The sequence below is a fragment of the Cottoperca gobio genome, chromosome 22 (genome assembly GCF_900634415.1).
Source record: "Cottoperca gobio chromosome 22, fCotGob3.1, whole genome shotgun sequence".
Classification (NCBI taxonomy): Eukaryota; Metazoa; Chordata; class Actinopteri; order Perciformes; family Bovichtidae; genus Cottoperca; species Cottoperca gobio.
Window position 1 is genome coordinate 11,126,897 of NC_041376.1, and position 254,105 is coordinate 11,381,001.

At 41.3% G+C, this 254,105-nt stretch overlaps 24 protein-coding genes and 1 long non-coding RNA gene across 48 annotated transcripts in view; 11 read left to right on the forward strand and 14 right to left on the reverse strand.

Annotated features, from left to right (window-relative positions):
• The window catches only part of noxred1 (NADP-dependent oxidoreductase domain containing 1), a 2,262-nt gene extending 1,929 nt beyond the window's left edge, over positions 1-333 (reverse strand). Inside the window, exon 1 of the mRNA XM_029461383.1 lies at positions 110-333. Coding sequence (XP_029317243.1) covers positions 110-264 — 155 coding nt within the window. The 5' untranslated portion in view covers positions 265-333. The remainder of the gene's footprint in view (positions 1-109) is intronic.
• Positions 334-629: 296 nt separating this feature from the next.
• atg2b (autophagy related 2B) lies at positions 630-19,000 on the reverse strand. 3 transcript variants are annotated; one of them, XM_029460195.1, is made up of 43 exons: positions 18,913-19,000; positions 17,853-18,273; positions 17,575-17,737; positions 17,275-17,427; positions 17,085-17,187; positions 16,703-16,865; positions 16,445-16,624; positions 16,224-16,320; positions 15,946-16,110; positions 15,663-15,814; positions 15,296-15,404; positions 14,784-15,027; positions 14,528-14,690; positions 13,947-14,039; positions 13,645-13,833; positions 13,206-13,479; positions 13,006-13,114; positions 12,726-12,927; positions 12,106-12,248; positions 11,821-11,978; positions 11,106-11,281; positions 10,849-10,996; positions 10,396-10,598; positions 9,768-9,848; positions 9,514-9,620; positions 9,338-9,430; positions 9,164-9,234; positions 8,998-9,074; positions 8,742-8,912; positions 8,524-8,656; positions 8,242-8,441; positions 7,923-8,152; positions 7,706-7,823; positions 7,277-7,468; positions 7,098-7,199; positions 6,484-6,562; positions 6,188-6,398; positions 6,026-6,095; positions 5,859-5,941; positions 5,571-5,692; positions 2,885-3,039; positions 2,636-2,785; positions 630-1,860 (listed from the first exon to the last, which is right to left on the reverse strand). In XM_029460195.1, exons 2-43 carry the CDS (start codon positions 18,012-18,014, stop codon positions 1,630-1,632), a joined length of 6,225 nt encoding a protein of 2,074 aa, XP_029316055.1. In that variant the 5' UTR covers positions 18,015-18,273; positions 18,913-19,000; the 3' UTR covers positions 630-1,629. The 3 variants fall into 3 exon arrangements, with proteins under 3 accessions (XP_029316055.1, XP_029316053.1, XP_029316054.1); XM_029460193.1 differs by having other exon boundaries at positions 10,849-10,999; XM_029460194.1 differs by lacking the exon at positions 18,913-19,000 and adding an exon at positions 18,820-18,885 and having other exon boundaries at positions 10,849-10,999.
• On the forward strand, positions 18,960-22,324 carry gskip (gsk3b interacting protein). The gene is made up of 3 exons (XM_029460196.1): positions 18,960-19,260; positions 21,277-21,522; positions 21,609-22,324. The coding sequence occupies exons 2-3, from the start codon at positions 21,280-21,282 to the stop codon at positions 21,765-21,767; spliced, it is 402 nt and encodes a 133-aa protein (XP_029316056.1). The 5' UTR covers positions 18,960-19,260; positions 21,277-21,279; the 3' UTR covers positions 21,768-22,324.
• Positions 22,325-23,083: 759 nt separating this feature from the next.
• On the reverse strand, positions 23,084-24,990 carry LOC115027211 (NPC intracellular cholesterol transporter 2-like). The gene is made up of 5 exons (XM_029460378.1): positions 24,855-24,990; positions 24,496-24,595; positions 24,071-24,178; positions 23,770-23,942; positions 23,084-23,602 (listed from the first exon to the last, which is right to left on the reverse strand). Exons 2-5 carry the CDS (start codon positions 24,575-24,577, stop codon positions 23,516-23,518), a joined length of 450 nt encoding a protein of 149 aa, XP_029316238.1. The 5' UTR covers positions 24,578-24,595; positions 24,855-24,990; the 3' UTR covers positions 23,084-23,515.
• Positions 24,991-25,226: 236 nt separating this feature from the next.
• Positions 25,227-26,870, forward strand: isca2 (iron-sulfur cluster assembly 2). Its single transcript, XM_029460377.1, has 4 exons — positions 25,227-25,386; positions 25,611-25,791; positions 26,036-26,151; positions 26,256-26,870. The coding sequence occupies exons 1-4, from the start codon at positions 25,328-25,330 to the stop codon at positions 26,428-26,430; spliced, it is 531 nt and encodes a 176-aa protein (XP_029316237.1). The 5' UTR covers positions 25,227-25,327; the 3' UTR covers positions 26,431-26,870.
• Positions 26,871-27,350: 480 nt separating this feature from the next.
• On the reverse strand, positions 27,351-63,309 carry eml5 (EMAP like 5). 3 transcript variants are annotated; one of them, XM_029460374.1, is made up of 45 exons: positions 62,817-63,309; positions 56,606-56,765; positions 54,352-54,450; positions 53,753-53,821; positions 50,215-50,400; positions 49,531-49,666; positions 49,319-49,342; positions 48,739-48,940; positions 48,157-48,294; positions 47,780-48,036; positions 47,426-47,638; positions 47,175-47,342; positions 45,315-45,421; positions 45,099-45,217; positions 44,777-44,963; positions 44,496-44,601; positions 44,048-44,141; positions 42,313-42,413; positions 42,034-42,227; positions 41,776-41,887; positions 41,469-41,596; positions 39,890-40,031; positions 39,638-39,790; positions 38,411-38,542; positions 38,187-38,275; positions 37,001-37,177; positions 36,670-36,871; positions 36,462-36,588; positions 36,174-36,188; positions 35,030-35,038; positions 34,311-34,389; positions 33,924-34,053; positions 33,223-33,321; positions 32,748-32,768; positions 32,158-32,331; positions 31,841-32,049; positions 31,503-31,660; positions 31,157-31,271; positions 30,880-31,068; positions 30,544-30,716; positions 29,957-30,119; positions 29,753-29,856; positions 28,933-29,086; positions 28,352-28,452; positions 27,351-28,257 (listed from the first exon to the last, which is right to left on the reverse strand). In XM_029460374.1, the coding sequence occupies exons 1-45, from the start codon at positions 63,011-63,013 to the stop codon at positions 28,221-28,223; spliced, it is 5,949 nt and encodes a 1,982-aa protein (XP_029316234.1). In that variant the 5' UTR covers positions 63,014-63,309; the 3' UTR covers positions 27,351-28,220. The 3 variants fall into 3 exon arrangements, with proteins under 3 accessions (XP_029316234.1, XP_029316235.1, XP_029316236.1); XM_029460375.1 differs by lacking the exon at positions 49,319-49,342; XM_029460376.1 differs by lacking the exons at positions 27,351-28,257; positions 28,352-28,452; positions 28,933-29,086; ... (3 more) ...; positions 30,880-31,068; positions 31,157-31,271 and having other exon boundaries at positions 31,516-31,641.
• A 1,083-nt stretch (positions 63,310-64,392) lies between these two features.
• ttc8 (tetratricopeptide repeat domain 8) lies at positions 64,393-70,251 on the forward strand. Its single transcript, XM_029460576.1, has 14 exons — positions 64,393-64,589; positions 65,095-65,215; positions 65,307-65,370; positions 65,468-65,627; positions 65,937-66,026; positions 66,105-66,149; positions 66,241-66,326; positions 66,430-66,517; positions 66,704-66,814; positions 66,924-67,063; positions 67,167-67,341; positions 67,866-67,988; positions 69,045-69,128; positions 69,233-70,251. The coding sequence occupies exons 1-14, from the start codon at positions 64,476-64,478 to the stop codon at positions 69,347-69,349; spliced, it is 1,518 nt and encodes a 505-aa protein (XP_029316436.1). The 5' UTR covers positions 64,393-64,475; the 3' UTR covers positions 69,350-70,251.
• A 45-nt stretch (positions 70,252-70,296) lies between these two features.
• LOC115027853 (CD209 antigen-like) lies at positions 70,297-73,699 on the reverse strand. The gene is made up of 6 exons (XM_029461379.1): positions 73,588-73,699; positions 73,308-73,424; positions 71,680-71,931; positions 71,409-71,572; positions 71,005-71,141; positions 70,297-70,438 (listed from the first exon to the last, which is right to left on the reverse strand). Exons 1-6 carry the CDS (start codon positions 73,697-73,699, stop codon positions 70,297-70,299), a joined length of 924 nt encoding a protein of 307 aa, XP_029317239.1.
• A 4,069-nt stretch (positions 73,700-77,768) lies between these two features.
• On the reverse strand, positions 77,769-80,927 carry LOC115027553 (C-type lectin domain family 4 member G-like). Its single transcript, XM_029460945.1, has 6 exons — positions 80,744-80,927; positions 80,357-80,494; positions 79,497-79,757; positions 79,239-79,399; positions 79,012-79,151; positions 77,769-78,549 (listed from the first exon to the last, which is right to left on the reverse strand). Exons 1-6 carry the CDS (start codon positions 80,868-80,870, stop codon positions 78,393-78,395), a joined length of 984 nt encoding a protein of 327 aa, XP_029316805.1. The 5' UTR covers positions 80,871-80,927; the 3' UTR covers positions 77,769-78,392.
• A 6,902-nt stretch (positions 80,928-87,829) lies between these two features.
• LOC115027626 (CD209 antigen-like) lies at positions 87,830-89,350 on the reverse strand. Its single transcript, XM_029461077.1, has 6 exons — positions 89,290-89,350; positions 89,066-89,185; positions 88,659-88,922; positions 88,400-88,566; positions 88,159-88,298; positions 87,830-88,071 (listed from the first exon to the last, which is right to left on the reverse strand). The coding sequence occupies exons 1-6, from the start codon at positions 89,315-89,317 to the stop codon at positions 87,918-87,920; spliced, it is 873 nt and encodes a 290-aa protein (XP_029316937.1). The 5' UTR covers positions 89,318-89,350; the 3' UTR covers positions 87,830-87,917.
• A 2,020-nt stretch (positions 89,351-91,370) lies between these two features.
• Positions 91,371-108,116, forward strand: nek9 (NIMA related kinase 9). Of its 2 annotated transcripts, XM_029460710.1 has the most exons (24): positions 91,371-92,057; positions 93,032-93,209; positions 93,305-93,360; positions 93,438-93,508; positions 93,585-93,690; positions 94,106-94,237; positions 94,344-94,454; positions 94,574-94,638; positions 94,760-94,810; positions 94,964-95,156; positions 95,243-95,387; positions 95,491-95,691; positions 96,194-96,240; positions 96,380-96,541; positions 96,637-96,745; positions 96,845-97,006; positions 97,536-97,703; positions 97,782-97,841; positions 97,968-98,155; positions 98,261-98,419; positions 98,546-98,650; positions 98,736-98,789; positions 98,875-98,903; positions 107,811-108,116. In XM_029460710.1, the coding sequence occupies exons 1-24, from the start codon at positions 91,875-91,877 to the stop codon at positions 107,962-107,964; spliced, it is 2,889 nt and encodes a 962-aa protein (XP_029316570.1). In that variant the 5' UTR covers positions 91,371-91,874; the 3' UTR covers positions 107,965-108,116. The 2 variants fall into 2 exon arrangements, with proteins under 2 accessions (XP_029316570.1, XP_029316569.1); XM_029460709.1 differs by lacking the exon at positions 107,811-108,116 and having other exon boundaries at positions 91,377-92,057; positions 98,875-100,443.
• LOC115027400 (CD209 antigen-like) lies at positions 100,189-105,477 on the reverse strand. 3 transcript variants are annotated; one of them, XM_029460718.1, is made up of 6 exons: positions 105,296-105,477; positions 105,029-105,118; positions 104,330-104,587; positions 104,056-104,219; positions 102,131-102,270; positions 101,819-102,043 (listed from the first exon to the last, which is right to left on the reverse strand). In XM_029460718.1, exons 1-6 carry the CDS (start codon positions 105,384-105,386, stop codon positions 101,890-101,892), a joined length of 897 nt encoding a protein of 298 aa, XP_029316578.1. In that variant the 5' UTR covers positions 105,387-105,477; the 3' UTR covers positions 101,819-101,889. The 3 variants fall into 3 exon arrangements, with proteins under 3 accessions (XP_029316580.1, XP_029316578.1, XP_029316577.1); XM_029460717.1 differs by having other exon boundaries at positions 104,056-104,222; positions 105,296-105,463; XM_029460720.1 differs by lacking the exons at positions 101,819-102,043; positions 102,131-102,270 and adding an exon at positions 100,189-100,812 and having other exon boundaries at positions 104,056-104,222; positions 105,296-105,474.
• Positions 105,768-107,262, reverse strand: LOC115027402 (CD209 antigen-like protein E). Of its 2 annotated transcripts, XM_029460723.1 has the most exons (6): positions 107,219-107,262; positions 106,995-107,114; positions 106,588-106,851; positions 106,329-106,495; positions 106,082-106,221; positions 105,768-105,994 (listed from the first exon to the last, which is right to left on the reverse strand). In XM_029460723.1, the coding sequence occupies exons 1-6, from the start codon at positions 107,244-107,246 to the stop codon at positions 105,841-105,843; spliced, it is 873 nt and encodes a 290-aa protein (XP_029316583.1). In that variant the 5' UTR covers positions 107,247-107,262; the 3' UTR covers positions 105,768-105,840. The 2 variants fall into 2 exon arrangements, with proteins under 2 accessions (XP_029316583.1, XP_029316584.1); XM_029460724.1 differs by lacking the exon at positions 106,995-107,114 and having other exon boundaries at positions 107,219-107,257.
• Positions 108,117-111,789: 3,673 nt separating the features above from the next.
• LOC115027401 (C-type lectin domain family 4 member E-like) lies at positions 111,790-114,739 on the reverse strand. Of its 2 annotated transcripts, none has more exons than XM_029460722.1 (6): positions 114,563-114,739; positions 114,296-114,385; positions 113,600-113,857; positions 113,326-113,489; positions 112,102-112,241; positions 111,790-112,014 (listed from the first exon to the last, which is right to left on the reverse strand). In XM_029460722.1, the coding sequence occupies exons 1-6, from the start codon at positions 114,651-114,653 to the stop codon at positions 111,861-111,863; spliced, it is 897 nt and encodes a 298-aa protein (XP_029316582.1). In that variant the 5' UTR covers positions 114,654-114,739; the 3' UTR covers positions 111,790-111,860. The 2 variants fall into 2 exon arrangements, with proteins under 2 accessions (XP_029316582.1, XP_029316581.1); XM_029460721.1 differs by having other exon boundaries at positions 113,326-113,492; positions 114,563-114,715.
• A 1,278-nt stretch (positions 114,740-116,017) lies between these two features.
• LOC115027404 (uncharacterized) lies at positions 116,018-116,525 on the reverse strand. The gene is made up of 3 exons (XR_003834378.1): positions 116,476-116,525; positions 116,252-116,371; positions 116,018-116,108 (listed from the first exon to the last, which is right to left on the reverse strand). It is a non-coding gene; the product is annotated as an uncharacterized LOC115027404 (long non-coding RNA).
• Positions 116,526-118,001: 1,476 nt separating this feature from the next.
• LOC115027397 (golgin subfamily A member 6-like protein 22) lies at positions 118,002-133,566 on the reverse strand. 5 transcript variants are annotated; one of them, XM_029460712.1, is made up of 3 exons: positions 133,465-133,566; positions 119,309-120,673; positions 118,002-118,592 (listed from the first exon to the last, which is right to left on the reverse strand). In XM_029460712.1, the coding sequence occupies exons 2-3, from the start codon at positions 120,641-120,643 to the stop codon at positions 118,557-118,559; spliced, it is 1,371 nt and encodes a 456-aa protein (XP_029316572.1). In that variant the 5' UTR covers positions 120,644-120,673; positions 133,465-133,566; the 3' UTR covers positions 118,002-118,556. The 5 variants fall into 5 exon arrangements, with proteins under 5 accessions (XP_029316572.1, XP_029316575.1, XP_029316571.1 ...); XM_029460715.1 differs by lacking the exon at positions 133,465-133,566 and adding an exon at positions 123,858-123,990; XM_029460711.1 differs by lacking the exon at positions 133,465-133,566 and adding an exon at positions 123,767-123,877.
• acyp1 (acylphosphatase 1, erythrocyte (common) type) lies at positions 123,877-125,157 on the forward strand. Its single transcript, XM_029460725.1, has 3 exons — positions 123,877-124,012; positions 124,212-124,299; positions 124,778-125,157. Exons 2-3 carry the CDS (start codon positions 124,219-124,221, stop codon positions 124,991-124,993), a joined length of 297 nt encoding a protein of 98 aa, XP_029316585.1. The 5' UTR covers positions 123,877-124,012; positions 124,212-124,218; the 3' UTR covers positions 124,994-125,157.
• On the forward strand, positions 125,996-134,537 carry mlh3 (mutL homolog 3 (E. coli)). 3 transcript variants are annotated; one of them, XM_029460707.1, is made up of 13 exons: positions 125,996-128,860; positions 128,985-129,086; positions 129,200-129,279; positions 129,886-129,990; positions 130,111-130,195; positions 130,275-130,343; positions 130,469-130,577; positions 131,091-131,250; positions 131,361-131,384; positions 131,479-131,557; positions 131,646-131,797; positions 131,892-131,967; positions 134,486-134,537. In XM_029460707.1, exons 1-12 carry the CDS (start codon positions 126,274-126,276, stop codon positions 131,961-131,963), a joined length of 3,624 nt encoding a protein of 1,207 aa, XP_029316567.1. In that variant the 5' UTR covers positions 125,996-126,273; the 3' UTR covers positions 131,964-131,967; positions 134,486-134,537. The 3 variants fall into 3 exon arrangements, with proteins under 3 accessions (XP_029316567.1, XP_029316566.1, XP_029316568.1); XM_029460706.1 differs by lacking the exon at positions 134,486-134,537 and having other exon boundaries at positions 131,892-133,125; XM_029460708.1 differs by lacking the exons at positions 128,985-129,086; positions 134,486-134,537 and having other exon boundaries at positions 131,892-133,125.
• Positions 133,317-137,262, forward strand: LOC115027399 (proto-oncogene c-Fos-like). Its single transcript, XM_029460716.1, has 4 exons — positions 133,317-134,571; positions 135,180-135,407; positions 135,736-135,843; positions 135,950-137,262. The coding sequence occupies exons 1-4, from the start codon at positions 134,476-134,478 to the stop codon at positions 136,616-136,618; spliced, it is 1,101 nt and encodes a 366-aa protein (XP_029316576.1). The 5' UTR covers positions 133,317-134,475; the 3' UTR covers positions 136,619-137,262.
• Positions 137,263-137,594: 332 nt separating this feature from the next.
• Positions 137,595-142,261, forward strand: jdp2a (Jun dimerization protein 2a). 2 transcript variants are annotated; one of them, XM_029460190.1, is made up of 4 exons: positions 137,595-137,830; positions 139,741-139,958; positions 140,772-140,876; positions 140,962-142,261. In XM_029460190.1, exons 1-4 carry the CDS (start codon positions 137,743-137,745, stop codon positions 141,145-141,147), a joined length of 597 nt encoding a protein of 198 aa, XP_029316050.1. In that variant the 5' UTR covers positions 137,595-137,742; the 3' UTR covers positions 141,148-142,261. The 2 variants fall into 2 exon arrangements, with proteins under 2 accessions (XP_029316050.1, XP_029316051.1); XM_029460191.1 differs by lacking the exon at positions 137,595-137,830 and adding an exon at positions 137,841-137,946.
• Positions 142,262-143,256: 995 nt separating this feature from the next.
• On the forward strand, positions 143,257-161,376 carry flvcr2a (FLVCR choline and putative heme transporter 2a). Of its 4 annotated transcripts, XM_029460188.1 has the most exons (12): positions 145,990-146,081; positions 147,070-148,232; positions 151,239-151,380; positions 152,875-153,015; positions 154,124-154,191; positions 154,508-154,611; positions 156,387-156,497; positions 157,315-157,420; positions 157,506-157,617; positions 158,277-158,344; positions 159,355-159,455; positions 160,178-161,376. In XM_029460188.1, the coding sequence occupies exons 2-11, from the start codon at positions 147,606-147,608 to the stop codon at positions 159,415-159,417; spliced, it is 1,542 nt and encodes a 513-aa protein (XP_029316048.1). In that variant the 5' UTR covers positions 145,990-146,081; positions 147,070-147,605; the 3' UTR covers positions 159,418-159,455; positions 160,178-161,376. The 4 variants fall into 4 exon arrangements, with proteins under 4 accessions (XP_029316049.1, XP_029316047.1, XP_029316048.1 ...); XM_029460187.1 differs by lacking the exon at positions 159,355-159,455 and having other exon boundaries at positions 145,978-146,081; positions 147,558-148,232; XM_029460186.1 differs by lacking the exon at positions 159,355-159,455.
• A 213-nt stretch (positions 161,377-161,589) lies between these two features.
• erg28 (ergosterol biosynthesis 28 homolog) lies at positions 161,590-164,030 on the reverse strand. Its single transcript, XM_029460192.1, has 5 exons — positions 163,896-164,030; positions 163,386-163,542; positions 162,546-162,636; positions 162,337-162,455; positions 161,590-162,220 (listed from the first exon to the last, which is right to left on the reverse strand). Exons 2-5 carry the CDS (start codon positions 163,516-163,518, stop codon positions 162,132-162,134), a joined length of 432 nt encoding a protein of 143 aa, XP_029316052.1. The 5' UTR covers positions 163,519-163,542; positions 163,896-164,030; the 3' UTR covers positions 161,590-162,131.
• Positions 164,031-164,536: 506 nt separating this feature from the next.
• On the forward strand, positions 164,537-211,054 carry ttll5 (tubulin tyrosine ligase-like family, member 5). Of its 5 annotated transcripts, XM_029460386.1 has the most exons (32): positions 164,537-164,633; positions 165,005-165,145; positions 167,317-167,423; positions 167,542-167,624; positions 168,552-168,658; positions 168,949-169,079; positions 169,217-169,299; positions 171,257-171,326; positions 171,401-171,485; positions 174,299-174,400; positions 174,499-174,590; positions 174,823-174,930; positions 180,957-181,038; positions 181,403-181,464; positions 184,069-184,163; positions 184,815-184,862; positions 185,755-185,862; positions 185,984-186,075; positions 186,612-186,674; positions 187,306-187,454; positions 187,731-187,986; positions 188,949-189,066; positions 189,497-189,643; positions 189,748-189,839; positions 189,979-190,127; positions 190,402-190,923; positions 191,006-191,184; positions 193,297-193,436; positions 200,297-200,495; positions 203,534-203,742; positions 206,981-207,063; positions 209,567-211,054. In XM_029460386.1, exons 2-32 carry the CDS (start codon positions 165,087-165,089, stop codon positions 209,617-209,619), a joined length of 3,873 nt encoding a protein of 1,290 aa, XP_029316246.1. In that variant the 5' UTR covers positions 164,537-164,633; positions 165,005-165,086; the 3' UTR covers positions 209,620-211,054. The 5 variants fall into 5 exon arrangements, with proteins under 5 accessions (XP_029316246.1, XP_029316248.1, XP_029316249.1 ...); XM_029460388.1 differs by lacking the exon at positions 184,815-184,862; XM_029460389.1 differs by lacking the exon at positions 184,815-184,862 and having other exon boundaries at positions 185,761-185,862.
• Positions 211,055-211,222: 168 nt separating this feature from the next.
• tgfb3 (transforming growth factor, beta 3) lies at positions 211,223-222,227 on the reverse strand. The gene is given in 8 exon segments (XM_029460392.1): positions 211,223-212,296; positions 212,385-212,538; positions 213,086-213,177; positions 213,179-213,243; positions 215,093-215,200; positions 215,326-215,455; positions 216,874-217,037; positions 221,478-222,227. Coding segments are annotated over 8 exon segments (1,218 nt in total). The 5' UTR covers positions 221,824-222,227; the 3' UTR covers positions 211,223-212,137.
• Positions 222,228-223,480: 1,253 nt separating this feature from the next.
• ift43 (intraflagellar transport 43 homolog (Chlamydomonas)) lies at positions 223,481-236,898 on the forward strand. Its single transcript, XM_029459958.1, has 9 exons — positions 223,481-223,635; positions 225,223-225,324; positions 227,803-227,873; positions 230,410-230,445; positions 231,249-231,295; positions 235,263-235,335; positions 236,108-236,183; positions 236,319-236,381; positions 236,597-236,898. The coding sequence occupies exons 1-9, from the start codon at positions 223,591-223,593 to the stop codon at positions 236,705-236,707; spliced, it is 624 nt and encodes a 207-aa protein (XP_029315818.1). The 5' UTR covers positions 223,481-223,590; the 3' UTR covers positions 236,708-236,898.
• The last annotated feature ends 17,207 nt before the right edge of the window (positions 236,899-254,105 follow it).

Sequence of the window (254,105 nt, forward strand, 5' to 3'; positions counted from 1 at the left end):
AACGTGCATCAATCACAATGACTTCAAACAGTAACATAAAATATGGGGAAAAGTAATAGAGAAGTTCTTCCTGTGTCGTACACAGTTGATACAGATACAGATCATTTACCTCAGTGAGCGGACCAGTTTACACAGGAAAGCTGCGTGCGCGCACCCGCAAAACGTGAGTCCAGCCGAGCGTGCACGAAGGTAAAGTAACTCTTTCTCATCCTCGGTCAGTCCAGTCTCAAAAGAACTGCTAAAATCAGCAAATACGTCCACCATTGCCTCAACGTTTCAACAGGGTTAAGTTTTTCAGAAAGTGGACAGTGACAAGCTTTACAACATAGTAAAAATGTATCCTCCCGTTTCCATGGCAAAAGAACAACTTCCGTTTTAACGGCCTACCCTTTTCAAAATAAAATGATTCGTGACAAACGCTGCTTGTTTTAGAATAAGAGCCGATTGAGTCACACGGCTGCAAATGTAAATAGAAACTTATATAAAAATATTAATTCTATTAACGTTTTTGTTTGCCAAACTCTCCCATATCCGATCTAAGGGTGTGGATCATATAAACATATAGAAATGCCAAGGAGTCCATTACATTCAGCTATGAAAAATCTAATCATACCCAACCACTACTCTGGTGGATTTAACAGTTTTTATTTCACTTTCATGCTTTTAATACAAATTCAACTGTACACTTATGTACATGAAAATCAAATCAAAACATACACGACATTTCACAACAAATATCAATAATCAAATATACACTAAAAAAATTCAATTGTGCAGGATATTAAGACTTTGCTTCAAGATTGAGTAGTTTGTGTCAACTATTTGAAAATGTGAGCGGCAGAATGACACATAAAACATGAGAACTGTTTTTAAATTTTAAAAGCAGCTTATTAGAACAGCAGCTTTTGTGAAAATTCCACAACATTGATAACAGCTCAAAATAAAATTGTGAACATTATAACAAAGTTGGGTACTCCTGCCATCTGTCATTCATATGAGCAAGTCACCCTTGGAGTCACTAAATGTGCTGACGACAGAACTTTAAACAGCTGTAACACATTCAGTTTCTATACTTGTTCTCTTTGCATGAAATGGTACACATTAGGATATTTACAGTAAATAACAACGCCCACATATAGCATGTTATATAAATTAAGGGTCATTACACCTATATTAGTGTTTGTTGACACTAAATATGATGGAGAGAACGTAACCCCACACACAACTTGTAAACAGAGCTGCTTGAGAATAAAGCAAATGTTGTGCCTCATGAGACGACTGCCTATTTTTCTTCATTGTTATGACTTTATATTTATAATGCCGTTGTCTATCCTACAACAAAACATTATTCACATAAAGACAATATGTGGCTCACATCCCTTTGATTAAACATACAGTTAGGCAATGTTGACCATAAAGGCACTGTGAGGAAACTGGTAAGCTGACAAGCTGAATCACAGTGGCTCAAATTGCCACAAGATGAACAGTATTTTATTTACACTAGGGCTGTATGTCTACTTCTGAAATGTTCCTCTCAAAAAAATGCTCTGAAGAAAGTTTCCAACGCATTTTTTTTTTAGCTGTTGCTTCTGCAAAGTCATGGTTTCAGGTACCATATGGCAATAAGAATTACTCCTCGCCCTGCCTCCATTTCTGAGACTCCTCCTGGCGTGCATCAGGATGAATCTGGTTCCTCATTCCACCCAAGACATTGGAGGTGGCTTCAGTGGCCATAATGAGGGGCTTTACCACTGCTGGTGGCAGCTGGCGGAGAACTCCACCCACTGCCCCCGTCATTCCACGCTGCTCGTGCTCCCGGGTGGCTGTGTCATAGATGGTCAGTGCTGTGTCTGTGATGCCCTGTGGATGGAAACACCACAAAATCCTCAATAAAAACAGAGTTTTCTTTCCATTAAACGCACAGTATGTCATTTTCTGCCACTAGGGGTCTCTCAATCAAAACAATAATAAAAGACACTGGACAAAGCAGTTTCACGTATAAAAAAACCAAACTGCGTTTCTCTGACGCAGCGGCTACTGATGTTTGCTCAGCTCGTTTCTTTTATAACTTCAGATCCAGACGTTCAGAGGGATTTTACCTGTAGCTGAATTATCATCAGAAGTCTCCTCCGCCTCAAAACAAAAAGGACTGCGTAAAGAACCGCTAAAAACACTGAATAAAGATATTTCATATCATAAACCAGTGTTTCTCCAACACAATCCAACTACTAATGTTAGCTCAGCTCGTTTCTCTGATAACTTAAGACCCAGATGACTAAAATCCTTCATCCGGTTACAATATATAGTTACAAACAACCAAGATCTAAAAAGTGTATCGTAAAGATATGGCTTAAAACTGGATAAAAAGTTAATTTATGAGAGCTTCTGGCAGACAACCGAAGCATGCGTAAAGGGGATATGTCGCTCTTACAGGAGACCAAAGCAAACGGATCATTACCGTGATTAAAATGATAATATATATTTCTCAAGGTTTGAAAATTGTTGTACCCAACTCAACAAAATGACAAATATAACATACATATTTTTGGACTTTTTGAAGCAAAAAGGTTACATATTATACCTTTATTGTAATAGAAGTGAAAATACTGGTCATTGTAGCTTTAGGTTTATTTACCTCTTTTACAACAGTATAGGCTTTGGCTACACCTTCTCTCAGGTCCACTGGCTGATGAGCGAGTCCATAATGGGAGAACCTTTTAATTCTCTTTGTGTCTCTCTCATCGGGCACCGGAGACACCATGTCATAGGCCGTCTCCGCTGCTGCCTAAAGACGACACACAACAAATAGATTTGCACGATGCCTCATGAAGCCACTAGTAATAAATACAGATTTATTTTAGTGACGGTGGAAAAATGAGTTTACCTGGATGGTCCGCACCATCCTGTTGGTGAGCTCCAGAGCAGCCATAGCAGTAGAAGTTCCAAAGGAGGCCGTGCCGCGCTGAAACCCGCGGACTATCCGGCCATCCTTCCTGTACTGCTCAATCGGGAGCCAGACCAAGTCCCTGAATCCCTGAACTGAACAGAACATTCATCTTAAGAGAGGGAATGCATTACCTGAGAGATACACTTGAATCAGGAGGCTCACTGCACTTTATTAATCATGAATTACATGGTGCCAAAGCTTCAAAGAAATTGGATAAACTTGGTTCTAAACTTTTAGGAACTTAAATATTGGGGGGGGGGGAAATCTGGTGCAGTTATGGCATATTGGGAAATGCTGAGAAGAAATACTGATAAACTGATTATATGCGACAGTAATAGATGAGAAAGAAAATGAACGTCAATAGTAATACGAAGTTAAGCAATAGACGCTCTAGACCAGGGGTGGCCATCCCGCGGCTCTTTGCCCAGCTTCATGCGGCTCTTCAGTTCATATCGAATTTTATTTGTGAGTGTGTGTGCTGTCAGTATGAAAGCATGACAGCGCGTCTAATTTTGATGTGGCCCAAGAGCCAATCACAAAAATACCTGCGATGCAGTGAACCAATCACCGTCGAGGGGGGAAAAACCTATCGTAGAGTAAACACTATCTGACCATCTGAGTTCGATCCCAAAATTGCAGGTAAAAAATGCACAGCTAAGCGAAAATATGAAGACGAACATAGGACGTTTTATTAGAGTGGGAGAGTTCATATTCATATAAAAATGATGCCTGACCTAGTGCAAAGTGTATTTGCGTTTGTTAACAAACTCAAACTTTTTTAAGACACTTCTTCAAAAGGGAGAATTAGCGCATGTTCCCTCTCTGCTAAAAGCAAGCGGACAAGCCACCGGTGCCACCCTGAGAAAGCAAACAGCCCGATATGCAACATTAGTTGAAACCCTGCACGAAAACCGGTTCCGACCCAGTTCCATGATCTACAGCTGAAAAGGTCACAGATTACGTTCCTCGTCGACCCTTTTAATGCTGAGACGGACTGTTTGAAAGCCCCGCTAGTCACGGACGAGGCGGTGGCCCAGTTGGAGATGATTGAACTTTGTGAGGAAGATTGACTGAAACCTGTTCTGAGGGAAGGGACCCTTGAGTTCTGGAATATGTGCCAATGGAAAATATCCCAATGTCAAACGGGCTGCGCTCAAGCTACTATCAATGTTTGGGTCAACATACGTCTGTGAGTCGGTGTTATCTACCCTGAAACACGTGCAATCAAAGAATCCATCTGTTCTGACACACATGTGAAAGAATTGCTTCGAGTGACCACAACGGAATACAAGCCAGATTTGAGGAGGATTGTTCGAGGCAAGGAATGTCAGAAGTCCCACTAATTTAAAGAAGCAACATGCATAGGAAGATAAAACACTTTTTCACATTTTTTTACTGAGAGTTTGTGTGTGAGACACAATGCTCATTGTTGATAATAACTGGCCTCTGAATACTGGTAGGAGGGGTTTAATTCAATTTCTGTCAATATTATGGGTCTGGTGTCTTTCAGCTTCTTCTTCACAATACCCCACATATTCTCTATGGGGTTCAGGTCAGGGGAATTGGCAGGCCAATCGAGGACAGTAATGCCATGGTCAGTACACCAGTTACTGGTGGTTTTGGCACTGTGGGCAGGTGCCAGATCATGCTGGAAAATGAATTCCTCATCTCCATAGAGCTTTTCAGCAGACGGAAGCATGTAGTGCTCTAAAATCTCTTGGTACACAGCTGCATTTACTCTGGGCTTGATGAAACACAGTGGACCAACACCAGCAGCTGACATGGCTCCCCAAACCATCGCTGACTGTGGGAACTTCACACTGGATTTCAAGCAACTTGGATTTTGCTCCTCTCCAGCCTTTCTCCAGACTCTGGCGCCTTGACTTCCAAATGAAATACAAAACTTGCTTTCGTCTGAAAAGAGGACTTTGGACCACTCTGCAACTGTCCAGTGCTTCTTTTTCATAGCCCAAGTCAGACGCTTCTTCCGTTGTCTTGAGTTCAGAAGTGGCTTGACCATGGGAATACGGCTATTGTAGCACATTTCCCAGACACGTCTGTGAACAGTGGCTTTTGATACCTGGACTCCAGCTTCAGTCCACTGTCTTTGAAGCTCCCCCAAATTCTGGAAGCGACGTGTGTGTCTGTCTGTGTGAGGGTGTGTGTGTGTCTTTGGGAGGGAGGGTCTTTGAGTGTGTGTGTGTGTGTGTGTGTATAAGTATATGTGTGTGTGTGTGTGTGTGTAAAGTTTTAGATTTAAATTTAGTCTGTGTGAGAGAGAGGAGAGGAAGAGAGTGAGGGAGCACAGAGAAAGGTTGAGAACAAAAGAGAGAAGGTGGGGTGGGGGGTGCATCTGTGTCTGTGTGTATGATGTGGCTCTTTGCAGTAACATAGTAACATTTTTGGCTCTTAACCTCTGACTGGTTGGCCACCCCTGCTCTAGACCATTATATCATTTTAATTTGAATCATTTATAATAACTGTAAGTGTAAGAGCCACACGGTGTGAATATAAGTTCATTTAAATATCATGCAAAATTCACAATTCATATTTTCTGAATGCCACTACATGAACCATTAATGCACATTGGGAAATGTGAGTTCAGAACATGCATCATACTCACCGAGTTGCACCAGAGAGTGAATGGGTCCCACGCCACCCAGGAGTCCAGGAAGCTGGTTCTTCTTTATGTCATTAAGCCACTCATTTATTGCATAGGAAAACAGCTTATCCACACCTAGTAATCTGAAATACAGACAAGTATTAATCTTCTGGGAACGATTATTGGTTCTCTGCAAGCATTACACACTTGACGGGGATATATCATGCAGTATTGTCTGGTCTATTATTTCCAATATATTAAATAATAAGCAACACAGTCTGATATGAGATATTACTGAGATAAACATACCCTTGTCTATAACACAAGCGCCTCAGTTTCAGCTCTGAACAATTAAGCTGCGTCAACCCGATAATGATCCCTGCAAATGTTCCCTGAAACAGAGCAGTCATGGATCACTTTACAGAGCCCGACTGAAATAATGTGGAATGAATACAGAGCCATCAGAGAACATGTACCTGATCCATTGCAACATGTTTCCCATGGTAATCCAAGCGAATGGGAACCTCAGAGGTAAATCGAAACTCCCTGTTAGGAAAAGAAAATGTTATCAAAACACAAACAAGCAAGTCAATTATTCCTTCAAAAGAGGTTTCATTGTTTCGTTTTTTAACACGGACCTAAAGAAGATCGGTTGGTCTGTGAAGGACGGAGCGGAGGCTTCGTTGTCATTCACTTCCTCCCTGCCAAATGTGGATAAACCATTGTGGCTCAAACGTCTCTGAGCCGGCACTGAGATGATTGGGGCTGGGTCCTGGCTGCTGCCAGCGTGCTTGGAGAAGCTACAGGAGATCTCTGGGGCAGCCGCTTTCTTTGTGGAAACACAGACGGCTGAAGAAGAAAATATTATCATTAAAAGAGAGGCTCATGTTCCATGATGTTTGAGTTTAAGGCACGTGTGAATAATGAACGTTACCTTCTTGAGCAGGCGGTGAGAAAAACTCGACTTCAGTAGCAAGACTGGTAAAGAAGTCCTTCAAGAAGAACAGTGCATCCTTCAAACAAACAAAACACAAGGCTGTCACTTAAATGTTACTGAGGATGCTGATGCATGTCTTTAGTACAAATCAAATCAAATCAAATCAAATTTATTTGTATAGCCCAATATCACAAATTATACATTTGTCTCAGTGTGCTTTACAGACTGTACAGGTTACAACATCCTCTGTCCTTAGACCCTCGCATCGCACAAGGAAAAACTTCCTAAAAGAAACCCCATAATTAAAGGGGGAAAAATGGAAGAAACCTCAGGGAGAGCAACTGAGGAGGGATCCCTCTCCCAGGACGGACAGACGTGCAATAGATGTCGTGTGTACAGGATAAACAACATAGTACAAATACAACATTTGACAGAAATTATGTTGTGTTGGAAAAAAAAAAAGAAATAGAAAGTTTGGATGAATCCAGGAAAATGTCAATAAGGCTTCCCGGTGTCCAGCAGGACCAGGTCAGCAGGCGCTGTCACGATTCATGATCCTGACGTAAACTTTATCAGTGGCAACTTTATCAGTACAATCATCTGTCTTTTACCTGATCAATATTGAGGCGAAGAGGCATCAGAGAAACACGCAAACAGCACTCCTGGGGAGCCTGGCCTGACTCAGGACACATGTGAAGAGCCTTAACTGTCAACTGAGACCAAAAGCACACAAGAAGTTACACGAGGTCAAGACTTGCCAGGGTTAATGCGAGTGTGTTGTCTTCCTCACCATGTTAGAATGGGCTTTTCGGGGCATTTCCTTGCTCGAATACAAGTAGAGGAACTTGTTCATCTGCGAGGTCGCCAGTCTGTCTCGAATCTCCAAGTCCTGCACAACAAACACCTGCCGGGAGACTGGCTGATCCATCGCTGGCCCAGAAGCCACCTGGGCTTGTGGGTACACCTCATGCTGAAATCTCACCTAGAAAAAAGGTGAAGAAATGACTGAAGGTCTAAAAAATAAAATAAGGGTATTTGGCAGAAAAGCGGTCTCAGGGTGCTGGGCTGTGCTCCATCCCAGCGCTTAATCCAAAAATCTACCTTGCTGCCCTGGGAACAATGCCTTTTCTCCAAATATATGCTTGACAATAGATGCTGGAGCTCAGAAAAAAACACTAAGCCTAATTTAAATACCATTCCAGGTGAAGAGGAACTCTACCTTGCTGAGTTGTATCTCCATCAGGACGTCAGGGTTCCTTCCTCTTCCACCTCCTGCCCGTCCTGAAGCCTTGGTCTGTCTGACTGGAGTTTGAGAGGGGGAGCTATGAGGTGTAGACCTGCAAGACGGAGAAAAGGATAAAAAATTAAAACAAGTCGGTTTCCCTTCGAGCACAATTAAAACAGTGTGCGCCACAGTTAGATAGTTAATGGCTCACCCCCGGCTTCTTGCAGGAGAGGCTGTGAAAGTGGCACTCCCAAAGTCCTTCCCACCGTAGAGGTGCCAGATGACAGAGATCTCCTTGATGAGGTAGCGCACCTCTGGGATGGGAAAGTTCATGGCTCCACGGCTGGAATCGCTTCCGTCTAGAGGCTGACTGAAGTAGTCATTTTTGATTTCCACAGGATCGGAGGTAAGTTGCTTTACCACTGGCTCCTGATCAAGATCCTGAAACACACATCGCTTACAGTGAGCCAACACAGACCTTCTGTCTCTTTGTTACGTAGCCATAACTGTGTGAAGGAGTATATCCTGACCTCTCCTCTGGACCCTGGTGTCTCCAGGATACAAAAGTCGTCCGTCTCTTGGGCCAGGTTAGGGACAGGAGTGATGAGAGGAGAGTGAAGCATGGGGTAAGAGGGGCTTGAATCTTGGATAAAATTCCCACTCTCATCGGGGAACAAGAATAGGTCTGAGCGAGGCGGACCATGGTCTTGATTCTGCTCCTCGTGTGCACCTATAGATGTGTGAAAAAGTATAAAATCTAGTTATAGTCATATCATTCATGGAGCTAAAACTTTACTGAACAAAGTCTTCACCATTCTGCTGCAGCCCTGGTGCATGCTGCCCATCGGTCTCCTCCATAGCTTCACTCATCAGATCCTGCAACATCTGCTGATCAGTCTCAGCGAGCAACAGGGTCTGAGATGTGGGCCGGCTAGGAAACTCCGCCTGTCCAAAGATACACTCAAACTAAGCATGTATGACCAGTAGAGTTTTACAATCCTATCGAAGCTATGTTGGCGTCACTGCTGACCTTGGTTCTTTGTGTTGTGCTGCTGTGCTTGGCCTCTGGTTCTGCAGGGGGCAGTAAGTCTCCATAGCTGGCTACGTACTGGATGAGGTTCATGAGGGCGGCACAGGAGTCCGAACACGTTCTGATGTGAATAACGTCACTGGAACAGCGCAGCTCAAATCTGGGCTCCAACTATCACACAAGGGACAGTAAAAAAAGGAATTTTTAAATCAAATGTTTAAAACATAAATGTAATTTAGAGACAGACAACTCTTACCAACTTTCCATCCATTCCAGGTTTGACCGCTGTAATCCTCAGCTCCAGTGTACCCATGTCTACTACTTGGACATAGTCTGTGACAAAAAACAAAAGCAAACATTAGTCAAGGCTACATTTAAAAAAAATGTTAAGCAATTTTAAATCATCACTGAAGTCAACTTACCGCGCGCGAGATTGACAGAGACAGCATTGCTCTTGTCTGAGAGGAATAGAGCCGCTTCGTCCAAAATGATCCTGTGCACAACATATTACACTCAACTAAAACATCTTATTCTATAACTCAATTGCAATTACATCTCTCGATTTTGTATCAGCAACACCAGTACTCGGCTCATACCTGAGTGTTGAGGAAGACAGGTCTAAAGAGACACTGCTGGAGATGCTGAAAGTCTCGACAATCAACAGTGATCTGAGTGGCAGGTAAAGTGGCCTGTCAAGAGAAAAACTAATTAGAAAACACACACAGACAACAAATAATTAAGTATGCAGTGCGAGGTCTGAAGTCTATTTTACCTGTAGTCGAGAGAGCAGCTCCACAAATGTAAATGTAAAGTGGTGACGGACGTAGGAGGTGCGTAACCCAACACAGGCTCATCGGAAACATTCAGAAAGTCAACAATCTGTACAAATATTGGCATTGAGATTACAAATGTGGGATTGTATTGCATTATATTTCCCTCAAATGCTTGCTGAACATGCATGTGAAGGCACAAGAGTAAAAGAGGTTGTGCAGGAGTTAGTGAAGTGGGAGCTCCATCTTGGCTTACCTGGTCATACCAGCCCAGGCTGGGAGGGACCACTCTGTGCTGCAGTGTGGCTCCTCTCACTCCAACAGCAACCAGAAACTCCTGCATAAAAAGGGAAACATCACCGCAGTCAGCAGAAAACAATATGTTGACTGAATGTGGTTGAAACAGGTGTTACTGCAGGAATAATTATACAACCAACATATGAGTTTAGCTTAGTTTCAAGTCTTCTTCAACACAGTCTGATAAACGATGCTCTCATTTAGAGTAAAATTAAAGGCTGAAGCAGGGCAAGCTTTATGGCAGGCCACCATGTGATGGCTACCACAGCGAGATGACGAGGGCTAAAACGCCAAACTTCAAAACAGTAGTCCACAAACCAATGGGGGACCTGTGGCTATGTCAACTTATTTTATACAGTCACATCTTTAGGCCTCTAAAAACGACTCAAATGTAACAAACTAAACATTTCTGTAAGGTGAAACTGCTCACACCTCACTGACCTATGCAACGTGACTCAAGAAGACGTTGCTTCAGAGTCCCAGCAATCCACCACAGCTCAACAGACAGAGAGTGTATACCAAGGTGAGCTAACGCTGCTCTGCCAGCCAGCGTGACCTTTTACCCGTCGGTGATTTGAGTAATCTACCTTGACATTGCGTTCTGCATTCTGTGATGAGATTTTGACAGCAACAGACACCATGCTGCGGGCCTCCAGACCAATTCCCTCTGAGGGTGTTGAGGATCTCTCAGGAGGTGTCTCAGATTGGTAGACGGTTGGCTCTAACCAGTGCGGATGTGTCCTGCATGGCAACTTGACGTCTAAGCCAGAGGTGCCACCATCCACAAGTCCTGAGCAGATTAACAGAGGCATGAGTGCATGAAGGTCCGAACAGTGACGTAGAAACAGTCTGGTTGTATAGCAGTACTCTATATAGTTTAGGTCACAACACACACACACACACACACACACACACACACACACACACACACACACACACACACACACACACACACACACACACACACACACACACACACACACACACACACACACACACACACACACACACACACACACACACACACACACACGTTTTACCTTGATGATACATGCAAATGTTACTGGTGTGGAAGCAGATGTAGTGTTGGTCTTTATAGCCTTCGTACTGCGTCACACTGAACAGCAGAGCATTTTTCACCTCCAGCCAGAACTCGCCATGTTTGTTTTTCAACACAGTTTTATCCTCCTTCTGGGACAAAGATGGAAACTCAATTCTACTTTCAATAAAACGAGATATTAGGAATGTGTGAATAAAACACTGTGAGTAAGTGATATCAGAAAGGATGTGAGATTACCTTCGCGTTGGTTTGAAGAGACACCAGGCCATGATTGACACTGATGATGACAGAGAACAGGCTCTGGGAGGTCTTGCTTTGGAGTTTGGGCTTTTTCTTCTTGCGAGACCTGAGGCCCTGGTCAGATGCAGGACAGTAATAGTGCATGGTCTCCTCCTCCGAGCCACTGGTCTCATCTGTAAGCACAACACAAAGCATGTCTGTGAAGTGAAGTTTCTACAACCCAAATAGAAGAAAATTGTAGAGTTGGAGACTGTTAAACTTTCTTTGCACAAACGGCCTTCTCCATTAAAGGCACAACACTCTGGATAGACCAACCTGCCAGCTCAGAGCAGATTCAGGATTGTAAAACATTTCCTACGACAGTGCTGGTAAAAACGTGTCTAGAAGTGTAATCATCATAACTTCTGGACTTGAGTCAATTCCATGAATGTTCTGCTTTCTGTCTGTTGTCCTAACCCGAACCCTTGTTTTTGATTATTATATGAACTAATTATAGGATTTTAAACAGTAACATGTCATTTTAAAGATTACTTGAACAATGCCCCTCAAGGGACTGGTGTTGGAAATGAGCTTTAGTGTATATCAGACACTGCTTCAGCAACTGTCAACGTTTCTCTGTCCCTTACAAATAAACTACCAATAAATAAATACAAATAAATTCTAAGAGTGTGACCCAGTGCAAATTCATGGGAATTGTTTTTTGTCGTCTCACCCTCGGGACCGGTAGAGCGGAACTGGCTGAAGCTGTCCTTGGAGTAAGTGTTGATCAACTGACTGGCGACAGAGAGTCCAACTCCATACGGCATGCTGTCCACCGTCTCCACTGGAGATGGAGCAGTGGGCTCCCACAGCAGCAGGTCATTGTTTATCCTACAGCATTGAGAATATACATTACAAGTGTGGAACGTGGTGGGGTTAAGTATCTTATCATATCTTCCACGGGTATGCACACAGTTTTTGCACTTCATTTTGACAGTCCACTGGCCAACTGACTTACCTGTTGTGTAGTTTTTCATAAAACGTCTTGCTGGGGAGCACTAATTGCACATTGGGGAAACACAACTCAAGGATGAAGCGAGAGTTGTTCATGGTTTTTTCCTGGAACTCCGTCATCTCAGCAACATCACCAGGGATCACCATCTGGAGTCAAAATAAAGATTTTTTTAATGAACATGGGCTCGTCACCACCTGCTCTGTCAACAGGTTAGGTAAGCAAAGCAGTGCTCTATTGCTGTTTGCATAATGATGCATCTGGCATTCATTAGAATACATCAACCAGAAGCTATCCTCGCTCCTGAATGCAAATGTCACCACCTGCACAAAAAATAGCTGCATTTGGACTATTGCCATTATCAGAACTACAACTAATATAAGAACATATGTGTGCTGCAACATTTCTTATAGTGTAAATGGTGTTTTCCTAATATCACACATATCCGTGTGTTGATAACATGCCTTATGAATGGTCCAAATTGAGAACATTTTGAGAATGAGAAGTTGTATTCTGAGAGCACTCTAACATAAATATATCAGGTGGTATTCATACACCTGGATCATTTCTAAGCCGATACGTTTAGCAGTTTTTACTGTGTATTCACATTTTTGGCGATGACCTACCTCTTCATTCTCATACATAACCCTTCGTGACGAAAATGGTGACGGCTCTGGTTTCCCAAAGTCACACACATCCTTCAGTGAATGGGCAGCCCCTTCCTCCTCTTCCTCTTCGAGGGAATGGTCCTCGGCCCCCTCGTCATCTTCAGCGGTCACCCGCTCAAGGATTGAGTGGACTGCGGTGGGGTTCATCTTCAGCACAACCCTGCTCAGAGAGATCAATATCACTGAGAGGCGCCCCCTGAATGGACAGATCAGTCTGAGGTTGGTTAGATAAACGTACCTGGGCCAATCAAATTTGACACTTTCAGATGTTGTCATTTCTCCATCCATGGTGTGGGACACTCTGAGGAACCGGGCAACCGGTTGATCCGACTCCTCCTGAAACTTCCCTGTGTGCAAAGCAAACAAATTAAAAGCAGTTAGAGAGATATAAAAAATATAGATATAGACGTCATTTTTTCTCTCCTTTCTCCCACATACCAATAAGCTCCCTGAAAATGAGCTCCATTTTGGTTTGGTCAGGTGAGCAGCCACCCATGAACTCCGTCTTCACTTCCAGGTCTTCCAGCTCCAGGAAGAGTACTTCCTTTTGCAGGGACTTCTTGAACCATGGGCCCCTCTCCTGATCTGAGCGCAGGTCAGGGATGGGGAAGCGAATTGCAAGGCCCAGCAATGGCGCATTGACGGTCAGCGATACATGACAGTTGGTAGGAGTATGGCTGTCATCGAGGAAAACCTCTGTAAAGGCCTTATGCTGAGAATTGAGTTGAAAGAAACAAATAATTTAGTTAAATATGTTGGGGACATGATACATATTCGACTGTTTTACCTTTTTAATCTAAGTTTATGACAGTGTGACATATCATTACATCCGAGATACTTCTCAATGTTCAATTCGTAGTTCTTAGGACGGCCTTACCAAGCTGACATGTTTATTATAGGATGTGTACATGTGGGAGGCCATCAACTCTGTGGTGGCCAGCTTCTGAGGTTGTAACAACGAGTTGAGGCGGTCTACGATGCTGATGTCCAGCTCGGAGCGCACAGAGCCCAGCTCCACCTGGATCTCAGCTTTCCTGGGAATGGTGCTGAGGCGAACCTGGCCGCCCTACACAGAGAACCAAAAGGGTTTGACTGAGGAGGAGCCGGACAATGGTACGCAGATAATGCGTTTTCGGTGTTCGTGCTGTGGTTTCATATTGGACTAACAAATGCTGTTACCTGAGGGCCTCTGCGCTCAGCCTGTTTGTAAAGCAGGTGAAGGCAGGTGGTAAGCGGCACATCAGCACTGCTTGTGGTGTCAAATGTCAGGAGCTGAGGTGTGACAGAGAAAGTCGTGAGAAACACTCTTAATGTCATGCCGGCTGCAACCTTCAGGCGTATACCAGGGCTGTCACAATATCAGATTTTAACTACACAATTAGCGTGGCCAAAGGAATTCACAGTAACGATATCTATAGAAGTTTTGAAAAGATTAATCAAATAAATAATGCTGTCAGTCAAATTCATCTTTGACTTTGTTTATTGTGTCTCTTTTTTTTTGCCAAATTAATTACAATCAAAATACGCAATAAGTGTAGAGAGGTGGAGAGTCTAACCATAACTGTACAGAAAGAAAGAAATGATTTAAAAAGGTGCTGGATTATTTACACAATGTTATCATATGTGTATTATTAACATGATATCAATATTTAATTTCCTAAATGTCGTGGTTATCGTCATTAGTGTTATATTGTGACACCCCAAGGCGTACTGAATGTATATGAAGCTCAGTGCAGTGCAAAATGTGCTTAAACTCTAACCTCAGTGTACTGAATGCCTCTTTGGGAGCCACCAATGACAGCCTCAGAGGGGAAAAGACACTCCAGAAACTCCATCTGGTTGAGGGAAACATCAGTGCTGAAAGTCCGCAGGCTGGATCCCTGACAGTGCTCATAGTTGATCTTCAGGCCCTGGCCCACAAACCTGCAAATGTTAGTATAAAATACTTAAACATAGACATAGAATACTTAAATGACAAATCAAGTTTAACCTTGCACTAATGAATCAAAAGTGCACCTTAGATGGTCATGGGGACAAGCCTGGTTAAACACTGTCCGAGACTGAAGAAAAGCAGCTGGGGCAAGCTGGCCTGGGCCCACCATGCTGAAGAAGTGTGCAGCCATGGGGCCGAGGGGACTGGGAGCACCATCTGGTGGTGGCAGCGGGTCGATGTGGAGGAGCGAGACAGCCAGGCTACTCAGTGTTAACCTCAACACCAGCTCTGGCCTCGACTCATCACCGTGGGTTTTGGATGGATGGGCTACAACAATGACATGCATACATAAAGATACTTCATTTTCACTGCGGTGAAATGATAACCATGTGCAACAAAGGGATGCTAGGTTTTCACAGACAAGCACTTAACCAGCTGATTGTCATGTCTATAACCACAGATACAGATGAAGGAAGATGTGCTGCAAACTCTTTTCCATCTCTCTTTCCAAGCACATGGCCACAGAGGGACTAGTATTTAATAGTTTAATGTGTATACAGAATGTAAGAATATACAGATATATTGTGATACTTACAAGTCTGTCTCAGTAATTTCTGAGGGAATTGTAAATCCCGCTGAGCGGGACTTTCTTTAGTGTGCTTCTCTCTTTGTCGTGGTACATCCATGTAATCATCCCACAGAGCCTACAAACACAGATATGATGCCAGATCATTTAACAACAGCAGTTCATTTGGTAGAGTTTTACCACAGAAACCAAAACACCCACAAGTCATTTATATATCTCCTTATGTTGTCAGTATACAAATCTAATTACATTGTACTATCATTTGCTGAGAATGTCAGGATCTAATAGAGTAACCAGACGACTGAGAACTCTTATGCTCCACTACAATAACTTTCAATGTGTCTTCATGACTGCAGTCAAAGAGGTGAAGACTTACTGTGGCATTTCCAGGGGGAGATTCTCCTGGTGAGGCAGAGTAGTTGCTATTGAGTGACAAATCCAAGTCCACGGTGGGCGGTTCACCCAGAGGAGGAAGGGATGACAAGCTGTGAGACATGTCCATGTCTGCCATGGAGAAGAACACATCATCTACACCAACCACAGATGGGTTTGAAGAAATGAAGGAAAAGACAACGAAACAATACATTTCATTAGATGCAACCATGACTTCTGGTAATTCTGAAGCGTCAGGGGTTATAGGGATGGGGTTTCAGTCCAACCTCGACTAGACACAGTTCTGGTGTTCTGGCTCTCAAAGAGGTCGGGGTCCGTTCCTGGCCCGGCGGTGTCCTTCTTCAGACAGCGGTTCAGCTCCATATGGAGCCGATACTCATCTTCTTGCTGTATGGGTCGGCTCTTTCTATCCTTAGCCCATTCCTGTGCACCTTCACACAACGAAACACAAAGAACAGGAAGAAACACTCATTATTATCCTATTTGATCCAAACGTCCTATCATCTATCTAACATCTAAATCTATCTCACATAGGGTTACGTACCTCCACCAGAGAAAGCTCCACACAAGTCCAGAAGAAGATGAACTTGCCGTGGAGACAGCAATATAATAAGTGTATCAATATGTCCAACAACATCCAGCTGAAGAGCAAAGCAGGTGAAACACCCTGGTTAATAGCAATTACCCGTAGTTCATAATATTGATTAAATTAAACTGATTTTTTCTTTCTTATAATATATTGTGATGAAAGCATTCTGAGTTTACCTTTGCTCCAGGCATAGCCAAGTTGTTTTTCAGAGTGAGGGACATCTCAATTTTACCACAGAGGCTCCCGACCTGCACAGGTTCAAAGGGTGTTGAAAAGGATACAGGCTCTGTGAACTGGGGATGAGGCTCACATATAATTTTGGGATTCCAGCTAGGGGAGAGCTTTGGCTCACTTTCCTGCAGAATAAGAAACACATTGCTTAAAGGCTGATACAGACAGTTTTATGGCAAATTTCAAAAACTCACTACACCTACCGCTGGAGTGGGCGAAGATTTACAACCAGCACGGGACACGTCTGAGAACTCATCCCAAAATACGGTGATGTCTTCCATCTGCAAGTTTTTATGTGCAAACGTGGTTGGCTGATGCACATTCACACTTGAACTCTCCTCGTCCGTTTCATCACAGTAAACAATCCTGAAAGCAACCGCAAAACACAATTAGCTTGACAAGCACATACCACATATTAGGGATATATTTCAGACATTTAGCTGCAAGAGTCTTCCTTTCTGATTGATTATAGATTTCAGATTTAAGAAATGAAATTGATAGTGAATGAAGGCTTTTAACTAGATTCTCATTTTGAAAAATATTTAGAAAATCTTGGCTAGTTTCCCGTTTACTTGACAAACTTACTTCTTAATTCGAATCTCAAGGGCGATTCCAGTTTTAGAATTTTCTGGAATGTGTTCGACTCTCAGAACAGTATCCACAAATGTCACTTTAACTCGTCTCAGAACTGCAAGATAGGAAATCAAAATAAATGACTTTACACTATACTAGGCTGGTAAAAGTCTTTAAATGTTGCAGTGTAGACATAATGTACCTGTCTCTATCGTTTCTGCGAACTTCTCTAATCCCTCAAAAGGCTGGAAGCTCTCTCCCATATCATCTGTGAGTTTCTGGCTGAGACATTCTTTGGCAAGCTGCATGCTGCTCGTCATGAAACTGGACCAGTACATGGGCTCGGTGCCAGATGCTGGAGGAACAGCCAGTGGTGACACAGTCATTGACTTTTCAGTAATAATCAGTTGTCAACTTTTTAGCATGTTACAAAATGACAACTTGTTTCCATCGATCTAAAACCTTTTTCAAAGATGGTGTTGTTGTGGCAGAATTTACTAACCCACTCTTGGTCTTGGTCTGAGCACCATCTCCAAACCTTTCACTTCCAGGTCACAGTTTTCGTGCAGTAGGGCTGCCCATGGAACGGTTAGAGAAATTGTCTGGATGAACCCGGCGATAACCTCAAAAGGGGCATCTGCCGTCTCAAGGAGCTCATTGAGTGACTGGGGAACAAGAAATAATGCTGAAGCCTCTCTTAGTTCATACGGATTCTGTGTTTAAATCAAATATCAATTCAGCTGTTGTATTTCTTGCCACAAAAGGTAACACTACACATACCCATTTATCCAATGGCACTTGTGCAAGTGATCCAGTGCCTTGATAGAGGTCTAAACTGAGCTGATCCAAGCTCAGCTTCTCCTGTAGAAAGTTGCCAAGGTACCGATGCAGAAGGTATCTGCAGGCCCGCTTCTTGATGGACTCCGAAAATGGCCAAGGCATCTTAACTCAATAGGTGAACAGTACACTGGTAATGAAAGCGATCTTGAGGCTGTGAAACCGGAATGCTATAGCTACTCAGACAGATATGAATTAATCACTGGTGGTACAGTTGTGTCATCCTGTCGACTTAAAGACATTGAGAAATTGTGAGCTCAAACACCCTTCACATCCCAAAAGGGACACTTTGGAGGATGTGTTGACACTCAGGGTTATATGCAGGAATTGGTCCGACTCCAGTTTGCTGCTGCTATGGAAAGACCTATGGAAAAAGACACACACACGTTTCCCCCCTTTGTAATTTGACACTTGACACAACAGTCTTGTCACATAATGTTTACAGCACAGCTGAAAACAACAAGCTTCATTAATGCGTCAGTTTAACACAGAGACAGTTTAAAATGGCTCTCGAGTAGAATAATAATATAGTACAACATCAAATGTCCAGATAACGTTAATGTTATCCTAAGCACACATTTATCCCCCAGTGTAAACAAGCTAAACGGACTTGCGAAATAACAGTTAGCATGCCACAGACTTGCTAGTCAATAGCTACCCATAGCCATGTTTACTTAAACAGAGCTGTCAGCATAGTCAAGAGATGGGGGTAGCGCTAGCTAGACAAAGGCAATTGATGTAGCTAACTAGCCGGCTAGCCACGTTAGCTAACCTATCAACCACTCCTGTCTGCAGAGTGAGGCAACATTATCATAGCCAGCTAACTGTAGCGGTACATGCTCGTTAGATGCCTAGCTAACTCTAAAATCAAACATTTCTCAAGTTATCCACAAGTAAGATGTACACTCACACACAACACGTTACATACATACACCAGCACGAAGTGACGACACGCATAAGTAAATGAACAGAGTTAAAGATATTAGTGCAGCTGTTAAATTACCTTCTGTGTGAGTTGTTTACAAACACTTTCATGACTCCGCACCAACTGAGCCCACACACTCCGGGGTGGGATTTAGACAATGACGTCACAAAATGGCGGACCTGTGTTGGGCACGGGACACTTTACTGGGTTAAGATTTATTTTAGGTCGTTATTTAGATATTTAGCAGTCAATGTTAAAAACAAGACGTATGTTAATGTGATTGCAGTGTCTGGTTATTTACATATTTGAGGCTCAGCAGTTACCTATCTAACGTTAACGCTCATTTGACTGAACCCTCTCCACGGAGAGCGCGAGAGCTCCGAGTGGGCTGGAAGCTTCCTCGAGCCGGAAAAAACAACCAGCGAGGTGAGAAAACACAATGCTGTTTGATTACTAATTATAATTTTAACATAATCAGATCAAACGCGCGAGTCCTGTTAAATCATGTGTAAAACGCAAACGATTTAAATGCAAAGTGTTTGAAATACGTTTAATTAGCCCACAGCTTTCATTTGTTTTGCTAACTAAATGTAACATATTTTAGACATTTAAATCTAAATCAGTGTAAACTACAGTATATGAATTAGCTGAATTATATATTTTGCATGAAACTCACACAATGATTCAATACTAACTGATCATGATGTATGCATAGACAGTAATCAGGTGTTTTTTTTTTCTTAGCCAGCTACACTTGAGGCTGCAGAGTCCTCAAGATGTCACTACTCAACATTGTATAAACAACAATCAAATGCTGCATACTCATTAATGCAACAGTAATACTAATCCTGTAATACAATAACTAATAATATAAAGCTCACAGGGGTCATTTCTCTGCACTGAAGTATTTTATTTTGTATAATTACAGCAGTACAATTTGTTGATGAGACTTCTGTAGCATTTTCAATGTGGTGCTTTTGCTTGTCATCAATTATTATTTCATTGTGGTATTGCTGCTTTTACTTAAATGAAAGATCTAAATACTTCCTCCACTACGGATTGGAGGCATGTTTGCCAATACGTCTTTAACGATCGTTTAATCTGTCGATTTGTTGATTAGCCGAATACAGCATTATAGGTTTAGTCTACAAAACAAAACAAACAACATATGTCTTTTGATATTTCTATTTAATTCTAATATGCTTTACCAACACTGTGTTGGTTTGATATACAATTACAATAGAACATGTCATAATAATACTTTATCCTCCCTTAAAACATTAAGGCTCAACTGTGTTTTACCTGTATAATCCACATTAGATCAACAAGGTAGAAGGGACAGGATAAGTGAAGGTTGCTGCGTGTTTCACAATCAGTAATTACATTAGCAAGGGCTCATTGCCCATAAAGGCATCCAGCCAACCGAATGAATGATGACGCATCCAGATGCCAGGCAACATGTTTTAGTTGTCATGCAGGAATTTAACAGAAATGCATTTGTGCTAAGGAGGAACAATAGTGCACTTGTAGAAATGGAACAGGTGTTACTCTGAGGTGTTTATTTTCATGGACTATATGGGCCGCTGTTTAATAGTCTGCATTTAGCAGCTTATTATATTCAGAGTGATCTTCAATGAGTGAATGACAGAGGATACTCCGGAGGAACACCAAACCATAGCAGGTGAAACTGAAATTCACCTTACCACTTCACAACAGTGTGCTCAGCCATCAGCTCCTAAATGCATTTAGCATTTGTGAGATAAAACAGAAAGAACTGAGCCACCCATGGCATGTCTGTGCCACCCTTTCCGTCAAAGCGCACGTCCTTCCTACAAAGCCCAGTAATAAAATAGTCAAATCGTGTTTTAGTTGCTTTTTGTGAGTTGATATAAATGTTACTGATTGTGTAAAATGGTAATATGATATAATTTCATATCGATCGCAGCGTATAATTGCAGATGTTATGATATCAGCAAATATTGTGTCATTGTACAAAGAATTGATATAATATCGTATCGTGCTGAAACTTGTGACGCACACTTCTAAAACATACTGTCGTCCACTTTGCACTAAAAATAAAAGGTCACAGAACAGACAGTTTGTTTCAGTTCTCCTTTTTTCTTTAGATGATAGGCCTTTTATGAAACACGTGATAATCCATCCCTACAGCTGAATCACCACCATGCTCATGTTATATTGGTGCTTAAAGCTGTACTGTCCTAAACTGTGTTATAATATATCTTAAAAGATTTAGGATCAGGTGTAGCAGGTGCAGTTTAAGACTTAACTACTGTCTCAGTATAGATAAAACCTAACAGGTAGTCAAATTAATGGTTTCTGAAAAATAGAACTTTTTCTTGTGCCAGTCAGCAAGTTTTAATAGCACACAGTAACATCTGGGCATCAGCTGAGTCAATCAAGAACGTTGTTGTTCTGTTACAGGGGATGGAGATAGACTGCCAGCCCGAGGAATCCGTCATCCCTTCTTTTGATGAGGACTGTGTTGAGCTGGGTGACGTCAAGGACATGAGATTGGAGGCAGAGGCAGTGGTCAATGACGTCCTTTTCGCCGTTTCTGAAATGCACCTGTCACAAAGTTTCAACAGCGCGAAATACGTGGCCTACATAAACGTGGAAACAAGAGAGGGAAACCGGTATTGTCTGGAGCTCACCGAGGCAGGACTACGGGTAAGATGCACCAAAAGTGACTTATAATTTCTTGTTTTTATCTCTCCTCGATTGCATGTTTTACAATCAATCACTCTTCCAAACAGGTGGTGGGATATGCTTTCGACCAAGTGGACGAGGATTTGAAGACACAGTATCACGAGACTGTTTACTCGCTTCTGGACACGCTGAGTCCGGGTTACAGAGAAGCCTTTGGGAACGCTTTGCTCCACCGGCTGGAGCTGCTGAAGCAAAACGGACACTAAAAAAAGAACCATGATGCTGCATAAGTTGTACAAGTGGAATAGGGCTCGATGATGTGGGGTGTATTTGGATATATGAGAGAATAATAACCAAGTCTGATCAAATATTATAACCCATCATGTGACGTCCACCTGCCACCACTATAAGGGCTGCCCGCCCTATCAACTGTGCTTTGTCCTGACTTCCATATCATTGAATGACTTCATGTTAGCTACTGCTCGGGATCAGCTGTATGAGGTCTGTTGCAACATTGTGTTAACTTTACTGTGGAAGGATCGTCCACATGATAGAAATGTTCCGACTGTGCACATTTAGAGTTCTACACCTTTTTGTACTTATCAAAATGATCCGAGAAGGTAGAGCAGCTATTTATATGAATTATTGATCCAGTTTTCTCCTCTGCCCTGCTTTCACTGTAGTTGTGAACTGATATCTGCTCAAATATACCCAACTACTTGTTATTCAGCAGCTGAAAGAGCCAAAGCTATATTCTTTCAACTCGTGTGTGCGCACACACACACACACACACAGCCTTAATGATTTTTGTTGGAAAAGTACAACTAATTGACTTTATTTTGTATTGATGAGAGCAAAGGTAGTGCTGACATTTCACATGGGTGACTAGGTCAGACACAATGTAAACTCATTTGGACAGTTAATGTTAATATATATTTTTTCCAAACTACATTATAACTCAACCTTGCTTTTCCTATAAAAGTAAAGAATCTGTTCTTTGAAGTTTAAATACATTTTGTTGTAGTCTTTTGGTTCATTCTGTCAGAATGCATAGAACTTGTTTATATTCAGTGATGGCCTCCCAAAACTGCTTTAAACTCTTGTTTTATTGTACACGGACCTGCTTGTGATCCTACTTCAGTGTTATGATGATTCCCCTTGCTGCCGGCCTTTGCTCAGACCAATAAATTCTCAGATTTATGTCGGTCTTCATTTTTACTTCAAGAAAAACAAGTCTACAAGTGTCTGACCGAGAGCACACCTACTCCTGGGATGAGCATATGACAGGAAAAAGTTAGTTTCCTCACCACTGCTCGCTCAGTGCAACGTCAAGAGCTGATTTTGGGGAAATTGATAGTTTGTCTACGATAATCAGTGGGGCATAACAAGTACATTCGATAAGTGGAAAATTACCATAAAGCAGTTAGTTTAAAAATATATATATATATATATATATATATATATATATATATATAATATATATATAAAATATATATATAATATATATATATTATATATATATATATATATATATATATATATATAAAAATTAATTGTTCACATCAAATTCACATAATACAAGTTTGGTACAGATTAGATTTTATTATAATTTCTCATTTTCACTTACAATGCCATCATATAGTAGTACAAGGTTAGTAAGAACAATTCCAAAAGTCTTAGCGAAGAAGTACAGTGTGTACCTTCTGACTACACAGCAGCCAGTTAGACAAAACATTTGCACTGTAGTAAATGTGTTTCACGGTCATTCACAAACATTAACTGCATTGTGTCGCAGCCACATCTCTTAAAATCGACTGTTAGGAAGCAGAAAAAGCAGCGGTTCATTTCAGCAGGATTCAAAATGTGAGAGTGCAGAAAAGTCTTGAAAACTAGTGAAAAACAAGCTACATCTTAAAATCAGTTTGATTAATGAATTTAAATTATCTGTTTTTTTACGTAAAGCTGTATCCCTTTTAAAACAAAAACAACACTTGTCAGAAGTACTGTTGCCATCTTAGCTCACGATCTGAACTGGGAACCTGATGCAGAACAAGTCTTCTTTGTTGTCGTCTCTCAGTTCCCACTCCACGACCAGCTTTATCTAGAAATGCAGAAGAGTGATCAGTGAACAGAACAATAGTTATATTTTAAAAAAAGTTGAGGAAGTGAAAGACGAATCAAGTAGAACAAAAATGCTTTTAGCGATTTGGTTAAAAGAAAACCGCTTTAAAAACTATAAGAAGACGTGCTAATTTAACATGTACTCACTGCAGGATACTCAGACTTCACAGGAAGCAAGTTCACATAGTGATACTTCTGCTGCTTCTGGATGGGACACTGGATCCCAGACTTGCAGCCATCTTCAATGGGAATGGGGAAGGGGATGGGAACTCCAGCAATAATACCGTGAACCACTGCTTTGCTCGTTTGGCTCAACACAGCTGCAGATAAAAAAAAAAAAAAAAAACAGAAGTGAGGTCAAAAGTTAAAATCATAAAAATATCAACTATAATGCATTTATTCTGTTCTGACTCTTGGGAGAAATACTTCTCAAAAGATAAAGCCTTACCACTGTTGAATGTCACATTGACACTGTAGGACTCTCCTCTGTGTAGCTGGCATGGCTGAGTGGCACAAGGGCTAATGTCCACTGTGGACACTTTACCAGAAGAGGAGCCTGAAGAGAAACAAGCAAGAACATTTACACGTCAATTACACATTTAGGAATATAGGTTAGACAAAACAAGCAACTTGAAAAGCGTAACCTCTGTGTTTTGGGAAACTGAGTATCAAGTAAATAACGTTAAACTATGAAATGTATGAGTAACGTTAACCAACGGATTTCTTCTCTTCCTATTGAATTCAGTTTAATACGTTTTGTTCTAAAAGATAATAATAATTAAAAAAGTAATTAAAAGTCAACAAGCCGTTTAATATACAGAGTATCGTTAGTCAAATCTTCTCATCCAGATGGTCAAGTGAAGTTTAACTTACCGCAGTCAGCGAATTTCACCGGTTCCGCACAGGTGAATCCCATAAAGCAGAACAAAACGATGAAACCAGTCCGGATATCCATGTTTCTTTCGGTTTGAGCCTAAAACAAAGAAATATCCAGCATTACGAAACAGAAAAGTAAACTACAATAGACTAGTCTGACTTCGATCAGTCAGCAGAAAGTGTTAAATCATATGACTTCTTGTTTTTCCCCCAAATGTCCTAAAAGTAGCAGTGATTACAAAGTTCAACAAAACAAAGAAGATACACTTTTTGATGACCTAGTACTATGGTAAATAACACAAACACAGTGAGTCTTCGAATTATAATATAAGAACATCTCAATGAACAAACTGTACCTTTTGTAGCTCTTCAGTCAGTTTCAAGTGAGAACGAAAGACGCCTTGGCACCTTTTTATTTCCTTGTATCACGAGCTCGAAGTGACGCCTATTTATTGCACTGTGTTTATTTCGCCCGCAATTTAGCCTGTCAGAAAGTCTCTCATTGTAAAGACCCCGCCTCCTGCAATATGATTGCCGGATCATAACCTCAAGCAGTACACGAACCCAGTCAGCTGTAACCTAAACCTCAATATAAACATTTGGTCGGTGAATCTTGCAGACAGCGGCATGTATTTGTGTGCCTGAAAGGCAAAATCAAGGTATCAAAAACGTACTACATTATTATTTCCAGGGAAACTGACGAATCAAATTCCCGTATTGTATTAATATGGGCGTATCTATTTGACAGACAACAATTTCAGCCAATAAAGATTCGATCTGCTTCTCGTCGACGGTTGGGGGTGGAATTTACCAACATTTGTTATGGAAGATGTCATTCGTGAGAGCTATGATAACTGCGTCAAAGTCGAAAGTATTGAGCCTTGCTAGGTAACGTAATTGTTCTTCTATCCTAGACATCATAAGGGACCATAACTTAAAAATCTTCTTTCTGGGCGAGGAAAAAAAAAAAGCTGTGTGTTAAATTGTTGCCTGGTAGTTAGTAAGCTAGCCTTTAACGCTACCGTTAGATAACTAGCTAGCACTACAGCTAGTAACGTTACAGGTCCCTCTGCTGTCCTGCCTGCTGTTAACGTAAATTCAATGTTTTGCAGGGCATCTACCATTCTGAACAACTTCAATGTGAGCCACCAGTTTCACCGACTTCCCCCAAACACCCAGCCAGCCCTGTATTCAGCGGGGCTTCAGCGCTTCAGCAGCGCCTCAACCCAGGAGAAGCCAGCTGTGTCGGGTCCCTCTGAAGATAAAGTACAACTCACAGAATCATGTATAAAGGTCAGTAGATACCCGTGATTAAGCATCAAACTATTCTCATGCCTAGAAATCCAAATGAAAACATAAGTTTGCGGTTTTTATACAGCCTGGGAGGCCTTAAAAGTATACATGAAGCTGCTTCAGTGAGAGGAGTTAACACTCCAGCAGGACCATTTTATGTTTAAACACATTACCTACACTCACTTTGTAAATTATTGTGTTTATTTTGTGCTTCACCTTGTTTCATGTCCCTCTTTTAATCCAGAGACTAGAGCAAATCATGCAGAAGGGCGAGTATCTGAGAATACATGTGGAGGGAGGAGGCTGCTCCGGGTTCCAGTACAAGTTTTCTGTTGATGGTAATAAGAATGAAGATGACAGGTAAACTGACACTCATCTAGCTTTTAAGTGATTGTGTCACACTTGGCCTCATTGTTTCCTTGTTGTCTATTAATCCAATCAACTCTGTTCCCTCCTGCATCCAGAGTGTTTGAGCAGGGAGGAGTGGGCATTGTCGTGGATCAGGACAGCCTGGAGTTTTTGAAAGGAGCCACTGTGGACTTCAGCCAGGAGCTGATCCGCGCCACCTTCCTCGTGCTCAAGAATCCTCAAGCCGATCATGGCTGCTCCTGTGGCAGCTCATTCTCTGTCAAACTATGACCCTTCTTCCTTGCGTCAATGTTACTTAAAGCACTGATTCTCCAGTCTATTTGGTACACTTGTACAAAATACACTAAAATATTATAGACTCATCTAAATATAATTTTTAACTATATATTTTAACTATTGGTTTCGTAGGTGTGAAACTACTTGAACTGAATTGAACTGAAGAAGAGGTATCAATTAATCATTGTGCTATAAGGCAGATCGTGACAGTCAATGCTAATTGACAGCTTAGTTCACAATATTCAACTTTAATCTGTCATGTATTCAAACAAAACAAAGGCTCAGTTGAGGGGTTTGAGTATGCAGTGCTTAGATTTATTTTCTGTGTGTAAAATATGTAAATAGACCATATCTATGATTGCAAAGACCTAAGCTATATTTGTTTTGCCTAAAATAAAATTGTGAGTGAATTTCAGATATTTCATTTCAAATTATTTTGTGTGTGTGTTTTAATTGCACTCACATGATGCACTTTTTTTTATTACATTCGAATGATGAAAGGGCAGCCAGGAAATGTTTTTATTTATAGATAATTGATAAAAGGTTAGTTAGATAGTTTCATTACATGTGTTAATAATGTCAACATTCATGTCAGTGAATACATACCACTCAAAGTCATGGTTGCCTTTTTTTTATTAAAGTGAAATTTAAGAAACGTCTCACAAAAAATATACAAAAAGAATATATACAAATGATATTTACACTGGCATAATGTAAATTAAAATATGCAGCAACTATTTTTTTGTATAGTTAGTCTTAATACAAGGAGCAAAATGTTTTGCACTTTTCATATTTTCTCTGATAAAACATTCCATTTAAGCAATATATCTGACTACACAAAACATTAACTTACTGTTGAAAAAAGTCACACCGTTCATATTCATGAAAATGCGACAATAATACGTCATAGCAGCACACTGAAAAGTGAGAAAGAATTGCAACCGTGTATTGAAACATCAATTTACAGCTGTTCTTTTTTTTTTTTTTCTGAGGAATTTGGTTCGGACAGATTGTCTTCCTGTAAGCCATGCACACCCACTAACCACAAACAAATCCTCAAACAAGTATGCACACGTTTACCATGTCATGAGGGGAACACTGCCGAGGGAGGTTTGAGGTCAACCAGTCAACAACACAACCACATAAACAAACCATCAGGATTAACACAGTGACCAGGTCAGGTGTACAGTGCATAGTATGCTTTGGCATGCTGACATCCAGAACATAACAATGGATGTTACATTCAGGAGGAAGGCCACAGGATTTGGAATCACCAGTAAAAATAGAACAAACAAATGACTACATGATCCAAAAATTAAAACCAACATAATATAAAAAGAATCCAAACCCTCATAACTTCAACACTCAGATTAAGGCTAATTCAGTTTGCTACATGTTTTCAAAAATGGCATTGTCAGTAACACAATAGGCCTGCCAAGTGGCAAAACTGCCATTTGGGACATGTACACAGATGAGCTCATTCTTTAAAAACAAAATCCACCACTGAATTGATATGCACATACTGGATTAGAGAGATGTTTTTCTTTTTTTTTAAGGATGATGTGATGTCGTGAGCGCAGGGCTGTATGCCCTCCCGCCTGTGTTCACAATCAGGACTGATGCTGTGATGAAAATGAGCCTTTCACATAATGCATGCACCTAGTTTTGAGGCAGTAAGTCAGATCACCACTCATGTACAAGCTACCAGGTCTGTCCTCCACCTCCTCCACCTCCTCCTTCTCCTCCTCCTCCTTCTTCTTTACAGGTGGGTCCAGGTATGATCCTCAGTGAGGGGCATGGACACACCTCCAAACAAACAGGCTAGAGAGGACATAGACGAAAGGATGCATCACTTAATATTTGATTATCTTATTGTTATACTGTAAAATGTTGTTATTATGAGCCTCAGTCATACCTTCTGTCGTCTCCGCCGGCGCTAACGACAAACCGATCTCCATTTGTGAAGCGTACATTAGTCAAGTGAGCAGAATGGCCCAGAAAGCGTTTGTGTTTGGCCTGAAAACACATCACATACACATCATCCAGGTGGAATCATTAAAACTAGAGACAACAGATTTATCAAGTGACAAGTGGCTTTGTTATTAGGCGTGGTCATGTAATGCCACAGACAGACACTTGATTCTTAGTACAGTAGATCAAAAGAATGCAGAAGAAAAAACTTAAAGCCAGTATGTGAAGATTTTTAATCTTTCTAATTATTATGTTTGTGTTCGTAGAAAAGTGAGACAATCCTGGTCAAAAATTGTTGCAGTAGAAAGTGGAAGTGTTTCTTTTCTCTCAGTATTTCCTGGTCACATTAATGTCAGACTTTCAAATTCTACACTTAGCTTTATGATTTCAGTGAATATCAGAAAGGTGCAGAGAAATATTTTATCATTAGAGAAATGGCATATTGTTAATATTAATGTCATAATAAATCACTGGCAAGATAATAAACACTATTAATACTAATAAATATTATGCAATCATACGTACAAACTTCTCCGGACATGGAAAGTCAAACAGCTTCACCATTCCAAAGTCATCGCCTGTGACGATGTTAAGGCCTGAGTGGGACACACAGGCACAGGTGACGTCCGCTTTGTCAGTGTTGCGGGACCAGATCCCTATGACCTCGTCTCCAAGGACACTGCATACACACAGACAGACACACAGACAGACAGACAGACAGACAGACAGACAGACAGAGAGAGAGAGAGAGAGAGAGAGAGAGAGAGAGAGAGAGAGAGAGAGAGAGAGAGAGAGAGAGAGAGAGAGAGAGAGAGAGAGAGAGAGAGAGCATTATAGATTTGATACATTTTTTATATTGGATAAAGCCAGGGTCAACATTCTAGTTTCATTTTGTTGATATATTAGTCAAAGGTTTTCACAGAGGGAATTGTGTATCTCTTTGTATCACTCCATATATTAGAAAACACTGTCAGCAGCCACAAAACACAATTCATTTTTGCCATGTTTTAGGAATAAAATGCTCTATAAATCAGGCTCTAAATGAGATATGAACAAACTCCTCTGTAAAAACCTTCAGCATATAGATATGAATGAAACTGGGAAGTTTGGTGTATGTAAGTGCTACTGAAGTGGAAAGACACTACAGGTGACGAGGGTAAACATGTTTGACTAATAGATATCACCATTAAACCTCCCCAGTTGATTTCTTACATTAAGACAATTATCTTTTATATTACAAGTTTTCTGAAGTGTTATATTTAAATATGCAAATTAGGCATTATCCAGTGCATTAAAAAAAGATTGAACTGCCTGTCGTGTCTCGCCTTAACACTGTGACTCTCACCTTGTCCAGGTGGCCCAGGTGATCCTGTCAATATGGGACTGCTCTGTGACCTGTTTTCCAGATGGCACCTCGTACGCGAGTCGTCTATAAGCACCTGTGGATATCTTTTTTTAAAGCATGAGAGGTTAGGGAGCATACAGCTAGCATCTGAGACAAACATGCCCTCTCACTGCAGAAGGTGATGCACCCTCACACAGTTTATACCTGGACGTAGGTGCTGTCAGCAGAAAAGTCCATCTGCATCACGAAGCTGGGGATGTCCCTGCAGCAGTTGATGCGGTTCAGCTGCGGGCCGAGCGTCAGGTCATAGAAGTCGACAGCGCTCTCAGTAGAGCCGACGGCCAGGTAACGAGAATTTGGACTAAACCTGTGAGAAAGACAAGCAGTGTTAGAAAAGTCTGTCTGTTCTGTCAGATGTACTTTGTAGAGTAGAGGAGGTTTGACACAAGACATGTGGATAAATAAATGAAAGATTATATAATAAAATTGATTGAAATTGGGATGATTTATAGGCCCCAACATGCTTTGTCTCTGGAGAACCCAATTGGGTTTCAAACGGGGCCCAACTGTCCTGTCTGTACTTGGGCAATATTGTGACCGTTAGTCCTAAACTAAATCTGAGAATCTGTAGAAATAACAAGAAAACAGGCAAATCAGAGAAAATCTTTCCTATGGTTGAGGAAAGACGTAGATATGCCAATCAAATATTTAATAACTGGCAACTTCTGGCTCAACATAGCACTTATATCATTGTACCCAGCTGTACTTGTGCCATACTCTTCTATCATTACCTGATATCCTGGATAGGAGAGCGCCGGTCCCTTTTCTTGCCCCAGATTTTGAGCGAAGCAACCAGCAGAATGATGAACTCTCCGTTCTTCATGCCGATGGCCACCATGTCTCCTTCAGGACTGTAGCTGATGGTGCGCGCTGGGTGGCCCAGGTTCACCTTATTCAGCATCTTCTGTTTCCCCACAAGGCCATGCAAGATCAGCACATACTTGTTATTAACGTCATTTTGTGAATGAGGACAGCCGTCTTGATTTCCCTTGATAAAAGCAACGTCTTGACAGAATTATAGAAGTATGAAAGTACTGGGAAGATACGGTTCTGAGAGGGTGGCTGACCTTCTCTGGGATGTCCCACAGACGAACTGTGCCATCCTCTGCCGCAGACAGGAATACGTCTCTGGAGGGATGGGCGCCCAAGCCCCAGATCGGTCCGTCCATGTGTCCGTTCACCAAGATGTTGCACGCTGCATTCTTCTCTCCTACTTCAATGATCTCTGCATTCCTGGTCCCCACGAGGATTTTACCCTGATACAGAAATCAGCAAAATGTGTCAAAATACACATGATGAAGTTTGCAAATCATTCAATTGAGTGCAATATTATCAGTAACCTACCTTTCCTCTGCATACAGAGCGAACACAGTCTATGATCTGTCCCGTTTCTAACCGAAACGCTCTGCAGCGTTTCAGCTCCTGGTCCCAGAGCTTCAGAGCGCCTCCCTCCTTTGACCTGTGGAGGAAAACAGGCGTGATTTTCATCCCTCAGCTGAGGAAACACAGCTTTAAATAATAAGAATTGCATTTCCCTCTCATATGAATTTAGTGTTATTGGTATTACATTCATTTGGATAAGAATGAATCATAAGAGCAAAGGGATGTATTCCATCACCTGATATCAGTATACACAGTGTGATGTACTGACATGTAAAGTATCGTGTTAATGTAACAGAGCGGCACTCACGGTCTTTCCTTGCCCCCGGTGACGATGAGGCCGTCTCTCAGTGTGGTGTACATGGTGAACACAGGGCCCGTATGAGCTTTGGCCACAATTCTTACTAGAATGTGTTCCTTCCACACACACACATCCCCACTTATGGTACCTGTAAAGGTCAAGTTATTCTGAAAAGAAAACAAATCTGCACTAATCTAGTGGCCTAAGAGCAGAGCGAGCAATGCAAAAACAATTCACAGCACATTTAAGCACAGACAAGACAGTGTGGGATCAAATGATGAGGTCAATTGAGTATGAGTTAAAGTATTTTAAAGATTTCATTGGTATATTAGTTGGAAGTCACTTACAGCTCCAAATGCTACAGACAGCATGGTCTGCATCCGGGCATCCTCTATAGTGCTCATCACACCTTTTTTGCTAAGCAAAGCTCGACCAGCTAACGTCCAGAAACGCACATGTTTGATCCCCACAGACACAAAGTGTGTGTCAGAGTCCGGACGAAACTCAGCCACAAAGATCCTCTGGGTGTGACCGACCCGGGTGGCCACTTTGGCACCTGAAAAACGAAACAGAGTGCAATGAAAGCGTAATCTCTTAATTGTGGGGGGACTTTCTAATCCCCAGAATGAGCTCAAAGGTTAAGGAAGGATTGTTTTTGTTTTACCTTCCTGCCACTTCCATATGGTGACGGTGTGTTCAGGGTCCAGGCCCACAGACAGCAGGAGTTTTCCTGTGGCACTAAAGCTAACGGAGCAAACCCCACCAGAGTGGAAACAACGTAGCACCGACAGCGTCTGCTTGGTCATGGCGTCCCACACATGGATAGATGGAGACGTGGCTTAGGGACAGAGAGAGATAATTATTTGTCTAAATGTAACTACAGTTAATGCACTTCTTTCTTTCTTGCTTCCGACTCATGTCATGTTTAAACTTGTAGCCAAAATATTCAATCACTGAGTTTCTTTGTTTATTGGGTGTCTGTAAATTTCATAATCAAATGTAACAAACCCCTTAAACAACAAACAGTTTAGACATATGCTTTCATAGCTTTTTAAATGATACTTTTTTAGATGATAATGGGATAGAAACAAAGCAAACATGATTCAGATTGAACCATGTTTGCATGAGACAAAGACCACAAATCAAGTGGCCACTAGATGGCAGTAACGTAACGAATATAACAGATTTTCTTTCAATAGTAACTAACACCGCACTTCCTTTTTAACATGAAGACTCACTTTTAAATGTCCTTACCTGACATGTCACCAGTATCACCTGAAAAGAAGGAAAATCAGATTTATTGACAGAACCAACACATTTCTTGGTAATTGTGTGTGACGTTCTGAGCAATAGGGGCTTTTGCTATCAACAAAAGCTTCTACTTTCTAAATATATAAATCCTTTTCGGATAATTATGCACCAAACTAAAAGTTATATGTATAAGCTGTTATTATGTCAGGTGGATTTTTCTATTCCAAATCCTCTGTTATTCAATTTCTGCCAATTTCTGTCAACGTCAGTCTCTTTCTGTGAGAGCACACCCCACAACTATTCATGTTTAATGCAAAGAAAAGAGGTCATTTTCATCCATAGTACAGACAAGCTTGTAGGAGGGGGGGGTGACTGTCTGTCATGTACGATAATCCCCCTGCAGAATGCACAACATGGGATTCAGGGAAGAAACGTGAGGCGGTTGGTGACACAGGAGGTCGACTTCTCACAAACATACCTACTTGGCCAGTTGCCACCACATTGGGGAATTTGGGATGTTGATTGATTGTCAGGCACAGAATGTCGTCACTGTGTTCGATGTAGAAACTTTGGCAGGCTGTAAGAAAACACACACACACACACACACACACACACACACACACACACACACACACACACACACACACACACAAAGATACACAATGAAATACATACTGTCTGTGGTGGAAAGTACATTAGTACATTTACTCAAGTAAGGAACTTTGCTTCTCTTTACTCCACCACATTAATTTAACACTCATAGTTACTAGTTACTTTTTAAATATAAAATACATGATACGCTGATATGATATGATGCAGTACTATACTACTAATCAACCCAGTATTTCACAAAGTATCTCAAATGAGCTCCACTTTGACAAACGGCATTAACATTAAAATGCTCTTACATGTATTTGTTAGTGATAAAAACTATACTATAATATATTACTGTGAGGAGAGCCATTTAGCATAATAAGTTATTTTACTTTTGATGCTTTAAGTACATTTATCTGACAACACTTCTGCAGCTACTTCTATTTAAGCATAATTTTGAATTCAGGACTTTTAATACCAACGTATTCCTACTTTGTCTTTTCCTCTGCGTACTGTATGTGTTATGTTTGCTTTACAGGTCGTGAACAGTAACACTGCCACTGCATCTTCTAGACGTCCACTTACAGGTCGTCAAGTTTAGCACGATGCCAACTGAGGCCGTGTGGTAGATGATGTCCGCCCCCTCGTTCAGGTAGTGCACGTTATTGCGGCAGTCATTGCCACGGTAACCAAACACCAGCTCCAACACCAGGTCCTGCGGGGGAGTCGGGAAAAAAAAGACCGGCGGAAAGTCAGAGAGGTCAACGCCATGACAACTAAGATGTTCAGAGAGCCAGCTGCCGGCTGAAGGAGCACGTCATTATTCGATTATACAGCATCATCAGAGGCGGTCTGACAGAGAGCGAGCACACAGCGTCGTCCGATGATATAAATACTTCAGAAAGCAGCAGCTCTGATCTGTTTATATCTTCTTACATTGCTGTTTTGGTAAGCATGTGCGGTCTTTCTCACCTCAATGGGTCTCTTCTTTTTGCCAACATTGTTGGTCTGCAGCTTCTCAGGCTGGGGCAGAGCTCTGCTGACAGGAGGCCTGTTTGAAACACACAGCGGGGATAAGAGGGCTGCCGCAGCGCTGCTCGTCATGCTGATTATCACAATAATGATGATGACAATAATGATCATATTACACTATTATATTATGCATACATATTCCACAGACATATGCTCATATGGGAACACAAATAGGTGAAGGTTTTTATCTCAAAAGGAAATCCTTGTTTTCTTCGGTGGGATAATAAAAAATAAAAAAACTGTCAAGGCTTCTTGTATCACGAGAGTGAACAGAGTTTGGGATAACCAGCGAAGCAATGAAAGGACGAGGTTTGAATAAGGCGACTGAGTGGGAATCAGCCACTGTAAATAAAAATCAAAGTTCTAGGAAATATATGACATGACTGGAGCTTTGTCTGTTATCCCCACAGTCAATACAAAGTCATTAAAAGATTCAAAAACATCTCTAATTAAATATCATGTCCGTATTACTGTAAAGACTGTGAGGACAAACAGGGTGGAAAAGGAAAACACTAGTGTGTAACAAACGGACATCAGCCATTGGCTTCATGTTTAATCTATAAACTTCTACATGAGGCCAAAGTGTCTCTATAATACATAATATATATACTTTTTATAATATATAAAGTAACACAGTCACCAGAAAGTGAGCATCTTACCTCGACCCTCTTCATGGCAGCAATAACAAAGAGAAATTAAGAATTACAAAAAGGTTTCTCACAACGTTCACTGCTGCCCGGCGGACACACACGAAACACACGACACACACGACACACACCATCTCAGCCGCTGAGGACACAAAACACACGAGTCAGCACCACTGTGTAACCATGACAACTAAAGTCCATTTCCATGACAACGGCTGCCCAGACGATGCTGTGTGGATGTTTGCATAAAAGCAATAAAGAAAATCTGGAACTCAATAAACCTGAAGCACCAAAGTCTGTGAATTAAAGATGGATTATAACAATCTTGTAATCACTGTTTACTGTAGCGCTACAGAGACGAGTTCTAGTAATCAATTAGATGAAAGATATTAAATTAATAGGCAACTATTTTGATAATAGGCGATTCAGTTTGTGTCATTTTGTAAAATTCAGATTCCAGCTTCTTAAATGTGAATATTTTCTGATTTATTTACTTCTCTTTGACAGTAAACTGGATATATTTGAGTTGTGGACAAAACAAGATATGTGAAGACGTCATCTTGGGCTCTGGGAAACACTGATCCACATTTTTCACCATTTTCAGATATTTTACAGACCATCAATCGATTAGTCGGAAAGATAATCGACAGATGAATTGACAATACAAATAATCGTTAGTTGCAGCATTAGTTTACTGTACAATAAGACATATAAACAATCCTTCCTTAAAAAGAGGATATCTTAAGATTTCTAATATCCCTCTCTGCTTTGATGTGTGAAGTTAACCCACTTTAATCGTGCCGTTTCCCTTTGTGTGTTTCCCTTGTGTAAATCCCAGATATTATTCTGCTGACTACTAAAATGGGTATTAAAGTACATTTCACTTTTAAATTGTCCTGCCAGACAGACCAGCAGCTCATTAGCAAGTGAGTCAACACCCAGAAGAGGAACACATCCTCAAAAGTGAATTCCTAAAACAGCTGCATTTGTACTGAGGAAACTTCACAGACATCAAATCATTTTATAGAAACTTCAAGAAGTGAAACATTATTTAGTCAGATAATATGCCACCCTTTCTTCTGTAATAACACATTTGAACTATTCCCACTGCTTAACCTTTTGTTCAAAATCAATATACATGAACACCAGAGCTTACCTGACCACCCCTTGTCTTCAAGTAGAATTAAAGAACGAAGCAGGACAATGACAGATGGACAGTCATTAAAGGAAAGAAGAAGAGCAGAAAAAGCTTAGTTATTTCAAAAGGGCAGGGACAGGGCAGGAATTTTCACGCAGGAAAAGAAAAGATAAGTTGACTGAAGAAGGCAGGTGTGGCTTCATCTTGATGCAGAAGACTTATTTTGTGAACTATGACAGGCAGACATTCCTAAAAGTTCTCCTTCTGAGCATCTGCAATTCTCATCATAGCTTCAATGACGGATACCTTTCGTCCACAGAGGGCTCTTTCAGCTGCAGGTGGGGTTTCACGCCCGTCATGGGTCGCATGTTGGTAGATAAGGCCTTAATGGTGTAGTTGATCTCGTTCTCTCTCGTCACATCGCTGTCATAACCTGGTGGAAGACGGGATGATGCAGCTTTTAGCAGCAGAAACATGCCATGAATAAACAGCTAAAAGGACGCTCATCTCTAACCTCCATCATCCTCGCTCTCGATGTCCGACTCTTCGCTGTCACACTGTTTGAATTCCCGGTGGCCCTCCTGCTCGTGGGCCCAGATCATGAGGCACGTGTCGCCCCCGCCGACCGTCACCAAGAGGCTGTCGTCATGGGTCCATCGCACATTGGTGACATGTGTGCTGTGGGCCACATAGCGTTTGAACTTTGCATACTTCCCCTGGGGGAGAGGGACAACATTTGTTTAACACTTGTGACATTAACACAGACATTAACATAACATTTGCATAAGCCCAAGCCATGAGGCGTTCAGCCCAGATAATACAAATAATTATAAGCATTGTCTTACTTTGACGGGGTATCTGAAGAGCTTGACGTATCCCAAGTCGTCTCCTGTTGCTAGCACCTTCCTGTCGTTACTAAGGCAGGCGGCGGTCACCTCAGTGACCTCGTTGATCAAAGGCCAGATGCCCTCAACAGACGTTCCCAGGACACACGTCCACGTGCTCCAGTCTATCTTATCCACCTGAGCCAAGTGAGTGAAGATTCATTTATATACTTTTTAAAAATGACAAAGTACTTCACAATGAAAGCATTAACTATCAAAACAGGCGGTATAGTAACAAGAGCAACACAATTGCACATCCTGCACTAAACTATCATATTGTTATTTTGTATTAGTATTTTTTATAATTTTTCCATTCTATATTTATGTTTTTGACTTTTGTAGTATTTGCCTGTATTTGTTTTTTCCTCTTATTATGTTTACAGTACGCACCAAGACAAATTCCATGTAAGTGAAAACCTACAATATAAACCATATTCTGATTCTGATAGCACATAACAATTCAGACATGTACACAGGAGCTTCTAACGGCAGCAAATACGCTGTAGAGAGCCGGCACTGGATTAATGTGCGCTCTCATTGTCTTTATTAGAATTAGCATTTTGAACCATCCGCGGACGAGCTACAGCAAAATGTCAAACTGTTCCTTTAAAAGGTCCCAGAGACTGCTGCAGGGTCTCTCAAGGCCAATTATAGGGAAGGGAGGAAGGAAGGAAGGAATGAAGGAAGGAAGGAAGTGAGGAAGGAAGGGAGGAAGGAAGTAAGGAATGAAGGTAGGAAGAGCAGAATTACTGTCTCAGCCTCAGTCAATAATGATCCAGTGATCAACAGTGAAATGCGTGGGAGGGGAAAGTGAATGCATCATGGCGAGGTGAGACGAACGAGCAAAGGTAGGAGAAGACAGCAAGACACGACCGAGCAGCATCTATCATCTCTGACCCTTATTTTCTTAATGCTTCCCTCTCCGCTGTGTGCCTTACAAGGTGTCTGAATGTCACGCTGTATTAAGAGGACTCTAAACAATATCCCACTTCCACTGCCACCATTAGAATGATACTGGTGAAAAGTGGGCCGTGATAATGCTTCACTGCTCTTCCTCGAGCGAGCTTACTCTGATCCCAAAGGGAAAATGTGGGCCAGCAACTACATCTAACCAGTGCTGCTCCCTGTGCCGTCTCTCTCTGCTTACCTCTGTAGCTGGGATCGTCTGCCTCTTGCCGCGGGGGGCCTCGAAAAAAAACTGCTCTTTTGCACCTGTGTTGACTTGGAGTAGTTTTCCTGTGAATAAAAGAGCCCAGTGGGCCGTGATGTTTAACAGCTCTTTAACGGAGACATTTTGAATACATAATTGGTTCTTTTGCAGTCGTTTGCAAGGATTTACTGAGACAATAGTATTCAAGGAAGCGTGTTTACCTCTCTTGTCCCAGTCCAGATGGGTAATGTAGTTGAGGCATCCTTTGCACACCCCAACACGTTTGCTGCTCATTACATTGTAAATATCCACAAAGGTGTCTCCTGATGCTACTGCGAGGTACTTCCCAGCACCTGAGCAAACACAAGAGAGAGGAGTGTCAGTCTCAGACAGTGGCTCCACCACTTAGGTCCAAAATTAAATATCTTAAAAACCATGGGATTGATTGACAGGACATTTTGCTCAGACATAGATTTCCCCATCAGCATCGATTTCAATAACTTTGGTATTTCCTTAACGTTTCATCTAGTGCCTTTATCAAGTCAAAAATGTATTTCGGACAATATTTTGGTTAATAACTGCAAAACTAATGACGTTACCATCAGCCTCAGTGTTTAGTGCTAATAGCAAATATTAGCATGCTAATACTCAACTAAGATAATGAGCATGCTAAACATTATACCTGATAAACACGCGAGTGTGTCTATTTCTCCAGGGTCCTATGTTCCTCAATATCCTCTTAAGATGACACTTTCAAAGGGTTTTATGTTCTCAGTTTCCCGAGGTCAAAGGTTCAATGGGTCATGATGAAATAACCCACCTCCAGCTTATAGCCTACTGATGTTAGACTCCTTGAAAGCTATGCCCTAAAACTTGCAGGCCAGAGGATTTTCTTTTTTCGCCACAGTGACTGAACGGATATTTTGCCATTTAAACTGCATTTGAAACCATCTCCCTTCATTCCCTTCAAGACCAGTCTCTTACAATGTTAGTTTATATCAAGAACATACAGTATGTCCCTGGGAACATAGGGATGACCCCATTTGAAACATACTGAAACACATTTCCTTCTACTCGTAGGCTCTCAGGGACCCATGGGTGTTGGGTTGAGAAACAGGATCCATTGCATTGTGGACTGAGGTTAAGTGTCCAGGCGAAAGAGAGTTTAGTTTCTTGCTCTCACTTTGTCCGCCCTTACTGTTTCTCAATCCTCTTTTGCTGCCTCTCTGTCTGGCCTTATTACAGAAAGCCATTCATTTGGGTCAGGCCTGCAGCAATATCTCCCCCACTGACAGTGGGAGGGAAATATGTAGGATGCTGAACTTCTGCATCCTACATACTCTAAGATGCTTTGAAGGGCACACAGATTTCAGAGGCCTATTTACTTCTCAGACAGGATTTCAGGGGAGTTTTGTCAGGCTGAAGGAATGGGGAGGTGAGCGGCAGACCTGGAGAGAATCTTATATCGGAGATGATGTCCTTGCGGTGGTGGAAGGACACCAGGTCCTCCAGGGTGTCTGCGTTCACAATGAGGAAGCTGCCGTCATTCAGTCCCACCGCCAAAGCTTTGCCATCAGGAGAGAAGCAGCAGCATCGGCCGCCTGTGAAGGACAATGTGTTTGTTAAACCCCTGGGGCCAGTGCACTTCCACTTCCTGTCAGAGAATGCACTCATCTGTTAGTATTTGAGCAGTGACTCACCTTTCCTGAGCTTGCGTACAGCCAGCATGCAGTGGCTGGGTGAGAGGTCCCATATGCGCAGGGTTTTGTCATCGCTGACGGTGGCACAGAGAGGGAGATGGGGATGAGTGGCCAGGCCCCACACTTCACCTTCCATGTGACCCTGCAGACACATACAATAGAGTAAATATTTAATTTGTTGATGGTCGACTCATTCGAAAAAAGTAGCAAAAAAGTATTATATTTGCTTATCCCTGTGTACAGATTTTCCCGCCCTAAATTTGCTTACAGGACTAATACATGATTTAAATATCAGTGTTTGTATTAAATATATCATGATTTTTTGTCAGCCCCAGAAAAGCCTAAAAAAGTCTTAAGTTTCTCAGTACTTTCTGTTTTTGCAATTGCACAGATTACAAACTCAAAAGAAGTTGTCGGTCATGTTACAACATGAACATCTGCCTAATGTCTTTATGTTCCTCCTCTCTGGCAGTGGGCTCAGATATCCACCCCGTATTATAATCATCTTTGATATCCCACAGGGTTTACATAGTTAGCCTGTTACCCAACAGCTGAGGACAATCTTTGGCTTTCTCATCAATCAATCCCATCCATCAGAATGTGCTCGTGTAGTTTAAAGCATTTGAAAAGGGCAATCAATAGCATTCACTCTGTCTGCCTACAACAGGGGGGCCTGGCAGACGCTGCAGGACCACTTAAGTAAATTAACAATCTCCCATTAAGCAGCAATAATTCATCGCCATTTATAGCCACCTCCTTGGTGAATCTGAGTCGCTGTGCAAAACAGATAGCAGTGGTGTAATAATCACACTGAAGGACAAAGCTGGTAGGTTTGTATGTTTTAGCCTATTAACCACAGAATGGATATAAATCTGTTACTGCAACGTAACATGTATAAGATGTATTTCTTATGTTTATGCTTTTGCAGCAATACAAATAGTCACAAGCAACTTAAATTAATAATCTCAAAGATTTATATTTAAATAAATGTATGTTATGTCTATTTTCAAATGATGTAACACAATGGTGACTGATTACTGATAAGTGCTGCAATATTTTGCCTGTGGCACACATTGATTTTTGTCACAGGAAATGCAATGTGTTTGTCAGTGAGCTTGAGCTTGTCAAAAATGCATCAACAAAACAAGACAATGGTTATTTTGGGCATTTTCTGACAGCGAATCAGTTTGAATACGACAGGGAGTAATGGATGAGTCAGGAGCAGCCGCGAGACAGGCTGCACACCTCCAACTACTCAGCCAGGTAACCAGCTGTTTCACATTCTCTGTTAGCAGACTCATGCTGTGTGCAGCATAAAATCAGTTGCTCACAGAATGATGGAAAAAGGTGAATTATTGCCTGCCTGTAATCCTGAATTAAGAGTAACCATGAACACCGATATGTCACACTGCTCATGCCAAGAAAATGACACTTCAGTGCGTCTTCAACCTTTCAAATCTTCACTAGCTGGGAAAGTCACCTTACAGACTCCCAGCTCCTCGTGATTAGTGTGGGATTGTGAAGCTCAGGTGGAATCTGTATATCTTTAGAGTAGTGATTGGGGTTATTTTTATTTTACCTGGACCAGCAGAGTGATGGGGCCACTCTTGTCCACCTCCAAGATCTCTCCGTTCTTGGTCCCCACCAGGATATGGCCATGGCCCAGAGATATGGCACGTATGGAGGGGTTGTCCTCCAAGAGCAACCCTGTAGAGACAATGATTTATAGAGACCTTAGCTTGAACCAGGAGGCAATCTTCATCTCAGCTAAAAGCATTGAATGTTTTAAATGGATTTGCATTGCAATGCTTGTATTACATCTCTGGAACTAGAAAGAATGATCCAAGGACAGTGGAGGACAACTGTGAACAGGATGACCATTTTACCTTTAGAGCCCGGAGCTAGGACCGCTCGCTTGATGGCGTAAGTCTTGAGGCATCTCTCGAAGGTGTCGTCCCACAGAGCAACTATACCATCCTTTCCTCCAGTCACAAATCCCTACAGGGTTTGAACATGTCACTGTCAGATCAAATTCAATACTACGCACAATAAAAGCGAGATGGCCGGACAAAAAGGGAGACGGACATGAAAATATACTTCTAATCTAATGTTGGTCAGTGATAGAGCCTTTTCCCCTGATGTACCTTTTCTAGAGCGTGCACACTGAAAACAGGGCCGTCATGCGCCTTGACAGTCTTCATCAGGAACATGTCCCTCCAGATGCAAATGTCGCCCGCGCATGTGCCTGAGAACACCATCTCCTCCGACCAGCCGTACACAGCGCACATCATAGTCTCCGTCTTCCCCATGTTCCCCTTGCGCCCAATTAGACCACCACCTGAAAGTAAGACACAGCTAAGCCAGAGTTCTGCTCGTTAGAGTCTCTGCTCGTCAACAAAAAAGAAAACCCTCAGGGGTCTTACCAGCCTTATGCCAAAACTTCATGTGCTTCACACCCGCTGTTATGAGCTTGTCAGGAAGGTAGGGATTTATTTTGACAACGAATATCTTGTCCTTGCTTCCCCTGAAAAATATGCATGGAGGAAAAACATTTTGACATTTTTTATGCATTCACACACTCATGATGTTTTATCTATTCTTATACCTCGGTCCTGAGAGAAACAACCTTTAATAAATCCGTCTCACAGATACGATGTGTCACGTAGCACAAGGGCTGGAATGAAAGTGTGAAATAATAATAAACCGGTATTGACGATGACCGTGATATTTTAAAAATGAAATATTGGAATGATGTTAATAACACATACATGATAATATTGTGTAATTAATCCAGCGCCTCTTATATAATTGGTTACAGAGGTTACCATGGTAACAGACTCTCTCTCACCTCCCTCCACTGTCTCATGTGTAATTCATTTACCAAAAAAGAGATAAAAACGATGATTTATTTGTTCTAGATGTCACAATAATATTTGTTTTAGAATAGTTTTCTAAATGAACTGATCATGGAACAAGAGTACAGAATACTAAGATAGTATTGACCTTAAAAAGCACCCTCACAACTTTAGGTCACATTTTCAGGGATGGCTACCTATTAAGCATTACAAACACACTCGAAAAATAAATACATTTACTGCAACTGTGTCTTTGTTTTGCCCTCTTTGTTGCACAACGTGAACATTGGGTCCGTCTAATGATGGACCCGTCTAATGATGGACAATACCTGACACTTCAAGTTCTCTAATCGTTGCCCTTTGTGCTCCTCTCCCTCTAGCACCCACTCCCCCTCTCCCAGCTGAAGACTAGACAGTGCACAAGCACAAGCTAGGCTCTGTCAGGCCCCATTTCGCCCGCCTCACTGCACTGCCCACCAGGGTCTGCAAAGGAGATTAGTGCAGCTCCAAGCTGTCCCTGAGCTGCAGTGAGAGCCTGGCACACAACACGCAGGAGAGCAACCCGCAATGCACTGCTCCAAACTAGCCAGGGGGAATGAAGTAGATACTAAATATGAACATCAAGTAGGACAAGAAACAAAGCAAAAGCAAAGATATTTTGGGATGTGGATGTTTTCCAGTTAGATACTTCTGCTGGTTTCCAGGTTATATCACCCGCCGTGAGTTTTATTTTTAGTCTTTATGCTCCAATTTGTTTCAGCCATGAGATGAACTGCTTTTCATTTATCCTTTTTATTACTTGATTGTTTTTACAACCCATTTGCCTTTTATGTATCATTTTATAACGTCAGAAACAAGGTCTATTTCTAAGGGACACATCTTTTTTCTTAAAATGTTTCAATGGCAAGATAAGATCTAATATATCAAGGAGCCACACTTGGCAAGATGAGCCCATGCAAGATTAAAAGTAATTGTCTTTAATTATGGATCTGCAGATGGGGCCCTGGGGCAAACTCCTACTCTAACTATTCAGGGTTAAGTGTTGCAGTGGAGCCGCCTCGTAATCTAAAAAGGTAATTCCCCTTCTTTGCTCTCTTCCATCAATCACGCTGCCAGCTCTGCACAGCAAAGTGGATTCAATTCAACTCTCATTCGTAAATGTCCATATTTAAACCAAAAGCACTCAAACGATATTTAGAATTAACAGGAAGGTTTGTCAAAGCATTTTAGATGTGGGGCTGCGTTCTGCATGCTGAAAGGCCTACCTGCAGCCGTGTAAACACTGTAATGTAACTGTACTAACCGCATGGCAGAGAGCTTCTCGCCCTTCCTCCAGTCCCACAGCACAATGGTGTGATTGTCGTCCAGCCCCACCGAGGCCAGCCGCTTGCCATCAGCTGTGGGGGGAAAACCAAAACCACTCAGTACAGCACGGACAGAGCCAGCTCCTTCTTTGGTTCAGTGATGTTTGGCCCTTGTTAGCAACATGAAAGCAGCCCGGAGGGTTTGATCGGCAGGTGATTCAGGAACACCGACACACAGATCACTGCGCTGCTTCTGTCTGGGGCCGATTAAGGGAAGCAGATCTACCTTGATTCAGTCAGACTGCCGAGACTGAATCAAGGTACTGTGAAAGAAGTTTTTTTGTTCCCCTGTGAAAGCAAAAGTGTGTAGAGCACTTGTGAAAATAAAAAGTATGTTATGTTTAATCTGAGAGCTAAAGACAGTCTGAGAAAACAGAACTGAGTTACCAGAAAAGTCAAGAGCGCACACTCCGAGCTGGTGGAAACCCCTCAACACAGACATGGGTTTTAATGTTTCTGTGTCCCATATATGGATAGCGGAATCTCTGCCGACCTGGAAAGACAAGAACATCCAAAGTATGTACACAATCTACTTAATTCAAGCCATTTACACAAGAGAATGTTGAGTCAAATAAGGCAAAGAATCTCTCTCAGCTCATCTCTGAGGAGCCATGAACTAAACGGGAGAAAAACGTTGAATATTTTAAGTTAGAAGTGCTGGCAGCTACCTGGCCTGTTGCTACAAAGTCCTTCAGGGGGTGGATAGCCAGACAGAGGATCTCATCATCATGGCCCATGTAGAAACGTTGGGTATTCTGCTGTCTGTTGTACACAACCCCAATGGCAGCTACATGGTAGACTATCTCCCCGGTCTGAGTGTAGAACAGGTTGCTCCGGCAATCATAACCCCTGTAGCTACAAATGTAAAAACAAAAAGGAGAAAAAGTCTATATAAGTGTCTCCAACTTCAAAAAGATTGTCTACTTGAAAATCATCTTACAATACTGGCCTATCCAGTTTCTCTTTTATGATGCTACAGATTAAGCCTACCCATGAATGAAGTGCAGCTTCACTCCGCTCCCCGGTGGGCGTTCTCGCTTCTTCATGGCCGTGGCTCGATGCTTTTCTTTGCACTGCTCTTTGAGTTGAGGTAGATCTTCTTTATAAACCTAGATACATGTAGAAAAGTATGTACAATCTCTGTTGATATGACTCTCACAGAGACATGTTCAAAAAGGGTTGAACATCATTGATATAATCACAAACCTGTCGTTGATACGTGAGCTGCGTCTCCTGCTCGATTTCTGAGTCCATCTCTGGTACGTCTGACTGATCAGAGTCCGACTCTTCACTGTTAGAGTCTGCCAAGGTCTCTGCGGGCAGAAACAAGGTTGCTTCACACCTCGCCAGTAAACCTTTCCTTGCCTCTAAATCAGACAAAAATCCCACTGCTCACAAAGTGACAAATATTGCATCCTGTTTTAGTTGAAGAGAGGGTCAATTGTGTAATAATCCTGTGACATCTCCTATTTATCAGGCAGCTGTGCTTGACAGTGACATCCCTCAAGACAAATGTATACAAATGCTGATGCAGCACAGTGAAGCCGTGCCAAGACAAGGCAATAAGCAGAACTGGCAGCTAAGGGCGGCTACTCACAAGATCCATTAGGAAAATTAAAAAAGGAAAGGCGGTTAGTATGTGCTTTCATTTCAGATAGCACATCTGCGCTCTGTCTCTGGAAAAAATATGACTTGGGAATGACAATGCAATTATACTTTTCAGGCTTTGCTCACTTTTATTGGATTTGTCTTAATTAACGGGATGGTTGTTCCTTTGCAGAGCTTTATAGAACTGGGAGTTCAGGAGCAAAAAGTACAGGAAGGGAACAATCCACTACGTTGCTCTCTAGTGGTTTAGCATGTCAAGTTCAAGAGGCTGACGAGAACAGTATGGGTGCTCACTATGTAACAGTTACATTCATAAAACCTCCAACATAAACACACTCTTATAAATGTTTTCTTTAAAATGGGTTGATATTACCTCAATTACTGAGGGAATAGTCTTATTTTAAGACCGGTAGCCTACTAGACATTTTAAGAAATGAAGCTTAAACTATTTGCTTTTTGCAAGAGAGGTAGATGATAAGATTACTATCAAGCTTATATCTGTGCTTCAAAGGAATAGTTTGATGTTTTGGGAAATATGCTTAAACCCTGAGAAGATTTATGCCACGGTCATATCTGTGAGGTAAATATGTTGCAGCCAGGAACTGGTTAGCTTAGCCTAGCTTAGCATAAAGACTGGAAACCTGACCGACGGTAACACAAAGCATCTCTAAAGCTCACTAAATAATGTGCTATATATCATTTGTTTAATCCGTACAAAATGTGCTGTTTTAAGGTAGGTTGTGTGCCAGACTCCCAGAAGTTCTTGGATTAGACAAACAAGGCATATTGATAACATGAGTGAGCTTTACAGGTGCTGGTAAAGCACATTTTTGTTGTGCAGAGCCCAGGCTAGCTGTTTACCCTTGTTTCCAGTCTTTATGCTAAGCTAAGCTTACCGGTTGCTTGTGGTAACTTCATATTTTACATACAGACACTAGAGTTGCATCAATCTTCTCATGTAACTCTTGGCAAGAAAACAATTAAGCATATTTGTATGTCAAACAACTCCTTAAGTATGGAGCTCAATCCGAGAGATGATTAGCCTAGCTAAGCATTAAGACTGGAAGCAAAAGGAAACAGCTAACCTGGCTCAAAGCTTTGAAAACAATATGTCTACAACAAAAGTCTATAGTTTGCCTTGTTCTTTTCTTTCATTGTTCATATGTATTTTTGTGAATGTGTCAATAAGTGATCTTGTGCAGTGTTGATAAGCACACTGCAGTCATTGAGGGGGAGATTGAGTCGTCATCAAATGTTCCATCACCACTCAGCCTAATGTGATAATGTTTTGTTGGCAGAAGCGTCTCATTTAGTGAAATAAATCATACAATAATGCACGTCACTGGTCTCCACACAAAGCTACATCAAAATGTAACAGAGTAATATTACTAATTGAATTGATTGGAAGGTGCACACGCACATTACGGTAAACTAGTGAGGGGCAGGGCATCATCTTACCTTGTGGCGCTATATGTACAGCCTCTTTAGACTTTCTCTCGGGAACAAACTTCCACTGGAACACTGAGTGATCAGCACCACCAATAGTTATGACCCACTGGTAGTCATGTGACCATCTGGCGTTAGTTATGTGGGCTGAATGACCTAAATACTTTTTAAATTTTGCACCTAAAAGCAGGAGGAAACATATCAGTAACACAGCAGATAATAACATTGGAACTTATGTATTTAACTATCCTTTAAAACGTTACCTTTTTTTACACACGGATATCGTAAAAGTTTGACTAATCCATAGTCGTCAGCTGTTACTAAGACTTGATTATTAAAGTTGGCGTCCACAGAGTTAATGTCGTTGATATCCGAGTACTTGGGCCATATTCCATTAACCTCAGGGCCCAACACACACGTCCATGAAGCCCACTGTACCAGCTTCAGCTCCTCCCTGTTGGTCACCTCCTTCCCACCTCAACAGAAGACACATTTTATCTCACAAAGAAGCTCCGTAACAGTGTCATATCAAAGCAACTCTTTTTTTGGCTTTTGGATTTCCCGTATTTTACAAAGAACATGATTCAAATAGTCGCAACGAGGGAACCTGGACTTACTTGGCATCCTGTAGAAAAGCCTCCTGCCACTGCCGTCATTGATCTGCAGGAACTTGCTGTCCGTGGACCAATCCATGTGTGTAATGAAGCTGTTGGAGCCGATGCACTCGCCCACTTTCTTGTACCTCTGCACCACGCCATAGATGTCCACTGAATTATCATTAGAGCCAACTGCCAAGTGGGCCCCATCGGGGGAATACTTCAACTCATGGATGGCTTCCTTCCTGTCCTTGATGTGGACCACCTCTGTCATATCTCTGCAGGGGAGCAGAGAAATGTAGCATGAATGAGGAGCTAAAATGGGCACAAAATGATGAAGCTCTTCATCACAGTAGCCATTCACAGAGGATTTCCCATTTGGCCTTTGAATTGTGTACCTGACTCTGAGAACGGTGAAAGAGCCATCCTTCATTCCCAGCGCCAGGTGAATGCCATCAGTGCTCACGGCTGCACAGCGGATAGGCTCCTCCATGTTACAGCGAGCTATCAGCGCATGATCTATAAGGCTCCATATCCTGTAGACACGGAGAAGTAATGAAGAGGCAAAGCAGTGATGAGATTACGTAGAGTCAAACAACCATGGCAATGATGTATGTCCTGTTATGTATTTGGCTTTTGACCTTTTATCAAAAAAGGAAAGAGTGATACCCTTTTACATTTTGAAACATGTAAATGTTCCTTAAATTATGATCAGGTCAATATATTATTATGAATACAATACTGAATTTAGGGGAAATAAATTACACGCAAAATATGAGGTGGACAGAGAGTCTGTAACCATAACTGTTCAAAAGTATATCAAAATAAAGATGACACAAATGGATAGTGTGTGTGTGTGGGGCGTTGGGGAAGGGAGACCAAGCGAGAACTGAAAGAAGCGGAAGTTACTTCAGAGGCGCTGAATTTTATACACAAAAAACATTATTTGAACGTCATCGTAACATAGTTCGGCTCTTCACCTGACTGAGCGATCGTCACTTCCTGTCATAGCCAGAGGCTTTGTTGGGTGGACAGCTAGAGCCCACAGCTCGCCCTCACAGTGACCCTGCATGATGAGGAAGGGCTTGGTGCGGTCGTGGACCACCACCTCGAAGATCTCACTGTCCTGCGTGCCCACCAGGATGTGATCTCCCCGCCAGCACACGCTGCGCACAGACAGCCCTGTCAGAAACACACACATACACTTAGAAATCAGGAAAGAAAATCTAAAAAGCATGCAAACATGAAAGCAGACAGACATTTGCCGACGCTTAAACAGTCATTATAAGAGACACGACAGGGGTAATAAAAACAGGAGGTGCATTTTAACAATGACAGCACATGTTGTCAAGCCGATCTGCAAACTGACTCTGAAATACATCGAGAACAGGATGGAGGAAGCATGTGCTGTATACATAATATGAACATGACATCTGTATACGGCGTAAAACTGCAACAGAGCTTGGACTTACTAACAACAAGAGGAACAGCATAACAATGTGGACACGGCTACAAACAGACTGACATTTGATCAACTCCGTCTGCAATCATATTACCCACCTCGGCTATTTTCACCTCTAGCTACTGTTAGGTCCAACATTATAAATACAAGAGATGGAGAAAATAGAAAACAGAAATAAAGTGTTAGTAAGGAGAACACGGGTGCTGTTTCTTTGTTGTAGATTAACACAATTCTTCCAGTGCATCAGGAGACCACAGTTTGGCCTGCAACCTTTCTGTACTAAACGAAAAAGGAGGCCGTTTGACTTCACCTTTATATCCTTGGTCTGTTTCCCTGAGATCAATGACGGTAATTGGTTTGAAGTTGAGATCCCACAGCCGGACGCAGCCGTCTCGGCCCCCGGTGGCAAAGCCCTCTTCACAGACATTCATGCTGAAAATCCCTGACTGGAGAAAATGACAGGCTGTCAGTGAAGATCTGAACAGTATATGAGCAATGACAGAACCGGCCCCAGCTGCAGAGCGCACAGTGCTTCTTCTCAGCCAGGCATTTGTTTAACCTTCACAATTACAAACCTGCCTCAAGATAACACAGAACTAAGTAAACGGGAGGCGTCATATATTTTTAATTTATTACTAGGAATCTTCTTCTGATGACCTCCTTTGGCTAAGAGTATACGTGTAGACAGGAAGGCACCTTGATAAACCCTCGGTGAGACATTTGGTGGTACAAAAAGCAGCAATGAACATGTACTGTATTTATTATCCCCTCCCCCATCCGCCCATTCCCTCACCCAGCTGTTGATCTCATAGATATAATTTAATCCTGCCGAGCAAAAGGCTGATCCTTTTCTACTGAGCAGAATCAAACGAAGCCAGCGTGCATGGCTTCGATCCTGCTTAAGTTTACTAAATTTACTGTGAGTCTTTTGTATATGGTGCAGTAGGGTGCAACATCAGCCTGAGCCACAAAGCACAAAATATGCCAAACTCACCCCATGAGCTCCCTGCACCGTCCTCATCAGGTTGATCCCTTTCCACACGTAGATGTCACCATTCAAGGCACCTGAGTATGTGACCTCGTCCTTGGCGCAGGCAAGGCAGAGGATGGTTTGGAGATCCCCCGTTTTGCCAAAAACACCACGTTTGGGTGTGAGAGCATTACCGCATAAGCTCCAAAACTGCAAACACAAACAGAAAGAGTGAGAGAGTATGGTGGCTAATAATCCCTCCTTGTAATCCTGTCCTGAAAGAGCCAAATGGACAATTATGGAACATTTGGATAGTACAGAGTGAAAACCATCAAGTCATTTATGGTTCGACATCCACACACAGATTACTCCATTAAAAACACACGCACACACACACACACACACACACACACCTTGAAAGAAAGCAAGGTCAAACTCAAATGTTCCCCCTTCTCTTCTTGTGATACTGGAAACTCTTGCTGGGGGTCAGTGCCGTAACCATCTGATCAGCATGCACAGACACAGACCCATGCACGCATACGCGCAGGCTCATTATTTATGAACAAGGTCATTGGGATGCACTGGCATGGCCTCCTCTGGGGGCTCAATCTATCAAACGAAGGAGGAGGGAGTAAAAGAGAGACGCTCTGTCTGTCTGTCTGTCTGTCTGTCTGTCTGTCTGTCTGTCTGTCTGTCTGTCTGTCTGTCTGTCTGCATGAAGATGAGATCACAGGGAGAAAGCTCGAGGAGGGCGTCTCGAATGCTGAGACACGGCGGTCGGCACATGAAACAGAGACACACTCATCGCCGACAAGCAGCAGGAAAATGGCAGAAGGACAGCCCATTTTTCTGGTCTAGTTTTATCTAATCTAAATCTAGTTTTTCAATGCTGATCAGAAAAGACAGAAATTGTAGTTGGCGCTGTGCTTTTAACAAACACAACAAGGCTTAATAGTCACACAATGAACAAATGAGCTCCTCGACAGTGACAGCCTGTCACACCCTCACTAACAACCGTCCTCCTGACTGATAGAGCTGCCGTGTGCTAACAGGAGGAATCGATTATCAGAGACAGGCATCACAGCCTCAGATACAGCCCTGCAATCAAACATCTGACGCTCGTAGCACCTCAACAGAACAGGTCTATCCTAATCCTGAGCTACTAACTGAGCTCTGAGTGAGTATTTGCATGTGAGTGAGGGGGGTCGTGGCTGAAGGTTAAGTAGCAAAGATCATAGGTGTGTGAGTAATCTGGGAAGGTGTGTATGTAGGTTGAAGTGTGTCAAATGCTGGGGATGTGGAAGGGTTGGCTGAGATGGGGGCGGGAGGGGGTTTTGTTGCCCAGCCTGTTGCGAAGGCAGCGGGGATGGATGCGGCGTGACTGCGCAGCCCTTTCTGCTCACAACTGATAAGGCAGCAAGACACGGGTGGCAGCTAATCCCTTCGCTGCTAAATTACTAAGAGAAGACGAGATGCTGAGGGGTTTGTGGTGAGGCCAGGAGCAGGGCAGAAAAGCATAGAAGGAGAGCACAGTAGAAATGTGCTGGAAAATGAGACTGCTTTGTATTAGGACCCGGTTAACAGTCTCTGGAAGATGTTTAAACATAAAGAAATGTTATTCAGAGAATCTCCCCCACCTCTCAACCCACTATTAGAGGTATGTCATTAGCTCAGCTACCTCCACCATCACTCCAAGGAAAACCTTTTAAATGCAATTAATGCAAAGAGGGTTGTAACTCATCAGCTACTGCGTCACCCCTCAACCCATTCATCTCATAATATCCCCTGTCAGACTACAGTGACCCTGAATGGTTTCAGAGCGCTAAATGCTACGCTAACAGAGGTCAACTCTTTGGCAGCTCACTGGAAAACTAGATGACTGGCTGTCAGCGTTGTTGGAAGCTGATTTTCTCAAAGCTGCTGCCATTCAACCACATGGTGTCAAACTCAGGATCTCCACTGTCCACTTTGAAAAGCGGGCATACAGTTTTAGATTTTCGGGTATAGCCATTGTTGTCGCCAATGGTTCCCAACCTGAGGGCCGCGACCCTCACAAGTAGTCGCGAAATAAATCTGAGGGGTCTCGAGATTATTAAGACATTAATTAAAACATTTCTGCTATACAAAATTCTGTTTATTTTTGAATACATTCCTCTCTGTTTGCTTTTTTTGGCCTCTAGAAAAAAAAAGTAAAGAACGCAACTAGTGATGTGTGGATAATGCTTTGTTTCAAGGGGTCACAGGACAAAAACGTTGGAAGCCAACGGGCTACAAATGTGCAAAATCGGTGGTATGGTCCTAAGGGTGCTGTTTGTGTGTGTGTGTGGGCTTTAGCTGCCACGCTAAGGTTCTGAGTTGTCCCGGACTAATCGAAACACAAATGACTGTATAATTAGCTGGGAGGAGCTGCGTGAGCAGGAGAGCATCGCCAGCAGCCTCGGTCCTCGTCACAAGAGGTTGTGTTTTCCTCAGCCTGCTAGTGAGTGGATTACTGGGACTAAATCTCCTGGATGCTGTGAGTGCTATAATCGCTGAGCGAGCACAGGACCGGGGAGCAGATGTCCCATGGTCCGCAGGGTGAAGGCTGGGGAATTATGTGGGACAATTGCTGGATTGCCTTGGCATCAGGAAACCAGAAGGGAGGGAAAAGGGAGGAGGGGAAAGACTGGAGGATTCAGCGTAGATTGGGTGGTTGGATGCGATGGCTGGAGGAGGTTTCTGTGCCACGGCGGTGGGGGAAGAGTTCAGGGGGGAATTACTACGAGAGGAGGCAGGTCAAGCTGGATTGAGATGAGGGAGTCATCGGTGACATGTTATCCCACAGGGATATACGTACAGTAGGCTAAACCTACTGACTGCATCAAATGTCGCAATGTTTAGCCTCATAGGACCAGTGGTCACATTTCCTATCCAAGCATGAATCACTCTCCTCAAAATGTTTTGGAAATAAGCTTCCTCTGTGGCTCTGTTATGGTCTGTTATTTCCTAATGGTCATGCCGCTCAAGGCTCACTACTACATATCCCAAGGGAAGTCTTGGTGAAGACACCCTGCATAAACTGCATTAAAGATTTATGAACGACTTTCTTCTGTAAAAATGAAGTGATAGAGATAGGCCCGAGAAAGGAAGAGAGCTCAGCTTGTACAGTTTGTACGGTAAAGTGTTTTTTAAAAGCTTTTTTAATGAGGAGAGCTGAGATGGAGAGCTAAGTAGCAGAGTCATGGTTCTTCATATAAAGAGAACATTTTTCTTCTCTGCAGTGCAGATTACTACAAATATGAGGGAAGAGACTGTGAGTCATTGCCTGTCCTACTTATGTTAAGTCCATAATAACCATGGACTCTTGTATGAAGTGAATTTGCATATATCTATTTTAAGACTTTGATATAGTCGTGGCGATAAAGCGGAAAAGGCAGGGAAGAAGGGGGCACGGAGCCACACGGATTCTTCAGACTTCCTAAAAATCATAATCTGTTTTCAAATATTATGCAAATGAGGCAAAATAACTCTCAAGAGGCGGCTGTAATCTACAAGGTGCAAAATGACCAGGAAGTGGCTGTACCTTGATATGTTTGACACCACAGCTTACAAGCTTGCTCGGCTGGTACAAATCCCACGATATGTCAAATATCTGCAGGGAGAAAACATACAATGCATTCAAATATTGTTAGTGTACACCAAAACATCTTATTATGTATATTATTATGCAGCATATTCATCCTTCGCGTAACTCTTTAATGAGATGTTCATCAAGTTAAATTCTAATCAAATTTAATCAGAATTCTGGCGATAAGATTTCTTACAAAAGTTTAGAAAGGGGACAAAAGTGTGTGTGAGTGTGTGTGTGTGTGTGTGTGTGTGTGTGTGTGTGTGTGTGTGTGTGTGTGTGTGTGTGTGTGTGTGTGTGTGTGTGTGTGTGTGTGATGCGTTGTAATGGTGTGTGGGCTGAATTAGAGAACAACAGCTGCCTGTATTTCATCTTTTTAAAATTCCTTTTCATTAGCCGTGCACCCTCTTAGACGAGATCTGGAAAGCTCACAATCAATCAGGCCTAACTTGTTTATGTCTCCTTTGGGCACGCACTCCATCCAGCATTTATAGCTAATTGAGGCGGTCGATACTGAGCTTGTGATGGAGACAGGGGAGAAAGAAAGTGTTTACCCTGTCTGTATGACCGGGAGCGGCTGCCAAAACCTTCCCTCTCCTCCAGTCCCACACACAGATTGTGTTTTTAGAGTCCAAACCCACAGACACCAGACACTGCAACAAGAACAAAAAGAGAAAAGACATCACAGATTGAACTGACTCTGCTCTGTTGCACTAATCATTGCAAAACAAACTCAGCCACCTCCACTGTGACATGGCAGGCCACAATGAATGTGGCTACAGAGCAGAACAGTTGTCCAGCCCCTGGCACTTTCTGCTGGAGGAGCCTCCTATAGCTGACTGAGTGAGTAGGCAGCAGCAGCGGAGCAGAAGAGAGGAGAGCAGCTCTTATGAAAGTCCTTCTCCACTCTGCAGCTTGCTTTACATGATCGAGGATGTCCTCTTTGATCCACTGCTGAGTCAGTGGCTGAGGATAGAACTCTCTGCTGAGGCATTTGCACTGTTTTAACTTGTATTAAGAGAAGTCTGCATTTTAATAATGAGCAAAGAGGCCCTGCTTGACCAAACCTAGTGCAAACATGTGGATGAGGGGGTTGAAAAGGACTCAAGTAATGTTTTTAGCGAAGCTATGTGGCTCTAGTGACATCAGCCTGTCGATTGGTCCGCCACTAGGTCCAGACTGAAATATCTCAACAACCTTTAGAGGGAAGTCCTTGAAAGATTGTACAGGCATGTATGATCCCCAGATAAAGATCCCTAATGACTTTGGTGATCCCGTGACGTTTTCTGTAGCACCACCTTCAGGTTGAAATGTTGCCAAATACTTTGGTTTATGGCCAAATATCTGCAACACTAATCACATTCCCATCAGCCTCAGGTGTCCTTTGTGTTTAGTGCTAATTAACAATACACTTAATTAAAAACATTGAACATGTTATGCCTATAGATTATACCTGCTACAAATCTGCATGTTAGCATTGTGATGTTAGCGTTCAACTCAAAGCACCGCTGTGCCAGCTTTGCAGAGCTGCTATCATGGCTGGACACTCTTGATAATATAAGATAATATATCCCACTAAGACTAAAACTGGCATTATTTAAATATGAGATGAGATAAATAAAATAAAAGGGCACATTTTACTGTCGAGGGTGAGTTTCACAAGGGAATATTGTATGCAATCATGTATACAGGCAGGTTTTAATCAAGATACGAGCAACCACAGCATAATGTGGCATCTAGACAACTAGAATACTCAGAACAACAAGAATAAAGTAAAACAAAAGGTCCTTAGTTATACTATTCTTACCAGACAGCAAAACTGCCGCTCATACTGAATTACCTCAAAGAGATGTCTCAAACATCCGTGTATATTTTGATATTGCTTTAATTGATGGGCAGGGTAATGGCACAAGGCATTCCTCTGGATTGTCCTCAGTTCAGCTTCCTCTAATCCAGGAAGGGGAGCGATGGAGAGTAAATAGAGCTGCTAAACTGAGAAGCGATGGAGCCTCCTCTGCCTTTAAACACTGTCACATTCCATCTAAATCCCTGACTCTGAACCCGAGCAGTAAAATAGCGTGGGGTTATCTTCCTATACAGAGAGGTATAACCCTGAGAGCTCCTCCGGGAGGAAGAGAGAGACTTGCAAAGATAAAAACCTAGAGGTGCTTCCGCACAGTATCGATTTTCATAGTCCAAATCAACATTGGGTGGCGGCTGCAATGTGTAAATATCAACTGGTGGAAACTCTGCAGGGAACTGGCTGGGAAGATGACAGAAAAAGGTTCAATAGGAAGTTGCAAATAATGTGCATATGTTGCATGGTCCCACTGTTCAGGTGCAAGTTGAATAGCTTCACAAGAGTATTTAAAGGCCTCTCATGTGCTAAAACTTTTCTCACCTTAACGCGACCCGGTCCTGCCAAACTGATGCAAAGTACCATACATTGTTGCTGACTGTTTTCCTGTGAAATCTACCAAGTAGAGCATGTCTGGGTGCAGCTGTCCAGCACATACTGCTGGAGTAATCACAGATGTGTCATTTAGAAAAACTCAGCCCAGTGGGTGAGCTGCAAAAGCCAGCCTGCAGTTCTTTAAATGGGTTTCATTGCTGCGACTGTGCCTCCCAAAATGAACTTTTCTGTTGACACTTTCAGCTCTTTTCTACGAAGCAGGAACTAGCCTTGCGGAAGACATTTTCAAAATTGGGCTGCCATTCAAACAATGTTAGGGAGCCGTCAATTTCCGAGGATTTTCTGCGGTGGATTCTCATCATTTGAACATTAGTGTCATCATGTCACAACTGTACCTGTCCCTCGAGGTCGAAGGCCAGGCAGGCGATGCCGTGTGAGTGCACATCCTTGAGGATGGACACAGTCTGCACAGTGTAGGAGTCCCACACACAGATATAAGGCTCCTTGCCCACCTGTCCTGTGGCCACCAACACACGCTCCGGATGCAGAGCTAAACTGTACACAGAGAGAGAGAAAGGAGAGAAAACATCTGGTTAGTGTGGCCTGTGTGTGCCGGGAGCAGACGAGGTAATTCACCCTCCCAGCGTAAACCACTGGGATGAGATGAACACATTAAGTCTGTGATGGGTCTGAATATGGAAGCAGAGGGGCAGCTTGATGATGTGACATGGTCCAATTACCTCAGTCATGCTCAAATACACAGCCAGGCTTCCTGTATGCCTATGGGTGTTTAAACCGTATAAAAAGCAGTACTGGTGAATATGTGAATTTCATTTGTCTCCATTTTTGTTGTTTTTCAGCGTCCCTCGACCTATTCTCTGCTCATTTCACCTTTTCTAATTCATCTGGGGTTTCCTCGCATCACCAGGCATATGTTTGTAACACTGTTACATAATCTCCCCCACTCCACTTGTACTCCCCCCCCCCCCCCGCCCACAAGCATTCCCACTCTACATCTGAGCAAAAGCCCACTGTATAAAGCTGTCACTCCCTCTCCCTGCTCCGCCCATCCTTTCACAGCCGCCAGTCACGTTCCAGGCAGGCTTGAGTGATTCACTGGGCAATTCTTCCTCTTGCCTTGTCCTGGCCTATATATTTCATCCTGCAACACACGGAGCTGCCTCCATTATAATCACGCTGCCTAGTTTGCCAACTGCTCTCCAGAATTTCTAATCCTGGCTTGTATTCAGATGTCAGGCTGGATGAGGCTTCGCAGGCCAGGCAGCCTCAACCTGCAGAGTCCAAGCAAGGCCTTCTCCCACTTTCACTTCACACCTCAATTCCCCTCTCTTTCCATGTCCTTTTCCTCCCACGTTTACAGGCTGAATCTTTCTGTCTGGCTCGTGACACCTCATTTGTATTCGAAACGCGGCATCTCCCTGGTCTTGTCAAAGCTTTGGCGGTGTAACGTCTCTGACAGGACTGATCTTTTACTCCATCAACCCTCTTTCTTCGTTCTCTCTCATCACCTTCTTTGTTGAACCTGGCACAATTTTGCATCTTATTTTATTTTTTTTTACAAATTATATAATCAGAGCAAAGCAGCTATAAATAGCATTCAGAGGAAGAGAGAAAAAAATGATGGAAAGACTTTGAGAGGTAGACAGACACAGCAGAGAAAACTGCAGGTAGTGCACAGCACATCTGTCTGGTTTGACACTTGAACGATGCTGAAGAATTAAATGTCCAACAGCGATGGAGTCAATCTCAGGCCAAAAGTATTTGCAGGAAACACCTTCAGTTTCATTTCACATCTTACCACCTTTAATATGTATGGTATCTTACTGCTTGGGAAAATCCAGTTCATTCTTTGAGCCAACCACAACAAGATTGCTGTTTCATTTACATTTCTGTCAGCTGAAGAGCTTGGTAAATGCCATCACTAATGACTTAGCCTGCAGTGCATCACGGCGGTTCTCCTGTTTGATATATGCAACGGCTGTTGGATGCAGCCGTCTTCCATCTGCCAAGTCTTGTAGTACAAAACTAGCTAAATACTGCAGCAATTAAACAGTCTGTTTTCATGTAGATATGAGGCAAATAAACAGCCAGAAGAGTTGTTGTTTTTTATATAGAAGAGTATCAGACACACCTTTACCAACTCCAGCATAAATGTTTTCTCTTTTTGAATATGAGCAAAACAATAAAAAAATAATTCTCTATTAGATACGGGCAGGAATTACGATAGACCCTCATAACTACTTGGATTCACTTTACCCAGAACTGGTGTCCTTTGTTTGATTGTTGTCTACAGTGGATTAAAAAGAAGCAGAGGATTAGCACATTTCTGAATGTCTATACAGTACAGTACAGGAAGTGTTTTTAATCCAGCTTCAAACTCCATCTGAAACACCTGCCCACACACACCACACGCTTAAAGCTACAAATATAAAACCTGAAATGAAAGTAAACAATAGGTGATTGTTGTGATGCTCTGCTATATTAGATGATCAAAGGGACATGAAGAGAGGAAGAGGGAGAAACAGGGCTGGACTCTGGCTGAGCATGCCCTTATGACACCTAAAAGAGAAAAAGATTCATGTTTTTTAGTCTGCAAATACTTCAGAAACCCAAAATAAATGGGTCTTTCCAGTGGAGATGGTAGATACTGTCATGAACATGATTAGTAAATCGAAAGGAAATTAATCTCTTCAATATCTAGTAATTGGTTGTGTCATTTTTTAGGAAACAATTCTAAATTTAGCTGGTTGAAACTTCATAAATGTGAGGATTTGCTGCCTTTCTCTGTTGTATATCAATAATAATTGACTTATAATATATTTGGGTTTTGTTCGGACAAAACAATCAACCTGACTCTGTCCCCTGAGGCTCTGGGATCTTGTAATAGTTGTTTCCACTATTTTCTGTTTTGAGTAAATAACATGAATAATTCATCATCATATCCACACTACTCAAAACTGTAAATATATTCTGAAAGTACCACTATTCATTTTCAAAGTACTGTATAATAAAACACATTATCAATATTGAGGTATTTGGTCAAAAATATTGTGATATTCAATTTTGTCATAATCAACTCACAAATGCACTTTATTAATCTAAAGGTTGACATCTGGGCTGTCTCTAAGTGAGGAGTTCAATATCAGACCATGTGTAGCTGCTTCCACCTCATCTGTGTTAAACATTCATAACATCACAACAACTTAAAAGAGACGTCCGTCCGAGTTTAGCACTTTAATCCCGGCGACAACAATGCTGAATCACTGCCATGGTGCTAGCTGTAACTGTACTGAACTCTGGAGGACCCTAATTGGTGAAGACAGATGTGCCCCTTTAGAGAGCATGCGGCACAGTGATGATGGGACCTAAGACCTCAGCATCTCACTGACACTTCGCACAGAGCACCTGGAAAATGTGTTAAGGGAAGAAGCGACAGAAGCAGACAGCATTGTCGCCAACAGTAGAGGTTGTTGGTATGATGTGCTATTTCTTTTTCTTTTTTTACAATCTTCTCACTAGATCTTCTTCTATTGCACCTGTTTCTACTTGTTCCCTGCTGTTTAAGGTGATTAAAATGTATGAGTGTGTTTTGATGCAATTATAAATGATTGAATAAGGTGGTGACTGACATTCTGTTGAGACCAAAGTCAGCAGAAAAGTAACCAGAAGACAATATTTTAGAAAATAAGTAGCAAGAACCATTGTGTTTTGCCACTTGTATATATGCGTATGTGTGTGTTTATATATATATATATATATATATATATATATGAATCCTATGTATTAGCTTTCATGACCTTGACAATTCTTGCCTGAAAGCACATTCACCTAATACACCATTCGTTTCACATGCACATCTTTAATTTGTGCAATATTAATTATGTTAGAATTATACTATATACTATATTGCATGTATATCAAAACATGACTTTTCAGAACATGGTGGTCAGTTTTATACTTTTGACTTTAATATGCAGAGTTAGTTCGCGTTAGCTCACACAGTTCACAGAACACAGGTGCAAGACTAATTTCTGCAAACCATACACATTTTATTGAATGCATCTTCCTGCTGAATCTAATAAGAAAAAATAATTGATTAGCCGATATTAAAATAAATGTATTCACTGCGTCGCTCCAAGCGCACTAAAACAAGACCAGTCTCAGTGTGTCATCTATAATCCATAACTCTGGCTGTGGTCCATCATAAAGTTAACAATATATTGTAAGATGAGACGGCCTTTTATTCCTGCGTCCATAACAGCCTCTCATAATCAATAAGCCAAGATTTTCATTAAAAGCAGAAAATAGAGCAAGTGTAGCGTCTTTTGTCATTTTTAGACGCAGATGCGAACACAATACCTGACCTTTGGTACAGAAAATGACATTCTTATTGACGACATGTATTATATACAAAAAATATATAATATGAATAAAATATGTTCCTTCCCCTCCAACCTTCCTGAGCTGGATTGTGTGTGCTGTTTTGCAATGGTTATGGGAACTCAATGGGATCACACACTGGAAGTATCCTTTAGTAATTTGGCTTATTTTTTAGTGTGTGTGTCTGTGTTTTGAATGTATTCGTGTGCATTGTTCAGCTCAGTGTGTACATGTCCTGCATGTCAGCGCTATTGCGAAACGAAGAGATTAAGCTCGGGTGTACTGACTGCTGCAGGTTTTTAGCAGTAGCCTCAGGTTCTTTGAGTTTTAGACTGGAATACATATCTAGGCTGCAGTGGAACAACTACACAAAGATGTGAGAAAAAATACAGTTTATACTAAGAATCTTTACTAAAATAGCTCCAGGGGAATTGTGTTTTAAGTACAGCACATCTTCAGTCTAATATGATTTTTCTCAATAACTTACGACCAGCTGAGCTTTTCATTCATTTGAAAACCTGCCTATTATTTCCTCCACATCAGACTGGGGGAGCAGTTTAAAGAGGCTGCAGGGCCAGATAAAACCAGGAGGGAGAAACAAGGCCAGCGATTAATTCAGAAGTAAACCACCAATTTATACTTAGTTCACAAACAACCAAAATAGGCCAAGAAAAAAGGAAAGAGAGAGCAACAAAGAGGCACACAGAGAGAGAGGGATTCAAAGTGCTATCTGAGGGGGCTGCAACGTGAGTTAGTGCAAGTGCAACGTGAGAGCAGTCGAACAGTTATTCAGCACTGCTGAGGATTGCTCGTCAGTCAGACAAAAGTCTAAGTCAAAGCAAGTGTTGATGAGAGCTTCACAGACACTCCTCTGAGATCTGATCAACAATAACTGACAGCTCAAGGTGCAGCCAAGGCTTTATATCTAACAACCCGGCTGCAGAAAAAAAAAAAAAAAGCCCAAATGACACCATCAGGAGCCTGATCCGACTGAATCCTTACAAATGTGCTCGTAATAGTGAGAACAGCAGTACAGATGGCCAATTTGATGGTTTACCAATTCATTACTTTTGCATTAGTCACGCAAATGTAGTCAGTGACTCCTCCAGCTAAGCGTTTGAACTCAGGCACTTCATCCACAGGGCAGCGGAGGGTTAGCAGCTCTACTGTATCATTAATAATGGAGCAGGAGTCCAGCTGACTACCGACACAGTATATAATGCTAGTCATCTCCAGGCCAACCCACACATGTATGTCAACACAAGCTCTGGAGTGTTTGACACAGGTCGCTGTTGTATGGCATGCTGAGAAAACAGTTGGAAAGGCAGGATCATTGCATGTGTGACGTAACACTGGTTACTTTGCTGTGTTTTATCAAAGACAAGGTGATTTGAAGGTTTGTTTGAGTTACCACAACCCCCATGAAGCTTTCCAATCCAAGGATGCCTTCAAGGACAGCTGTGTTCACGTGCCTTTTTTCAGAAATGCACATTAGTATTATTGCTCCAAATGTGCTGGAAAGACAAGACATGCAGATTGCTGTTTTAAAAAAGCTTTTGAAATATGTCTGCTACCGGATAGAGATGATACCAGCAGTGCCAGCAATTGTTGCAACACCAGTTGTTTAGACAATCTACAGAAGATGAATAGTTGTGAAAATGCCATGTATTTTCTACTAGCACATCCTCTGATGAGTGGATTTGATGCTACTTAAATACTAAATGTCGCTAAGTTGACTGTTGGGTAGACTACATTTTTATTTTTATTTTATAATTTTCAAAAGAATCACATTGAGCTCAGGAAAAATGGTAAGGGGTAGTTCCCCCTATTTTATAGATGAAATGATTGGTTTAGGTTTGATGATTAAGTCTAATAGCAGCCCTGCAGTTACAAGAGGAGTGGCAGCTGTGTAATCTTTAGTAGTGAGAGTCCACCCTTCATTCTGTGAGCTGGTAAAAAGCATCAGCTTGTGACACTGAAGCCCCTTACAAACTCCGGGGATGCTGTTGAGTAGGTATGTGCCCCCTTGAGCTCCCTATGGAGCTACAATATATATATATATATATATATATCATATTACGTTAGTCTACACAAGGTGACACCAGCACCCACAATGACAACACTACAGTATCAATTCATTTTCTGAGGAGGGTCAGGTGCTGTCCGAGGTGCTGAAACAAACTGTTGTGTGTATCTTAACACTACCTGATTATGTCATCGTTGTGCCCAAGGTAAAATTTCTGCTTATGCTCCCGGGTGTTGTACACAACTCCCACACCGGCGACAAAATAGACTATTTCCTTGGCGGCGGTGTAGTACAGGTTGTTGCGGCACTGATGTCCCCGGTATCCGTACACCCACTCTAGTCTCAGGTGGCAGTTGGGAGCAGTCCTGTCAGCCATGTCCGCACTTCCGTGTGTGTCTCTCTGTCGCTATCACGTAGGTTTTCTGATATAGTGTCATTCACCAAAAAGGATTTATTTTAAGCCCGTGTGTCCCATTAGTTCCGTTGGATATCCACCAGTCCAGAGAGAGCGTTGAAATTAGGCATTTTTGAGGGTCGTGTGAATGTATAGTTTCGCTGTCCGATCAGATGAAAGCCCTGTGTCTCTGTTTAAGAAACAGCTTTCTAAGCTGTTGTTCTCATTGTGACAGTCTACTTGTACTTCTTCAGCCTGAGGCTTGCGGTCCTCTTCGACACAGGTCAAAGCGCCTGTCAAATCCTACAAAGATGGAGCTGCACTGTTATTCCGCAAGCACCGCCCACAAAGATGACGGACCACCACGTCGTCCAATCAGATTCTTTAACTCATCCTCGAGGGGAAAAAAGCTGGAGTAGACAACTCCGTCATAGTCGGAAAAGTTAAGCTAGGCTAATATTTAAAACTGGATAAAATAATTTCAATGTAACACTAACTCCTTGTGCCTTATTTAAAATGTCATATTCTTAATTTGTGAATTTAACACATATAGAGCAAAATATTCCGTTAAAATAGATATTTAATCTAATGTAATATACATAATTTAATGTTTATATGGCTGCATATAATCTACCATGTATCTCACTGAAAAAACACGTCTGTATGCTCGTTGATATTGTCCAATATAAAAAAAGGCATTCTATTCTGTATAGATAATATAAAATAATAATAATAATAATAATAATAATAATAATAATAATAATAATAATAATAATAATAATAATAATAAAATAAAATAATAATAATACATATAAATAATATTAATTTAAAACTGAAATACATGTCCTCTTCCATGTAGGTTTGGTATGCAAAATTAGTCATAATATACATTCCAACAACTGTTATATTTCATGATTAGTAGATGTCCAAAATAATGTGACAACAATAGTGTAACAGCTAAGAATGTTATTTAATATTATGATATTTATATCATAATCAGCACCAGAAAATACAACTAACTGTTAATATACTAATTTACTTTGGTATTATCTTAACATAATTTGATATCCATTCAAGTCCACATGTTGAATTCAATTTTCTGTGTTCTGACATTTTGGTCATTTTAATATGTAATAGGCCTACAAGCACTATTTTATTATTTCAGATGTTCTGTAACCCTTGTTCTACGTGAAATGTGGTCCATTACGATTGCAGGCAAAATCTAACCAAAATATGATTCATTAAGTATCGATATATGCAAAAAGACTTTCTTGGTTTTATTTATTTATTTATTTTTCATTGGAGGAAACCACGTCTGTGAAGTACCGCCTCCTCCACCGTTGCTGAGCGACAGAGGAAGCTTCGGTCTCGCCATTATCCCAGTTTGCTAAACAGCAACAGCTTGATAGCCGAGTTTTACACCTATTTTTCCCCCATCAAAGCGATGGAGGTGACAATGGACCCTTTGTTTCTGGCGTGGAGCTATTCCAGGAGGCGAAAACTCCAGCAATGTTCTGATATTTGCACAAAAATATTACAAGACAACTCGTACGACCAGGTACTGTGGTGTGGTTAGCCGGGGCTAGCCTAGCTTGCTAGCGGTAATCCATTAAGGAAAGCCTGCTTGTTTGCTAATGTAGGAAAGCGGTAGAACCTGGAGTATAATCCCGATTAGTCGAGTCCTTGTAGTTTAACATAATTTAATTTAGGTAACGTTAACGTTGTATTTACTGGCACGACCAACAATTATCTTAATTGTTGCATTTTAACATTCGTGGTCATTACACTGCATTTATTTTTCACATTTAGTTTTTCTATGCATCATGTTTTCTATAAATTTTTTTATTTTCACCATTTATTCACATCTGTCCTCAACTTTCTTCTTCTCTCACTAACTCAATGCATGCTGTCTCAAGGACTCCTCCTTACCTATCTCAGAGGTAACCTTGTTCCTCTTTCCATCCTTTTTTCAAGTGGAAAGTTCAACATGATCCTGACTCTAACATGTTCATCTCTACATCCGAGGCCATCCATATGATTGAAACGTGTCGTTTGTTTCATAGGCTGCATGGAGCTTGAAAACCCGTGCTCTTACAGAGATGGTATACATAGATGAAGTTGAGGTCGACCAGGAGGGGATTGCTGAAATGATGCTGGATGAGAGCTCTATTGCTCAAGTTGCACGTAAGTTTAAACTCTTCACAGTGTATTTATAATTAATACATTTACTCTATGGTTAAATGTGTCTAATTAATAAGACTTGACTTTCTTCCAGGACCAGGAACATCACTGAGGCTCCCTGGAACAAGTCAGGCCGGAGGTCCCACACCGGCTGTCAGGTACTGTCTGATTGTGTATTGCCTTGAAATTTTACCATTGACGACATTTATAACATAGTAAGACACACTGATCTGAATTTTTATTTCGGATTTCAAGGCCAATGACACAATCAGGTCGTCCTATCACAGGATTTGTGAGACCCAGCACACAGTCAGGGCGTCCTGGGACAATGGAGCAGGCTATTAAGACCCCACGCACTGCAAGCACTGCTCGTCCTGTCACTAGCGCTTCTGGCAGATTCATTCGTCTGGGAACAGTGAGTACATATGCCTGAAATTGTGTCAGTCTGCAGCAACTGCGTGGCATCGCTTGAAACACAAATATACTTTAACCACTAGAGCTCTTATATCTGAAACAGAATCTACCAAGTGAATTTGGTCTAACATAATCAATATCTTTCTCTTTAAAAAAAAAATTTCAATGTGACATTTTTGTTTCATTGATCTCTGTTTATAGTCATTTTATGATACAGTACCTTATATACATTTTTGCTTTATTTTGCTATATTGACTATGAAGAAAACCTGAAATATTAAGCATGACATTTTGTTTCACTGTTTCTCCAGGCTTCAATGTTAACCAATCCCGAAGGACCATTTATAAATTTGTCGAGACTAAATCTGGCCAAGTATTCCCAAAAGCCAAATTTATCCAGGGTAAGACTGAGACTTTCAAAAATTAATCAAGATCCTTGTTTGTTTCTCATGGCAAATAACCATCATTTCCCTTCTCAGACACTGTTTGAGTACATCTTCCATCATGAAAATGATGTAAAAAATGTAAGTGTTCAATAAATCTAGCATTCGTATCACTTTGTAAGATTGTGTAAGACTTATTCATGCAAACGCAATCTTTATAATTCTTGTCCAGGCTTTAGATTTGGCTGCTCAAGCTACCGAACATGCTCAGTTCAGAGACTGGTGGTGGAAAGTTCAGCTGGGGAAATGCTACTACAGGTAACTCATGGACATCCACATTGTTGTAACTCAACATTTATAACATTGAATGACATTGCATTTTTATAATGCATGTGATGATTAATGTCTCTGACCTTTGCAGGCTTGGTTTATATCGAGAATCAGAAAAACAGTTTAGATCAGCTCTCAACCATCAAGAGGTTGTGGATACATATCTCTACCTTGCGAAGGTACAGACACATTACCAATTTGTTGCACAATGGAAAATACTCGTTCTAGTAGAAACCCAAAATAAAAGTATGAACCTGGAAATGAGCATGAAATGTCCCCCTTAAGCCAAGGGTTTACTAATAAATATTAACTGTGTGTGTGTGTGTGTATTCCTAATTTATATAGTCTATGGTGTTTTCCCTTAGGTGTATCAGCGCATGGATCAACCAATAACAGCACTCAGCCTTTTCAAGCAAGGCCTGGACCATTTCCCTGGTGAGGTTACTCTTCTAACAGGAATCGCTCGCATACATGAGGTACAGTGTGTCACCATGATCTTTACTAAAGACTCCACTTCAGTCTATCTCCAGATAAAACTGCCAACATGAAAAAACTAAACCATTTGTACTGTTTATACTGTCGCAGGAGATGAACAACATCTCATCAGCCACAGAGTATTACAAAGATGTCCTGAAGCAGGACAACACTCACGTGGAGGCTATAGCCTGTATAGGCAGCAATCACTTCTACACCGATCAGCCTGAGATTGCCCTGCGCTTCTACAGGTCAGATAAACATTCAAGAGTCATCTATGTAATGTATTGTTACAGTATATGTAATGAGAAATGATATCCCACCTGTGATTCAATAAGTTTCTCTCGTTGCTAGACGGCTACTCCAGATGGGGGTGTACAACTGCCAGCTGTACAACAACCTGGGATTGTGCTGCTTCTACGCGCAGCAGTACGACATGACTCTATCCTCATTCGAGAGGGCCATGGCCCTGGTGGCCAATGATGAAGAGCAGGCTGATGTGTGGTACAACATTGGACACGTGGCTGTGGTGAGTTAACGATGCCTGAAAACATCCCAGAATGTCTGGTGATTTAATAATAGAGAGCTGCAGGAATGAGTCCTAAAACGTGGAAATGAGTTGACTTTCCGGTTCCCTCGTCTCAAGGTAATGCCACTGTGGTTCATCTAACGTTAGCTTTTTACATCTGCCCATTCCATTTACGCCTCAAAAATCATGAAAGTGGTGTTTGTTTGTTAAGATTATCTTACAGAACAAGTGTAAGTATCATAAACCTTTGTTGGCCACAGAGCTTATTTTTTACAATAATTCAAAATCCAACGAAAACAATCCCGTTGGCTCTTTGTCCTGGGAACCAGGGCGAGGCTAACATCCAGGTTGACCTACAAACATATGTCATCCCTGCAGCACTCTACACTGTATGTACCCCCTCTTTATACACTTTACAGTTAAAAATATGAAGTATTGACTGTTTTACAAATAGAACTCACAAGCTTACATCAGATACATATAAATAGAAGATGGTACAGTGTTCATGTGTTCTATATTTACAGGGTATAGGAGACTTGACGCTGGCCTATCAGTGTTTTAAACTGGCTTTGGCTTGTAATAATGACCATGCTGAGGCCTACAACAACCTGGCTGTGCTGGAGCTGCGCAAAGGTCGTATCGAACAGGTGAAGACATATTTTTGAGTCATGTAGCTTTAATTCCACTGTTAAAATATGAGGAATGAGATCATATTGGAGTGCTTAGACCCTCTAATATGATGTAACGCAGACCATCGCAGGAACCATCAAGCTCAAGTCATTAATGTTGCTAAACTTAAATGTAGCCTATATTATGAATATTCCTCAAATACACCCAGTACAGTATTGATTGTTTGAAAATGTTAATACTTACTTACTTACTTAAAATACTTACTACAGTATTCAGTTGAAGGTTACACTTGCACACCAGAAATCCAACAAGCTATAAGACACCAATTAGACCGACATAGAGCTTGGCGATAAATCAATTTAACATTAATATAATGATATGGGACAATATGTTATGAGATATATTGTGTGAGGCTGTGGCTGTCCCACAGCAGCACGGACTGTGTGCTTCCCACATGTGCAGCTAGGTGGCAGCCATCAGCTGGAAGTCAGTGCTGCTGCCATGCTAACACAAGCTGAAAAAAAGTGCAGGAATAAGAAAACTGCTGTGTTTTTGGATGTTGATAGTTGGAATTGTGTAGGGATGTTTGGATGTCAAACCACATATAAAGTACCTATTGTTTAGTATTTTACTTGCCATTAAAGTCTGATTGCAACACTTCATTATAACATGAAGAAAGTGGTACATTCTCCAATAAATCACTAACAGCTATAGTCTTCTAACTTAATTTAAACTGCCACTGAGCTAACAAGATGGGAGAATGACGTCTTAGCTGTCTGATTTTGAAGATGCCCCTGTCCGTTCCTCAGATGCAACCCTGCTATAAATGAGAGATTGCAGGCTGTAATTCAAGGCAGATTTCAGGCTGTCTGTCGAATGATGTAAAATGTGTCATCTGGCAAAGAGGTAGTGGAGGGGATGTCTGCAAGTGAGAAATTTTATGTCTAATTTTCACGTCCTACTCAGTTTATGATATATATTTTTAATGAAGTTGTAAATCAAAGTTCTTTCAATATAAATGTTGATCAAATATTATGTTGGCAGTATTAATGTTTGTCCTATCTTTGAACCAGTCTAAAGCTTTGCTGCAGACTGCTGCATCACTGGCCCCTCACATGTATGAGCCACACTTCAATCTCTCCATTCTCTCTGAAAAGGTAATGTATCACTATTTAATTCATCTGATCCTAAACTAGTTAAAGAGACAAAGTATAATCTCCACAACACAGTCGGCCAAAGTGATGTTTTTGTCTGTTTCTAGATTGGCGACCTTCAAAGCAGCTACACTGCCGCCCAAAAGTCTGAGGACTCCTTTCCGGAGCACGTCGACACTCAGCAGCTTCTGAAGCAACTTCGGCAGCACTTTGCGGTGCTGTGAGTGTCTGACCAGCTTAGGAAGCAAGGTGTGATTTGATAAATATAAGAGACATTGTGCTGTCGTGATCGATAAGGCTTCATAACAAAAGGTTATTACACGCCAATCAGGCATGGAAATCAACAAATGGGCATTAGCTTTGGTTTGCGTGTTTTTTAATCAAATGCTTCGTATTGACTAAATTGTCAGTTTATTTGATACGTCTCTCTTCAAAGCCATCAGACTCCTTTTGACAAAAATAGTCATTTGACTTGACAGAACACATGTTGCGGATGTACCGCTGCCTCAATTGGTTAGTTTGTTTGTATTATTGTGTGACTTTGGTGAATCCAAAGATGGCAAGGTAAAGCAGTGAAAATATTCTAAATATAGTTTACACTTAAACTGATATTGATCTTTTTAAGGTGGGCTTTTTTTAGGTAGCTAAAATACGTTTTGCTGACAGCCCCATCTACAACAGTACATTGCTTCCACTGCTGATACTCCTGTCTGTTTCTCCTAAGAAATACACTGACTATGGATAAGAACCCATACAACCCGATTTTAAAACATCCAAACTATCCCTTTAACTTAACAACTCAATGCTAGCTGACGCTCTAAATGCTGCTTTGTCACGCAAAATATGACTTATAGGAATGTAAAATGTATGTGAAGGTGTGTATCTTCCTGATGTAACCTGGTGTACAGATCTGTATAGTAGTAATTCATGTGTACATAGTAAAGGTAACATTTTAATTTTATTACAGAAAACTGGTTAACTTACATTTTATAGTATATTTCATAAATCAGATGTATTTTTCGTATTTTGACCTTCGTTGCCATTTTGTAGTTTCAACAAATATTGATATGACAATAAAAAAATTCAGAAGATGTGTAAAAGCCTCTTGGACGGAGTTAATTCTTGATTCAACAATTAAATGAAAAATAAATCAGATTATTTCAAAATCATATTAACGTGGTGTCATTTGGCAAAGCCATTTCAGTACAATGTTGCATGGAACATCATTCCAGGTTTTAAAGGGGTTCATTTTGGGATATGACGCTACACAGTCCTCATTACCCTCGTTGTTGGGCTCTCCATTAATCCAGTACCTGAAACAAATGTTAAATTGTTGAGCCATAATAACTGCTGATAATTTGTATATCACATGATTTGACTCAAATAAGTTATCTGTTGCGTTTTAGTACACCAGAGGTGGGACCAAATCATTGTTTTTGTCAAGTCACAAGTAAGTCTCAAGTCTTTGCACTCAAGCCCCAGGTCCTAAACTTTGACTTCATATTGCGCTCTTCACCAATTTTGACGCGCACGTTATGCATTCTGCAATTAGTTTTTTGTTGACCTACGCTTAGTTTTTGTCTTTGGTATAATTTTTCCCCAACTGATGCTTAGTAGCGTAACATTAGTTCTTCATGGTTCTCTCCTGCAACTTGATTGGATGCTGTCGGATTGGTTCAAACAAAGTGGATCTGGGGAATTAAGGGGGGAAGTGTATAAAGTCAAAAGTCTCAAGTCCAAGGGAAGTCACGAGTCATTGTTGTTAAAGTCCAAGTCGAGTTGCAAATCTCTTTTGGATTTTCTCAAGTCGAGTCTAAATCCATCAAATTTGTGACTGACTCAAGTCCACACTTCTGGTGTACACGTATGTAACTGTTACCCCTCAATCAGTCTTGAATCATCCAGCCATTTCCATACACCTTCCTCCTTCACGTCTCTCAACCCGATCCAAAAGCCACTCTCGCTTATGTATCTCCCGGGCTCTTGATAATTACCTAACAAGCCATTTATTGCCCGCTGCCAACACAGAAAATATAAACACACAAACACACACACACACACACACACACACACACACACACACACACACACACACACACACACACACACACACACACACACACACATGTACAGTACATTAATTTATCTTATTCAGTTCTACGTAACACCAAGCTCATTTACTGCTCCGAAATCAAATGTAAAGCGTTGTAAAAAGAATTACAACAAATGGAATTGCAGATTTTGTCCAGAAGTATCAATGTTTCGACTAAATGTCACTCTTACGTGTTTCTCTCTGCTGTCTATCACTGCCAAGTCACCTCCTTGATTCATGCAGAACTGTCTGGCTTCCTGCCATGTTTTCCGTGTAATAGCATCAGAGAAAGGATAGTACCAGCACACTGAGTTAATGAAAGTCCATCCTGGTAGACAGTGTCTGCAGCCATCCTCTGTTAGCAAATAAAATGGAAATGTATTGTGTTGTTGGTTGGGTCACAATAATTCTGTATTTATACCTCGATAACACAAACAATCCATAAAAAAAAGAAGCTCTTACTAATCATTGGGATGTGGGATTTCAACGCTGCAATTTCCATTTGAATCTTGTTACTCTGTTGTTCGTAGCCTGTGCGTCTTCTATTCTGGTGTTCAAGCTCCCACTTGGTAAATTGCTGATCACTGATCTCTCTTGCCAACTGTTTCTTGGCTTCGTCCCTGCTTTGGATTGCAGTGTCGTAAATAGCCTGCAGTTTGGTCACCTCAATACTGATGTCCGTTATTGTATCCTGCCCATCAGTAAATTTGCTATCTGTAAGTGGTCATGACATAGTGTTACTGAAGTAATGAAGTCTCAGTAAATCAAAACACTTTTTTACAGTACATGGTCAATTACCTACAGTATAAAATATAAAGTCAAACATGAGCACAGGAATAGGAGCAGAAAAAGTTAAATGAAAACTATATTAGTTTCATAAATACATTCATTCTTATCATTTTACTATTAATGTTGGTCATGGGTTAAATTTACACTTACAGCTATAGAAAGTTTAATTTATAGTATTACTATAATGTATAGTATTTTATCATATTAGCTTGCATGTAGGTAATTGGTGCTGCTGAGCTGTAATGTGTGGAAGCCCTTGTTTGTAAAGTAGTAGGTAGCCTAATTACTGACAACAAACTACAGAATGTGTTCCCACCAACACATATAATATAACCTAGATTCAAATAAAATAAATGTTTTATTTGGTCTTACTTTTATTGTTATTTATTTTATCCATTTTTTAAACTTTACATAAACCAGCATTTAAAACAGCAAGCTGTACTTGAACTACCTTATAAATTTTATTTGGCCACCTTGTTAGCAAATGGTTGCTAGCAGCCACGTTGTAACATTAGCATTCATTTGGAGTTGTGTTTCTGTCCATGTGTAATGAATATAGTAAAGTCCAATGATCACAAAGCTCTGTTTTGGGCTTTGGGGTAAACCTCTAGCTCGCTCTTTAGCTGCTTATGCTCCACTATGTTTACCAGCTAGCTAGGTGTTCATTCCTGTCTCTGCTGTGCAGGTAGCTAACAGCTAGCTAGCTAGCAGTAGCTGCTGCTGCGGCTGGTAAACACGCTGATGTGAGGTGAGCAAAGACAGTCAAACTTTCAATAGCTGTAACTCTTTTGTTGACGTCCCTTTTGCTACTTGAAGATTGACTTTACTTTCTACCCTTGGGTCGAAGGATGAAACATTAATTTAGATGGTGTTGTGAATTGAAGTGGTGAAATAACCTATACATCCGTGCATTTAACCTACTCATGTACTGTAACGTTGCGTACTTTACGTTACTTCAGTATTTCCAACTATAATTAAGTATTATGCAACCTTATATTTGTATTTCAACTAAATGTTTGAGGCAAATACTGTACTTTTTACTCCACTACATTTGATATATTTTTATCTTGTCCTTACTTTGAAGATTAGTTTAAATTAATTATAATAGGCTATATATTATTAAGCTACCCAGCAGTAGCCTATATACAGTTGTTAAAATGAGCTTCCCCTTTACTAGCTGCAACATTAAAGTAACATGATTGCATCAATAATTATACTCCAGTTTTAGGCTAATATTATATATTTTTCTGCATATTAGGTATTTTTTACGTTTGGTACTTGTGGTGTTAGTAGGGACTTACAATAGACTCCCAGGCCAATGTCCACTGCTAGTAGAATGACAGCGAGCACTGCCAGGCTCACTGTAAGCGCTTTGTAATGATTCAAACTGGATTCAGGTCTCACCATGGACATGGACACTACACAGAGAAGTGGTGGATCAGTAGCAGATACATAAACTGTCACAATTTAACAGTTCATTATTATCAAAATAATTTACAGAATATTTAGAATCAGGTACCAGTATCAAGAACCGATATAACAGATCATTTGTGCGCAGTAATTTTTTCACTTCTTATTTACCTTGTTTTTTCTCTTGGTTAGAGTAGAGAGTAAGTTCATCGCCACTGAAGTCCTCTTGATTCATCAGTTTGTTATATGAACCATCATAAGTACCGGAATTCTCGCTCTCCATTTTGGCTGTTATGATGAAAGCAGTCTGACGGGACTGTCCAGGAAAGATTATGTGTTAGGACCTTGCCCTGTGTGTGTGTGTGTGTGTGTGTGTGTGTGTGTGTGTGTGTGTGTGTGTGTGTGTGTGTGTGTGTGACATTACAAACAGAAAATCAAGCTCATTTGTTAAATATTTACAGGGGGTGCAAGTCATTTGAAGAGCAGTGTCTATTTCTGATCACAAAATGATTTTGAAGTCATTCAAACATTCAAGCTTTATAAGATTTCTTTAGGTGTCATGGCAGATGTTTTCTTCCATATCCAACTGGACATATTCAGATTGGTTATGCTTATAGACTTACAGGGGAATCGACAAGTTAAATTGTCATCTGCTGCAGGTCCACTACTGTAAACAAGCACAGCACACAGATGCCTGAAGAAGTGTAGCCTAAACCCTAAAAATGATCACATACAACATGGATGCTAATGTATCAAACTGCAGTTTGTTTATTTGAAAGATTTTGCAAAGACACATATGATTTGTCCAGTTATTGGTTTCATGTTTAGCTTGGCTCCATCTCGCATATCCAGTTTAAACGATGTTCATGGCAGTTTCCATTATACCATGTGTCCTTGGTATCAGCAAAGATATGAAAAGCACACAGTTCCCACTCTGAGGTGCTACTTGGGAAAGCTGTCCACTTTTCCAATACCTTGAAGAAATCAAGATTTGGTTACACTATATTTGTTAGTCATCATGATATTGTCACAAAACTATAGGAAGCATTAGTAAGCGTTAACAGTCTGTGAGATGCTTGCTTACACTGTTTCCACCGCAGTCACATTGTTAACCCAGACCCATGTCCCCGCTGTCGCTACATCCGTGAGGCCGATCTAGAATCCTTTCTGCCACCACGCACCATTTCTTCTTATCTTTGGAATGTTGTTCATCATGAGTTGCTGTAAGGAAGCAAACACAGGAGTCGATGTAGTCATATATATGTACTGTATGATCAAATAGACTTTAAGGCTCTAAAAACATTGTTTATTTTTGCTTCTTATGCTGAGCAATGTGTCCTCATACAACGGTTCATATGATGTCATGAAAAGTTATATTTTTCATGCGTTTTCCTACAAATGTCCAGCAACATGAGCACTTTAGACAACAAAAGTACCTGGTCAGATTTTGGGAAAGATCATAGTTTGGTTCTACGGAAGTGGCGTTACTTAAGTACGGAAGAGGTATCACATAAGTCAACATTGACTCCTGGTTTCACGTGGGATGCAAACTTTCCTGGGGGAAAGTCCTGTGCTTTTGGAAAGGCCCATTCATCCACACATCCTCCCTAACTGGACTTTGTCGCCTTTTATACCACGTCAGCTGTCCTGTCTCACATTTACGTGGCTTACATAGGAATCGGTTACGTTGGTATACAAAATATAGAGCATTACTTTCCGTAGGTACAAGTATGAACAGTGTATGAGAAAAACCTGCGCTGAGCAATGGGGTGGACAAGAACAAATATTTTTCTCCCATATACTATCCTAAACATCGCCATGAAAGATCTACTTTATGGGACTTTAAAACCAGCGGTAGAGACATCAAATGAAATGAGTATTTACTGAAAAAAGAATACACCGGACCTAAAATTCCCATGAAAGTGGAACTATTTTCTATTTCAGAGATAAAACCCACCTGCTCCGTCAAGTTATTGATCACAAGAAGGTCACCCCCTTGACTAATGCAGTTTGCTCTGCTATCCAGCCAGTTCTTGTTGGAGTTGGACTCATGGTGGGAGAAATAGTAGCAGGATGATTGAAGAAGACTCCATCCTTCTCGGCAGCTGCCACAGGATTCCTCTGTTGCAACAGGAAAAAAACCTTTCTTGTCATAGTTTTTGAATGTTCTCTTAAAAAATCCTATGATACACAAATACATAAATTGTACAGGTTTACAGCATGTGTTCCCATGGGGGAGAAGGTTTCTACCATATTGATACATCCTGGACTGGTCGGCACCAAAGACAGGTTGGAAGTCTGTCTTACCTAAGGACGTTTTATTGTACTTCAGAGTCGTCCTCTCTGTAAGTAGGGTCTCAAGCTGTCTCTGAAGGATATCAGTGAGGCTCTCAGTATCCTTCAGTTGCCATTTTAGTTGCAGATGGCCGACGCGCTCTCTCGCTAATTCTGCCTGGACTTCCAATTTAGCTCTGGTGATTATACTGTTGTTTGCGAAGATAGTTAATCTCAATGAGGAGGGGTGTAGCAGCTGAATCAGGAACCTGAAGGTAATCTCCTTTGGCACCTGAGGTATAAAAAGTATTAATAACAAACACAAAGTAGTGTTTGAAGTCAAGATCTTTTTCTTGTAGACAGCCTTCGGTACTCAATGTCGGTCTGTCAGTTGCTCCACCACCGTGGTTCTGACTGCTTGAAGATGTCACATTGAGTTCTGGGAACTTATTTTATTACTCTATTTTGTAATATTTTACAGATTAACATATCAGTCAATTATTTGAAAAGAAATTGAAATATTATTATTATTAGAAATGTATTAAACATAATCATTAGTTACAGCTCTATAGTATCAGACTATATAGCAGTGCAATAGGGCTGAATCCATTCACATGAATCCATTTGCTGCTTCAAAGTGTCAGAGTGTAGATGCATCAAATCATTCATTGCCTAGATTGAGATAAACATTAAATATGTCGCAGTGCTATTTTATAAATATATATATATATATATAAAAAAAGGTTGTAAAATCTGGATGTAGTACAAACCTGTGTAAGGTGTCTTGCAATCCCTATTTTTATTTGGCTTAATGTCAATTCAGCTATCTTTTTCAAATTCTAAAGAAGATGAATTGTACATCAGATACAGGAAGAAATCAGACGTTTTCTGTGATCAGTTTTCTGATACTTACAGTAAATCCCAATGACAACAGCAGCTAACAGCAGAACTGCATTCAGCAGTCCCAGACTAAAGCAGCCGGTGGTGTGGAAACGTAGATCCACTTCCCACTGTAAACACACCGTGTTAATGTTCCACTGAGTTCAAATCTTAGTAGTATACTCATCGTAAATGAGTTAAGTCCATATCTTCACTTGATTTTAGAGTATTAAAATCATCACATTTTGAGTTTTAAAACCATAATAACAACATGAAAAATTATATTTTAAAATGTTTTACATTTAAAATCTAAGTCACCGAATGAACCAAAGTTAGAATGAGTCCGTTCGGAGAAGTGAAAAAAGAAAAAGAAGTAGGACATAGTTCAGAAACTAGAAGTTTTGATTTCTTTTGCTTTTAGTGAGTTGTACCTTGTCCAAATGTTTGATGGCAAGAACCCAAATGCCCATCTCTATTGCATGTGTGTGTGTGTGTGTGTGTGTGTGTGTGTGTGTGTGTGTGTGTGTGTGTGTGTGTGTGTGTGTGTGTGTGTGTGTGTGTGTATAGAGTAGTAGTATAAGTACACAGTCGTTGATAAAAGCTGTAAAAGTGAATATTGCACATGGCAGTGATGATTGCACAACAGTGGTAGAATAGTGTGTTCTTGGTGTGGTGGTTTACCAAGGGCCGTGGTGATTGTACAGTCTGACCGCGAGATAAACCTCAGAATTATCATATTCTTCCTCATATTTATGAGATACTGACTTGTGAAATACAGAGTTCAAACATGTCATACTTTCTTTCCTTCTGTGATTGCAATGTACTTCCTTATTGTTCTGTATTTCTTTGCTTACGTTTGAAAAATGGCATCTTTACATCTCTTAGAGGAATAGTTCGACATTTTGGAGAATACAATTTTTCTCTTTCTTGCCGAGCATAAGATGAGAAATGGTACTGTCATGGTTTTATGTTTATAATAAATACTTATGATTGATATGATTCTTTACAGAATAAGTCATAACATAATCTTCTGGGTCTTTTTACCCAGCTCTTTAGAGAATCAACTTACTCTCACAACTGCAAACTTGATGTGCTATTAAAAAGTATTTTTAAATACATTATTACAAATGCATAAAGCATTCATCAAAGTGCTGAAAGGTTAGTCAGATGTAGAAAAATACACAAAAAGACCATCACACTGTACAGAAGTTAAGTGAAGTTTTATTAACAAAGTGAGAGCTATTCTCGGCTTGCCAGCATATTCTGGTGCCATCTTGGTAAACAACAACAATTCTAGCACATAATGTTATTCTTTTATTATTATTTGCAGGTAGCATTGACTTTTGGTTGCTGATCTTGAATTGGTTGGTAACTCTTTACTTTAGCATGTATAAACAGTATACACACATTGAATAAATGTGCTCCATTACACACTATAATGTAAGCAGTTTATTTATGTATTTGTCCACAACTATAACTCCTTCTGTGGACGTCCATAAGACTGGTATATAAACAGATGATGAATGATAATATAGGAAAACACAGTGGTGATAATATGAAATAAGTTCTAAAAGGATACTGTATATTAATACAGTGTAAAAATGTCCTTAAAGCGGCTTACAACTACATTATTATGTATTAAATGTTTGTATACTGCTTATAAATGCTAAGAAGGGATATTAATTTGAAGTGTTTCTGGTTCATTAAATTGCTCCTGAAAGATTCTGTTTTTCATTACGGAAGATTTCAGAAGATGTCTTAAAGTCTCTGAGGTGAATGTATCTCTAACAGTTGAGCATGAGAGCAAATGCACTAAACCTGTGTTAACTCATAGAAGCTGGTGCTTTTTCACAAATCCATTTCTGTGGCGTTCCACACTTAACATCGTTCCAAGCCTGGAAGAAGTTTTCTCTGGCCAACACAGCTCCGCAGTCCTCCTGGTCCCCCCTGTTATTATTTGGTTCTCCATCATTCCAGTACCTGCAGCAAAGGATATGTTACTTTACAGAGACACAGTACTTGCTTTCACTCGGTTCATCTTTTTGTCATTTGAATAATGTCTTCTAATGAACAAGAGTAGAGCACCTCGTTAACTTGTAGGTTTCTCAGAATCATTTTCAAATGGCTCATTTAATTCAATTCTCTGGGCAACAAGTCTCCTTTTGTGTTTGTCGAAGTTACATTATCGTATGGCAAAGCAGCTGAGAGCACAGGCTGTTTAGCAAACTCTTTTGTTGATACTTGTGGTAAAGTTGCTTTTCACACCCCCTGGTACCTGCAAGAGCGTTCCCCCAAAAAGTGTCTTTTAAATGGAGCAGGATACTAAGATTTCAAAATTGAAATCCTCAAAACCTTCACTGGATGTAACAGAAACTGACCCAGCAGCGGGACGTTATGCTGAGAATTTCCTACAAATACAAATGTAATATGTTTGACTCTTACCCCTCAAACAGTATTGTTCCGTCCACCCATTTCCAAGACCCTTCCTTGTGGAAATCTCTCAGTCCAATCCAGAATCCAAGACCACCCACGGTGATTTGTGAGATGCGTTTGTTGGTCATTAAGTGGTTTACAGTTGCGTTCTAACAAATAAGAAATATAAAAAAACCTTTCAGATTTCATGTGTACAGGGTTGCAAAGCAATATCAATAGAATTTGGATTATTCTACCTCTTTGTCTTTGCTGTCTATGACTGCGAGGTCACCTCCATACAGCTGGCAGTAATCTCTGGCGTTTTTCCACGATTTTCCAATATTGTCAGAGAAGGAGAAGTAGTAACACATTGAGTTCATCAAAATCCATCCTGGTGGACAGAGTCTGCAGCCATCATCTGTTGCCAAAGAAAATAACAGAATAACACTATAAAAACACATCCTTATGCTTTTAACATTGTTATGTTTATACATTAATAGTAAAACAGGTCTCACTAATCATTGGTAATTGGTATCTCAGTGCTGCAAGGTCCTGAGTCATTTTAACAAGCTGCACTTCATAGTCTTTGCTTCTTCTTGTCTGGTGTTCCAGCTCCCAGTTGATTGGTTTCTGACGACTCATCTCACTGTCCAGCTGCTTCTTGACCCCCTGCAGGGTTTCGTTTGCGGTCTTGTATGTATCCTGGAGTTTGGCCAACTCATTGTTGACGTGTTCTGGATCACAACTTGTGAGGAGGGTGTCTGTGAGTTTGTTGTCTGTAAACGTTGAGGACAAACAGTGTTAGTGTAGCAAAGTATTCTCTTTCTTTATTCCCTCTTTTCTCTGTCATTTTCTCCACATAGCTAACACTTATTTACATCAATCCCACCCGTATAGGAACTTCATGTCAATCTCCCAAATATGAATAAACCACGAAGTAGAGAAAACAAGTCAGAGGTTATTAATATCAGTGACCTCTCTTAAAGGCTTTGTAGTCTATCCCAGAACTACCCCTCTACTGAGATAGATAATTGATTGATAATTCTGATGATATTTTTCAAGCAAAATGACATTCCCTGGTTCCAGCTTCTCCTTGTGAAGATTGATTAATTTCCCCATTTTATAGCATTGTAAAATTAATATCGGACTGTTGAACAAAACAGGTTAACGGAAGATGTTAGCTTGAGCTAAAGATGTCTTGATTAGTGGATTAGTTCATCCAGAAAGAAAATACAGAAGCTGCTAGTCAGACACTACAGGACCTTTCATAACATCACCTTGGGCTCTAGAATATGGTATTTGTTGTACACAAGGGATGAATTGAGAAAATATACAGCAGATTATTTGATAATGAAAGTCATCTTTAGCTGCAGACCTTGCGGCGTACACTGTAACGTTGACTTGCAGTGGACCCCCAGGCCAATATCAACTGTGAGTAGAACAGCAGCGAGTAGCGCCAGGCTCACTGCAGCCAGGCTGCAATGTCTCCAAGGTGTCATGCTGTGCGTGGACACTAGACAGAGAGATGATGACTCAATATCATAACCCAGAAACTGCATCAAACAAACAATACACTTTTATCAAAATCGTACAGATTCCAAATACATTATGCTTTACATTTGCTTTATTATAGAGGTTTTATTCCTGATGGGGGAAAAAAACTCAACATATTATATACCAGCATATTTCTTACCACTACTCAAAGGATCAAGTCGCATCAGAAACGTGCATTGTGTAAATGATCCTTTTTAATTCACTATACCTTGTTGCTTGTCTTGGTTGGATTGGGAGTAAGAAGGATTCTCCGAGTTGTCCTGCAAGTCCTCTTCATACACCAGTGAGCTAAATTCACCATCAAAATTACAACCAGAGATTTCCATTCCGCCCATACAGCTGAGATCAGTCTTATGAGAAATGACTTGCCAGGATATTGTTGTGTGTCGAACCTTAAAGCTTCTATTGCTGACCTTATCACCAATAAATTCATGATCATCAAATTTCAACTGAAACTCTCATGTGAGAAAGAAGAAGTGAAATTCCTGTGAGAAAGAAGAAGTGAAATTGCTGTTAGTCATACGGTGTGAGATTTAACGAAACACAGGAATGAACAATTACTGACAGTGAAAGTAGAAATGTTTGGGTTGATCACAGTCGTCAGTCGTCCCTTCCGACAGATGAACCGGTGTAAATGTTATAGAAAAGTTGTTCAGTCTCAAAACACGAGTCTGACATTGGTTAAAGCACAGAATTTAGAAGAAAAAATAACATGAAAGTAACGCTTCTGTTAGACCTCCACAGTCTGGATGTAAAAATGCTGTGTTGAGTAAGCTAGCTGTTTTAGAAACCCAACAGGAATTGCTTGATAACTCATTCATTGCCTTGTAAACAGAAGAAATCCATCATCTGATAAAAACCTGAAAACAGCTCTTATTCTAAAAATGGAATTTGGTTCAGGAAATGTGATAACAAGAGATATGCTGCAACCCAGTCGTCAGAATAAAAAGTTGGCATTGTCTGTTATTGTGGTGGTAATTAAAAAATGAGTCACCTACCGGCAAGAAATGAACAAATATAGAAGTTAGAGCTTTGGTGTTATTTAATGAAGAGTTAAAAGTGTTTAACAGAATGAAATCAACTTCAGCTGAAAGAACAGATAACCTGCAACAACGTGTGCTACAACTATCCGACCCTGACTAACAAGAAACACAAGTCATTTATACTGAACGATCAGGTGGAGGAAAGATGGAGGAAAACTAAGCTCACAGTTAACTACGATATTTACAAAGAATCCATGGCTGCCTATGGTAAAGCAATGCGGCTGGCAAGAAAGGATGACTTTTCTAGGATTATCACAGAGAACGCTGGAAATTGTAGAATACTATTCTTGACTATTAACCAGCTACTGAACACTGCCCCCACCCCTCCGCAGTCCTCTGCATCAAAGTGTGAAGAACTCGCTTATAAAATAACTTCAATCAGAGCCAGCATCACTTATGATGCAGACACAGAGAACATCTGCAAACATTGTAATGTAACCATGGGAACATTCACCTGCATCACATTAACTGAGCTTCATAAAGCTGTGATTGAATGTAACTCCTCCACTTCTTGTGTTGACCCGATACCTGCAGCATTCTTTAAGCGGAGATTCGGCAGCATTTCAAGTCACGTCCTAAATATTATAAACTCGTCTCTTCTAACGGGCATCTTCCCAGACGTCTTCAAAACAGCCATTGTAGACTTCCGGTGGACGGCTAGGCAGCATGGCTGCTTGAAAAGTGGGCTCCCTTATGCCAACCGATAAACTCCGCCAAAACTCGAAAATTAAAACATAAGAGAAACTAAATCGTTGACAATGAGCGGAGGATCAACCAAGACAAGGATTAAGAAAAGCGTAGATGGTCAAGGTTAAGAAATAAATAGTAATAATAAGGAGAAGAACAAGCTAACGGCTGAAGCTAGCACAGCGATGGCTAAACCACAAGCTAACCTGGACAGCATTAATCAAATCCAAGACATGAAAAGAGAAATTAAAACAGACTTGAGTATCTTTAAGGAGGACATCGCCACACAAATGAAAAAAGAGATGACAGAATTCAAGGAGAACATTAATCAGAAACTGTCAAAAATATACGCAGAAGTAGGAGAGGAGAACGATAAGATAGACGCGGTCATGACTCTCACTGAGAAAGATGAGTGTTGGAAAACCGAGGCTAAAAGCGCCACGCAAGAAATAATTAAACAGAAGATTATGGTGGAAAAGCTGGAAGACTTAGAATCGAGATCCAGACGGAACAACTTGAGAATATACGGCATGCCAGAGGATGCAGAGTTGAAAAGTGACACAGTGGCGATTTTTGTAGAGAAATGGCTGCGGGACGAGCTGTCAATCGAAACAGATCTCCAGATTCAACGAGCCCACAGATCCCTGGCACCGAAACCCAAATTGGGACAACCACCAAGATCGATAATCCTGAACCTTTTTGCAATTCCAGGTAAAAGAGATGGTTTGGAAAAGGGCTTGGGAAAAGAAAACAATCAAACTCGGAGACAGTAGGATTTATTTCAATCATGATTACACCGCGAGGATGCTGCAGCAACGCAAATTGTATGCAGGTGTTAAGAAGGGGGAAGGCATCCGCTTTCAGACACCCCTCCATAGGATGCGCATTCACTGGGCTAATGGATTGAAGACATACAGCAGCGCAGAGGAAGCAGCCAGTGACATGCGGAGCAGAGGGTATGTAGTAGAGGACACCACCGCCACCAGAGGCTCCGCTGGACATGACGGGCTCCAGGCAGTTGATATCTGACATGTTGGCTTTAAAGGGACGGAAACACAGACCTATATTGTAAACCTAGTATAGGCAGTTTAACCCATTTTGGGTTTCATCCTATTACTAGCTGGGGGCCCTTCCCCTATGGAAGGCTTTCCCCCACCAAACAAAAGGAGAGTCAACATACAAGGGATGTTGACACTTCTATTTGGAGGTCGCCTTTTCAGTATATAGTTAAGTTAAGATTTATTTTCTTGTTCAAAACACTGTTAAGTGCCTATAGTTATTGCACTTTTAGCCTGAGTGGGAAACACGACGAGGTGACTGAACCAAAAACCACCTATGACTACCAAACAAGACAGAATTAAGCTTATGTCCCTTAATGTTAATGGTCTAGGAAACCCGGTCAAAAGAGCCAAAATTATGACCAAAATCATAAAAGAAAAGACACAGATAACTTTCCTGCAAGAAACCCATCTTTCAAAGACAGAACATGAAAAACTAAAAAGATTTGGATTCAAAAACACCTTTTATAGCTCCCATACTAACTCACGTAAAAGAGGAGTAGCAATTCTAATTGCTAATGCAGTCAAATTTGAGTACCAAAAAGAAATCAAAGACAGAGAGGGACGGTATATTATAGTGATAGGTAAAATTGACCAAACTAAAGTAACGTTGGTAAATATATATGCACCCCCTGAGAGTGATAAGTATTTTTTTGGGCCCTTACTTGATCTTATTGCGGTAGAAACCAAAGGTATATGTATATGTGGTGGAGATCTTAATGTAATAATGGACTATGATTTGGATACAACTAACCTAACAACGAACAAACCTATTACAAAGCTGGTGAAAAATACTTGGGAAGAGATGGGATTTTCTGATGTATGGAGGGACCTTAATATGCAACAAAAAGATTTCAGCTATTACTCAGCAGTATACTCGAGGATTGATTTTTTTTTTTATGCAGAAGGGATAAAATACAGGACTGTCAAATTGAAGTGGCTGACGTATCAGATTAAACTAGGGTGCAGACGGAGAGACACCATATGGAGATTGAACGTAGGCATATTGAATAACAAATCAGGTTGTTGAACAAATCAAAGATGAAATACAGAATTACCTGAAGGAAAACAATAACGACAACACAGACCGAGCCATATTATGGGATGCATTAAAAGCAGTTATACGAGGAAAATTGATTGCTATTACAAGTAAACTAAAAAAAGAAAAAGAAACTCAATATAAGAATCTCACAGCCGACCTGAAACAATTAGAACAAAAGCATAAAGAAATAAGTGACAGAAAAACACAACAACAAATTAAAGAGATGAGAAACCAAATCAACGACTTACTACAACAGGAAACTGACATAAAAGCAAGATATGTCAAACAAAATTATTATGAATCAGGCCCCAAAGCTGCAAAATTGTTGACAAGACGATTACGAAAACAACAGGCAGGAATTACAGTCAACAAACTGCACGATCCTAAAACAAATCAGCCTAAATATCAACCCAAAGAAATTGAAAATATTTTCAGCGACTATTACAAAGAGCTTTACATGCTCATCTTATCATATGGAAACTAAATCATTCCTAGACTCCTTAGATCGGCCCTCCATAGGCCTCCATAAAATAGTACCAGATTTAATAGAAGAAGACCAAACAGGTTTTGTTTCAGGTCGACAGACGCAAGACAATATTAGAAGAACGTTACACATCATACATAGAATACAAAAAAACGAAATGCCGGCAGCGCTGATAAGCTTAGATGCGGAAAAGGCTCATTTATTACACTAGTGCAACTTATAGAACAATTTGGTGATTATTCTGGTTACAAATTAAACGTATCTAAAACTCAATTTCTTATGTTTAACTGCTCTCAAAAACTAAAAGAATTAGATTTCAATTGGAAAGCTAAATCAATTAAATACTTAGGTATAAACATAACCAAACATTTAACAGAACTGTACCACAGCAACTATGAATTGATAAAGAAATAAGGAAAGATTTTGAAAAATGGTCAACTTACCCGATGAGTATTATAGATAGGATTAGTAGTGAAAATGAACATTCTCCCACGCTTGTTATATTTATTTCAATCCTTGCCCGTGAATATACCACAGGCCCAGTTCCATAGTTGGGATAAACTAATATCAAGATTTATATGGGGGGGTAAAAGACCTAGGATAAGATATACCACACTCCAATTGCCTAAAGAAAAAGGGGGACTGGCTCTCCCAAACCTAAAGAATACTTTCATGCAGCACAACTACATCCGCTCATTTACTGCTGCAACTCTGATTATTTAGCTCGCTGGAAAGACATTGTAGTGCTTGCATCTGGGTCCCCAATTCAACCACTCATAGGGCAAAGAAAAATACCTCCCCATATTAAAGAAAAGACAGACTTAGACCCAATCACAACATTTACATTACATATATGGTATTCCATTATTAAACAATTGAAATTGGGAAGGGAACTTGGACTATTAGACTGGATAGCTAATGATAAAAGGATTCAAACCAGGTAGCTCTGACTGTAGATTCAAACAATGGACAGAAAAAGGTTTAACAGCCGTATGTACAGTTATCCATAAGGGAGAAACAAACAATGGCTGAACAAAACTGAAATCCTACTAGTAGGTCCTGTAACAAAAAGAGAAATGATGCTGAATAACATGGGGAACTTACTGCTTTGATTAAACCTTGTCTTGGTCTTGGTGTTATCATAGACTCAGATCTAAGCTTTAAATCCCACATAAACAAGGTGACAAAAACACAGTGGTGGGCTGTCAGGGCCAGCAAGGCCTTCTCTGCTGGCCTAAACATCATCAGAATATAAATTTAATTTTGATATATTTTTTCCACAAAGATGTATTAAATTATTTCCCATAGTCTATTCTCTTCATTTCATAGCTTTCCTCTTGGTTGCGCTGCTTCCAGCCTCAGATCGAGATTTGGAGGGCTGGCCTTTATGTTAGAGCTTTTATCCAATCAGATTTCAGCCATCATGTGTTGCCAGGGTCCAAGAAATCTGCCCTGAGGCCTTCAGAATCAACAGTGCGGGCGCCTGTCGCTTAAAGTGAACGGAGACAAAACTGTGGCGTTAACCAATCAGATTTCGAGTTGGCGACGCCGGGGCCAGCTAGCAGGCGTACGATAACGTCAGCACGTCCACGTCTTTTGATTGGATACGCACTATTGAGAGGCAGAGCTAGCGAACTTTGAACGAGCTAATCTGTGTAGATTTCTACAAGCTGTTTTTTTTCAACCCACAATGGCCGAAGGAGGAGAAGAGATCGATTTGGTCACAGATATAATTACAACGCCATTTTCAAGACAAACTTTTCAAGAAAAGATAGACATCGTGAGAAGAGAACGGCCAACCCCCAGAAACATCCAAAAGAAAATCGGGGATGCAGCCTTTTGCAATTATGCACCAAAGCTATGGAACACGTTACCTGCAGACATTAGGGAGGCAATATCTTCAAAAGTAAGCTAAAAACATATCTCTTTACTTAATGGTGATATTTTATACAATCTTTAACGCTGCTACTCTATGCCACTTTAAACAAATTGTTGCTATTTCCAATGCTATTTTATACTATTTCTAATGCTATTTCACACTCACTTACATCAACACTGTGATTATTGTACTGTAAATGCTCTTATTCTGTCTACTTTTGTACAATATTTTATGGTTTTGCTGTGAAGCACTTCGGGCTGCAATTCTTGTATGAGAGGTGCTATACAAATAGAGCTTATTATTATTATTATTATTATCTACTTGCCTGACAATATGGTCAAAGTCTTACTGTCTTTCAAATGCAAGCAGACACAAGGACGTCAGACACTTGTGTGACAACTGTGAGATAACACAGGGTTAGTGACTTTAAACAACTTTATAGAGCTCAAATATAAGGAGAAGACTATATGATACATTTCCACCACAGTCTGTTTCTGCAAACCACCGATACGTTGAGATTTCTGAACCAAAAATACATTTTATATCAGCATTTCTAGATACGTGTATAGCAACGTTATAGTGTTTTTACATGTATGTTTAGGTTTGGGTTAAAATAAGTAACTTTTGGTTTCACACGGGACATGAACTTCGGTGTCCTGGGTAAAAGGTTTGACCCAAACATCCTCCGCCCTACGCAGAGTTATGCTGACTGCGGACTTGACTAGACACTTATTTGGAAGTACATATGTTCCTTATTCACAATGAAGTTTCATAATATGGCAACGTAATTTTTCCAGGGACCAGGTTGAGAAATATGCAGTGTAGCAGCTCGCAGCGGTTCATTGCCAGTCCTTTGTCAGCAAGTTGCTCAGAATTCTATTAAAAAATTAGGATAATGGAGATTTAGGAAGTAAAGTATGTAGTTCAATTGATTTCACGGAGCAGAGTTTTGTGGTTTTTACTTTCCCCAGAGTTTCCGCTCGTCATTGGAGCAGCTGATACAGCCCAGAAAAGATGCCCATATGAAGCTGTACTTTATTTGGCAAAATTTTGCACGATAGTTCTTGGTTATGACTCTAAAATAAATGAAGGTGAAAAATGTCCAGAAGCACAACACACATCTTAAATGTATTTTATTCAAGACCTTTCCAAACATATGCTTTTGTTTTCTCATCGGAACTTCCTGATTCTAGCTTGATGTCATTTCACATATCCAATGCTTGTATCTCTGCAGGCAATTGGCATCAAAACGGGTTTTCCAGGGATTATCTGAGGTATACACGATAACCCCACAGTCTTCTCCCAGGTGTCCAAACTCATTTGGTTCTCCATCAATCCAGTACCTTTGAAAAGTCAAATAATTCAAACAAAGGAATCAATAATAATCCATAATTACTACTGCATTAAGAGTATAATACTGCAGCTCTCACCTTTGTTCTACCTCGGTGACATTATTAATCCAGACCCATTTCCCCTCTATCTCTGTGTCAGTGAGACCAATCCAGAATCCGTTCTCCCACCAATTATTACGGCTACCTCTCATGTTTTCAATGGTGCCGCTCACATATTTCTGTGTAAGCACACAAAGAAATAAAAAAATGTTAAGGGCTCAGTTGTAAAATTCAAATGATGAGATGACATATTCTTAACACTCGTTTGTGTTTAACACACCTGCTCATCCAGGTTATCAATCACAAGCAGGTCGGCTCCACGACGGATACAGTCTGCTCTGCTATCTGGCCAGCTCTTTTTTACAGTGGAGGACTCAGTGAAAGAAAAGAAGTAGCAGGATGTGTTAAATAAAAGCCATCCTGACAGGCATCGTCCACAACTTTCCCCTGTTAAAAGAAAGACATTTGTTAAAGTCACAACAATAAGAAAACATTTGATTCCAAAATGCAAAAAAACAATGTATGCAAGAGCCTCTCACGAATATCCGATGAATCGGACTTCAGTGTCGCTTGGTCCACTTGTAGTGCCTCAATCTTCCTGTGAACGCCGTCGACGATGGTCTTGTTCTGCTCTAACTGCAGTTTGAGATGCTGATGGCTCCTGAGCTCTGTTTCTAATGCTTGCTGGAATTCTTCTTGAGCTTTGGACGCTTCAGTCAGCATTATCTGAAGTTGCTTCACCTCTATGATGAGGACTTGTGCTGTTATTTGGTCTGGTGCAGATTCCTCACTGAGTTTGCCACCTGCGATTAGCAGAAATCAGGATGTGACTTTTTTTGATTCATCTTATATGTTAGCAGAAAACAAGTTACAATTGATATCTGTACTGACTATAAACAAGTGAGGTATAGATATACAACACCTTCCTTTGATCAGTTGTACTTACAGTAAATCCCAATAACAACAGCAGTTAACATCAGACAAGTGTTTAGCAGTCCTAAACACACAATAACCAATGGATACAGTGGAAGACTTCTGGACCCGACTCTGACTGTGCACATAGATCCTGAACAGACAGACACGTTGATGTGAACTCGAAGTCAACAGACAATAATACGGCAGGTTTTCTAAAAATCATTATGAGGACAGTTAAAAATAATATAAGCCTACCATTGTTTCCTGTGTTATTTGAAATCATGTCGGGATATCCCTCTGGTCTTACAAAACTGTGTGTGTGTGGTGGGGAGGGGGGGGGGGGGGGGGGAGTAGAAAGTCACATGGGACACTTTCTACTGCAGAGTGCTCTGGTTTCCCATAATTTGCCTCCCACATCTGTGTGCCCTATTTGTAACCCTTCCTGCTGCACACAAATATGCAGTATGTGATGCTTTGAAGTGACAATTCCCCTTTTTATACCACTGTAACTATCCCTTTAATATACCTGAAATATCAGATTTGTTTTTATCAATGAGGACAATGTTGAATTTTGATATGATTTTTGTATGAATGTGATACCTCAGTACTCTGATTTACCATATATTTAATTTGGTGGATCAGCCAAAAAAAGAGACATTCCTGTCTGGCCATCTTATCTATCAACACATTTTCAATAGATTTTTCCAGAAAATGTACTATTCAATGATATATATAGATATCTAAATGTAAAATGATCCATAAAGTGACAGAATTTAACCCATAGTACACACCCATATGATTAAGAAGTGTCATAGGATTTGTAAAATGTGTGTGACACTGCACCACGCATGGCACCATCTTAGTCCTGATCATTTGGTATAAAATTTAAATTGTGAACTGAAACTTGTTACATTGTTGAAAGTGTGGAAAGCTCTATGTAATTTATATGACACTTAAATTGCATCTGCTACTTGAATATGTAGTCGCTAGAGCAGGGGTGGGGAACCTCCGGCCTCCGAGCCATATAGGGCCCGCGAGACCATTTGATCTGGCCCTCGAGGTAATTCGTAAAACGCACGCAAAAAAAATCCACTAGCAAAATAACAAGACTGCAATAATTTAAACGGGCGACTGACTGTTTTTCCTTGTGTTCAGGGTCCTTGAACACAACACGAGCGGAACGTGTCATCACGTGGTCACGTCATGTCAAAAAACTTCAATTTTAAACGAGACTGTCGTTGACATCAGTGAACGCAGCATGGCAAGTGTAAAACAGAGAAAGCTGGATGCGGACGAACGATGATTTCTTTGTGGAAGTAAAAGGCCAGTGTGTCTAGTTTGTGCGGACATACTTGCGGAGATGAAAAATAATCTCGAGCGTCATTACAGCACGAGACATGCCGAACTGCACGAGCTGAAAGGACGATTATGTTTTGATAAAGTTAACGCTCTTCTGCGGAGTTTGGCCCAACAAGCAGCTCTCTGCAGTGTAACATGAAAGATAGATAGGTAGACCACCACACCAAGAACAGACTATTGCACCACTGCTGTGCAATTATCACTGCCATTTACAATACTCACTTTTTTATCATTTGTGCAATTATCACTGCCATGTGCAATATTCACCTTATTTTCTATCAACCACTTACTACTTATATTATTTTTTATTATTGTGTACTGCCTTTTTACTTCATATATTATTTTGCTATGACAAGATACATTTCCCCGTTGTGGGACTAATAAAGGATTGCTGATTTCTGATAAAACAAAAAGATACATGGATAAAAAAGTGGCTTTTTTACACGGCATAAAAAAAGTGAAATGAATGGGCTGTGTCTTAAAAATAATTTGCAGAGGTTATGAGTTTAATAATTAATATGGCCCTCGAAGGATGTTGTAAAAAAACGGCCCTTGATAGGAAAAGGGTCCTATAGAGTAAAGCAATGAGGGGAAAACAGATTGATTAAATGAACCTTTACATGATCATGTAAAAAATGGAATAAACAGGTGCTCCTCCCCGATGACATTCTTTGTTGTTGTTTTTGTTTGTCTGGTTTTGTTTTGTTTTTGGTTGAGTTTTGTGTCTCTTAGTTATTTTCTGTTATTTATTCATTTAACTTGTATAAAAGTATAAACACGTGCAATGGAATCTGAATTAAACAATTGTCTGGAAGGTGATGAAAGAACCATTTCAAGGTAGGTATTGGGTAGACTATGTAAAATGTTTTAACAACTCCAAGGAGACCGTTTCATTTGATAGTTTCCGGGTTTGCGTCAAGGGGGAGGATCCTGGATGTATAACAAGTTTTCTTTGTGTTGTTGCCTCTTTAATCGAGTATCAGACCAGATTTTACATATTCGTACGACGCGTGTTTGCGATGCAGACGTAATAAACATTTCACTGTGGTAACATTCCCAAAACTTTTTAGCGTTAACGTGTTAGTCAAGTCAAGCTAAACAGACATGTGCTAATACCGGAAATGCACTCTGTTGGCTTTCATCGTAAAATACACGACAACACTCTCGAAGATACGCGTTTTATTCTGAAACTTCCAAAAGGTGGCTGAACGTCGTCATTTCTGTTGTGTCACGCTTGACGCTGGTGAAACTACTATATGCACGTATTTTGCTACGTTGTGTTTGTCTTACATGTTGAGTGGTCTTGAGGTATCTGATAATTTAGTACGAAGACTTTGACGGGCCTCTTTGTTACCGACACGAGTAATGTTAACATGTTAGACGTGTGTGCGGTTTTGTAGGAGACTTTCTGAAAGAGTTGTCGTTGGGCCTGTTCGGGTTATTTACATCACTGCCACTGGCTAACAAGTCCCTACACAGACATGTCACTGGGGGATTATGAAAGACATTTCGACTCGCTAAATTCAGATTTGGGCGGCGGGTCTGTGGTCAGTGAGCGATCAGCGTCGAGCACGTATGGCGAAGAGGAGAAGTTGCATTACATTCCTATCCGGATCCTCGGGAGGGGGGCGTTTGGTGAAGCAACTCTGTACAGAAGAACAGAGGTAAGTTGTGCAAGCACAGTTTTCTTTTTTTAAAGCGCGGATGGATCACATATTGTGCAATGCAACAACTACTTTGTTGTTTAAAGTGTTCCTTGAATTTACCAATTTACCATATATGTAACAACAACAACAACAACAACAACAACAACAACAGAGCAATGAAAATATGTCAATTTTAGGTCCCAACAACCTTTCCTTTGACAGGCATGGGGTCAGAAATCATCATTATTATTATTATTATTATTATTATTATTATTATTATTATTATTATTATTATACAATAATAATACAATATATAAACGTGATTGGATATCAATAGATAAATATATGGGGGATTTACATGAAAATATACAGAAATAAATATAAATAAACAGTAATTTCTTAATTACTTTGCATAGATAAGGAACGAAAAACCACAAAGAAGAACAGAGGCTTCAAAAAAGGGGCAAGAATCAAAACGACACGAAACAAAATATATCCCCACAAATCTTTCTTGCTATTTAACTGGAGTCAGTCGTGAACACATACTTATAATTATGTCAGAAATGTCTTGATAATAGTACTACATCTTGTTTTCTTGGTGGATTATTATGATTTACTGTTTAGGATGTGTCTGGCTAACTGTATTACTCACTGTTGCTCAGTTTTCATACCCCTGTGAGAAATTCCTGAGTGATCACTAGATAAATGACTTTCCCATTCCTTGCTTCTTCATTCTGTAGTCCAGTTGGGTGCATATACTGAAGGATTTCACACTCTTTCATGCTACCACTCCCTTAAAAAAGAATCAGAATCAAATATATTTCATTAAAGTTTTTTGTTCTACACCTGAGAAGATTTTTCTTGTCTGTCTATTCTGTAAACCGGTAATAAGGACCGCAAAGAAACTTAAACCTGTGCATTCTGTCATCTGCAGGGACAAATCTGGACACTAATATTATTATTTAATGACATGTCCCCTCTGGCTTCCATAGGACAACTCTTTGGTGGTATGGAAGGAGGTGGAGCTGACCTCGCTCTCCGAAAAGGAGCGCAGAGATGTCATGAACGAAATAAGTATCCTTTCCATCCTGGAGCACAACAACATCATAGCCTACTTCAATCACTTCTTGGATAAAAACACTCTGCTCATTGAGTTGGAGTATTGTAACGGTAAGTGAATATCGCGTCTACTCTGAAGATTTGATCGAGATTAGTTTGAATGCTGTTCATCTGTGACGGAATGCTAAATGGCCTTCTCATCACAGGAGGAAATCTGTACGATAAGATCAACCACCAGAATGGGAAACTTTTCAGTGAAGAGGTATGAGTGCAACATTGCAGGGCATTTGTTTTTATACAAACAAACTTCTCTTATTATATCTTATAATGTTTTTTTAGGTGGTCATATGGTACCTGTACCAAATTGCCTCAGCAGTGTCCCACATTCACAAGGCTGGGATCTTACACAGGTAAGATGTTCAGCACTTTTTCTTTTGTTTCAAACTATGTTCTTTTGACTAATGGGACCATCTTTTTTTCTTGCAGAGATATCAAAACTTTGAATATTTTCCTGACCAAGACTGACCTCATCAAGCTGGGCGACTATGGCCTCGCAAAGAAGCTAGACTCTGAGTTTTCAATGGCAGAGACTGTGAGTTGTGATTGTTTTGCCCCCCCCCCCCCCCCCCCTAGCATCTTTAATCAGTCCGGCTATCCTTTTGTAAACAGGGTTTGCACGTTGGCTGGAAATCCTTTTTAATTTGATCGTGGTGTTTTCAAGGTTTGAAAAGTGCTTGGATTTTGAATGAAGTACTTGTAACTCCTTGAAATTGTCACACTTCTGTTAAATGTTGTCACAAAAACAGTTTTTTGTTATTGTGAAATAATCTATATGCTGTATTAAGTATATACTGAGTACTGTATATACAATCTGTAATTTATCACAGCTTGATTGAGCTTGAATGCTTTAAAAGTTCTTGAATTTGACTTTGGAAAACGTGTAGGAACCCTGAGTAAATATTAATAGATTTTCTTTACCTTCACCTTTTCTTCCTCTCTAAATCCAGTGTGTGGGAACTCCATATTACATGTCGCCTGAATTGTGCCAGGGAACCAAGTACAACTTTAAATCAGACATCTGGGCCATGGGTTGTGTCATTTTTGAAGTCTTGGCTCTTACAAGAACATTTGATGCAACGGTAGGTTTGTTAACTTGCTAAAAATAGTTTTAATGCTTTGCATTATTCAGAACATTTTATTTTTATCCCACCAGAATTTACTCACTTTGCTGCTTGTGTCCAACAGAACCCTCTGAACCTCTGCGTGAAAATAGTCCAGGGCAACTGGACCATGGAAGTGAACTCTGATGTTTATTCATCTGCATTGATCAAACTGGTGTATGAGTGCCTCGATCTAGTGAGTGAGGGGAATAATCAGAGAAGATTGATTGTTTTGATGCCAGAGATAAAACTGTGTGCTAAGCAAAACGCCTCTATGAGGGATGTCAATGTTCTTGTGATCTTATTGTGTCGCAGGATCCTGCGAAGAGGCCGACATCTGACGAGATTCTGGACCAGCCAATCATATCCTGCTGCAGACAGTGAGTTGGTTGAAAGGGAAAAGAGTGTTATTTCCGTCATGAGAAAATATTTGAGATTCTGTTGGTTGCAACAAAGTCAAAACACCCCTGACAACCCACTGACAACTTCCTTCTCTGTTAGGGAGCTTGAAGAGCGAGTTGCCCTGTTGAATTCAGCAATGAAAAAACCAAAGTAAGTTGTTAACACTCGTTGTATACTCTGCATGTAAAAGCCTACGTCTATGGCTATGGTTTTAAGTCTTAAAGGAGTACTCCACCTGCAAAATGACCATTTATTTTAGATTTTGCATTATATAACTGATCTGTTGTTCTGGCTGCACCATAGGCTGAGTACAGTGACCGACACCCCTGTTGCTGTGGTGACCACACGCTCAAGGGAGGTGTACTTCTGGGGCGGAGGGAAGTTCACCCCCCAGAAATTGGACGCGTTTAACGGAGGCAGCAGTGCCCAACATGTGTGTGCAGGGGAGAGTCACTTTGCAGTGGTGACTGTGGAAAAGGAGCTGTATACCTGGGCTGTGAGTATGAATCCATCACTCTGGGAGAGATCTACTGGATCCGGTTGTTCTTGTGCTACAAGGAGCTAACTCACACTTCTCTTCAGAATGTCCAAGGCGGAGCCAAGATGGTGGGCCAGCTGGGACACGGAGACCAGGCCTCGTACCGGCAGCCCAAGAGGGTGGAGAAGCTACAGGGGACAGCCATCCGACAGGTGGCATGTGGGGCCGACTTCACTGCCTGTATCACCGGTGAGTGAGAAAAGCTTCCTGCGCAAAAAAGACCTTTTAGAGCAAAACCTTTTTGATGTAAAGACGCAGCTTTTTTAACCTTTTTCTGCTGCGGCTTTTGCAGATGAGGACCAGATGTACATGTTTGGGTCAGACTATTACGGCTGCATCGGAGTGGAGGGTGGGGTCGGCACGGAGACTTTGGAGCCAGTGCTTTTGGAGTTTTTTGAGGAGCGGCCTGTCCGTCAGGTTTCATGTGGAGACAACCACGTGGTGGTGCTGACTCAGAGTGGGGACATCTACTCCTGGGGATGCGGAGAGTATGGTACATAGAGTTGCTGTATTTACTGTTGTTGTGAGCTGATAAAGCCTCTGCTATGGAGCGAGAACAGTGACAGTAAGTTTTGGCAGTGAAAATAGAATTTAGCATTGGAAAAATAAACATTGGTGCTGAAATTCTTTTAAGATGTTATATCGTTTTGTATGCTGATCTGTTTTTTTCAATGACAATCTTCTGATTTATTTCTTCATATCAATTTTCAGTGTCAGGTTTTTTTATGCTTAGTTTTTTTAATCTTTTCTTTTCTAATTGAAAAAAATCCGAAGATTATCATTGAATTATTATTATTATTTTTTTAATAAAATTCATTTTAATACCTCTGTTTCCTTTTTCGATGCCTAAGTTTATAGTTGCTGTTTTAGCTCCAGACTCTGCCATGTTGTTTTTGCTGTTATAACAGTAGCCAGCAGGTTGGGATAGTGACCCTTTTTAATATACAGGCAAACAAAGTGTTCTCTGTCACAATTGCTCTATTTTCCTGCTGCAGGACGTCTCGGCCTGGAATGTGAGGATGACTTCTCGTCTCCTATGCAAGTAAGATTCTGTTTCCTGTTCTGGCATATTCTTGACTCTCACCAGGCTAAAATCTTACAGGAGCAAGTGAGATATGATAGAATTGTTTTATATGTAGCTATTTATTTAAAAAGTACTGTCTGTTTTCTGGTTTTCCCAGGTGGAGATCCCTAAAGGCGCCACCATCTCCTCAGTGTCATGTGCCACCGATGGAACCTTCTTTTTAACAGAAACTGGAAAGGTCCTAGCATGTGGAAACAATGAGTTCAACAAGCTTGGTCTGAACCAGGGAATCTCTGGTCTCAAAAACCACCCTGGAGAGGTACTGGGTTATACTTAAAGGACTGTAATAATAGAGACTTTAGGGACTGCAGCTATGTTTAGACGTTTCTTTTTTTCTTCTGTACACTTCACCAGGGTTACCAGGGGATCCCGTACATCACCACACTGACCTTGGTAAAGCAGCTGGCATGGTTCAAGATTCAGGCCATAGCTCCAGGGAAGACCCACACAGCTGCCATTGATGGTACCTTTTTAAAAAGAGGCTGTTATTTCTCTTGTAAGTGGAGATTGTCACCATTTTCAAAAAAAAAATGTTGACTGTGCATGATTTCTGGCTTTGCAGTACGTGGTCGTTTGATCACCTTTGGTTGCAACAAATACGGACAGCTGGGAGTGAAAGACTTTAAGAAACATCAGGGAGTCCAAGTCCTTGTCGGACCCTTTGGAGGGAAGACGGTGACCAAAGTGTCTTGTGGAGACGGCTTCACCATCACAGCCACTGAGGGTAAGAAGATGTGCAGTCTTGTGGTGCATCTATTGCAATAATATGCAAATCTTTCTGATTTTACATCAAGGTTTGTCAATCAATAGGGCTGTATCAAAAAAATTCTAAACTTCTATTGAGGTTTTCCATGAAGCTTCGAATGTCTGTCATATTTTATGACATCACCACCCTAAACAATTTTTTTGTTATTGTGGTTATATAAATGTTATTTAGGGTGCTGTTAGATTCCTGCTAGACCGTTTATACAGGTGTGTGCCTCCCTTGTGCGGCAAGGTGGAGAGAATACGGCAGTGAATCTTTTTTTTTTTTTAAACGCCAACAAGTATGGATTGGATCAGAATATTTCGTTTGGATAAAAACATTTTGAAAATATAGCCTCTATCTTTTTATCAAAAAAAATTGACTTTAGGACATGACAACACAGAGAAATGTTGAATTTTGATTTTTAGAATCTGAATGTCAACCTGAGGAATGAAGCTTCGAATTATTGGGTACAGCCCTAATCATCACCTGTTTTTGATTCTTGCAGACAATCATATCTTTGCATGGGGAAACGCAGGAAACGGGCGACTTGGGATGCCGGCTGATAAAGGATTTGGTTCCGAGGTCTGTCCTGCCATGCCGAGGCCTATCTTTGGTTCCCTCCATCATGTACCGGACCTCTCTTGCCGGGCCTGGAACACCATTATCATAATGGGTTAGTACTCACAACCAGACACTCGCACATTGTACCGGTGCAAGCAGCCAGCTGTCTAATATATTTTCTCCTTTGCAGAGAAAGTGCTCAACTCCAAGACTATTCGCTCTAACAGCAGCGGACTATCAGTTGGTAGTGGTAAATACTTTTCTTTCATCACTAATTTGTGTATTGATAAAAAAATTTTTGCTTCAAGCATAAGTCAACATTTACTAATGTAAGTGTGCATTGTTTGTGTGCGTGTGTCTATGTATGTCTACATAGGACTATGCCAGGAGGGGTCTACAGCCACAGTGGATCTGGACATAGAACCTGGTTTAGAGACGGAGGGTCGGGACAGGGGTCTTGGGGGTACACGGGAGGATAACACGGAGGAGTGCTTCATGGAGACCCCAATGATGTCGATGACAAGTCAGGCTGGGGACAGCTCCTGCCCTCTCTGGCTCAGAAATGTTTGTTTAAATTACTGAGGAATAAGGAGACTTAGTTTGAATCATAAAGCAGAAACCTCTAAATGGAGACTCGTGTTCTAATTCAGTGAGGTTTTTATCCAACAGGAGCTTGAGAACGCAGAGTTCATCCCGATGCCATTAGACTCTGAGGTGTCCACTCCTAACCAGCTCACTTCTGTCTCTGAGAGCGTAACTCTACCTTACGAGGAGCTGAAGGAGCTAAAGGCTGCTGCAGCAGCAGTCAGCACAAAGAAAGACCTATCGGTAATGCCAACATAGCTGTCCTTTGCACTTATCTGGACATGAATCATGTACTCCAAATAAACACTTTCAGAATTTGACAATACTGCTGTTCATACTGCATTTTGAAACCCGTCCACCATTTTCCAGACTAAACGAATGAGCTGTGATAAAGTCAATGGACTGGAAGGGGCTGATGTCTGCAAAAAAGGAGAATCGGGCGCTTGCTGCGAAGCAAGTAGCAATGTTGCACAGGTATCAAATCTGCCCACTCCGCACCGCAAATCATGGTCTAATCTGTACATCCCATTGCCACAGTATTTGACAGTTTATCTTGCAGCTGCGGGAGACGGTCGCTCGTCAAGATTTGAGGATCCAAATGCTCGAGAAGCAGGTGAGACGTTTTTTCCCAAAAGCCACCTGTCTGCCTCAGATTTTGATCTGTGTGCATGAGTAACAGCATGTATTCCTACGTCTAGGTCAATGAGCAGCAGAAAGACAATGAAAGGCTCTGGGCAGCAATCAATCGTTCGACGCTACGGGAAGCAGGATGTGACAATAACGGAAACCATCCCTCTGATGCCCGCATGCCCGGGGATGGAGGAGAAAGAGGAGGCGGATTCACAAACCATGGGGGCCAAACTGCAGGGGCCAGTGTGTGAGACTTAAACCTGCAGATGTCCTGATTTTGGGTGGAAGTGTCAAAGCTCTTAGCACTTATTGAATTGAGCAAGCTGGTTAGACGTGCAGTAGAAAGCTGCAGCCTCGTGCCCATTCACAGTGGTTACATACAGTATACATATATGACATAGCGCTGAGTTGCATGATTACATTCTGTTACGTATTACTGTATAATGCCTTGCACACTGTCATATGCACACCTGTTCACCTGGGTGCAGTGATCTAGACAGTTTCTCGACAGACTGAAATGTTGGCTGGATTCAACATGAAGCACCTGACACCTGTGAGAGACAATCCTCATAGTGATCATAGTGTCACTCTGCAATGTGAATGTTTAGTCTGTGTTTTGGTGGTGTTGTAGACTTTTAAGTGACGTCGGCACTGATGCTTCAGTCCTCACTGCCTCACATTATAGTATTTATCAAATAACCGGTAAGACCATCTTATGCTAAAAGGAAACCGTTTGCTGATGCATCCAAAGATTTGAGTTTCCTCTTGTCAACTGTTGACAGATGGGCTGCTTGATCATGACTCGTGTCGGTGCCATCTTCCAATGTGAAAACATACTTATGTATCACTTTTTATTATTTTAATTTCATTTGATATTCTTAAAAAGTTAAGTGCCGAATACAAAATAGCCTCTAAAACTATTTTTCCATCTTTATCGGACATGTAAGCTATCACAATCATATTCTTATTATCTCATGCAAATATATACTCTTTTAAATTTGCATGTTTTATTGTCATGTGAAAGTATTTGTGTGAAACACGAAACTACTGATTCATTCTTGTTGCCTTGGATTGAATTCTTGTTGGGGCAGCACGTGTAGGTCTGTCTCTTGTATGTATGAACACTTGAACAGTTTTCTTTGAATGTTGAAGCATTTACGATATAACTTGCAGCTATAATGTTATTGTTTTTCTTGTGTATTTTTTTAACCATTTTATGGTATGTTTTTCGTTCCTTCTGAAATGTTGTTTCACCGTATTTTGCATAATTTGTGAAAGCAAATATGTAATTGCATTTAGTTTTTCTGTGTGATGTCCATTAATTGTGTTTATTGTGCGTGTTATGTTTATTGTGGGTGTTATAACAAATATAACACTGGCAGTATTTTCCTGCAGTAAAATGCAACATTTAATACAGCCAGAGTGCCTTAGCAAGCTATTGAAACCAAAACTAGTGCAAGTATGACAATGCTGTGCCTTAGGGGATCTTTTTTATACAGTGTGTTGACAGCATTTAAAAATATGGTTTATTTTGTTCAACAGTTGATGTAACAGTTGTATAAACTCTTTTCTTACAGTCGCACTGTTGCTTCATTCTTTGTTTAAACGCCATAAATAAAACTAACAGCTGTCTTTTGTTTTGCGTGTACAGTCGCTATAATACACTACACTAAAGCTATTTGTTGATATTTACATGCGCTTGTTAAGAGACCAAACTATCTTAGACAGTTCTGTTTAGTTAATATGTTATATATTAAAAACAATGTAGACAAGAGGTCTGTAACAAAACTCTTAAAAGGTATTAAAAGAAACAATTCAGAGACTTTTCTGAGAGATTTGACGGTTGACTTGATGTGATGACACCTGATGATTTCTTCTTCAAAGTGTCAGTTCAGGTCTGCTCACTTGGACAATTTTGGTTGTGAGGTTCCAGCTGGGGGTCGACCCTCTTGCAGATTCCTTGTGTTTGCCTTGTGGCTCTGTCGACTGTTCTTTTTCTTTAAAACCTGAATTAAAAAAACATCAGAAAATGCTTACTTAAAACAATCACTTTACATTAAAAGAGATTTATTCGTAAATCCTTAAAAAACAGATTTTTAAAAAAATAATTGTCAATGTATGCACAGATAATAAATATGACTTTAAAGCCACAATCATTCAGAAAGAGTGAAAAAAGAGACAGTGAGGGAAAAGTGGAGAGGAAGTAGGTAATGTGTCAGACACTGTAGCAGGTTGTAAAATGTTACCTTGTCCAAAGTTTTTATAGCGAGAACAAACATCAGAAAACGTTGGTATAAATGATAATTTGTCATATGTCCCTCTTTGTGGATTCTCCATTGCCGTGCTGCAGCTCTGCCCATGGATCTGTTTGCCTCCTGTTTTTATATCTGTGAAGAGGAGGAGTGTCTCTGAATGTGAATACACCCCGAAATAAGAGTTCATCAGTCGGTGTTAAATGCTGCATGGAAAACACAGCGGAAGGAAGGGCTGCGTGTGTGTGTGTGTGTGTGTGTGTGTGTGTGTGTGTGTGTGTGTGTGTGTGTGTGTGTGTGTGTGTGTGTGTCCTATAAGATTTCTTCCTTACTGAAAAAGATAATATTGATAACTGTGAACAATAAATATTAACTTACTAGCGTTCTTGGTTACACCTGCTAAAATACAGTTAAAATAAATGAAGGTGAAAAATGTCCGACAACTGCTTTCTGCTAAATACCTGCTAAAAACCCTTAGAAGTGTGTTTTATGTAACGGGTGCACAATTTTATGAAATTCTGTACGTGGCCTTACATTAATGGCCATGCAACTCACAATCCATAAATACATTTCAAAACAGTGTGTGTGTGTGTGTTTCTCTTTGTGTGTGTGTGTCCTATAAGATTTCTTCCTTACTGAAAAAGATAATATTGATAACAATAACATATGAAGCTGTACTTTATTTGGCAAAATTTTGCACGATAGTTCTTGGTTATGACTCTAAAATAAATGAAGGTGAAAAATGTCCAGAAGCACAACACACATCTTAAATGTATTTATTCAAGACCTTTCCAAACATATGCTTTGTTTTCTCAGCAGAACTTCCTGATTCTAGCTTGATGTCATTTCACATATCCAACGCTTGGAATCCTTCTGGCAATTGGCATCAAAACGGGTTTTCCAGGGATTATCTGAGGTATACACGATAACCCCACAGTCTTCTCCCTGGTGTCCAATGTCATTTGGTTCTCCATCAATCCAGTACCTTTAAAAAGTCAAATAATTCAAACAAAGTAATCAATAATAATCCATAATTACTACTGCATTAAGAGTAAAATACTGCAGCTCTCACCTTTGTTCCACTTCGGTGACATTATTAATCCAGACCCATTTCTTCTCTATCTCTGTGTCAGTGAGACCAATCCAGAATCCGTTCTCCCAAATATTATTACGGCTACCTCTCATGTTTTCAATGGTGCCGCCCACATATTTCTGTGTAAGGACACAAATAAATAAAAAATGTTAAGGGCTCAGTTGTAAAATTCATTTTCCCGCCTCTTCGCATCTTCTTGGAGATCTCTCAGCAAGAGGTTGAGAACGTCATCCGCAGGATGAAACCTTCCACCTGCGCACTGGACCCTTTTCCCACAGCCCTGGTAAAATCCAACGTTTGTGCTCTAAGCCCCCTGATCACCCAAGTCATTAACCACTCGCTCCAGACTGGTCATGTCCCATCTTCTCTAAAAACTGCCGTCATCAGACCACTTCTCAAAAACCCTACCTTAGGATGTCCTCACCAACTACAGGCCCATCTCCAACCTGCCATTTTTATCAAAAGTAGTCAGGGTCACAAACGACCTGCTGATGGCGGCTGACGCTGGTTCCCCATCTCTATTCATCCTCCTGGATCTGACTGCAGCGTTCGACACGGTCGACCATCAGATCCTCCTTCAGCGCCTCCACTACACTATCGGTATCTCTGACTCCGCCTTGAGCTGGTTCCAGTCCTACCTCTCTGGAAGAACAGAGTACGTATCCTTGGGAGGTGCAAGTTCCCAGATACACCCAGTAACCTGTGGGGTCCCTCAAGGGTCGGTTCTCGGCCTCACTCTGTTCACCCTCTACACTCTGCTCCTTGGCCGTGCCATCAGCCAGCATGGAATACCATTCCATTGCTATACTGATGACACACAGCTATATATAAAAACCAACCCGATTCCACATGCAGCCCCACTGTCAACATCATCACTATCATCATTGACCACCTGCCTTGAGGAGATAAAGGCTTGGATGAAAGAAAATTTCCTTCAAATAAATAGCTCAAAAACAGAGGCTGTTTTAGTTGGCACACCACAACAGGTCCAGTCTTTCCCCATAACCCACATCACTTTTTCTGGCCAAGACATACCCCTATCACCATCAGTCACCAACCTAGGCGTAAGATTTGACCCTCATCTGACCTTTGACATCCAAATCAAACATCTGTGCAAGACCTCCTTCTACCACCTCAGGAACATTGCAAAACTCCGCCCCACACTCTCCCTGACAGATGCTGAACAACTCGTCCATGCCTTTGTCTCCTCAAGGTTGGACTACTGTAACGCTCTCCTCACCGGGATCCAAGCGGGAGCCTTCAAAAGCTCCAATATATCCAGAACAGCGCCGCTAGGATCCTGATGAGGGTGCGAAAATATAATCACATCACACCCATTCTCCACTCCCTCCACTGGCTTCCTGTCTCATTCAGGATTGAGTACAAAATCTCCCTACTCACCCATCAATGCATATATGGAAATGCTCCTCCGTACCTCAAGGAACTCCGCCCTCAACAAACCTCCCCACGCAACCTCCGCTCCTCTAAAAAAACTTTGCTCCACCCCCCCAGGACCAAGCTCCGCACCATGGGCGATCGGGTCTTCTGCTCAGCCGCTCCTTACCTGTGGAATTCCCTCTCAGAACACCTGAGGGCTCCACAGGCCATCGACTCCTTCAAGAAGGAACTAAAAACCTTTCGTTTCAAAAAAAGCCTTTCCGTAAACCTCTTATGTCTGTTGTTTGTGTTGTTGTTGTTGTTGTTGTTGTTGTTGTTGTTGTTGTCCTGCATTTTACCGCCTTGAGATTGCTTTTAGCTTTGAAAGGCGCTTTACAAATTCAATTTATTATTATTATTATTATTATTATTATTATTATTATTATTATTATTATTATTATTATTATTATTATTATTATTATTATTATTATATTCTTAACACTCTTTCTCGTTTGTGTTCAACACACCTGCTCATCCAGGTTATCAATCACAATCAGGTCGGCTCCACGACGGATACAGTCTGCTCTGCTATCTGGCCAGTTCTTTTTTACAGTGGAGGACTCAGTGAAAGAAAAGAAATAGCAGGATGAGTTGTGAAGTAACCATCCGGAGAGGCATCTGCCACAGGTTCCTTCTGGGAGAAACAAAAGATTTCTTGTTACTATAGGTCTTTTTTAGTATTCTAAGTTAACACATGTAATGAAAACTGTATTTATAAACTACAATATAACTCTGTCTCACCCAAAGCCGAAATATTGGACTGCAGATTTGTCTTCTGTGTTTGCAGTGCCTGCATCTGTCTCTGATAATTGTCATTGATGGTCTTCTGCTGCTCAATGTTCACCTTTATCTGTGCATGGTTTGTGAGCGCTCTCTGTAACGCGTTCTTGGCCTCCTCTTCGGCCTTGATCACATCGCTGTGGTTATAGTTGAGCTCATTGATGAGCTGTGTTGCAGCGCAGTGGGAAACCTGGAGAGAGCCCTCTCTGACTTTGGCACCTTAAGAGGTGAAGACACACTGTGTCAAAACTGAGCAATAATGTAATCAAAGACACGTTTGTGCTATAGTGGACAATGAAGTAGTATTTTAATATATATTGTAATTCTTTTTACAAAACAGAAATAAAAGGTCTAGTGTGATTTTGCACTGTTGTGTTAAGACCTATATGAATATGTATCTTTTTATAAGGAGAAAAATGTACAATAAAATTTTAAAGAATTTGTCCACTCCATGATTAACCATTGCAAAAGAATTACAAGCTAAAAAAAGAGATTTATTCGTAAATCCTTAAAAACCAGATTTAAAAAATAATAATTGTCCATGTATTCACAGATCTTACATACTTTTTTTTCAGTGAAAAAGTGTCTATTCAGCTATCTGATAAATGTGAAATTCCACAGAAGAGGGAAATGAAACTTTTTCTCGATGGTTATACTCACAGTTAATCCCGATAACAACAGCAGCTATCAGCAGAACAACGTTCAACAGACTCAGACAAAGTAGAACCACTCGGTTAGATCCATCTCTACCTGTGAATATTGTAAATCAGAAAGATTATACAGAAGTAAATACTATGATACATGACTATAATAAATATGACTTTAAAGCCACAATCGTTCAGAAAGAGTGAAAAAAGAGACAGTGAGGGAAAAGTGGAGAGGAAGTAGGTAATGTGTCAGACACTGTAGTAGGTTGTAAAATGTTACCTTGTCCAAAGTTTTTATAGCGAGAACAAACATCAGAAAACGTTGGTATTAATGATAATTTGTCATATGTCCCTCTTTGTGGATTCTCCATTGCCGTGCTGCAGCTCTGCCCATGGATCTGTTTACCTCCTGCTTTTATATCTGTGAAGAGGAGGAGTGTCTCTGAATGTGAATACACCCCGAAATAAGAGTTCATCAGTCGGTGTTAAATGCTGCATGGAAAACACAGCGGAAGGAAGGGCTGTGTGTGTGTGTGTGTGTGTGTGTGTGTGTGTGTGTGTGTGTGTGTGTGTGTGTGTGTGTGTGTGTGTGTGTGTGTGTGTGTGTGTGTGTGTCCTATAAGATTTCTTCCTTACTGAAAAAGATAATATTGATAACTGTCAACAATAAATATTAACTTACTAGCGTTCTTGGTTACGACTGCTAAAATACAGTTAAAATAATAAGGTGAAAAATGTCCTGGAGCACAACACACATCTTAAAGGTATTTTATTCAAGACCTTTCCAAACATATGCTTTTGTTTTCTCAGCAGAACTTCCTGATTCTAGCTTGATGTCATTTCACATATCCAATGCTTGGAACTCTTCAGGCAATTGGCATCAAAACGGGTTTTCCAGGGATTATCTGAAGTATACACGATAACCCCACAGTCTTCTCCCAGGTGTCCAAACTCATTTGGTTCTCCATCAATCCAGTACCTTTGAAAAGTCAAATAATTCAAACAAAGTAATCAATAATAATCCATAATTACTACTGCATTAAGAGTATAATACTGCAGCTCTCACCTTTGTTCTACCTCGGTGACATTATTAATCCAGACCCATTTCCCCTCTATCTCTGTGTCAGTGAGACCAATCCAGAATCCGTTCTCCCACCAATTATTACGGCTACCTCTCATGTTTTCAATGGTGCCGCTCACATATTTCTGTGTAAGCACACAAAGAAATAAAAAAATGTTAAGGGCTCAGTTGTAAAATTCAAATGATGAGATGACATATTCTTAACACTCTTTCTCGTTTGTGTTTAACACACCTGCTCATCCAGGTTATCAATCACAAGCAGGTCGGCTCCACGACGGATACAGTCTGCTCTGCTATCTGGCCAGCTCTTTTTTACAGTGGAGGACTCAGTGAAAGAAAAGAAGTAGCAGGATGTGTTAAATAAAAGCCATCCTGACAGGCATCGTCCACAACTTTCCCCTGTTAAAAGAAAGACATTTGTTAAAGTCACAACAATAAGAAAACATTTGATTCCAAAATGCAAAAAAACAATGTATGCAAGAGCCTCTCACGAATATCCGATGAATCGGACTTCAGTGTCGCTTGGTCCACTTGTAGTGCCTCAATCTTCCTGTGAACGCCGTCGACGATGGTCTTGTTCTGCTCTAACTGCAGTTTGAGATGCTGATGGCTCCTGAGCTCTGTCTCTAATGCTTGCTGGAATTCCTCTTGAGCTTTGGACGCTTCAGTCAGCATTATCTGAAGTTGCTTCACCTCTATGATGAGGACTTGTGCTGTTATTTGGTCTGGTGCAGATTCCTCACTGAGTTTGCCACCTGCGATTAGCAGAAATCAGGATGTGACTTTTTTTTATTCATCTTATATGTTAGCAGAAAACAAGTTACAATTGATATCTGTACTGACTATAAACAAGTGAGGTATAGATATACAACACCTTCCTTTGATCAGTTGTACTTACAGTAAATCCCAATAACAACAGCAGTTAACATCAGACAAGTGTTTAGCAGTCCTAAACACACAATAACCAATGGATACAGTGGAAGACTTCTGGACCCGACTCTGACTGTGCACATAGATCCTGAACAGACAGACACGTTGATGTGAACTCGAAGTCAACAGACAATAATACGGCAGGTTTTCTAAAAATCATTATGAGGACAGTTAAAAATAATATAAGCCTACCATTGTTTCCTGTGTTATTTGAAATCATGTCGGGATATCCCTCTGGTCTTCAGCTTTTTACTCAGAAATCCCCTCAGCATGTCACCTTTATCTGTGTGAGGTGATTGTACTGTCAATATTACAAAACTGTGTGTGTGGGGGGGGGGGGGGGGGGGGGGGGGGGGGAGTAGAAAGTTGAGTAGAAAGTGACATGGGACACTTTCTACTGCATTTGCTTACCACATCTGTGTGCCTTATTTGTAACCCTTCCTGCTGCACACAAATATGCAGTATGTGATGCTTTGAAGTGACAATTCCCCTTTTTATACCACTGTAACTATCCCTTTAATATACCTGAAATATCAGATTTGTTTTTATCATTGAGGACAATGTTGAATTTTGATATGATTTTTGTATGAATGTGATACCTCAGTACTCTGATTTACCATATATTTAATTTGGTGGATCAGCCAAAAAAAGAGACATTCCTGTCTGGCCATCTTATCTATCAACACATTTTCAATAGATTTTTCCAGAAAATGTACTATTCAATGATATATATAGATATCTAAATGTAAAATGATCCATAAAGTGACAGGAAAGACAATGAAAGGCTCTGGGCAGCAATCAATCGTTCGACGCTACGGGAAGCAGGATGTGACAATAACGGAAACCATCCCTCTGATGCCCGCATGCCCGGGGATGGAGGAGAAAGAGGAGGCGGATTCACAAACCATGAGGGCCAAACTGCAGGGGCCAGTGTGTGAGACTTAAACCTGCAGATGTCCTGATTTTGGGTGGAAGTGTCAAAGCTCTTAGCACTTATTGAATTGAGCAAGCTGGTTAGACGTGCAGTAGAAAGCTGCAGCCTCGTGCCCATTCACAGTGGTTACATACAGTATACATATATGACATAGCGTTGAGCTGCATGATTACATTCTGTTACGTATTACTGTATAATGCCTTGCACACTGTCATATGCACACCTGTTCACCTGGGTGCAGTGATCTAGACAGTTTCTCGACAGACTGAAATGTTGGCTGGATTCAACATGAAGCACCTGACACCTGTGAGAGACAATCCTCATAGTGATCATAGTGTCACTCTGCAATGTGAATGTTTAGTCTGTGTTTTGGTGGTGTTGTAGACTTTTAAGTGACGTCGGCACTGATGCTTCAGTCCTCAATGCCTCACATTATAGTATTTATCAAATAACCGGTAAGACCATCTTATGCTAAAAGGAAACCGTTTGCTGATGCATCCAAAGATTTGAGTTTCCTCTTGTCAACTGTTGACAGATGGGCTGCTTGATCATGACTCGTGTCGGTGCCATCTTCCAATGTGAAAACATACTTATGTATCACTTTTTATTATTTTAATTTCATTTGATATTCTTAAAAAGTTCCGAATGCAAAATAGCCTCTAAAACTATTTTTCCATCTTTATCGGACATTTAAGCTATCACAATCATATTCTTATTATCTCATGCAAATATATACTCTTTAAAATTTGCATGTTTTATTGTCATGTGAAAGTATTTGTGTGAAACACGAAACTACTGATTCATTCTTGTTGCCTTGGATTGAATTCTTGTTGGGGCAGCACGTGTAGGTCTGTCTCTTGTATGTATGAACACTTGAACAGTTTTCTTTGAATGTTGAAGCATTTACGATATAACTTGCAGCTATAATGTTATTGTTTTTCTTGTGTATTTTTTTAACCATTTTATGGTATGTTTTTCGTTCCTTCTGAAATGTTGTTTCACCGTATTTTGCATAATTTGTGAAAGCAAATATGTAATTGCATTTAGTTTTTCTGTGTGATGTCCAATAATTGTGTTTATTGTGCGTGTTATGTTTATTGTGGGTGTTATAACAAATATAACACTGGCAGTATTTTCCTGCAGTAAAATGCAACATTTAATACAGCCAGAGTGCCTTAGCAAGCTATTGAAACCAAAACTAGTGCAAGTATGACAATGCTGTGCCTTAGGGGATCTTTATTATACAGTGTGTTGACAGCATTTAAAAATATGGTTTATTTTGTTCAACAGTTGATGTAACAGTTGTATAAACTCTTTTCTTACAGTCGCACTGTTGCTTCATTCTTTGTTTAAACTCCATAAATAAAACTAACAGCTGTCTTTTGTTTTGCGTGTACAGTCGCTATAATACACTACACTAAAGCTATTTGTTGATATTTACATGCGCTTGTTAAGAGACAAAACTATCTTAGACAGTTCTGTTTAGTTAATATGTTATATATTAAAAACAATGTAGACAAGAGGTCTGTAACAAAACTCTTAAAAGGTATTAAAAGAAACAATTCAGAGACTTTTCTGAGAGATTTGACGGTTGACTCGATGTGATGACACCTGATGATTTCTTCTTCAAAGTGTCAGTTCAGGTCTGCTCACTTGGACAATTTTGGTTGTGAGGTTCCAGCTGGGGGTCGACCCTCTTGCAGATTCCTTGTGTTTGCCTTGTGGCTCTGTCGACTGTTCTTTTTCTTTAAAACCTGAATTAAAAAAACATCAGAAAATGCTTACTTAAAACAATCACTTTACATTAAAAGAGATTTATTCGTAAATCCTTAAAAAACAGATTTTAAAAAAAATAATTGTCGATGTATGCACAGATCTTACATACTTTTTTTCCAGTGAAAAAGTGTCTATTCAGCTATCAGATAGCTGAATAGACACTTTTTCACTGGAAAAAAAGTATGTAAGATCTGTGCATACATCGACAATTATTTTGAAATTCCACAGAAGAGGGAAATTAAACTTTTTCTCAATGGTCATACTCACAGTTAGTCCCGATAACAGCTATCAGCAGAACAACTTTCAACAGACTCAGACAAAGTAGAACCACTCGGTTAGATCCATCTCTACCTGTGAATATTGTAAATCAGAAAGATTATACACCTCCAGGAACCATCACCTTACTGTGGTGGAGAGGTTTGTGTGTCCCTATGAACCTGAGAGCTGTGTTGTCTGGATATACTCACAAGCCCCCGGCTGAGCGCCGCTACGTTGGAGTTCACCCCAGTGGACGAGAGGGTCGCCTCCCTACGCCTTCAGGTTATGGGGGGGGGGAAATCTCTGACTGTTGTTTGTGCCTATGCCCCAAACCGCAGTTTTCCGGAGTATGGGGGGGGCTCCAGTAGGGGACTCCGTAGTCTTGCTGGGAGACTTTAACGCACATGGGAAACGATGGAGACACCTGGAGAGGCGTGATTGGCAGGAACGGCCTCCCTGATCTAAACCCGAACGGTCGTTTGTTGTTGGACTTCTGTGCTAGTCATGGAATGGCCATAACAAACACCATGTTCAAACATAAAGATGGTCATAAGTGTACGTGGTACCAGAGCACACTAGGCCAAAGGTCAATGATCGATTTTGTGATCGTATCATCTGATCTGAGGCCGCATGTTTTGGACACTCGGGTGAAGAGAGGGGCGGAGCTGTCAACTGATCACCATCTGGTGATGAGTTGGATCAAGGGGTGGGGGAAGACTCTGGACAAATAATTGTCGATGTATGCACAGATCTTACATACTTTTTTTCCAGTGAAAAAGTGTCTATTCAGCTATCTGATAAAAGTGAAATTCCACAGAAGAGGGAAATGAAACTTTTTCTCAATGGTCATACTCACAGTTAGTCCCGATAACAGCAGCTATCAGCAGAACAACTTTCAACAGACTCAGACAAAGTAGAACCACTCAGTTAGATCCATCTCTACCTGTGAATATTGTAAATCAGAAAGATTATACACCTCCAGGAACCATCACCTTACTGTGGTGGAGAGGTTTGTGTGTCCCTATGAACCTGAGAGCTGTGTTGTCTGGAGCCTTGTGCTCCTGGTAAGGTTTCCCAAGGCAAATTGGTCTCAGGCGAGGGGCCAGACTAAGAATGGTTCAAAACGACCACATGAAAAAAAGGGAAAGAGAAGGAGACCCTGATCGGAGGAAGTCCGGGGCCCCCGTCTGGATCCAGGCCCAGAGGGAGGGCCCGACAGCGAGCGCCTGGTGGCCGGGTTTGCCACGGAGCCCGGTCGGGCACAGCCCGAAGAAGCTACGTGGTGCCTCCCATCCAGCCATCCTGTGGGCCCACCACTCACAGGAAGAACCGCTAGGGTCGGGTGCGCTGTCACACAGGCACACTCCTTTCAACGTAAAGGAGCAGCGGCTCTACTCCGAGTCTCTCACGGATGGCTGAGCTTCTCACCCTATCTCTAAGGGAGACGCCAGCCACCCGTCTGAGAAAACCCATTTCGGCCGCTTGTACCCGTGATCTCTTTCTTTATAAATACTACGATACATGACTATAATAAATATGACTTTAAAGCCACAATCATTCAGAAAGAGTGAAAAAAGAGACAGTGAGGGAAAAGTGGAGAGGAAGTAGGTAATGTGTCAGACACTGTAGCAGGTTGTATGTGTGTGTGTGTGTGTCCTATAAGATTTCTTCCTTACTGAAAATGATAATATTGATAACTGTGAACAATAACATATTAACTTACTAGCATTCTTGGTTACACCTGCTAAAATACAGTTAAAATAAATTAAGGTGAAAAATGTCCAGAAGCACAACACACATCTTAAATGTATTTTATTCAAGACCTTTCCAAATATGCTTTCGTTTTCTCATCAGAACTTCCTGATTCTAGCTTGATGTCATTTCACATATCCAATGCTTGTATCTCTGCAGGCAAATGGCATCAAAACGGGTTTTCCAGGGATTATCTGAGGTATACACGATAACCCCACAGTCTTCTCCCAGGTGTCCAAGGTCATTTGGTTCTCCATCAATCCAGTACCTTTAAAAAGTCAAATAATTCAAACAAATTAATCAATAATAATCCATAATTACTACTGCATTAAGAGTATAATACTGCAGCTCTCACCTTTGTTCTACCTCGGTGACATTATTAATCCAGACCCATTTCCCCTCTATCTCTGTGTCAGTGAGACCAATCCAGAATCCGTTCTCCCACCAATTATCACGGCTACTTTTCATGTTTTCAATGGTGCCGCTCGCAAATTTCTGTGTAAGCACACAAAGAAATAAAAAATGTTAAGGGCTCAGTTGTACAATTCAAATGTGAAAAATGATGACAGTTATACTCCAATATCATCAATAAAAACCCTGGAAACTCCAAGCACCATAAATCATCTCCTCAGGCCACAAACTATTTCATACACCGATACCACAGAAGAGCTGGACCCTTTTCCCACAGCCCTGGTAAAATCCAACATTTGTGCTCTAAGCCCCCTGATCACCCAAGTCATTAACCACTCGCTCCAGACTGGTCATGTCCCATCTTCTCTAAAAACTGCCGTCATCAGACCACTTCTCAAAAACCCTACCTTAGGATGTCCTCACCAACTACAGGCCCATCTCCAACCTGCCATTTTTCAGTCACCAACCTAGGCGTAAGATTTGACCCTCATCTGACCTTTGACATCCAAATCAAACATCTGTGCAAGACCTCCTTCTACCACCTCAGGAACATTGCAAAACTCCGCCCCACACTCTCCCTGACAGATGCTGAACAACTCGTCCATGCCTTTTTCTCCTCAAGGTTGGACTACTGTAACACTCTCCTCACCGGGATCCAAGCGGGAGCCTTCAAAAGCTCCAATATATCCAGAACAGCGCCGCTAGGATCCTGATGAGGGTGTGAAAATATAATCACATCATACCCATTCTCCACTCCCTCCACTGGCTTCCTGTCTCATTCAGGATTGAGTACAAAATCTCCCTACTCACCCATCAATGCATATTTGGAAATGCTCCTCCGTACCTCAAGGAACTCCTCCCTCAACAAACCTCCCCACGCAACCTCCGCTCCTCTAAAAAAACTTTGCTCCACCCCCCCAGGACCAAGCTCCGCACCATGGGCGATCGGGTCTTCTGCTCAGCCGCTCCTTACCTGTGGAATTCCCTCTCAGAACACCTGAGGGCTCCACAGGCCATCGACTCCTTCAAGAAGGAACTAAAAACCTTTCGTTTCAAAAAAGCCTTTCCGTAAACCTCTTATTATTATTATTATTATTATTATTATTATTATTATTATTATTATTATTATTATATTCTTAACACTCTTTCTCGTTTGTGTTCAACACACCTGCTCATCCAGGTTATCAATCACAATCAGGTCGGCTCCACGACGGATACAGTCTGCTCTGCTATCTGGCCAGCTCTTTTTTACAGTGGAGGACTCAGTGAAAGAAAAGAAATAGCAGGATGAGTTGTGAAGTAACCATCCGGAGAGGCATCTGCCACAGGTTCCTTCTGGGAGAAACAAAAGATTTCTTGTTACTATAGGTCTTTTTTAGTATTCTAAGTTAACACATGTAATGAAAACTGTATTTATAAACTACAATATAACTCTGTCTCACCCAAAGCCGAAATATTGGACTGCAGATTTGTCTTCTGTGTTTGCAGTGCCTGCATCTGTCTCTGATAATTGTCATTGATGGTCTTCTGCTGCTCAATGTTCACCTTTATCTGTGCATGGTTTGTGAGCGCTCTCTGTAACGCGTTCTTGGCCTCCTCTTCGGCCTTGATCACATCGCTGTGGTTATAGTTGAGCTCATTGATGAGCTGTGTTGCAGCGCAGTGGGAAACCTGGAGAGAGCCCTCTCTGACTTTGGCACCTCAAGAGGTGAAGACACACTGTGTCAAAACTGAGCAATAATGTAATCAAAGACACGTTTGTGCTATAGTGGACAATGAAGTAGTATTTTAATATATATTGTAATTCTTTTTACAAAACAGAAATAAAAGGTTGATTGTGATTTTGCACTGTTGTGTTAAGACCTATATGAATATGTATCTTTTTATAAGGAGAAAAAAGTACAATTACATTTTAAAGAATTTATCCACTCCATGATTAACCATTGCAAAAAGAATTACAAGCTAAAAAAAGAGATTTATTCATAAATCCTTAAAAACCAGAAAAAATAATAATTGTCCATGTATTCACAGATCTTACATACTTTTTTTTCAGTGAAAAAGTGTCTATTCAGCTATCTGATAAATGTGAAATTCCACAGAAGAGGGAAATGAAACTTTTTCTCGATGGTTATACTCACAGTTAATCCCGATAACAACAGCAGCTATCAGCAGAACAACGTTCAACAGACTCAGACAAAGTAGAACCACTCGGTTAGATCCATCTCTACCTGTGAATATTGTAAATCAGAAAGATTATACAGAAGTAAATACTATGATACATGACTATAATAAATATGACTTTAAAGCCACAATTGTTCAGAAAGAGTGAAAAAAGAGACAGTGAGGGAAAAGTGGAGAGGAAGTAGGTAATGTGTCAGACACTGTAGTAGGTTGTAAAATGTTACCTTGTCCAAAGTTTTTATAGCGAGAACAAACATCAGAAAACGTTGGTATAAATGATAATTTGTCATATGTCCCTCTTTGTGGATTCTCCATTGCCGTGCTGCAGCTCTGCCCATGGATCTGTTTACCTCCTGCTTTTATATCTGTGAAGAGGAGGAGTGTCTCTGAATGTGAATACACCCCGAAATAAGAGTTCATCAGTCGGTGTTAAATGCTGCATGGAAAACACAGCGGAAGGAAGGGCTGCGTGTGTGTGTGTGTGTGTGTGTGTGTGTGTGTGTGTGTGTGTGTGTGTGTGTGTGTGTGTGTGTGTGTGTGTGTGTGTCCTATAAGATTTTTTCCTTACTGAAAAAGATAATATTGATAACTGTCAACAATAAATATTAACTTACTAGCGTTCTTGGTTACGACTGCTAAAATACAGTTAAAATAAATGAAGGTGAAAAATGTCCTGGAGCACAACACACATCTTAAAGGTATTTTATTCAAGACCTTTCCAAACATATGCTTTTGTTTTCTCAGCAGAACTTCCTGATTCTAGCTTGATGTCATTTCACATATCCAATGCTTGGAACTCTTCAGGCAATTGGCATCAAAACGGGTTTTCCAGGGATTATCTGAAGTATACACGATAACCCCACAGTCTTCTCCCAGGTGTCCAAACTCATTTGGTTCTCCATCAATCCAGTACCTTTGAAAAGTCAAATAATTCAAACAAAGTAATCAATAATAATCCATAATTACTACTGCATTAAGAGTATAATACTGCAGCTCTCACCTTTGTTCTACCTCGGTGACATTATTAATCCAGACCCATTTCCCCTCTATCTCTGTGTCAGTGAGACCAATCCAGAATCCGTTCTCCCACCAATTATTACGGCTACCTCTCATGTTTTCAATGGTGCCGCTCACATATTTCTGTGTAAGCACACAAAGAAATAAAAAAATGTTAAGGGCTCAGTTGTAAAATTCAAATGATGAGATGACATATTCTTAACACTCTTTCTCGTTTGTGTTTAACACACCTGCTCATCCAGGTTATCAATCACAAGCAGGTCGGCTCCACGACGGATACAGTCTGCTCTGCTATCTGGCCAGCTCTTTTTTACAGTGGAGGACTCAGTGAAAGAAAAGAAGTAGCAGGATGTGTTAAATAAAAGCCATCCTGACAGGCATCGTCCACAACTTTCCCCTGTTAAAAGAAAGACATTTGTTAAAGTCACAACAATAAGAAAACATTTGATTCCAAAATGCAAAAAAACAATGTATGCAAGAGCCTCTCACGAATATCCGATGAATCGGACTTCAGTGTCGCTTGGTCCACTTGTAGTGCCTCAATCTTCCTGTGAACGCCGTCGACGATGGTCTTGTTCTGCTCTAACTGCAGTTTGAGATGCTGATGGCTCCTGAGCTCTGTTTCTAATGCTTGCTGGAATTCCTCTTGAGCTTTGGACACTTCAGTCAGCATTATCTGAAGTTGCTTCACCTCTATGATGAGGACTTGTGCTGTTATTTGGTCTGGTGCAGATTCCTCACTGAGTTTGCCACCTGCGATTAGCAGAAATCAGGATGTGACTTTTTTTTATTCATCTTATATGTTAGCAGAAAACAAGTTACAATTGATATCTGTACTGACTTTAAACAAGTGAGGTATAGATATACAACACCTTCCTTTGATCAGTTGTACTTACAGTAAATCCCAATAACAACAGCAGTTAACATCAGACAAGTGTTTAGCAGTCCTAAACACACAATAACCAATGGATACAGTGGAAGACTTCTGGACCCGACTCTGACTGTGCACATAGATCCTGAACAGACAGACACGTTGATCTGAACTCGAAGTCAACAGACAATAATACGGCAGGTTTTCTAAAAATCATTATGAGGACAGTTAAAAATAATATAAGCCTACCATTGTTTCCTGTGTTATTTGAAATCATGTCGGGATATCCCTCTGGTCTTCAGCTTTTTACTCAGAAATCCCCTCAGCATGTCACCTTTATCTGTGTGAGGTGATTGTACTGTCAATATTACAAAACTGTGTGTGTGTGTGTGGGGGGGGGGGGGGGGGGGGGGGAGTAGAAAGTCACATGGGACACTTTCTACTGCATTTGCCTCCCACATCTGTGTGCCTTATTTGTAACCCTTCCTGCTGCACACAAATATGCAGTATGTGATGCTTTGAAGTGACAATTCCCCTTTTTATACCACTGTAACTATCCCTTTAATATACCTGAAATATCAGATTTGTTTTTATCATTGAGGACAATGTTGAATTTTGACATGATTTTTGTATGAATGTGATACCTCAGTACTCTGATTTACCATATATTTAATTTGGTGGATCAGCCAAAAAAAGAGACATTCCTGTCTGGCCATCTTATCTATCAACACATTTTCAATAGATTTTTCCAGAAAATGTACTATTCAATGATATATATAGATATCTAAATGTAAAATGATCCATAAAGTGACAGGAAAGACAATGAAAGGCTCTGGGCAGCAATCAATCGTTCGACGCTACGGGAAGCAGGATGTGACAATAACGGAAACCATCCCTCTGATGCCCGCATGCCCGGGGATGGAGGAGAAAGAGGAGGCGGATTCACAAACCATGGGGCCCAAACTGCAGGGGCCAGCGTGTGGCACTGATGCTTCAGTCCTCACTGCCTCACATTATAGTATTTATCAAATAACCGGTAAGACCATCTTATGCTAAAAGGAAACCGTTTGCTGATGCATCCAAAGATTTGAGTTTCCTCTTGTCAACTGTTGACAGATGGGCTGCTTGATCATGACTCGTGTCGGTGCCATTTTCCAATGTGAAAACATACTTATGTATCACTTTTTATTATTTTAATTTCATTTGATATTCTTAAAAAGTTAAGTGCCGAATACAAAATAGCCTCTAAAACTATTTTTCCATCTTTATCGGACATTTAAGCTATCACAATCATATTCTTATTATCTCATGCAAATATATACTCTTTTAAATGTGCATGTTTTATTGTCATGTGAAAGTATTTGTGTGAAACACGAAACTACTGATTCATTCTTGTTGCCTTGGATTGAATTCTTGTTGGGGCAGCACGTGTAGGTCTGTCTCTTGTATGTATGAACACTTGAACAGTTTTCTTTGAATGTTGAAGCATTTACGATATAACTTGCAGCTATAATGTTATTGTTTTTCTTGTGTATTTTTTTAACCATTTTATGGTATGTTTTTCGTTCCTTCTGAAATGTTGTTTCACCGTATTTTGCATAATTTGTGAAAGCAAATATGTAATTGCATTTAGTTTTTCTGTGTGATGTCCAATAATTGTGTTTATTGTGCGTGTTATGTTTATTGTGGGTGTTATAACAAATATAACACTGGCAGTATTTTCCTGCAGTAAAATGCAACATTTAATACAGCCAGAGTGCCTTAGCAAGCTATTGAAACCAAAACTAGTGCAAGTATGACAATGCTGTGCCTTAGGGGATCTTTATTATACAGTGTGTTGACAGCATTTAAAAATATGGTTTATTTTGTAACAGTTTTTAAAACAGTTAATTTTTAAAACAGTTATTTATACAGTTGTATAAACTCTTTTCTTACAGTCGCACTGTTGCTTCATTCTTTGTTTAAACTCCATAAATAAAACTAACAGCTGTCTTTTGTTTTGCGTGTACAGTCGCTATAATACACTACACTAAAGCTATTTGTTGATATTTACATGCGCTTGTTAAGAGACAAAACTATCTTAGACAGTTCTGTTTAGTTAATATGTTATATATTAAAAACAATGTAGACAAGAGGTCTGTAACAAAACTCTTAAAAGGTATTAAAAGAAACAATTCAGAGACTTTTCTGAGAGATTTGACGGTTGACTCGATGTGATGACACCTGATGATTTCTTCTTCAAAGTGTCAGTTCAGGTCTGCTCACTTGGACAATTTTGGTTGTGAGGTTCCAGCTGGGGGTCGACTCTCTTGCAGATTCCTTGTGTTTGCCTAGCGGCTCTGTCGACTGTTCTTTTTCTTTAAAACCTGAATTAAAAAAACATCAAAAAATACTTACTTAAAACAATCACTTTACATTTACCATAATGCAAACAATAGTACTTTTTCCATTAGACTCTCCCTTGCTAGTAAATGCCCATGCCTTTCAAACCCTATACCCCAAATTTGTAACATTGCCTCTGTTATAATACATTTGTAGTCTCCGGCTGAAGATAACCCTGGTGACATCACTGTGATGTCATCAGGGTAAATATATTAGACCCCACCAAAGACAAGAAAATGCAAAGATACCCTGTGAAGCTTTATTTTGCTTATCAATGTTATATAGGACCAACTCTTTAAAAAGTTTTTTTAGCCCTCTGCTAGCAGACAGCCCTTCCAACATGAGAGCCTTGACTGCCTCTGCAAGATGTCCTCCTCCATCCGCAAACATGACGCCTGCAACGTGTCTGGTGTTTAACAACCCTGGCTCACCCACACTCGTACTGAGAAGCACTGAAGGGCATGGAACAGTTCCATGCTAACGCACTGGCCGAACGTCATCACAAAGATGTGAGACCGCGCCACTGAGCTCAACACTTTGGACAAGGTGGTGCACTTCTACTACGATAAAGTCGAGAGCACCTACTACCTGACGCAGTTTAAGTGGTCGAAAGCTCCGCAGGGTACCTTTAAAAACAAACCTTTGTGTGTAAAAGTGGTAGTGCAGCCCCTAAAAAGAGAACAATCTTTAACTGGCCTACCTCTGGACTCTTGCTGTGGGTTTTATAGAACTCCTCAATGGCGGATCCCTTGGTCCGATTAACGTAGGAGTTGAAGACTTGACGATGTGATTGTTTCACCTTTTTACAGATTTGGAGATGCTTCTGTAATCTTTCACTTGCAAACTTTCTGTTGCAGATTCTGCAAGGGAGGAGCTGCAGGCCGGTGTCCGTGCTATCTTCCTGTCTGAGCTCCCCCTGCTCTGGTCTGCTGGAACGAGAAGGACGAGAAACTGGTGGAAGCAGTGGTCCCCCGGACACTTTTCTTCCGGCGCCTCTGTGGTTTTCTGTTACAGCTTTATGAGAGGTTCTCTGTTGACTCATTTGAGGCATGTCTTGTTCATCGTCAGAAATGTACATCTCCTTACATTTCCTTTCTCTTGTCCATCCTTTATCTCCCGTAGAGGTTGTATTTTGTTCTCTTTCTTTTGCTTTCACTGTTCCATCCCGTGACTTCCCACCTGTCTCTCTCCAAATGCCATTATCTTTTTCCTCCCCTCCTTTTCTTCTGGTATGCTCTCTCATATTATCCCCCCTTGATTTGTAAAACTCTCCACTCACTTCTTGCCCATGAACTGCAATCTGTTGAGTTCCTCTAGGACCTTTTCTTTGCGACTGTGCAACTTCTATTTCCCTTATTTTCCATTTGGCCCTTTCTTCTTCATGTGTAAACCTCATTCTGTCCTCGCTCATCTGATCTTGCGTCCTCCTAAATTGTTTATCATCCACCTGGCCTCTTTTTTGCATCATCATTTCTCTTCTCAGTGGTTCTCTCCTCTGCTGCTCAGACAGCCTGGTTTTTGTCTGAATATTTCCCCTCTCTGCTTGTCCCCTGTTGTTCCTCTGCTCCCCACTCCTTTGGTCGTCACATGTAGCAGCATCTCTCTGGATTTTCTGTCTTATTTTTTCCTCAACGCTCCATAGCTTCTCCTGTAGCATGAGCTCTTTTGCATGAATGGCTCTGGTCATCTGCAGTTCTCCACTGAGCTGTCTGAGTGAGTCTTTTCTTGTGTGCTGGGATCTGGTGATCTTTCCGGTGCCATTTAAATGGTTTTCTTGGGGCGACAAATGGCCAATTGGTTGTTTTGTAATAGTGATTTTTTCAAAATCATGCAGATCAAGTAAGTCTTGTTTGCCTGGGTTGAGACGTCTTCTGTGGCTGACAGGCTTGTTTGGAAACGGCTGGTCTACTCCTTCTTCTCTCCTACCAGGTACAACACCACAATGTGCCTGATAGCTATTTCGTTGTCCTTCAATGTTGTGCTGCCCTCGAGGACTGTGTCTTCTTCTTGTGTATGTGTTCATGACTTCTGACATGACAGCTGAGTGTTTTTTCCTGTATAATTTCTAAGAAAAAGAAAAAGTAGCAGAAAAATGAATTCCATGTAATTAGTCTCTAGTCTAAACGTAGAAAGAAACTCAAGCCACTAGATGAACACTAAGAAGGAATGTGCTACCAAAACAAATATTTACTGTACAGGTCCTTCTTGACCTTGACAACTCACTCACTTGTTCTAGCTTTCGACCAAATTACAAAGTCTTTCCTAGCAGATGAAGTTTGCTCAATTGTCATGCAACTGTAGGTTAGATGTTTGCACTTTGCACCATTACAGGCCACTAGAGGGACTTCTGGACTCGTCCATGTCGGCTTAAAAGTAATCTGCAGATGATGATGTTTTTTGAAGAAGATCATGTGGTACGGTCAAGACCTCGAGAAAATACAAGTAATTGGACCTTGATTGGAGATTGTTTTGTCAACTGTTGTTTTTAAAGTCAAGAATAAACTGTCAAGCTGCACCCTTTATGACAACATGGACGATAAATCATAAAAGTGCCCTGATAATGGAAACTTTAAACATCTACGGTTCTATGACAAATAAGTCAATTTGCTGTGGAAATCTCTAGAACAAGCAAAAACTGGATCTTGAGTGGAGAAGTACCAGTGACGTGCGGTGAGGTTCATGGCTGGGGAGGCACTGACTCTTTCAGAGTCAGATTTACAAATATATGAACCCAACTCTGTAGCACTTTGAGTTTTGTTTATTCAAATGAAAAGTGCGCTTATAAATACAATTTATTATCATTATTATTATTATTATTATTATTATTACAACTGAGTAGCTTATTCACCATTTTCTTGGCAGCATGAACATTGACTACTGGTTATTTTTCATATCTCATATCAGCATTCTTTATACACACACACAGGTAAGGTACATATTTGGCCAAAAAAGAAGCTACATTTATAGCGGCTCAGAAGTATTTGCTCTGCATCCTCCATAGCGTTTTTAGTCTGATGATTTGATTCATTTTAATACAGACTGCACTGCACTATAGATCGTGTGCATGTGACGTCACGCTTACGTCCCAACCCGTAAATCAGCCATGTTGGATGATATACACAACCAAGACAGCGCCCGTTCACGTGTGAGTTGCTGCAACGCTTCGTAATTTTCTTTGTATTTAAACGTCTAAGATTGAAAGAAAATGCCAATCTTGTGCGCAGTGTATAATTGTGGTCATAACGCTACTCGTGACCCAGAGAAACAGTTCTTTAGATTTCCTAAAATCATCAAAAACAACGATCCACAAAAGAGGGATGAATTGCTGTCTACCGAACGCCGTAAGCTGGTTTAGCAACATAACTCGTGAGGATTTAACAGAAGAAAAAACACAATTCAGCCGTGTGTGTGGCGTCCCACTTTATATCTGGTAAGAGCTCATGCTAAAGCTATGTTTTCAATGTTTACGTTAAACATTTGTGCTTATGATATACCCGAACACTGTAAGACCTTACTTCTCCACATCACTGACTGGTAAATAAGGCACTTTCTTTACATGTGATGGCAGCCATTTGCTCTTCTCTTCTGTGCATGTTTTTGTTTGGCTTATTCTTGAGACTACTTCACTTGCGAAAAGCAAAGCACCAATGTGAGAACATGCTTTGCTTAATCCAGTCATACAATCACAGTGTACAAGGATAACATCGCCGCTCTTCTCACTCACAAACCACGGCTTGAGCGGTGTATCTCGAGCTCTTTGAGAGTGATTTACACGGGCGTGGACGAGCACCCTGTTATCTTTCAGTGGTTTGGTAAGAAGACTACCAACCCAGCCAGAAACAAAGACATTATAAGCATCTAAGCTCTTGTATGCCTTCATTTGTGTGTTGGTTGCCCACGACGTTTGTAGCACAAGGTAGTTCACAATATCCGGATATTCAATCGGCGGTAATGAATCTAAATCCTCAATATAATCCGACGGCTGTAGTGTGTATGGGGCACGGCCGCAAATTTGGACTTTTTCCTCTGAATCTTGCCTTTGCAGAGGACTCCAGAGAGTCAACATACTTTGAAGAAGTCGGAGTTGTATTGCTGTTGTTGTTCGCTTTAGACGTCATTGTTGATTTGTATATCATCCAACATGGCGTCGCACGCATACGTCACACAGTTTTGTCACGTGTTTGCACACTATCTATTAACGAAATAATATATATGGTCAAAATTTAGTTTTTAATTTAAATATTGGATTGTTTTCTCTTAGTCAGATCCCATTTTCAATAAAATAGTGGTCTTACCTTTACCTGTAAAATGTTCCATTTTTGGCCGTCAGTCGGAGAACAAAACTAAACGGCGCTACAGTGCACGTGACTCTGACGTTAGCTAGCAGTAGCTTGCTGTTACAGTCTCTGGTAGAAGAGCAGCAGCAACACGAACCTGTGGGCTCACGTGCGCCCTCTTCAGTGTGGGCTCACGTGATTGTCTGCCTCACCTGGTGTTTTTTCACTGTGGCTTTATGTCACATCAGCAAGACTAAATGTGTTACACACATACATTACATACATTAACTAGACTATGGAAAGTCAGGACGCATAATAAAAGTGTCTGTAAACATTATATTGGCGACATATATAGAGATAGCAACAGGCACGCACCAAATGCATGCGCTCAACCTAGTTTGCGAGGGATTGCTCAGCTCGTCGCTGCCTCAACTCGCATCTCTCCTGTATCTGAACAGAAAATACGCAAATTCAGCGATTTTGACTATAAAAATGATCAAAATGATTGGAATCATACAGAAAATGCATGTATAGCACAGCACCAGTGGACAAATATACATTTTTATTTTGTTTTTTTACTTTTCATGATGACAGGGGGTGCTCTCTGCCCTGACCGCACGTCCCTGATGAAGTACACAGGTGTTTCACGCATAAAATATCCCAAATATCCCAACAAGAGCAATTATTTAGAATCCTTTGTACTACAATACTCTAACAAAACATTGCTAACATGTCATTTCTTGTTTTTCTTGGATAACATTTGCTAGCGAAATACTAGAGGTCAATGTCAGAAAAAGTAGCAGGCTTCTATCTACTTTGTACGTCTGCGGTTGACAAATTTTCCCCAAAAAACCCGTCTAGAATTTGAAACACTTACTGACCTTTTGAATGTCGTCTGAATAAAAAGTAACGTTGAGTTTAGCTTTGTACAAATAAAGTCGCAGTCTACATGTAACTGTTGTGACTTCTTACCCCAACGTTAACATTCGTTGCCTAGAAACCAAATGTCTAGGGTGTTCTCTGATTGGTCCACTGAACATCACTTCCGGAAGCGGTGCCCCGTATGTTTCAAAATCGAGATCTTTCGGAGTTTGGTGGTCGTCTCACGGCTTCCTAACAATATTCAGGTGAATTATATTTCAGACAGCAAGCGATCATGCATTCATATAGCACGAAGCTAAACGGGTTAATTATTCAGTTCCAAATCGTTTGAACATACATACATTATGTTAGCATAGCTTGGAGCAGCCCCTGCGTTGCATGATGGGTCCCTCACATACACAACACGCACCCATGTAACCTTCCTGTTTGTTTCTCTTTTTCTAGGTCCACTATGTGCAACGAAGACCTAATTTCAGTGGATTATGAAGTTTTTGGCAGAGTGCAAGGTGTATTTTTTCGGAAATACACTCAAGTGAGTTTGACAGTGATTTAAGGTTAGCTTATACATGAGCAGTCATTTTGAAGTTTGACAAGACCATCTTCCCTCAAGGTTCATTCACTAGCTTGTTCTGGAGCTTTGAACCACATGTCACAGTCTTGTGGATGGAGTTAATTCAGTTCATTATCATGGATGAGGATATTAAACAGAGGAAGGCTGTAGCTATAGAGATGTAGTTAAAGGCTCCTGAAAAGCTAGTAAGTGGAGTTTCAGTGATATAGACCTATATCCATTATGATAAAATAAATGTATTTCAAGTATGAGCCTGAAAATGACCATAACATGTCTCCTTTAATACAAATATTTAATTTCTTTGAGTTGGAAAATTACAAGTAGTCTTTGTCCTTTATATAATGCGTAGAGATCTAACACTACAAGTCCCATCTCAGCTATACTCTCCATCAATAGCCTACTTCTGCTATTTTATAATCCACTGTGTTTCTTTTTCCAGGCAGAAGGGAAGAAGCTTGGTCTGGTAGGATGGGTCCAAAACACCGGTGCAGGAACTGTTCAGGGGCAGCTACAAGGCCCATGCAGTAAGGTTAAAGAAATGCAAGAATGGCTGAAATCCACCGGGAGCCCCAAGTCAAACATAACCAAGGCAGAGTTCAAGAACAAGAAAACGGTCGATAGTCTAAAACATTCATCTTTCAATATAGTAAAATAGAATAACCTATAGATTGTGCCTGTAATATTAAGATTGATGCAAATGTTTTATTTATTTAGTCTTTATTTATTAGAGGGAATGCAGCTGAAGTAATGAATTGAAAAATGGTGTCTATGCTATGTCTCCTTTACTTTAAATAAATGGGAAATTCCTTTCAGCCTGCTTAACATTGTTTGGATTTTATTCTAGGAATAACAAGAGAATATTTGATTAGGTCACAACATTTTTTTAAAGACTGTAAATCTGTTTGAAGCAAACTAAAATCCAGCGGACATCTTGCTGAGAAAAAAGGGAATTGTATGACCGAAGGAGTCTGACGGGAGCCAGAGGAATGACTAAATAGTTATCAGAATGCTGCTGCCCTCCTTTGGAAAGGACTGAGCTCTGCAGGTGGCTAGAGATAAACACTGACACAATAGTCAAAGATGTAAAATAATTTTATCCTCAAATTGTGTCCCTTTTTATTTATTAGGAAAATACTTCTGATGTCTGGCCAAACGGTTTAGAGGGAGGAGTCATGGCATACTAAATAAAAAATCTGTATGCTTCATTACTTCACACAAATGTGATAGAATTTGATATGGATGTTGTGTCGGAAAGAACGAGCAGTGCACAAAGACACAACCTAACATGGGCCACAACATAGCAACCTAACCTTCGCAAGAATCTGATGGTTTTGTAAAGTACATCTGCAATTATTACCATGTTCTAACGTTCACCACATCATTGTAACCAAACTATTGTCTTTTTTATATTAAAGTCTGTTTGGTTTCCAGCCTTTTTCTTTGGTATTTGGGTTTAGGTTAATACAACGACAGTTAATAAAATACAAAACTGTGTCTGAGTAAACACATGAATTACCACACTCCGGACAGTAGGTTGCGGTATGCACAATAAAAGTTGGTTGCAATTATTCAAATAAAAAAAGAGAAAGAATACGGAAGCCTGTAGGTCCTTCACACCAGAAGATGGCGCTGTTAGCTTTGGCTGTTAGCTGCTGCGGTCACCTCTTGTTGTTACACGTTGACTGTAAACAGCAGCTAAAATTGCGTTTCAGCATGGATTTCGATGGTGCATTTTAATTATTACATTTTAAAAGCAGTGTACCGGACTTTTTATTTTAAATAAATACAATTAAAATGTCGTTGGAACTCAAGGAACTAACGTTAGCTAGCGCTAGGCTAATGTTTGTGGACGTTAGCTAGCAACAGACACTTTTAAGCCAGGTGACGACTTTATTACTGTGTAGTCGGTCGGGTCAGGTAAGAGAACTGAATTTAATGAACACCATGATCAAGTGTTTGCCTAAAGAGGTTCAGGGGAAACTTCGGTCCGGTGTTGCTATCCCCTCACTTCAGCAGTGCGTAGAGGAGCTTATCCTCAACAGCATCGACGCCGAGGCGACCTGTGTGGGAGTCAGGATGGACATGGAGGCGTTCAAAGTTCAGGTAATCGACAACGGTGCTGGGATAAACGCAGATGATATGGAGTCCGTGGGAAACAGATACTGCACAAGCAAATGCAGCTCCGTTGAAGACCTGGACAACCTCAAGTGGTATGGTTTCAGAGGAGAAGCCCTGGCAAGTCTAGTTTCTCTCGCCACACTAGTTGAAATCTCATCCCGGACCAGATCATCAGTGAAAACTCATGTCAAAATCTTCAAGGATGGCAAGGGCATGGATGTGTTTGAAGGAGAGACTGCTCGACCCTCTGCAGGGACAACTATTGTAATTTGTAACTTTCTCCACAACATGCCAGTGCGGAGGAAGAGGATGGATGCTGTCCTGGAGGGTGAGAGGATCAGACACAGAGTGGAGGCTATTTCTCTGATGCATCCCTCTGTGTCTTTCACCCTGAAGAATGACTGCACGGGAGCCATGATGGTGCAGCTTCCTAAAGCTAGAAACACCTACCACAGGTTTGTTCAGATACACAGCCTCGGGCGAGCGCAGAAACTTGGAGAAATCAGCTTCACGCACGGGCAGTTTGAAGTGATCGGCTACATTGGCAGAGAGGGCCACTACAACAACAGCTTACAGTTCCTGTATGTAAACGACAGATTGCTCCTGAAAACAAGGATACACAAGCTTCTGAACTTTCTCCTGCGCAGACTGAGCAGTTCAAACCAGAAAAATGACAGTCCAGATGGGCAGTCTCCCGTCAGGAGTCCAAAGCTCAAACGCAGCCAAGAGCAGCATGGAGTATACATCATCAATATAAAATGCTCTTACTCAGAGTACGACATTTGTCTTGAGCCTGCCAAAACTCTAATAGAGTTCAAAGATTGGGATGGCATTTTGCTTTGCATAGAAGAGGCAGTGAAAGCTTTCCTCAGCAGGGAGAACTTGGTGGCTGTGCTCTCTCAAGATGACTTTGACTGTGTACCACCCGAATTGTTTGGCACTCACAATACAGACCAAGAGGTGCATAACACCGGCAATGGTGGCCAAGCAACTAGCAGTGCTTCCTCAATAGATTGCAGTATTGGAATGAAACTGTCATCTGATCCTGTTCATCGAAAGCGCAAAGATGACTGTGTATGCGAGGACAATGTTAGCCGGGAGTCGGGTCAGATGGAGTGCAAAGAAGACAACGAACAACATGGGAAGAAAAAGATAACGGAAAATGAGTTGGAAAAGATAAAAAGTGACGGAAGCATAAACAAAGACTATAGGTATGAGGCACTATGGGATCTGGCTACATCTGATATTAACATTACTGAGGAAGAGGAGCCAACATCCATTGAAGCTGGGGAAGGCTCTCAAATGTTATGCATGTCAAGTTCAGTCAGACAAGTAGAAAGTGAAAAACTGGAACTCTCAAGAGAAAAAGAGATTTCATTAAACAATACTGTCTCAACCGGCCACATGACTTCACCAGACATTCAACAAATTCACTCTGATTTAAACCGTATTGATCAAATATTGCCTCACTGCCAGGAGACAAGAGAACATAAACATACTTTAATAAGTAACAGAAAGATCAGTCTGCTCAATCCATACATTCATGAAAGTCTGCTGACTCCAGACTTGTCCCAAATCAACAAGTCAGTATTTCAGCAGCACACTTTAGTGCAGAAATGTGAAGAGAGATCCTTTGCATCAAAACGCAGAATCTCACTGGATGCCGGCCATGACAGAACTTGTCAGAAACGATGCAAAGACTTCACTTCTATTATTCCCTTTAAGATTCCCAGAATTGCAACTTGTCAAAAGTTGTCTTTATGTAAGGAGTATGGATCCCTTGAGAAGTTTAGAAGAGTGTATGGTAAATCTGATGAACTAAAATTACCCTCTCAAGAGATTAATACTAGACCTCCTCAGTCAGACAGCTTTCTTTTGAATTCCCAGAATGTTTTGGTTTGCAAGAAAGATCAGCGAAATAATGGGGTTACAGAGAAAGAAAAACAAGAGACACAGAGCAGCCATCGAAGCCCACCAACCCTCTCAGCATTCAAGCTAGAACCAGTCTCAGTGCAGAATAAGGGCAAACAATCTCTGGCAACTAAACTCTGCCATTTGAAGCAACACGGGACAGACAATTTAAAAGTATTACCACAGGACAACACCTGTCTCAGTAGTGGTAATGTTGACACCCAAGACGGTAATAACAACAACGATCACTGTGAAACCGCACTGAATCCTGAGCCAGTCCCACGTTGTGGTACAAATCCTCTGCCGGCCGAGAAGGAAGAAGCTACAACATCAGGCGACTGGCTTCATCACTACGATACATCTGTGGGAAAGACAGTTTACGTCAACAAAGTGACTGGGCTCAGCCGATATGAAGAACCACCGGCTGAAGAGACACACGTGTACTGTACATCTGATGTCACCAACATGGCCGTTAGTGTCATCTCTAAAATGGGTGAGTAAGTAGTCTTTCCTGGGCTTATCAGCGGGTTATGTTGACGTGATTAGAAACTGGAAGTAGCATTCAATATTAACCAAGAATACCTTCACTTCACTGTTCCTGTTCCCTTAAACTGTAGGGATGGAATACAGGTGTTACCCTTTTCAGGTGGATCTAGTGTTGCCCTTCTTACCTAAATCCAGGACAGACAGAGTGCTTAGTTCAGGGCTTGGTGACAGAGGTACCCCACAGACAGATCAGATTGTAGACTGCAGGGTGCTTTACACACTCACAATTTGCTAAATGAATATCTGCCTGTTTGTGTTCAAGTATAATCTTGTCTTTTTTTAACAGATGCCAACAGTGGAAGCCCCAACTCACTGACGTCGTTATACTCAAAATGGAAAAACCCTGTGTTTGTTCGACCTCCTGCGGTAAACAAAACCTGTGTGTTTAGTTTGGAAGGATTTCAAAGATTTTCTCTACTTGTTTTATCTGTTCAAAAGTTTAATAATAATAATAATAATAATAATAATAATAATAATAATAATAATAATAATCTTTATTTATAGAGCACCTTTCATACAAGAGATGAAAGGCTCAAAGTACTTTTCTAAACCAGGGCGAATGGACAATACAATTAGACAACAAAAAGACAATTGATGCTAAAATATAAGTTAAATAAAATGTCGAGACCATTAAGAAGAATAAATAAGAGAACAAAAAATTGACCTTAATTATCAAATTATAAATGAATTTAATACATAGGTTTTCAGCTGTTTATATATATTCTCAGTGCACACATCTCTAATAGGTTATTACATCATTTTGGAGCATAGATGAAATAAGATAAAAGCTGCTCTGCGTGTATAATTGTGTGTATTTATAAAAAAAAAAACCAAGATCTGAGATTAGGATTACGTTGGATTTTAGTGGACTGTAGATTTAGAAGGAGTGTAGAGTTTTAATACAAATTCAAATTTCAGTTGAATTGTTATGCTGTTTTTAATGATGCATTATGATCTCTACTGTGCCACCAGGTTGGTGTGGACATATCAAGTGGGCATGCCGACGGGCTGGCTGTCAAGATCCACAACATCCTGTTTCCATATCGTTTTTCTAAAGCCATGATTCACTCAATGAAGGCACTTTTCTCTTTTGGTTTCCTTTTTGAATGTTCTGACAAAATGTTCTTCATAATGCTTCAGCCATTTAACCCTTTATTGATGTTATGTTGTTGTTATTGCTATTTAATTACCTTATAGGTTATCCATCAAGTGGATAAGAAGTTTCTTGCATGTCTTATCAATACAAGAAACGAGGAGCCTGCAGCACTCACTGAAACTGAAGGTACAGACGGGAACTTCACAATGTTGTCGTTCTTTTTGTTTTAGCTCAGCATCTCATGCTCTCTATATTGAAACCGCAGGAAACCTTCTGGTGCTGGTGGATCAACACGCTGCACACGAGAGAGTTCGACTTGAAAATCTAGTTGCAGGTCAACAAAAAAACAACACACATTGTTTACAATGCACAGTATTTATGTTGAGAATTAAAAGTTAAATGAACAATGCTGTTGCTGGGACGCTGATGTGATCCCGTCGTCTGCATGTCCTGTCATAGATTCCTATGAGGATGACCCGGAGGCACCAGGGGACAGACGTCTGTGTTCATCAACCATTTTGCCCCCTCTCGAGATCAGTGTAACAGAAGAAGAGCTAAGGCTGCTGAGGTGTGTTTTTTACTTTTTGTACAGTAAAACAAGCTAAAGGGAATACTTGTAAAATCAGAACACTTTCCTAAAGGCAGATACTAATACATTTGAGAATATAAATATGTTCAGTAAGTATGACTGAAGAAATTTGATCCAATATCTACCGTTACCAATATATGTACAAAAGGAATAAGGGTTTATTAGCAGGATTTAAATTTGAAAATGAAGAACCATGTACTACCATGCACCTTCGCATACGTTACGACACTTCACAGACACAAGTCTCACACAATGGAATCTAACGTGTGAAACTCACCTCAGAAGCTTATTGTCTTCTTTCAACTTCCATCTTCTAAACTTTATCGGGCCGGGGGCTAAGCTCTAAATGTTTTAAACCAACTATCACCTTTTCTTTTAGCTCTTAAACTCTTTCTGTTTATTCCTTGACTGGACTGAATTCTGACATCCTCTGACTTCAGCTGACAAACTTGACCTGTTTATTTCCTAACATGGACGTTATTATTGTTATAGATCTTGTCAGGCACATTTGCGGAGTTTGGGCCTGGAAGTGAAATTCTCACCGGCAGCAGAGCTACACGTTTTTGTAGGGAAGGTACCACTGTGCTTCATGGAGAAGGAGAGTAATGAGCTCAAGCGGGGGAGACCATCTGTTATCAAGCCTGTTGTTGAGGTAAGACTTATGGAACCTCCGTATCTATTGCATCGTATATTAGCCAAGTGATCCTTTTTACAATTCTCTCCTCTTATGGTTACCTTTTTTCTTCTGTAATCGCACATCAGGAGTATCTACGAGAGCAGATTGAGGTAAGCTTGGAAATGTCTTTCTTTTTGTGGGGAGAAAGTATCTCACATTACTCAATAAAGGGTAACATGTATCGTTTGTTATTCTTTGTCTCAGTTACTCCGCTCGACTGGTAGAGTGAGAGGAACTCTTCCTCTCACTGTGCTGAAGGTGCTAGCCTCCCTGGCATGCCACGGTAAGGTTAAACTACTCCTTTTACTTTTTTTGTGATGATTCAATAAAGTTTCACACAGAGAACTTGTATACATGTTTGCATTAAACAGGTGCCATCAAATTCAATGACAGTCTGAGCAGAGACGAATGCTACAGCTTGGTGGCGTCCTTGGCCTCCTGCCAGCTGCCCTTCCAGTGTGCCCACGGCCGTCCATCCATTGCTCCCTTAGTAGACACCCTCCATTTGGACAACGACGATAAGGTACTTGAATAGCACATCTGAACCTTGTACTAAATGTACTTTTCAAGGTATTTTCATCAAACTGGTGGTGACTAAGCATTCTTGTCCCCTGCAGGAATTACAGAAACCCAACCTCCAAAAGCTGAGAAGAATGTATAAAGCGTGGGAACTATACGGAAATAGATAAGAGGGTGTGTATTTTATTTTTAATGTGTGGTTTGTCAACAAAATGAATTTTAACACATTAAAAAAATCTCATATTAAATGGCTCAAACTGTCAAATTACCCCCAAAGCTCTGTAGACAAAACATTTAGTTTTATACACACCTGTGAATTCATCGAGGGACTTTGCTATTTATTTTAACATATTGTCAAAAATGAATAACATTTAGTTTGGTAAGGACAAAGAAAGAGGAAATACTAAAATAAATAAACTTAAAATGAGTAAACCAACACCAGTTTGATTGATTTTCCACAGTACAAAATAATGTGCTTTTAGAAAAATGTATTAAAACAGATATCTCTTTTTGCAAATGAATACTTATAAACATTGATGAAATGTGACGCATTCAGCATCAGAAACGCAGTAAAAGACACATTGTGGCGACCATGCTAATGTCCCCAAACTTGCAGTTCCTCAGTATCCTTCAGTTTGAGTGAATACGTTTTTCGAGCACAATCATCAACAACTTGTCGGTCTTAAAAAATGTGCCACGTGGTCAAAGCAAGAAAACAGCAAATGGAGATGAGGCTGGAGAGCAGCATTCACATATTGGTGGACTCCCTTTAAGACAGGAAATAGCAGTTAAATAATATCAGACTTGTCAAAACTCTTTTTAAAACACTATAGTCAACTTGAATTTTTGAGAAAAAGCAATGAATCACACAGAGGAACAAACTATAGTTTCAAACACAGAGGAACAAACTCAAGCTTGTTCTTCTTCTGACCAAACCCCAAACAGGTCATTGCCGTCTGCTGTTAAAGGCAAAACACCTGCCATGACAGCACACACGGGGATGTTGCCAATAGAGAAAATGTAAACCCATAGAGAGCAGCTGCAATTTTCCGCCAAAGTGGTGATTAACGTATACACTAAACATATTTTGCTCTTAATTTACTGTTTGTTTGTCGCATCTCAGTTCCCAAGATGTGTGAGCTTGTGCATCACGGGGGGTCCGTTTCTCCCCTTTTTTAATCTGGCAAAGAGGTTACAAGAGTTGTATAATGTTGCATCATCATACATTGATTTATCAGTAGTATGATTAACATAATCCCTCACCTCCTCCTGGCTCTTTGCTACCATGCCATGCTTTTATGTTCAGTTTGACCAGTTGGTCTGGGACCCTCGCACTGCCTAATGTCATTTCATCAAAAATAAATACATTGGGAGAATAAACATTTCCATACTATTTTTTATCTTGCATTTTTTTACATGGAAATACAAAGACGATTTTTTTTGGTTCAAGAAACTGCCAAGACAAACTGTGTAAGAAAGTTTGCCATATGTGACGTTGCTTCATATTAGTCACAGTTTTTGGAAGTTCGCTGACCAGCACATCTTTGTAGATGTCTTCTTTTAGACATTTCATAGAGTTGGCCGGAAGGTAGAATGTATCAGAAAACACGAGTTCTGAAAGTACAGGTATCCGCAGGAAAACGCAAAGTCTAGACATGCTGCTGCCAATACCTTTTCATTGTGATGAGAATGAAGGATGATGCTGCTGCTGTCAAATGCAGCCGTCGCCCCCCTCGCGCTCCTCCTCCCTTCGGTTCCGGGTCATGACACGTGATTTCTCCGCCCCCACATGTCCCACCTCTCCTCTTCACCCCCTCTTCCTCCTCAAGTAAACAATTGAGCATCATTTCATTATGTCTTCCAGCAGTCCTCGATTCTTATCTTTGGAAAAGGAAGCCCCAAAATGCTAAGTTTACCCAGAGCTCTGTCAGACGGCTAAGTAAAGATAAATAAAATATGGCGTATGTTCATGAACATGATGTGGGGAGAGGACATGTAGGTAATCTGTTAAGTGAGAAAGTGTGTAAACTACAGTTGACATTCAAAAATGTTACAATGATTGTGCAAAATGCATCTCGTCGACCTTGCAATGAAATAGTTTTTTACATTATCAAATTAAATTAGTGGGTGTTCGGTTTTAAGGTACTCTTAATCGCTGAGTGTCTTGATTAAATGAATGCACCAGGACGTCAAGTTTTCATCGCCCAGGAAATGGTTATATATGGGTATTTATAAATAGGCTCACGTTTCTCACCGTACATTGCAATCATATGAAGCCGATATTTGTGAATGGGAGTGAAAACTGCTATACTGGCTTTCGTGTTGTGACGAAGATATTGCCAAATCTAAGAAATAATTGTAACGTATCATACATGGAGTAATACAAAGAGGATACATGTGAAAAATAATCTTCTTTTACCCCGACATGTCGGCCTGTGTGGCTGTCACTGTGACCACCCTCCCCCTCCGCGTGATGGTACAGTCTTGGTTCATTCATAAAATTCTAGCAGAGCATACAAGGAGGGGCTTGCATTCTAGTCGTCCAGTTACCAGGTATATACCTGGAGAAAAGACCCGCGCCGCTCTGCCCAGCCGGAAGGCCAGAGTCATATTTGTCATTGATCAGGACTTGTACGTGTATTTTTTTTCCTCGTGGTGTATCATAACAACCTGACGCCTGACATGGATCCAGTCTCTCCCACCTGCCGGCCAGAGTCTCCTGTCGGGACACCAGAAGAGGCGAGCTCTCCAGCTTCCTCCTCAGAAAGCAATGCAAAGGTATGAATGGCTTTGTTGATCATACATTCAACACGCAGCTCTGCACGCGCACACTTTACAAGCAGATTAAACATCTCTTTTTTAAACGTGATCCATGTTTGTTATCTTCGTGGTGGGGGGATGGGGGAGGTGGGATTGATTGATAAGATTTAAATTAACTGGGTGCGCTTAATTTTTTTTTAAACATAATTTTCGATACATTTGATATAATCTTGTGACCAGAGATCAGTGCCGGTGGAAATGTGACAAATAGCGCCGTTGTTATGATTCCGACGTCCTGGGACCAAATGTGAGCGTGTCGATGCAGCGGTTCATTGAGAAAAATAAATCCATTCAGGAGACTCCACAGCATCTCTGCGTCAGTGTTGACGTCAGAAACAATGATAAAGTCAAATATTGATCTGGAGAAGGCTATTTCTGGTTGGGTATATTTCAAGAAGATATACCACATGCAGGCTACCCAATGTTTTAGACTCTAAACATATGATTTTCATGAATGCTTGTCATCACAATAAAATACACTTGAAACCACAAACAGCATGGGAATATATTTATTTAAAGAATCTTTATTTTAGTCCTCATTGTCCATTATTTCTCTTATCTTTCAGGATCTCTACGAAGACATGATCATTGAAGACACTCCATTTGTACCAACAGTCACTGCAATTTCCTCTACCCCAGATTTCCAGTGGATGGTCCAGCCTACGATTATTACATCTGTCTCCCCGACTCTCGGTAGCAAGCAAGCCAATGAACCACAAAGCTCTCACCAGGCAACACCCAAAGTGGGCGGGAATAAGGGCAAAAATGCTGTCAGAAAGGGGAAAACAGAGCAGGTAGGTTAGCTCAGATGAAGTCTATCTGCCATTGGACAGAATAGTCAATAGTGTAAATTTACATATGCCAATCTGAATTCCTTGTGTGCATCGGTGCTATTGTGCATGATCCTCTGGTGCCGAGTGCTGTCTGTGTGCCTTCCTTAGGCAGTCAATTTATATTCAGGTCACAGCAAGTCTGCAACAATGGTCTATTTTTAGACGCATTGCAGCGAAACATGCTTTTGCCATTCTTCAGAGGGCCAATTGGCAACGGCTGTAGTGGATTAGAGGTTGATATGGCTGGATTCTTCAAGGTAATAACTGAATTATTTCTCTCACATCCCAGCTGTCTCCAGTGGAGGAAGAGAAAAAAAAGATAAGGAGGGAGAGGAATAAAATGGCTGCAGCAAAGTGTCGCAACAGACGGAGGGAACTCACGGATACGCTGCAAACTGTAAGTAAACAGTGATGTATTTACTCAGCTGTCATTTGCACCCACTGTTTGTGGGTGTGTGTGTGTTTTTCAATGTGGATGATTCTGGATGTCGATCTATCTGAAGGAGACAGACAAGCTGGAGGAGGAAAAAGCAGCCCTGGAGACGGAAATAGCCAACCTCCTCAAAGAGAAAGAACGCCTTGAATTTATCCTTGCCACACATAAACCAGTGTGCCAGATGTCAGAAGAGTTGGAGTCTATTTTCCAGGAGCCAGCGGGGTCCCCAGAGCTAGCGCCCAGTCCAGACGAGGACAGACTACCAGAGGATGGCACCCAGGAAGCTCCTTCGCTCCAGGACATGGACATCCCCAGTGATCCGTCCACAGCCATCTCTGGGAACTCCGATATCTTGCTGTGTGCCAGCGCTGAAATCAACATCTGCGATCTCGAGCCCTCTCTGGACATTAAAGAGGGGCTACTGGATAATATGTTACCCTGTCTGGAGGAGAAAACCCCCATGGAGACGGCTCGATCCGTGCCAGACATCGATCTGAGCAGTTCTCTCGGGGTCTCGGACTGGGAGACCCTGTACAAGTCTGTTTCCAGCGACCTGGAGCCTCTCAGCACTCCTGTGGTGACGTCCACCCCCACCTGCAGCAGCTACCTGTCTGTGTTCACATTTGCGTGTCCCGAGCTGGACTCTCTCACAGAGGGACTAGACAGTTATAGAGGCGGAGGGGGAAAGGCTGAATCTGTTGATCTCCTCAACTCTCCGACTCTCCTCGCCTTATAATGTACAGAGGGAAGTGATCTGTGTGATCTCTCTGGTTCTTTTCTGTTTTTGCAGGTTTCCTGACTTTGAAATGATATAAACAACATATGCCACAGTATGCTGTAACACTTCAAGGAATACATTCATGAAATGTCTCGTGTGTGACGAAGCAAACATGTAAACCTTTCTCCAGATGCATAGCCAACAGAGTGATGTAGCGAAAAGCATGGCTTTTACTTTAACCGGAGGGACTGAAGGCAGTTTTGATTTTAAAAAACGCATGCTGAGAAATTCCAAATAATTTTCAAAGCTAATATATATCTGATCTGTTACTAGATCCAAGATGTAATGTGCAATTTAATGTATCAGTATGGTTTTGTGTTTTGGTGTCAATAGTGTATTGATTGCTGTAAATGTTGTATTTACATAATCATCCATGTGAAGTACCTGCATACCTCAACGTCATCAACTGTGGTTTGACCTCATTGAAAGTTTTCCATGAAAACATCCAGTGCTATATTCTATATATCTTATCAAGATGTAACTTATGATTTATTTTTTTACCTTTCAGATTTTGACTTAATTGTTAAATTTAAGTAAAAATGAGCATTGATTGCTTATCTATGCTGCTGAATAATTACAATAAATCTACATTCAGAGTGGTTTTTGGTGGTGTTGCAATCTATTTCTTAATCAAAGCGAACATATTTAAATGGTCATTTTAGATGTAAAATGAACACATTATTCCAATACATTTAAATGATATGGTTATAAGTCTACAAAGGAATGTACAGTATGCATGTAATGTACAAGGCAGAGTTGTGGTAAAAATGAAAGAAGAATCACTATATTCCTTTGACATGACCTCAGGATTTCTTAAAAATTATTAAACTGTTATATTTTGGTATGATCCATTCAGCATGTGTATTTGGATTGACTGTATTTTCAGTGCAGGCCTCCATCGGAGCCGTATTCTGTCGTTGCAGCATGCTGCTCAGTGTGTCTTTATGGGAGGAGCGGTGCGACTTCCCCACTTCTGCCCCCACTATGTACTTTTTTACATCCCTGCTTACGTTTGGCTGGCATAGCCTAATTTCCGCATTCCCAAATCCTCCCAGATTGGGATCACGTTTAAAATCGGGCTGATGCAACGATTTCCACTTTTTAAAATCTACTCTCGACCATCGGCTGACCAGAAGAGAGGACATTTGTTGCACCTGGGATCAAAGTCAGGTCGGTATACAAAAGTTCATAAATCGAGAGCTGGATATTTTTTACATACTAAACAGCTCATTGGCGCGCCACGCATAGGTCATAACGAGCATAGTTTGTGAGCAGGCAGCGACAAGGTCTGTGGTGTTTTTGGTTAAACGGTGCTATTCACTGCAGTTTTCCTTGTTTTTCGATGTTCAAAGTAAAGCTGACATCTTACTGTGCATGTTACAGAGAGATCCTTTTCTTTTGTGTGCATGCTTCTCTCTTACATGGAACCACGGCGTGCACAATTCAGAACAGAATGTCCTTATTTAGTGCTGTATATCCTTTACATTTGTGTTGTGCATTGCTTCTTAAAATGTGTGTTATCTAAAGCGAAACCCGCTGTGAAAAGAAAAGCTGTAACGTTTTTATCACTGCAGCTCTCTGATGGGAAGACAAAGTTACGTAAGATAAATGCCGCACTGAAGAAAAACTTCCGCTTTCAAGTTGACCAATAGCTTCAGTATGCACGCTGCCTGCTACACAATGTAGGACACATGATGACTCCACGTATTACTAAACTACTGAAAACTCATATTCATAAACTAACCTGGGGCTTTCTCATGAAAAAGTGCATATAGTTTAAATCAGATCGTTTGTACTACAGTTTAATCGGAGAGTTAAATTGACTTCTTGGACCTTCAGTGGTATAATAAAGTTACCAATACAAGATAATGTTTAGTAACTGTTATACCTGCGCTGTCGACCGTAATGTATTCAAATGGCAGCTATTGATCCATGCTTGGGAGTCCCTCTTTATGAAAATGTTTAAGAACCATGGTGTTGAGGTGGCTTTGTCTTTTGCTTTGCTTAGTGTTTTCGTGAACATCTCAAACCAATACCGTTTTAATCTTGCACCATTTTCAAGACTAATTTCGCCTATCGGCCTGCAGAGTTCCACTTTGTCTTTTTGACCTGTAGCTTGGGGAAGTGTGAAAACTGAAAGTAATTCCCATGTACAGTTCTCATGTTCTCTGCATAACTATTTAGTAGATGTATCTTTGGCATACTTAAAATTCCCATAGATATGTCATCACAGATGATAACAGGCTGTTGTCTGTGGGGATATTTATATCAGATATTGCCTGTTTATTCCTGTAGTGTGGACTACAGGAATTGACCTCAGATAGTAGTTTCTGGCTGCATCATGTGGCTTTTAAATTTGCTGAGATGTTGTTATCATTTCCTGAGTCTCTGGCTGGCTTTGCTCTCACATTGCTCTCATTGTCTTTTGAAATATTAAAATGTTTATGTTCAGCATTTTCTCATCGAGGCATTTGCCAGTGGTAGACAAAAGTGCAAAACCTAGTGAAGATCTGTTCTGTGCGAACCATCATAAGTAAACAGTGTCAACTTCAATTTGTTACGTTGCTAAACCAAAACAAAACAAGTTAAGTTTGGGTTCTATCCACAGCCACGTATTACTTCATTGACAGTCTCATAAGGAGGAAACCACGACTAACGTATATTTCTTGGCTTTGGCTCTGCTTAACTGATGTGAAGTCTTGCTCAGATCTCTGTAAATGCTTGTATATTCATTCCAGAAAAATAAGCAATATAATGAAATTGCCTAATGAGAGCAGCCTCAGCATCCGGCTCCTATAACAGACCAGCAATTCATCACAGTAATGCAATACTGACTGCTAAAAAGGAGCAGTGCACCTCAGGCAAATGCCTTGTGAAGCCATGCAACAGACTGTAGCACTTACATGTCTATTTGCTGCTAATTTGTTATTTTGAAATGATTTTTTTTCTACCCACATACCATAAAGTATGCCCCAGTATGTACCATAACAAGCAGAGCAGACAGAGTTTTATGTGTTTTTCATTGATCTTGTTTAGTTGCCGTCTGAGCATGTCTTCCATTTTCTCCCTCTGCCTCCTAGCTGTGGTCACGACCGAGTCTGACGCGATGCCAGGACAAATCCCAGATCCCTCTGTGACAGCAGGCTCCCTGCCCAGCCTGGGCCCACTGGCTGGGATCTCAGCTACCACACTGACGGACAAGCTCAAATTTGGTGACTTCCAGGAGTACGGTACAATGCTGTCACCTCTGCACTTCCTGGACAGTCTGGGGAAGAGGCCCCTCACGATCAAAACAGAGGTAAAGGAAACTTTGACGAGCTGATCATGTAAATATATAAAACACACTTTTTACTTTTTAAAGTTTGCATGCTTTTTCTTAACTGACTTTTGAACATTTGTGTGAGTTAGCTCCAGTGAAAAGAACTGACGCAACAAACCAAATACAGTATTTCAAATTTATCATACAGATTCTAGCGTAACTGTGTGAAATGTGCCTCAAATATATATATATGTATATATATATGTGTGTACTGTATATCATTAACAGGTTGGCCTGAAGTGAAAGTGTCCTTTCACATACAGTGTGGTGTCATATCTTAATCAACAGGTCCACCTAGTGGACATAGTGTGACATGATACTGTTGTCAAATATACTGCTGGAGTCTTTCCACTATGGGAAAAGTTAAAATATCTATTTTAAAACAGTAATAAGAAAACGTTGTCATCAACATTGCAAATGAGGCTAAACATAGGCTTAGTTATGTCTTGTAAAAGTCTCATGCTATATCTTCTAGAATAAAACGTTTTCATACTAATAGTTACTACACATGCTCACTTCTTTAAATCCATGTTAAACATATTCAACATGTATACTGTGGCTGAGCGGGAGCAACATGCATGCAAAGTTGTTAGTTCTTTATTTAGCTCAACACTAATGTTAGTGAAGAAGGGATGGCCAAAGAATACTGATGTTATAGTCAAATGATAATATAAAGAAGGTGAGATGATATTTTGTAATCATTTCAACATAATTTTATACTGAAACATGAAGATCCTCCCAATGTGCAGCAAGTCCATCTCAACGTAACCTCAAACCTTTGTACCTGTTTAGAGAGATGAAGAGGTTGACAGGAGGAAACGAAGGCGAGATAAAAACAAAGTGGCTGCAGCTCGATGTCGAAACAAAAAGAAAGAGAGAACAGATTACCTCCAAAAGGTGAGACATATGCCAAAACAACATCTTGTACTTTATCTCAGTCTTTCCCGTCTTATTACCTTCTTTTCTCTCCATCCTCTCGCAGGAATCAGAGAGACTAGAGATGTTAAACTCTGACCTTAAAGCCCAGATTGAGGAGCTGAAGGTCGAACGACAGCAGCTGATCCTCATGCTCAACCGGCATCGCCCCACGTGTATCGTCAGGACAGACAGCGTCAAAACCCCGGAGGGCGAGGCTAACCCCCTGCTGCTGCAGCTGGAGGCCAAGTGAAGGTGCGACGACTTTGTACAGTTTCCAGTTGAAAAGAAGCCGCCAACTAGCAGCACTTAGCTTTGGGTCACAGAGGAGGTCCAGCCAAGTCCTCCCACCTTAACTCACAGAGCGTTACGCCACATAATGTGGACCCAATAACATTTGTCTCTCTTGCTTTCCCATGTATTTGTTGTTGTGGTCATCAGAGCTCCAGCCACTATCAGTATGAAGTTAAACACAAAACACACAACACAGCTATCGGCACATGACTTCACATTCCAGACATTCAGTTTGTTGTGTGTTGGTGGATTTGTATTATATCTCTTCTTAGCTTCAGCATTCAGCATATTCAACATATTCATAGCAGCTAAAAATAGAATTTTTCCACCTTCGAAAACATCAGTGATTAAAATCAACATGCAGCAATTCTGGTGATTCATAAATAAACCATTTTTATTCGCTGGTTCACTTAAAACAAAAATAGTTTTTTTTAAAGTCTAAACTAAAACTGAGAGTCATTAAACAGCTGTTTATTTTGCCAAGTTACATAAGTGTTGTTTCAACAGCTTTTCAATAACTTAAAGAACAATGGTTATGAATGTGATCTGGCTACAAACAGAAATGTTGTTTTACTGATGTGTTGCAGTATTTCTCAGTCTATATGTCTAAATTACTGTAAGTATCTCACCTTTTTTAAAAGGCATTCTGGGAATCAGGGATTTTAACTGAAATGCAACGAGAAGAGGGCAAACAGGTAGGCTTAATAGATGCATTTAGTTTAATTTGCTCACTCAGTAAAAAATAAGAAGTAAATTCTCTATTTTTCTAAAGCAAGTATGCACACCCACAGAGGGGCAGAAGCCTTGTTCTACATAATAACCTTCATGATTCATGATCATACATTTAGTGGCAGAGCAGTTGATCCTTTTTTCTTTTTCCTATGTTTTGGCGCAGGCGTCATGTATGCACATATTATATATATATGGACTGTTTACATTGTACTTATTTTCTGTTACCATATTGTTACAACCAATTATGTTTTTTATACTTTTGTATATGATGTTATATAAGCATATAAGCTATCACAAAGTCTCATTTTGTATTTCCTTAAGAAATAAATGTTTAGTTTGTTTTTGTTCTGGAATTATTTTTGAGTTGCACAAAATTGAAAACATGTAAATGATGTATTATGTTTTGGGTCAAATTTTCACGAGCAAACTTTCTGGTAAATAGTGCCATCAGGTGGCCAGGAGCAGTACAACCTGACTAACCCTTAACATTTAAAAAATGTTATTGGTATCCACCCATTTGCTATAGTTTTATGCAGAAACTTGTAAACTATTTAAACGTTCTTAACTATTATATATATTGTACCTCTCCAGTCTTCCAGCTTTACCCACAAGGTTTGGCACATTTTTATGTTTGAGGTTTCCAGGATCACAAGGCATCTTACAGACGGAAAGCTGTTATAACATTTCATATATTATAACAAGTTATAGTAGTGGAACATATGGTAAAATGAATTATATGTCTAATATATTTGATGTTTTCCCCTCACTTGATGTGTAATTCTGCATTAAGCCATCAAACTACTCACCTTTCCTTCACCTTTTGTCTTTATAAATCAAATGAGTACCAATAATGTAATTTAATCACATTTTCTTGAGTTTAGATTTGGCATTTAATCCCTATTTGATCCTTTAATCATTATGAAAACATATAATTATGTAAGAACAGCATAACAGCAAACACAAAGGTAGTCACAAGGCACTCATTGTTGAACTGGGGAGGAGGGGAGGGGGGTTAACTTGCAGATTAAAAAAATCGATGACTAAGGCAAGAGAAACGAAACAAAACTGTTAGAGTAATAGCAACCTTATAATAAATTATAAAATGATTTAATACAATACTGTTGTTGCACACAGCTAATCTACAATGTTGCATTAGGTGTTTAAATTGAAACAGGAAAAGTTAGAACAATGTCAATAATATTGAGTTTATTTGCTTTATGATCTAATTACTGTGTTGACGGTTGTCTGGCTGGTAGTTGCCTTCTTACAGTCACTGTCATTTCTTATCTCAGCAGCTGGGCGGAGTAAAAGTCGGGTCAGTGTGTGTAATAAAGAGGATTTGTCACACAGCTCAAGTATTAAGAACCTGTGGAGAGCAGCACAGTCCTGTGGAATGAAGTCTTCAGTCATTTCGGTCCTAAAGCTGAACGGTGTTTGGCTCATATGAAACGGAAGTTATCATTGCTGATTTTTTTTCCTCTTCTGTAATTTCATTTGTATATTAGGGGAAGTTTGAGTTTTCAAGACATTTGGTGGCTGCGCTGGTGGAAGACTTCTTTATCTTCCAAGTGCGCTCGTTGTAATTGAAGCAGAACATGGGAGATGATACTCATGCCTCGCAGGACAGGAGCGCGCGGAATGCGATGGAGAAAGGTCCACATTTAACAGCCGGGGGTAAAGATGTCGCCGAGCAAATTGAATGCAACATCCCAAACAAGGCCAGCGACTCTGTGGTCACTCCGCATTTATACAAGAAGCGCTGGGTGATCGTGTTCCTGTTCAGCGCATATTCCCTGAGCAACGCGTACCAATGGATCCAGTACGGCATCATCAGCAACATAATGAAGAAGTTCTACAACGTGGACGACTTCGCTGTCGACTGGCTGTCCATGATCTACATGCTCACCTACATCCCCTTCATCTTCCCGGTTACCTGGCTCCTGGATAAGAAAGGGCTGCGGGTCACAGCGCTGCTGGCCACTGCGCTTAACTGCGCCGGGACATGGATCAAAGTAGCCAGCGCCAAACCCGACTTGTTCTGGGTGACCATGCTTGGGCAGTTTGCAAGTTCCCTTGCCCAGGTCTTCATCCTCGGGATGCCCTCCCGCCTGGCGTCGGTCTGGTTCGGCGCGAATGAGGTTTCCACCGCCTGCTCCATTGGAGTTTTTGGGAATCAGGTAAATTGATGTCTCATGGCAAAGAGCCACTATAATAGACCTCTTCTATATTCTGTTTGATTAGAATTTGTACAAAAACCCCTCCGTGAAACGGTGTTACATTAGTGGCCTGAATTAGATCTAAACCCATGGTTGGATTAACCTCTTAGGGGACCTCGGGCAAATTGTTGACGTTGGGCTCCAACTGACCCACCATCATCCCGCCACCCATGTCCAAAGTATCAGAAACTAACCAGATTATGAATTTAATTAACCTCTTAAATACAATAAATTGAGAAATGCAGGGCTCTTCTTCTCTTCTTCAAGGTTACTAATGCAGGACCTGTCGTTGTTGATATTGCAAATATTGTTGCATATTCTTAAACATGTGCAAATACCAAAAACCGAAGGACATGCAGGGAAGCTGGTGGTTTTGAGGGTCCCTGTGGGTCTGTGGAACCAGGGCAGTTTGCATGGTTGGTAATCCATCCAGTCATGTTTTCTTCTCACATAAATGAAAAAATACTTGTGAAATTCCTTTGCACTAATACCAAATGGATTACTGGAAAACATGCTGATATTCTGGACTTTAGTGTGAGTGATGGACTCCCCAATAGGCAAAATAAATTGTACTAATTACTTTCCCGAATCCTTATTAAGGCCTACTTCTGATATTAGTCTCGATGCCAATGCACCACACACCATGTTTATTTGACTTTATTCTTCTTATCTTTGATACTGATACAAATCTTGTGCAGTTTATACAAATTTAGAGTGAGCAGATACTTTTACTTTTCATTGCCTGTATAGACTGAGACAGAAGGCTCACGCAGAGTATTTGTTTGGAGGCTGAACATGAAGACAGTGCTTCAACAATCCATTCAAAATAACTCAACAAATAAGAAAGATCCATGAACCCTGATCAGCTTCTCACACACACACACACACGCACACGCACACGCACACGCACACACACACTTAACAGAAGTGCGTGTGCGTGTGCGTGTGTGTGTGTGAGAAGCTGATCAGGGTTCATGGATCTTTCTTATTTGTTGAGTTATTTTGAATGGATTGTTGAAGCACTGTCTTCATGTTCAGCCTCCAAACAAATACTCTTCAGTGGAAGAAGAAACACTAATGCCCTTTACTTAAGTACAATAGCCAAACAAAAATGTAAAAACAAACCATTACGAGTAGCTTACAAGTCTGCAGAAAATGGCCCCTGTGACTGATATTTATTATTATACATTATTGTATTTTAATACTGATGCATCAATGCTTAACTAGACTACTTAATATAAAGTTAGGTAGTTGAGTTCAGTGATGCCTAACCATTGGTTTGCCTCTTCCAAAGGCTCACCAGATAAATCTGAGGGGCAGATGATTAATGGGGTTCAAAAGAAGAAAATAAACAAGTTCTGCTACACACATTTGTGTACATTTTTGTTTCCCTAATCCTCTCTGTTATTCGTGGAATATTGGATTCCTTTTCCTCTTTGGTCCTCAAACCTTTTTTAAGAGAAACATCTGAGAAATGTGGTCTTTGGTGGAACTGCTAACAACTTATATACATCTGAAAATGGGCCCAAACTGCACACTGATTTACTGTAAGGAGTCGCAAGCCAAACACTTGGTCTGATCTTCAACAAAGTTCAGCATTTTATAAACTCATTGTGTAATTTTATATTATAATATGAATACTCACTGAACCAGACCTAAAGTATCTCAAAACTATATATTTAAAAAAAAAAAACGACTTTAGTTACTTTTCACCACTGACTCTTTAACCTCACAAACTTTTCCATGTCCAGAACTTAGAAGTGTCAAATAATAATAATAAATAAAAGTAAGCCAAGCTCAAATACAGAGATGTCATATTGGGTAAAATATTCTTCTGTCACGGAAGTTAGGCTATTTGTTTTGCGGGTGGAATCCAAATGGGTGGTGACGTGCACAAGTCCGCCCTCTTCTGCTGGTACAGTGCATTATGACTGCCGTGCTCCAGGTATGGTAAACTGACGGTTCTTTTTAGTTTCTTGGTGTGTTTTTGTGCAAAAATATCCGAATGTCACAACGCTAGGCTGTAGTTTTGTATAGTTAGCCTACAGCTCATGTTCATATCTAGTCACTTTCAGGAAGCGTAATGTGATCGCGTTTCGTGGTAAATGCCAAAAGTGTTTAGACCTGAGTCAGGGATTGTTTTACGACCGGTATATCTTCTGTTAAGCGTTTTATTGCGCTGTATTATGGCATTAAGGAGAGTGACAACAAAGCAATCTCGGCTAAACAACTACTTCCACTAGATAACCAAACACTGATACTGAATCATTGATTTCATATCGATGTGACAGGGTGTTTCCTGGAAGACGCATGGGAATATTGAACATGAAGTGCATTCGGGGTTGCAGGTTAAATATCATGGAAGTTTTGGTTCTCCTTTTCTTCCCTTCACTCCTTCCATTCATGGATTTGCTCCACGCAGAGGTGGTGTAGCTGAAGGCTGTAAACAGCAGGGGGACTACAGTAGCCTACTGAGAACATTTTAATACTTTATTGCTACTATAATATTATTTTTAAATACAAACATATGAGATCCAAACGTTAAATTAATGTTCCCTATTTTCTTTACAAAGGCTTTAAGTCTACTTGTATATCTAAAGCATATAGTCTAGGTAAAGCTCTACTTTAAAATAAAAGCCATACTACCCAGATAATACATTTAAATAGGCTAGATCAGTGACATTGGATGCATTTTAGGGCTGCAACTAACAATTATTTCCATTGTGGAATAATCTACCCGTGTTGAACTTGTTTTATAGTATAAAAATACAACAAGTATTAGTGTACTTTGCTGCAGATGTAGGTATATATTTTCACTTATTTGCATAAGGCTGAAGTCTTGCTTGGCATCGTATGTTTACCATAAACATGTCATGCAGTAGTTTTAGCTTCAAATAACAAATATGATTTGTCAATTCTTTCCATTTTAACAGGTTGTCTTCAGTCTGCTTCCTGATGAACTTGCAGTCTTTGATTAGCATCACCCTGAATGGACTTTAGCTCCTCTGTACACATTATGTGTGTGTGTCATGCGCCTAACTTACTAATAAAATCAATACGCTCTCTTCGACCGTCCTACCGTATATTCACACTCACTGCCTGCCATCATGCACTAGCTGATACTATGACATAAGCTGTAAGGAGGAGTTTGAAATGAGTAGTGTCCATCACATGACTAAAGAGGTGTTAAAGACCAGATTTGGGAATGTGACTGTTGGCTGGGATCAAAGCGTTCCAACGTCACTGAATATATTTAAACTGCACCCCGGAGCCACCTCTGCTAAATTTAAAGGACTTATCAGCAGTAATTGCCACATTAGGCAGAGCTGGCGAGCTTGTTTATGATCAGGGTGAGTCAGGTAAACTGCCACTATATTACGAGAGCGCACACACCTGGAGAAATGTTTGCTCTTCCCTCCAGTTGATAAGTCCTACAGAAGCCTGACGGAAAAGGTTTCATTGGAGCAACATGAGTTCTCAGGATGAGTTCACCCACAAGTTCATGGACGACCTTAGCGAGGCTGGAGGCAATGGTTGGTCTCCAACAAGAAAAGAGAGAACTGCTTTGGGGGAATACAGACAGCTGCCTCTGGGAGACAGCAGCGACACCTCAGAGATTTCAGCCATGGACACTGTGCAGCTCTTCCCACTGATGGAGACCAAGTTGTACAAGCGCCGATGGCTCATGCTATTCATCTTCAGCGCTTGCTCAATGAGCAACGCCTTCATGTGGCTGCAGTACGGCATCATCAGCAACATCTTCATTCGCTTCTACAACATCGACAGCATGGCCATTGACTGGCTCTCCATGGTCTACTTCCTCACCTATATCCCTCTCATCCTGCCTGTCACGTGGCTGCTCGACAACCGGGGCCTCAGGGACATTGTGGTGGTGGGCGCAGCCTTCAACTGCATCGGGGCCTGGATCAAAACAAGTGCAGCCGACCCCAACATGTTTGCTATGACCTTCCTCGGCCAGTTTGTGTGTTCGGTGGCAACAGTTTATATCCTGGGTATCCCGTCCAAACTCGCATCCCTGTGGTTTGGGCAGGAGGAGGTCTCCACCGCCTGTTCCATTGGTGTTCTGGGAAACCAGGTGTGTCTGTTTACCTTTCGGACTCAAAACCTCTTCAGCAATGTGTGCATGGTGATATAAACTTCTCATATTGGTGTTAAGAGAACTGTATGTGTGTCGGTTGCCAAGAAAGCGCAATCTGAATGGTAACGTGTCAGGCAGCTACATGTTATGTCCTGTCAGCATCTGCCATCTTTGAATGTGTGACCGAGTTTGTTCCTGTGAATTATGTTTCTTCCTTCTTGACTCAGCAGGTTTAGCAAAGCGAATCGCTGCTTCAGCTTCAAACAGGGAAATGGATCTTAGGGAAGCGATGCATGTTAACTTGAGATGCATAAGAAACTACAAAAGACTGAATGCACGGTCGGTACATGCACACTAAAAGCACTTAAAGGGACAGCTCACCCCAAAATCAAAAATACACATTTTTCTCTTACCTGTAGTGCTATTTATTACTTTAGATTGTTTTGGTGTGAGTTGCAGAGTGTTGGAAATATTGCCAGCAAGTGAGCACAAGCCTCTGGTCCATGAGTAGATGCACGCGTCCTTCTGTGTGGTGATACAGTTAGTGGCTGTCATTCTGTAAAAAGTAAATAGTTCCTACATGAAACTCACAAGGTCTGTGGATTATCTTGTGTAACCGGGTCATGATTTCTGTGAAGAGGCGTTGCTCTTTGAGCACCACAAGCCGAGTTCCATCTAGTTCCATTATATTTGATAGAAGGCCGTAAAAGGTCTCTACGCCTGAATCTCCAACACTCGGCAACTCGCACCAAAACAATCTAGATAAATAACCCTACAGGTAAGAGGAAAACTGATTGATTTTGGGGTGAACTGTACCTTTTAATAGCGTACATGTTGACATTGTTAGTTTCAGTTTTGTTAAAATTACTTCAGGATTATGTGACGGCCTACGGTGGGGCATAAGAGAAGTTGAGGAATAAAGTCGATTTTCTTATGCCAGCTGTGAAAGTATCTGCTCACGGTTTGCTTTTAGGTTATTTTCCGAAAGTCCAATGGTGATTTCTTTTTAACAGGGCTTTATTACTTTAATTGATTTCTTTGAGATGTTACTTACTTTCTCTAAACATACCTAAGACCCTAGTGTTTCCATTTCCATATGTATTCTTTAATTGTATGTTCAGAAGATGTTATAAAATCAAGCTCAATTTGAATTGTGCGAAGAAAGTTGGTAGCGATGATTAATTTTCCTTGTCAGCCAAATGAAACTCTCGAATTCTAAGAAGTCTGCCACTTCTACATACTTGCAATGTAGTCAGGCAACAAGTGTGTGATAAAAACTTTCCCATACTGGGAGGAAGCTGACATGACAGATTGTAGCTCTATCTCAATTGTTCTTTCTGTACAAGCCAATACAAACAGTGATTGGATACTACACAGGCAGAACAGGCTATATGTGGATGCCTTGTGATCGCACCAAGATCTTTAGCCCTATACATAAACATAGACTTTCAAAAGAGGTCTGACCCTTCTGATGCTCTTGAACTTGAACCTAAACCTTCAATTAATGTCCCTCTCACATGTGTTAAGACCAAACACTGCATACCGGCCATTGTTACTCGTGTTCTTGTTTTGTTCTTAAGTCCCGCTCCCCGCCGCTGAGGATAAAAGGACACATTGTTGTTGATGTTTACTTGCTCACTACGACTTTATTTCTTTGGCTTTGGTCCCTAAACTTGATGCTTCCAAGCTTTCAGGCTGAAGTAGTTCACATATCCCTCTGACAGTTTAGAAATAGTTCACGTTAAGAAAACAAGTAGGCAGGATTTCCATAAAGCCCTTTTGAAGATCAAACGGATAAAAGGTAACTTTATAAGAGATCCTTGATTTGCACCAAATGAGAATAATCTTGTTTTGCATTTTTGACATGTTATCAAGACTTGTTCTATTTATCCAACATGCTCACAGTATTAGAGACACAATGTATGTATGTAGGGTAACAGGTGGATATCTATAACTCATGGTGGCTGTAACATTGAGGGACTGAAGGGGTCTGATGTATTTCTTTGAACACTGTTCACAGGTTTGCTCCTCATTAAGAACGTGTCACCTTTTGCACTTTTCCTTCTCTCGTCTTTCCCCCAGAGTGTATTGACTTGGGCTGGTGTCCCCACTGAAATGTTCTTGCGGCTGGGAAATACCCGTGGTATTCAAATATGGAAAGTTTAGTACCCCCCCATTTTAGGATCTGAAAAGGTCAAACAGACATTGTAGCTTCGTGTCAGGCACATGTCTCCCAAAATATGACCCCTTGCATTAGCTGTACTTCTTGAAGAGTTTTAGATTTTAGGAAATACACTTATTCGCTTTCTGGCGGAGAGTTCGATGGCTTGAACAGTACCATTCTCATATCTGTCCGTCAAATATAAGGTTACAGCCAGCAACTGCTTAGCTTAGCTTAGCTTAGCTTAGCTTAGCTTAGCTTAGCATAAAGACTGGAAACGGGGCAACAGCTAGCCTATCTTGGTCCAACACAACCGCCAATAAAACAGCAATTTGAAGTTTTTACACTTTAGTTTTCGTACGGATTAAACAAACAAGATGTGATGTGTTAATGAATGAGCTTTAAAGGTGCTGGTGCAGAAGGTGGACAGAGCTAAGCAAACTGTTTGTCTGTATGTCTTTACGCTAAGTTAAGTTAGCTTACCGTCTCATGGCTGTAGTGTATTTAATTTGTCTTTTCTAACTATTTATTTAACACTACATTTTAAATGTAGTCACTACGTACGGTAAATAGGCATGTATTACAGTAGCGGGTAGCCATTACTCACACAAATGTCAAGCAGTCGGATGCTGTCAGTTGGGAACTTTCGTTGCATCCGTTTTTCCCCAAGGCAGAGAAAATAAAACATACTTTTCCTTTTCTGTAAGCTTTTTTCTTTTCTGTTTCATTATTTCCCACTTTTGTACTGATGCTTTCCCCCTTTGATATTGTGCACTGACTGTAGCTGTGTGTGCAGCTAGAGGCACTGAGTCATTTTTACATTTTGTGCCTCTCTCCTACAGATGGGTATCGCCATTGGGTTCCTGCTCCCGCCCATCCTTGTGCCTAATGTGGACGATGTGGATGAGCTGGCGTACCACATCAAAATCATGTTCTACAGCAGCGCAGGAGTGGCCAGCGTCATCTTTATCCTCGTGGTCATTGGTAAGATGACGATTCACATCCTCAGGGGGTGAGAGCTGTCTGGGCTCTTTGCTCACTCATGCAACAATAGCCCACTGCAAGTCCCTTTCAAAGTCATTTAACTCCCACAGTCATGGTTGTGAAAAAAACAAGGAGTCATCTTGACACTTTGTGCTTTCCAGCAGTAAAGACTGTGACAAAGCTGTGAGCTGTTAGTACTTCAACTCCTTTGTCCCACAGTGATGCCAATGACATTTGTTTGTTGGCATTGTAATGGTATTTTTAGATGAGAACACAGGTGATTCTCTGTAGGATGTTTTGCAACTTTAGGGTTCATTATTTAACACACAATTTCATTCATTTATATACGGTAGAGCTGTTGGGCTCCTCAGGCAGCACTGCTGTCTCCCTGAGATGTGCTTTCTACCGAAAACTCAACAGCATCGCACTCCACTGGATGAGCAGCTGCAGTAATTGCTGTAATTGTTCACCTTTTGATGAGATGTGCTCAGACACGGATGTGAAATACATGCAAGAACTCAGAGAGTCATCATTAGCTCTGTTAAATCCTGATTTCACCTCCACGCAGGACAAAAAACTCCCAGACAGGGAGAGAAACATGGTGAAGATTCACCAGGTGAAACACTGTTTATTCTGGGAGAAGTTAACTGGCATTATGTGATGTTATCAAACTGGTAAGATAACAGGGTAAGTCAATCAAGGGCAGTTTTTACAACCCCACGCGGTCCTAAGAAGAGGTCTAATAAGGCAACATAAATATAAAATGTTTAGATGGTTTTAATTTGGATTTTCTCCCCAATATCTGAATTCTATTTGGGCAAATAACAGTTTATTTGAAACATATATGGAAGGATCATGTGGTGATCTTTATAAGCAGATTACACTGCCTGTTGTCAGTACACATTCATTTACTCTTTATAACCCGGTGCTGGTAAAAGTGGGCAACCTGCTAAACCCAGTAGTAAAATATGAAATGGTTATGTTACCCAGAATGTATTGTCAGAGACCTTGGAAATATATGTACAATGTAGTTTTCTCCTCTCAGAAAATGTTACTATGTTACCTGGAAAAAACAATATAACAATAATGACGACTGTTATATTAATACGGCATGTGTTGCTTTGACATTATTATTACTTTATTAGCTGTGTGGTCTCCGTAATGTGATACTGAGTTTATGTATCAATGACGTGTTAATAACGTTGATTAAATCAGATCGGGTATAAAATCAAGGGACAGGCTTTACAAATTAGTATGTAGTATGTGAGTCATCTTTATCTGTGCCTGCAAAAATAACAAAACACTTATTAATTTCTGGGCTTTCTGCCAATTTGGTTTATATAAACAAGGAATTAATAGAAAGCTAATAAAATTACGTGAACACTGAATTATCTGTAGAGGAACGTCTGGCTGAACAGACGATGCTCTATCACAACGAGCTTAATGAAAGAACACACAAGTCACTTCCTGAAATATTGTGTTTTTGTCGTCCAGTGTTTCAGGAGAGACCAGAGATCCCTCCCACCCAGGCACAGGCTCAGGCCAGGAGCATCCCCCCCGACGAGTACTCGTACATGGCTTCTATCTTGAGGTTGCTGCGCAACAAGCCCTTCATGCTGCTGGTGGTCAGCTATGGTGGGTCACTTCCTCTTAATATGTGCGTACTTTCACAAACGATGAATCTATTGTTAATCCATTAGATTAATCGTTTAGGCTAACGTCAAGAAAACTTAAAAAATAACCGTCGCAAGTTCTGAAAGTCCAAGTTGACGTCTTTAGATTGCTCGTTTTGTCTGACCAACAATCCAAAACACAGAGATATTTAAGTTACAGTGATATTAAACAGAGAAAAGCAAAAACATTGGAGAAGCTACAACTAGCAAATATTTGGCATTTTTCCTTGATTATGATTATCCATCCATCCATCCATCGTCTACCGCGGTAGACGATGGATGGATGGATGGATTATTTTTATTTTAACTTTTTATTATGATTAATCAAATATCAGAATTGTTCAGAAAAGTTCCTTACACGACTTCAGTTCCAGAAATACTGATTTTAGCAAGCTGCAGGTCACATAAAATGATACTATAAAGATAGCAGAGGAGGAAGTCCAGATCTGTGTCTTCATACGTGTCTGTGTCACAATGATGTCTGTGACATCATTGTGACATGCAGGTCACCCACACGCCAACATCTTACTGTTATCACATATCAGGGCGAGGATGGCGTCGCAAAATGTAGGTGAAAAGCAACACTGATGTAAAAGCCTCAGAATAGATGTCTGACTGCAGCTGAAGCTGCCACGATCATATTTGTCACAAACTTTATCAGCTGGTGTGCAGATATGAGGACGTGTCATCACAACACATGGACTTCCTGTGCACTGCCTCTGTGTGGTATTGATGTAAAGGTCTTTTGAGATGTCACATTTTTTTGCTCAAAGGTCACTATTTAATGAAGACAATGTTAATGATTGACTGTGTGAAGCATACTAAAATGTGTTAGTGTAAATGTGTACCCTTTATATGCCTGAACTATATGATTTTAAAGGTAATTTGGTGTCTTTGTGCTCCAGTATAAACAAACTTATGAGTAGTGACAAAGTCTGAAGGCTATAATGGACTTGATGTGTGAAGTTGTCAGCTGTGTTTTTAGGGGGCAGCATGACGTCCCATCTGCACCTTTTTCTTTCCCTACAGGTCAAAATACGCAGACACTGATTTCTGTTTGTTGTCTGCAGGGCTGAACGTCGGCTGCTTCTATTCTATTTCCACACTGTTGAATCGGATGATCATTGAACATTATCCTGTAAGTCCCAGTGCGTCTGCTCTAAAATATGCTACTGCCTTATGGACTTTATTTCCAACCAGATTTTAAACCACTTTCTGTGTTTCTTTCTTAGTTTTCTGTCTCCTCCTTTCTTACCTCCTCAACCATTCTTCCATATACTCATGTCAATAAGCCCAGCAAGTAGACATCTGTGTGTTTCTTTGCCAAGGAGATGACCCTGACACGGATACCTGGGGTCTGGTTGTTATGTCTCAGAGCTTCCATGACAAGATAACTACAGGGTGCAAAATGTGACATTATATGCTCTGTAAAGCCAGAATGTTTTCCCTCTCAGGGTGAAGAGGTGAATGCTGGGAGAATTGGTCTGACTATTGTCGTTGCTGGCATGGCGGGGTCCCTCATATCTGGCATTTGGCTGGACAAGACCAAAACATACAAGTAAGACATTTGATCTGTACACTTTGAAGGACACAGACAGTGCCAAACTGGAGTTATGCTTCCAGGCGTTGACAAGAAGCCAAAACTCATCCCAACTCTCCTTGTAGTTTCCTTTCCATCCACTGACGTCGAGATAAGTGTTCCCCTCTAATCATGCTGCTACAGTCTTCAGGCAAATAAGTGTGTTGACCTTTTGAAATGCGTTGTTTTAATTTCCTTTCACTAGTCTACAAGGTTCAACGTGTTTAAAGGTGCCGTTGGGAAATAAATGATGACTTCACGTTGATAGTGGTTCTTCAACTGTATGCTAAATTCCTCCTAATGGCCATGTTGAGTTGTGATGTTTACCACCTTAGTTTAGCGCGTTAGCGTTCTAACGTGTGCTAATCATCACTAAACCCAAAGTGCAGCTGGAGGCTGATGTCATTAGTTCTTAACACATTTCATGTCGTCGCTTCATATGAATCTGTGGTATCAGAAACTCAACTCACGGAAGTCATTTCAGTAATTTTCAGTCTTCAGGGTCAAAAGTCACACTCTGCTTTCATGGATGTATTTTAAATGATCCATCCACAGGGAGATGTCCAAGAGAATTCGTGCCCACTTCAAACAAAAGTGGGCACGAATGAGAATCCAACGGAATTGAGTTTTATATGTGACGTCCCTCTCTGCTTATCTGAACTGACAGGCTCGAGTCTGCTGCTTCTCCCAGGTCACATCTCAGGCCACCACATTAAACATGGGAAATACTAATAATCCAATCTTAAAAGGGAAGATATCAAATTGCTATTTCATTTGGTTTTGATCAAGCATATCAATGCTTTTAATTCTTTTTTCACAAAGTAACCACTTATCTTCAGCAGTTTTCTGAGTTAGATGTTTGCTACACTGCCTTCAGTGATCTGGCATGCAAACTATTATGATTAGAAAAGATCCTCGGCCCTCAGATTCCTTACATGCCATTAGGATGCTTAGCTGTCAAAGCAGTCAGGCCCAGATTCACGTTGTTGACCCTCTCACGCCTATTGTCTCATGTGGGACAGAGTCAAAGGACTATGTTATATTAACAAAAATGTTTTGCAGCAGTATTTTACGCGTGGTTGTACGACAGACGGCGTCACTAGAGTAAGCCTGTTTGTGCAGACGGGTTGTGATGAGGGGTCTTCAGTGACTCAGGAATATTGTTGTTGCTGAGGAAAGATTTTCATTTCAAGAGAAACATCTATCTGGTAAAAAATGCCTGCTCTGGCATAAAACATACTTTACTTTTTAAGACTATTTGATACTTCTTATCTCTTGTAGTGGTAGAACGTGGGATATTTGTAGGCATGAGTTTTGCTTCTTGTAATGAATTTCTGGCCGACGAAATGATAAAAAGTTTTCTTTCAAATGCAACATGGGATCCAATAACCAGCAGTCCTCACAGGTGTTGACAAATCTATGGAAACAGATATTTCTTGTAATTAACACAAAAGAACGGACACTAAAGTTGGGTGTTGCTTTTGCTTATTAAAAATATATTTTAGGTATAGAATAATCAGAGCATAGATGGAGGATTATAATCTCTTTAACACATTTTTACATGTGTATATACAGAAAAACCTTTTTGTTAGATTATGTTATAGGATGTCTTTGTTCGGTAGCAAACGGAGGCTTGTCACAAGATTAATTATGTAAAAGTCAAATCAGTTCACATGGGATTTCTTAGATGATTCTTCGTGTGTGAATGTATGGCAGTTGATCATATGTGATTAATAATCCTCTTGTCTCCTCAGACAAACCACCTTGGCCGTATATCTCCTCTCTCTGATCGGGATGCTCGTCTACACCTTCACCCTCAACCTGGGTCACCTGTGGGTGGTGTTTGTCACAGCTGGAATTTTAGGGTAGGTAACCGTTACAGAGTAAGGTCAAAAACATCCCAGCCAGGGTTTAAAATTAAATTTGTAAACATTAACAGCTATTTCTTTATCATCATTTGATACCCCGGATTATTTTAATTGACAAAATGATTACAATTTTGACGATGCTTCATCCGAGAACACGCTAATTTTGACGATCACTCCTTTCACTCCTTTCACTGCAATGACAAACTACTTCAGGACGCCACCGAACTCCGTCTTTAGTTCTTGTTTTGAGTGAGAGACCCCTAGCGGTAGAACATTACATATTGTGCATTTAACCACCAAATATTACCGTGAAGTCATTAATGTCATGTGATACAGGGAACCCTGACAGACATTTAAACCTTTAAACTTAATAATATGTGCTAAAGAAGTCGTGGTTAGTAGCTCTGTCACATTTGATATCCACAGGTCTCAACAGCTCGTACGGTTTCTCCAATAATGCCTTAAACATACTGTATACAGTTCATGTTTCTTTGCATTTTGGCAGCTTTGTCAAAGCAATGTTAATGCTCCACCGATCCCCCGGTCCACGTGCTTTGTCTTCATAATTATTGCTATTTTTGGATAAGCTGATTAAGCCCATAACTGGTTTCCATAGCAATTCCTTTGTCTGCTTTTTTTCATTCCTGAAACCCAGACAGGATTTATTATACAGCAATGTGGACTTGCCCTACTTTTAAATGTGCGGTTTTTCTATTATTTGTTGGGATGAAAGCTACTGCAGATCACACACTTTTGTTTTCGCCTTTAATTTGACCGTCTGTGTCTGCCTGTCTGTCTGCCTGTCTGTCTGCAGCTTCTTCATGACAGGTTATCTACCTCTGGGCTTTGAGTTCGCAGTAGAGCTCACCTATCCAGAATCAGAGGGAACCTCATCTGGACTGCTCAACTGTTCGGCTCAGGTCAGTAATGTTAGCGCCGTTAAGACGAAATACAAACTTTGTTGGTTTGGGGCTGAAAACGTTACACTTTTTAATCTCATTTCAGATCTTTGGAATCATTTTCACCATCTCCCAAGGGAAGATTATTGATAGATGGGGCACTTTTGCGGGAAACATCTTCCTGGGTATCTTCCTGCTAATAGGATCATTACTGACCGGTAAGATATTGACATTACTCAGTTTCCTCAGAATAACACTCCTTTAACAACCACAACAGTAAATATTGAACTCATGTCAGCATGTCACTCACTGTGTATTTTAGAGGTAGATCATAACTGTGTGTTTATAATCCTAAAATGACACGTGCACACTCGTATCTTTCATAGGATGAGGCCGCCCCCTAGTGGCTGTATTGAGTATTTCAATGTATTTAAGGCACAATTAAATCTTATTTGTCAATGCTTCACATCAAACAAAAAATGACGCTCTTTCGAAATTCCTTAACTTTTAAAGCCACTAGTTACCTAATGCCATCTATTGGGTGTGCATTAACATAAAGACATATAGTCTTATATTCTCTGAAATAAAACATGCAAATCATCACTTTCAAAACTACATAAGATACATCAGGTTGCTATTTTGATGATCCTGAAATTGTGACAGGTTTGTGGAGGTAACCGTGAGATACAGCGTGGTTAGTGCTGTCCAGGTGCCTGCTGTGAATGTTATCTCATTTGGATTTTAAATGTATTACTTAATGAACACAGTTCTCCATATTTTGCTATTCTTCTCATCATCAAATAACAGTGACCAGTGCTAATTTCAAACCAAGAGCATTGCTCCCATGGGCTAAGTTTTTCCCTCTCCTCTATCGCAGGATTCATCAAGTCCGACCTCCGACGACAGAAGGCCAACCTTCAACAGGCTGAGGTGCAGACAGTGAGTGTAAGTACATGAAGTCCGAGGTGGGGTGTTAGATGATGCCTTGGCTCCGGGCTGAATGCCTCACACTTGCACACGGGTGAATGTAGGCGATTGCTCTGCTGCACTGGTGGAAACTTTCTCTCTAAACTCACTAAAAACATCCTCCACTCTCAAATGCTGTTTGCTGAAAGCACAATTCTGCTTTGTCTGACAGCTCTCCAACTCGCTCTAACATGTTTACCATCTGTTGCTTTAACATTTTGTTAACACTTTGGAAAAGAGTGCAGTTGACAACTGTCACACAGATCAGTAATAATCAGTTTATAAATAACTGCAATAACATGAGAGTAACAAAATCCGCTATTAATAAAAGCAGTTAATCTGAAACAAAGGTCAATAGTTCAGATAAGACCCAGCGGCCTCCAGCTGCTCAGAATTACCTTCAAACTTTTGCTTCTGCTGCTGCCTCGTTGCCTTTACTCAAAGACAAACTTGGGAAGTCTTTCGCTTTCTTTACTCGTCCTTTTTCTGTTCACAATATTCCAATTCTAACAATATACACTATAATGGAAAGCTCTGGTAATCCTGCACACTAATATAACTTACATTAAATACACCAGCACTAGTTTCCTCCTCTTATTAATGGACAGTTCTGTTAAATTGTAAGAATGAGAAGACCAGCAGTGAGATAAATAACTATACGGGCACAGCAGCTGCAATAAGTCGTAATAGGTGAATAGATATAAGATATATCTAAATAAATAATGCCAAACAAATACTGTTATTTGATCATATTTAGCTAGATTTACTGCTGGATGACTTTGAACTGCACGCCGCATTCTCCTCACTAAAGGCAGTGTGAGTGTGGCCGCTGGGCGAGTGTGCAAGTAGTTGGCAGTGCTATGCGGGTGTTCAGGGTTTGGTGGCGGGCAGCCTTGTGCGGGTGGTGGTATGGGATGGAGGAGACAGTGGATGATGAGGTGGCCCCTCTGGGCCCCTCAGAGGTGTGACCCCCCAAGCTATTGTTCCAGCCTGCAGGCTCTGTCTCATCGGTGCAGGACTACGGGGCCACAGCGTGCAGCGGCCAGTCTTGACATAAACCCACAACCTCACAAAACACACACCTGCCAAGGTAGGGCACCTCTCTCTGAAGCTTCAACACCAGTAATGCAATGCTCCACACAAGAGTAACATGTGACAGTAAATAAAGGTTATTTTCAACCTCAAAATGCCACAGAATCTTCCAGAACAGAAAACAAAACTGTTAAAACCTGAAAAGAATTACAAACATTGAGGGTTTCATTAATTCTTCACAAAAGCATGACTGGTATTTTGTAAATGTTAGTATCTATACTATTTGAGGTTATTACTTCTGAGCTGCAGTAAATTCTAACTCTAATCCACAATCAAATTAAGACGGTTCACCTTCCCTTATAGTGGAAAACTGTTTACCTCTGTTAGCCTTCTCTAAGACTCATCATGAAGATACATTAATATGTAAGAAAACAGATTTCCTGCTGTGTTTTTGTTTTTTGGGCGACTGTACATCAACTTTTATTTTTGCTTGAATCAGATCAACTTTTTTAAATGATCATTTGACATTTGTAATTAACTGACTACTAACTGAGGAAGACTGTTGAGGAAGACATAACAATGTGTGGATTAAATTGATTGACGTTTTAAGATGTTTAATACTCAAGTAATGTGCTAACTGATTTATTTTATGTTGCATTGTGTTGTCTTTCTGAATGCTGTGATGAGTTGAGAATCTGTGTCTTCTGCTCTAAAACACTATTCCTTGTATTGACGTTGGACGACGTGATTGTACTTTCTTTCTGTCCTCGTCCTTTACAGAAAGTGACAGCTGATCCCGAAGGAGCCGTCCCTCCACCTGAAGTTCTGAAAGAGGGGAAGTTATAAGAAGGACCGACTCTGTCACACACACACACACACACACACACACACGCACCGTGTACAGATAAAAACAGAAATACTGACACTTCAATATCATAAACATGCACACATGGCCACAGTGAAGAGCTGAGCACATGGAGAGTGAATCATACTGAGCGGCGCTCTGTGAGACCTGAAGAGCCGGCAGACCTGATGTACTGTATGGACGCCACGCACTGGCCTGAACACCACACATTTACACTAATATCCAAAGTGCAATTTAGCTCATCCCAAACCAAGCACAAGGCAATCACTCACAAGGGGAACGCACTCGGTAGAGATGACATCATCTTTTTAAACCTTCATTTCATCCTATATTGGCATTTTTACATGTCTTGACACTCTTTAACTTTTCCCAAGCTTTCACCGTCCCCCTGTGATTAGTGTTGATGTAGTGTTCTGTGCATTTAATGAGCAACATTTAAACTGTGTTTCCTACTATTGGACCAATAATGTGTGTAACTGTGTGTGCAGCTGAACTCTTTACATCGCTGAAGGCATTCATTCGAGTGCAGACTAAAACTGCGTCGTGTTTTCAGCTCCTCTCTGCCGCGTGGAAGTATTACTACTGCATACTGCTGATTATAAATATAATTGATGCCGTGCATCAGTTTTGTCTTTGTTTCACTGTAAGTGATCTCTGCCATACTGGATTAATGTGCGAGAACGTCTGGAACATGAAGAATGTGAGCACAGCGAGAAACATTACGGAAGGCAAATCGATCCACTGCAGTTTTTATTTTGCACAAGAAAATGTTTTTATGTGTAATACTACTTAAGTTGTAAAATTGTTACTGAGAAATGTAGTTCATGTTGTGTAACCAGTGTTTCATTAACATGTTTTACTTGTGCTGTCTGGTGATTTTCCTATTTTTATGATGAATGTTATGTGACTTTGAGAAGCCAGTTATTTATCCGTGGTATTTTTAGTATTTTACGGTGCTGTGAACAAATCTACACTCCTTGATTATTACCAGCTGCAACAGCGACAATGTTTTTATTTTTTTATTTGACTGGATACACAGTGTAATGTTTTCTATGACACTAAGAAAAATCTAGGCAAGTAAAACATATTATATTAAAAACATTATTGAAATGGAGATGGAGTTTGTTTTGTTGTTGTGGGTAACCTGAAGAAAAAGGCGTCACTGTATGCATCTTTGGATATAATGAGAGCGTTTATATTTCTTTGTTCCTGAAGAACCTCAAATAGCAGTGTGCTCGATGTTTTCTGCCTTTTTAATCCTTCATCCTAATCCAGAAAGTCCAGAGCTAAAAAGACAATTAGCAAAAAACACCAAAAATCAAAGTAATTTCATTTAAAAAAAGTTTATGCCAATAATTGGATGTACAAACATTTCACAGCACAGAACCAACATCAGGAATAATTGTTGATATTCATGTTTGAGACTTTGTAATGAGGAGCATAGATTTATACTGTATAGTCATCCGAGTTCTTTGGTAGACCATGGATTTATTTATAGGAAGTGGTAGTCTGGTGAAATAAAACATCAAAGAAATCTACTCTGGATTCAGTTATGAGCAGATACATGGGGACCAGTGAACCTCCATGTGTTGAACACTTAAGAATTTATTCATTATTAACTGGCACATATCGATGACTGTGACATGACCTTCTGTCAAAACATTTCTGATTGCACTGTGAACTGTAAAGTGTCAGTTTACAAAACAGTAAATGTAGCCCGGATAGAGCTGTGTGAAGTGTTACAGTAGGAAATGAACGTACAACAAAATCTCATGTTTTTCCAGACAAGAAGCAGCACACTAGTAGGACCAGTTCACTAGTGTCAGGCGGTCCCTGTGGAGGTGGGAGGAAAATTAAACAGCCGGGGATTCAGTTACGCTTCTTCTGTCGTGTCACGACTTCCTCTTGTGAATCTGGGATACACTGGTATCCAATCAGCATTCCTATGATGGAGAAACCTAGAAAAACACATGAAGATGCTATTAGGATTTCTTTCAAAGATGTGTTAATACCTTTAAAACTTGTAATCATTTAAGGCACAATATATTCCCATCACTCCTCAGTCCACACTCACTTGCCACAATGAGAGGTGCCATGACCCCGATAGTCAGAGGAGCAGTTTTGTAGATGAAAGCTTCAGACAGAAAGTGGCCCAACGCCAGCACAAACGTCCATAAGGTGATGTGATAGAGCCTGCAGGAGCCGGTATGATAACACAGTCAGAACAAACAGTATGAAGACTGGCAACAGAAACAAGGTGCAGGATGGTAGACACTGTCTTACGTCTTGTTCTGGATATCAATGGCACAGGAGCAGCGAATGATTGACGACAGCAACGTCCAAATACCAAATGTACGAGCTTGGAGACCGTTCACTAAGGAAATGAGAAGTAAACAGAAAAATCATGATATAGTTATCTGTATTTCTTAGCATAAACTCATGTTATTTACACACTTTTTACACAAGCCTGATCAAAATTTGCCAATATTAGATTAAAAGGTATAATATATAATGACATACTTTACTATGACTCTTCTTAAGACATTTTTATGACGTTTAACACAAACACTATATTGCTCTCAGTGTGTGTTTATGTCGGCTGATACGTAATAAGAAATTGCAGTACTCAAATGTCAAAAATGTTATGTTTGGGGTCATTTAGAAACAGTGTCACCCTTACATTTTCCACCAGAGAGCACGGACATGTTTATCTTTTTAACTGTAAAATGTCCCGTTTAGTACATATCTTAATTTATTAAGTATTTGAAACATGATTGTTTACATCATTATATAATACAGCTGATTTTTGCATGATAGCATATTGTCATATCTGACTATATTTTGAGAAGATTTGTGATATTCTAATTCACTGACACTTCAAATGTTGTGTCAGCAGCTGATGCTAAGCTAATGTACCAACACTATGTTCTGTGTTTGTATCCTCATGGTTGTTTGCACTTATTGTAAGTCGCTTCGGACAAACGCGTCAGCTAAATTAAAAGTAATGTAATGACACACATTTCAGATAGACTTTTTTCTATGACACCTGAACTTCTGACAGCACAAACATCATTTAAAACTGTAATGTCTATTGGTGTTGTCAATCAAACCTGGTTTGCTCACCAAACTCTGGAGTTCCTGTGTAGAGCTTCTCTGACAAAAAACTGTGATCTCTGAAACTCTGCACGGTGTTTCCTATCGCGATGACTGACACCATCAACAACCAGCTCCGCAGGACGTTCAGAAAGCGACTCATGTTTTCTGTGTGTGTGAGACGCACCTGTCAGAGAGGAAAAGTCAGTGTGTTGATTATCAGTGCAGGACACACAGCTTCAAACTGAAGACCAATGCAAGTGCAGCTGGCTGGTCGTGTTACAGCACAATAACAGATGTCTGCTGTATGTTACCTGACTGACACACCACAGGAAGACTATCAGCTAGCAAGAGATATTCAGCAATAACTAACGTGACGTAGCAGGCTAACGTTGCTGTAACATGGTTAATACAATGAACGAGCCTATTATAACCAATAATAATAATAATAATAATAATAATAATAATAATAATAATAATAATAATAATAATAATAATAATAATAATAATAATAATAACAGGAATTGTGCGTATATTTACCTGGCTGCCTCATAAAACTACCATGTTCCCGAGAGAGAGAGGAGAGGACTCCATGTAAAACAATTAACTGGGACACAAGCCAACCGAGTATGATGTTGTGTTCACAATGGTAAATCTTTCAATCTTGGACTGTGGGGTTGACCAATAACAGAGTTAAGGAAATGGCTCCATCCAATCGTACCATTCATATGATTGGTCAATACCATCCGTCAGGTTCCGCCTACCTCCCTTTCCAACCAATAGAAATCAAGCAATCCGGTCACCTGTAGACTGCAGGTTAGGCTGCGTATAAGAAAAGAGTAGATGTGGATCGAGATAGTGCTCTGTAGTGACATACGTGGTATGTAGTGTAAACGTTAAATCTGTTCAAGCAGAGTAAGTGCAGTGTACCGAGCCCCGGAGGTCTTTCTTTTTCGCTTATGTTGTCGTTTAAACACGATATGCTGTCTACAAACAAACAAAAACACATGGCCTATATTATCATCACCATTTTAGAATTAGGACGAGTGCTCTCTTTTCGTTTGACAGTTTCTATAACGACCACCGCACGACCCTCTACTGGATAGATGCAATGCAAAATGTGGTCAGGTGGACAAAATAAAAATTGTCTGGAACTGCGCATGCGCCGTGCTCTGTTGCTACTCAGTTGTTGTAGTTACCAGGAAGATTAACCGCGATGATCAACTGGCCCTGGTGATACCAGCTAGCTTAGCAGTTACCAGTCTCTCAGAGATAAAGGCAAGTTTACGTTTATGTGTGCTTGTATGGCATTAAAAAAAACATCTCAAACTAAGCAGACTTTACCTAGCTAGCTTTCTGTACCTAAAGTAGCATGTCAGTTGTCTTAAGTCTTTTTTTTAAGCTATTTTAGCTTATTGGCGTGTCTGTCTGGATTTAGTTGTAACGTCTTCTGTCCACTAACGTTCATACACACACCTTTCACTACAGGTAGCGCTACTGTGTGCTACATGGAAAACCCTGTTTGAGGAATGTGCACATTTGCACTCTTTGTTCGCGTGCCTTTGTATTAATATTATATTTTGCACGAATGGACCGACGATCATCATCAGAACTGAGCTGCGCTATTCAATGACGGGTGTTTCTTGCAGTTGGAGGTGCCATGGTAAAACCTAGACACTTGATACCAGGAAGATTTCACAGCCGGGCAGCTCGTCCCCTTTCACAGTGAAGATGCCTGCTGTGGTCCGTGATAAGGTGGACTCTGAGTCCTCCTCAGAAGACGAGCAAGAGTAAGTGTTAGCTAATAATACTCTGTGTACTTTAGAGTCACACAATAGTGACTGTGGCGTACTGCAGTCAGCATCCAAAACAATTTGTTAGAGTTTAAAGGAGTAAAATGCCTCATCCTACTCACTAGCATTAATGTAACCATAGCCCCTTTATCTTGAAGTTTAATAAGGACCCATATCAGAGCTCGTTTTCTTTTTCTGTTGTCATATTTATGTTGCCTGTGATCAAGTCAGTTTTATTTAGCCAAATATCACAAATCCCACATTTTTGTTGAGGGGCGTTACAGTCTTTACAGCACATGACCCAGTCTATCCTTAGAGCCTTGATTCAGATAAGGAAAACCTCACATCCAAAAACAGAATCAAGTGACCTTGATAAGCCTTTAAATAGCAGGTCTGTGCAAACTTTTACATTATTTATTCTTGTGCTTTACATTATATCTACCTATGTTTAATTTCTTATCACACACACTTTTGTGGGAGTATCATCTCTTTCGAAACATCTCTCAACAACTCATCCGTTGATATGTTTGCATTGCTTTTACAGCCGTTACACAGTTGTAAATGGAGGTGAGTAGGATATTGCTCACAATCCCTGCAGTTTGTGGACGTGGCTGTCTGAGTTACACAGGTCGCCTTCAGTGTCCGTTAGGTTCTTAGCTGACTGATCCTCATGTAATACCCCATCTCAATATTTTCCTCTGCATTTAGTATTAATGTGACACCATGTAAACTAAAAGCGTTGCCCTTTTTTTTTTTACAGGCTGTACCAAAGTTTTTGCCTCAGCAATTTGCCATAGTTTATTGATCATGTATTGTAATCTATACAGGATTACTGAAGAAGCCCTGTTCAATAATTTATGTCAAGATACATTTAGACAAAATTAACCCTTCAGGAAGCTTTTATTTTGCATAATTAATGAAAGATTAACTGAACGAGAGTAAGAGCATCTTGCTCTAGATCATAGCTCCCACAGTTGGTCTATGTTATCTTGGCTCTAATTCCCTCTTAAGCTATACTTAGTCATAGCATACTGAGAGCCACTGTGCCTGCTTTTACTCTAATGTCCATCTCCTGAATAGATTGCTTAGGGTTTAACTTCCAGGTGACCGGTGCTCTTTTTACTGATGGGGCTGCATTGAGATGCTACCAGAGCAGTAAAGACATGAGAGTATCAAGTATTATCACACACTAATATAGTAAAAAACTTAGATTTTATGTTGCAGAAATGTAGTATTTCCACGGGTACACCCGGTCCGATTTCAACTTATTACTAAACGAGCACCGGCTGTACATTTGATTTGAACCTGTTTAAAAGCTTCTGCTCAACTCTGACTTGAACGTTATCACTTTATTTATTAGGGGCAGTAGATGTTAGTTGACATTAATGTGACGTAAAAGATTATGATGACAGACAACCCTGAATAATGCAAAGGACGACAAGGTATAGCATTACAGGCACATACAGGAGGCACAAAGCACACACAAAGACAAACACATGTAAGGGAGTGTACAAGTACATGGGCAACATTGCATTATTTAACCACATATTTGAAACTGAAATGGTCATACGTTACTGAAATATCACTGCAATGGCAACAATTTGGCCTTTTGTCCAAGACATTCACAGATTGTGTGTGTGTAGAATCTCAATAGTCTTGATAATGGTTCATGTTCAAAATAAACAACAGGCTTAAATATGACCACCTTGTTTAAGGATGTGCAGCAAAGCCACCACAGTGGAACATACTGTATATCTGCAGCAATGTCTGACATGCCAAGATACTTAAACTAGGGGCAGCAATTGTTTACATGCCTCTCCACCTTATCAACAGCGGCCATGCCTGATTGAGTTCTACTCCATCATCATGCTATACGTACCTTATCTTGTTTTTAGCCCCTGATAAGCGGGCTGTGTCTGCTGCTATCAGATAGTCTGCAGTTTTACAAGGTTGTTTATTAGTACAGCACATGGGTGTGTTATTGTCCAGCACCTCCTGAAAATGTGTGTGGTTCTGTCCCTATCTGCCTGAAACTAGTGCTTCTGTATAATGTTGTTTTCTCTCTGTCAAATGTTTTATTTCCAGATTATTCGATTCCCAGACTTTGCGAAGTTTTGAAAATCTGCCTCTAACTGTGAGCATGTATCATCTGATTGTTTGTCCGCCAGAGACCATCCCTGCATTTCTTGGAGTGGCCTCAGCAAAACTATCCCAGTTCTCTTGTTTTTCCCTGAAGCTGCCGTTTCAAAAGATGGGGACATCTGCTCTATTGGAGGTACATTACATCTCGTTAAAGCTACAAAATGACTTTGAAAAAAGTAATGATGATGATTTAATTCAAATTTAAAGCTTTAAATATATTGGATACTAAGAATATTTTTGTTGTCCTTTAGAGCGATATCATTTGGCCTTCAAGATTGTGCGCACAGAGAGCCGCCTGGTACGAGGACTACTCACCAATCATGGATTCCATGAGGTAATGTTCGCCACTAAATCATGCACATTGAAAAGATTTGCATAAAAAATCAACATTAACAAAAACAAATCAGAAGTAGATTTATTGCCAAGTAGGTTTTCACTTACAATGAATGTGCCTTGGTGTTTTGGTTCATACAATACACATATTAAGAGGAAATAAAAGCACTGAAAAAGTCAAAAACATAAATAGAAAATAGAAAATTCTAATAAAAATATGAAAGAAATACTGTAACAAATATGTGCAAATGGAAGTTTATGGCAGGACGTGCAAACATGTATATTTCTGTACCTCTCTGCTGTGTAGGATGAGGGATAGTTGGGAATGCACCCAAGGAAAAAACCAAAATGACCTCAAAAGCATTAATCCTGTTTCACGATGGCGCACAATCCACGTTATGGCTCTTTCCAAGCAGTTACAATTAATTCCTTTTTTATTTCATCTCAACGCTTCTTGACTCCCGCTAACCCATCATCAAAGGCAGACAAGTGTCTACCACGGCCGCGACACAGCCAAACTTTAACAAGCCTTTATTGCAAACATCTGGCTCTCCCCTCCACACTGAGCGGCCGTGTGAATTCTACCTCCTAATGAATCGTTGGAATGAAACAAAACCAAACAGATAAAATAGAAATAATGTCAGGGTGATCTGTGAGTTGGCTTTCCTTGTGTGATCATTTCTAAAAGAGCCGGCTGTATTTCTCCAGGTTATTGGTGGGTCTGATTTGCTTCATAGATTTAATTCAACTGAGCTGTCATATGTGATGAGCATCAGAATATAATCCTGCTGTCGGTGACTGGAAACTACTGAGCTTTTTCAGTGTGGACGGCAACAGCTTCATTTTTATGCTTTTTATTATTTTTTATGATCTCTTTGCAAATGTCGTTTGCTTTGTGTGCACTGAATCCAAATGGTCTTTTTTTCAGGTTCACCCAAACAGCAATGACTTTAACCTCATGTGGACAGGATCTCACCTCAAGCCTTACATACTCCGTAGCCTTCAAGACTTCCAGAAGGTCAACCACTTCCCCAGGTGTAACAGAGTGCTCAAATGTATAAGTGTGCTGCCACTGCTTTCTGTGTTATAAATAGGACCCATGAGCCATTCTTAGCCCGTCAGTTCAGGCGATGTGTTTGTTGGCTTCGACTGCAAGGCGCATTTAGTTTGGACCGGTGCCTCTCTGACACATGAAATGAATCACACTGTCAGGCAGAGGGCGATCTATTGCTTGTTATGTATGCGTATATTTTTGTTCTGTCAGTGTCAAGGCTGTGAAGTGGAGCGCTGGAGCATTCTAAACCGGAGACTCTGCTCATTTCCAGGTCGTATGAATTGACGCGCAAAGACCGTCTGTACAAAAACATCCAGCGAATGCAGCAGACTCACGGCTTCAAAAACTTCCATATCGTTCCTCAGACCTTTGTGCTTCCCTCTGAGTACCAGGAGTTCTGCAGTAAGACACCGCTCACCTGACCCTGTTTGTCAAAGTACACTTCTCTTTATGATATGTTTGCAAGCATTGCCCATTCCAAACGTAGACACTTTTCTTTCTGTTTGAATCTCTTCTCATCTTTCCTGCCTCCATCTCAGATTGTTTTGCCAAGGACAAGGGCCCCTGGATTATTAAACCAGTAGCGTCTTCCAGAGGGCGAGGCATCTACTTGGTCAGCAATGTGAGTGGTTTTGCACACAGGAGTTCTCACCCTCAAACTTTTCTGGCTTGTGACTCCGTAAAGAGAGTCCTTTCTCTTCTTCTCTTGTTTGTTTGGAAGGATTAGTTTAGAGATCTCAAGAGATCAAAGTAAGACTCCAACTAGTTATTTTCACTATCACTTAATCTGCCCCTTATTTTCTCAAGTAATTTATTTGTTGTTTTGCTATAAAAAATCAGAAAATAGTAACAAATAAACATCATAATTCCAGAACCCGAAGATAAAGTTGTTTGTGTTCGAACAGCATTTTAAAAACTATGATAAGAAAATCAGTTTATTATAATATGAAACCGAGGAAAGCAGCACAACCACATATTTGAGAAGCAAGTTGCAATTTATGTTTTGGCATATTTTCTTGTAAATTGACCTCAACGATTAATAATAAGTGAATAAAAGAAACAACCAAGTCAATGGTCCTTGTGATATTCTGACCTAAATACATTTTTATTCCTGAGTTCTCTCAAATCTATGCTTTTCAGAAATCCTTTATTCGTTTAGTAGGCTAACATAATAAATAAATCAATCTTCTCACCTCACTCTCTTGAGGGTTTCAAGAATGAACCCTCAAGGTCATACATAGTTTTGTGTGACATAAATATGTTTTTTCTTTTCTTTCTTATCCCTTAAATCTCGGGGTCAGGTTGGGAACCACTGCTCCGTTAACACTTTCAGACTAAATGCAGCAGCGACTCAAAATAAACCCACGTTTGAGGTCAGAGTGAATTGATCGACATGCGTTTGTATAGAGAGGGGGGTATTGGATAGGGGATAGGGAAATCACTTAAAAGCTTGTGTTTTATATGCTTTTAGTCTAAAACACAGAACAGAAATTGAAAACAAACTTAAGAGATGATGACACATTAGCGGAGGTTCTGCCACTATTTTGCATGTGAGATAATCCCTATGAGTAAAGCAGTGTGTTAATAGACATCTGGTGGAATATGCTTATTTGCTTTCTTGCTGAGAGTGAGGTGAGAAGATTGATATCACTCACTTTGAAGCTAGCGCCAGCACATGGTTAGCTTAGGTTAGCACTGACTGGAAACGGAGGGAAAACAACAAACATTTAAGCTCGACAAAGCGAACCGAGTTCTGTGCGTGAACATTTTATCCACATTAACGACCGACCTAGTTGTTGTTAACTCCGAGCATACTGCATTAAAACGTACTGTATGAGCTGAAACAGTCGGTTGGCCAGATGTTATTTGTATGTGCCGACACCGCTGTCTTTGAAGTAAATATCAACCAGTGTTTCAGACATTAATAAGCTTTGTGGAGTAAATCACACTCGAGCTCAACAACGTTCTCACTCTTGGAAAACATATGCACCATCCTTCTTCTTCTCAGGCATTTTTATGAAACAGTGGAAAGAATGTTTTTGGAGAGGAGAAAGAAATACGTTCATTTTTTTTTTTGGTTCAGGTTTTCTCTGAACTGTAGCCAGCACTGAGGTTATCCCCCACCCCCCCCCTCCTCCGTCCTATCTTCTCCCAACTTCGCCACCTGCAACACATTTCAACCTCATAAATGACCCATCTCCCACCACCACATTGTGTTTTTATAGGCTGTTATTGAACGTTGACCTGCTATGACCAGTGTCGTTGCGGGCTCCAACTTTTCCTGATGATTCTTTGATGTTAATAGTTAACAGCGGTGTCACATCATGTATTTGGAATGCTGTTGTATGTGAGTGAATATACAGTACGGAGGACTAGGAAACCATGGAAATGTTTTTCATACTCGGTTATCAAGACATGTTGATTGAGTTGTTAGGTCCAGTTGAAAATGCCGTCCCACTTATATATATATTTCCCCTCAAAGCAAAATCAACACTTTGAACATGTTTGGGTTTTTATCATCTTCTTCCTCATTGTGTTAATTATATTGTCTTTTATTTGTTTCTGTTTATCATCTGCAGCCAAATCAGATTTCAATGGACGAGAACATCTTGGTGTCTCGCTACATTAATAACCCACTGCTGATAGATGGTGAGTTTCTTCTTCCTTCGTGAGGCTTTCTTAACAATCTGTGTGAATTACACTCATTTCTGTTTTGTTTACAGAGTTTAAGTTTGACGTGCGGTTGTACGTGTTGGTAACATCGTATGATCCGGTCCTCATCTACGTGTATGAGGAGGGCCTGGCCAGGTGAGCTGTGTGTGTGGGGGGGGTTTTGCATCGTTTGTGACATGATTGGGTTAATAGGTTTGAATTGGGATTACCTCACACTATGGTGAGTAATTATAAGTAATATCGAGTGTTAGGTATTATTACATCATTATTATATATATTATTCAGTAGTCTGGTGTTAGAGCAGCAACGATTAGTCGATCGACAGAAGAATAATCGCCAACTATTTTGATAATTGATTAAAAACTGCAGGAAATAGTGTTTATAACATGGAGATTTCCTGCTTTTCTCTCTTTTATTTCACATTAAACTGAATATCCTTTGGTTTTGGACTTACAAAACAGGACATTTAAAGGCATCACTTTGGACTTAGAGATACTGGGGTGGACATTTTTCTTATAGACCAAACGATTAATCCAATAATCAAAAAATAAATAAATAATTAAAGTCGATATTAAGGGATAAAGATAATTCAAGTAATTGCTAGTTGCAGTCCTATCTGGTGGAGACACGGCCTGGTCCCTGCACATGAGTCCCATCCATTCCGTCAGTAGCCAGAAGAGGGCAGCCTTAACTTTTCAGACCCACTGCTGTGTAGCGTGCGCTGTCACTTTGAAACAAAGCGCTCTATTGTTCTAGTTGTAAGATGTGCTTATCAAATGTTGCCGATTGTGTCATTGGTCAAAGATTATCTTGTTATGACTTTGTGGAGTTGCACTATATTTATGGGATGTTCTTATTTAGAGCACACATAATTTATTAATCCAAGAAGAGGCTATTGTCAGGCACGGTTAGGTCAGGCGAGGGAAGATGATTTATAGAGCGACTGGCTCCTCGCTTTGATCGGATTGAGGTACGTGCTGGAGACAGAGAGCCACCGCCTTCTTGTTTGCTGGCTTGATTATAAACTGTGGGAATAAATCAGGGGCCAAATTCTGAATCCCAAATTTTATCTCTTCACATTCCTTCAGGTTGTGTCGGTATTCAGGTACACAGTGCGTGCCAAGGAATTCTCATTATTGCACATGTGGCATTCACTCCTCTCAAACATTGCCAGAAACGTATCTCGCTCCAAAGTCCCCCCCCCCCCCCCATCATGCAGTCCGGTGTCAGCCTTATAACTGTGGTCATTATGGCAGATAGATACAGTATATCTCAAAAGTGAGTACACCCTTTAGATTTTTGCAAATATTCTGTTATATCCTTTCAGGGGATAACATTATCCTACTGAAACTTTGATATAACTTAAAGTAGTCAGTGTGCTGCTTGAATAACAGTATAGATTTATTGTCCTTTGAAAATTACTCAGTACACAGCTGTTAATGTCTAAACAGCTGGCAACAAAAGTGAGTACACCCCATAGTTAACATGTCCTAATTGTGCCCAATGATGTTGTTTTCCCGCCCTGGTGTCATGTGACTCGTTAGTGTTACAAGGATTCAGGTGTAAATGATAAGCAGGGCTGTTAAATGTGGCACCATGGCACCTCATGGCAAGGAACTCTCTGAGCGGCTGAAAAAAAGGATTATTGCGCTTCACAAAGATGGCCTTGGCTATAAGAAGATTGCCAACACCATGAAAATGAGTTGCAGCACAGTGGCTAAGATCATACAGCGGTTTTCCAGGACAGGTTCCACTCGGAACAGGCCTCGCCAGGGTCGACCAAAGAAGTTGAGTCCACGTGCTCAGCGTCATATCCAGAGGTTGGTTTCCAAAAATAGACGTGCGAGTGCTTCCAGCATTGCTGCAGAGGTTGCAGAAGTGGGATGTCAGCCTGTCAGTGCCCAGACCATACGCCGCACACTGCATCAAATCGGTTTGTATGGCCGTCGCCCCAGACAGAAGCCCCTTCTGAAACCGATGCATAAGAAAGCCCGCAAACAGTTTGCTGAAGACAATGAATCCAAGAACATGAGTTACTGGAACCATGTCCTGTGGTCTGATGAGACCAAAATAAACCTGTTTGGGTCAGATGGTGTCCGGCGTGTGTGGCGGCACCCTGGTGAGGAGTACCAAGACAAATGTGTTTTGCCTACAGTCAAGCATGGTGGTGGCAGCATCATGGTCTGGGGCTGCATGAGTGCTGCCGGCACTGGGGAGCTGCATTTCATTGAGGGACACATGAATTCCAATATATACTGTGACATCCTGTAGCAGAGCATGATCCCCTCTCTTCGGAAACTGGGCCGTAGGGCAGTTTTCCAACATGATAATGACCCTAAACACACCTCCAAGATGACAACGGCCTTGCTGAAGAAGCTGAAGGTTAAGGTGATGGACTGGCCAAGTATGTCTCCAGACCTAAACCCAATTGAGCACATGTGGGGCATCCTCAAGAGGAAGGTGGAGGAGTGCAAGGTGTCCAACATCCGTGCGCTCCGTGATGTCGTCGTGGAGGAGTGGAAGAAGATTCCAGAAGCAACCTGTGCAGCTCTGGTGAATTCCATGCCCAGGAGGGTTAAAGCAGTGCTAGATAACAATGGTGGTCACACAAAATATTGACACTTTGGGCACAATTTAGACATGTTCACTATGGGGTGTACTCACTTTTGTTGCCAGCTGTTTAGACATTAACAGCTGTGTACTGAGTAATTTTCAAAGGACAATAAATCTATACTGTTATTCAAGCAGCACACTGACTACTTTAAGTTATATCAAAGTTTCAGTAGGATAATGTTATCCCCTGAAAGGATATAACAGAATATTTGCAAAAATCTAAAGGGTGTACTCACTTTTGAGATATACTGTATGTAGTGAAATTGTTGGATGACAGAGGTGTTGTTTTTTCTTCTTCTTCTTTTATTTCACAAATGAACGCTGTCTGTCCGCAGATTTGCCACAGTCAAGTATGACCGGACTTCAAAGAACATTAAGAACACGTTCATGCATCTCACTAACTACAGCGTGAACAAAAAGAGCAGCGATTATGTCAGGTAACTTTCATCAGTGAATGTGAGCTGTTACGGGAAGCTTGATCGACTCATCCAATTATTAGAACACAGGCGTTTGAAGTGCATTTCTGCCTTTTCAGTTGCGATGACCCTGAAGTTGAGGATTATGGGAACAAGTGGAGTATGAGTGCACTGTTGAGGTATTTGAAGCAGGAGGGGAAAGACACCACATGTGAGTCAAACCTTCATTTTATTCCCCTTCTCATCCTTTTCATCTTTTTCTGTTGATTTTGATGTCCATGCAAAGATAATGGAGAAACATTCACCCAGTTTGCAGCTGCGTTTCTGAACGCCTGCTCAGTTTTTTCCTTCAGATGTGAACAAAAAATGTAAATCAATTAACCAAAACATAAGGATTCTCGAGTGCTACATAAAAAAACATCTCTTCATTTTGTCCATTCCAGTGCTGATGAGACAAGTGGAGGACCTCATCATCAAAGCTATACTAAGTGCTGAACTACAGATAACCACTGCCTGCAAGATGTATGTTCCCCACAAGACCAACTGCTTTGGTAATTATTTCATATTCTTCTTAATATGTTTTTGACCACACAGTATATATATACATATATATATATAACACGTTTACACCAGCACTGATCTAAACATTAGTTTTACAGTGAAAGGCATCAATAGTAAAACAAACTGTCCAGGGAAACTAAATTAAACATTAAAGATGTCTTTTATGATCAACACTTAATTAGTTTTTTTAACAGACATAACACCATTAAACGGGCAGTTGTAGAAACAGAGAAAAAAATAAAATAATACATAAAAATAAAATAAAAATAATAATAATAATATATATATATATATATATATATATATATATATATATATATATACAAAAAAAGTACAACAAAGTTATACAGTACAAATAAATAATTACATTAAAAAAAGGAGGCAATTATAATGTCAGCATATGGGTTCAGGGTCATGTCAATGTGAATTACAAATAAAAGGGCTGTTCCCTGATTGTGAGAGGTGTGAAAGGCTTTCAATAGGCTCTGTATACGTTCATATACGTTGTATATGCTCATTTTCATATGCGCCAGTATACGTTTCTGCCATACGGCACCGTGTGACAGGGCCTTTAAGAATTGCAGCTTCACAAGAATTTCCTTGAGATGGATTTCCCTTTTTTGCTCACAGTGCAGATACACTCGCACAGACTTAGTCATGCACACTACCGTTTCATAATCATTGTCCAGCAGTTCCTCTCTACTGTCTCTGCTCTGAGCCGAGCTGAGGTTGTAGACAGTCATTCCTCAGTGTGGAGCCTTCCTGCCTGTTGCTGCCCTCTGACAGGCTGCCGGGTCGTGGAGGGCCTATTGACTGAAGCAGGAATTTGCTTCCTCCTCTCTGTTGCCATTCAGGTCCGCCTGATTTAGGCTGACTGTTTTCTTGGCCGCTTTTGACTAGCAGCGGGCTCGTGTGAACTCCATTTTGGAGCCATTACCCATGTTAGTGTTGGCACTAATTGTCCGCGCTCTCTCTCTCTGTCTGGCAGTCTCTCTGAGATTTGGGGTTTTAAAAACGAGCACAGTGGCCAAGCCTCCCTCAGCACTGCTGTCTTTTTTTCCTCTTCTCTCACTGTTTCTGTTTGTTTATGATTCTCCCTCTCCTGCTCACACTCTTTTTCACCTCTCAGATGTTAGAAAAATAAAAGACTTTGCAGTTGTGACAGGCTTCTGTAGACATAATAGCCCCCCTGATCGGTGGTTGTTTGGGCTGTATGGGGCGCGTAGCGGCACAGACTCACACCATCAGACAGTCGCCTGCATAAAGATGTTATCTGCACCCTGAGCATAACTGCTAGGTCGAAAACCCACATTAGCCCAGGGTGTGAATGTTGACCATGCAGGTATTTACAGGGAAATGTGGCTAACCAAACCTCAACCTGGCTCTCATACACACGTGATGAAAGAACAACCAGATGAGACATATCTTTGGTGTGATGGAAAAACAAGTTTGCTCATATTCTCACTTATTTAGGTAAACCTGGAACGTTTGTACACATCCCCATGTCCCACATCGTAAAAAATGCTTTATGATATATTCAGGGATTCAATTAAAATCTACCTACTGTACTAAAATGATTACCGGTATTCTCTCCATTATCATGAATAAAGAAATGGTTCAGCCCTACTGTATATATAGTATAAGCAGGCTTGGGGAGTAATGGAATACATGGAGCACGTTACGTAATTAGGATACAAAAAAAGGTATAACTATTCCTTTACAGTAAAAAAACAAAAAAAAAGATGTAATCAGATTACCGATATATTTAGTAAGAATGGGAGTTTTCAGGATTTCAATTCTAAAATACATTTTAAATAAAGAACGATACAATACTTTGCACGTGCACACATATTACAACACTTCATGACACAAGGTTCGCACAATGACCTCCAACGTTAGTAGAGAGAAGCGCTTTCTCTGGGTGGAAACGTTCCCATTATTGTGTATGTAAAGCAGAAGAGGGGAACAACATCATACAGTAAATATAAAGTATAAATCTAAAAAAGTGGAAAGAAAGTGTGACAAATCCACATTGGATTTGAAATGAAACGATGTACAACAAAATAGCTTTAAGTGTGTTGAGGGTGTTTACAACAGTGTTCAAACCCTAAGCCTATAGAGACCTCTATAGACATTGATACTACATGAAAAGCAATTAGGATTACACCTTTTCCTAAGATACATAATACGCTGTGGTCTACTGTGAATATGCCCATCACTCTACTTCAGCCGTATCAGTTTACTATTGAATTTAGTGTAATTTTGTTGTCTTCAGATGGCCTCGAGCAAGTTAATTACAGCATTCACAGTCTGTCTATACAGGATTAAGTTTCCAAAGACAGACACTGACGGTTCCAGAGGACCACCCTCATCCTCTCTCTGTTGATCTCTTTCTCCCAGTGTGGTCATGTTGCGTGCGTGAGTACGTGTGGACAGTATGAATACAGAGACATGTATGAACCAGTGTAAATCATGAGTTTTACAAACACACCGGTCTGTCTAAGCTTCAGGGAGTCCAGTTGAGTATCTTTTGTGGGCTTTTTCTTGTCTATTAAATAAAACCCGCCCAAACCACCAAGGAGTCAGCAGCCGCTCCAACTCCTCTTTGGCTTCTCTTGCACTTACTTACTTACTACTTTCCCGCTCCTCCTGTGACCTACAATACACCCAGCATTCAACTTGGGCCTCGGCAGCTGCCAGTAATTGTAAACAGGTCAGAATGCAGCAAATACACGAGTGTCAGAGCAGCGAGTGTGTCGATAAAAGCAGCCATTGTTTAGAGTTTTTATACACTCTCCGGCTCGTCTGGAAGGGAGCCACGTAAGATCATAAAGCACATTATAATCTTGTTACCTGCCATTTTAATGTTTATTAATGGCTTTAATACTATGTTTATTGTTTTCAAATGGGATTTCTTCCCTTTGCTCAAATTGCACATCCGTATCTAAATGGGCATACTGTAACAAAACCTTTTTATAGCTCCGTAATGTCTCATGTGGGAAGAAATAAAAACAACAGATTTTTTGTTTTACATTGGTAAGAAGTGAGTGTGTGTGTGAGTGTGTGTGTGTGTGTGTGTGTGTGGGTGTGTGTGTGTGTGTGTGTGTGTGTGTGTCTTTGGAGAGAAAATGCCACCCATGCAGCTCCTCACCACTGCTGTGTGATTAATGGACAGGCTTTTTGCTGAGGGATGCTGATTACGAGATGTTTTGACTAAGATCTGATTAGCCAAGCCAAAGGCCTATTTTATTACACACAAAACATTCCACTTACTGGTCCTGTGTTCCACTGAGCGTCCCTCATTAAGTGCTGAGTGTGGTTGGATCCCCCGTCTGTGAACCACTCTCCCTGTTTTACATTTGTCAGATACTCCCACACTGCTCTGCAGCACAGTGTTGGTATGCCTGTGATGACAGTGTGGCTGATGTATAACTCAAAAATCTTTTAAGGAATGATTAATGGATTGGGTCCCGCTATCATAATAAAGCTACAGTGCTAACTTTAATTTGTTGTCTTCAGAGTGTTTTTATGATGATTGTGGCTCCGAGCTGCTCCGCTGTGCTGCCTGCACCAGCAGTGAAGACAATAAGTCATCTCACAATGACGCAAGAGTAATCCAATTGTCATCGCCTATGAAGAGAAACACACATGAAGGAAATAGTTTATGTTGTTGTTGTTGTTGTTGTTGTGGGACAACCGGCTGCATGGCCAGGGTGTGGAGATCATTTATGGGCGTTTGTCTCTTGTGGTGAAGTTTCCAGCAGCACCCATCCAATAATGAAAAAAATACTCTTCTATTCTCTTTACTCTGTCACATTGTTTCTCCCCCTCCCTTTTTAATGGGTGTGATGTTCTCTGCCTCTCCTCTCCTTGTCTGTGATGCTTGTTGTGGCCTCTCTGCGGGCACATTTAACAGCGCTCCCCCGGCAGCGGTCGAGCCATAGAACAAACGTGTCTAGCAGTGAGCGGGCTCGTGGGGCAGGAGTGGCGTCTGCTCCTAATTGGAGGAAAATGAGCGGCACATGGAGCCTGCTTGTCGGGGGCTGGTGAGGTGGTGTAACACCTCCCCATTTTCCCCTGTTGTTGTGGTGCTACACTGGTGAGACACTGCAGGCGCAAACCCATTTATTCCAGTACTCCGTTCCCCAACACTAATGCATAATGTTTTATGTGTATGTTTTCATGCAGAAGTGGTTAGAATAGCACGAGCCGGCAGGCGGAAAATAAAATCTTAGTGCTATGCTTAAGTGAGTACTGTTTAGCAGCGGGGGTCCCTCCCGTCCATCCTCAGAAGTTAAAGAAGTTAAAAATGGCCGTTTCAGTTGCTGCTCTTGGCAACTGATCTTGGAAGCCGGACAAGTTCAGCTCCAATATGAAAGTACAGTTTGCAGTTACACCAACTTGACCTCATGACACCACCATATTTTGACCTCCTGACCCATGTTATATAGCCCAGTGAACAAAATCCAGTGTGTGTTTTCTCCAACTTGTCCTTATACAGATGATGAAATTAAAAGTAGAGAAAAAAAACATGCAAGTAATGTTTTCAGGAAATGTTACAATCGTGAAAGAGTACTCCAGCGATTTAGTTTTACGCTTCCATTAAGTTTGGGGACTCACAAGAGACAGATTAAAAAAGAGCAGTCTGGAAAAACCCTGAACCTAAATTTCCTATAAGGCAATTTGATAGCAGCTCGTTAGAGTCTCACTGTCTGGTAAATGCCCATGTCTTTAAAACTCCTCTGTAGAACTCCTCATGATGAGTCAACCGATCTTGTTGTCTTAAAATCAGTGCTCCTTTTAATTGAAAGACCAAAATATATTTGCATTGTTAACTAAAACGACGTTATTTGTTAGCCTCGACGTGCCGTATGGGTGGAGATAACTACATCAAGTAAAGTACAGCCCAATAAATATAACTCATTGTGGTAAACTAGAACTGCCCAGCCTAACATCATGTGCAATATAAAGCCATTACTCGCTGTCACGCTTGCCTTTTGTATGCTTAACACTGGCACTGACCTGAGATGCTAGAACAAACAGTGCTGGTTGTGGCAGCTTTGAAACCTCCAACCCCCCTGGCCTATTCTCAACACGGTCTATTCTTTTGAAGAGCCATGAGTAGGATTTTTCCTCTGGCTCTATGCCTGGGTTTTGCCCTATCCCTGTAAAATACTGTGGTTTCCCTGCACGCTGCTGCTGCTGCTGCTGAGGCTGGCAGGTCGCTGGCTTACAGGGTGACACTCCCCAGAGCAGTGTGAGGGCTTTCATAGGGTGCATAGGCCAACGCTGTCGCAGTGAGCCATATATCAGTCAGTGAAACAAGTGGGGCAATTGGGATAGAATGGATAGTTTTTTACACAGGGAACTTCCTGACCACTTTGTAAAAAGCTTTTATTCTGTCACTCAGCTATTACTGGAGTGAAATATATACAATATATATCTTAAGGCTTGCTAATTCTCCAGGCTTCTGCTACTTGGGAAACACTGTCACACTTCCAGTGTTGTACTTCTGGATTTCATATTTTATTGCCCCAGATGGGCAAGATACTAACTTTATTTCTATATTTTTTGCTACCCATTAGAGCGCCATCCTTCTTGTTAATATGCAGTGACAATATGTAAACTGCTTAAACTTCCCAGTCATGAGAAGATTATTGACTGCATGTATGAAAATAGTCACAGCCACGGTGTGTTTTTGATCTGCCGTCTTAGGTAAGCAACTTCATGACAGATGAAATGTGTATGTACTTAGTTAACGTAATTGAGCCAATCCCTCAGTAGCAGGCTTCGGTGAATGTTTCTCTCTTGAGTGATTGTGGATATAACATGCGTGTAATCAGTAGCAGAAAGACATCGGCCATGTTGCCAAATGCCACATAAAGAAGCTATGATAAAACTCGAGTGACTTTGATAGCCTTCGTGCTTCATTCTCAGTGAGCAGATGTCAGTTTCTAGTTCTGCTTCCCAGTTTGTGGTGAAAACCTTTTGATTCATTTTGTGTTTCGCTCCGTAGAACTGTATGGGTTTGACGTGCTCATTGACTCCAACCTCAAACCCTGGTTGTTAGAGGTGAACCTTTCTCCCTCCTTGGCCTGGTGAGTGACACCGTCTAAATCATTTGATTCTTTATTTTGTTGTTTCAGGAGAACGTCTTACTGAAACTGTTTCTTTTGCCATGCTAACTCAAACAAGGCTTTTCATTTGAATATGCAACCAAAAAAAGATGTTTTAAAAAAAAATGCCACATTGAGGAAAATGGCACTCGCACTTAGTTTGTGAGAGCATACCCTCGGGATAAAATCTCCTACAAAGTGTTTCGTCAGTTCAGCAGTTTAGTCAAGGTCACGCAACGGATCTGTATCTTCTTATGATAGTTGACTCATTTTCTCTACTCTGTGTGGTCATTTTCTTTGTTTCCCCCTTTTTTCAATTTTATTTTTGAAATCAACTTATTTACAGTGATGCACCCTTGGATCTGAAGATAAAGGCCAGCATGATTGCAGACATGTTTTCACTTGTGGGTGAGTACATGCTGAAACAATGACTAAATACAACTTCAATTTGATTCCAACAACTGATTGCACTTCTTAGACATTTAGTTCTTGTAAATTCACTGCTTATAGCCACATCTTTAAATCCATCACACTTGTGAAATAAAGAACATCAAGAACACTTCCAAGTTATATTATAAACCCACACATGGGTAAGAGAGGAGGAAAACCCTTGGGTAATTACAGCACATTATAAGTCTCACAGATTTGTATTATTAAGAATGCATACATTTGAAATAATCCATCACCAAAAATTCAAAATGCAGAATTAAGATAGAACTTGAGATTTCAACAGGAGTTTTAGTAACACTTATATTCAGAGCTTAAAATCCAATTTGCACTGACTATCAAGATGTTTTCAGATACTTACATTACATTTGTTTGTCTTTAAGTACCTAAAACATCACTTTTGACACCAACAACAACCTATAAATAATAGGTTGAGATGCAAAATGATATCATTATATTAAAGGTGTTCATTTAAGAGCTCGCTAATTCTGTAATTATGCTGTATTTTCTTACATTCTTAACTCCAAAGACATACTGTAGATGCAAGTTGGCATCACTTGTAACCAGCAGGTTTCAAGCAGGCGGAGACAGTCGTCTATTGTTAAATGCTTATTGTTTTCCTTCATTCCACTTGTTAAGTTTGTGCACACTCACAAAAATAGCTGTATGACTTCATAAAAGGAGCTCCAGTGTTGAGAGAATAAACCGCAGACTTCATTAATTAACATTAAATGACTTGCGGACAAAATTGTCAACAGAGGCCTTAGCTGTTTTGTAGCCATTGAGCTTTCTTGAGGAACTGGATCCGACATGTCAAACTAAAGCAATCGTTCGCATGAAGATGCAACAAAAATGCCAGGCCCAAGGCAGAGATAAACACTGTTTATACAACAGTGTTTGTAGCAGGGAACGAGATGAGTCTCTGTTATGTCTCCTCCCCTCTTAATTATTGAATTATCACGCAGAAGAGCTTATAATATTTTGTGATGTTAAACCAAAGAGAATCTCTTACCTTGCCCACATAGAGAATGAAGTACGCATGTAGCAAAAAAGAGACATATTTACCAAACTTTCTCATCTCTTGATTATTTAACTTCACTTAATCCTCTGATTTATACTTACTACCACTCACAGGATACATGGAGCCAGTGATTAGCAGGCTTCCATCTAAACTGGCACTGAACCTTTAAGTCTGTCTGTGGTCTCAGCCTAATGATATTAAAGGAATGGCTATGTGTGTGAGTGCACATATGCGCGTGCGTCTTACCCTAGGCCATGCTGTGGCTGGAAACCCTCCCCTCCGGCTCATTAAATGAAAGCGTAGAATCATAAATTGCCAGTTATCTTTGGACTGAGACGTTACTGCGGGTCTGGGGAAAATGAGCAGTGGCATGTAAAACATAGCACATCTATTATGTACCAAACAAACTAAGTCGCTGTTGGCTGATAACACTTGGGCTGCATCCCAGACCTGTAAATAATGACAGCATTCCATTAGCATTCATTTTCCGCCTGTGTGAAGCTGTCAGCTCCGTGTTGCCCATGTTTGTAATAATTGTTGTGTTTAGGCAAGAGAATGGCAGGGGCCTGATTCTTACCTGACGGCTTGGATGAGGTAGTACAAACAGCCTCCAGCTCCAAGCTGTCAATGGACTTAATTTACTTTAAGTGTGACTGCATGATGCCACATAAACATATTTCTTTAACATTTCACTTGTGTGTTTGAATTGTGTGAGAATTAATAAACAGAAGATCAGAGAAGTACATCTTATTGACTGGGTGGGAACATTTTAGTGGGAAATGTAAATTACAAAAAATGTTTCCCAACCTTATCAACTACCACTAGAATGTAAATGTGTGGAGCTGTATGAATCCAAAGTAGTGTGTCCCAATAAGAAAACATATCTTCTTTCCTGGTTCAAAAAAAGTAAAAGTAAAAGTTGATATTTTGGGAAAATATGTGTATTTGATTTTGGCACAGAGTTAGATGGCAAGATTGATACCACTCTGTCTGTTATATATGAGGCTAGAGCCTGTTAGCTTAGCTTAGCATAAAGGCTAAACAGAGGAAACGGCTAGCCTTGCTCTGTCCTGACAGTAACATAAAAGTGCACAAATGAACACGTTTTATATTTTTTTATGCGTGAATAAAATGTATGCTAAGCTAAGCTAAGCTAACCAGTTGCTGGCTGTAGCTTCATATTTAACAGACATGTTTGAGAGTGATATCAATCTTCTCATCTAATGCTCGGTAAGAAAGCGAATAAGCGTATTTTCCAAAACGTCAAACTATTCTTTTAAGCAAGGTCGCTATTTTAAGCAGGGTGTCACTATATCAAAACATTTCTTCCCCCTTCTGAAATCAAATATAATGTGTTTAAGTTAGCATGATATTGTTAAAGATATTGTTGATTCACATGTAATGTATTGCCTCTGTGTCCCTCACTCTGCTGTGGGTTTCTTGCACTAACATTAAAGATCTGATGCAATATATGAAGGTCATGGGAATGAGTAACACCTGATGTCATTGATATACCCCTTTATGGCTCTTCTGTTACCCCACAGGCTTTGTGTGTCAGGACCCCCTATCGAGACAACCACGCTCTGACCGAGTCCCCCTGGACCCCGGCCTCAAATACCCAGCAGCACAAAGAACACAGGTACTGGATGCTCACACACACACACACACACACACACACACACACACACACACACACACACACACACACAACACACAAACACACACACACACACACACACACACACACACACACACACACAGCGAGAAGCTGAGCCAAGTGTTGCACTCATTCACCCTTCCTTGTGAAACATTCCCATTCTTGTCTTCATCTCTCTGTTGCTTACAGTACATTCCTGCCACTGCCATTAAGCTCTTCTTCTACCCTCATGGAAAATTCACTGTAATGCAAAACAACTGCTAATATAATTACACTGTTTGAGTGACATCAGTTTGTAAGTGCTACACTCTGTGGCTTATTGTTTTATCATTTCTAATCAAGTGACTAATGCTCTCTATAGGCCTTGTTGCCTAATGATGCCACAAAAGCTAATGCACTTGGCTCCCTCCACTTGACTACTGCACCCAGATTTGGCGCAGGATCTGCTGGAGGGAGATTACTAAATCAGACAGATTTCTGCTCCACCTTATATTGTATAAAGGGCCTGTTTAGACATACAGTAACAATGTTTCATTGTTGCATGTCGAAGGAGCTGTATGCGGCTTCATAAAGGCTAGACCGTAAATGCTGATGCGCACCCACCACTCACTGTCTTCACCCACTGCCTCTTAGAAACCTCTTTCTGCACAGGCAGCCACTGCACACAGCAGAAACAGAATGGTGAGTTGTCTTCAGACTCAGACATATTAATCTTCTTTTGCCTTGTTCCTTTGCAATTCCCTGACGCCTGGTACATTACCGGTAAGAAATTGCTGCTTTTTCTTATTTGATTAAGTGGCTTTACTATTTGTCATAGTGACAGACAGAGACCGAGTGGATTGTATCGATTCCTAATGCTATATTTAATAGTATTATCATTACATTAGCAAAGTGTCCTTCGTAAGCAAGTGCTTTAAATGCTGCAATGCACCACTTGTCCCAAAACTCAGAAACTTTGTTACACAGAGTAACTCATAGACGTACCTAAAACAAGCCTGATGCTAAACCACAGAGGCTGTTGTAGAACCACAGGGACCTTCAGAGAAGCTTTCCTCTGATTAGGGGCAACATACTTTTTTCTGAAGGATTAGGCCGTGTCACTTTTTGGCTGCCTTTGTATCCCCCCCCAGCAGCGTCAGACAAATTAAATGTAATCCCCCCCCTGCTATTTAGATGACAAATTCTGTATGTGATCCTGTGGGATTGTGCCCCTCTATCTGGCCCGAGTTCCAACCTGCATGCCAAAGTTGTCAATCATAGCCTGGTAGTGCATGCAGTGGGGAGGCAGCCAGGAATGCCAATGCATAACAAAAATGTTTCATTTATGTGTCAGGGAGAAAGGAAGAGAGGGTTTTATTTATTTTTGGTTTTGCACATTTTCTATTTATAAATGAGAATTGTGTTTCAGATGAGTTGTTTGTTAGTGACAGGTAATGTCTTGCGCTTACTCAAATTCAATTCAAGAACTGAATTATTTTTTAATATTGGCAAGTATTTATGTTGGAAAGAGCAATGACACGACGTGGTTGGCATTAGTTTAGAGTGATTTCGTCTGTGCTTTTCTCCCCTGTAGCGGCAGAGGCCCGCGTCAGCCGGTAACTCAGAAACAGAGGGGTCGAAAGACAAGTTAGGAAGTAAACCGGGCCAAGGAGACAGCACTCTGAGCTTGACTGCCGAGGAGGTAAGGGCTTTACGATGGTAGTGTGGGACGTTGTGTGTGTTGAATTAAGACATTCCAAGACTAATAAAGTGAAAACTTGTGTCTATTTCAGAACTTGTTTTCTTTCCTTTCACAAATATAGATCAAAGTGCTGAGGAGGATAAAGGAAGAGTACGAGAGACGAGGAGGCTTCGTTAGGATCTTCCCCACCGCAGAAACATGGGAGCTCTATGGGTAAGCTGAGCCAACAAGGAACAGACACACACTTGTAGTCCCCAAGGGGTGTTTGTCTATAATGTTACTAGTTATTAATACTGTATTGGAATAAGTGGGGCACTTAGGATAAATTAATATAATCAGTGCCTGATGCCAGACCACACGACTCCTCCTGACTGTCACTAATTGAACCGCCAGACTAAAGTGTAACTACAGAGTTGCTTTTTGTTGAAAGGCTTATATCGGACAGTGGCTTTATTTTTAAATGGCAATGGAGCCCATATTAGAGAGGAAATCTGTTTTTGTGCTTACAATTCCTATTCCTATATGAGGATCTGTTGCTTGATTAGATCCATGGCTCTATTAGCAGCAGGGATTTTGTGGCATTTTTAAAAGCATATTATTTAGCGGTCTTGGGAATTATTGGTGCATTTAACAGTGGCTGCTATACGACAGACATTTTTAACACATTTGCCGCAAGTGAGGAGGTCGAGGCTCATTGAGGCTCCTGCCTTTATGATTATTGTAATTTGCTTATTATCTTCTTCTCTCAGTGGATATCTGGAGTCCAAGACATCAATGAACTACATGTTGGCAAACAGACTTTTCCATGGAAGGTAAGCATTTCCATTGTGGTTGGGGAATAAATCTCTCCATCAGTTTGCGGAAAGGGGTGAATTGTAACGTGGCGTTTGTTTGGTTTTACGATTGGATAGGTGAGAGGAACAGCTGAGAAGACGTAGCACAGTCAACTTTTCCAGCGCGCGCCCAATGTCTATGTGGCACTGCGGCGGCGGCGAGTTGGGGGCAGGAGGGGAAACACAATTATAGACGAACTGTGCCTTTTTATTGAACCACATTGTTATTGTAATACATCATGCATTTATGTTATTTGAATCAGTATGGGCTTGCATGTTTTAACCTCAGCTTTTACTATTGCATAATATTGTCTGGAGATTTGGCCCCCAACTAAGGCCCATCTAGGAGTTTTCCGTAATCGTTAGGTAGCCAAATTAGGGAGACGTTTGTTGCTGTAAGTTATTATTCTCCATTTATCCACTCTCCTTTGGACCATCACGTCAGCTTCTGGACAGGCTGCTCAACCACATTAATCTTTCTCAGTACAGGCTTCAGTCAAAGTTAAAATGTGTAACTGTGGCTCTGCTTTGTGATTGTTGACGATATAACGCATATAAATCATTAAAGTTGTTGTTAATACCACTGTGTATGTCTTGTTCTGTCTCTTAGGAATGTAAACGGGAATGTGCAGCTGCAGGTGGACGCCGTCCACGGCTGTCACGTTGTCCAGTACGAGAGGAAGCTGCTGTCTCTGGAGGCACGTAAGAGGAGACAGCGCCACCTGACTCATCGCTCTTCTGCAGGGAAGAAGAAATCGGGTAGGCCTGATGTGTTCTGCCTCAATTCAGGAAACCGCTTTTTTTCTGCTGGAAAGAGTGTAGCTAAGTGGGACGACATCACAACCTAATGCACTTTTGTTTCAAATAAATAACTCCCCTGTGTCACGGTAAGGTTTGCCAAATATGACTCTAACTGAGTTCCTTTCATTGCTGCAACATCAGAAACCCTATTTCGAGTGTATGTGTGTATTTTATCCAAAATGGCAGTGATACAAATGACATTTGTCTTTGCTTTTGAAATGCTGCATACCTCAGGGAAGGAATCCAAGGCCTCCCCGACCGAGAGCAGCAGTCAGGAGGGAGAGGAGTGCGCTCGGGAGCAGAGAGAGGAGGTGAAACAAGCCCGAGAGCCAGTCTCACACCGGGCTTTGGTAGCAGAGCAAAGAAAACAAGTGGCCACACCACTGGAGCGCTGCCACAGCGAGGCTCTGTCCAGCTCAGAGGCAGCCATGTACAGTGCCAGACGCAGAGTCAACCTGCTCAACATCCTTCAGCAGGGGTGGGACCTCAGGTCAGTCTGTATGCTGGGCCGCAGCTGCTCTCATCTTCTTCCTTACTGTATTTACTTCTCCCTGCTTCCCTATTTAATGAGGAGAAATATGAAGTGCAGTAATCCACCTACCGGATTAAAAGAAGAAGAAATTGATGCCATCTTTACATAGATTATGTTTAGATCAGTTCGTTGAAGCATTACCCTTGTGTGCCGATGTCTTTATGTTTCAATCCTCACCACAGGTTGATCCACTGCCAAGTGGTCAACAAATGTTCTTTCATCATTTATTTTGCATGATCATGATCGTTCTGCAAGAAAGCTAGATAGCATATTCTGTGGAAGCTCGAGCCTGACTGAAGTGAAGGGAGTTGTGGTAAGATGATATCAACATAAATAATGCTTAGAAACATCTTCACTTTTCATATATTCTTTCATTTAAGTAAAGATAGTATATGTTCTCTTTACTGTCATACGATAAGCTGTACACAGTATTATGCCTTAGTGCAACAAAGACTGCGGTCTGATGTTGATGTTAAAAGTGTGCCTGAAATTATAATTGGAGGAGGAATTACTATAACAAGTCTGAGTTTGTAGAAATTCCTCAGAGCTTGCCAGGGCAGTGCATGAAGCAGGGACATTATAGTGCAGCGTATCATCGTTTGTGTTTGACACCTTCCTCCAAACATTTTCTTCATTACAATGTTCTGACGGTACACTTTCCAGGTTCACCCAGGTCACAAAGAGAGTTTATCATTTTGACACCGAAGCAGGACAAGATACAGGATGTTTCAACAACTTTTGGCTGAAAGTGATACATACCTGTTTTCACTTTCTCTTTTTTTTTTTTCTCTGGCAGCTAATGAATACATCAATGAGCATAATAATAATAAAGTATGCATAATGTTTATTATCAACTGTTGTTTCGTCTTCCCTTTTCCATTGCTTTACCTATGGCAGCTTTTGCTCTCTCTCCTCTCCAGTAAAGTGCAGGCCCGGGCGGCTTTTTCCTCATACCTGCAGCGAGTCCAGCAAAGACTGCTGGCAGAAAGCAGGGCCAACGCCATCCCAGCTTGGCCAGAGAAGGACAACGACCAAATGGTATAATGATTTGTTAAATCTTTTCCTAATTGATGGACACGGGTAGAGAATACCTTGAGCATTGTTTCCCTTGTATGTAAATACATGATGCCAGATTTCCCCTTATTATTATTATTATGATTATTATACTGTTACTCATATGTACCCTGGCTGTAGCTGAAATGTGTTTGAGACATTTTGTGGCCACGTTGAAGGAAAGCGTGGTCTCTGTTTGGAAAGTCTGTATTATTACGGCCTACATCATCATCAGTGACCTCAAACCTTTGGGGAAAATCAATGTCATATCAAGTCGATCTCTCGGCCATTACATTTAAAGGTCACAAGGTTTCTAATGGCTTTGTACCCTGAGAGGAGAACACACAGGCAGCAGGATGAATCAGTTCAGGGAATCGATAAGATATTTCTCGTGAATGTTTTTTTGTGTGACCAGGAGCTGGTGATCCGCTTCCTGAGAAGAGCAGCCAGTAACCTTCAACAAGACATCCAGGTGGTCTTGCCCAGTCGCCAGCTTCCACTCCAAGACCGCAGACGCATCCTGTCCCACCAGCTCGGAGAGTTTATCCACTGTTACAACAAGGTGCCCGTTCCCAGACTGCGGCTTTACCGCAGAGATGATGCAAACATGGGAAAGATTATGCATACTGATTATACATGCTGTCTTATTCTTTCCTATCTTCTCAGGAAACCGAACATATGTTGAAAAAACAGGAGAACGGCAAAGAGGAACATTGTGTTAACCCCGGTGTGTTCAAGGAGTACATCACTGCAGCAAGGTTAGTGAATTGGCAAGCCCACTGACTATTGTTCAGTGCTTGGCTCATTGCTGTTCCAGTTATATATGCTACTGCCTGAAGAGTGATCTCAATCTGCTTTACACATTCATCTTCTGTCTTTCTCTTTTTTTTCCAACAGTGAAAACGATCTGGAGGAAGTTCTGACATTCTACACACAGAAAAATAAATCAGCCACCGTCTTCCTAGGAACAAAAGTCAGGAGTGTTAAGAAAGACATTCATGAAGTAAATGCCTCAGGAGACTCAGGCCACTGTGAGAATTCCAGAAGTGAGTTCCTCCTGTGTGTTTTTCCCGCCGTATTTTTGTAACTGAAGGTCTGGTTTATGTTTAATATTTTATCATTCAAGCACAGTAAACAGGAATTGTTTAGATTTGTAAGCCCAAAAAAAAGTAAAGGGAAAAAGATTGAGTCATCTGGGGGTGAAGAAAAGGTCAGCTTCAAACGATTAGCACTCATTGGGGGAAAACAAATGTGTGTCAGAGCCGAGGAATGGCTCACTGATGATAAAGGAGCTCTGGCTTCTTTCCTCCTTTTGAACAGCTCTGTCTGTGGCCAAAGAGGATTCCAGCGCTTCAGAGTCCTCGCTCTCCACCGGGAAAGTCAGCAGTGACCCGGACATCAAGGCCACTGAGAGACAGCCTGACGTCCAGGCCTCGCAGCACTGCTCCGGCTTTCCTTTGACTTTAAACTGCACGCATATTCATCTGCCGCACGGCTCCCCCGCCCCGACGTCCCTGCCTCTCCATTGTCCGCCACCACCGCCACCTCTTCAGCCACCGTCCTATGCACAGTCCTTGGCTAAGTCTCAGTTCTGCCATTCTGAGAGTCTGTCTAACCCTCCTGCATACACTCCTGCCCTTGCAGTCACACAGCCCCCCAGAGCAACGTGGACATCCGTTTCCACCGGCTCTAACACAGTCTGTACTGGGCAGCCGACCCAGGTGCTCAGGAGGATTCAGTCCTTTACCACATCAGCATCCAGCTCTGGAGCCGCCACTTCCCTCCCGAGTGCCACGCACATCTATAGTCAGAAGCTCTCTCGACCCACCTCTGCAGGCCAAGGTAAACTGCTATTCTACACACTGTTGTTTATCAAGTTTCCTCCCATGGTCTCACATTTGTCTTTTGTTATTCTGTACGTCAGTGATCAGGAGGAGCAGTTCCACTAAGCTGAAGTCAAACTCAGCAGGGACAATAAAAGAGTTAAACTCCCAAGCCCAGTCCAACCAGCAGGCCTTCATCTCAGCCCTGCAAAAGCTGGCTGACAAGCAGGTTGCTCGCCACTATGCCAGCTCCAGTCACATCAACCTGCTGACGCAACACGTGAGTTCATTAAGTTTTTACCTCCATAGCCCCACTGAGCCTCCAGCTACTCCCACCTGGAGCAGGAAGTTTTCATTGTGCTCGAATAAGAAGCTACGTTGAGTTATTAAGCAACTTGTAAACTGATCTGTGTAATGTTTCATATAAGGAAGAAGAATCCTGGCCCGCTGCAGTAGTGTCTCACTGTGAGGTCTCTAATATTTCTCTTTGTTGATACCTAAACCTGGCTGTGACCCCATGCTGATTGGCAGCATCTAGCTGCTCATTCGTTCGGCAGACCTGTTGGAGCCGGAGTGCCTCGCACCATGCACCTTCCTCCTTCTGTCCTCGGCTCGCCTGCAGTCTGTGGGCTGGGGTTGGTGCGGGGGTGGGTTTGGAACTGGGGTTTGTAGCTGGCTGGCCTAACCAGTGGTGAGCCGCATCAAACCTCAGCTCTGTGTGAGGTCTCATTATCAGATGCACCATGGGGGAGTGATTTCTGTTGATACTTAACAAGCAGCCACTTTTTTTGTGGTAATTGATGCTTATAAATAGAGGAATGTAGCAAATTGGCACTGAGCAGGGGAGCGGCAGCTCCATTGGCTCCATCACCACCTTCTCCTATATTCCCCAAAGGTTTGTCATTCGGCGTGGGGAGCCCGTCAACCTTTTCTCCTCCTCCTCTTCCACCTCCTCCTCTGTCTCACTGGATTTTTTTTTTGTCAAAGTTTTTTGTGATGGCACCAGACCACACAGACTGCACATTTTATGGCTTCCTTTCGACTGTTATTCTGTCTTTCTGAAAGGTGTTTGCTGTATTTCTTATGAATAGTTAATCCTGTTTCTTGGCAGCAGTTTATTTTACAGAGTAAAATAGTCCAGTGTTTTGCACTTAAAGGCTCAGAGTGCTTTTTTTCTTTTTTAGGACTCTGATTTGAAGTAACTTAAATCACTCGCTGAACTAAATGGAGAACATTGTAAACACAAACAACACTCTGTTGCACTAGTTGACCTCAAAGGTTTATGTTATTACTCACTCTCGTACTAGATCACATGTATATAAAACAGAGACTGAAATTGAGTAAAGGCAGGCATACAGTAGTCGCTTCCAAAAAACTGAATATACTCCCGTGCTCTGATGTGTGGATATGAATCCTTCCAGCGTGTGTGGTGTGTGTGTGTGTGTGTGTGTGTGTGTGTGTGTGTGTGTGTGTGTGTGTGTGTGTGTGTGTGTGTGTGTGCATATGTTTGTCCAATACTTCATTATTAGACATCCTTGGAACTCTGTGTCCCAATTAGAGAAGCCAATGTACATGACCTTAGAGTTAGACGATGGGCCATTATGGCAATTATACACACTGGATGGTAACTTTTCCCTATGTGGTAAATAACTATTTATTATGGTAGACACATGTACAGATCTCTTGTCATGATTTATGATAAAGGACAATTTGTCCAAAAGCCCACAAATATTGCCACCCACCTGTGTGTTTTCATTTCCTCAGTTTAAATCAACCGTCAGTAAGAATACGCCCAGTCTACCTTAATAAGTAACTTCGAGCTGAGGCCGTGTAGCACCATGCTGACACATATTTCATGTCGTACAAGGCTTGGCAGCATTACAGTTTTCACATTGAACTATTTAGTGCACAGGAAGAAATAAAGTAAATAAAACGCCACAGCAGTATAATTTATTCTCCCATTAGATTTCACAGAACACAATTCCCAGGGTAGTACAGAGCAGTACAGAGGTGCAGTAGTCATAAACAGATTTGGGCTGGCGAGTTATGATTGCTGATTCTGTCAGAGATGGAGAAGGAGGGAGGGGACCACCTGGATTTAGTGCTGAGCGGAGACTAGCTCTGCCATGTGCTGTGTGTACATTTCACATAGCCCCCAGAGAGGAGAGCATGAGGTGGTCGATGTGGGGAGGAACACAATATCAGTGCTTATTCATCAAGCCTTCCCATGGCCTTAGACTTTGGGACTAGTAGCAGAATGTTTATCTGAAGTGACTTAACTTAACAATGATTTTGTTTGTGATTAACCTTCATTTAGTTTATACAGTAAGTGTAAAGAAACATGGCTTTAAATTGTTGAATCATCTGTTGGAGCTTTCTCCTCTGCCCACAGTTAACCAACCTGAACCTGGCAAACAGGATGCTGAGCAGAGACAGCGTCACACTGAACCCTAAAGTGCGGCATACTGCTGCTACAACACAAGGGCCGGTGAAGGCTGTTCACTCTGGAACAGATCGACGTGGCAGCACGAGGTGAGTCCAAAGACATGTGGCATTATGCACATTATGCAGGGCAGTTTTATTTTAATTATTTTAAACAAGGAAAAAAACATGCAATTACATATCTCAGGGTGATATTGCATTTCAAAAAAATAGTTCTTTTGTCAGTGCAACTATTGATGCACCAATCCAATATGCCAGTTCGGAGCCAATGCTGCATTTATCAAGAGGATTGTGTTTCGGACATGATGTGACTAATCCTCATTACATAAAGTGTCTTCCTCGAAAACTCATTATAAAATTCAGTTACATTCATTCAGTCACGGTGGGCTGCTCGCTCAGTGTTATGTGCCACAACAATCACCGGCCTCATGTTATCTCAGATAACAATTATTCCGATGGGGTTCTTCATACAACTATTCTTCTTCTTTTTTACTTTGAGGGACTGTGCATAATAAGTATCTTTTTTCATTTACTCCCCATTTTTTTCTTCACTTTCAAAGATGGCCTACAGTACATATATATTTGGAGGACCTTGTTTACGTAAGCTCCAGAGTTGACAGTGTCTTTTTGTCACAGGAAATACAGCAACAGGTATTTTGTTTTATGTCAAAAAGTCAAACTTGACTTAACACTTCATATCAGAAAGAGGAAGGTACAATTTCTGCATTATTTTAAAGTCCAACTGAACTAAATTACATATATACCTGCTATGTAAATCACTTCCTTGTTCTCCTTGATAAAAATATCAGAAATGTATATCTTATTTCATGATAGTTTCACATTAATTAGACGGAATACATTTAAACTAAATGTGATTTCACTCAGTTTCTTTTAGTGGAAACTGTTACAGTTGCTTCTCTATTGCTCCACTTTTGCACTTGGCACACACCACATCTCTGCTACAGAGCTCCCTATGGTCAAATTTCACTATTGTGCTCAAATGCAGGATTTATTCGCCCTCCCCTGAGGCAGCAGAGAAGGAACAGTTACAGTCTCAACGGAGTTCAGTGTCGTGAGATGCTGTGCTGATGTACACTAACACAGACGTTGCAGTTAGTATTAACAGCCCTCCCTGTTTTTCAGAATATCTCATAAGGCCTAAAGAGTTGAAATAGTACAGTTGAGATTGAAGTGTTTAAAAGAAAGAAAAGCTGTTCACCTATCAAGTATAATTCACTCTGGCCAAACGAATGTCCTGACGATTTTCTGTCTAATCAACTTTACACAAGTCTTTACTGTAGACACTTACATTGTGGTAGCCTATTTGGTCACACTCAATAGAATCTAAATGCTGTTTTAATAGTCTCTGACAAATTTTTAGATTGAAGATTGTTAGTCTTTGGAAAAGGATTGCAGAGCGCCAACACTCCTCTGGGCAGGCTAGTTCAATAAGTGCCTGGAAATGGGCATTTTATTCTCTTTTTAATAGTGCTTTGTGGAGCTAAGTCACACTAGATTTGGCTGCTGAGTGCTGGGAGTGTGTGAAGCATGCTGGCAGCTTTAAACATTGCATTGGCAGGGTGGAGGCGGTGGTGAGGGGGCAGTGTCAACACCCACATAGTCTGTGTGCTCCAGGCTCTCACCTCTGCAACCATTGACAACCCCCCCCCCCCCCCCCTTCCTCACCCCATATCTCACCCTTCTCACATTGGTCTGAGGGGAGAAGGAAGGAAACAGAAGGACAGAATATGATCATGCTCTCTGGTACCGTGCCAGGATAATAAACCGGCTATTTGAAGGTGTAATTCATTGAGGGGTAAGCATCTGTGGGCTTTTATTTTGGTCTTGATATGTGAGTGACAATGTCTCAGACAGCTTGGCCTTGATCTTGGACTCTGTTTTTCCAGTCCTGCCCTTCCTTATGTATTGAGCTGTCAGGGAATTCCAGGAATGTCTGGCCTTTTCCCTTTTTTAAAATGCTTTTATTTCCACAAACCAAGAAGAGGGATTCAATAGAATGTATCATTTCACAGAGAGCCTCACGTAGCTTTTATATATGATACTGAGGAAACACAAGTCACCTTTTGATCTCCCATTTAACTTTACAGCTCTAGTGCTTTGATTGGATCGTACATTTATTCTCTGAATATATTCGTTTCCCAAGTATTTCAGCCTTTCCTGTCTTGTTTTGTCACTTCATTCATCACAGAAGACATTTCAGTACAGCTTTACATTTCATATTTTCATATTTCAGGTTAATATTTCATAGAAGGGTGAATATACAGAAGCTTTTGTTAGAAAGCTTATTCTAAATCTCTCCAAAAAATACCCAGTTCCACTTTATCTTCCCATGTGTCACTAGCTTGCAATACAGAAAGCTCTCTTGTACCCCAGCACTCCCAGCCCATGGTTTGGCGTTTACCTCTTGTTGCATTGAAATGTCTTTAATAAAATATTAGGATAAATTGCCTTGATTTCACCTCGGAGCTGTTTCTTATAACACAGAATTTTCTGTGTGCAGCGTCCCCCCCCCCCCCCCCCCCCTGCACTCGGGCGATGTTTTGTGCCAAACATACTGAAACTGTTAAGCACACTGGCTCTTTAAGCAACCACAGGGGTGAAGTATGATGGGTTTCAAAGAGTAGCACGGCTCTTTGAAGTGCCGCTGCCAGGATCTACCAGGTATGCTTCATCAGCACTCTTGAGAGCTGCTGCCTCACTCCAGTGTGTGCTGACAACCGGAGGGCTTTGAAACCAAACTGCGCGTCTTCATACAGCCACAGTGAGCTGGGGGATCATTTCCGGTGTTGGACCTCCTGAAACGTTTATGAAGATTTCCATTCACCGTACTTGTGAAACGATATGAGCAGTTTAAAAACACTCAGACAGTCAGACATTCAGACTACAGTCAAGGGGACGACGTTAAAAACAACAACCCTTTTTTCTGGTGTTTGGTTACTTCTGAACAGATACGTCGTCCTTATCATTGCGATCATTTGGTCCAAGTAGTATCTTAGTTTGGGATTGCGATTTGATTTGCTTGTACAGTTGTGGTTTGTCTTGTGTTAAGTCAGTAACAGTTCATAGTTTGGTCGTCTACATTTGTATTAGTCATGTGAACGCTCATTAATGTGTCGTGTCCATGGCCCCTAAAATGACCTCTAAAATTACAAATGACCGCAAACCTATTACCTCTGCAGTGTTCACTCTATACAGCTAGAACTGAGAAATACCACAACCCTGCTTGTGCAGGGTATTTTTAGTTCTGTTCAATACTTTGTTGGATTGATGTTTGACTTGGTTGAATGTTATAAGGACATACCATTCCAAAGGATTTTATGACAGCCCACTTGCTGAACCAACAACCCAACTAATCAGAAAAGCTCTGGTGAAAATTGAAAACTTCTTTGATGGAGGGCAAAGTCCCCACAAAATTGGTTTGATGTCTCTCTTCCTTTGAATGTAAAAGAAGAGAAGTTTTTTATTCACATTTGATTGGAGCCAGATGTGGTAATAGGAGGGAGAACCCTTAAGGTAAGAGAGTGAAATTCCAGAGACTGGATTGAGGTTATTCAGCAGAAACAAACACCTCACGTCCCACAGTGTGCAGTGTTAGTAAGTGTATTTCACCCTTATTACAGTGTTGTCAAATGTGTGACAGCTTGCTAATAGATCAGGCCTGAGTTGCACCAGCCATTACTAAGTTGTTCTTTAAAGTCATTCCTAGTTTTAAACTAGTAGTTTAGTAAATAATGGTTCTTCATTACACCTGGTAAAGTGTTAACTAGTGAAGGCTTAAGTAATGTGTAAATGTGTTGCAAGGATACATCTGTAGTACCTCCCCGTGAAAAACAAACGACTATTAAAACAACAGGAAGTCCCTGCAGCACCACCAGCTGTAACATCATTTACAAATACAACCGTGTTTACGGGCCAAGTGTTATGTTAAATGTTACTTCCCATCATTTGTAAATGTAGTTATTACTTAGCTTTTTAATATTATGCATGTAATAAGAAATATGTCTCTTTTTGGAGTTAATAAATATCTAAATAGGGCTGTGTATGGCAGGATTCTGGGGATTTATATCATGATACAGGGGTATACAGATTATAGATATATTACAGTCTCTGTAACATCCAACATCATAGCACAACTTTGTGAAATCGGAGCTAAGAAATAACATTTGCCATTGTTTTTTTGTAACTACAAAGTGATATTTCCTTACTTTACATATTATATATGATATTTAAATGTAAAACGTCATCATTATCAAATATTTCAGATTGTTCTAAGTCAAACCTATCAGGTACCTAAGCCTTCCAGTTTCCCCCAAGAGTAAAACCCTGAATTGGTCATTCTACATCAGTCTGTGCTCCAGATGTCAGGATATTCTAGGTTTACTAAGTAAGTAAGTTTCTTAGAACAGACCTCCGGTAGTTTCAGGATCCTGTATTGCTCACCACTGCATGAGCACCCATGTCTAGACTGCTGCCTCAACAAATGCCCAGACTTCAGTCATTTCTGTATTTTAAAGACAGTTCTATTGAGTGTCATGTCGTTACAATAAAACACAGTAAACAAACAACTGAGTAATGGCTGGAAATACCCTCACGCTCTTGAGGAGGCTGCTGTTTACACTGACCAGGCAGGGCTTTGAGATACTGTGGCATGATGTCATCTCAGACCCTCCATTTTCCCACATTCACGCCGAGTTAGATGGATGCAGCACATGTGCTTAACTTGCCCTGCTGTGTTGTTCTTCAGTAAGTCATATCAGCCTATTAAAGGATGGCGCGCACAGCGGGAATTAGGTGACACCAACGTGCAGTAGTCCGGCACGGAGGGAGGTCCCAGGTTTGTATGTGCTGTAATAGTGATGAGAAACTCAGATGTAAAAACTTCTCTTTCGATCATGTTCCCGTATTTCATTGGTCATTGTTTTGGGCTGAGAACTACTGCTGCTGCTTTTAAATTCATGATTTGTAATATTTTTTTGCGTGGTGTTGTGTTGACAAGTCCTGTCCGAAAAGACTTCTCCTCAGGGCCCTACATGGCACTCACGGAAAGCATATGCTCGGGACCGGAGAAATAGTCCGTTTTAGACCATATGCTAATAAAAGTTGTAGCGCTGAAAGTCTCTGTGGTCCAGTGTGCAAACTGCAGCCAAGCTAAAGGAAATGACTGCTGTAAACAAAGAACGAGTTCTTGTTTTGTCTCCTGGCGTTGTGGATTCTCTGGCCTTGCGAGGTTCACAGACAAGTCTTTGTTTCCAGAAGCTAAAAAAAATTGAATTGGCCCGTGGTCACACCAGTTGTTTTTGCAATATATGTGCTATTATGTGCACTGAGAAATGCATGGGCGGATAGCATGTTCACATTTAAGATCCCTTGTGTCTTTGTTTGCCCACACAGGGCAGGAATATGTTTTCACTTGAGCGACACAAGATTATTATCCCACAGTGTGTATTGTTCAAGATTAATTGACTTCTAATTTTAGAGCTTATCATAGTCAGGCTCTAAAAATATCGCAGCTATTGTGATTTTAAGTCTGCAGTGTTTCCTCTTACTCTCTAGACCAGTGGACAAATGTTATTGCATGTAATAGGGAGGAATTTCCAAGAATTTCTTTTGTGATTGTGGCCCCTAGGGATCCCATTTCTTCGACCTGTATCTCTCTCTTTTTTTCCCTCCTTTGTATCCCTCCTCGCTGCTCCCAATAGTGCTCTTTATGGCATCTTTGTGGTACATATACAGCAGCACTCCAGACCCGACGTAGACTCACTTTAAGCGTGTCTGAAGGGGAAGCTCACCTCATTGCTTTAACAGGGGCCAAAAAAAAAAAAAAAAAAAAAGTCTGAAACAGGCTTAGTTCTAATGACAGATAATCCAGTTACAAACTCGTGGAGCTCGTCAAAAGGTTTGCTTTCCAGGTTGTGGCTTTGTGATGTGAATGGAACGTGAAGCTCGGGAGCTCTGAAGCAAAGAGGAAAGGTTTTTAGTTCAGCCTGTGTGTGCCACAGACTTGCCCTCTCCTTTGACTCTGATTTGCACACTTTGACTTGAGGCTTCTGTGGCCCAGCAGCCACCGACCGGGACCGTCTTGTCTTTTTCACTTTTTGCCGGTGCTGTTGCAACTCAACATGTGGAGGGAAATGTGGGAGTTAATTAAATGCTGCCACATCTCATCCTTAGTTGGATGGTAAAGTAACTGGCAAAGAGAAGATGGTAGCAAATACTGTGCTATTATGACTACTGAAGCATGCACCAACTTGCAATTTTTCAGGTAATTATTAGTTATTAAGACAGTATTACGTCAGTAGTAGCTCCAGACTTTTGTATGTAACTATTTTAACATTATGCCAGCACGCCTACTTGCTATTTTGTCACACCTATTCCTCCCATTTCTCCTCTTCCTGTTTTTTTCTATGTCTATGCCCTACGTCTTAAGTAGGATTAATTCTTACAAAATGTCATAAACTGCCAGTGGATCTATAAATAAAGTGTGTTTTTTGGGCTGAATCAGGTAGAATCTCAACACTTTCTCAAAACGAAGCTGCAGCCAGCTGCCGGTATCTCAGCTTAGCATAGATATTGGAAACAGGGGGAAACAGCGAGCCTGGCTCTGTCCAAAGGTAACATAAATCCACATAACAGCACCTTCTGTCTTTATGCTCAACTAAGCTAACCTGCAGCTGACTGTAGCTTCACATTAAACAGACATTCAAGTGATATTGATACTCTCATCTAACTCTCCTCAAGAAAGCAAATTAGTATATTTCCTAAATTATTCTTAAAAGAATAATGTATTTTTATTCAGGGTGAGTTGCATTAACTGCAAAGCAACATGATTTGTGGTTCGAACGTGAAAGGAGGTGTGTGTGTGTGTCTTTTGTGTTGATTTTGATTCTCTCTTGAACTTTTCGCTGACCTTTTCATTCCTGCTCTCCAAGCCACAGGCCGCTGAAGGATGAGGAGGGTCTTTGGGATGGGCAGATGCAGAGCGCCTATAGCCTGGTGACAGGGGTGAACCCCCAGCAGTGCTACCAGCCCACCCAAGGAAGTTACCAGCTTCAGTTCGCTATCCAGAAACTGCAACAGCAAAGACTTCAGTCTGGACAATTTCTGGACCAGAGCCATTGCAGGCACCAGGTATAAAAGAGATTTTGGTTTGTTTCTCTCCATTTTGTCATTATAAATATGATACTTTAATGACTAGATGTATTATTCTTAATGGGGAACTCCCCACAAGTATCCTTTCAACACAGCACAGTGAGCTGGTAACCTATAAGTACACGATAGCGTGGTAGTTACTTACAGACACATGGGCTTGAACCTTGGTTCTTCCTTGGTCCTTTTTTTCTGCATTACACTTTGAATTACCTTTGTGTCTGACTTGTGCTATATAAATAACCTGGCCTTGCCTTGCCTTTGGTGGAAAAATGGTTTCCCTGCAACAGCATCATATTACTGGAATTTTGTTGTTGATTTTGTTTTAACTCTTCATAATTTGTTCCTTTAAAACACTCTGTTTTGTTAAATCAAAATGTAGTTAAAGAGTTAAGAGAGACTGGATGTTAAGCTTCATTTGTTTTCATTTGATGCCTTCCTTTAATATCAACACCACATGGATGACTGAACTTGTATGAGAACTATTGAGCTTTCACGCAGGAAAACCCTCATATTTGTGTCTGTACAGAATATTCCCTTACCTAAGCACTGTACCGTCCAAAATAGTCCAAAATACACCCACACCAAGGGGAAAGCTTTCGTGTTAGCATTTACAAAGCTATTCTGAGAATCTCGTTCCAAACCGCTTAACAAAATGGTGTTCGGTGGGAATATCCTCCTCAACAGAAGCTCATTCCTGGAGAGCCAAAACATGACTCCTCACACCAAGATTACATTGTTTGGCTGAGTGACTCCGCTAGGTTTATATTGGAAGGTGAGTAATCAAGGAATGCTGCCCATGAGGGCACCAGACCGGCCCCGCTGCACAGTCCATTATGAGGTAGAAGTCTTTACAGTTCATATCAGATTTGAGCTCCATTTGTGTTCCACACAAATAACATTTTTGGAATATGATTTTCTCAGCAGTAGTAATGTAGCGACAAAAAACCTTTTAGTCATGCCTGACTAGCCGTGACTGATGTGATTTGGCTGTTTGTAGAGGGAGATTAGAAAGGTAGAGAGGTCTCGGTCGTTTTGTGCAGCATTCATTTTATTGTTTAGAGTGAAGAAAAGACGGCACTCTGTTCTTCTGTACAACCGCTTGCTTTGAAAGAGGATCTTAACAGGAAGAGTTTATTCATTTTACAGAGTATTATGTGGAGTCCATCTATGGATGGGGAGAAATGGAGACTGGGACAGCTTGCAGGGTGGAATGATTGGATGCACCCATTTTTTTCCGATCTGCCTGAGTAATGCAGTTGCTCTCACGTCATTGTTCTTTCATCATCTGGGCCTTAATCAATGCAATTGAGGTGATATTTCTCTTGGCTTTGTCCGGCAGCCTTACGCAAGGCACTTTATGAAAGTGATCCCATGCATTTCCTGTGTTCCATTCCCCTTCTTATTCCGTCTCATAGTCTGAACACAGTTGACAAAGTTTCCTTTTATTGCTGACATGTCCCATCATACTCCTGCATGCGCTCTTTACAACAGAGCCATCCTGTTGTTCAACCCTCACAAACTGAGGTCATAGGAAGGCTGACTGGATATGGTTGTCTCACCATTAAATCAGACAACCCTCCCTAAAACCTTGCCATCCCTTCCCGTTCGTTCCACCCACATGGGTCTCTGCCAATCTGACCTTGAAATGTGTATCTTTACTTCAGTCCTGCAGCTACTTTATGTTTTACTATTACACCAATTAGGTGACACATTTTAGAAAATAGTCTAAAATGTTTCTTTACAGCACATGCACCTTGGTCCAGGATTTAGTCAGTGACTTGACTTGACTTGACTACTCTTTGGTCTTTTTCATCACCTTGCCTGGCTTTTCTGGCCTCATGGGAAAGGTAATTGAGCATTTTGGATAAACTGAAGACACAAAAGGAAGCGCTTCATCTAGTGCGAGTGCTCATGTTCATATATGTGTACGAGTGTGTACTTCAAGGGGCTGTTCCGGCGCTGCAGTCCACGTTCCAGTTACTGGGTGCAGACTGCACGGCTCCTCTACAGGCTTTGGCTCCCAGCCACCTGGCAGCCAAAGAAAGGTGGCCTTCCTGGTCCTGCTCAAACTGAATTGCGGGCCGTAGACCTTGCAACCTGGAAACTCAGCTTCTCATTTATCAACACACAAATTACATCAGATATTCCCTGTCACACTGCAGGCCCTTTGAGCAGCTGCACGGTGAAGCTGAAAAACCATTAGCTTGTTAGATAGCCGTAGAAATCTGCAGAGATAATAGCATAGACGTGAGACGTGGAAGGAATGTATTCAAAGCGTTCCCCAGCAGTGTGAAATGTAGCTTTAAAATATAATGTCAGAAAGAAAACAGTATTCACCCCTTTTCCCCAAAGCCTGTGAAGAAATATTGTGCAAACAAATAAATAATGTGAAGAATTTTCTTTTCAGTGCAGCCAACTTCAAAAAACAACGTTTTGGTACTTAATGGCATTTCATTAATATCTGCACTAATTCATGTCAATCACTTTGATATTTCACCTAAATGACCAAAGACTACATTTCTTCCCCATGACTAACCCATTCCAAATGTAATTGCACTTCCTTAACATCCATAATGTAAAAATATTCACAATATATGAACAAGTAAACACATATTTATGTACATAAGAACCGAGTAGGGTCAAAATCTTGGCAAAGATATCTAAACAGAATTATTGTTGCTTACTACAATAATCGTTTACGGACTAAGATCTAAAGGTGCTGAGAGCCCCATTGCTATTGTAGACTTTATTTTCTGTAATGGGTGTTTATGGCATCACAGTTGTCACATTAAGGCCTCTGGCTCCACCAACTTTGGTCCAAAAATATTTTTCTGGACTGCGACATTTGTATCAACAAGCATCTTTTTATCCTTAAGTTTGTTGCGCAAGATGAACTAAAGTAATGTACTTGTCAGTTGTACTGATACTGCCTGTCCATAAAGTCTAAACTGCAATCAAGATTGTCATTGCAAACTGAGGTGTTGCCTTAAATTACAGTTGTCTTCCTTGTTTCTTAGGCTCAGTTTCCTGACCAGACAAGTACTCCACACGCCCATGCTCCAACAAACACAACCAGCTGCCCTCCATCGAGCTTTCATGTTCGGCCCAATCACAGTCATGGACACAGCCACATCCAAACCTGTGTTAGTCCTGTTCTCGCCCCAAAGCCACCCAGCAGTACCAGAGAGGGACAGGTCAGGAAAACAGCAACAAAGCGCCTCATCAAGTAAGTACAGCCTTCCAACTGAGTGCATTCCTGATTTACTCCTTTCTTCTTCAGTATGGCTGAGAGTTGAACAAAGTCACCATGTAATGTATAGCACATTAAGTGATTGCAGTGGGGCATGGCATTGATTGGCCGCTGCTTGTTGATTAAGACAAAGAGCATGGGATCGGTGAGTTCAAGAGGACATGGCTGGTGCTAATGAGAGTTAGAATATGTGAGCAGTAGAGTGCTCCCAGTCTTTTGGCCGCAGGGTGTATCTGCGTGTTCAGTAAACAACCTCATCACAGGCCTGCTTTCTGCCTGAACCGTAAACAGAACGTGGTTCAGTGGAAGGGCCCCGGGCTCAGAGCGCCGTTTAATTCCTGTTTGGTTTGGAGATAAGCTGAAGAGCACAGAAGGGAAAATAAGGGAAAGAACTGAAACAGCGCTGAACTGCCAGATTTTTCCCCTCACTTACTTTATGACTTTATGACTGCAACATCTGGCCAAATTACTCAACAACAGCAAACCTTTGTGATCGGGACTGATCGTTTGTTTAAAGCACGCTGTTGCTCGGACTCGTCACACTCCTCTAATGTGTAAGAGAGAAGGACACATTGAAACACAGAGTTGTCCATTTCTCTGTGTGACTTCATTTATTTATTGCAACTTTGCAGGTCTGCTGACAGTCTAAGCACATCTAAGCCCTCGTTCTGCTGACGTGTTACATTCAGTCATCTTACTTGACTGAACGAACTGTAGCTGGCGAGTGAAGAGTTAAGAGGGCAGGGGTGCAGCGCAGGGGTTGTAGAATGGGTTAGAGGCAGCCGGGTAGGTGCTGTGTTTGCTTCTGTGTGTGTGTGTTTTCCTGGCAGTTGCCGTGTTTACACTCTGCATGTGGAATTCCAGAGCCCCCTCACACTCTCCTCTGTCCTGCATTTTTGCGGTCGACCAGTGTGACAGGGGAGAGTGTGGGAAAAACGGAAGCTTCAGGACCAAAAATGCACCGATGGAAACAATGAAACAAAAGAATAAAGAGAGGGGAAAAGAAAGAATGACAGGGAGAAGTGAACTCTGTCCAGGAGAAAAGAAGATGATTGTTTGCAGAAAATGGGGGATAATACGTTGCTTCCCTTTATTTCCAGAGCTCATTTTAGGGGCAACTCAATACTTCTGTTATTGAGGCACATCTGAAATGCATCCCAGTGTCGGTGTAAGCTCCTCCAACTTATAATAGAATCACTGTGCTGGGTTTATTCAAACAGTTCAAGGTTATCCAGCCCTCCAAACACCTTCCTCCAGCCAGCTGTTGAATTGTAAAAATGCTGCTTGATATAAATGTACCATCACTGGCCTCGCCTGGTTCTCCCATGAGTAATACACAATTAATGATCACTGACAGTTGTTAGCTGAATCTATTCATCAGTATGACATTTGTTTTTGGGTCTTGTTTAGGAATAGAAGTGCAGTGAAGATTTCTGTCGATGCAGCCAAATAATTTCCTCAGTTTGGAGACAAATAATACAAGAGTGCTATCCAATCAACAATGTCTGAATCTGCTGACTCAGTGACTACTCAGCGTTCAGTTTTAATTGATGATTAAAAAAGGATGAATGGACCTTGGCAAAGAGCGGCGGCGCCTTTTGATTTCTAAGCTCTACAAATGTGCAGTACACTTGCTTGAAGCAAATGTGCTTCATTTTGGTATCTACTCAGCAGGGCAGGGCTCTCTGGTCTATCAACATACCACAGCTGCCAACTCGAGGGGCTGCAAGGACTCAAAGTGGTATGACTTCAGTGAAGGCTTTGAAAGGAGCAATTTGTAACACAAATAAATGAGCCTGTTTGTATTTTGTTTGCAAGGTTTGGCTAGACGCAGCTGTAACTACGGAAACGCGGGCTGTCGTGTGGCATTACTAATAGGGTGACAATTACAGCAGCACCATTAATGTCAGCCTGGTTGCTGCTTTCACTCCCTATTAATCAGCCACAACAGTAGTTATTTTCACAGGATACTGTATACACACAGGAGCTGCCAAAAGTGTGTTTATGGTTAAACTTTATCCCTTTTGGTCAACATTAAGACATGCTGACTACCTGAATGCACAAAAAAAGTAAGGACTTCAGCTCTCTGTTAGTGGTGTGCAATATTCAACTTTATATTCAAGCTTATATTTCATCTGTGCATACTGCAAGTTCAGATCTCAGCTTCAGTGTTTCAGGCTGCTGCCTGACTCTTGAAGTGACAGAGTGAGAGACTGTTGACAAAGAAAGTGATGTGAAGAACCCAGAGGTCAAGTTTTTTTCCCCCCTTTCAATATGAAAGGGGTCGCTTCCTGTCGAGGTATGCCACGCTTAAAGTGGGCCAGTTCTATTTGTGGTTGTGTAATGGTATGAAAGAACAACTGTGCAGTCCCTTACAAGGAGGCAGTGTGTACCCTCATTACCTTGTTAATGCTCCTTTGGCACGCTGCTGTTATGGGGCTAAAGGTTAATGCCAGCTAAGCTTTATTTATTGTTCCCCCTAAAAAATGCTTAACGGATTTAATGTATAATGTTACAGACGTGTCTGCCGTGGCTCTACGCTTCGCCAGTTCATATAATGGTTTATTCTTTAAAAACACTGTATTTGAATGTCTGATTATGTGAAAAAGGCTTTATAATTTACCGTCTGTAATCTCCAGGCTCCTGTATGAAGTCCTGTGAGATAAGTATACACTATTGACTATTCACCCGATAAGAAAGACCATGTATTAGCCTTCTGTGTCTGTAGCCAGTGCCTGCAGGTCCACATTATCAGCAATCACCACAATAATCTTGTGAAAATCACATCACCTAGGACAAGGAGCAGGAATTTGCCCCCTTCTTGTCACAAACTAGCTCATGAGAGGCACTCAGCAAACACTTAACCCCCACTAGCCTCCACTAACTGCACACACACACACACACACACACACACACACACACACACACACACACACACACACACACACACACACACACACACACACACACACACACACGCACACACACACACACACACACACACACACACGCACACACACTTCTCTCCTGTCAGAAGATGACTCATCTGACGCCATATAAGCTCAAAGTTTCACAAGTTGTCAAAAACTGTTTTCAGCTATTGTTTATTTATAGCTCTAGCTGGGACAATACACCGGGATAAATCCACAGCTTTGACCAGGACTGTGGAGATCTTGTTGGTCATCACTGACACTTTTCGTCTCTTGATTAACAGACAGATGTCCGCAGAGAGTTCAGCCAGTGGAAGTGTGTCCAGCGGCCAGCATGTGGTCTACGAAGCCATCTGTGGTAAAACAGGTGGGTCTGATTCTGCAGTTCTTCACACGCTTAGTACCGTGCTGTAACTTGGCCTGTTGGTGCTGTAGTTATGCCCTGTCTATGCCAGTGTCCGTGATTACAGCCAGGCATAGTGGACATTCCCCATGGAGGACTGATAAACACCACTGGATATTTTTAGCCAGCTCCTGCTTGCATAGTGGTGTGCAGGATGTGTAGATGTATTTTGCACACTGCACTACATAGTCATAAAGATAAATAGCGTACACACTTTAATTTGTTAGAAGAGTACAAGTGAGGTTTTATTGGTTATTTTATTACAATGACTAGTGTCATAACCCTCTTTAGAGTTTATGCCAAGAAGAGTTGAAGCAGCCAAATCTGAATGGGAATAAACAAAGAGGCATAACAGTGATGACCTCTTTCTATTGTAATGAGCCAGTGATGGGAACAGTTCCCATCTGTTGGTCAAATCCTACGCCCTCGTAACTACTGTCTATCCACCAAAAGGGTCGTCCAGTTGTACCCCAGAAATCCCACGAAGAGACTGAAAAATGTAGCTCAGCCTTTGCTGAGTTTATTATGAGTAATGCACCGCAATTGTGGGTGCATGCACTCACGTGTGCCCTGTCATCGTGCCCTATTTCCACAACTCTTTCCATCCTGAGCGAAGTGTCGAGCTTATTGCAGTAACAGTGATATTAAGCAGTTTGCGCTGATGCACACATCTGTTTGCCTGATCAAGAACTTTTTTTTTTTTCCATAGACCTACTATACATTAGCATTAGCAAATCATACCATTCATCACGTGAGCGTCAGAGTCAAGCCGTTCTAGAAATCAGCTTGTTGGAAAAACACAGTAGCTGTCACCCCCCCTCACCCCCCCCCCCAAAAAAAAAAAAAGAGTGCATGTGTCTGTGACCAGAACATTTCTTTTTCATTCTCCCCCCCCCCACCCCAAAACTATGAAGGCTGGCTTAAGTTAACAAACATCTTATAAACTCATCAATTACTGTAACTGGATCCGTTGGGAGAAGCTTCTGAATTTCATGAATGCATTTTTTCCATCGTTCAGGGCTCAAAGGGTGGGGGAGATGCTTCAGTCTTGACTTAAAAAAATAGAAATGTCTGAACCAAAGAAAGAAAAATCCCAGTACCAAAACCAGTTAGCAAGGCAGGTTAAACCATGCATTTAGAATGGGACTGGGAGTCGAACAGAGACTCAGTGTGGCGTTTTGGAGGGGGGAGGGTGTTATTAGAGGGGGAACAGCCTTTGTGAAGCTTAGGAGTGCATCAGGTCTTTCTGCCTGCCCAGTGTACCTTTGTAGCAAGATGACTGAGCTCCCCTGATTGACTCTGACAGGGAGTTAGAGCGGGTCCAAATGGAGAGCATTCTCTATGATCAGCTGTCAACCGTCATTAATCACACTCTCCCTTTATCTCTCTCTTGTGCGCTCTCTTAATCTCTTCCTCTCTTTGCTCATACAACTCTCCCTTTATACTCTGAAAACTTTTCCTGCCCATTCAACCCGTTCCCCCTTTTCCTTCCCCACTCCTTCTGTGTTAATTTTTGACATAAGATGAAGGGAAGGTTTCTATCAAAGCTAACAAACCTAGATTATATCGACCACATGTGTTTTACAATGCTTCCCTTGAACCTCTCTCTTGAAGTTCTCAGGGCTCCACAGCTGGTGACTGGGGAGATTTATTGCTTTCAGTTTGAGAAGGAAATGAATGCTGCACTTGTGCCATTTTAATGGGAGTCTGATCATGTCAGGACGGATAGCTTAGGCCTCTCTCTATCAAAATAAGACTGCGTGGTGCCCTGTTGGGAAAGGAAGGCAGTTATTGGCTGTCATCCCCTTTTCAGATGTAGTATGTAAGTTATTGGATGTTTGATTTGGAGCAATCACTGAGACATCTTACACAAAGATCCCGACGCTTGAATAATTATAGTAGATAAGTGATTAAACTGTTGTCGATCAAACTGTTTCCTGCAGTCATTTTGAGCTCTTGGTTATTTGAAGTGGGACATGTTGAGAGACAGTATTGTCTTTTTTTTTTTTTTTGCTGAGCCGAGTGAAGCTGCTTCCAGCGGTCATGTCATCGGATTGGAAGTCAGGGAGATGTTTTCGTTTTCCAGCTCAGTCAGGCCCCACGGTGTAAAAGAGCACCAAAATAAACAGAGTGTGCAGAGAGGGAATGAAAGGGAATACTGTTTGGAAGCACAAACACGGCAGCTCTTACTGTACTTGGAATGCCTTTTCTACTGGATGCCTGGCCGCGAGCCAGCCGACAGGATGAGAAGCGAGGGGACAGCCAGACAAAAGGCTGAGCACTGAGATGACCGAGCAGATCCGCCTTGACAAAAATGATCAACAAAACATTCTCCAGAGGGTTTTAGCGTACTCTGTTTCAGGTTTGACCTTAGCATTTCTGTTTGTGCACACTGTGGGGAAAACCTTGTGCTTGTCCTTTCTCCCTCTTTTTTTTATTAATTTTACTTTCATCTGTTGCTTCCCAGGTCTTTCCGTGTACCACAAGCTGCTCCAGGGCCAGGAGCCCGGTCACAGATGACATGAAAGCGACCAGAGGCACGTCCTGCCCCTCTGCTGGCCTGACAGGTGTCTCTGCATGTAACTACATCCTCACAGAGGTGTATTCTGGGAAAGGACAACAGCAACAGATGAAAGCATGCCAGACAAAAAAATGAGGTCCTATTAATTTCTCTCTGATACGACCACAGACATGCGAGAGGGTAGTCTACAAGGCCAGGAACGCCCAGCTTTGACGCAGGTTGGGATTTTATTTGCTCAGCTCAACATCAGTTGGCCTTTTCAGCTCCTTCCACCCCCCTCCCCTCAACCCCCCCTTGGCTACACTCCGTCTATATCCCAACAGTTGTCCGCCCTCATTCTCTCCATGCTACTGATGCCACAGAAAGATTTCACTGACAGATAGCCTTCAGCAGATGGTTCTTCAATGCCCACGTGGCATTTTGACTTCAGGATTCAACCTTTTATTCTTCGCTCATGCAGTAGCATGTGCACCGTTAGTCATTCATGTAGATTTTATCTTCCTAAAAAGTTATACAAACGCAGACGCATACAGAGAAGGTTCTTTCGCAAGTGGCTTTTGGCATTAGACACTTCAACTCCCGGCCTTGTTGGAAACCAAGTTGTTGCCAAATCATACTCTATGGTCATTCTCTAAGGATGTGTTAAAGTACAGCATCCTCTGCTTGAAGGCTTAGGAGCTTAAAATCGATTGGTTGCTGCCTCGTTCCACGTTTATAAGGACGATGTAACACACATATCAAGAATACAGTTGGCTTGTGATTGTGATTATTCCTGTGAACTGTTGAGATGTTGATGTTTTACTGGGATGGACCAAATGTAATATTTTCAGTTTATTAAGTGTTGTTATTCAATTAGTATTTATTTACTGTTCATTGTCAACCAAAAGGCCTTTTTGGCCGATTCTGTAGCTCAAAGCATAACATAAAAAGAATTATGGTTATGCACAGCCTTACAATGAAGGTTAATGCTGCACCAGCTGACCAATATCCTCGTGGATATTCTGCTGCTTGGGACCATATAGTGAGTGAACTCAGGGCGTGTTTATAGAACAAAACATCTCTGTTATATATCAATAGATTCAGCTTCATGTTTATGATGACTTTGTGAGAAATACTTGAATGCCATGCATGTTCTTGTCTTGATGAACATCAGAGTGATTTTGCACAGATGGTAGTTCTCAATGCAGTGCAACAGAACTGTTTTTAATACACACGACGGTATTGTATTTTGTAGTGATTGATGTTAAACGTAATGTTGTGGACTACTTTACGACACCAGTGCATGCTGTGTTACAAGAATCCAACAGCAGAATCCAAATCAATGTATATTTTCCTGTGGTGATAACATTTGTTTTGTCGCCGATTGTTTACAACACACATGCATGGAAATGTAATGATGTCCGTCTGTATCAAACAACATTGCAATGAACACCTGGAAGACATTAAAACATGCTGATCATGTCAGTAAATGTATTTGTTCACCACTCATACGGCTCACTGGACTTTGATTTCTTTACTTTGGTCATCTAAATGTACCCATTACCCTTTAAAATAAAGTGCTCTAAAATACTTAACGCAAACAAAAAGAACTCTTAACAATAATGAAATTAGAACAATTCTATCCAACTGTCCATTTTTAATTAAAAAAAAAGGTGTTTCCAAGAGTAATAAGAAAAACATTTACAGTTTGTGATCTAGTTAAGTGTTCACTTAGTGACATACGTCGTCTCGTACAACAGAAAGGCTTCACTTTAAAACAAAACCATCCCTGGAATCACCATCCTGTTGTATTACAGAGGTAAACATAACCATGGAAATACTTTGAAATAAAGGTTGGGTTCCAGCATCTTTTCTTCTTGTCCTAAGGTCATTTTTAATTCAACAGCATTTTAATCCTAAACAAGAGAGAGCTGTGGCGTGCACAGCGTAAGTTTCCAGCTCGGACATTGGAAGGTGTCCTGTGCGTCAGAGCCGAGGGATGTGTTTGCTCTCGACAAACAATCGTTTTAGTTTCACCCTCTTTGACGTATTCCTATTTTGCTGAGTTCAGTCTGCATTCTCAGTCATTTTCTCTTTTTGACTGCAATTATTTGTATGTCCTTAAAAATGCAGTGGTCATTGAAAGACAAATATTGTTCTGTTCTTCCTGTTATGTAACACTGAGGTACAGGCTGTTAAAAAATGCTGGAATATGAAAAAACAAAAACAAAAAAACATGAGAAACACTGATGTCAAAAAGGCTGAAGAGGTCTGATGGGTTTGAGAGTGCCCGTTAGTGAAGTGGTGTTTGGCTGCAAGTCTTCTTGGTAAACGCTGCCAATGACTGTGAGCAGGATGATGGACTGCATCTTTTGTTTTTTTTGTGAGAGACGGAGAGAGAGCTCGGGCAAGGCGGAAGCAGGGGTTGAAGGTACTCGTGGAGGGCAAAGTGTACCGCGCCCCCTCTTACCCCTCATACCCGCTCCTGAGTAGTGCTGGGAGCCGTCACATCCCACGTCTCTCGCCGGGCCCTGACGTTTAGCTGCACTTGCAGGACTTGACCACCATGTTGGAGAGCTGCTCGACTTTAGGGGAGCGACCCACATAGTAGAGGATGGTGAGGGGCTCTAAGTCCTGAGGAACGCAGCAGGGTGAGGCGGACGCTTCAGGGTTCAAGGTGTTGTACAGGCTCAGCAGCTATTGATAAAGTGCAGAAGGAGATGAGGAATCACCAATCACATTTCACGACACACATTCACGACTTTAATGTGGCACTTTGTCTCACCGAGCTGTGGGTGGTGTCTGCGCTGCGTAGGTAAGGACAGGGACCAGAGCAGAAGTTAGCGTAGTACCCTTCAGGCTGATGGATCCACCTCCAGCCCAAATCCTGCCGGAAATTAATATATAGTGGTCGCACACAGCAGTTCTCCTCGTAATTGCTGCAGAAAAGAGACGACAGAGAGAATTACACTCACTTCATTTCACAGATAACAAGCTATATATCCTATTTTAGGAGTTGTACACATTTCCCCCTCCGTGGGCACACAGACAGAGATGAGAGTGAAGTTTAGAAATTCCACTCTTAGGTGTGCCCTTATTTTCCCTCTTGGAGTCAGCCCAGGTGTCAGCCTGACAGAGGAAATTCCAGAGCTGAGGAGACGGCGTGTAAGAAGAGGTGGTGTTTGCTAGTACTGGGACAGATCCCGACTTGTATTCGCTAATGCCTCTGTCATGCTCGTCTGGGTGATTAACAAGCTTATTCTGTGCCCATGTACTCTTCTTCCCTAGGCATTCTTCTGAGACGTGACAGCTGATATGTTGCCTTGGCTGATGCACTACTTGATAATCCCCCACCCAATAGTTTACCCAGCCCAGTGTTCAAACCTCAACAACTGACAGTGCAGGTGCAGCCAGAGAAACGATTTTACAAAGCTAAAGACAAAGGAACAAGCAGTGCATTTTCCAGGGAGAGTAACTGTGCCTTACTTGAAGCAGTAATTGGTGTCGAGTGCCCGCTTGCGCCTGCGGGAGGAGGATTGGGCATCCAGCCTGTGAGGAGGGAGCATCATGAGGATGAGGATGGGGGTAGAGCTGCTCCTTTTGTTTTTTCACACGGCCCAGATCGTCATAGTCCACTTCCATACCTGCAGGAGACAGTCAGTCAGTAAGTCTGGAGGATACCAAGGAAAAACTGCACAGAAATACAGCCGATTTATTGAGAATTGTAAAGATGTCTTCGAGAGCTGACTTCAGTGGAACCGCAGCTTAACTCTAATCAATGTAGTCAACTTTAAAGAGGGATACTGTAATATCCAGGAAGGGCTTCACTCATTTTTGGATCACTTTTCTCCCTTTTCCTTATTCAACGCTGGTCCCTAACTTCCTTCTTTCCTCCGTTTTCCCCCCTGGGCCTGTGTCTGCTCATCCAATCTACCCCTGATAGCTAAAGCAGTGGATATCTCAGGAGAGATGCTGCTGTTGGATATGTACGCCCCTCTTTAATTCGGGGCCAAGCGTCTGCGCGCCGTGGCAGCACATTCCTTGTGGCCAAGCCAGTCGGGAGTGTTCCCAGGGCCGTGGGCCCGGGGGCCCCAGTGCTAAGTGAGATACCAGATCAATTGTATTCCCATGCTCTGTGTCCCTCTCTTCATCTTAGAAAGGAAACCCATTATCTTACCAAAAAGACCTCAATAGGTATTGCTGCTGGAGGAACATGATGATGATGATGATGTTGATGACAGGATGAAAAGGAACTCTTTTTTTTAACCAGGCTCATAAAAAGGAGAGTATTGTGAGTGTGTGTTATTGTATTACAACCAGATTCTCATCCATCCAAGGAAACTCTGCTCTAGAAAATACCCTGCTTAATAAGAGACAGAATATGTGTAAATAAAGGTATCTTTCATTCTGCGGTGAATGCAATGAAACAGAGGGCCTGTTGCAAATTAAGAAAAAAATCAGACATGCTAATTAAAGTTTAATCTAAAATATTTGTACTTTCATTAAATCCTTAATCAAGGCAGGACCATATTTAACATTAACATAAAACCACCGACTGCATGCCAATTTCACTGTTTCCACATTTTGGAAACATCTGAAACGGGCACTGTAAACTACAACTGGAGCCCAAAACAAACTCTTAGAATGAACTGGTCCCGAGACCCACTAATGCGAATCATCCTAAAACCAGCACTGCCTCAGATTCTCTAATCAGAATGAAACAAACTTTTCAACAAACATGAGATGCCTATCTGGAACATTAGACAAATCAAACAAATCAAAAAGACGTAAATGTTATCTGGCTCTTGATCATGAATACAAACTGGCAGAACATCTTTTCACTGTTAGAGATCAAAAGCAGAGAGAAACCCACACCAAGCACAGACTTAGCAGCGACTACAGTCTGAGATGTGCTCTTCAAATGGGAAAAATCCAATAAGAGTAGAATACACTGGAGTTATTTATTCCCGATTTTACAAAAAAAAAAAAAGTGAAAGCAGAAAACAGACTAATCTAGGAGAGAGATGCAAGATATTTAAAGGAATAGTTTGAGATTTTGGGAAATGTGTTTATTTGCTTTCCTATTGCGAAATGCGAAGAGAGATACCACTGTAATGTCTGTTTATCAGCAAGACAACTAATAGGTGTATTTTCCAAAATGTCAAACAGTTCTTTTAACTTCACATTATGTATCAACTGAGGAACAAACAGTAAGAACCTCCCCCTGAATGTGACCACTAAGAACCTTGACTGTCCTATCTGTTCTATTTTAAACTATTTCTTATTTAAACGCAATCCTTGCTTTAGAGTTTTTTTTTAATTTCTCCCAAATTTTAATATACCTCAAACAGGTTTATGTGATGGTGTCTGGCTGATCGCCAATTTGAAGCCTTGTCAATATCGTTTTCAACACCTTGAAATTTTAGCTTCCTGATGCAAATCTAAACAATCGGAATTTCTTTCACATCACTGAGGGATTAAATGCAGACTCACCTTTGAACTTGACCTCCAGCACTTCATTGGCATTCTCGATAATGTCACCATTAGGCCTGAAAGTGTGGCAGGGACAGTGCACGCTGATCTCCAGGCCAAGATTGGTCTCTGAGAGGGGAAACAAGAGCAGAGGGATGTAAGGAACTGACATTTCCCCCTGAGGCCTTAATCCTTCATTTCAAATGAACCAGTGCTATTTGGCAGGTCATGTTATAAGGAGGTGTCCCACTCACGTCGGTACATCAGCCACTCTCTCACTGTCTCTGTAACATCAAAGGAGACCCACTCAGGCGTTCCCTTGGTCAGGACATTCTTGCCCCCAATGTAGCGCTGCTTGGCTTTGGGGTCGTCTTTCTGGAGGATCTGCGAGGAAAGATGAAAATGTGACCCAGCTGCATAAACTCTTTCTTTCACACACACACACACACACACACACACACACACACACACACACACACACACACATACACACGCACACGCACACGCACACACGCACACACACACACACACGCACGCACACGCACACGCACACACACACACACACACACACACACACACACACACACACACACAGGACCAGAGCTGTCTGTCTGAGCCAGACTCTCCAGGATGCCTTGGGCCAAATGTCTACTCTTCATGGAAAAAGTGACTCCCTGTGTTGATATCCCCATTTTGCAAGTTAATGCCTGCGTGTTACCATCCTGCCAATGAGAACCTGGCTGTCCTTCACGTCAGCGGTTTAAACTTTGACTTTAGCTGGGCTCCCAGATGAAGTGTCACGCAGTTCAGGGGAAAAAAAACAGTGTTACAGGTATCTCCACGGGCATTCATGTTACTAACTGCGTTATCGTGTCAAGGCCCCAAATGTACAAAACTGACGATGGAGGGAAATGCAACCGTGTGGTTCAGACATTCCTATCTCCATCAGCACTTCTCTGAACAAAGGTGTTTATCTGTAAGAAATGTGTGTGTTTGGGTGGTGGGTATGAGCGTCGAGCCCCACAGCAGTGCTATGGATAACCAGGTTCCTGAACATTGTCAGCATCTAATCTGTCTTCCTGTGGGAACGAGGGGCCACCATTAGCCCTCTGACAATCAACTCCAGCCTGAAAACTGTGGGGGCGAGCGAGCAGCTCCATTTACTCCCCCGGAGGGTGACCCTGCCTCTATCTCCTCCTAGGCCCCTGGAAACAATCTGAGGGCCTGACAGTCTGCATTCAGGGCAGGCCAGAGCCTCGCCTCAGAGGCGGTATGCAGTCCGGAGACGCTTGTCTCCCTGGCAGGAAATGTTGGAACCTGATCATTACTCCTAATGTCTCGCAGGAGATTAATGAGGAAACTGAACAAAAAAAGAAATCCATCCCTGCCACCCCACACACACTGACATCTAACAGATGCATGCTCGAACACAAAAATGCTCATAAACACACAAATGCAGGTGCAGATCTATAAACCCCCTGTTAAAAGCATAAGCCCGTACTTGATCTAACAAGGATGGACTTTGAGATTGACAGCTCTGAAAGAAGAAACTGCCGAATGGTAATCTAGGGTTTCTTAAAGATGGCTGTGCAAGCTCTTAAATGTGTCCTCACGTAGAATCCATTTGACTGTAAGCACATGGAATAATGATCAGAGCATGAAAAGAGGAGAGAGGAAGTTGGACACTCTAATATAAATGTTTTCATCTTTCTTGCTGACCTACACAGGCCTTCTGAGAGAAGTAGAGCACATTACCCTCCAGCGTTTTGTTAACAGTGGAAATGAACGGTCAGTTCACACACCTGGTAGAGCTCAATCCTTTGCTCGTTTCTCTTGGCGCCGCTGTTGGGGATCCGCAGGGCTCGAAACTCAGCCCGGAACAAGTTGGTGGAGTTCTTCTCCATGGTGGAGACGTTGAAGCGGAATACCTTGGAGGTGATACCCTTAGGGCAGTAGGGGAGGTCATCTGCAGGTAAAAAGAAAATGGTAATGATGACTCAACAGTGGCTTTAAATATGTTATTAAATATCTATCTCAAAATTCAGACTGGATCTCTGATTGTTTCTTTTGTCAGAATCCCTTTAAGCTCTTCTCCATCTGTTACCTCATAGTGTACATGTTATCAATGCCTATTTTCCACTGACATCCTCACAGGGGAGACATGTTTACCTTCTGATTATTGATAGGCTGTTTTGCAGAGGATTCCCTTCTAAGTTTAGATAGTTTAGTTAGATAAAAACAAAACTGTAAAAAAAAAACCTTCTACTCTATTCCAGAGAGACGTGGGCCATTACCGCTGACCATCTGCTTATACTTTGTGCGGTCCGAGTTAGCAACAAGTTGAAGTCATGAAATGAAAACCAAATGTCCCATGTGGTGGTGGAGCAGGCTGCAGTGGGACGGCAGCCTGCTCCTCCTCCTCCCACCGGCTCGTGAGCCCAACAGGTGCTCTGAGGTCTCGGCAGGAAGCCAAGTGTTCCTTGGAACTGGGAAATTTAGCCGGGAACATGTGGGCTCACATGCTGGAACAGAACAATACCTGAGACACCATCAAGGAGGGCGACTCCATGGTGATAGTAAGGCCACTAAGTGCATGCTTGACGAGCAGTAACGTGCTGTATCCACGGTGTGTGTATTTCATTGTACCCTGACCTTTAGCAGAATCAGGTAAATAAATGGCCACATTGTGATTCTATGTAAAAAAAAGCTTCCTGTTGCACTGAAGCCTTTCTCCTTTTCATACCATAATAACAGTTTATTATTTTAACAGGCCAAGCACATGCAGTGTTGAGCAAAACAAGCACATAGCAAACTTTTTATGGGCCAAGTGGAAACAGTCATTTACAGCCAAGCCATAGCTAATTTATTACCCCAAGCTTAAACTTTATTACCAAGCTTCAGATTTGCTGCTGGTTGAAAGGGGCATTGCACCTTTAGCTGATTTGCACCTCAGGCTGTTTTGGGACAAATGGAAACTCAAGAGGTTCAGTTGTTTCTGTGTCATGCAAAAGGAACTCGCACATCTCCAAGTATCTGTACTTCATTTGACCCAAAATCCTATTTCAGTGTCTTCCCAGTCATTATCTGATATTTCCACAAGGTTTTTTTCAACTTTCCCTATTTATAGGTGACCTTTTCTGCATTCATCCCCAGCCAGATATCTGTCCAGTGTTTCCACACAATCTATAAGGAGGAAACCTCAGTAGCCTTTTCCTCCCCTCACCCACTACTCCCTCTCCCCTCTGAAGGTGGAAAGCCCCACTTCAACAGGAGATTTGAAATTCTAATCAAGTCTTTGGTTTCCTTTTGGATGACCTCATTTTTCCCATTGCAATGGTTTTAGGTGGATTTCACATTATGGCTTATTTTTGCCAAGGGTCTGAAAGGTAATTTGTTCCATGTTGGTAAGTGGAGGGGATTGCTTGCATAATTAAAATGAAATACATTTACCAATTATCATGATTTTTAAATAATGGTCACGATGCTGACATAAGTTTGACCTGTAAACTATTTGAAGTAGCTCAGATTTATGTCAATAAGCTTTCGCAAGGCTCTTATTTCTATCTGGAACTCCACTCAAAAATGAAAGATTTTGAGTTTTTGATGTAGATATTAGTTTAAAATATTATACTCATATTCTAAACATCATGTAGTTAAACAAATAGACTTCTGATTTAGGTAAATTACACACGGCTCATAGATCAGATTCTAACTAGAGGATTTAGTTTAACTACAAAACATTCCCATTAACACGCTTGCAAACGTGCATTTATAGACATATAAACGCCTGGATAACAAAATGAGACCCAGTTGATCACATTCTCGTATTATCACTCTATGAATTTGAACATATTTTGGCTTTAAATGAGGGATTTAAAAGTAAAGTTATTCAGGAAGGCCTGGGGACAGACTCTGGCATGGCTCTGTTATAAAGCTTCACATAAAGTGCCTCGCCCAGAGACTATCGACCACACCTCGCACCCTCCGGTGTCCGGGATCTTCTCCTCTCATGACACAGACGCTTCCTGACTCTCAGGAATCACCTTTCTTTGCCCTTTTGCCCGGAGGATTGTCCGTGATGTCAGTCTCTCCAGAGCTTTGTGGAGGTAAACAAAGGAAATAGAAAGCATAAGGCAGCAGGTGCTCGCCAGCTGCTGAGGTGTCTATGTCTTAAAGAGGAGAACACACATTTTTATAGTTTAGCTCTATTATCTAGTTAAACAGCAGTATCTGAAATCAGAATTTGCATTGTGCCGCTATGGTTTGATTTTCACTTATGCACGACACAGAAAATGGATATTTAGTTTTTATAATACAGACTTCAAATGTTGCTTTTGTATCAGAGAATAATCTAATTTCCCTCCTTCCTACTGTGACAGGCCATTACAGCAGATGAGATAATGTAATGCAGCTCTGTTCTGAAGTTGAAAAACAACTTTTTTTTTCCACTTGATTAAGGATGAGGAAGCAAAAATGGTAAAAGGCGTGGGAGTTGTGGGGGGAGAGATGCTGTTTCTTTGGCAACAGGCCATAGACCTCTGTCTCTGTTTGTTCAGATGACATCATCTTTCTACTATCCCATATATCAGATACCCTGCTGTCCTCAGCGCTAGTGCTCATTTTTTACTGACCCGACACTGAGTCAATGATTGGCTTGAAATTTCACTGAAACTGCATGCTTCAGTGTGCAAGGCACGATCTTTCTAATTCAAGAGTCAGTGGTTCTGAGAATGTTATTGTGCCAAAGGTCTTCATTCACTTAAGTTATGTCTTTATCTCATTTCTTCAACAGTATTTGGTTTATGATGATATAATGAGCCACACTGGCTTCCTGATGCACCAGAAAATGAAGATATATTGCTGCCCAGTCTCAGTTATGCTTCATCTAGTCATGGCAAAAGCCTTGATTTGCATTAGTAGTAGTGGCTAAGAAAAGTAGTCTGGTGCAAGTGGCACATTAAAGTATGAGAGAAAAGTTTCTGTTTAACTTTTTAACTTGGCATGAAAAAAAGCTAAACTTGACTATGTTCCCAAACACTCCCACCTTCCAAAAACGATGAATGTAAAACTCATTATATCCAGCAGGAATAAAAATGAACTACAAAATGATCAAGGTGACAGACGTTATGTTCCTATACCGTGTCTGCAACATGCCCCCCTCTCTTTAACATTACAGAATGGAAAGGGAGCTAATTAATGTATGTTGGCACGTTCTGTTAATTTCCTAATATCCTTCCTGGATAAGCTGTTTAGTGCAGAAAGTGTTGCCAATAGTAAGTGGAGTTCACGTCTTGTATTATCACCTACAGAAGGGCCTACAGTGTGAGACCGGCGTGATGTGTCCCGGGCACCTGGCCATCACTGATCCCACTCCTTAGACCTCTGTTTGTTTTGGGAGCTCTGGCTACCTCTGACCAGTGGATAAACCCCGAGCTGTGTATTTTGAGTGTCAGAAGCACTTTGTGGGACCTGTGAAATGGATTTGATTCACGACTTATGCTGGAACCGGCAGAGGCTCTGCTTAGTGTCACAGCACAGCATAAACACCTGTTGATTTTTAAAATGGTTACACTGTGCACTAACTGGCCTCTGACCGGCACAAATCCAACTTGCACTTTAAAAACGGACTTTCTCTGGAGAATCTGCTGCTCAGTGAGCTTCTGTTTCTGGTTTCTGGAACAATCAATGGACCATAGTTTATACAGGAAATACCAATATGGACGAACAAGGGAATTAGATCATAACGCACAGCTCGCCTCTTTGCTACTAGAGAGAAATCGTGGGGGAAATAGAAGTGAGAGAGTCTTTACACTGGATGAAAAATATTGGGAAACTCACGGCCAGAAAATGGAAATTAGGTATTGGAGTTGGCAATAAATACTAGACTTAACTGCCTGAGAATTTTCCTCGCATAGGAATGTGTCAGACTTAGGCTGGAGTTCCCATGGCTTTAGTGTGAGGTATGTATGAGGAATGGTGCTCATTCCAATTAGACTGTTTACTTTGCCCTCTCCTTTGCGCACCGCTCCACTACTCACAGGCGCGTCTGTGCGTAAAGGCTGCACAGACACGAGCGGACTTAACGCCAGCTGGAAAAATGAGAACCCTGTTTTTAATATTGTTACCTCACCAAAAATAATTTTGTATCAACACCAGATAAAGATTTTTAGTGTTATGACTGTACACAGATTTTCAGGAGTGAAGGCATTTGGATCAACTTTGGGCACCTACGTTTAAAAATATTGGCGCACTGGCAAAACAAAATATGGTGCCAATCACAAACAATTACTCAACCCTATGTTTTTAAATAACCCACATCTAGAACGTAAATGTGTTGTTGCTTATTTGATTAAGAAGTTAAAAAGAAACACTGGAATAACCATGATTAAAAACACAATAAACTTACTGTTTTCTGGGGGACCATTGATCATGTTGAACTTGTAAATCTCCTTGGCATAGTACTCAGTCTCCGTGTTATCCTGCCCACAACTCTGATGCCTGTCTCTTCCCAGCTCCTCAATGAGCTCCTTGGTGCTGTTATAAAGAGCCAGGACCTGAAACGGTACTTGACTCGGACCTGTTGTTTGAGGCGGACTGGTCAGCCGGAGTTTACTGAGAATCTGTCCCCGGACCGCCTCTACTCTCTTTTTCTTTATGTGGTCGATGTCCACAGTGGTGCAAGTGGATAGCGACAAAGTCATTGTCACTAAATTTGAGAGGAGGAAAAACAGAAGTGCTTTTCCCAGATTCATATTTCACTCTGCGTTCACTCACAACCGAGGCTTGTCAAGTAAAAGAAGAAAAACAAAACAAAATTCCGATTTGAATAGAGTCCGGTTTCTCTTTTCATTCAGGTCGTGAGTGATTTCTGTTCCTGAAGGAATCCCATTTTCTCAAGTGCTATGTCATCTTTGCAAAATGCGCATTTGCATGGGAGCAAATCCGTGCCATTTTGGAAAATAATCTCAATTCTTCATTAAAACTCTTTATTCTACAATTCATTCCCCCTTATCTCATGCAAGCATTTCTTCTGTTCTTCCTGGGTTTAGAGGGCTCCGATCTCTGCACCGCGGTTCAGTTTCTCCATTGCATTGGGCTCTTTCCATCCACTTGTGCGTATGGAGTCAGTGCGCCTCTCCACTTTCTCGCTGCAGTCCCGGCCTCAAACACACTCAAACGCTCTCCACTCTCACTCATACTTTATAGTCACAAGCTGTGACGTTTTCGAGGGAGGGGCTACAAGTTATTAGCATCTGTTCGGACAATGTGATCGGTCCTATTCTGAAATGCATTTAACAAAACTTTTGTGTTCTCAAACTTTAGAACAATGTGCTTAATGTTGGCCAATGTGTGATTTCGCAAGAGTGGCTCTTGAATAAACAAGGACACTCATTGATTGCGCTGGTTTTTCGATGTACTATTTCCTTTTCTTTCCTCTCTATGGATGAAGAGCACATGTACCATTTGTATTTTATGAATAAGACTGAAGTTGCAATGTGTTGCTGTGTGCTAATAAATGTCTATCAACTAAGGACCTTTAGTCGGACTGGAGGACCATTGAGTGGACTTTTATAAGTCCTTTGACAATATTGACCGCATCAAAAATAAAGTTTTGGAAGAAAATCAAATGCAGATGGTCCAAAGTTAACAATAGAGATATTGAAGGTGCACAGGGAGTCCAGCCATCTGCTGTGATCCGCTGGATGCTGCTACCGTTCAGTTTCTCCCCAGAATCAGAAACCATGCATACCAGCGACATCTAGCGGACACTAGGGGGGAGTTCAGGGCCCATCTCTACTCCCCTTCTCTGACTGAGGCTGTATGTGGGTAATGACAGTGGCAGGACGAGATAATGTGAAGGGGCTCTACTTGATTACGGCTGAGAAAAGAAATGTAAAAGCGTGGGAGTTGTGGGAAATATGCAGTTTGTTTGGCAAATTGCCAAACTCTGATTCTGATTGTTTAGATGACATAATGTTTCTACTTATCCCTCCCTCAGTTTTACTGACCCAAGACTGAGTCAATAATTGGCCCGACCTTTCACTGCAACTGCATGCTTCAGTGTGCGATGCATGAGCTTTCTCATTTTAAGAAATGAGTGACTGGATTCTTGAATGGTCTGATGCTGAGGGTCATACTTCAGTTCGAAGATCTTTGGTTTTACCTTATTTCTTCACAAGAGTTTGGTTTATGGTGACACTGACATAATGACCATCTCTTTAACCATTCAGCAGGAAGAAAAATAGATAAACATAGGCTATGGGGAGATCCTGGGTGTCAGACAAGGGCTTTTTAGAGCAGAGGCATTTGTAATCAGGATCATCATATGCAGAAACAGCAGCAGCATTATAGTCAATTGATCTCTTTATTCTCGTTACTTACTGACGCGACTTCACGGTGACATACTGGGACGCGAACCGTCCTTCTGGTTGGCGTTACCATGGAGAGCGTTGCCATGTGACGCATTGTTGATAACCAGGAAGACGCTGTTCTGCCTGGTGGTAGCAAGGAGGAGAGAAATGGAAGATAACTTTCAGCTCGGAAATGTTGGAGCGGTGAAAAATGTGAGTACCTCGTTTGAATAGCAGAGAATGCAGAACGGGAACAGGGTCAGAGGTAACGTTAAGTGTGTGCGTTGCAAATGGAGTTGAGAGCATAAAGTAAATGTGCAGCGAGGCTATTGCTAGCTACTTAGCTTTTAAGCTAACTAATGTCAACGTCAATATTAGCCTGTAAGTGAATGAGATAGGGGTTTAACCCACCTTATTTACAGCAGCGATACTTTACCATTTACCGCTTTTGAGCAACAGCAGCAGGAAGGTGTGTCTGAGTATATAGCTAACGTTAATAACTAGCTAAGTGGTGCTAGCCGAAATGTCCCTACATGCATAGCACAGCTCAGTGTTTTGAGCTGTGCTATGCACGTATGGGTTCTCTTTCCCCACTCCGACCTGGCTGGATGTCTGTAATTACTCCTTTGAAAACACGAACTTATACGAAACGTCCATATTCTGGTATACCGATACTGTAATTGAATTGCTATCATAACCTAGAAGGAAATTATTTACCGATATCTTTGAACTTATTCTTGTGACCCAGTACTGAAAACACAACTTTTTGGTGTACATTAAGCTAAATGTTTCTTGGTGCTCGGGGTGCTGATTGTTTAAAGTGTATTTTTATGAAAATATCATCATATAGCCTATAATTATCAAAACCGTTACTTAAAAAACATTTGCATTGCACCCAACTGCTTTTAGTTTACAGTAATTTTACTATTTCTATAACAATGTGGATGAAAGGAATACAGGAAAAAACACTACTTAAATAGTGTTGTCGTAGAATTAACATTTTAAAGTACAGCTCTACCATTTAGAATGAACACTCAACCTTTTATTTATCGATCTATCACCTCAATCTCGAATTGAAAATAACAAATATTAATGAAGAGGTATACATTAGCATGTCCACTGGCCCTTTTAAGGATTAATGCACTACTTCCATCTTGTCCTGCCTAGTTAGTTGTTACTAGGGGTGAAGCCTATTGTCCTGAGATAGCTAAATTCAACTTCCCTACTCATTTTCTCTCCTTGACCAACATCAAATGTCCTATTGATCCCACATCAGCATCAATAGGCACACAGGTTATACTTCCCACAAAGGTACGTTCAGATCTGTCAGTGAGGTATGACATACTTCACATACTTGTTTATGTCTATGCTGAAAAAGAGTGTTATATTTAATCTAGTTATCAAAAATGCCGCACCCTACTTTTAAAATGCAAGCTGGTCCTTCAGTAGAGTTGTTCATTCTTCATTCTTCTAGGACAATCGTATAAATGTTGATAATGCTCCTATCATATGCAAATAGAAAAATGTCATTGCCACATCCACACTGTGAGACTTCAAAGAATTGCAAGTTGTACGAATTTTCGAAGCAAAAGCACCAAACATGGTTGGTTTATGAAAGTGGAATAATCTGATCTACAGTATTTTGAAGTCCATCCAGACAACATTTGGTTAGCTCATTAGATGGCACAGTTAAAGCAAAGCGAAACCACAAAGTCTTCCGTAGTCGTTGGAAGTGCCAGCTTCTCTGTCTTTATGATATCAAAATCTATTTTCCATTTTAAAATGATCCACATTTCCCAGGTTGCAAAGTCTGGACGAAGAGCTCGCCTTGCAGCCGACCAATCATCATCTGAAGAGTCTCGTTACGTAAGGAAGTCCTCCACATCTGCTTCAATTGGAGAAGTATGTGAACATGTGATAGTAATTTCACCTCACCATAATCTTCATCAATACGCAATTTTGATTTTGTCTCATACGCGAATCTCAGGAGGACGACGAGGTAGGTAGCATGAAAAAAAAGCGGTGACTTTGCATGGCTTCTTCTGCTAATGCTCCAGACATCAACTTTATACTATTTTACAGCAGTCTTCGTTTCACCTACACTGCTCGGTTCAGCTGGTTGGGTTTTATATCCAGGCCTCATCACCTCCTGCATTACGACACACAGCAGATTGAAACACATAGTATAAAGTTTTAATGGAGGGCTCTTTAATGCAGAGACATTTGAGTTACACTTTTCTTACTTCAGCAGGTTTTAAAGCGTAGACAGAAAAAACTGAAGCGGCTCTTCATTTATTGTCCTGTGTGTATTGGATCTGATGTGCTTGCATGAAATGTTTTGAAGTGTTACTTCATACAAGCTCTAAAACCCTTTTAAACTTTAGAGTCGCAAAGCTTTGTAATTGTTCTCTTGTAAATTGTCTAATTGAAAAACAAGCAGATTACATCACTAAAGTCCCCGTGGCTCCACCAACATTTCATAAATCCTCTGCCACAATAAGTCGGAGCAGAAATGTTTTCTCGGGGATGTCTGCCTCTTAAAACACGTTGAAGTCGATGTTGCTAAATTTAGACTTAATATAGGGCACACAAATATGAGAGAAGTCAGATCAGAAGAGTGGAAATATTACAAATAATTTCTCTTCTATCTTTGGCATTTATGGAATCAGTCACTTCTCCCGGATTGGCAATCTCTAAACCAGCCAACATTCCCAAAGCAAAACATTCCAGCAATGCTTTTGCTTTAGGCTAATCTACCCAAATTAGGCCAACTTCCCTAATGTATGAACCAGTATTCTCGCGCCCTCTCTGACCTGCTGTGCACATGCAATACATTTTTCCAGAGTGTCGTGCGACTGGGTGGGTTTATTTGTAGTCTTCGTTTATCAACCCTGGCCTCTTCTGCCTGAAATACCCAACTGATTGGTAAAATTCCTGAAATCCTTTTAAAACAAAGACCCATTTGCTTTTATGGGCTCGTTGGGTTTGGCCACCACAAGTCCCTTGCCCTAGAGACCATCAGAGAATCCTAAATTAGAAACTACGAGAGCAAAGTTAATTGCCTTTGCAGCCATAACTATTTTACTACAACTGTGAAGTTCATATTTGGTCATGAAGGATTCAAGGCACAGATTTGTTTTGTTTCTCAGGACACTTATGGTCCTCTCCATTTTTGTAGAGTGAAATAACTGTCACAGGATGAATTTATTACACTCAAAGACACTTGACCTTACTATCTTGTCTCTCATGAACATTGTTCACTGTCAGAACTACCAAACATTAAAGATCAGAGGAATTTCACATCACTTGAAGGAATTTTTTTTAATGTTGCATAAAACGACTCAATTGTCATTATTGTAATTCCCCTTTGTTCTTAATAAAGAGACAGTTACTAATTACACAAAGTTGAGGGAGCTTGTTCAGCCTCAGCTCTCTCGATTAATGGTAATATACAGCGGAGCAGAGTGGCTCCCCCTCCCTCTGCCCTGTTTAATGGTGACATTCAGATTTATAAATGGCTTTGGTGAAGGAACCAGCCATGAAAGATTATTTCCTCTTTCATCATAAACGAAAGAAATTCTTCACGAGCACTTTGTCCTCTGCAGACCCAATTTAGTAATGAGAAATGTTGTGCCTTTTTTTCCTAATTCATTTGTCTAGTGCCCACCCTTGTGCGCTCTGAAGAATTCATTCATTCAAGTGCTGGTCTCAGAGTCCCGGTCTCAGGATCGTGATGCATGCTCCGTTTACTATTTTCAGAATCAAAGAATGAGAGGGAGAGGGTCATTTTTTTTCTTCTTCCTGTGGATCTATTTTGGGGTCAGACTTACAGGCCCTGGCAGTTCCCACACTCTGCTCCATATGTTCTGGTGCTGGAAATGGACGGTATTGAAAACTATAATAATAAACAAAACAATGGAGTGCCTATAGATGTGCTGTGCTGCAAATACCAGGCATGTTGTTTACTTTACAAGAGCTTTTTGGTCGTTTGCAACTTCAATATTGGAGTTGAACCTTTAGCGGGACAATTAAACGTGCGTGATATTGTATTTTACATTAATAATTATAAATGCTTATTATATGCTTTTTCTGTTGTAGACAAGAGGGCCACCTACTGGCACATTTCCTCTTAAAAAAACTGATTTTGTACTTCCACAATAAAGTCCATTCACCACTATATCAAACAGGTATTAATGTTACAACTTAGACCTATAATTATGACAAAACGTAAATCCATATCTTACACAAACATGATATTGTCGTGCTTTATTTTCCAAGATTAAAGCCTGATAATAGTTAGAATTTGGTTTGCTTATCCTCTTTGTGAATGAGTAAACATGCAGTGAAACTGTTTGCTATTAAAGTTCTCTCTTCTTCCAGGGTCCTCCTCCTAAACCGGCCCGGCGGCAGGGTGGCTGGGCAGAAGAAAGCTCTGGCTCTGGTTCTGCCAAGTACGTTTCTTCATCTTTTTCCTCCATCTCCTGTGGCTACGCTGAAGGCAGAGACTGCGAGCTGTGGTCTCGGGTTATGTGTAATTAATGAACTCTCATGCTGTTGAATGAGCTTATTTATCAGTGCATATTTGCCACTCAGGCTGTGAATCAACAAGGTTAGAGGGAGCCTGTCTGAGCAGGCAACTCTCCATTCGTCTTCATCTGTGAGCAAGGCGGTAATTGACATGGTTAATGCATCAGCCACAGGAGGGCACTGTTAGTCAGCTAGCCACTTCATCACAAGGGTTCAAGCCACTTAATCACCCCTTACCACTGCAGTCTGCTCTTTACACAGGGAGCACAACATGAAGAATTTATGAAATATTTGGAACACATGGAAGGTGTTTGCCCAAAAGCCTTTGTGTGCACCTAACAAATCTAAATGTAAGCAGTGTATATGACTAAATCAACATGAGACTTATTTGTTGCAGAGTGGAACCACCTTTTCAGGCCTCAGTAAAGGTGAGAGCATAGGAGATGCATCGAAGTGAACAGGCTGAGTCAATTGTGCTTATTTGCGTAGTTTACTGCACCGTTAGTGCAAGCAGGGAAAACAGCAAACTCGATAGATCTTTTCTTTCTCACAGAAGGTCAGCGTGTCGCTTCTCTGCTTTTGCGTAACCCAGCTTGATTCGCAGTCTCAAAGCGATTGAAATACAGGAGGTGTAAAAGGGTTTTGCGCACGCATTGATCCTCTCTGAAACAAAGTAAGTAATGGTCCCCCCTGGAACCGGCAAGGACTTTTCCCTTCAATGTCACCCCTCATGCTCAATCACCGCCGCCCTCCTCCCACTAATCCCAGCGCAGAAATCCCGGGATTTGTCGATCTATCACTTCTAATTGACACTAAATGATCTGTCAGTTTATTGATGAACCTTTGAAACCAGGTTGTCACAATATATTTTATCCCTAACAACTTTTTCCAGACAGTTTTACCATGTCTATCGCTTTGCCTTACATGAGTCTTAATCAAGGGGCCTGTAATGTGTCTTAAGTGTCGCCACCCCCGCCCCCCAGACAGGACACAGTCCAAGGGCAGGCAGGTGGGCTCCCTCAGCTCCTCTCTGCCTGCCTGGTTGGTGTCGAGTATTCCTTCAAGGCTGTTACCCTACATAAGTCGGACAAAACAGGCGTAAATCTTTATTAGGTGAGAGTTGGGTTGCTTATTGTGTTTTATGTCATTCTTTCCTTTTATTTTGAGTCTCCCCTTAATAAATAAATCAATGATGGATTAATAATATTCCACTTTTCCAGATACACTTAACAAATGCATCATAATTTAGCCTGTATGTATTCAGATTAGTGAGTTGATTTGTGAGTGTTATTCAGATTTTCCCGTCTACTCAAAGAGACACTTACTCTGAGGCTGGATGTCTGGATTCATTTTTTTTTAGTTGATGTGTTTGTTTGTCTGAATTTAAATGTTGTCTGTTCTGCTTGTCAAGTCAAATTCATTTATATAACCCAAAGTCCCAAATCAAATTAGCCTTAAAGGCTTCACAGTCTGTACACCAAACTCCCCGCAGTAAAAACCCTTTTAATAGAAAAAAAGGAAGTAACCTCAGGAAGAACGAGGGATCCCTCTTATAGTGAACTAAAGGTAGGGATTGGAGTTGGTGTGAGAAGCTTTCATTTATTTTTCCTGCTTGTTCACAGAGATTTTGTCTTTCTGGTGATGTCTCTACTTCTTCACTGTTTTTGGAGCCGCTGAACAATCACATTAATCCCAACATTGGTACTTATGTATTTAATATGCTCCTCTTTTGTAATATTTTTTTTTGGATGAACTTATTTAAGAGTTTGTATTCATTTAAAATCTACAATCTTGATTTTTGGCAATATGAAAGGATGAAAATGACAGTAGAAAAAGACTGTTGCTATAATGGATGTGTTACTATTAATACCAGTAGGGGGCACTACTCAACCAGGAGAACTAGAAAAAGCATTTTGCAACATGATTAAAACCTCTTATACAAAATGTTGGGCTACTAATTAAAACACACCAAAACTGACTTTCCTTTCTTCTTGTATCCGACGGTTGCTCTGGTGAAATGCTTCTTAGGTAATAATAATGTTGTTCTTCTTTGATGCCTGGTGTGATTGCTACCTTTCTATAAACAGATAGTGAATGCTAAAAATACTGTGTTGAGGCAGAGAAGTGTCAAAACACAGTATGTTGGTGTCTGGCATGCTCTGTTCAAGCTGAGCTGTGTAAACGGAGAGAAGTCTGAAAATAGCTGCACGATCCAGCAGGAGACGAGACTGAGAAGACAGAGAGGAGAGGAGAAGACACAACTATTGTATACCCAGCTGTGTCTGACATATCAGAATCACTGTCATTAGATACAGATGAAGAGGATGTATCCATCACAAATAAGGACTGTGTGAGGAATAAGAATATTTAGAGTATATAACTTGAGTTGTGTGCTTCCCATTATTTTAAATGTGTGTTATTTTTATTTGTCTGACATGTGTTTATTTCTGCTGCTTACAGATCCTCAAGAAGACCTGCAGCTGAAGACCTGGAGGAGTAAGTTCACTCAGTCACCACGTCCGCATGTCATTGTACTCCCACAGTTGTTGACTTAATTCAATAGCAGTTAGATTTTTGTGTGTGTGGATAAAAACAGGTCCGTTAAAATGTTTGTTCCCTTTGCAGTAAAGTGAAAACAGCTCTGTACCTTCAGATTGTCCTTGGTGGCAACTAATCCTTGCCTTCAAAGAACAATCACTTAACATGATTAAAAAACGACGTGACTGAGTTGTCATCACTTTTATTGCTGTTAGGAGCCAAGTTTTCCTGTTATTCTATTTTTTCCCTCACCCTCCCTCACATCATTCTGTGACTAGAATAGACATCATGAGGAGAGGCAGGTAGAGGACGAAGTCGTCTATGTTTTACTCATCATCGCAGTTGGAGCCCGGTGCCTGAATGACTGTAGTGAGACAGAGGCTTTGTGTGTAAAGTTGTTACCCCGCAGAAAAATCCCTTATGTTGTGCTTCTGTCACAACTGTCTTGTCTCAGTAATACTTATTCAGACTGCTGCTCCTGCTGGGTATTTTTTTTCAAATCCTAGAGGTGATCTTGTCTAAGGCTGGCAGCGGCGTCTCAGGACCGTCAGTGCCCTGAGACTGTTCAGAAGTCCAGTCAGACTGTAGCAGACTGAGTAAGTGTCCTGACTGCCACGAGAAAGACAAGACAGAAAACAGGCCCATCATCAAACCAAAGTAGTCCAGGAGCCAACTCACCCACTCCCTATGATGACCTCACCGTCGAGCTGCATTTTGAAAGCATTAAATAATTCATACTCTCACACTTCCTGTTTCTACAGCCGCCGCCTGCGACCACAAACTCCCCCGGGATCAGATGATGAAGGAGGTAAGAGCACCCTCACTATCCCCCCACTCTGTGTCTCTCCTCACAGGCAAAAAGGAGCCCTCCAGTGCCTCCCCGGCACATTCATCCTCTGGAAGTAGAGCAGATAAGCAGGCAGTCAGATCATCACTTTTCACTGATGCTCACACCATCTTTCTTCTTGAATCCAGCATGGATTCATGTGTTAGAACTCTGCGTCTGCGTTCCTCCTTTTGACCAGTGTGTGACACCCTGTAAGCACGGCCCTTTTCATGACAACGACAAGTGAATATGCTCATTAAATAAGGTTAGATCTATTAGGTGATGGGGAATGTTGTGGCAGGATTTAAGTGTTCCCCTCACCACCTAGAGCGACACACACACACACACACACACACACACACACACACACACACACACACACACACACACACACGCACACAGGGGGTCTGGCAGGTGCTGTTGAATACAGATCTAGCAGTAACTGAGTCACCTGAGGGCCCAACTCTGCGCACCACAAACAATGTCAGGACTGAGGGGGGAAATTTCAGCTAAACCCTGCCTAGAATAATTGTTCTATTTTGCGGCGCAAGGTAGCTGGGGAAATAGAGTGAAATTGCCTGAGTAAAGATAGGTTAGCGGCATGAAATACTCAGTTGACAACACTGAGGGATTTATACACATCAGTATCCAATGTAGAATCGAGTAATGCCATTTATGAACAAATAATATGGTTATAGTATCGTTCAAACCCTTTTATCTACAGTCTGCTTATCTGTTTAAAAATGTCCATCAAGTTTCTAAATTCAGAGTATTGCGATACATAATAGTAATAATTAGAAGAAGTAGAAAATAAAACATTATTGATATTACAAAAAAAGAAAAAGCTACATTGAATTAACAAATGAAAAATAAATGTGTGTATCAAATGTGTTTTTACTGTTTTATTCAAACTTTTTTATAATTTCCTCACAAGAACTGTGAACTATGATACAGTTTGTCACATTATTATAATATGGAGATATAGCAAACAACGATATTTAATTATCACTCGGCCCTTATGTAAATGTTGCTATATTTCCCTACAATGTTCAATTTTATTTGCATTTCAAAATCTTACTTACGTTTGTACCTATCAAACCTTCTCAAATTGTATTTATGAATCATAATGAATTGTACACATGAACCGCAGGGTCTAATGAACTGTAAACACTTTATAATACTTAACGCCTCAATAACATTTTATGTACACACACACACACACACACACACACACATTGTCTGTCTCTCTCTAGTATGCGCTGGCTCAAACTGCCAGTTGAATGAAAAGTCCAGAGGTTGGTTCTCTTGCAGTTAATGCCGGCGGAAAGATTATTACTCTGGTGAGGGAGACCTCTTAATACAGAGCCCGAGGCAGGGGCATTGGAAATTACAGTGCTGAGGGTTAGTGAGATAGCCCCTGCGATCTTGATTATGTCCCCTACCCTTATCCCTTATGTCCACTGGCTACAAGCACAGAGAGAGAAAGAGAGAGAAGGCTAGCCCAGTCCCCTGCTCCCATCTTCCCATCAGCGGCCCCCCCCAGCCTCCTGCTGGTCACTTAAAATAGCAGCAGAATCACAAAAAACACTCATCTGTTTCATGTCTCACTGTCTTGCTCTTAGTCGGTGATGTGTTAAATATTTTCCCATAAGCCTTTCAAATGGATTCTGTGCCTAGGTAATCATTTGACTGGACCCCTGCGCAGATTATAGGAGCCCATATGATGTAAAGAGACGTCCTGTTCTCCAAAGTCGCTGACTGGCGTGTGCCTGCCGGGAGTATATCTACATTCACAGCAAATTATCCCCTTTTGATATTTACATGCTTCAGCGAGGAAGCCGGACACGGCCGTGTAATAAGGATACGCGTGGCCTGCTCGCTGCCAGACAAAAGCCACCTTGATGCATGTCCAGCCGAGGGAGGAAGTGAGTGTAGGTAATGTAGGAGAGACAGCTCCTCCTGATGGAGCTGCCCTCTGCGTCTGAAGAACACACTGGCTTGTTTGCGGCTGCTTTGATGCCCCGCTTGACCTCCAGTAATGGGTTGAATTTGAAGCTCATTTAAAAATGTTGTTCCTTTTTTTCACTTAATAATAGACTTTGCATATAGACAACATATGCCTCTGTGCTTCACATTGAACTCTCATGAAGTGTGTTAATAGTGCATTACTGGCTGAAATGAAAAAGCGTGTGTGTGGAGGGACAGACAACCCAGGAAGCTGTTTGTAAAGAGCCGGACGGCAAGGCTTTTTGATGTCATTGCACTAAGACCATTAAATTTGATTGGGGGTCCAGGGGGGACGGATTCTGCTGAACGCTGTGCTTTGTAAATGAGAGGACAAAGTGTCACCGGGGCCTCATGAATATGAAATACCCGCGCCCGCATTTATTTGGATATCAGAAACACAGATGAATCTTGTCAGCGGCTAAACGAGCGTGGCATTTTTAATTTGGTTTAATTAAAAAAGAGAAAGAAATAAGTTATCAACAGAGGGTGAGCTTCTGTTATCTACGGCAAGTTAATAGGTTAGGTTCTGACCAAGTTGTCTTCTGAGAAATGTGTTCAGAATCAAAATAATGTCTCTTCTTCTCAACTGTCCATAACTTTTATGGAGAAATAAAATGTAGTGTTCCATCAAAGATCGATATTTCTTCAACTCCAGTATATTTTCCGGAGTTATTTTGAAGGGATGGTGACATAGATGCCAAGATATTTCCTCACATCAGATGCACACTTCCATCTCTTCACCTCTATTTAGCTCCTCTATTGACTTTCCCCTCAGGGCGCAGTACTGTGGTTAGAGATTACTGACAACCCTCTTCATGCAGTCCAGCTCGCTCTTTTTCCCTCTGCGTCTCTCTCTGTCTCTCTCTCTCTCTCTCTCTCTCTCTCTCTCTCTCTCTCTCTCTCTCTCTCTCTCTCACGGTCAACACTCGTAGTCTGTTGTCCCCCAGAAAATATTGTTCAGGAAATCCACATCCCACCCAAAGTTAAAACATTTTCTGTAAAGACAGATGGAAATGTTTGGCAGCTGTCTGTACTACACACAGATATATACTGTTCCCATCATAAAACTACAGAAATGAAGAAATTCTTCGTCAGTGATTGCTGTTTATATTCTTCGTTAGCTCTACATTCTTCTTTTAGATGATAAATGTCATCTCACAATAAGGGACTTATTATGAAAGTCTTTGAACACATTTCAATTAGTCTTATTTTGCTTATTTCATCCAGTCTATCTATATCCCTTAGTACGCCTCTTTTATTTCCCTGCTCCAACAAATGTCCATCTGAAAAATGCTGTGAAAGTTTGCCCTGTCCTTCTTGGGAGTGGAGCCATCCTCTGCCCTGTTGCGTTTTGCCAATTAAAGTGGGTTCCCACTGTTTGAGCAGCGGGTTGGCGGCTCCTGGCACTGCAGCCCCTGCCAGGCCGCACTGTGACTTCCGACCCCACACAGATGGGCCCGCAAGCAAATACTCTTGCACATGGCTGGATGCCGCCCCAGTCAGAGTGGCAGAGTGGACATGGAGGTCGGCCTACCGGCCACTGCGGGTCCTCGGGGTGGGCGGCGCTGACAGGGCCCAAATGCTAAGGTAGCAGGGGGTGCTTTCTGGGGAGCCCCTGGCCAGCGCCCCTCTCACAGCAGGAAGAGCTGCCGCCTCGCCTCCTGAATATTCATGGCCGCATGGCTATTGTGACAGGGCAGCTCTTATGAGGATGTAACTAAAGAGAGGGAGGGGAGGAAGTGCCACACAGACATGATTACACATATACATATTCACACGGAAATGTGCACTTCTCACAGCCATACACAGGGGATCGAATGTATTTTTCATAAATGATTATGTCGTTTGGCTGCCAATCAGGTTTTCTAAAATGTTAACACTTTTTTTTTTATGTTTTCAGATCATCTGCAAAATGTTGTGCTCTCTGTTTTTTGATACTCAGATATTCCAGTGATTCCAGACCTTGACGAAGTACAGGAAGAAGATCTCACCATGCAGATTGCAGCTCCACCAAGGTACGGTAGTGACGCCTTAAACTTTTAGAAGTTCACCCTTATCATTTAGGATTTATACACACATACACAGACACAGACACACACACACAGCGTGTCCCCATACCCATGTACGACAGTTAACCTCTGTCCGTGCTAGGACACTAGATCAGTAGCCTGCTCTGGTGACTTTGATGGTCACCCGTCCTCCACTTGTGCCATTGCAAAGTGTCTTGCTTTATCGGGCTGAAATGGAGAAATAACAGTTGGGTGTGATTTATGCAACTCTGTTACCACGGTCTCTACTAACCGGGCCCTTTGATTTACAGGGCAGTGAGAGACACGCCGACATGTGTCGAATATGTAGCAAGGCTATGACAGCGGTGGAGGTTATTAGGCTGGGGCTTGCTCTCTGTGCGAGATAATATCCACATTGAACTCATTGCGGGGGCAATGTAGCGTGTAATGTGCAGTAAGTAGGACTGGCATGCACTGCTAGGCCCCGGCCACTTTGAGAGCCCCCCCACTTAATTCCAACCCACAGATAAGCAGCTGGGTTTCAATTTGAAGCGTTTACCACTTGGCAACCATCTCCTGCTCTCTGTGGTCTTTGCTTGAAGTCTTGGTGCTTCATTGTGCATTTCAAACTTCTAAAAAGCCACTTCTCAGTCTTGGTTCGCATGTAGCATGAAAGCACTGCAGTCGGGATAGCAACTGTTTTTCTGTGATGTGTTGTCCTGATTGAAATTCAATTAGCGTATCAAACGCCTATTCTGACTTTCTGCCACCCTGTTAGCATCCAGGTGAACCGGGTAATGACCTACAGAGATCTGGACAATGATCTGAAGTATTATTCTGCGTTCCAGTCCATAGTAAGTCAAGGACATTTATTTTGATCTCCTTGATATTGCTACCTCTCTTCTCGTCAAGGTGGTCCATTTAATTCCGCAACCAACATCACCTCTGTTTGTGCAAGCTAAGTGAATTTTACTGCGATCTTTCTTCAGGATGGGGAGATTGACTTGAAGCTCCTCACCAAGGTTTTAGCGCCAGAGCAGGAGGTGAAAGAGGTGAGTGAGTTTTTAGTAAATATAGCTTGTGAGCTCCCAGCAAATGCATGTCCAGCTGTTTCTAGAGCACCAGGGGAGGTCTCCCAGGTAATCAAGATTTATGATGTGTACATTAACACCCTCTGCTCTCCTCCCCCCCCCCCCGTTCTCTGTTCCCCTTGTTCTCTTTCTTGGTACGTCTCCACGTGCCTCTCTAATTCTTCTTTTCTCTGCAGGATGATGTGAGCTGGGACTGGGATCATCTGTTTACAGAGGTGTCCTCAGAGCTGCTGATGGAATGGGATCAAGGAGAGAGTGAGGAGCAGGCCGCGCTGCCTGTAACATGAGGAGGAGGTTTGAAATGGGACTTTGAATGGCTCCAGTGGGAACTGGGTGAATGTCCATTACACAGACGGGCCAGTGACTTTGGTTCTATTAACTTTAATTACTGTTTGTTATCCAGAATTTATATTTTGTAAAGTGTATATACAGTGTTTCTTGTATTTTCTAAATAAAGTTCACTGTTGAGTGAACGGTGCAGTGTTGTCTTACCCTGTCTTTGTTTAGGGTTTTTGGAATGTCAGCCGTTTTTAGTTTGTTTGTTTCTAACTTAAACAGCCAAAAGGCAAACTGATTTTATTTGAAAAGCTCCTCTTTGAAAAAAAGCTGTCACAGATAAAAAAAAGAAGCCCTCCCTGTACTGACAGCATTATCAACACCCGCATACAAGTCCAAGGTTGATAATCAGCTAAGCTGAAATCCAGTTGATTGTGTTCAAATTAACATTCCTCATTAAAGCCTACAACCTTATTGTTATTGACTGTGCCATTGACTTTATCTTCCAGGTCTTCGATAGGAGCAACCCCTTCTTCACTATTATCTCAAATGCATTGAACACAGTTCCTATTGACACCTAGGGGATTAGCATACATTATACCTTTTACTGGATAAAGAGGAATGGATGTAAGTCGGGAACAAGACAGCAGCTGGTGTCAAAGAACACAAATCCCTCACAATAACACTGAATATAGTGAAAAAACAGGCCACAGCTCAGGATACAGGATTCTGAATTTAAAGCGACATTGGCAATGATACAGTTGCACGGAATTTGATATGTTTTACATTGTATACCGTGCCTTCAACATGTGCTGGTCGCATGTATCAGCATTCAGTTTTGTCTTTGGTTCATGTGTGTGAATATAAATGCAGGCCTTCAAAGTCAGGCCAGGTCTATTAGAGAAACAGCTGTAACATTTACAGATTGTGATTAGGTTTATTTCTGAGGCCGAGAGCAGTCTCATGACATTTGGAGATGCACAGCAAAGTCCTCAAGGACACATAATCTATGCATCTAACAGCTCAATCACTGCCCATCACAAATAGATCCAGATTTGTGATGGGCAGTGAGGCCTTGAATCAACTTCATCAAGTGTAATACCTCAGGACGAAGCTATCACACGGGATATTTGTGATCAGAATATTTGTGCATGGCAGAATATCTGAGCTCATCGCTCATACGCAGTGAGTGATCTCTGTTTGTTTCTCTATCAGACATACAAACGCACACTTTTTTACCGCCTCCACAATTGGCTTATTTAGCCAGACTTAATGAATTCTGCCCATATGCCCTGAGCAGCTGCTATGTTGCCCCTTCCTCCCGCCCCCGCCGAGCTGCGAAGTGCCCATCCATGTAGAGACAACCTCTAGCTGTCTCTCCGGAGAAGGCTAAGCCTGCCACTCCTCTGCTGGCAGCCGTCCGGTGCTGTCTGAGGTGGATTGTGGACGGGCCGAGGACTCAGATTAGGGCCCAGTGATCACGGGTTGCGGCCGGCCTCTAATGATTGGCCCGAGCATCGGTGGATCAGAGAGGGGATTAGAGAAAGAGAGAGAGATCCAGAGACGCTGTTTGGCATATGCTTGCATCCAGTTTCTCAAAGTGACCTCTCTCTACTTCCTCATCCTGCCGCTCTCTTCGCCTTTATTCTCTCCATGTCTCTCAGTGCACACAGTATATCCTGATGCTGCAGCGAGGCTCAGAATGACCTCTCACTGTCTGGGTGCAGTGAATTCAATCATGTCAAAACAGCTACAATATGTACATTATTTCTAGTGAAGAAGACAGTTGTGTTCTTAGAGAGCTTTTTGGTTATGGCAGCTGCTTTCAGATGAACATGGTGTCACTGGGAGGTGAGCTGAGTCTGAGGCCACGTTGATGCTGTGTATATCAGATCAGGCGATACAGGCCTCACATGGGTTTAGGGTGTAATTTGTTTTTCCTTGACATTTTTCTATTAAAATAATGGAGCCATTACTGCTGTAAAAATCCACGTTGCCCCAGTGCATGCTTCTGTAATCCGATATTTCATTCCAAATGTTCCAGTAATGACACGATGTTTAAAATCCTTTGATTTGATGGAACACATGCAACACCACGGCACACCTCAGAGTTTATGTAAGAAGTTTTCTCGTGTGAATCTACACTGTTTATTTTTAAAGCTGCAGTTTGTTACTGAAGACCCACTGTAAAACCTTTAGGCCAGTGTGGACCAGCTGAGCACAGGGAGTTCTCAGGCCATTGAGTTTAAAGGGGTAATTTATCTGTGTTTTTATTCGGTCCCTTGGTGGAAATGACTTTTCATTTTGTGGCGAAGAAAACAAACGCAAGGAAGTAATACAATTTTAATAAAAAAGCGGACGAAGTCCCCGCTAATGTAATGTGTTTCCCTGCTCCTCGTCGACAGGCTTGTCTTAATGTATTTTGATATTGGGCGCTAATTGGAAGGATAGAATAGAGATAATATGCTTCCAGCTCTACCTAATATGCTGTGGTGTTGACAGAAGTTTATACATCTTATCTGGTCTCAATATCTGCCTCCCATATGGCCCAAAAGCAATATGCTGAGGTGTAATTAAAGAAAATGGGGAGATGTGGAGATAGCTGGGGCCCGATGCCGGGGCCCCGCAGACACAGAGTGAGGGGTGAGGACAGACACGCTAAAGCTCAAGGAGTATTAGGACCAGTTCATTCCACCAGGGGCCGTGTGCCTGTCACAGATTCCCTGTCGCTGACCCGGCCAGCATCAGTCAGGTGCCATGAACCGGTCACGAGGGGATTATTATCAGTTTAAAAAGGCAACAAAATAAAGACATTCCCCTTTTAAGGCCAGGACGAGATCATGTTTTACACATTAATTTATAACATAACTAGCTCCACCATATCAACCATATTCAAATGGATCTTGTGCCTTTGAAACAAGCCTCAAAAAGCAGCAGCAGTATTGATTTGCCACAAAGACTCCATGATATTTCAAGTATAAAGGAGAGATCCTCGCCACACAACTAAGGCAGTCAGATCAATATCATTTTTTGATCAAAAGGGGATCTGCTTTTGAAATAGCTAGATTAAACAGATGTTTTATTTTTCATTAGATATACTGCACCTTAAAAAACCCTGCAGGGCGTTGTGGGAGAGGAGGGGGGAATTACTCCACAAAAGAGACAATGAAAGTGTTATTTTTTAAGACCGAAAGTTTTGACGGGTTGAAAAGTATTTTCAGTTTTGTCAGTGCTATTTTTCCCCTCTCTTCTTTAGTTAATATTCTGTCCCTCCAAGTCCTTTTTTGTTTACCCCAGGTGGGCTTGGACATGAAATGGCTGGGACGGTGGCAGCTTTGAATGCCCCTGGGCATCTTACGGCCGTCATGTTGTCAAAGGACCCGGGAGGGGGAATGAGAGGCCGGGAGTTTTTTTCAAGTGTAAACCATGAGATGGGGGGAAAAAAAAGCTTCTGTTCTTTTTGTAACAGTGAGATTGGCTGAATTCATTATTATTACTTCCCGCTTTCCCCTCGTATGTTTTTAGTGCAGCCGAGGCATGGGAGGCGAGACAGGGGTTTGAACATGAAATACAGTCGAGCTCCACATTTGTCATGTATTTTATTATTTCCCTTCCTCACCTCTCAGTCCTGTACGCGAGGTCCTTCATTTTTCACATGACTGGTTTTCTTATCATTGTGGGCCCTCTCCGCTGGCCTATGAGTGACTTAAAGGCAATAAAACACAAAACATTCTGTAAAACACGGTTGCCTCTCTGATCGCAGAGGCCCTGCAATGCCTCTCCGGGAAATTATGATAATAACTCAGTGGCGGTTGGAGTGGCCAGGTCGCTTGTGGGGGACGGGGGGCAATGGGACGGGGGGCAATGGGACGGGGGGCAATGGGACGGGGTTCACCAAGGTCCTCTGAGCGGGGACAGGTCAAGGTGGCCTGCTGGGCCTCGCCACACACCCTCCCTCTGTCATAAACTCTTTCCATCATGCAGGATGCCGTCCACAGCCAGGTATACAGCAAAACCTCTTTGTCTTGTAGCCACTGGCGATAAAGCAAGGGCTGATGGGAGTGTGGTTGTGTTGGCCCCGCAGCAGTGGCGAGGTCAGCGGAGGAGCTTATCATACCCAGCAGAGGAAAACGCCTGAGTCAACACAACTCCTCTGTTTGCCCTCTGAGGGTCACACACACACTTCTGTTAATGTACTTTCAACTTTTTTATTTCTGTTCCTTTCGAGGGGAAGACACAAGGCAGCAAGAGCACTGTGTGTGCATGATTTTTGGTGTCTGGATTTGTTGCTGAGGGTGGAGGGAGGGGCTGGATGTAGCCCCACAACACCTCTCGAGTGTGTGAATGAGAAGGAGCGAGGACAGGAAGAGAGCGCGGGCTCCACCACTGAGGTGCTGACAGAGGGGATCGAGGGGCTGAGATTGCACCTGTTCCGGCCCAGCACCCTCTCAGCAGGACCTCGCCAGAGTCTCAGCCTTCTCCTGGCATCTGTGATGGGGGCCAGGGCCAGTCCCACCTCCAGCGCTCGCTCCACCTCTTCTATGCTTGTGGAAGAGAGACGAGAAACACTGGAGGCTCCATCTGCCAAGGGCTCGCCGCAGCCCGCCTGGGGAAGGGGGTTGCTGGGCCTCCACTCTGCCACAGGGGTCTCACAGTGGTAGACCTCAGCGCGGCACATCACACGTCATATGCCAGCTGGCCAGGCTCTCTCTACTGTAAACAGAGACTAATGACCACTCAACACACCAAACACATAGCCCTTGGTAGAGTGGAGGAGGGGGAGACAATGTAGGGGAAAAGGTTTTGTTTGCTTTGGATAAAGGAAAGCAGCATCCTGAGGTTACTGCACAGGATCTGCTGCTTTAGGAGAAGCTGTTTGTGCCTGGAGAGGGAGCTCACCGTCACAGTGGGACGTTGCTAAAGCTACTCTTTGGCTTCACTACATCACAGTCCGCTGGTTTCCTGCATGTGTGTAACATCACAGGCCTACCAGTGCTCCGCAAGCCCCCAGGCTCAAGCTGGGTCACCTGCGGAGTCTGTAAAGCTCTCATGTTGGATCGTTGTCCTGAGGAACTGTATGTAGCTATGAACTCTGGGAAAGAATATTGCACCAGGCACTGCGGAAAAATTATCTTAACTAATTTCTTTAAGGCCCTTTTAACTTCTGGGCCCCTATAGTTGTTCGAACATTAGAAAGGGTTAATGAGTAATGTGAAGATTTTTCCTTACAGGATTCAAAAAGGCAACGTGATCATCAGTCTGTGGGCTGTAGTTTTACTTAAACCATATAATACATTTACTGTATGTCAGAGCGGCCTTGAGTTTTGTGTCTCCAGATTGAAGGACATTTGTGTTCCTGTTCCGTCTCATTCAGGATCTCCTTGTCCGTGTCTCCAAAGCTCAGTTTTCTCAAGAATTCCCCTCAATCAAATTACAATTATTTTTAGCATCCCCCAACTAGATAATTTCATATACGCCCCGCTATCTCATTTGACGTTTTACCCTGATGTCCCCAACACATGCATTTATAGATATACATATACATAGGGATATAAATACATATATCAAATGCAGGATAGTAGTAATGTGACATTGAGTGTTATTCCCCAGTTAGGCAGGGAGAGGTAGGGAGGTCACTGGGCTAGTCTGAGCCACTGGCAGCCCAGGCCCCGCTGGTCCACCGGAGTGACTTGGCTTCATCTACAAACTCGCAATAAATATCTGGCCATCATTTATTTTAATTCACTCCTTTCTTGCTCAGATGGAATGGATTCTTAACCTTGTAGGACAAGGACACCCGCATGCTGCCTGCCTTGCCTTAGCTGCTAAATTATTCTTCATTCTTCAGGGGGAATAAAAAAAAATAAAAAAAGGAGTCCGCCGTTGCTCAAAATGTCAGCTCCAATGAAAAGCACGCCTGAAAACGTTGTCACTGAACCCCTGGACAAGGAAAAGACGGGCAGTGTGCAGTGAAAGACAGGGTGAGAGAAAGGGGGGAGGGAGGAGGGAGTCAGCAGCCTCCAGAGTGATTTATTTGCCAAATCAGGACACAATGAGTCGATTATGAGTCCTCTAATAAGAGAGAGTGTTTGGGGACCCACTAATTGGGCATGATTGAGTTGCAGTCTGGGAGCCGGGCGAAAAGGGAACCTGGTTCGGCGGCTGTCATGCAATCATCAGCTAATCAGAGCTTTGAAATTAAAACTGCGTGTTTAGGGTAGAGGACGGGATAATGGCAGGGACCTGTCTGAGCTCTAAGGCTGCCTAAGGAGGCTGCTATGGTCTCTGTGTGTTTGTTTGTGTGTGTTTCTAAGTGCAGTATGTATGTATGTATGTATGCAGTAAATAGAACAGATTATTGTGTGCGTGTGTGTGTGTGTGTGTGTGTGTGTGTGTGTGTGTGTGTGTGTGTGTGTGTGTGTGTGTGTGTTTGGGGCCTCTCACCGCTGACTGTGGTCTGCGCTGGACTTGATGAGGACAGTGAATGAGCTGCCAGCCCTTGTATTAATACTTGTATGATGTGTGTGTGTGTGTGTGTGTGTGTGTGTGTGTGTGTGTGTGTGTGTGTGTGTGTGTGTGTGTGTGTGTGAGAGAGAGAGAGAGCTTTGCATCTCCAAGTTGAAAACCCATGTGTTTATTTTCATATTACATTTTTTTAAATAATATTTTCACAGAGAATTCTACACAATAGGCTTTTTCAAAATATCTATTATTGTAGGAGAAAATAGTTGGAATAATTTATATTTAAAAGGTTATTTATAGTTATATAAGAGGTGAAACTAAACAACAATCATTTGTTTTTGTTGGTGGTTAAACATGATGGAAAACAAAACTACAAATCATCTATTTAATAAAAAGGAAAATAAAAGTGTTGTTTGTATAAAGTCCCAGAGCTCTATTAACCTTAAATAAATAAATATTTTTGAAAAAATCCCAAACAACAAAAAACTTCAGTTTCTACAAAGCAATGTTGGGATTATATTTCAATTGAACGGTTGTATTCCCGTGTCGTCACTAGGGGGCAGTATTTATCTGCAATGCATCGCGAGAGCAAACGGACGGGGCTAATTGATGTCAGGTGCTTTCTCTGGATGTGTGGTTAAAACAGAGTTGCAAAGCAGAGTGTTTCAACAAGAAGCCAGTACAATTAGAGTATCTGTATTACAGGTAGGATTGAAACATCACTTTTAAAGACAATAAATCTATAACTTTATTGCAAAATATATATTTAATGTTGGGATACATTTTTGGAAAGAATAAATAGCACAGACCGGCCTCACTGTCTATAGAGAAACATCATGAAACATTTACATAATACTTTTTAAATGTGGTTGCTCGATCAAAAATTGCCACAATACAATAGTTTTATATAAATGTATATAACATCACTGTAGGTAGTTATAGCCTGGCTTGTGTAGATTCATGTTGATGATTAAATCATTAATTCAGATTCTCAGCAGCAGTATAGAAAATGTTAAAATTCTTCATTAATCTCATAATTAATACATGTTCACATCTGTCTGTTGTTGTCCATGCTGTAATATTAAAATGAAGGGATCAGTTAGACAATTAAGTCGAATGACAGCTGTGTTTCAATGACAACTCATTTTTGAGAAGAACTTTTTCAGTATTTCATTTCTTTCTCGGAGCTTTCCTATTTCCTGTCTGTGTCTTCAAATCACCCCCCAAACAATCCCCCTAAGGCCTTGTCTAATTGTAAATGTGCCTTACATCTATACAAATCTGAAGTGGGTTTAGGCATAAATGGGATTAATTCCCAAAGAATGTCCTTTGCTCTTCCTCCCATAATTTCATTTGCAGGGTCCACAGGATGAATAGCCAAGCAGGCGGTGATGTAGAACTGGAGGACAGGCCTTGCGGGGCCTGTGCTGCTACACCACAGCCTTCAGGTTATGTTACCTTGATAATGTCACAGCTGCAGGAACCACACCGCCCACCGTACAGGACACAGGAAATCCAATTACCCGCCTCCTAATGTGTGGGAATTTTACGCTCTCATTTCTTAGACTTTGGCTCCAACTCTGCCCGAGGGGCAAACCTACCTGAGAAAGATTCTTTGGATTGTTATTTATTTATTTATTTACCAGGAAGAATGTCCACTAGTTCTTCACTGAAACCAATATTCTAAGAAAATTAAGAATGTATTGGAACCTAAAAGGAAATAAAGATCTGTTTATTTAACTTCATTGACATCCTTTTTGTGCTTTTAATGTAAATCTGTTATCAGTTTCCTGCATATAATAACATGGCATAAAAACACACAGAAAGGCAAACCCTGATTGGTCCTGGAGTCAGCCAGGTCTTTGTGATGGCTGTATATGGGAGCATGTCCCCCACCTGCCTGGACCCCCGACTGTTTTTTGATTTAATTAAAAGGAAGAGGGTGCATCAATTTCAAGCGCGTGGCGGGGAGATGACAGTACACAAATTGAAAGTAAGCATCTCAGTGGAGCAGGGAGGGGGCCGGCCCATCATTAACATAGAAGACAATTCTGTGTGCAATGTAACAAGATTAGAAACATTATTATCATTCCACCGCTAGACATAAAGCCCTGCCATGGAAAGAAAAAAAAACAATCTCAAGAAGGCCCTTTACTCATTACAGAGTGAGACATGGTCGTCATGATGTTGAGCTAAATCACATACCTTGTGTTTTTGATACTGTCTGTGAAAATATGTAGCTCATCCCTTGGGGAGGTTTCATATTTTCTGATACTTTACCCCACACAGCAGTGATTATGTATCTCAGAAGTGATTATATACCCCCCCCCCCTCCCTTCCCTACTGAATTTCCAACACAAATCCACTGTTTCAGTGATAGGGTTCGCTTTTCGGTCCGATCCAAAGGAATGTGAATGGGCTCCGAGCTCGAGGAGGAGCCCTATTAATGAACGGTAAAGACAGATGAGTCTCCCTCATGCCAAGCAGGTTGCCTCAATTGGATTAGTGAGGCTGAGATCGGGATAGATAGCTGTCTACGTGCCAAGTGGCCATTAGCCCGGCCAATATGCCAATATAACTGTACACAAAAACAGGCTCAGGATTCCCCTCGGTGATCTCAACACTCAGACCAGAGTCAGCAGCTGAGGATTTTCTAAAGCATTAAGACTGTACGGACATACTAATGAGCCGTACACATTTGTCAACTGTGATAACATGGAGGTTAAATAGCCGATTTAAGAGATGACATCTTCAATTTCTGGTGGCACCTCAGCCAGTTTCCCGTACTGCTTCCATTGTTCAGGACGTACAAATATCAGCATCCAGTGCAAGTGATCTGTCAATGGCTGTCACACTGTACTTTATGAATGGAAAGCTGCCCATTCCTGGCATGCATCAGAGCGGGTTGGTTGTTTCCGAGGCTGATGTCATGTTCTCGGCGAGGCGATGATGGGCACCGTAGATGTCAGTGGACACCAGGGGCCCTTCTCCAACCAACTATACAAATGGGCATGAGTGTGAAGAGCTGGGGAAATGTTATCAATCACCCCTGCATCCCAGCGGAGGAGCTGCTGGCGTTTGTGTAGAGTCCCACTCATACTGATCCATATAAAAGGCTCTGTGATGTATTAGAGCAGATGAGCAGGGGCCGGCTCTGACACATGACTGACAGCTCATTTGACAGCCCCAGGAAAGTGTGCAAGGAAGTTTCAATCTCATCTAATGCTGCTGAAGGAATGAAATTGTGGTGTGAGATTATGTTTTCATGTCATATCCCCTCTAGGACAACACAGGCTGAATGGGATGAATATGATGTGGACGACCCCGGTCGAGAAGGTACCTATGGAGCCAGACGTCGCAGTCGACGCTCAGTCGAGACCTCTTGACTAGTTCAATCCACTTCAGTCCGGTGAATCAGGTTTCTGAAGAAAAAACAACAAACTGAAACCCGGCTCGGAGCCATAGCTGTGTGTAAACAAAAACATTTTTGTGCCATTATCAATCAACTGTCTCATGGGGCTTTCCAAACAGGTAATCTCTGTCATTCAATCGCTTCACCACAGGACCTGGATACTCCTGAAACGGGATAGCCACAAAACAGACATTAATATTAAGTGCAAGAGAGATCAGCTTCTCTTTGGCCTGCTGTCCCTTCTCCTTTTTTAATAAGTGCAGAATATCTTGGTAGGCCGTCTGCATCTTGAAATCAATATCTGTTATTCTGCAGTATAAGTTTACACTTTACATTTTTAATGCCAACAAACCTTTTCTTACAACAAATGTATTTTATTTATTGACACAACATTAAATGAGCCACATGCCACACTCAAAGGTCACAGAGGTCACGGAACATTTCTTGATTACACAAGAAATGTAAAATTATTTTACCAGAAAACTATTAAAGCCCAGGAGACTCAAACCTCCCAATGCATGCTCCCACAATGATCAATCATAGAGGGCTAATTAGCCATTTTACAGCTATTAAAAAAAAGACACTCAGCCCTTTTCATTATGCCCCATCTATTTTCCCACCATTATGGCCTTTTCTCTTTTTTTACAACTTTTGAAAGTTATTAGAAACTTCTGCTGCTCTGAGGAATAAAGCATCGACTTTCCACACGGGACGCGCCAGCCTTTCTTCCCCTCCGTCCAGTGCCTTTTACTCACAGAATGAGGTCAGTAGCCCGCGAGTGTTGAGTGTCAGCTGCAGTTTTTCCATTGAAACAGACTACACTCGGGTGTTTAGCCCTCTGACAGGCTGATGTTGGCCTCTTAGCAGCCCGGTGACCACAGAACCTGATCCCACCCAGTCGGTGTATGTCTGTCTTAACTCACCTTCCCAAAACATGTCACACAAATATCTCCTCCCTCTGCTTTAACTTCTCTATTCTTTATCTGTTTCCACAATTCAGCTTTTTTGCGTGACATATTTCCCTTCTAATGCCGTGGAAGCCCGGAGAATGTTCGTATTGTCTAAGTGATCATTAACATTTATGGCAAGCTGACTTCATCCGGCTTGCTAGGCCGTGCTGGCATAAGTCATAATTATGTGATGACACTGTAAGAAGCAGTGTCCACGCTGGCCCTTTTTTCCAGGCAAGTTAAATGATATAATTAGCCCAGTAAGAGGTGAACGCTCCAGATTGGATAAGTTATTAAATATTTGGATGAACCTGAGCTCCATTTCCCTAACTATCGCTGTCTTCCCCTCGCTCCCTCCCTCCTCCCTCCATTAGCCCATTAGCAGTTATGTGATACTATATGCTGATGGGGCAGTGGACGGAGAAAGTGGGTAAATTAGGCCTGACCACTGGTTGTGTTATGGACTGCTCTTATAAGGTGCCGCTGAAGGACACTGCAAGAGTCAAGAGAACAGCATCACTGAGGGACATGCGACCACCACAGACCTGATCGACGGTAATGTGAGCTCAGCTGAGTTTGTAAACTTGAAAAATGTCTCTCTGACCTTCGTTATGATCCGAGACTGCACGATATGCTGATTGCATTCATTAAGAACTCATGTATGTCCCGTAGCTCACTGTTTCCACCCAATGGAGCTACGGAAAGTGATTCTACTGTAACACAAACGCAGGTCAGACGGGCAAAGATGTCAAATTTAACCCATCAGATTGCTCAATTTGTCCGCAGTTAAGCTCTAATGGAAGGCAGTGCAGTGAGGTTGACAGCGTGCCTACCGCTGGGCCCTTAAGCCTCAGTGTGTGCACCAATGTGTGTGTGTGTGTCGTGCTCCACCAGAGGGTCTCGCCAAGCATGACTGTGTGTTATTCACACTGACGAGTTCCACTGTTCACTGTCACCTCTCATTGTGAGGGGAAATAAGCCTATGGAGAGAGCTGTGGCCAGGAGAGGGTGCAGAGAGCCCCCCCACCCACCCTTACATCCACAGCACAAGGACTAGCTTCTCTTCCAAGGAGAGCCCAGCCTAATGCTCCTACTACTACATATCAGTCCACATCCGAACAAACACTTGACAGACGGAGCAGATATTCAGATGCAGGATGCTCAACAGTCTGGTTATGTTTTCTAACACATTCTTCCAGACAGTGGCGGAGGGCTAGCTGTGTGTGTGTGGCCGTGTTCGGGGAGGGGTGGGTGTGATGGTGTTTGATTTGTTGTGAAGACTCGAGCAGCAGGACTCAGCAGAGTCCAGGTTGGCCCAGCAGGCCCGGCGAGAGTGACACTTCCTCTCTCTTCTCGTCCTGCAGAGAGCCCTGCCAGCAGGGACCTGGTGCTGAGCCGCGTCCCCGTTCATCATCACCAGAACCAACCACCCACAGCGGGCGGGAGGGGAAGGGGGGGGGACTCGGTTATCTGTGTCACCCCACTGTGTCCCCCCCCACCGCCATCCCCCTTCTCCTCCTCCTGCTCTGTCTTTGGCCCTTCTCCAGAGAGACCAAAAAGCCGGCCTCTCTCGACTCCCTGATTGTTTTTGTTCCTGCGAGCAGACAAATAGAGTTTGGCCTCTTACAAAAGAAAATGCCGGAGCTCATCTGATCTTACTGCCCTAAGGAGTGGCCTGGCCTGAAGGGCTAGTGATTGTAAAATTACAGTGCTGCTGCGACCATATTGTCAGGGAGTCTCAGCCAGACTCTTTTCTCTTTGTGTGAAAGGCCATCAGCTGAATGGCCAATCATGCACTTTTAACGCATCCATCAATACTGTGGAGTGATTGGCTGTTGACAGCGCTACTTTAGATCTGGATCATTTGTGTGGTCATCCTAATTTGGGTTACTTTGATTACACTATATTTTAGATACCTAGCAAACTATGCTGGTAGGTGACATCTAGGCAGATAAAGCTCATTTTTATCTGCAAGAAAATCTAAACGTACATTAATCAAGAACTTGCTCACTGAACTGGTCAGCAGAATTTGTTGTGAGGCAGCATTCAGAGATTTGGTCTTTGAGGGAAAAATACCTGTTGCGGCTCCAGGGTGATGTTCAAGCCACCCATTCCTGGCACATAAGTGGCTCTCTGAGAAGTGATTACAATTGGTGGGGAAAGGAGGAGTAAAACAAGGGCCTTGTCAGCACAGACCCTCCAGATTTGAGGTCTGATTGCGCGTATTTTTGTCTGTGTGCCAGTGGGGGAGGGAGAGACAGAGTAAGAGTCTACATGTAGCCTCATAGAAGCCATCATCATCTCCTGACGATCAGAGACTGAAGCCAAATCCTCATCCTTTTGTTTTTCCCTCCAACTCCCTTTCTTCTATTCGTCCACGCCTCTCCCCCCTTCTCTCTTTTCTTACCCTCATCCCTATCTCTGCTCCTCTTCCACCCCTTGGCCCTGGCCCTCTGCCTGCTCTTTTGCTCACCCCCCATGTTCGCAAATCACTTCTTCCCGTGTCAGCAGGTAAATTGTTTTGTCCTCCCATTCCCTGCTTTCATTACCTTGTGTAAATTAAGCGATATGTCGTCCACCGGTGCGCGCCAGAGCACTCACTGCGCCAACGCCAAAATCAAGAGATTTGGCATAATAAATGAAGACAAACTGGCAGTAGCAGTGCTCCTCTCCGCGCGGGCTCGCCTTCATTATTCGCTTAACTTGCCGGAGAAAATGACTTAACCCTGACCTGTGTATTTCGTCCCATATTCACTCCAGATAAAAGCCTTTTTACAGCGCACAACAATTTATATTCCAGCAAAGAGGCTGCTTTTCTCTGTCAGTTTTCCAATCTCAGCTCCTGAACACACGTCATTAAACTTGTCTTGCCTTCCTGTATTTGTCCATCAGTTCTTCTTTTTACATAAAATCTGGCAGCATTATTCTGGGATTTGATGGCACCCACTCATTTTTTCCCCTTGGAATGTTTGATTGGAAGAAATATAGCCGGGCTGGGGCTATCTCCTCTCTTCTGTGGAATCATGCACTTGATGAAATAGTGTTCCCCCAGCAAGAATAATAAAAACAGACTAGGCATTACAGGGGGCTCTCAATCTGCCAGCTGGGCTGAGCTGAGCGAAAAAACCCACCCTGTTCCTGACAGATTTTTATAGTTATCCCAGCAGATAAATGGAAAGCGGGTGACCAGGCTGGGGAAGGCCACTCTGGAGCCGAGCGTCGGCTGCAGGGCTGGACAATAGCATGAGGCGTGGTGTGAACATTAAAGGGTCGACCACCAGAGACTTCATTTCCTATTGTTCAGAGAGAAATTGATGATACTAGTAACACCCAGATCAAACTAAAATTCAAACACCCAATATAGTTTAGTTTATGTTAGCAAACCTTTGTCTCTTTCCCCTCTAGTGGTAGGGATAGAGAGTCAAGTTAAAGTCTGTCACACTTTGGTCTAGCTCCATTGAGAATGAACTGTACAAGATGAAAAGGGTGATTACAACTGTCCTCAGGGTGATAGGTGTTCACATTCCACTTTGGAAGTGTCAGCATTACTATAATATCAAGCTCACTTCAATGTAAAAGGTCACAGACACTTTGCATAAAGTCTTTCTTTCACTGTTACTGGAACATAGTTAGTTAGTTAGTTAGTTAGCTAGTTAATTAGTTAGTTAGTTAGTCAGTTAGTAGCATACGATGGAGCTGTTCTTGCTTGTCTTTTAGCTTTGGTCCACCGGTAAAACCAGTTGTGTAAAGTTTAATTATAAAATACTTTTGGGCTGAAACTAAAGATTATTTTTATTGATTAAACTGTCGATTATTTTCTTCATTCATTTATTATTTTTAAAACCTCACAATTTCCGGATGCCCAAGAAATGTCTTCAATTCAAACCAAGATATTCAGTTCACAGTGATATGAAACAGAGACAAGTAGCCAATCCTTACATTACAGAAGCTACTAACTGAATTGGCATATTTGCTCGAAACATTCGTTAAATAGTTACAACTACCTCTCTGGCGATGGGCAAATGTCCTCTCAGGTCATTACAGCACTTTTAAAATATAAAAGCTTTTTAAAGTGCTTTACATTCTCTAATTTAACACTAAATAGGAAATACAATATAATAATTTCATATTTCAATGCATAAAGTCAAAATAAGAGTATTTCTTCTACATTTGAACATTTTTTATCATTTTCATCTTCCACATTGACGTGTAATGTGTTTTTATATTTGTTTATAAGTTAAGGCTTTTCAAACTAATACTAAAACAGTTTCTACATAAGGATTAAGTCCGAGCTCCTTTAGTTCTGTTATACATAAAACAATAATACATATAATTTTAAGTATTAAAAATAAGATTATATAAAATGACGGGAACAACAGGGCATGTAATAAATGAGTAAAAACTAATTATATGACCACCTGTCTTTCTAATTCATTATAAGCAGGTTGTTCTCACGTCACGTCAAGAGTTGAGGCCATAAAATGTGTATGTCTGGGACAATGTTCATTGTTGCTTAATGTAATGCATGAATTAATGGAAAGAAATATTTTTTCCCTTCCACTTTCAGTTGTTGGCCATTAAGTGGAAAAACGCTAAGCCTGATACTCCTACAGCAGTGAACTTCATGAAACCAAATGTAAGCCGCATTTTTCATTAAAGAAGTAGATAGGAAAAGTGCTGCGTTTAAATGGAGGTTGAAAAGTTCCACTGTGGATTGTACCTTAAGATTTGCCTTCTGGGAAGATAATCAGCCATAAATGGTGCTTGTTTCCATCTAACAGGCTCTGATTAATCAGCCAAACTGGGCAGGCTAATCAATCCACCTCTAGTGCTTTCCACGCCGGGCCTGGAGAGCTCTGTGTGGTCTGCATCCTCCTCCTCCTCCTCCTCCTCCTCCTCCTCCAGCAGCAGGAGAGCAGCACAGTTGCGAGGAACTAACACAAAAAGCACACGCTCTTAATTTGTAAATGGTGAGACGTTTAAGGACACTTTCTCTACACCTCGAATACTGGTCATGTGTCTTGGTTAACTAAGTGATTTGTAATGTTGCTGATGTTGCTCATATTTTACCGTTCTGTAGCGTGAGCAGACTTCAGAAAACACAAGAAATACAGAATAAAAAATGATACAAGCTTCAATAAACCAAAAGACAAAATATTTCTAATTCCCATACATTTTTTTTTTGGGGGGGGGGGGGAGTCTTTTATTTTGTAGTTCGATAGAAGAATAAGACTGGAAACGTGAGGAGAGAAAAAGATCTATGACATGTAACAAAGGTCCTCAGCTTGGTAATAGGTTTAAGTCCCATTTCACATTATTAACCAGTTAAGATCCATAACAATATGCCTTCTATGCATCAGCTTATAATAACACAATACTGCACAAGTGGGCAGAAAGGATAAAGACTTGTTAGTCTTCTGTGTCACTTTCACTGTTGTTGTGTAACCGGCTGCATCTTTTCTGCAATTACTCGTCCCGTTAATTTCACGTGAAAATAATCACTGACATTTCATATTTTCAGTATTTTGTGAAGCAGTGAAGCACCACACTGAATTTGTTCCTGGCAAGTGAGCTGTCTGAGCGTCGGCTCTGGTGCCCTCCATGCTCTCACCCACCAGGAGCAGTCTGCCATCAGCCATCTAGTCCTCCACTCTATTGAACAGACTGCGCATCAGTATATTTTCATAAGTAAGTACACTTGTATAATATATATATATAATTGTAGACTTGCAGTGATGCCACTCTTTGCACATGATTTTGTCCTCTACTAAATGAACAGGATTCAGTTTCAGAAAGGTATTTTGCTTGCTGGCTGTTGACATACTGGGACACTTGAAAAGCAAAAAGCCATCGTTAGTGTTATTACTTAAAAAAAGCCCAGGTGTGCGTAATAATGTTAACGATTACCTCATTCCTTTTCCTCATTAATGCTATTACTTCTACTTTTCCTTCCATGACATGTCAACATGTAAAAGGTCTCTACAACATCACAAGCTATAGCTACTGTCTCAGTCTCAACAAAGCATTCATGCAGGAAGGTCGTATTTACAGCACGTTTGTTGTGTTACATAGACAATTATACCATCAGTGACATGGGGGCTTTTCAGTCACATACTGGTGGTGGTGTGCTTGAAGGATCAGTCACATTATTCACACACACAACCCCCTGGGAGATGTTTTTTGACTGAACTGTTTGTTGTTTACACAGACTGCCACGCAGATATCAAAAGAGCAGATAAAGGATCAACTAAACCGGGCTCAGCTTCAACCCGCCACCTGCTAAATTGACATGTCAAACTCACCTTTGTGGAGCAGGCTGACATGGCCACCCATCGCAGTGATGCATCTGAAACAATGTACAGGAGGGTCTCCAGGTACGCAGAGCAACAAACAAACCCCTACTTACTGTTCCATTTGCTTGACAACAACAACACAAAATGCTCCCGAGGTTTATGGGCCAGCTTTCTAGATAGTTTTGTTAATAGCTTGTTCCACCTGGGGACAGAAAAGTGGAGCTTTTGAATCTTAATGAGAGACCTCAGCATTGGCTTTTTGACAGTCAGCAGGTATCGCTGTGGTTTTAAT

Excerpts from the sequence above, each read along its gene's own strand:
- atg2b (XM_029460193.1), bottom strand. The coding sequence starts at position 18,014 with ATGCCTTGGCCATTTTCGGAGTCCATCAAGAAGCGGGCCTGCAGATAC. Across the intron at positions 13,115-13,205 it reads CATTTTCAGGGAGCTTATTG|GGAAGTTTCAGGAGGAGTCG; the intron begins GTATGTGGGAGA and ends CTTTGCACACAG. Across the intron at positions 12,249-12,725 it reads TTATGTATGAGAATGAAGAG|ATGGTGATCCCTGGTGATGT; the intron begins GTAGGTCATCGC and ends TTTTGACTCCAG.
- gskip (XM_029460196.1), top strand. The coding sequence starts at position 21,280 with ATGGAGATAGACTGCCAGCCCGAGGAATCCGTCATCCCTTCTTTTGAT. Across the intron at positions 21,523-21,608 it reads TCACCGAGGCAGGACTACGG|GTGGTGGGATATGCTTTCGA; the intron begins GTAAGATGCACC and ends TCTTCCAAACAG.
- LOC115027211 (XM_029460378.1), bottom strand. The coding sequence starts at position 24,577 with ATGGATATCCGGACTGGTTTCATCGTTTTGTTCTGCTTTATGGGATTC. Across the intron at positions 23,943-24,070 it reads CAATGTGACATTCAACAGTG|CTGTGTTGAGCCAAACGAGC; the intron begins GTAAGGCTTTAT and ends TTTTATCTGCAG. Across the intron at positions 23,603-23,769 it reads TGAAGTCTGAGTATCCTGCA|ATAAAGCTGGTCGTGGAGTG; the intron begins GTGAGTACATGT and ends CTGCATTTCTAG.
- isca2 (XM_029460377.1), top strand. The coding sequence starts at position 25,328 with ATGTCATTCGTGAGAGCTATGATAACTGCGTCAAAGTCGAAAGTATTG. Across the intron at positions 25,387-25,610 it reads AAAGTATTGAGCCTTGCTAG|GGCATCTACCATTCTGAACA; the intron begins GTAACGTAATTG and ends AATGTTTTGCAG. Across the intron at positions 25,792-26,035 it reads TCACAGAATCATGTATAAAG|AGACTAGAGCAAATCATGCA; the intron begins GTCAGTAGATAC and ends CTTTTAATCCAG.
- eml5 (XM_029460374.1), bottom strand. The coding sequence starts at position 63,013 with ATGGCTGACAGGACTGCTCCCAACTGCCACCTGAGACTAGAGTGGGTG. Across the intron at positions 30,717-30,879 it reads TGTGGGACATCCCAGAGAAG|AAGATGCTGAATAAGGTGAA; the intron begins GTCAGCCACCCT and ends GTGGGGAAACAG. Across the intron at positions 28,258-28,351 it reads GCCGGCGGAGACGACAGAAG|CCTGTTTGTTTGGAGGTGTG; the intron begins GTATGACTGAGG and ends TGTCCTCTCTAG.
- ttc8 (XM_029460576.1), top strand. The coding sequence starts at position 64,476 with ATGGAGGTGACAATGGACCCTTTGTTTCTGGCGTGGAGCTATTCCAGG. Across the intron at positions 64,590-65,094 it reads AAGACAACTCGTACGACCAG|GCTGCATGGAGCTTGAAAAC; the intron begins GTACTGTGGTGT and ends TTTGTTTCATAG. Across the intron at positions 65,628-65,936 it reads GATTCATTCGTCTGGGAACA|GCTTCAATGTTAACCAATCC; the intron begins GTGAGTACATAT and ends CTGTTTCTCCAG.
- LOC115027853 (XM_029461379.1), bottom strand. The coding sequence starts at position 73,699 with ATGGAGAGCGAGAATTCCGGTACTTATGATGGTTCATATAACAAACTG. Across the intron at positions 71,932-73,307 it reads CATTGGCCTGGGAGTCTATT|ATAGCAAATTTACTGATGGG; the intron begins GTAAGTCCCTAC and ends GACCACTTACAG. Across the intron at positions 71,573-71,679 it reads ATCCCACATCCCAATGATTA|AGGATGGCTGCAGACACTGT; the intron begins GTAAGAGCTTCT and ends ATTTGCTAACAG.
- LOC115027553 (XM_029460945.1), bottom strand. The coding sequence starts at position 80,870 with ATGGGCGGAATGGAAATCTCTGGTTGTAATTTTGATGGTGAATTTAGC. Across the intron at positions 79,758-80,356 it reads GTTACAGTGTACGCCGCAAG|ACAACAAACTCACAGACACC; the intron begins GTCTGCAGCTAA and ends CAACGTTTACAG. Across the intron at positions 79,152-79,238 it reads TAGACAGCAAAGACAAAGAG|AACGCAACTGTAAACCACTT; the intron begins GTAGAATAATCC and ends CTTATTTGTTAG.
- LOC115027626 (XM_029461077.1), bottom strand. The coding sequence starts at position 89,317 with ATGATTTCAAATAACACAGGAAACAATG. Across the intron at positions 89,186-89,289 it reads AAATAACACAGGAAACAATG|GATCTATGTGCACAGTCAGA; the intron begins GTAGGCTTATAT and ends CTGTCTGTTCAG. Across the intron at positions 88,072-88,158 it reads GTCACCGAGGTAGAACAAAG|GTACTGGATTGATGGAGAAC; the intron begins GTGAGAGCTGCA and ends GACTTTTCAAAG.
- nek9 (XM_029460710.1), top strand. The coding sequence starts at position 91,875 with ATGTCACTGGGGGATTATGAAAGACATTTCGACTCGCTAAATTCAGAT. Across the intron at positions 93,210-93,304 it reads TGAGTTGGAGTATTGTAACG|GAGGAAATCTGTACGATAAG; the intron begins GTAAGTGAATAT and ends TTCTCATCACAG. Across the intron at positions 93,691-94,105 it reads AGTTTTCAATGGCAGAGACT|TGTGTGGGAACTCCATATTA; the intron begins GTGAGTTGTGAT and ends CTCTAAATCCAG.
- LOC115027400 (XM_029460717.1), bottom strand. The coding sequence starts at position 105,386 with ATGGAGAATCCACAAAGAGGGACATATGACAAATTATCATTAATACCA. Across the intron at positions 105,119-105,295 it reads CTATAAAAACTTTGGACAAG|GTAGAGATGGATCTAACCGA; the intron begins GTAACATTTTAC and ends CAATATTCACAG. Across the intron at positions 102,271-104,055 it reads TTGATAACCTGGATGAGCAG|AAATATGTGGGCGGCACCAT; the intron begins GTGTGTTGAACA and ends GTCCTTACACAG.
- LOC115027402 (XM_029460723.1), bottom strand. The coding sequence starts at position 107,246 with ATGATTTCAAATAACACAGGAAACAATG. Across the intron at positions 107,115-107,218 it reads AAATAACACAGGAAACAATG|GATCTATGTGCACAGTCAGA; the intron begins GTAGGCTTATAT and ends CTGTCTGTTCAG. Across the intron at positions 105,995-106,081 it reads GTCACCGAGGTAGAACAAAG|GTACTGGATTGATGGAGAAC; the intron begins GTGAGAGCTGCA and ends GACTTTTCAAAG.
- LOC115027401 (XM_029460721.1), bottom strand. The coding sequence starts at position 114,653 with ATGGAGAATCCACAAAGAGGGACATATGACAAATTATCATTTATACCA. Across the intron at positions 114,386-114,562 it reads CTATAAAAACTTTGGACAAG|GTAGAGATGGATCTAACCGA; the intron begins GTAACATTTTAC and ends CAATATTCACAG. Across the intron at positions 113,858-114,295 it reads TGTTGTTATCGGGATTAACT|GTGCCAAAGTCAGAGAGGGC; the intron begins GTGAGTATAACC and ends TCACCTCTTGAG.
- LOC115027397 (XM_029460712.1), bottom strand. The coding sequence starts at position 120,643 with ATGTCAGAAGTCATGAACACATACACAAGAAGAAGACACAGTCCTCGA. Across the intron at positions 118,593-119,308 it reads CCCACAGCAAGAGTCCAGAG|GTTTTAAAGAAAAAGAACAG; the intron begins GTAGGCCAGTTA and ends TTTTTAATTCAG.
- acyp1 (XM_029460725.1), top strand. The coding sequence starts at position 124,219 with ATGTGCAACGAAGACCTAATTTCAGTGGATTATGAAGTTTTTGGCAGA. Across the intron at positions 124,300-124,777 it reads TTTTTCGGAAATACACTCAA|GCAGAAGGGAAGAAGCTTGG; the intron begins GTGAGTTTGACA and ends TTCTTTTTCCAG.
- mlh3 (XM_029460707.1), top strand. The coding sequence starts at position 126,274 with ATGAACACCATGATCAAGTGTTTGCCTAAAGAGGTTCAGGGGAAACTT. Across the intron at positions 129,280-129,885 it reads TGTTTGTTCGACCTCCTGCG|GTTGGTGTGGACATATCAAG; the intron begins GTAAACAAAACC and ends CTGTGCCACCAG. Across the intron at positions 131,251-131,360 it reads TTATCAAGCCTGTTGTTGAG|GAGTATCTACGAGAGCAGAT; the intron begins GTAAGACTTATG and ends ATCGCACATCAG.
- LOC115027399 (XM_029460716.1), top strand. The coding sequence starts at position 134,476 with ATGGATCCAGTCTCTCCCACCTGCCGGCCAGAGTCTCCTGTCGGGACA. Across the intron at positions 134,572-135,179 it reads CCTCAGAAAGCAATGCAAAG|GATCTCTACGAAGACATGAT; the intron begins GTATGAATGGCT and ends CTTATCTTTCAG. Across the intron at positions 135,408-135,735 it reads GAAAGGGGAAAACAGAGCAG|CTGTCTCCAGTGGAGGAAGA; the intron begins GTAGGTTAGCTC and ends CTCACATCCCAG.
- jdp2a (XM_029460190.1), top strand. The coding sequence starts at position 137,743 with ATGCAACGATTTCCACTTTTTAAAATCTACTCTCGACCATCGGCTGAC. Across the intron at positions 137,831-139,740 it reads GCACCTGGGATCAAAGTCAG|CTGTGGTCACGACCGAGTCT; the intron begins GTCGGTATACAA and ends TCTGCCTCCTAG. Across the intron at positions 139,959-140,771 it reads CCCTCACGATCAAAACAGAG|AGAGATGAAGAGGTTGACAG; the intron begins GTAAAGGAAACT and ends GTACCTGTTTAG.
- flvcr2a (XM_029460187.1), top strand. The coding sequence starts at position 147,606 with ATGAGTTCTCAGGATGAGTTCACCCACAAGTTCATGGACGACCTTAGC. Across the intron at positions 148,233-151,238 it reads TTGGTGTTCTGGGAAACCAG|ATGGGTATCGCCATTGGGTT; the intron begins GTGTGTCTGTTT and ends TCTCTCCTACAG. Across the intron at positions 153,016-154,123 it reads GCTGCTGGTGGTCAGCTATG|GGCTGAACGTCGGCTGCTTC; the intron begins GTGGGTCACTTC and ends TGTTGTCTGCAG.
- erg28 (XM_029460192.1), bottom strand. The coding sequence starts at position 163,518 with ATGAGTCGCTTTCTGAACGTCCTGCGGAGCTGGTTGTTGATGGTGTCA. Across the intron at positions 162,456-162,545 it reads ATTGATATCCAGAACAAGAC|GCTCTATCACATCACCTTAT; the intron begins GTAAGACAGTGT and ends CGGCTCCTGCAG. Across the intron at positions 162,221-162,336 it reads GGCACCTCTCATTGTGGCAA|GTTTCTCCATCATAGGAATG; the intron begins GTGAGTGTGGAC and ends GTGTTTTTCTAG.
- ttll5 (XM_029460386.1), top strand. The coding sequence starts at position 165,087 with ATGCCTGCTGTGGTCCGTGATAAGGTGGACTCTGAGTCCTCCTCAGAA. Across the intron at positions 165,146-167,316 it reads TCCTCAGAAGACGAGCAAGA|AGACCATCCCTGCATTTCTT; the intron begins GTAAGTGTTAGC and ends TTTGTCCGCCAG. Across the intron at positions 191,185-193,296 it reads TCAACCTGCTGACGCAACAC|TTAACCAACCTGAACCTGGC; the intron begins GTGAGTTCATTA and ends CTCTGCCCACAG.
- ift43 (XM_029459958.1), top strand. The coding sequence starts at position 223,591 with ATGGAAGATAACTTTCAGCTCGGAAATGTTGGAGCGGTGAAAAAT. Across the intron at positions 223,636-225,222 it reads ATGTTGGAGCGGTGAAAAAT|GTTGCAAAGTCTGGACGAAG; the intron begins GTGAGTACCTCG and ends CACATTTCCCAG. Across the intron at positions 236,184-236,318 it reads ATTCTGCGTTCCAGTCCATA|GATGGGGAGATTGACTTGAA; the intron begins GTAAGTCAAGGA and ends ATCTTTCTTCAG.